This window comes from Artemia franciscana, unplaced genomic scaffold (genome assembly GCF_032884065.1).
Source record: "Artemia franciscana unplaced genomic scaffold, ASM3288406v1 PGA_scaffold_73, whole genome shotgun sequence".
NCBI classification, from domain to species: Eukaryota; Metazoa; Arthropoda; class Branchiopoda; order Anostraca; family Artemiidae; genus Artemia; species Artemia franciscana.
Window position 1 is genome coordinate 549,693 of NW_027062708.1, and position 238,678 is coordinate 788,370.

Consider the following 238,678-nt stretch of genomic DNA (forward strand, 5'->3'; position numbering starts at 1 on the left):
TGAATTGAATGCACGTTGCAAAATTTCTCCCAACGTTGAAAGGACAATCGTTTCCCAATTGCAACATCTTTTCCACGAAAATAATAATTTAGTGCGTCTGTTCAAAACAGCCATCGATTTGATGCCTACTGATACGCATAAAATTGTTATTTCCGCTGAAAAAACGCCTCCTGGCCAACATGTGCGTAGATACAATGCTCCAACTATCGACGAAGTGGCAATCGTTATGGTTGGTGATCAGTTTTTACCTCGAGATATTATTCTTCATAAGCGAAACGCTCAGTTGTTAAGAATCGCTGAAACTCATCGATGCTACGATGTCCTACAATATCCTATTATTTTTTGGGATGGAGCCAACGGCTATCACTTTAATATTAAATTGATGAATCCAGCCACTAACAAAGAAATGAATAAGAAATGCAGTGCAATGCATTATTATTCCTATAGACTAATGATTCGGCAGGATGAAGAAAATTATATTTTAAAATGCCGTGAATTGTTTCACCAATTTGTCGTTGATATGTATGCTAAAATTGAATCAGGACGTTTGCTATATATCCGCCTGAATCAGACCAAGCTCCGCTCTGAACAAGACATTCATTTGCGAGATGCAGTTATAAATGACGGTAATACCACAAACGTTGGAAGATTAACAATTTTACCTTCGTCATATGCCTGCAGTCCCCGTCATATGCATGAATATGCTCAAGATGCTATTGCGTATGTTCGTCTCTATGGTCGTCCAGATTTATTTATTACATTTACATGTAATCAATCTTGGGACGAGATACTGCAGCTTTTACTTCAAGGACAATCGGTGGTTCATAGGCATGACATTACGGCCCGTGTCTTCCGGCAAAAGTTGAAATCACTGATAAACCACATAGTAAAACTTGAAGTGTTTGGGTCAGTGCGATGCTGGATGTAATCAGTGGAATGGCAAAAACGAGGCTTGCCACACGTACATATACTAATCTGGCTACATAAAAAAATTACTTCGAACGAAATTGATGATATGATTTCCGCTGAAATACCTGATAAAAATGTCGATAAGGGGTTACATGATATTATTGTAAAAAATATGATACATGGACCTTGCGGTGCACTGAACGAAAATTCACCATGCATGGCCAAAGGAAGGTGCACAAAGCAATATCCTCGACTTTTAGTATCCAACACAATTACTGGCAATGATGGTTACCCACAATATAGAAGAAGATCTACTGAAGATGGCGGTAAAACAGCAATAATAAAGAAGCGTAACGGTACCACCATCGAAGTAGATAACCAGTGGGTTGTTCCATATTCCCCATTATTATCAAAAACATTTAATGCACACATAAACGTTGAATACTGTAACTCCGTAAAGGCAATCAAATACATATGTAAATATGTCAACAAAGGCAGTAACATGGCAGTTTTTGGCTTGCAGCCCGAAATCAAAGATTTCGACGAAATCGTACAATATCAGGCTGGAAGATACATAAGCAGTAATGAAGCTGTTTGGCGAATTCTTTCATTTCCGATACATGAACGTAGTCCAGCTGTTGTTCACTTAGCGGTACATTTACAGAATGGTCAACGTGTTTATTTCTCGGAAATCAACGTGCAACAAAGAGCCCTGAATCCACCGGATACAAAATTAACAGCTTTTTTTTCGCTTTGCAAAAATGATTCTTTTGCAAAAAAACTGCTGTATACTGAAGTGCCTTCGTATTACACGTGGAATACTAAAAATAAAGTATTTGAACGTCGAAAACAGGGTAAGTCAGTCGATGGCCAACCTACCATCTTCAAAGATACCACGATAGGAAGACTCCACACCGTTCACCCCAATCAACATGAATGCTTCTTTCTACGCCTGCTTTTGGTGAATGTACCCGGTCCGACATCCTTTGAGTATTTGAGAACTGTAAACGGTACTATACATGACACTTACCGTAGTGCATGCCAAGCTCTGAATTTATTGGAGAATGACCAACACTGGGATAACTGCATCAATGACGCGTGCGAAACGTCAACCCCAAGTCAAATTCGTGCATTGTTTGGAATCATTTTAACAACTTGCTCTCCATCAGCTCCTACAGAGTTATGGGAAAAATATAAGTCAAAAATGTCCGAAGATATACTCCATCGAAAACAGTTAGAGACGTCAGATATGACTTTTGATTTTACATCAGAAATTTATAACTACACTTTAGTTATTATAGAAGATTTGTGCGTACGTATGGCAAACAAACCTCTTCAGGATTTGGGAATGCCTTCACCTAACCGTATCGCTGCTGTTTCGACATGTGTAGAATTGGATCGTGAACAAAGTTACAGTACGAGTGATCTATTGTCGTATGTACAAAATAACATTTCCAAGTTAGCATCGGAACAAAAAGACATTTATGATACGATAATGCATTGTGTCGATAACAACGTTGGAGAAATTTTCTTTTTGGATGCGCCAGGAGGTACTGGTAAAACGTTTGTGATAAAACTGATTCTGGCATCAATTCGATCAAAAAATGATATAGCGTTGGCAATTGCGTCGTCCGGAATAGCCGCAATTGCGCGTCCGGAATAGTACATATGTGGGTAAAGTCAGCCAATGTATGTTCAGCATATACGACTCTAATTTTAAACTTAATGACCCAACATGCTTGTTCCTGTCATCTAAAACTAAATTAATTACATTACTAATTTCATTAAAACTTGAGGAGAGGCCATCTATGTTTGGGGTTGGGACCTGACATGGGAAGTCAGCATCATTCATCAGAGAAGAAAATTTATAAACTGTGGTGGGACACCTTGGTCTAAACTGGAGATCTTGGTTCCATGTAGTAATGCATTCTTTGTACACAATGTGATTTTTGCTGGTGATTACAGCACCAATTAGTTTTGATACACAAGAATATGGAGCTGCTCTTCTAGAAAGGCAAATTGCATTGAGGAGGTTCAGCCTACTCTTCAGGTTATCAACAATATAGTCAATATGGTCTCTCCATAGCATTTTTGAATCCAGCAATACTCTCAGATAAAAACTGTTCTGCCTGGCGAATGCTTACACTTGCCATTGATACTGTGAGAGGATGAACGCTTGATTGTTTTTTTTTTTTAGAATAAGACACTTACTGATTTCTCTGTTGAGAATGACATGTAGTTTTTCGGTCGTATCCAGGACAGGGTTAGGGGGTTTGAACCCCCCCCCCACTGTGAAATGTTTGTCCGAGTCATAAAAATGTATAAAAATGGATTTTTGATTTTCTTTTAAGTTTTTTGTAGCCCCCCCCCCCCCCCCTGAAAAAAAATACTGGATACGGCCTTGATAGGAGTATAAGGTAGTGGAATGTTTGAATTTGTTTTTACTATTATTATAATGACTCCAGTAGCAGATCATCAAGGGATTAAATATATCAGTAATGGTTGTTACTCCATAGTTATGTTATAGTCCGTCTTGAGGAAATTTTCGTTTCTCGCACGCCACTAGGACAACTAGGCAGGTCAGAAGATTTAGTTGAAAGAAGTTGTTTTTCATGGAAAGATATCATGAAAAGAGAAATCACCAATGCAACAGCACAAACACAAAAAAAAGAAAAAAAAAGAGAGACAGAAGGAGAAAAGGAAGACTGTTTTCCTAAATTAGTGATTAATATAGACCAGCACTTGAATGAGGCCTTAACCCTACTCATCCATACAATCACATAGGTCAAACAGCATAGCCATACACAATCAACCATAAAGAATAATCCATGGACAGGCAGTCATGTCGTCAATAAGTATAAGTCGTCATTTACCAAACAATAGAAAAAATAATAAAGACAAATAATTCAGAGGCAACAACCCAACACAAGGGCTCATCAGGAGAATACACTGGCCTATATAGGGTTCGCCACTTTAAATTCTCTACCCAGCCAAGTGTTGTGGCTAATAAAGGAAGAAAAAGAAACAATCTGAATTCAAATCAATTCCTGCACATCTTTTGGAACTAAATAGACCAAAACGCATCTTTTTCATTTTTGGATATATGAAGCCCAGTGTTAATAGAAACCCAACTGTGTGTAGAATATTCTTATTCCAATGAAGCAAAAAGGACATTGACCCAAATTCAAAAGAATTCGTCACCTATGAGCTTAGTACAAATATATCAAGTTTAATTTGAATTATTTTAACAGATTTAGTTAGCTGAGTACCATTTAATTTGTTTACTAAGGAGCTTCTCGTTTTTCTCGTATTAATTAAATTACGTGACATAAAGTATTCAAGATACCCTTTTTAATTAATTAACTAATAATCAATTAAAATAACAATAGATAAACAATTAATATTGCTTTTTTATTGGTTTGCGCTGTCTTATGAACTTTCTGAATAATAGCTGGTTCATAATGACAATTTGTAAAACAAAACAAAAAAACAAACAATCCAATGTGTTTAACATAGGGATATGCCCAGACATTCAAATAGAAGTGTCCTTTGAGGCAGGGGCTCAAGTCCTGGTGTTGCTGATTATTTATTTTGGAATAAGGAATGACTATAAGCTGAGCCAGAGCTAACCCAGCTCCAAGTCAATACCTAGAAAAGTCTGGGGAAAACATGAGAAGCACTGGAGGACACTCCCAAGCACGTAAAGCACTCCAGACCGAAGACAGAGAATCAGGAGATCAGTACATGTGCTAGGTGGACCGTTGGCCTGCATGCACATTTTGTTTATTAAAAAAAAAAACAAGAAAAGCTTTATTGTAGAAATATCAGGAAAAGAATCTTGGTTCAAAATTACCCACTGTCCTATAGTATAGGCCTATCAGCATTAAACTCGGTGAAATTAATCGAAAAACTTAATTATGGGCAAATGGGAAAAGTCACCCATTTTTTCATATTTTGGACATTTATACTTAGGGTAACGTTAACATTTCTAATATGTATTTTATATTTAATATGCGCGTGTTCAGCATATTTTTCATATTTAACACGTATATAAAATATATTTATATGTGGCAAAACATTTTTGTAAACATATAAAGTCAATAAACTGTTTTGACGGTGAAACTTAAAAATATAAGAAGTGGACTTGATTAGGTTAGTTCCTAAAATCTTTATACTTCCTTTTCTAGCCTTCAAAAATTATTAAAATTAAACTTTTTCGATATTAAAATTTCCCTTTCACTTGCAATAGGTCAATAATGAAAGCAAAAAAAAATCTCAGTTTTTTTCAACGTCCTCTAAATTCACGTCATTTAACAATGGGCGTTGAGGTGTTTATTGGCGGAACGCCTCCCAAAAAACTATAGCTACGTTACAATAACAAAACATTATTTGAATAGCAACTGCCATATTTTTATATCCATTTACTAAGAAATATTTATTGTTTCAAATAGCAAAATAATTTCAGGACATAATGAAAGCATAATAAAAGGAATTTCAAGGCATAATATGAAACATTTCAGGACATAATAAAGGACGCTCAGGGAATAAAAAACCAACATAACAAATATTACACTTACATGATCTAAATAATCACAGACTGACAATCTCTCAAATGGTTTTTGTCTTATTATACAGCTTCATAGCTTTCTTGCTAGGAACTATGTGTTGCGAAAGGCCTGGTCTCTTTTTTCTCTTTTTTATTTCTTCCATAGTTTTTACTTCAAATTCATCATATATTTGTTGTTTAAATGTTAATTGTGTCATACTTTCCTCGTTAGAATCCAAATGAACAGGCATACTTTCACAGTCGTTCTGAACAAGGTCAGTAAAATGGGCGTATTTACACTTCATTCCAAAGGAACATTTCCCTTTTTGGAATTTCCAGCATATTTTTCGCCCATTTATCGTTGTTAATTCTTCGAATCGAGGAGCTAACTTCACATGTTTTTGTAATTTTTGAAGTTCACCAAGCTCAGCTGTTTGAAATTTATTTTCAAAAATTGAGAATTTGGCATTGCCTTCTTCTGTTTCTTCGAGACGGAAAGGGTTCAACAACTGGTGCTTCACTGTGCTGTCTCTTGGGGTCAATCCAGTTTCAGGTATGCCTCCACAAACATCTCTGGTAGTAAATAATTTTTTATTCAAAACTGAGCTGCAAAATAAAAGTTTAGTGTCAAAGCGATTAGGATTAAATAATTTTTTACTCAAAACCAAAACCCATAATAAGTCTGTGTTAAAAGCTATAATTCAACTGACATAAACATTGAAAGTATGGGGAAAGGCCCAACAACTGGTGCTACATTGTATTGTCTTCTTGGTTCAAAACAGTTTGAACCATTTCTTATAAACTTCGCTACGATGAAGAAATTCTTGATTCAGAAGGGAACCAATCAATGTGATTTCGTATTAGAGCGAAGATTCAATTGACACTATAATTCAATGAAATGCATGGGAAGATTATGCAACTAATGCTCTATTGTATTGTCTTTTGGGTTCATCTAGTTTGAGGTATTTTCCAATTAACGTCTTTGGAGTCAAACGTTTCTTGATTCAAAAAATAAATGTTAAAGCAACAATTGAACCAGCATACAAATTCTAAAAATATTAAATACTCTGTGGTTTAATTAGCCAATTCATTGATTAAACTCATCAAATTGCAAGCAATTATAGTTCAATTAGCGCCTAATATATTATTATATTGTATTCCAATGAATTTCAAACTGAATAAATCAAACAATAAAAAAAACTGTACTTCAAAAAGCGTTGGTCTGAAGTGTTTTTTTTTCTGCTAGACGTCAGCAGCAGCAGTATCTTTACAAATAACAGCCTGAAGTTTCATTCTATACCTGCTTCTAGTGGTTAATAAATAAAAAAAAAGTTTTTTTAAATGAAAGTAAGGAGCAAAATTAAAACTTAAAACGAACAGAAATTACTCCGTATAGGAAAGGGGCTTTTCCTCAACGCCTCCTCAACGCCTCGCTCTTTACGCTAAAGTTTGACTCTTTCTCTTAACTCTATTTTTAAAACAGTAGAAACTTTAGCGTAAAGAGCGGGGCGTTGAGGAGGAAAAGCCTCTTTCATATACGGAGTAATTTCTGTTCGTTTTAAGTTTTAATGTTGCTCCTTACTTTCATTTACAAAAACCTGTTTTTTTTATATTTAATTTCTGGACGTTTTTGAATTAATGCATGTTTTGATCTTGGCTCTTCGCACATAAATAATTAAAACGAAATTTGCATATTAATTAATTGCAATTAATCGGAAGATCTCGCGACATTCTAGGACCACTCAGTCGATACGATCACCCCTGGGAAAGAAAAACAAATAAACACGCATCTGTGATCTGTCATCTGGCAAAAAATGCGAAATTCCACATTTTTGTAGATAGGAGCTTGAAACTTCTACAATAAGGTTCTCTGATACGCTGAATCTGATGATATGATTTTCGTTAAGATTATTGGACTTTTAGGGGGTATTTCCCCCTATTTTCTAAAATGAGGCAAATTTCCTCAGGCTCGTAACTTTTAATGGGTATAACTGATCTTTTATATTTAAAATCAGCATTAAAATGCGATTCTTTTTATGTAACTATTGGTATCAAAACTCCATTTTTTATAGTTTGGGTTACTATTTAGCCGGGTCGCTCCTTACTACAGTTCGTTACCACGAACTGTTTGATAATTTAAAAAAGTAAGTAAAAGTCAAAGTTAAAATTTAAAGTCAATAGTAAAATTTTTTATTTGATTGAACCAAGAGATATTTGACTTGAAAGTGATGGTTTTTTTGTATTTCAACTTTCTTTCTGATTTTCTCATTGTTTTATTTCTAATATATTAACTATCTGATTATGATCTAAGAGACACCAAAAACCATGAAATACATGTCAAGGGAATGAAACGCTCATGTTACCTTTGGACTGACATGCGAAGTGGATTTTTAATTTCCAAACTCTTTTATTCCTCACCTAAAATCTACTGAACAGTCAGGGCCCCAGCCAACGAAATTGTAACATCACAGGCTTCAATGAGATAAAGAAGGTTTGAGGAAGTTATCAGGGGCAGAATTGGTTGCTGAAAACGAATATAGGCGGGCTTCATTAGCTATATTTTCAATTTTTCGACTAGTTGAGAGGTCTGAACTTAGAATTTAAAACAGAATAAAGTACCAAGGGAAAAAAGAAAAGAAAAGCGATTAGCAAAATCAGATCTAGCTCCCTATCTGCACATTACTAAAACATACCTAAGTGGTGACACTAGAAACCAATTTTCCTGTACTTGCATTAGAGTTATGTTCAAAGGGGAAGGAACGAAACAAAAGGGGCTGCACAGGAAGGCGACAACATCTTTGCAACTCTATTCCGTTAGTGGTGTCAAAAGAGAAGTCACTTGGAATAAAATAAAGTGTACAGATATTGAATCCTAGCCTCGAATGAATTTCGTCCAAACTAAAAAAAAATTAGCTGCAGAAACATAGCTTTTGATGAAAAAAAAGAGAAAGAAAAAGAAAATGACCACAAATAATACATATGTTATACTACTTTGGCCGAATTATCACACTTCCCGGTACAAACACACAAAACATCACAAAATCGAGGGAGGCATTTACAGTTCTTTGTGCACCTTTTTGGATCAGTGCGACCAAACAGTCCGTCATACATGTCACCCACGATATGAATTTCGCTTGCTGTTTTAGGTATCCCTTTCAACACGGCATCAAGCAACCGCATGGCATATATTTCGATTGTTTCATGTTCAGCTGGTGGCTTTTGGCGAACAAGTGGCACGAATTCGATAACAAAGGCTTCAAGCCAGTACAAGCAACATTCCTCTTGGAAGCTCGGGTTTTCAGGTCATTCACACAAGCCACTGGCCTCTCTCCGAAAGAATTGCACGGTAGACTTAACACCACTTCGAAGCACCAACGTAGAATCCATGTGCTCAAAAATCGAAGGAGCATATGAAAAGAATTAAAAGCTTAGAATATTTTAAAGCTGTTTAAGTCCACTGTTAGGGCTAGTAGAGCCAGTACAGGTCTACTAGCCCATAGCATAAAATAATTGAAGAAAAAAACTGAATGTAGCTTTCTTCTTATTTAACAATAGCGTTTATTTAACAAGGGGCTATACACAAGCTTCCCAAAAACACGAGCTACCTATGACTGCAGTTTATTGTTCTAGGCTGTCTCAGGTGTCCAAAGTATGTCCTTGTTATCATTAGACCAGTGCTGGAAAAGTCTCACAGTTAGTGAAACACTCAGAACCAAGCCCTTGTCCTAAAAAAGATAACTAGCTTTGATGCACTTACCAGGAAAATTTTTCATATATACTCGATGATATAAATAACATTTAATATTAATTCTTTGAACTTCTTCAGTAATAATAAATATTTTAATAACCCTGATTTAACTAGGCAACCTTTATTAAAACATTTTTAGGAAGATATTGAGGGCAGACAAGCACAAGCACTAAATTGTTGGTACCACAAAATTGTTTCAGTTGGTATTTAAGGCTTTAAAATATTCGATAATCAACAAAGTGATGACATTGATGTTCGTGCAATGAGATCGCATTGCTAAGTAGCGCTCCCGTAAAACTTCCGCTAGGTGCATAAGCGTAGCGCAAAGAGGGTGTCCGAGCGTGGAAAGATCTACGTCACATCGGGGAGTAAGCGTGGGGGAGGGGAGAGAACTTGCAAGAACACTTAGTATTGTACAGAGTATAGCTTTTTCACGCTAATGTCGATCAGCTGAAGAACTCGTAAATTCTTAATGCTTGCAAGTGCAAATTAAGGCAAGGTAAATGTGAAAGTACAGTGGAGAGATAATACTTTCCCTCTACTCTTGAAATCCCTCAATAGTGGAACAGGATCTGAGATTGCACCCATGAAGAAATATCCTACCAGACAAAACGCTCAAGAAAGCTCCCCAGAATAAAAATATACCCAGTCTTTGTCTTTTTCCTATTTCTGCAGATATGCGCTTTTTGTCATTGACACAAAGAATTTTGAATGCGCCACCAGATATTTGTTTTCAGCGCTTGTTTCTGCCCTAGATTCCATATGCAAACCTTCTTTAGCTCGTTGAAGCCTGGTGACTATTTTCTAGTGATCTTTATTTATTGTGGGTCCTGGACTAGAACTCAAATGACTTGTAATAATTATAATCAAATTTGCACACAAAAGAGGGGAGGACCTTTCCGTGAGTTCAACCGATCTTCAAACCTGCTTCAAAGACAAATCCTGTTTTCATCCTGAAGCACCATCATTAACAGTCACTCTTGTCTGTCCCCTATGTATAAAATGAAAATAAGAAACTTACCATGGAAATTCTTCTTCATTTTTGTCCTTTTTGGTAATTGGGGTAAATCCAAGAGATGACTCAAACATGCTGTCCTCTGAATGGTAGCTATCTTCTTCAGAGTCAGAATAGCTTGGAACGAGACTCATTCTGACCAAAACCTGCTTCAGTTTCAAATCTATGTTGTATTATCAAACGCTCATGTTGCTCCTGAAAAAAAGAACAAAAACACAAATAGAATAAAACTAACTAAGCTATAATGTGACTTTTCCATCCATGGACTTAATTCTTTCAAGTCTAACTAGGATATAGGTAGCCCAGGTTTTAGCATGGAAGGGGTTATGTCAGACTACTTTCTGTGAGTCTCCTATCTAAGAAGTATTAATATCAGCCCGCCAGGGTATCAAAATCAGAGTGACTGTGCCTCTTTAAAAGTCTGATAAGCAATTGTAAAGGTAGCCTACAGAGGAATTAAACCAAATTAAGGGGCTGTCCCAAACGGTTACTATGAAAAACTATGTCGCCACGACGGGAAAAGTCATAGGCTACTACACAGACAGAGCATTCAAAAAGGTAAAGGTAGCCTACAGAGGAATTAAACCAAATTAAGGGGCTGTCCCAAACGGTTACTATGAAAAACTATGTCGCCACGACGGGAAAAGTCATAGGCTACTACACAGACAGAGCATTCAATGTAAATTTAAAGCTTAACTCAACACAGATTTTAATTCCACACACCAGACTAGAAGCGAAAGCGAGTTTAGATAGTTCAAAGCCTAAAAGTTTAAAGTTAGCTTGTAGATTCATTGTAGCTTTCGCATATACCTCAATGGTTACTATGATTTAGAATGCCCAGTAAAACATGTGCTCTAGTGAGCTACAGCTACAGTTTGCATGGCGAAACTCAAATAGCAGAGAAGGCGTAGTCAAATGCTTACAAATTCGGAAGGCTTGAACAATTTCAAAAAATCTATCGTATTAGTAAGTGACCTTCTAACAGACTGGAAAGTTTTCCTGTAGAGAAATACTAAGTTTTCAGCAGTTTTGGAATTAGCCATAACAGAGTCATAGATCATAATCTTGTTCCCATATTTAATTTACTTCAAAACACTGACCTTCCAAAAGCGAATATATAGTTGTATATTCCAATGTGACTCTAGTTGGATAGTTCTTACATGCACAAATTATCCTGTAATAAATAGTCTGCCCCAAAAAATCATCCGCCCCGTCCCATAGCCCAAAATTAAAACCCTGCCCAAGAACTACTGAAAATTATCGACTGTCACATGTCCCAAATCGCTTTAAATTTCCTAAATGTTTGATCACTAATGCTGAGAGTCTAAATTTTGACAACCTTACTGAACTCAATGTGTAATCAAAATTAAACCAAATTGGTGTTATAGATGTTGCAGAAGTACAGTCCCATGACCAAAGGTCTCTTCGTTTGTAAAATTATTGAGAGTTTATCAAACTCCATCCTTCAGATCACCCACTTGGAAAAAAGGGAGGTAGTGTCTTGTTTTTTTTACCCCAAAATTATTCCTATCCCTAATTATCTGAGCGTCATAAAATCCTTTGGCTAAGTATCAGGCCTAAAGTACTTCCCTGTAATATTATTGCAATAGATGTCTTTTATTGCTCGCCAAACCAAAATACTGATGCAAAGCGTAAATTTATCCAGCAAATGCAGACCAGCGCTGATTTTGTTATCTCTAAGTATCAAAATATTCGACTTCCTTTTTTTGGTTGGTGCCGCCAACAATCTTAAGATGGATCCAATTTGCTCCTTTCACAAAGTTAAGCGATTAATTAAAATACCAATTACTCGAGGAAAAATGTCTCTAGATGTCATCCTTACTAATATGAATAGCTTTTACAGTCCTCTCTCAGCTTTGCACCCATTGGGTGGGAGTTATTATCTTTCCCTCCTCTTCGAGTTTTAAGCATTCATTTTCGATATCTTATAGCTCTTACCGCCCTCTTCAAATGCTGCCATACTTTCCTTTGGAACATGGCTGAGTACTAAAGATTAGTCCAATATTTAAAATTTGCATAACCTTGATGAAAAAATTGTTACTTTTCACAAAAAGCTAAATGCTAAATTTATTTCCGAGAAAAACGATTTAATAAGTCCTAAAGTGACAAAACCTTTATTAATCAACCCATAAAAGCACTAGTTAGAAAAAAATTGAAGCTTTTCAGAAATGGCAAACTGCTTAAAGCTAATAAACTGAGAAAAACAATTAAAAGGTAAATAAGTAAATCTGCTCGATCCTACTACAAAAACAAACTCGAAGAATTGTTTACCAATAAACCAAAAAATTGGCATTCTGAGGTTAAAAAAAAGTTGCATGGTAGGAGTCTAGACCAGCTTAATTTCAACCTACTTGAATCCCTGAAGTTGCTGTTAATAATCTTAAAGGTTCCCTTTTTCCATCGTCCCAAGCTTTCCAGTATTGTCATAATTAAATCACCAACAGATGATTTCTCACCTTCTTTTCCCTCTATCTCTTTGTCCAAGATCAAAAGAAGAATTGGGAAACCAAGGAAAACAAGCGTTTGCCCTTTAGATATAACATTTCCTTTTATTCGTGCTTTCAGTGACTTCCTTTCAAAGCCTTCGACTGTTCTTTTCAATGAGATTACTGAGTATTGCCAATATCTGCAAATACGAAAACAGGGTTTCACAAACCCCTTAAAAAGAAAGACAGAAAACGTTGTTTTGAAGGGGTTTGTCCTATGTCAATCACTCCTATGTTCTTGAAACTATATGAAGGATTCATTGTAGATTGGCTAAAAGAAAAACCCTACCTGTTACTAAGGCAATTCGAGAACCTCCAATCCACTTCTACTTCCCATTACCTGGTTTTACTTATCGATTCAATTGGGAAAATTCTCAAAAAACCAAATTGATGGCTCAATTTAATTTCCATTCACCTTCAAAAAGCATTTGACCTTGTTAATCGTGATATATTAGTTGAGAAACTTCCTTCTTATCAAGTAGATCACAGGTAGTCAAATATCTGAATCATTATTTGGTCTTCTCCCTGTCCACAATGGAGTACCCCAAGGTACTCTCCAAGATCCCCTCCTTTTTTCAGTTATGGAATTTCTTGACAAACGGAAGTTTGTGGATGACCTAATGGTTGTTGAGATGTGCTATAAAAACTTAATAAGCAACCCTATGAGCATCCTCAATGATATTGCAGAAGACGCTACAGACTTAGACATGAGAGGGAATCCCTTCTAAATCTGGGGTAATGTCACTATGTTTCCTTCAAACCTCACCCCATTTCCTAAAGTAAGTGGGGATGTCATCCTAAACTTATACTGGATTTCTACAAATTACATACTCGTTCAAATCTTGAATATGGGATCCAATTGTACTCAGCTCGTCCCCCATCCTCATTAAAAATCCTTGACTCTTTACAAAACTCTGCTATTCGAATATTTTTGTGTGTCATAAGCACACTACTCTGTCCAAGTTAAAAATATTGTCTGGATTGGTGTCCCTAAGTGAAAGAGCATTCGGTCTAAGAATTAAATAATTCTCACAAATCCAGGGTTATGGAACCAAGCATGCTTTATATGCACATACCTTTGCTGGGAAGTCAGCCTGTGCCAATGCCCATTCATCATGGAATCAATTTCAACTGAAGGTCTCAAATCGGAATCAATACTCTCCGTATGCGTATCCCTTTACTGAGTCCCCTCCATGGGAAATGAGTCCACCAGGTTGTCAAGTAAAACTTATTTATATTAACAAAAACTTGGTTCTTAACTATGAGGTCCGGACTATTTTAGCTGAACAGATCTCAAAGGCGTATCCCATCCCTGAATTTGAACATCTATTCTCCTCTCCCATCAGGATCTTCTATTTTGTCAGCTCAATTATGTGCCATTTGCCTAGCCTTGGATGCACTTATAAATTATAATATAGAATCTGAAAATATACTCTGCCTCTCTGACTCCAAATCAGCATTATAATTGCTCCAAAATATTAATAGAATTATCAATGGCAAGGATTTGTATAATATTTGAAGATAGCTTCTTAATCTTAAGACTAAATGAACGAGATTTATTTCCAACATGTTCCAAGTCATAAAGACATCAAATATAATGATACGGTTGATTCTCTAGCACCAAAGGCTTCCAGGTTAATCCCTAGTTCTTCCTCTGACCTTAATTCATGAGATATTATCAGGCAAAGATCCAATGTTAATCACAGTAAATTAATTTTATCCCTGTTTCATACGAGATTAAATACTGTACTTTATTACCAGCTGAAATCAGGTGCCTTACTTCTAAATAGCTTGTTATTTAATTGGAAGCTACATCATTCCCCTTTATGCTGAGTCTGCTTCTCAACAGATGAAACAATTCAGCATGTATTATTTGATTGTATTATTTGAGTGAGGAGACTGTTGCTCTTAAGCGCTTCTGCTCCTTGGCTAAGATTCCAAATACTTATACAGCTATCCTGAATTCTGACCTGTCCTGGGATATTGAACGTAAGATATTTAAGGCATCTATTGATATCTTAAAGAAGAGAAATATTGTTTAGTAATTATTAAAGCATGAAGAAGTTAATTTAAAAGGAGATGATTTATGTATAGATTACATAAAAAAACTAGTTTTTTTAACTGAAAGTAAGGAGCAACATTAAAACTTAAAACGAACAGATATTACTCCGCATATGGAATGGGTTGTCCCCTCCGCAATCCCTCGCTCTTTACGCTAAAGCTTCTAATTGTTTTAAAAAGTAGAATTGTGGCGAAAAGTCAAACTTTAGCGTAAAGAGCGAGGGATTGCAGAGGGGACAACCCATTCCATATACGGAGTAATATCTGTTCGTTTTAAGTTTTAATGTTGCTCCTTACTTTCAGTTAAAAAAACTAGTTTTTTTATGTAATTTCTGAACGTTTTTGAATTAATGCATGTTTGATTTTGGCTCTCCACACATAAATTATTAAAATGAAACTTGCATATTAATTCCTTTTTTGGCTAAATGGCTTTCTCTTAGTTTTGATCAGACGATTTTGAGAAATAAGGGGTGGGGAAAGCCTAGTTGCCCTGCAATTTTTTGGTTACATAAAAAGGCAACTATAAATTTTAATTTTTAACGAATGTTTTTATTAGTAAAAAATATACGTAACTTCAGAATTAGCTTACGTAACAAACTTTTATATTCTTAAATTTTATTATGTATATGAGGGGTTTGTCCCCTCGTTAATACCTCGCTCTTTACACTAAATCTTAAGTTTTGTCAAAATTCTTTAAGAATGACCACTGAATCCGAATGGCCGTAGAATAAATAGTTGAAATTACTAAAAATACTATAGCATAAGGAGCGAGGTATTTATCTCCTCCTAAATACCTCGCTCTTTATGCTAAAGTATTTTTAGAGCCCCTCATATGCGTAATAATCTCTGTTCGTTTTAAGTTTCAATGCTACTCCTTACTTTCAATTGAAAACACTTTTCCAAGTTTATTTTTTCATTGTTTTTTTTTTATAATAATTTTAGAAAATCCTGCGCCCTTTTCATTGAATTTCTGTTCCCCCATGACATATTTCTCCAAGGAAAGATCCTCCCACATAGCCCCCTTCCCTCAACCCCACCCCCAAAACCAAAAAAAAACCCTGAAAACAACTGTACACTTCCCAATAACTATTATTATATGTAAACACTGGCCAAAGTTTGTAACTTGCAGCCCCTCCCCCAGGGACTGTGGGGGAGTAAGTCATTCCCAAAGACATACTTATTATGGTTTTTGACAATGCGGAATAAAATGGCTATCTCAAAATTTTGATCTGTTGACTTTGGAGAAAAAATGAGCGTGGGAGGGGGCCTAGGTGCCCTCCAATTTTTTTGGTCACTTAAAAAGGGCACTAGAACTTTTCATTTCCGTTAGAATGAGCACTGTTGCGACATTCTAGGACCATTTGGTCGATACGATGACCCCTGGGAAAGAAAAAAAAACAAATAAACACACACCTGTGATTTGTCTTCTGGCAAAAAATACGAAATTCCACATTTTTGTAGATAGGAGCTTGAAACTTCTACAATAGGGTTCTCTGGTACACTGAATCTGATGGTGTGATTTTCGTTAAGATTCTATGACTTTTAAGGGTTGTTTACCCCTATTTTTTAAAATAAGGCAAATTTTCTCAGGCTCGTAACTTTTGATGCGTAAGACTAAACTTGATTAAACTTATATATTTTAAATCAACATTAAAATGCGATTCTTTTGATGTAGCTATTAATATCAAAACCCCATTTTTTAGAGTTTTGGTTGCTATTGAGCCGGGTCGCTCCTTACTACAGTTTGTTACCACAAACTGTTTGATTTTGATTGTGCAGAAGAGAGCAGGAGTGAGTAGGAAGAGCCGTCTTGGTACCGACCAGCCTAGTGGCCTTAAACTGCTGGGGACAGGTAGTTCAGGTACCCATACTTCCCACAATCAATAATAGCGCACTAATGTATATAATAGTGTGTACTTATTGTTTGCTGATTTAAGGAGAATAGTGCTTCCAGTGGCTAGCTTTTCTGATGAAGGAGTCAAAGAGGTGAAAGGACTTGATGATAGTCTATATACCTCCCTACAATTTTTGGAACTGGAAACTCAATGACAGTTACATTTCCCCAGTTGCTTTAAATTTCCAAAATTATTAATTACTAACGCCAAAAGCCTTAATTTTGATAAACTTACTGAACTCAAGGTGCTATCAGAATTAAATAAAATTGACATTATAGCTGTTCCAGAGGTACAGTGTCATGACCAAAGGTCTCTTTGTTTGTCAAACTATTCAGAGTTTATTAAGCTCCATCCTTTGGATCACCCACTTGGAAAAAAGGGTGATGTCATGTTTTTACTAAATGCAACCTTTTCCCTAAAATTATTCCTGTTCCTAATTTATCAGAGTACAATGAAATCCTTTGGCTAAGTATAAGACCTAAAGTATTCTCCCGTCCCTATAATATCATTGCAATAGTCGTCTTCTATTACTCGTCAAACCAAAATATTTATGCAAAACGCAAATTTCTCCAGTGGTTGCAGACTGCTGATTTTGTTACCTCTAAGTACCCAAACACAGGACTTTTTCGGGTTGATGATGCCAATGAACTCAAGATGAATTCAATTTGCTCCTCTCTTAAAGTTAAGCAAATAGTTAAAATACCAACAACTAGAGGAAATACCTCTCTAGATGTCATTCTAACTAATCTAAATAGTTTTTACAGTCCTCCTCTTTTAATTTTAAGCATACATTCTCAGTAACTTATGGCTCTTTCTTATGGCTCCCCCTTCAAAATGCTTTCTGATTTTGTTGTTTTTGAAATTTTTTAGCCAGTTTTTTAAGTTGTTGTGCTATTTTTATGATTTTTATGGTTTCATGACTCCAAAATGCAAATTTGGTCCTTTGGGGCTTGTGATAGTCATTTTTTGAAATTAAACATCTTATCTGAAGGAATAAATATCATTAGATTTCAAGTATATAACCCAAGGCTACATACAAAAATTTAGCTGACAAAATGTTGTTGGTTTGTATTATGCTAATTGAAAAAAAATCAAATAAATTAAGACAAAAGCTAAAAATTACTAATTAGTCTTACATCAGCAATTGGGAAACTACTCAAATGTATAGTTGATTCAGTCATTAGGGTTCATTATTTACCAATAGTCTACTATCACCTAATCAACAAGGATTTTGTCTAAATCAATCAGTTGATGCCAACCACATTGATACATACAAATATGTCACAAAACTTATGGATGAGAGATCTAGCCAAAGTGGTCAATGAAGTATGTCACAGGAGACTAAATTCTAAACTCTGTGCAATGGGCATTCATGATGATGTTGTCAACTGGACAATGAAAATTCTTACAAACAGAAAGCAGGTGGTAAGGGCATTTGGAGACAGCAGATTGATCTTCTTCTCAGAAGCAATAGATGTAAAAGGTGGAGTGCCCCAAGGAATGGTTTTGGGTCCAACTTTATTGAATATTTTCATCAACAGCATACCTTCAATCATAACAAATAAAATGTGCTTGTATGTGGATTATTCCAAAATAATTGGTCCCATCCAACACCCACAAAGTACCATAGCCACCCAAGCCAGTGGCATTGCTGGGGGGCAGCTATTCCCCCTCAATAGATTTGGGAAAAAACTACAATTTATTAAGTAGCTTTAAAACTGTTGCTTGTTTTAAGTGTCAAATTTGCTCTTTACTGTGAACAGATAATTTTTCTTTAATTAACCCATGCTTGTTTTTAACATAAGGAAAACAAGAAAAAACTGGCATCCATTACACTTAATAATATGTTCCAAATTAATATTTTTCCAAATATGCTGCCTTTGAAACCTTATCATCAAGTAAAAATGTGAGCCTAGTTAATGACAAAATTGAAAAATATTCTATGCTTCCTGTTTCACCACATTCGCTCAGGTCAATTTTTTCCCTGATATTTAAGGTGCTTTTACTTCCTAAAATCTGTTAGCTCAAGATTAGCTTCACTTCTTTTAAAACTTTCGAAAGTGGAAATAAATACACCCTATAAATCTACAAATAAGACAGAAATGGTATCATTGAAGAATAAGAAGATAGATGTACAGTGAATATTATTTCCTGAATGAAAAAGAAATAATTTAGAAAGAAAATAAAGATTAGTGTTTTTCATAATGATATTTGTACAATAAGCTATGTAGGTCAAATCAGTTGTGGTGTGGTCATGGTATTTTGTATAGGGAGATCTGCTCCAGGAATCCTTTAATTGTTTTAATTTTAATTTCCAGTATTTAACTGAAATTCCAGTTCTTTTATTTGTCATTGAATTGCCAAGTAAGTGCTGATGATAATAGATTTTAGAGGAACCAAGCAGGGTATAGATTAGGCCTATGAGCAGTCCACAACATAAGAAGACATGTTGAGAAAAAATTTGGTAGAATTCTAGTTGATTGCCTTTTGGCTATCTTGGAAAGGGGTTAGATTAGGAAAATGAAACTTTCAGGGATGGGTCTAAAGGCTAAAGTATGTGCCGGGAAGGTATTTTGAAGTACCTTCTCTACTCTTTCTCCCTTTAGAGGGCCCTGAAATTTGCCCACATGACAGGTCTATACCTATTGAAATTTGGACACAGCAACATTTTAGCTTAATTTTCAGTTACCAGTCTCCTTTTCTCTGCCTTTAGTTCTGAAGATGCAATTCCTGTTATTTGAGTAGAATTCTGAGCCATATCAATGTTTTTCTTTCAAAATTTAGGAAATGTATTTGCATATCTTTAAAACATTATAAATTGGGATTGAGCAAAGCTGTGAAGCTGAAAACAATTTTGTTGTACTTTATTCAAGCAAAAGATCTATTTTGCAAGGTTTCACTTTTATAACACACATATTTTTTAAGGTCATCAAAGGTCAGGGCCCTCTAGAGGGAGGAGTAGAGGTGGGTACTTCAAAATACCTTCGAAGGACATACTTTAGCCTTTAGACTCATCCCTGAAAATTTCATTTTCCTAACCTAATCCCTTTCTGAGATAGCCAAAAGTCAATCAACTAGAATTTTACCAACAATTCTTACTTCATAATAGCCTATGCACAATAATCCTAGCATACTTAATATATTTTGCAGTGGGAGAGCCTTTATCTTCACTTCTTTCCTTGTTTTCCTAAGAAATTCATTAGTTTCTTAGAACCTACATATTAACAGAGTACATACCCCACCCACTAATATGCAAATATATACCCAGCATTGCATTCTGAATCTAAATATAAAGTTCACTTGCATCACAAATGAACTTTACCCCCACCCCCATGATGTGCAAATATACCCTGATTTGGATAAAACCATATAATATATAAAATAATCTAATTACACATTCTGAAATACACACGTTTGTTGATTTCAAATATTCGCCTTCTATAAACCCGAAGCGCGCAACGTAGAAAGAAATATTTTGAGAGCGCTGATTTCAGCAGTAATTTTCAAGTTAGGTAACTGTGCTTTAAGCTAGGTACAAATTTTCGGAACTTAAGCCGTATTTTTTCCATTTGTCAATATTATTTTTTAAATTATTAAAATCACTTTATGAGAAATCCCATAGATATTCTACTCTTTCTAAAGGCAAGAGTCATTAGGCAACTCATGCTGACAACCTCCTAGGGTAAGACCACAGTAAATATATTGATTTTGACATAGGCTAATTTAGCTAGGAAGGAAGTGAAATTGGTGGGTTTTTATGCTCCACATGCAGGGCTGCTCCTAGAGCTGGTGGTGATGAACCCAGAATAAATTACAGTGTTTCCTCCCAGCTTAAACAAAAAAAGCATGCACCCCATCATCTTCCCCTTCCATAGTGCCTCCCCCCTCAGCACCCAGGGCAGCTTGCCCTGGCTACCCCCCTTTGAACTGGCCTGCTTACACAAATTTAGCAATTGCTTCTGATGTGAATTCCAGTATAAGCCTAGAGAAAGAAACATGTTACAAAAACGATTCATACTTCAAAGACTAATAAGCAGAATAATTGTAGCCTAGGGTAAAAAAAAAAATCAAAATGATATAAAACCAAAACCCTCACACCTTGTTACAAAAGAAAAATTGTATATACCAATGAATAGCTAAAATCTAAGCTATGCATCAATATGGTTATTAGGCTATTAAAATTATTTAAGATCAAACACTTTGAATTGTTAGTTTATTGACTCACCTTTTAGGACATATTTTTGAAATACCAATTGTATTTTTTGAGATAGTGTCTCAGTTTTATTCACATATTGACAGAAAGCTTATTTTCTTCTGATTCTAAAAATATAATTTTTGTTGCTTGATACTTATTCTATTAATCATAAATATTAAACAAATAATTTTCTTTTTAATTGCCTATCAAAACTTAAACCACATTTTTAATTTATGCTGACAATATATTGGTGAAAATTTTACCAAGAAGGTAAGGATTTTGTTACTACTCTCTTATGACATCGTGCTGTGGTAAAATAAGGATGGTCCAAAAACCCATCTCTTTTTTTCCGGAATGTCAAAGAAAAGTGGTCTAACTCTAAAAGAGGTCTTTTACTGTACAAGGACCTTTTTTTTAAAATAACAATCATCCTATTTTCATGTCTAATATCCTTTCAATGTTTCTGTTTTATTCACATAGGCTATTAACAGACAGCTGATTTTTTCTTATTCTAAAAATGTAACTTATTTCTTGATGTTTATTCTATAAGTCACAAATATTAAATAAATTTTTCTTATTAATTACTTATCAAAACAAAGACCACATTTTTACTTTATGCTGATGCATTGTCAGTGAAAATTTCACCAAGAATGTGGGCTCTTGTTACTCCCCTCCCATTAAATCATGCTGTAGTAAAATAGGGGTGTGCAAAAACTCATCTCTATTTTTCCAGAAAGCCAGAGAAAAGTGGCATTTCCCAAAAAGAGGTCTTTTATCCTAGCTAAGACATTTTTCTGGCAGCCCAACTATACCTTACCCCCAGCCCCTTTTCATGTGGAAATATATATTCCAAATTATATATTTTCAATGCATTCTGCCATCCATCACTTGTATTTCCATTTCTTTTTTTGTCACCATTAATTCAATTTACAGTTACCCAGACATATTAGGATAATAGACAAAAAATTCATAATTTTGGCTATATGTTTGCACATTAGGGGAGTTGGAAGCAAAGTATGGTAGGGCTGCATCAATAAGGCTGCACTCAAACAATAATGGAAATCACAATTTTAATGCATCATCTTATTCTTTTTTTCTTCTTTTTCTCTTGGTGCTTACAGGGCATTGAAACAAGATAGAAAACTATTGAAGGCCTTGTTTAAAAGCTGTTTGTTTTGAACAGATTTTTTAACTTCATGTCATAATCTAATAAATATAGACAAGTTAATAAGTTAACTTTTAGGGCACCACTAATTGCTCAAAATGAAATTTTTGAATACAGTAATGTATACACATTCATCCTAGTTAAATTTTACTATGGGCTGTTTTGAGCCTCTTTAAGTGCTAAAAAAAGAATTTGCCTCAGAAGCAATTATTATATTAGGAAAGAACATAAAAAAGGCATCAACTGACATACTCCCTTGTTTCCTAGCTACTCTGTGCCAAGTTGAATAGGTAGCCTACTTTCAAAACCTTTATGTTCAACTGGTAGACCATGATCAAAGTGCTGACATTTCCTGTTTGGCAGCTTTCATTGTTTGCAACTAGTAAAAAGCTGCCAATCTTTATTTACAAAAAAATCAAAGCAAATACAGTCCAATAGTAGATAATGTTTTTTGCTAGCAGTTTTTAGTGCTAAATTCACATTATTAAGGCTAGTACTCTAATTAAAAATTTCCAATTTATTGTCATTTAATGATCAATAACTTCAAGAAATGAATTGTATATTTGAAAACCTTACAAAATCATGGCTGAGACCTGTTATTAATGCTGGTATTAGGAATTGATTCTTAAATTAATTGCTAAATCAATTTGTCCATTCTGACTATGGAAGTGTTGTCAATTTTTAACTAACTTTAGCCAGCTTTGCTTTCCATTGTTTTTTTTTTTTTTGGGCAACTTGCACTTATTTCCTGTTCAGACATGGCTTATAATGGATAGGGCCCTATAATATTGGATTATTTACAGGCTGGAAAGCAAAGCCAATCTGATATTGACATTTAAAGCTGGCATTGCTTATCAGCTTGAGAATAGTCCTTTTAATGTTACAAGGATTGAACTAATCCTAAGCATAAGTTGAGTAACAAGCAAAATAAAAAGAAAGACAACAAAGAAGCAAGAAAAAGAAATGTAAGAATAAGAAAGACATTGTTAAGTCCTAAACTAAAGTGTGTCTAGCCTACCAAAAAAGATTCGACACAGAAATAATAAAACATGAACAGGCTAGCTCTTTTCACAATTCCTCAAGTGCCTTTGTTGTTTATATTAATGTTTATGAAGAAGTAGAATTTACTTTGCTCCAAATCCAACAATAAGGAATTTCCCAAGTGGGCCTAACCCTTGGGTTAATACATGCTAGAGTTTACAGGAAAAAAACATTTTTAATTAGGATAGTCTAGATGACACATTTAACTAGCAGGAAAAGAAATACAAAAGTGACCTGCTTTGAAAATAACTGGCAAAATGTATAAAAATTCCAGCAAGGTTAGGCCTACCTGGTTTTATAGAAAATGACATTCAATCCACTTTTCCTGGTGAGCTTCTGTATTGGCTATTGCTAGCCAACAGAATTATCATGAAAAACTGAATATTAATCAATGCTCTGAATAGTTATCAATTCAAATACTCTTTCAAATATTAGGTATTTGACCTTTTGTCAGTCATTTGCCAGTGTATCAGGCTCTATATTACTAGTATTTTACATATCATTTTATGTGCATATTGCTGCTACTACTTCTAATACTATTAATTAATTTATTTATTTATTTATTAATACCAAATATGGTAAGCTTTCAAGCTTGTCGCAATAAATATAATAAATAGAAGTTATGACAACATAATACACAACATAATACAACTGAAAACATTGTACACACATATAAATCAATGAAAGTAACGACTACAACAAACACTGACAAATAATACTATAAATTATTTAAAAATGATTTACTTTGAAAATTTGTTTCTGCTAGTCTTGTTTTGAATTTATTTATGTCGCCTGTTAGAAATGTTTTAGGTGGAAGGTCATTAATGCAACTGCTACTGCTAAAATTCTGTTACCACTTCTTCTAAGCCTAGGATGTTGGTATAAATCATAACCGACTAGACACATGAGGTTTCAAAAGAGCATATCAGCAATATCTCAGGAAGCTCTTATGGTATTAAATACTAACATTCAGGATATGATGAAGGTGATGTTGAAATAAATCAAAATAAGCTATGTGCATGCAGGTTATCAAAAGGGTGCATCAGCACTATCTTAGGAACAGCTTAGAGCATTAAGTTGAAAGTTTTAGGGAATGTTTAGGAGGGGGGGCAGGATGGGCTAACCAAAAGGCATAATCTGCCTGCTGCTATTGATACTTCTAAGTCTAGGGTTATAAGGTTGGAACTTTCAGGGAATGATGAGATGTTGAACTAAATCAAAAACACTATGTGTATACAGGTTGTCATAAACACATGTCAAATATAGCTTAGGGTATCAAACTGAAATCTCGCAGCCAGTTCAGTGGGATCTTCAACTAACCAAAAGACACCATGTGTATGCTACTAATACTCCTGCTACTGCTTCTAGGGCAATGGGTATTAATGTGAAACCTCCAGATAATGTTTAGGGGCATGTTGAACTAAATCAAAGCACACTATGTAAATGCAAGTTGTCAAAAAAAAGAAAATGCATCAGCAGTATCTCAGGTACTGTTAAGGGTGTTAAGTTGAAATTTCCAGGTCATGTTGAGAGTGATAGTCCAGGACTTTTAGCTCAAAAAAGGGTCGAACCCGGACAAAATTGCAATATACACGAAAATGGTACCAAAATGACCAGAAAAAAATTCTGTACAACATACTGAAAGTCCCCATAAATCCGAGTGGGGCGAGTACCCGAAAAACAGGGGAAAAGGGGAAATGCGGGGGAAAATAGGGAAAATGCCGAACATGCCCAGAAAATAGTTTAAAGTGAGTTTTCTGGGGTTTTCACATACGCTGATTACGAAATTGACATCTAAAATTCAGTATAGAAAAAGAGTACTACGGAAAACGGGGGAACAGGGGAAAGAGGGGAGAAAAGAGAAGAATACAGGGTAGGGGTAGAAAGCGGTTTGGAAGATATTTTCTGGGGTATTCCTATCTGGTGATTATGAAATTGAGATATAAAATGATATACAAAAATCGATTAACATAAAACGGGGAAATGGGGGGGGGAGGGGAAAAAGGAAAATATACAGGGTAGGGATAGAAAGCATGTGGAAATGTGTTTTCTAGGGTTTTTCTATCTGCTGATTATAAAATTGACATCTAAAACAAAGTTCGAGAACAAATACAGGAGATCTATAGAGGTTCGGCTACCCCATAGGTTCGGAAAAGGCAAAAAAAAATTCGAGAAAGAAATACGGAAAAATACTGAAATTACATTATTCCGTATTCCTCGCCGTTATCGACAAGCGCGTGGGTTCGTCAACATAATCCTGTTCTAATTCGACATCCAGTAAGAGAAGCAAGGTAGACTAGTCACCGCGGAGTTCCAGTGCCGACGACAAAACCTATCCTGACGGAATTACATCTAGCGGATCCAATAGTCCCCAGTCTGTGTGGATGCTTACACATGTGACATGGTAGCAGGATAAATCAAGGTACGACGAGATTTTTTTTTAAGTCAAGCATAATTTTGAGTATCGGCAACTCTTCTTTCAGTACTAAGCCAAGTTTAATTCATTATTTTCCCTGGGTGCCCGAATTAATGGTTATTAGTTGCGTTTTGTCAAGATTAAGCAAGAGCGACATCTAGTTTTTCAGCTTGTTTTCAGAGACGGTCTTTCGAGATGGTGTGCCATTTGGAAGGTTCAGAATTCATTTAGAGAGTTACGTTCGCCGTGCGAATGGTGCTGATGAAAGATAAAGCTCTTTGGAAACCCTGCTGCTGTATCAGAAGTGGAAAATTTTCATGTCATGGAGAGGTGAGATTCAAGGTATCTGTCCTATTTTTACCGAAACTAAGCTGCTCTTCTCTTTCAGTGCAAGATGAGTGGCTCCAACAGACTCTGCATTCTTTGTCAGCAGGACATATCAAGCAATGATGACACATCCGTTGTTCTGACTGCGAAAGGAGCACTATCGGTGAGCACAGCAAGCAAAGACAGAGGCGACCAGATTGCTGCAGAACCAGGTCAGATTGTTCATAAAGCATGCCGAAAAGATTATTGCCGCCAAATTACCATTTATTCCTTGAAACGGACAAGTGAAGAACCTATCCCTAACGAGACTCTGAGAAAACTGAGATCTCAAGATTTCTTTAACGTGCAGGTCTGTTGCATTTTTTGCAACTATGAAGTGGGGTTCAAGAAGTCGATAAGAAAGCGCTGGTCCAACAACGAAAGATGCTACGCACAACCGACAGTGTAAGGGAAGCCAGCATCAAGTGATCGATTTCAGTTTAGGGATGAAGCTCCAGAAAAAGAAGGAAGAGTTTTTGAGCAACTCTCAGAACAAACAGCGAATTATAAGCTACATCGGGGAAAAACTCAGAGCCAAAGGATTTGAAGTCGTCCATGTGAAGGACGATGCTGACTATCTAATCGTGAAGACTGCAGTAACGAAAGCAGAAAACTCTGAAACAATAGTTCTTGGCAACGACACTGACCTTCTGATTCTACTCTTGTATCACATCCTGCCTAATGCAAAAACACTTTACTTCGAATCGTCAACGAACGCAAAAGAAGCGATAACACGGTTCTGGTGCCTCAACGAAGTGCAAAAAAAATGGGAGAAGTATCCAGGCTGCTTCTGGTAGGGCACGCACTCTTGGGATGTGACACGACCTCACGAGTTTTCGGACTTGGAAAGCAAGCTGTGCTACCTCTTTTGAAGAAGAGCGAAGTGTTCAGAAAAAAATGCAAAGTGTTTCTGGATGAATCATCGTCCAAAGATGAAATTGTGAAAGCGGGTGAATATCTTCTCCTCATCTTGTATAAAGCACGACCAAACGAAGATCTCACTAAGCTGCGACATCGAATTTTCTTGGAAAAAGTTTCTTCGTCTAATACTACGGCGTTTGTTAAGCCTGAAAGGCTTCCGCCAACCGAAGCTGCAGCTTCATTCCACTCCCAGCGAGTGCGCCTCCATGTATCCCGTTGGAAAGGGGAACCAGCTGACCTCGACCCGGCTGACTGGGGTTGGGTCCTCAGAGACCATAAATACTCACCTGTGATGACCCATTTGTTGCCCGCACCTCAGACTCTTTTGAGTGTCGTGAGATACAACTGTAAGACAGGCTGCGAGAACTCGCGATGCAGCTGCAAGAAAAATGGATTAGCGTGTACGTTCGCGTGCGGAGAATGTCAGGGTATCAACTGTTTGAACAGGGACAACGAGATTGTCGAAGACGAGGAGCTCGACTAGTGATATCAATGCTGTGTTTTTCAAGTCAACTATACTGCCTTCGAAAGTGCAAATTTTACATATAATAGCCATTTTATATATAACTGCCAAGCGGTTGTTTTCTTTATGTTTAGTAATCCAAATGGTTGTAAGAAATGTCTGTGATTCAAGAAAGTACAAGTTTGATACTTAAGCGAGTTATTTTGTCCATAGGCCTACTTATTAGCCATTAGCAGCTGGCTCAGGACTCATTCCTCCCTTCCCCTTTTCCGTTGTTTCCTCCAGTTTTGTTCGGTTTTCATGGTTCTCGTTTTCTTTCCTTCATTTTAGGGGTCAGTTTCGTGATCAGCAGATAGAAAAACCCCAGAAAACACATTTCCACATGCTTTCTACCCCTACCCTGTATATTTCCCTTTTCCCCTCCCCCCCCCCCATTTCCCGTTTTATGTTAATCGATTTTTTTATATCATTTTATTTCTCAATTTCGTAATCACCAGATAGGAATACCCCAGAAAATATCTTTCAAACCGCTTTCTACCCCTACCCTGTATTCTTCTCTTTTCTCCCCTCTTTCCCCTGTTCCCCCGTTTTCCGTAGTACTCTTTTTCTATACTGAATTTTAGATGTCAATTTCGTAATCAGCGTATGTGAAAACCCCAGAAAACTCACTTTAAACTATTTTCTGGGCATGTTCGGCATTTTTCCCATTTTCCCCCGCATTTCCCCCTTTTCCCCTGTTTTTCGGGTACTTGCCCCACTCGGATTTATGGGGACTTTTAGTATGTTGTACAGAATTTTTTTCTGATCATTTTGGTACCATTTTCGTTTATATTGCAATTTTGTCCGGGTCAAACCCTAAAAGTCCTGGACTATGATGTTTAACTAACCAAAAGACACTCTTTGTATATTACTAATACCACCACCATTACTACTTCTATTCCTGTGACTACCACTACTATTTTTACAACTGCAACTGCTTATGACTGCGACTGGGACTACTTGTGGCTGCAATTATGAATACTTCTGGTACTGCTACCACTCCTGCTATTACAAGCAGGTTCTCAAAAGAGCATATCAGCAATATCTCAGCAATAGCTTGGTGTATTAAGTTGAAACTTTCAAGATATGTTATCATGCAACTGTGACTGCAACTGCTTGTGATTACAGTTCTTGTGCCTGTGACTATGAATACTTGCAAATGCAGCTAATTGTGACAAACTGCAATGTTGACTAATTGTGATTATACATCTTGCTTTTGTGACCACTCACGACTGAGTCTGCTTGCAACTCCACCTACGTGCGACTTTGGCTGTAAGTACTTGCAACTGTAACTATTTATGAATCTGACTACTTTGCAACTGCAGCCACCAGTAGCTGAGATTATTTGCAGCAATTTGCAATTGTGACTACTTGTTACTATGACTACTTGTGCATGTGAATGCAATTGTTGGTGACTGTAACTGCAACTAGCTAGCAAGCCTATGACTACTTGTAATTCTGACTGCAACAACTTGCAATTGTGACTGTGGCTAATAGCAACTGCAAGTATTTGTGACTATGACTACTTGTCTTTGCAACTGCAACTATTTGTGACTGCAAGTACTTAAGACTGTGACAACTTGTGACTACAAACATTTGAAGCTAAGTCTGTGACTACTTGTGACTGTGACTGCAACTACTTGGGACTACAATTGCTTGCAGCTACTTTAGACTGTAATTGCTACTGTTATTACTGTGATTGCTTTGATTACTGGTGCTTCTACACTACAAATGCTGTTTTTACAGCTGCTGGACTAAATCAAAAGAGTGTCAGTGCATTCAGGTTGTCAAAGTAACACATAGAAGAAATATTTCAGTAACAGAATAGGATATTAATTTGAAACTTTCAAAGGATGGCTAAGAATATTACTTTGGAACTTTCAGGGCATGTTATTGGGGAAATCTAACTAAATCAAAATATAACACAAGCATCAAAGGCCGCAAAGGGCATATCTGTAGTATCTAAGAAACTGCTAAGCTTATTAAGTTGAAACTTCTAGGGCATGTTGAGAGTGATGTTGAACTAAATCAAAAGAAGCTGTGTGCATCCAAGCTGTCAAAGTTTTGTATCTGCAATATCTCAGGAATGGCTAATAACATTAACTGAAAACCTTGGGAAGGTCAACAGGCTGGTCTGCAATTCTCAGGAACTTTGAAGGGTATTAAATTTAGATTTTCATGGCATAATGGGGGGAATTTGAACTAAATTAAAAGACACTTTGTGCATTCAAGGTTATCAAGTGTGTTTTTCTGTGATATCTCAGAAAAACCTTGGGGGATTAAGTTGAAAGTTTTAGTGTATGTTGAGGGGTGGGGTTGATTAACATTTGTCTGTATTCAGGGCTGTAACATGATAGTTCCCAGAATGGCTTTGATGCTGAAGAAGACCAAAGATAATTTAGATTTTCAATCCATTTATTTGAATAATATTGTATATGTCCCATCCACCCAAAGTGCTGTAGTTCAACTAATATGCTAATTTGTTACAAAAATTTGATCCAATATATAAATAGTAAGTCAAAACCTTGATTTTGATGAGAAAAGCCGTTTTTTTTTAAAGTATAGCTTTTAGTATCCAATAAAATAAAATAAAACTATTTCAACTGAAAACTAACAGACAATAATTCTAAAAAAACAGTTTCAACAAAAGAAGTTTTTCGAAGAAAAGTAAAGATCTGCATTAAACCTAAGACGAGAGAAATAAATTCAAATCGTAATTCAAATTTAAGGGGGACATTAATCACTATCAATAAATAATTGAAACCCAAACGAAGACAAATCACAATCAGTTTAGACTTAAAGTAAACAGAAACCACAGCAAACAGAAGTAGGGCTAATGCCCCATATGCCTTGCAAAGACATTGCACTTCATATGTCCTGCAAAAACCAGAACAATATTTGCACTTCACTGAGAATAAAATATATTTTGAAGATTTTCTTTATTTTGTACCATTAATAAATATAAAATTGTTGAGAATTTGGGAATTATCAACGTTTTTACAAGGCAAAGGGAGTGTTAGCCCTACTCGTGTTTGCTTTAGTTTCTGTTTCTTTTAAGTTAAGCTTGATTTTTTTTGTAGGTCTGGGTTTCACTTATTTACTGATAATGATTTATGTTCTTTTTGCAGTTTAATTATTATTTGATTTTATTTCCGCTGGTCTTGGTTCAATGTAACTACTTTTCTTTGAAAAACTTCTTTTGTGGAAAAAAATTTTTGAGACCAATTACTTGAAAGTATTGGAATTGACATACTTGCTATTGAATAAAAGCTTTAGCAGTTTTTCCCAAAGTATGGGGCCATGAACTAACATTTGATTGTAGAAAATTGTGCCACATCACAGAAACTAATTGCAAAAAAAAACACAACGAAGAAATCATTTTACGTATCGGTTAGACAATAAAAATTGTTACAAAGCGTGTGTTTGTACTCCTTAGTATAGCTTTATTGTCTATGCCCATGTTTTGTGATGCTAATGGTGCTGTATATCGATAGTGATATTAATCATAAAATTTTTCATGGGGTAAAATGTATTTTCAAAGTCTGGGGTGGGGAATTTTTCATATCAATTTTTATAATAAAATACAAAAAGAAAATTTTTCAGGGGAAATGTTTCAAATAAGGCATTTTTCAAAATCTATGGTTGGGGGCACATAACCTCTCCTGCCCCGCCCCAATTGCCACCACCGGTTAAGATTATGGTTTTTAGGTTTGCCAATGATCTAGTCAATGGTCGCAGTATTGATTAGATTCAGTGCTAAATAGAGCACATCTGATAAACTTAAACAAATATTGGAAGAATATAGTAGGTTTGTACACTGAATAAAGTCTGTTTCTCTTTTACCAAATTATGCAAGGAAATTGGGATTGAGCATAAATACCTCTATTTGCATCGTAATTCACAGAGGCATTCCAAAGAAAGCATTTAAAAGTTTTTTACGTTTAACCACCATCTAAAAAAGATGCCGTTTATCTAGTCAAGGATGGATTCCACTTTTTCAAGTAGTTAACAAGAATAGTTTGTTTTTTTTTGTGCAGCATTGCTGTATTCAATAAATTGGATTTATATCTGCATGGCTTTAGTTTAAAAAAAATTCTATGGATTGGAACAATGTTTGATTTCCACTCCTAAAATCCATCCTATTATTTATATTCTAAGATAAATCAACAATTAAAAACAACCATTCCGACTCTGGTTCATAGTTTTTAAATATTAAATAATGGTACTTTATGTGAGATAGGCCTGTAAAGAGGGCCGTTAATGGAGAGCACATGGGCAACTACTCGCCCTGAAAGCCACCACTCATATTTTTATAATGTTTGAAAGTATATTATACTTCTTTTATATATTTTTTTCAAGTCTGTTTCCCTCCAAAAAATTCTTACTCAGCCAAAAGTTTTTGTGCCCTTTTCTTGTGCTCCTGGGTATATCTATTTACAATTTACTCTAAGCAGGCCTAAGAAGTGATAAAATTTAGCTAAAGTTCGTCCTCCTAATGACACAAGTTGCATATGTGACAAACTACTAGAAATTTCCAGTTTCAAAATAGAAGAATGCAGCAAAACCTTTATTTTAGTTAATTTTTGTTTTTCTCTCTATTTATGCAGTTTGTATTTAGATGTATTGATTGTATTGTTTTAAATCGGTTGAACTAATAAGTAAATTCAGCTATATAGCTCATAATACCCATTTAGAAATAACCCTCGTAGTATGTATAAATTTCAGCTTGTAACTATGGTTGTAGAAAAAAAAGGAAAAAAAGAGGCAAATGACATATACCGAAATATAACTAATATTTTTACAGTTACACTCTCTTTTTAGGATCTTGCGCGTAGCTACTGTTTAGCTATTATAGTTACTACCACATAGTTCCTACGTGTAATAATAAGAAGGAATATTGTTACTTAAGCATGACTGTAACTGGGCAATCAGATGATGAATGGGGTTATGACCTGTATCCAGGAAGAAAAGGCGAGACTTACAAGCCTTCACTATTTCAAAAGCTTTGGTTAGGTGAAGGAAGAGATATGTTTGACCATATTAGATGTGAATCAAATGTTGTTTCCTGTATGAAGGATAGTAAGCGATTATTTATTTTTTTTATTGTTTAGTATTGAATCATTAACTTGAAAAATTGATTAGGTTTTTAAAAAGTGTAGAAAATAACAAAAGATATTAAATTTTGGTCTAGATTATGTTGTATGAAGCCACTTGTGGGAAACTTCTGAAGCTTGTGTGATCACAATAATTTTATGCTGTAGAGATTTGCCGTATTTGACTCTCCTTTTTGCATGGTTGTTACTTAATATTATTTTGAAATAGAAAATAGATTGCTGAGAAATATGCTTGGAATACAGAAGTAAATGCTAACGAGCTTAATTATACCAAAATTAGGCGGAAAACTGGAATAAGCTGTGCGTTATTTGACAAAATTGTTAGAATTGATAAATATAAAATGTTTCATTTTTTTTCTTTTTTTTGAAATTTCGACTAGACTCCTGAGCAACTTGCTCAAGAACTTTTGAAGCTGAAATTTCGCATGGGTAATAGTGAAACACGTTTTTATTTAGATTTATAAATATTCTCACACTTAAATTGAAAACAACATTAGTGTTACTGTAATTGTGAAAGAAATAAGATGTATTGGCTTCCTCGGCAAGAGTAAGAGAATAACATCGTACTTCAAGTGGTTTTTGTGCCACTTTCTCATTAAAAACAAGAGAATCAATCTTTGTCAAATTGATAGAAGTACGTTCTAAGACCACAGTGGCTTTTCAGACGTTCGGCAAAACGAAGAATACAAAGGAAAAAAAAGTATAAATAGCTAAAAAAAAAAAATAAAACGAGGGTCATTCTTAGCCAGTGAAAAAAGAAACGAAAGGCAAAGCAGATATTTCGGCCCAAGTGTTCATTAGAGGCAAAAAAGGGGGAGGGAAAAAAGGTATAAAAAGGAAAAAAGGCTAAAAACAAAGCTATTCTGAAACAGAGAAATGACTAAGATATGGGTCATCTCTCTGTTTCGGTTTAATTTACTTCAAAAGCCTAGTTTTTGTTTTATACTTTTTTTGTTCCCTTTTTTGAGCAGTGAAGACAGCTTGGTGGAGGTCACTGCTGAAATATTTGCTTTGTTGGGCTTTTTTTCAGTTATTATATCCACTTGCTGAGAATCATCTTCGTTTTGGTTTCTTAATTATTTTTACATTATTTTTTGTTGAACGTCAAATTTTCACTGTTTGTTGTGAATGGTGCAACACAAAACAACCTCCAAAATATGTTTGAGGAATTTACTACAAAATGCAATGTCTTGTATTTTTCCTTTTCTTTTTCCGAAAGACATATGTATGCTATGTGTCACAGTTATGAAAAACCATCCAATCTTTAAATAACTTGAAACTGAATTTATGGTATTCGAAACTGACTTGTATGATTTAATGGATTAGTAGCTAGATTCTTTATTTGATTTGTAACGCCTTTTAGACTATAAAAATAAGTGGAATCCGGACCCCATGGCCCTGCAACTATTTTGACCGAAATTCTTGCACAATGCTAGCTATATCAAAATGTAACAATGCTCGCTTTTCTTCCAAATTGTGAACCATTTGCTTAGAATAAGGCTGCAAGCTACTGACTAGTGAAACCATGGTTTTGCATTGTTTATTGCATAAAACATTTTTGCGATATAAAATCTTGTGTTTTTGTAGATAAGGGGGTTAAAACCCCTGTACTACAACCCCTATACATATTGAATTTAAGTTGTGTATTTTTTGTCAAGATACACTGTTTTCAAGTGTATTTTTCTCCATTTTTTGAAATTTCCATATGTGCGTCTCGTGTACTTTGCATTTCTTCATATATTTTACTAAACTGTAAGTGGAACTATGTTTGGTGGCCACCAAAGACATAATTTTGACTTTTAGATAAATGTAGTTTGTTTTGCACACGCATAGGAAAATTTACAACTTCCGTATAAATGATATTGTGATCCAATTTCTTGCACAATTTGGAATTCTTGTCTCTGGGACTTTGCATAACTTTCTCCTTCTGGAGGCATATTTCAGTGTGTCATCTCTTGTCGTTTACAAACTATTTTAACGTAACTATTGAACTGCAGGTCCGCTAGTCAGAACAATGATGGCTGCCTTGAAGAGTTCAGGGTGGTAAGTTGTTTTCATAGTATTTATAATTTTATAAGGTATAATAAGTTTTTAGTATAATAATCTTCTTTGAAGAACTATGTTTGGTGGCCACCAAAGACATAATTTTGACTTTTAGATAAATGTAGTTTGTTTTGCACACGCATAGGAAAATTTACAACTTCCGTATAAATGATATTGTGATCCAATTTCTTGCACAATTTGGAATTCTTGTCTCTGGGACTTTGCATAACTTTCTCCTTCTGGAGGCATATTTCAGTGTGTCATCTCTTGTCGTTTACAAACTATTTTAACGTAACTATTGAACTGCAGGTCCGCTAGTCAGAACAATGATGGCTGCCTTGAAGAGTTCAGGGTGGTAAGTTGTTTTCATAGTATTTATAATTTTATAAGGTATAATAAGTTTTTAGTATAATAATCTTCTTTGAAGAGACGAATCTGTCAGATATACCTACCATTTTTGGACTACGTAGTAGGTCTACGTTCAACAAAGGTTGAGAGAGAGGGCTTTGAACCTCTGACACCACTTGGAGGTCTTCCAATAATACGAGCAAAAAAACTTGTATGAAACTTAACTTCGTCTTTAATGAATAAAGAAAAAAAAGTCTTCAAGATATCTAAGTCTGTGCTTTGCAATACGTATCCAGGTTGTGAAAGGAAGTGTCGCTGTGGGTCTCTGATCCAATGCAGTAACTGGGTGAGGGTTCTTTTCTCGTCTGTTTCAATATATTGCCTGTGCATCTTCATCTTTCTGACATTTTCAAAGAAAGAATTCTCAAAAAGTACTTGTTTTTAGAAGGTGATTGACTATTTCTACAAAAAAAAGAATAGTAAACAACTGAACCGAGAAATTATATAGGAAAATGTTACACAATTGTTTTAGTTGAAGAAACATATTGAACGGAAAAAAAACTTTTCGTATTGACGCAACAATTTTAATGATGATTGACCTCTGCATGGTTATCAGCACCAAGGATAAATAACTAAACATTGTGATAAAATTACGTTTTTATGGCACTTAGTATTAACCAAGTGACATATATCAATCGCAAATTCTGTTGGTCTGTCGGTCTGTCTGTCCTGGTTTTGCTACTTATGCACTTCCAGGTAAGCTAGGACGATGAAATTTGGCAGGCGTATCAGGGACCGGACCATATTAAATTAGAAATAGTCGTTTTCGTGATTTGATCATCTGGGGGAGGGCGGGATTGGGGGGAGGGTCAATTCTGAAAAATTAGAAAAAAATGAAGTATTTTTAACTTACGAATAGGTGATGGGATCTTAATGAAATTTTATGTTTGGAAGGATATCGTGTCTCAGAGCTGTTATTTTTAATCCTGGCGGGATCCGGTGACATTGGGGGGCCGGGAGTTGGAGAGGGAAACCTAAAATCTTTGAAAACGCTTAGAGTGGAGGGATCGGGACGAAATTTTGTGGTAAAAATAATCATAAATCCTAAATACGTGATTGAAATAACCAGAACGGATCCGCTCTCTTTGGAGGAGTTCGGGGAGGAGGGTTAATTCTGAAAAATCAAAAAAAAATGAGGTATTTTTAACTTACGAAGGAGTGATCGGATCTTAAGGAAATTTGATATTTAGAAGGATATCGTGTCTCAGAGCTCTTATTTTAAACCCCGACCGGATCCGGTGAAGGGGAAGTTGGGGGGGGGGCGGAACCTAAAATCTTGAACAACACTTAGAATGGGATGAAACTTGGTGGGAAAATAGGCAAAAGTCCTAGATACGGTAACCGGATTGAGATAACCGGAACTGATCTGCTTTCTTTGGGGGAGTTGGGGGGATTTTAAAAAATTAGAAAAAATGAGGTATTTTTGACCTACGAAAGAGTAATCGTATTTTACAGAAATTTCATATTTAGAAAGACCTCGAAACTCAGATCTCTCTTTTTAAATCCCGACCGGATCCAGTGTCATTAGGGGGGGGGGGTCTTGGAAAACCTTTAAAGCGGAGAGATCAGGATGAAACTTGGTGGAAAGAATAAGCACAAGTCCAAGATAGGTGACTGACATAACCGGACCGGATACGCTCTCTTTGGTGGAGTTGGGGGGGGGGGGCAATTCGGAAAAATTAGAAAACATGAGGTATTTGTAACTTACGAACGGGTGGTCAGATCTTAATGAAATGTGATATCTAGAAGAATCTTGTGCTTTAGAACTCTTATTTAAATCTCGACCAGATCCGGTGACATTGAATGGAGTTGGAGGGGGAAACCGAAATTCTTGGAAAACGTGAAAATCGAGGTATCTTAAGAATGAGTGATCGGATCTTAATGAAACTTGATATATAGAAGAATCTTATGTCTCAGATGCTCTATTTTCAATTCGAATCAGATCCGGGGACATAGAGGGTTGGAGGGGGGAAACAGAAATCTTGGAAACCCGGAAATCTTGGAAAACCCTTAGAGTGGAGAGATCGGGATGAAACTTGATGGGAAGAACAAGCACAAGTTATAGATACGAGATTGACATAATTGGTACGGATCCGTTCTCTTTGAGGGAGCTGGGGGTTGTTAATTTGGGAAAATCAGAAAAATTGAGTTATTTTTAACTTAAGAACGGGTGACCAGATCTTAAAGAAATTTGATATTTAGAAGGAACTCATGTCTCAGATCTCTTTTTTCAAATCCCGACCAGACCTTTTGACGTTGGGGGGAGTTGGAGGGGGAAACGGGAAATCTGGGATAACGCTTATAAATGTCGTAGATACGTGGTTGACGGACTAGATCCGCTCTCTTTGGTGCAGTTAGGTGGTGGGGTTCAGTGCTTTGGCGAGTTTGGTGCTTCTGGACGTGCTAGGACGATGAAAATCTGTAGGCGTGTCAGGGAGATGCACAAATTTACTTGATAAAGTCGTTTTCCCCGATTCGATCATCTGGGGGGCTGATGGGAGAGGAAAAATTAGAAAAATTGAGGTATTTTTAACTTACGAGTGGGTAATCTTAATGAATTTTGATATTTAGAAGGATTTCGTGATTCAGAGCTCTTATTTGAATAATCTTATTTAAATCTCGACCGGCATTAAGCCTCTGATTTTCCTTTTAAAGCAACCTATTGTTTCGTAGAATTTTGCTAAATCTCATACCATATGAGCTCTTGGCTCTTTCGACCTCGTCACAAGTGCCATATAAGCTCTTAGTTCTTCTTATTATTGAATGTTAGTTTGAAAATAGCTAATATAAAATGTTAGAATAAAATGTTAATATGTTAAAATAAGGTTAATATGTTAATATTAATGTTAATATTTTAATTAATAATGTTCTTTAATAATAAAAAAATATTATTTATTTATTATTATTATTATTTTTATTATTATTTTTATAATTTTATATTATAATTTTATTACAATTTTACAATTTTATATTTTACATTTATTTTTTATTTTTTTTTTTTTATTTTATTATTATTTTATTTTATTTATATTTATTTATTTATAATTTTACATTTATTATTATTATTATTATTATTATTATAATTAATTTATTATTATATTATTATTAAAAAATGTTATTATAAAAAAATGTTATTTAATGATTAATAATTTTATTAATCAATAATTAATAATTAATCAATAACTAATTAATAATAATAATAATTAATTAATTAATAATTAACAATTGTCAATTAATAATGTTAATATGTTAATTAATATTAATGTTAATAATGTTAATATGTTAATATAACATAAATGTTAATATGTTAAACTGTGTAATAATGTTAAAATAAAATGTTAAAATAAAATAAATGTAAAATAAAATGTTAGTTGAAAATAGCTAATAAAGTCAAAGAGCAAAAATATAAAATTAGCTGTTGAAACGCTGTGTGAGACTTTGAACAATTCAGCATAGGTACCAAGTATTTTTACACTTGGACATGTGGTCAGCTGATGATCCCCTCTTTACTCAGTATGGTGCTTTGAATTATTTGTTTTCTAGGGGGGGGGGGTGCATCTGATGGTAGCGTACGGAGTAACAAAAATTTACTTCAAGCAGTGGTGTTTTTTCTTGAAAATGTGAAGCCTCGTCTTGATTGACATTATTCACCCTACCAGCAGCATTTTTTGACGGCCGGCTGGGATTAGATAGGCAATATATTTTGACAGCCATCGGAAATTTCGAAGGCTATGATTGGCTCTCCAGTCGTAGCTGGTGCTGCTGCTGACAGGGTGACTGATGTCGGTCAAGACAAGGCTTAAAAGGGAAAGGCATTTTTATCTACATTAGGTAGCATTAAAATCTACGGTATGTAGCGTTTTTATTTCGTATGTTTTTAGTGAAGATGCCCCTCCAATCGCTACCCTTGCCGCAAACGACAAAGGATACTAATAACTGAGTAATGCAACGAAAAGAAGGCAGAAAAGAAACAGTTCTAAGGAGAAAAAGAAATAGAAAATTTTGTTGTTTGTGAAATCTTTGCTATATTTTGATAGCCTTACTTACAGACCTCCATGGAAAAAGGCTACTAAATCATATGTGTGTCGAACAATGAATGTTGCTGTTTTTATGGCACTTGGTATCTATCAAGTGACATATAGCGATCACAAATTCTGTCGGTCTGTCTGTCCCGGTTTGCTACTTTAGGCACTTCCAGGTAAGCTAGAACGATGAAATTTGTCAGGCGTATTCCCGTTTTCCCGTTTCGATCATCTGGGGGGGATGTGGGGGGACGGCTAAATCAGAAAAATTAGAAAAAATGAGGTATTTTTAACTTACGAACGGGCGATTGGATCTTAATGAAATTTGATGTTTGGAAGGATATCGTGTCTCAAAGCTCTTATTATAAATCCTGACCGGATCCAGTGACATTGCGGGGAGTTGGGGGGAGGGACCTAAAATCTTGGAAAACGCTTAGAGTGGAGGGATCAGGATGAAACTTGGTGAGAAAAATGATCACAAGTCCTAGATACGTGATTGACATAACCGGAACGGATCCACTCTCTTTGGGGGAGTTAGGTGGGGGAGGGCTAATTCTGAAAAATTAGAAAAAATGAGGTATTTTTAACTTACGAAGGAGCGATCGGATCTTAATGAAATTTGATGTTTGGAAGGATATCGGGTTTCAGAGCTCTTATTTTAAATTCCGAACAGATCCGGTGACATTTGGGGGAGTTGGGGGGACCTAAAATTTTGGAAAACGCTTGGAGTGGAGAGATCGGCATGAAACTTGGTGTAAAAATAAGCAAAACTCCTAGATACGTGATTGACATAACCGGAACGGATCCGCTCTCTTTGGGGAGTTCGGGGGGGGGGGGTTGATTCTAAAAAATTAAAAAATGATGTATTTTTAACTTACGAAGCAGTGATCCGATCTTAATGAAATTTCATATTTAGAAGGACCTCATAACTTTGATTTTTTATTTTAAATCCCAACCGAATCCAGTGACATTGGGGGGGGGGGGGGTCGGAAATCTTGGAAAACGCTGAAAGCGGAGAGATCAGGATGAAACTTGGTGGGAAGAATAAGTACAAGTCCAAGATATGTGACGGAAGTAGCCGGACCGGATCCGCTCTCTTTGGTGGATTTGGGGGGGGGGGGTAATTCGGAAAAATTAGAAAAAATGAGGTATTTGTAACTTACGAACAGGTAATGAGATCTTAATGAAATTTGATCTTTAGAAGGATTTTGTGCTTTAGAAGTCTCATTGTAAATCCCGACCAGATTTGGTGACATTGAGGGGAGCTGAAGGGGGAAACTAGAAATCTTGGAATCCGGAAATCTTAGAAAACGATTTGAGTGGAGAGATCTGGATGAAACTTGATGGGAAGAATAAGCACAAGTTATAGATATGTGATTGGCATAATTGGAACAGATCCGTTCTCTTTAGGGGAACTGGGGGTTGTTAAATATTAAAATTCATTAAGATCCGATCACCCACTCGTAAGTTAAAAATACCTCAATTTTTCTAGTTTTTCCTCTCCCTTCAGCCCCCCAGATGGACAACAGAAATCTTAGAAACTGGAAATCTTGGAAAACCCTTAGAGTGGAGAGATCAGGATGAAACTTGATGGAAAGAATAAGCACAAGTTATAGATACGAGATTGACATAATTGGTCAATTATCAGCTCCCTCTTTGAGGGAGATGGGGATGGCTAATTTGGAAAATCAGAAAAATTGAGGTATCTTTAACTTAAGAACGGGTGACTGGATCTTAATGAAATTTGATATTTAGAAGGAACTCATGTCTCAAAGCTCTTATTTCAAGTTCCGGCCAGATCTTTTGACATTGGGGGGAGTTGGAGGGGAAAACCGGAAATCTTGGAAAACGTCCATAAATATCGTAGATACGTGATTGACGTAACCGTACTGGATCCGCTCTCTTTGGGGGAGTTAAGGGGTGGGGTTCAGTGCTTTGGCGAGTTTTGTGCTTCTTGACGTTCTAGGACGATGAAAATTGGTTGGCGTGTCAGGGAGCTGCACAAATTGACTTGATAAAGTCGTTTTCCCGGTTTGACCATCTGGGGGGCTGAAGGGAGAGGAAAAATTAGACAAATTGAGGTATTTTTACCTTTCGAGTGGGTGATCGGATCTTAATGATTTTTGATATTAGAAGGACCTCGTGACTCATAGCTCTTATTTTAAATCTCGACCGGCATTAAGCTTCTGATTTTCTTTTTAAAACAATCTATTGTTTCTTAGAATTTTGCCAGAGCTCATACCATATGAGCTCGTGGCTTTTCCGACCTTGTCACAAGTGCCATATGAGCTCTTAGCTTTTTTTTTTTTTTTTTTTTTTTTTTTTTTTTTTTTTTTTTTGCTATCAGAAGTTGAAATAAGAATAGTAATTAACCCATGGTATTATTCGTGGCAAGGATTGAACATTTCAGCAGTTAATTGACTTAGAATAGAGGCATATTTGAATTAGAAATCCCTCAATTTTTGTTTGAATCAAGTTTCAGACTTTCGATATTTTTGTATAAAATCGGCAATTTAAATAAAAAAAAGAAGAAAAAAGAAGAAAAACGAAATCTCAACCCTTTGCCTTGAAAGAGACTATGCTGACCTTGGATAGTAGAAGACAATAAACCTCTCCAAATGATAAAAATGATAATAGCAAAGGAACTAATGAATGATCACTTAATAATGTATCAAAAGAAAGCAGAAAGTAATCAGCACTAATAACAACAAAAATCACGTACAACTTAAAAAAAATGTTGATCTAAAAAAAAAAATTTTAGGTTGAAATTGGGAACACTTTGGATGCTGTAATTGAAGATATACTTTTTTTTTAACTTTCAGAATTCAAAATCAAAATAGCAATCAGACTAATCAGCTCATTTTATGCATTTTTATACTGGGATAGAGGTGCTCCTTGAATTGGAGCTTATTTCTCGTCTAAGTTTCATACTTTCAGTATTTTTAACCTCAACTGACAAATTTCAATACATTTTAAAATAAACTTAAGCACCATTCGTAACACTTTATTCATTCTATTAAGTATACCAAAACAAAGAAGTGAGAGCTCATAAAAAACATAGGGCTTTGACCTTGTTTTGACAATATTTAGAAGCAGACTTATCAACCTCTTGCCTGGATTCTGCCGAAAAACTGACACATGTCCTGATGTTGGATCAACTTTAAAGGAGCCACGTTGTATTCAAGGCATGGATCAGAGTTTAAAACATCTAAGGACTGGACTTCGACACGTCGCAGAAATCAAGTCAATCAAGGATTGTCCTGATTTGGTATATTTTATTGGTGTCGATGCGATTAGTTGTCTTCGGGGTACTGCTTCGGAAAATTTAAGCATAACACAACAACACAACACTATAGATATTTAATGTAAAATTTTAGATATGATAGATAAGATAAGATTTACTAACCAACAAAAAACACTCATAAAACCTTAAATACCCCTCCTCCCCCCAAGGCTCTATGACCGGGAAGGCAGGGAGGAAGACAAAATCATATAATTTTACCATGATGATCAATGTGATGAATCCTTTACTGAGTTGCTTAATCTTTTTAGTGTCAAATAATGTTTTGGCTTATTCCTTTTGTAAAATATTTTGATTTAAGCTCCACCACCTAAAATTTTTTTTGTTGGTACTATTTAGTTTGCCCATTTTGTATTGTCTTTTAGTTTAATCTATGCAGCACTTATATATGCTTTGCATTTTGAACTGATGTGCATTTGCATATTTTTTTTTCGAATAAGAGGTCTAATTGAATTAGTTCCATATTTTAGTCCCATTGATGTCAGAAGACATATTTCCTGTGAATCCTGTGAAAAAATTGTTACCGGAGGATATGATCAACAACACAACCAAGTAAGTATTTTTTCCTGCAACTAAATCGTTGGTTGGTCAGCGTTTTACTTTGATGGTTAGTCAGATATAGCCAAGGCTTATCCAGGGGGGGGGGGTAATCCCTTCCCCCCAATTTTTTTTTCTGAGTCATAAAATCGCAAACAAATTGATATAAGCAAATTTTTAAGGTGTTATTAAAAGTTTTTTGTACCCCCTCCCCCTCTCTCCATCAGTGTTTTATGCTGATTAGTCATATTTCCACTTACACTACCAACATCGATATGATGGTTCCTTTACTGAGTTGTATTATATGTTTTTATACAGAAAAGAAATGTACTTGATTTCTCCCAAAAGAAGTGACTAAAAAGCATTTTAAATAAAAACAGACACCAACAGAAGTTTTTAATTGAATATGAGAGCGTTTCTGTACCTTCTTCCCAATCTTTTGAGGAAAATTCATGAGGATTTTTTCTTCTGTACTTTCTCTTTCTTTTTTTTTGTAAAATTAATTTAGAAAATTTGGCCACAAAAGAGGTTTTTTCAAAAACAGTAAAAAAAAAACTTTATTAAACCAAAAATGAGCAAAAATAAAATCAAGTAATCTACCAAGCGTAGAACTACCCAAGTCAGCATCGATAAATAAATGAAACTCAAAACGAACAGAAATCAAAATAAATAACCGAGTCAAACTCAGAACGAGCAAAAATTAACATAAGCAGGGCTCAGAGCCCCCTATGCCCTCCCATGATCAGAACATAATTTGCCCTTTACTGAAGAAAAATAAATTTTAAGTGTTTTCACTTTTGTAACTCTAGTAAATCAAATATTATTAACATTTTAAGGAACAAATATCAGCATATGCATATTAAACTGATAACACACATTCATTTGTATTTTTTCAATCAGACACATTTGGTGAAAAGAGGGGTAGTTGTGGGGGGGGGGTTAGTCGATCTCTATCACTGTTGGCTCTTAAAAGGGAACTAGAACTTCCAATTTCAACCAAATGAGCCTTCTCTAAAGTTTATACAACCATCCTTTTCATAACAACCTTTAATGCTCTAGGGGCATAACTTGCAACCCTCGCCGTTAGGCTCCGGTTAGCTGCGCTCTGATCACTTTGACTCTTAAAAAGGGTGCTAGAACTTCTGATTAGCAATCCGATGGCTCCCCTCCAAAGCATATACGACCGCCCTTTCTATAAGAACCTTACATACCCCAAAGGAATAATTTACAATCCTTGCCCTGTGAGCTGTAGGGGGAAGGGTTGGTCTTCCTTACAGACATAAATTCTGGAACCTTCAATTGCGATGAACAAATTTGTTCTCCAAATCTTGATTGGAGGTGTTAAGGGAAATGATGAGGGTGGAGGGAGGGAGGGGCTAGTTGCTGTCAAAACACTTCGACTCTCAAAAATGACGCTATAATTTTCCAATTTCAAATCAACTGAGCCCCATCAAAAGTCTATACGACCGCACCTTCCATAAAAACTATATATGCCCTCATGGTATAGCTTACAACCCTATCCCGAGGGTGTCGGGGGGTTTTGTCAATCTTAGAGTTAAAATTATTAAATGCTTTTTGGACTATTTTGAACAAAATCGCTATCTCATAATTTCAATTAGATGTGTTTGGTGAAGGGAGGTGGTTGCGGGGGGGGGGGGGGGGGCTAAGTGCCCTACACTTAGCCCCCCCCTTACGCTTCCATAAAAATCTCTTATGCCCCGCGGTATAACTTACATTCCTCGCCCCCAAATTCTATAAATTCTATATCTTCAAATATATCTCCGTCTTTAGGGAAATGTTGAGCGTGGGGAGGAAAGGGGCTGGTTTTTATCAATTACTTTTGATTCTTAAAAAGGGGCTTATAACTTCCAGTTTCAAATCTAATGATCCCCATCTGAAGTTTATGCGACCACCCATTCTACGAAAAATCTTATATGCCCCCAGGGCATGACATTGTCCCCGGGGCACTGGGGGGTTGTGTCAACTATAGAGCCATTTTTATATGTTCTTTCAACTATTTTGAGAAAAATCGCTATCTCACAACTTTAATCAGATTTGTTCGATGAAGAGGGCTAGCTGGGGGGGGGGGGCTTGCTGCCCTCAATCACTTTTGACTCTGAAAAGGTAGCTAGAACTTCCAATTTCAACCAAATGAGCCTCATTTAATGTTTATAGGTTATAGTTTATGGCTCTAGGGGTTTGTTTCAACCCCAAAAGGCTTGTTATATGATATTTAGACTATTTTGAAAGAAATGGCTATCTCAAAATTTCTGTTAAATGCATTTTCGAACAATAAGACATGTGTTTGGTTTAAGCATCGGCACTGTTTCTGTTTTTGAGAAAAACAGAAACAGAAAAAAAACAGTTAGAAAAAAAACAGAACAGAAACAGAAACAGGTCAAACAAAAACAGGTGACCTGTTTCTGTAATCTGTTCTGTTTTTCAAAAAAACAGAAAACAGCTGTTTTTTCAAAAAAAAAGCCGTTTTAACAGCTGTTTTTCATGTTTTTTCCTTACTTCTTCTATTTCTAATAGGAAAGAAAATATCTTCTTGTTAAATCCTTTTAGTTACATACAAAAGATGAGCAACTTCGTGTGCTTCAACACACTAGCGTATTTTTAGGGGGGGGGATTTGGCAAAATTTGTCATAAAATGCGTCCAATCGGGTGCAATTTCACCAAAAATTCTTAGGCCTAACGGCCGAATCGCATTTATTCTCAAATTCTTTGTCACTCATTTATTATAAAAGATTGTCGAAAAAAAAAATCAATTCTGACTCCAGAAGTCGAACGGATCCGTTACCTTGCAGAAAAGCATCACCTTAATTAGGTTAAAAACAAGAGGCAGAAGGACAACGGAATGGAGAGGGGAGAGGGAAAAATAGCAAGACCTCTTACATTAATGACATATAGTTTTATTTTCAAGTTTCCCTTAACTTCTCTAAACATAGAATTCAGAAAGCTTTTCTGTAAGAGCCAACAGTAAGGCAAAGAAACAAAAATTCTCGTCCCCTAAACCCTGCCTAAACCGGGGACGAAAATTTTTACATTTCTTTCGTTTTCTCGAACTTGCTTGATAATTACTAAGATTTTTCTACATTCAATAAGAATAGCAGACTTATACACCACGGTTGTCAAAAAATCTCTAGCCCCCACTTTTTATAGGCTACTGGTACTTACGACCTTTTGGTGGGCTAAGTAAACATATGAGGGACTGTCTTGCTGCCACTCTTTCTTCTAAAGTCATTCGTTCATATGTACAAGGATCAAGATAAGCTGCACGCTGGTAGAGCTCCAACTTGAATCTAGGATTTTGCACAAAATACTTTTTTAACTGCATAAGCAGCTGATCCTTCAGGCGATTCTCAAGCAGCCTCGTCGATCTCGCTTCACAGAAGCTCACCAATCCCTTGATCAGCATGTATGCTTTGAAGTGGTGTAAGTGGACCCACTATCCAGTTCGGTGGCCTCTTCAAAAGGACTCAAACAACTTGTTGCACATTCTAAAAGTGACCAGTCTTGCTCAGTAAGTTCTCCAATTTTCGCATTTCGAACATTTACGTCATAAAATTTCTGTAGAGCAGATTTTCTGCGTAACGAGGAACTAATCATCACGTAAGTGCTATTCCAACGCACTTTCATATCATGAGGGATGTGACCACTAAGTCCTATTTCTTTGCAAAGCCCTTCAAAGAGGTCGTGTTGAATATTTGGCTTTTTTAGCAGCTTGAGTGTCCGACGCAACTTTTTGAGTGCACCATTGAGTGAAACTGAGTCTTCAATTTCAGTAAAATCATTTGCACCACTGGCCCATTCACCCCATTCAGTTTCTGTGTCGGAGTCGTACTCTTCCAAGTCATATACATCTGAAGCAGTGTCAACAATGTCTGAATCTATGATATCAGGAAAGTCATCTTCTGTCAGACCAATCTCTGAGGAACATTGCTCTCTACTAGTGCCTTGTTCGGGTTCACCTTCATCATCTGAAACACATTCCGGTGTTTGCTCTGCGCCAAATTCATTTCTCCCCAAAATTTGAGGCCATTTGTGATACTGAGGTGGAGGCAGTGGCCAAAGCAAGATGAACGTTCAATTCCACCAATTTGACAAGCTTTTACGACGTTCGAGCCAGAATCAGTTACAACAAAGAACAATTTGTCTTCAATTTCAAATTTCTTCAGGGCTACTATGATTGCTGCAAGTATATTTGCTGCTGTATGCCGAACCTTGAGACGCTTAACGTGCAAGATGCAACTGTGAAATACCCATTTTCCACTGACTAGCTTGGGGTAATGTACTATCACTGCCAAGTATCCTCCCCCTGTATATGACCAGCAGTCAAATGTTAGAGATACCTTTCGTGCCTGATTCATATCCAATTTCAGTTTCAACAGTTTCTTTTTCTTTGCTTGAAACACATGCCTTTTTATGGTACGACCCGATGGAGGCAAAATACCGCCTGTCAAGGAGTGTATCAGTCAACGCATGGCTTGCTTGTCGAAAATGGAAACTTGTCTGCAAGTACTGTTCTTACACACTGTTTTGTCAATTTAAGTTGACTTGAGCGGTTGCGCAACATCAGAGAACGAATATCTCTAGTTCCTTTTCTAGAGAAAGAAAAATTGCTCTTTTGGTTCTTTGGCTGTTCTTCAGCTATCCCACATCCTGGCAATGAACCCTGTACTGTACGACAAACAAGAGCTTCTGGGCCACTGGCAACATTATCCATGACCTGCCGTGCTGGTGCAGTAGAGGCAGATGACTGTACTTTCACCTTAACCTTATGAACATTTTCCAGGTGATTGACAAAAGTAGTTGAAGAACATCCACTAGCCTTGATAGTCTTTTTGCAAACCTTGCAGGTGATGCTGCATTTGTCTTTCACACCATAATTAGCCCAAACTGGCTTTTTCTTTATGATTTTAGGTAAAACTTCTACCTCTTCACCAGAGGAAATATCCATGATAGTTTTGCAGTAGTGCCTGAAAGTCATATGAATCAGTTTTTTTTTTTAATTACAGACGGGCATTTTTCCTACAAGAATCCTGATACACCCAGTCAGGGTGACTAATTTTTGCATACAATTGCAAAAAATAATTTTTGCAATTGTAATTTTTGCAACATTGTTATCGACAATGTTGTGATGATTCTTTTGAAAAAAAAAATTGAAAAAAAAAATCAATGTGATATTTGAATTCTGCATGTCCAATTGTGTGGTACTAGGGATAAAATAAGTCTGAGTTACAGCATAGTACAAAAAAGAAAAAAAAAGGAAGAAGTTAAATGGGCTTGTGCTGTATCTGGAATGAGCTGACTGATAACAATAGGCCTAGAACCCTCATGCCTACAAAAGTTCAAATAGACTAGCATGGCTGGTCTAATTTAGCTATTCATAATTTTTACTTTTAGGATGCTTGCTCCAGCACACAAAATTAGACGAAGGAAGGACTAATTTTTGCATACAATGTAGTTATCGACAATGTTGTGATGATTCTTTTGAAAAAAAAAATTGAAAAAAAAATCAATGTGATATTTGAATTCTGCATGTCCAATTGTGTGGTACTAGGGATAAAATAAGTCTGAGTTACAGCATAGTACAAAAAAGAAAAAAAAAGGAAGAAGTTAAATGGGCTTGTGCTGTATCTGGAATGAGCTGACTGATAACAATAGGCCTAGAACCCTCATGCATACAAAAGTTCAAATAGACTAGCATGGCTGGTCTAATTTAACTATTCATAATTTTTACCTTTAGGATGCTTGCTCCAGCACACAAAATTAGACGAAGGTTAGCAAAGAAATCGAGCTTCTAGTTTAGATGTGGCTTTGATTTCACCTGAATATCAAAGAAATTACTCTTCTTGTTGACAAAGGACGATTCCGGTATCATGCCCGCTAGATAGCGCGGCATTCGAAAAAAAAAAACAGAAAACAGATAAAAAAAACAGAAACGGAAAAAACAGATGAAAAAAAAAAGAACAGAAACAGGTCAAACAAAAACAGGTAGCCTGTTTCTGTTTTCTTTTCTGTTTTTTGTGAAAACAGAAACAGGCAAGAAAAAACAGAAACAGAAAACAGAAACAGTGCCGATGCTTAGTTTGGTGGGGGGGGGGGCTACACTTTGATCACTTTGACTCTTAAAAAGGGTACTAGAGCTTTTGATTACCAATTCAATGAGCCCCCTTTGAACTTTATATGACCACGGGGCATTTTCCCTCCGATCACTTTCGGCTGACAACAAAGGCACTATTCCTTTCAATTTCCAGTCGAATGAGCCCTTTTTGAAGTTTCTACGACAATGCTTTCTATAAAAACCTTACATGCCCTAAGGGCATAACTTACAAGCCTTGTCCTGAGGGCTCTGGGGGATTGTCACCTTCAAAGACATAATATCCAGACTTCTCAGCTACCTTTAACAAAATGGCAGCATCAAAATTTTCATCAGAAGTGTTTGGAGAAATGATAGGTGTGGTGGGGCATTCGCCCTCCGATTATTTTCAACTATCAAAAGGGGTACTACCCCTCTCAATTTCCAATCGAATCTCGAATGAGCACTTTTTGAAGTTCGTAGGACAACGCTTTCTATAAAAAGAAAACTACCTTATATGTCCCAGGGCATAACTTACAACCTTTGCCATGAGGGCTCTGGGGAGGATTGTCATCTTCAAAGACATAGTTTCCAGACCTCTCAACTACATTGAACAAAATGGTTATCTTAAAATTTTAATTGGATATGTTTGGGGAAAAGTTGGGCATGGGAGGGGGGTTAGTTGCCCTCCAATCACTTTTGACTATTAAAAATGGCATTTGCCGTTTCAATTTCGGAATGAATGAGTCCTTTTTGAAATTTCTACGACACCTTCTTCGACACGAAGTGCCCTGGTCTAAGAGAAAAAATAAATAATAGATTGTGCCAGCATCGTTCTTTACTTAGGCAGCGCTATTGCGCTGCCTTTAAATAGCTATTTGTGCGCACACGAAGTTCCACAAGGAAACATCACTAAACCATAACTTTTCTGAATAATGATTAGAGCACAGTGAAACAGAGAATTTATAGAAAATGTTGTGTCTCAAAAAATGTTTTTTTTTCAATTTACTAAATTTAAATTTCACACAAGAGAACCAATAAGGTTTTAAAAAGGTGGAGTTTATCGGCTTTCTTTTCAGATTTGCGCTTATGGAATAATATGATTGGCGTACAAAATATGTCATAGACGTAAACCGGTGAAATTAAAAGTGTACTTTTTACCATTGAATTATATAATTTTTAATAGCTATTTCTCTTTGCTTGAAGATTCATAATATTCCCAAAGCTGGAAATTTGGTGGCGACTTGACAATCCTCGAACTCTGAAAAAGAAATGGTCAATTAGCAAACTTGAGGTGCTAACTATTATTCCTGAAGATTTGTAAATCCTTCGAATGTATTGTTTAGCAATTCATTCTAGAACCTATTCTCGGTCTTTACCTTTCCTATTACAAACGGTATTTAAAATTATTTGAATATCAAACTGATAGGCCAGGCAGTATCCAGAGGGAGGTACTGGTTTTGAATCCCCCCCCCCTAAGCTTTTGTCCGACTCATAAAAAAGGAACAAAAATACGTATAAGCAAATTTTTGATCCGTTTTCTGAAATCCTTCCCCCGTACAAAATCCTGGATACGATCTTGCTGCTAGATGTAAAAAACTTTCACTGCTAGTGAAAAAATATCCTAGGAGGATTGAACAGTCCCAATCTCATTTGTCCTACCTTACAGGCTGTTTAGTAAAGGTAATGAGAATTATAATAAGGAAAAAAAGCTACCCTACCACTACTTATTTTTAAAACTGGAAATGTAATTTCTTAATTTTTAGTAAGAATTTATTATTTTTAATAGTAAATCGATAAATCCATAATTCGTAAATTTATGAAATAATTAGGGGTTTGTATCTTCGTTGTGTTAGCATGACCATCCAAAGCCCTATCAAAAATAAACTAGGAAAAACTGGAAAAATAAGCTTATCAAAAAGGTTGATGGCTAATGTTGATGACTGATACTAAGGACACAAAATAAAACACTTTTGGGACCTCGGACCCATCTTTGGTCTATTAGTCTCTGAAAACCATGATTTCAAAGATTTTTTTTTAGTTCGTTTCAAGATTATGAAGTTTTTGGGGTAGTACCTTGTTTTCGTCAATGTTGCCACTTTGAACTATAGAATTAAATAAGCAAAAAAGATTTTGTCTCTTCCCTAAGCAATGCTAATTAGACTCGAGCTCAGCTTAGAATTTTACGCTTCTTAAGTTTATGTCACGTCATGAAAAAGTTGAAACGTAGCATCAAGAAAACGGAATTTTCGGATGAGCAATTAATAAATTCGTCTTTTAGATAAATTATCTTCTTGGAAAAATTGTTTTGTTTATGAAAATAAACAAAGAGAAACTTATTGATTTTGGAAACTACCGGAGAAATTATCATTTTTATTATATTAGAAGGGAATAGCCCTGATGTCACAAAAATATAAGCATAGCAGAAACTAAAAAGGGAAAATTTATACCCATTTTTGGTTGAATGTTTTAATTGATTTAGATGTCAAACAGAAGGGTTGGATAGTACAAGAAAGTACCATTGTAAACCCCGACTGGGTGTCGTTAATGTATATTAGGAAGGGGGATAGCATTTCAAAAGAGCCAAAATTTTCAAAAAAAGAAAAAAAATTATGTGGAAACATTAATTGTAGTGGCATCAATTCACGAAAATTAGGGGGGCGGGGGGGAAATATATTTTCTAAAATTTAGGGGGGGGGGTTAAAGCATTCATTTTACATTTTTTTGATGAAAATAAAAATTTCGTTCTTCATTGGTAACGCTTCCAAAAGTATTTTTCAATATCAGGGGGGGGGATAAAAGGTGCATGTGTCCCCTGTCCTCCTCCATCCATTTCCGCCCTTGGGGAATTGGCACAAATCAACCTTTTCTCTCATGCGTCTTTGTTTGGTACAACTTAATCTCTTCTGGGTTGTCACTGGCCAAAATTCTTCCAGGTCAAAAGATGCAGTCTAAGGAAATCCAGTACATGGAACGATCCATACGTTTGACTACATGTATTTGCCAAGTCTTATCGAGTTGTTTTCTGTTGACACAACTTTCTATTACAAATCTTTAGTTAAATTTGTTTCTTTTTTTGAACAAGAGAAATTTTCATTTTTATAATGTTAGGGAGGAATTGTAAAGATCTGGCAAAAATATATACATAGCAAAAAATTAAAAATGGGAAATTTATATCCATTTTTTGTTTTAAGGTCTTGATTCATATAGGTTTCAAACTGAAAGGTTGGTTTGAAATTGAAAATACAAAATGTTTGTGGGAATTGTAGTGCCTCAGTTCACAAAATTTAAGGGGGGGGGTCAAAATATGTTTTTCAACATCGAGTGGTGAGCGTAAATTTGTAGTTTGTTCAGTTCTTCGGTGAAAGTGCATAAAAATGGCATTTTCAATGAAAATACCCCAACAAAGGTATTATTCTAAAGCGAGGGGGGAGTTTAAAAATATAGGGGACACATGGCCCTTCCTGTCCCCCAATCGATAACTCTGGGGAATTGGCATAAAGCAGTGGATAATTTTGTTCGTCTTTTAGATTGTCATTTGCCAAAATTCCGCAAGGTCAAAAGATGCAGTGCTAGGAAGTCTAGTCCATGAAATGATTCATATGTTTGACTACTGCCGTCAAGAATTGGATTTTGCAGATACTAAACACTTGGCCTGCACAGAAATTAGAGCTGCTAATTTGACACATTGTAGTTTCATTAATGCTTTTTTGGGAGGAGCTGCTGCCCCCTGGCGAATTGCCAAGACTCATCAGGTTGGTCTCTCAACAAAACTTTATGTTATAAACCATTACAATAACTGACTTTTTTACAAATTATCATTGGTAATATTAGAAGAGGATTGCCAACATCTGACAAAAGAATACATGTATAGGAGAAAATAAAAATGGGAAATAACAGGAAAAGATCATTTTAGAAGTAGAAGATGATTCCGCACATTAATAAAGACCACTCATTTATTTCTACTGCGTCAGATAAGCACTTGAATAAGGGGTTTACTTTTGCATTACTAACCAGTTTCAGGGAAACCTAACGCATAGAATGACACATATTTTAACTATCTCTGATTATAAAATATCAAGCAAAGCATGTGTATTTTATTAAGTATTCTGGTGTATTAAATGCAAAAGACACATTCTTTTTCAGTTACTAAACAATAAAAACAAGTTTTTTCAACTGAAAGTAAGGAGCGAAATTGAAGCCTAAAACGAACAGAAATTACCCCGTATACGAAAGGAGCTCTTCCCTCCTAAACGTCCCACCTTTTACGCTAAAGTTTGACCCTTTGTCACAACTCTACTTTTTAAAACAATAAAATATTTTTTAAATAGCACTTTAAGATACTGTAGCCGAGCAAATGCTCGTTTTCAAAAGTGTAATACGATTTTGGTAAAATTTTATTGCCGAAACCCGGGATCGAACCAGGGACCTTTAGATCTTCAGTCTAACGCTCTCCCAACTGAGCTATTTCGGCTGTTACTTAATACTTTAACAATATGTGTATTGATAAACATAAGGAATCACGCATAACATTTAGTAACATTAATCAGCGGTCATAAGGATTGTTCCTAAAATTTGTCACAAAAAAAAAAGATTACTGAAAGATAAGTTCATCCAAACGGGGGGGGGGGGCGGGAATTATTTCCATTTTTTGCGATTAGTTGAATGACATTTTCAGATATGGATCCAGAGTCAAGGCTGCGCCCCTGGAGGATGTGACAGAGGAGGGCTGTTCCTAAAGTTGGTGGCACTCAGGGCTAAATTAATTATGGCGCCTCCTACCGACTATAATATAAGTAAAAAAACATAAGTCTCAGCCGTCTCTCCCCAGACACAGCACCAGGGAAACTTGACCTAGTCATCCTCTTTAAACGGCCCTGTGACAGACAATATAGCTAAGGCTAAATTTACCGATTTTGATTGTGTTTTTGGATTTTGATTATTGACCAAACCAAACTTTAGCCATTTCAACTGTCTGCTTCAGTAGTGCGACTATAACATTAAGCCCAAGGAAGAACACGTAATGTCTTTCCGTGTACCATGTTATTTATAAAACTCATTGACATAATAAAGAAAACTATACGCAGTCGGGAGCCGGCCTTCCCCTCCGCCCAAAAAATTTCTCCCACCTGCAAAATTGAGCAGCTACAGAGAAAGTATAAAATAAGCACCTCAAAATGTCAATCAGATGTCCTAAGGGGTAACAAAGGGACCAGACATCAAAAGTACTTATATGACGGGGGCTGGTTTGTTTCCAATCACTTTCGACCTTAGGAACAAGGACTAGACGACTAGAACTCTTAAATTCTGATCGAAGGAGCAACAAGTTTACTTCAGAGGATAATTACTCCTCTATAGACTAAGATTGGCAAATGCTGAATCTATTTGCTAATCTGAATCTATAGAGGATTAATATCTGCTCTACTAGACATTTTCGGTGGTTTCTCTGCGTTACAGTGTTGCAGTATTGTGGAATTTTATTAAGATGTGAATTTTATTTATTCGTTTTGTCTTTTTTTCTCTTGTTGTCCTGTTTTTTTGTCATTTTCTTTTTTTGTTCTGGTTCTTTTTATTTGCAAGCTAATTACAACCACAAGAACGGTATGCGCGCCTAAGAGTCTAGCTCGTATTACCAGGCAACCAATCTATATAAATAAAAATGTACTGTCCGTCTGTTACACTATCTTCTATAAAAAAAAAGGAAAAATAACTAAACAAAAGAAGAAAAAAAAACAAAAAACAAGAAAAAATGAAAAATTAACCAAAAAAGAAAAAAATAAAGAAAAACTAAATAAAAGGAAAAATAAAATGTGGTGTGTGTCTGTCCGTCTGTCTGTTGCACTATTTTCTATAAAAAAAAGGAAAAACAACTAAACAAAAGAAAAAAAAACAAGAAAAAAAAGAAAAAACTAACCAAAAAGAAGAAAAAAAGGAAGAAAAAATTCTCAGGTGAGTATCACCTGAGAATGGTAGAAGGGAACCTGCTCTATGATAAATTTGCCTTTTTACTTTGAAAGTAGGCATAAAATGACCTTGGTCTTCGATTTGGGCCCCAAAAAGACGTCATTTGGAAACATGAGCTATATTTCCTGATGTTAGATAAAAATCGCTTCGATTTAGACGTATACCCAGTAAGCAAAGTTTTCAATGGCTCTGGTGGTGCAGCCAGTTGAGGAGGCTTAACTTTTCCTGAGGCGCAACACATTCCCATTGTTTGACCATTAAATTTCAAGGCCTTGCAATAGTGACAAATTTCAGACATAGTCCCGATTTGAATATCTTGAATCAAGCTATAATCGTCGGAAGGGCAGTACTTGAATGCCAGGCGATTATGCACGCATTTCTTTTGTAATACAGCGACACGCGTTCTTTTTTTGCTTTCTCTTTCTGCATCAAGTCTGGTTTCGCGTTGCTCTCGTGGTTCCTCGACACGCCTTCGTTTTTTACTATCTCTATCAGCCCCAAGCCTGGTTTCGCGTTGCTCTGGTAGTTCCTCGACACGCCTTCTTTTTTCTTTCTCTGTCAACTGCAAGTCTGGTTTCGCATTGCTCTCTTGGTTCCTCGACACGCCTTCGTTGACTTAAATTGGACATTCCTAATCTGGCCCTTTCTCTTTGAGCCGCAAGTCTGGTTTTGCGTTGCTCCGGTGTTTCGTCCTGGTGTTCAATTTTTGGTAATATTGTAGGATAATTTCTCTTTGACATTAATTGACACTTTGGCACTTTTTCTTTGAGCAGCAAGCATTCTAAATTTCGACAATTTCTACTAAACTTCAAACTTTTGGTTTTCTTTTTAAAGGTTTTCGAATTGCTTTAATCCAAATTTGCCTTTTTAAGTAACCGAAAAATTGGAGGGCAAAAAGGTCTCCTACCCTACCCCTTTTTTCTCAAAATCGTTCGATCAAAACCATGAGAAAGCCATTTTGCCACAAAATATTAATAAGCAAATTTCGTTTTAATTATTCATGTGAGGAAAGCCAACATCAAAACATGTATTAATTCAAAAACGTTTGGAAATTAAATAAAAAAAAAACTGTTTTTTCAGCTGAAAGTAAGGAGAAAGAAATTTAAGTGAAGACTGATTTAGCATTCATTTTCTGAAACAAACTATACCAACAAAATGCTAACTTCATTACATTCAGTAAATTTCTATTAATAGTTTTCATAGCCACTTTCAGTATAATGGCATCCTTACTCTCTCCTTATGCCTGGATTATATCCAAAAAGTTTGCTGTTTTTGTCAGTTTGCGGGATTTTTGTACTTTTTTAAACCAACATTTTCAAAATTCCAATTTCAGCACACACAAAAAAAAACTTTGAATATAGTCAGCAGGATAAAGCAGGTGTGTCTGCATGCACCCCCCCCCCTGTGCCTTCACTTGAAACGAATTCGTTTGTATGTGCCAGCTATGAAGCTATCTCAACAGTTTGGCATCCAGGATGCACAAAAAAAAAATTCAATTTAATGCCAATAACTTCAATATTCAATCCCTCCTGCATGGGAGATATCTCAACAGTTTTGAAGACAAATCGAAATAAAAACTCATAAGTATCTTGAAAACGCTTAAACAGATTCGACCACTCAATCACTGTCTTGGTTATAACAATATAGACCATTAATGCGTTACGTACCGCCTTTTTGATTATCACAGATCGAGCTGTTATAAGTTCAGAGATGTCCTTCATAGACAATTGTCTTCGAAACTCCTGTAAAATTTGGCAGTAAACTGATAACTGAAATTAAAGAAATGGTTCCACTTGCGAAACTTCCATAATTTATACGAAATTATTACTAAACAAGTTTCAGAAAAGTTCTTTGGCTGGGCGGACTCATATATTCTGGCTCTAGGTTGAGGCCTCAAACCTCAAAGGTCCACTTCCTCCATAATCCGCCTTCAACAATTAGATAGGGGGCCAGTGATAAGTGTTGCCCCCATTCTTCCCGTATTTTTGCTGTTGGACAATCCCTTCCCCCACTATGTCCTCTAGCTTAACATCAAATACATGGAAAATCTCCAGCCGATATCTACTGGCAATCCCATGAAATTATTCGGCCCACGCAACCTGTTACATTTCAGGGTTCGATGTGAAAGCTGAAAATGTGTGTGAAGAAAAGAATCTGAAGCTGAACTTCTTTCTTAAGAATGTCATGGACAATGTTATCTCATAAGTTTTTATTTTGGAATTTAGGAGCACCTTTGTGTACCTATTCTTCTTTTCTTTTCTGGAAAAGTATGAATGGTTTTAGGATGTTATTTTTTGTGTTTTATATATTTTTTTTTTTTTAGTTTGTCTTCTTTTCTTAGCTTTTCTTCTATTGACATCAATATGATATAAATTCACCAATGCAATTTAACGACAAGAACTTTTTAAGTCGAAACCCCTACAAAATTTGACAATAAGCGTTGATGGAATTGAAGAAAGGGTACTGCTTGTGCAGCTTCCGTAATTTTTTCGGATTTTGTTTTCGGAATATGTGAAATTATTCGATCTATACAACCTTCAAAATGTCAGAATTTGATTTAAAAGCTAGAAATTTTTGTGAAGTAAAAAAAAATGTAAAATATTCAAAAAAAAAACGAGGCTCAACTCAACTTAGTTGCTGAGTTCATAGAATTTAGTCCATTCAAGAACTTCCCAACTAGTTTTTAAGAAATACAAACAATAAAGAGCACAATGTAATGATAAAATTTGAAAGGCCTCAATTTTGGAAAAAAACAACTTATCGAGCATATCTGTCTGATATCTAGTAACTGTCCTCAGCAAAGTCAAAAGGAAGAATAAAGATAAAAGTCAACCTACATTAAAAAATAATAAAAAAAAAAATAATAATACAGTCCTAACGTCATTACTTAAAGTACGTTCAACTAAGAATGACAAAAAGGGTAATTCATCCAGACAAAATCATATTAGGAATAAGTTTTTTAATGCAATTCTTGTTTTTTGGCAGCTAGCCTTTTAGTCTGATGAGTCCCCACCAACCATACATTGCACCCCTGGCCGAAGGCAGAAAATCAATAGATCAGTACCTGCGCTAAGCAGGCCGTCGGTCAGCATGCGAATTTTTTTTTTCAAATAGTTTTTTAGATAAAGCCTCGTTGTGATTGATTATTAATTTTGATATATAATATTGACCATTTTTAACCAGATTTTTGTGTGAATTCAAGGAATGTGTGAAGAATCGCGCAGCTGAAAGTGTAGTTGCTGTACGAAAAATCCCCTTTGAAGAAGCAAGAAAGATTGTTGATTCTGTTTTTGAACCTTGCTATGCTGATCTCGAGCCTCTAGGTAGACGAATGAGAAGAAACTCGGCAGATCCGATTCGTATAGAAAGGGAAAAACATATATTTGGATATACCTCAGAGTAACTGTCGTTTTCTCTTAGAACAAATAATTTTTTAGAATTTTATGTATTTTCAAGAACTGTTTGAGGTAGGATTTCTACTCTTAATGCCTTATACTCAATGTACTACTAGAGCTGTTTTCTATTTGCGCACTCCTCTCACAAATCTTCAGGAAAATCTTTAGATGAAGCATATTCGCTCCAGTCTGGCAACACCGGATTTTATCCGGTGTTGCTTTATCCGGTAATTTATTTACAGCCCACTTTTAAACAAAACAAGCGGAGCGAATTGCGCTGAAAAGAAAGAAAAAGCAAATAAAGAGTCACGTAAACAACTTAAACCTTTATCTCAGACGAAAACACCGGGGGAATATTATGTTTGGGCCTAGGGTCACAAAGGCATGTCTTTTTAAAACAGCACTAAGCAACTTAAATGATTGAGTAATATTGGGACCACCATACTTCTCAATAATGCGTGTATTACGATATAAAGTGAGAAGCAAAAATTTGCGATATCTCAAATGAGGAATACTGATCTGGCCAAAATCTTTCTAATTCAATAACGAATGCTAATGACTTAAAAAAGTACAATGGAGGAGGTTACGTGGGAGGATCTTTCCATGGAGGAATTTATCATGAGGGAAGAGAACTTCTATGAAGGGGGCGCAGGATTTTCTAGCATTATTTAAAAAATCCACCATACTTCACAATAATGTGTGTATTACGAATATAAAGTGAGAAGCAAAAATTTGCTATATCTCAAATGAGGAATACTGATCTGGACAAAATCTTTCTAATTCAATAACGAATGCTAATGACTTAAAAAAATACAATGGAGGAGGTTACGTGGGAGGATCTTTCCATGGAGGAATTTATCATGAGGGAAGAGAACTTCTATGAAGGGGGCGCAGGATTTTCTAGCATTATTTAAAAAATCCACCATACTTCTCAATAATGTGTGTATTACGATATAAAGTGAGAACCAAAAATTTGCGATATCTCAAATGAGGAATACTGATCTGGCCAAAATGTTTCTAATTCAATAACGAATTCTAATGACTTAAAAAAGTACAATGGAGGAGGTTACCTGGGAGGATCTTTCCATGGAGAATTTATCATGAGGGAAGAGAACTTCTATGAAGGGGGCGCAGGATTTTCTAGCATTATTTAAAAAATCCACCATACTTCTCAATAATGTGTGTATTACGATATAAAGTGAGAAGCAAAAATTTGCGATATCTCAAATGAGGAATACTGATCTGGCCAAAATCTTTCTAATTCAATAACGAATGCTAATGACTTAAAAAAATACAATGGAGGAGGTTATGTGGGAGGATCTTTTCATGGAGGAATTTATCATGAGGGAAGAGAACTTGTATGAAGGGGGCGCAGGATTTTCTAGCATTATTCAAAAAATCCACCATACTTCTCAATAATGTGTGTATTACGATATAAAGTGAGAAGCAAAAATTTGCGATATCTCAAATGAGGAATACTGATCTGGCCAAAATGTTTCTAATTCAATAACGAATGCTAATGACTTAAAAAAGTACAATGGAGGAGGTTACGTGGGAGGATCTTTCCATGGAGAATTTATCATGAGGGAAGAGAACTTCTATGAAAGGGGCGCAGGATTTTCTAGCATTATTCAAAAAATCCACCATACTTCTCAATAATGTGTGTATTACGATATAAAGTGAGAAGCAAAAATTTGCGATATCTCAAATGAGGAATACTGATCTGGCCAAAATCTTTCTAATTCAATAACGAATGCTAATGACTTAAAAAAATACAATGGAGGAGGTTATGTGGGAGGATCTTTTCATGGAGGAATTTATCATGAGGGAAGAGAACTTGTATGAAGGGGGCGCAGGATTTTCTAGCATTATTCAAAAAATCCACCATACTTCTCAATAATGTGTGTATTACGATATAAAGTGAGAAACAAAAATTTGCAGTATCTCAAATGAGGAATACTGATCTGGCCAAAATCTTTCTAATTCAATAACGCATGCTTATGATTTAAAAAAAAGACAATGGAGGAGGTTACGTGGGAGGATCTTTCCATGGAAGAATTTATCATGAGGGAAGAGAACTTCTATGAAGGGGGTGCAGGATTTTCTAGCATTATTTAAAAAAACACCATACTTCTCAATAATGTGTGTATTACGAGATGAAGTGATTAGCAAAAATTTGCGATATCTCAAATGAGGAATACGGATCTGGCCAAAATCTTTCTAATTCAATAACGAATGCTTATGACTTAAAAAAAGACAATGGAGGAGGTTACGTGGGAGGATCTTTCCTTGGAGGAATTTATCATGAGGGAAGAGAATTTCCCAGAAGGGGACACAGGATTTTCTAGCATTATTTAAAAAAAAAACCACCATACTTCTCAATAATGTGTTTGTTACGAGATGAAGTGAGAAGCAAAAATTTGCGGTATCTCAAATGAGGAATACAGATCTGGCCAAAATCTTTCTAATTCAGTAACGAATGCTTATGACTAAAAAAAAGACAAAATGATTACAATATATTTAAATCACATATATTGTATTGTATATAACAATATATTGTAATACATTCTAGCTAAAGCTTGGCGTGAATGTTTTCCACGGTCACTTAAAATTTTCGTATATCCAATTTTCAACTTTTCTTTAACATCTCTCGGAACCTCAAGTTGCAAAAAAGAAAGCGTAGAACAAATACTAATCCCTAATCACCGAAAACTCACAATATTAGGGATTACTGGGGAACCACAGGAGAATTTATGAGCTGATGATTCGGGATTGAAAACTAAATAATCGCATTTATCAACACTCAAAGACAGACTAACATTCCAAAACATCATAGAATTACGTTGCACAGATAATGCTAAAATGGACTTGGTCTGGCCTAAAATTAGCAGGTCGTCCGTGTACGCAATATAAGACACATCAGATAAATTATCAAAATACGAAGGCCTGTTTCCTGTTAACACATTTTGAATGCAAGCATTAGATAGATATGGTGATCGCAATCTACAGTGTCGTAATACAGAGTGAACTGGTATATTACCGTTGAACCCTGTACGCGATTCAAAACGAAGAAATGAATTACTATACCTAAACTTAAGTGCACATATGACAGAAGGGTACTTTCCAAACTCTGACAAAGAGCTGTACATGTGCATGGCAAACACTGTTGAAAGCTTTAGAAAAATTCAAAGTGCAAATATGTAATTGATAACTCTTAGATTGGGCCTCATAAAGAATTGAAGCTAAAAGCTTTGGCGCATGTTGGAACCCAATACGAGGTTAAAACACAAATTGGTTTGAGTTTTTTGCGAAGTATTTTTGGTTGAATCATTTATAAATGCCAAATTGACAATTATAATTGACAATTGTCGATTATAACTGATGAAGGCGAATTGTCTATATATAGTCCAATAATGCCTATATATAGCCAAATTGGCCTATATATAGGCAGATATTGTCAATATATCCATACTTTTAGCGACGGGCATGGGCTAGATTGGATGAGGGTCTGACTGTCTGGTATTTATTAGTTAATTCAAAGAATTTGCAGAACCTTGATTCGGGGCTTCTCATTTCCTTTAAATCTTTATTTATGAGGCCCAATTACATATGGAAGCAGAACATATTCAAAAATCTTTATAATATTGCATTCAACAGTGATGGGCCTGTATGAAAAGTAATCGAAGTGGCCTTTCCACGTTTAAGAGTAGAAGTTACCGTCCCGTAAAGGAAGGAACAAGGCACCATTGGCAAACATGAACAGAACTGAAGAAGTAACTGGAGCTGACCGACTAGTTCCAGACAATCTTACTGTGAATGATGATCGCTTTATACATTTGACACCCTCTTTAAAAATCACTCGTGGCCAAGAGCCTTGGCACTGTATTTTTTTTGTAACCCCAACCTCCGAAAAAATCCGTTAGTAAAAAAGCCGGCGTGTTCAAAATTTTTCAAAAATTTTTTTTAAGTAATCATGGGTATTTTTACAGCACATACCGACTTAAAGTAGATAACTCGCTCCGATGGTATGGAAAAGAGGGTGGGGCTTAGACCCCTCTTTTTTCTAGAAAATGTCAGTACTGGCTCTTACACTTTTTCTTTATTTAACCTTTACTCATGTATTAGACAAAAATATGTATATGTAACTCAATTAACTGCAACTCTGTTGTTCTTTGAAAAAAGCTTTGTTACTAGAGTTTGGGTAGAACCAAGACTAGGGTTTAGGGTGTGCAGAACAAAAACTTGCGATCAAACCTAAAATTCGTTTGAAAGTAAATGCTTAAAAAAAATCTGTCTAGATTTATTCAGTTTCTTATCATTAGGTTTGTATATAAAATAAAGGTTGGATTTAAAAATTTACACGAATCTATCTGCTTTGCCCTATTGGCAAATTTTACTCCCTTCAGCTTCTTCAAAAGAGGTTCTTCCCAATCTAAAGAAAATGTTATTGATTTATAGAAGAATTAATATAGCTCACATCTACACTTATAATCTTAGTATTAATCTTACGGTTTTACAGAGTTACACTGAAGACGGTGGCTGTTTTCTAAGAAAAAATTCGACTTCTCTATCAGCTTCCGTTAGTCTTTGAGGAGGGCTATACCAACGGTCTTAGACCCCTGTGTGATGCTCGTTTGAACTAGGCTCGCGTCCCCATCTCACTTTAACAATGCACAAGACAGCGCTAGGAGACTCTTTCCATGCATATTTGTCAATTTTGGCAACAAGCTATAAACCATTATATGGACAGCAAGACAGATGAGCGAAATTACCAGTTGAGACACATAGCGGGTACCCACACATAGATTTGCACGCGAGAAAATTTGAACTAAAAATCATTTTCCAGATGTGTAGCACAAACACGTGCTTTGTAGTTATTGGTCAACTCGTAATCATCGATTTTATAGAGCTTAGAAGTTCCATTTACTGTTATTGAACCGTTTGGACTTACTTAAAATTCTTAAAATTATTCCGGAAGATAATTGTGTAACAGTTGTTTTTTCTGGGGCTTGCGAAATGTTTGCTGATGATGGTGGCGATGATATCAAAACACATTTTTCTTTTCTTACTTCATATAAAGATACACACGTGACAGCATGGCATTCACTGTGTATATCATCCCAAAATTTGTCAAATTTGCAGCGTCACCCGTGACCGACTTTTCCTCCTCCACCGCCAATAAAATTAAAGATGACAGAAAAGCTTGGTGTTATAGAATATACATTATCTTTATGAACTTTTAAGCCTGTTCTGACATTTCAAACTAGCACTTATGTCAACAAAATTACACTTTGCGCATTTCCGGTTTCAAAAAAAAGTTAGTTTCTGTGTCAACAACAATTAGAGATACGAGTTACATTTTTGGCGGGTTCTGCTGTCTGTCCAGCTTGCATGGCACTGGCGCATAGATGGTAAATATCGCCGAGCATTAAATTCTTCGAGATAGTAGGATACACTCTTAAATTCTTGAACATATAAGTAGCAAGTCACTGTTTGCGGCCATCCATTTTCATCAGCTTCTCCAACTGGTCGAGTCCAAGCAAGCTTTCCTCTATAAAAGGTTGCTCCAGCAATGATCTCCGGAAGACTCGAAGAAAAATGTAAACAGAATAAAAAATAAGAAGAAATCAAAATATATTCGTAATTTAGGTTCTGAATGAAAAATAAAAAAACTTCTGAATCTAAGTGGACGGTTTATTTGGCAATAGAGCCTAACTAGTTTAATGGACTTGGCGGACTAACGCAATCCATTGTTCAAAGCGTACGCTTCATTTTCACATCGTGTTCTATTACTTATTTTTTATAGTATGACAACGAAAATATAACTTAAGCTACGTTTCTAGGATAATGTGAAGTGTTCCGATAGCCCTTAGTCTGTTTCACCAACAAAAGTGTTGCGGGAGCAATTCTTTGATTATGTTTCTTCGCTGTCAATTTAAGACAATAGTTACAAACCCCTCAAAATCTTAAAAAGGGCATGTTTAAAGACGATTAACAAATAAAATACATATAAATATTTTACAAGGTCAATTGAAAATACCCTCAAAATATACAGTCACTAAATAAACTTGACTCCTATTTCCTGACGCTCAATCAATGATGATAGGCTTAAGCTGCATCTTGCCAGCAAGATTATGTTCTATTATTTCACCCCAAAACATAAAACGCGACAGAATCCGGATTACACCCTTACCGATTACAACTAAATGTAATGGGGATTATCAGCTAGGGTTGTAGTAGTATCTTTAAGGTTTTCATGTCCAACCCGATAGCTTTTAGAGCATCCACCACTAGTAGTAAGTGTCGTATGAAATTTAAGGCTCTGCTTCATTTTTGATTAAGGTGCGTCTTCACACATGTAAAATGACCGTCTCTCTGCCAACAAGTAACTACAGAAAATTGCTCATGATTATGACATAAGTTCAGAGAACAGTGATTTTGTTCATACTGGGATTTAGGGATTCCCATCATTAAAGAGAAAAACACTTCTTTTATGAAAAAAAAGTATCACGTCAAGTAATCACTTTTATTGGCTGGCAGGCTACTGTTCCACTGGACTATTCTACATTATTGATATGGGCTATTGGTAATTTTTTTACAGGGTGTCACAGTTGCCAAATTCAATAACATCATTCATGTCGTCGTTTAATCCTTCTTCAAGAGCTTCTCCTATTTTTGGTATGCACAAATATTCTTATGTTTTTAGTTGGAGAATCACATAAGTATAAAATTCGTGATGATAGGGAAATTTGGATTGAAGGTAAGTTTGAAAGCTTATCGTTAGAAATGGATGCTATTGGTATAAAAATTTTATTTATTCTGATTTATAAACCTCCGCGTACGCCGTTTGAAGATTTTAAGCACGGTTCTGAATCTTTATTGGGTATACTGAGTAATTCAAGGCTTGAATATGTTTGTATGGGAGATCTTAATTATGATTTGAAGAATTTCATTAGTTTTGATTTAGATTTTGTAAATCTTATGCTGTCTTATAATCTGTATCCTGCAGTGACTATTCCAACAATACTTACTACGCACCGTGCAACCCTTATTGATAATGTATTCGTCATTAGGGAAAGAATACGAACAACACATGCGGATATAATACTAACCCCAGTATCAGATCACCTCCTAATGCTAGCATGTTTGAAAGTAACTACTAGACAGAAACTTAAAGGTCAGCAAATGAGCTTTAGAGATTTGAAAGCAAATAATTTGGAAAAGTTTGCTGAGGAAATGAAAGTTATATCATGGAAACTGTACCTGAGGAAAAAGACCATCTAAAGCTTTCGAAAAGTTTTACGTCACTTTGAACCGAATTTATGACAGGACATACCCTATGAAAATTGTCAAACTAAGAAACAATTCTCCTGAGAAAACATGGGTTGATGAAGAATTCTATATATGATACAGCATAGAAATTATTTGTTTAAGCATTATACAAGTCAGCCGAATGATGATAATGTTGCTCAATTTATAGAAGATAGAAATAAAACAATTTCTCTAAGGAGGAGAAAAATGAAAAATTACTACACAACTTATTTTTGAAGAAAATAAAAATGATCCGAAGAAGACATGGAAAGCTGAAGCTGAATGAAGTCATAAAAGGAACGAAGAAAAAACAAATTATAGCTATTCAAACAAGTGATGGGATGAAGTAGCTGAACTGTTCGCAGACCATTTTTCGAATATCCGAAAAATGATCCAAAGCAAAACTCCTAGCAACCAACCATCGATATTGGAGTTTGAAGACGATCGAGGTGATGCAAACCAAATGAATATTGAACCGGGTACAACAGATGAGGTAAATAAAATTGCAGCAACAGTAAAGTCGAACAGCGTAGGAATAGATGGACTAAATTTACGGGCTTTGAAATCCATACTACCCACAGTAGTGCCCATATTAGTCTATCTGATAAATCTATCTTTCAAAGAAGGACAATTTCCAGATCCATTGAAGCTAGAAAAAGTTGTCCCGTAGTCAAAAGCAGGATCGCTTACTGACATCTCAAACTGGAGACCCATATCGATTTAGCCACTTTGTCAAAAATTTATGAAAAGCAATGCATAAAAGATTTTATGAGTATTTAATGAAATGTGAATTTTTATGAGAGACACAATTTGGTTTTAGGACAACTCATTCAACTTTGCATGCTCTGGAGGACCTGAAAAATTCCTGAATTGTATCAGGAGTCCCTGAAACCCCTGATAAGTCCAATACGAATTGTCTGAATTCGTTAGTCAAAATGTCGATACGATAATTATTTTTAACGTTGTAACATTCCAAGTTGAAATTTTGATATTGTTTAAATCATTGAAATATTTGGCCTCAGAAAAAACAATGATCCAAGTACCAGGGAAGGGCATGGACCAATGCATCTTCTTAGGTCTACACATAAGCGCTTAAGCCGGCTTAGAACCAGACAGCAAGAAGTCCCGAGGACCTGCAGTTGAATAAACACTTTGTGCAGTCCTGGACCAATCTTGGCCATAACATGGTTTTCTGTACTCTGCGAAGCTCTTCTATCAACAAGAGTCAAAACCCTGTACCAACAATTTCAAGCCTATTACCCTCGACACATTATATATTCATGGCTAGAAATTTTATGCTACAATAGGGAGGCAACTTACAGTAGATAAATCAGCTGGAAAGAGATTATAACCGTCCTAGCAAAGTGGTTGGTGCGCTGGTTTTAGAATTTTTCGTCCACGTGGTGAGGGTTCCATCCCTGTCGTAGCCAGTTATTTGATTTGGGAAGAAAGTCAGTGGCTTCACTCTTTAAGCTCAGCCAGAGTCGTCCCAGCTGGAAATGGGTAACTAGAGAAATCTGGTGAAGGTAAGCAGGAAGGGTGTATGAAAGCACAGGATGGCTGACCCCCAATCCCCTATTTCACTTCCTGGCTGAAGGGCCACGAAACGGAGATCAGCACCGCCGGTTTAGACCTTAAGGGTCTAGTACCGTCATACTTACTACTTCCTTACTTAGGAAGATGTTTTTAGCACAAAATCGCCCACCAAAACAGACTAATCGGAGGATAATTATCCATGGTCACTCCAAATGCAAATTACACTAATTCGTTAATCGTAATCTGAATCTGGGCAGATTCTGCCAAAATAGATACGTTTATCTCACCTGCCTATCAAACTTAAGCACAAATTTTCATCAATCTGCCTATTCAATAGTCTTAGAGTTCTCGACACTACAGATTATCTTCAAGTCCACTAAATCCACTCCAACAATATTCGAAGCTTCTACTGTCTCTTATTTACGCCTATACCCCATGATATTTTTTCTAATGTGGACAGATTTCACTCCTACAAATTCAATTCACACCCAAACTTGATTCCCAAATTAGTTTGATTTTATTTCCTTTGATTCTTCTAGTCTTAAAATGATCCTTTTGTTCCAGAAAAAACGGGCGTCTTCTCTGTTTGTTTTTCTCTAAATATTATATTTGTTTTTCTCTGAATATTACATTTTTTATGCCATATCTAAGTCCCTTTTAATCAAAGGTGCCCACACTCACACAATGAGTTTTTCCCAGGTAGAGCCAAGCTCGTCATATTTACGTCAATTTACCAAAAGCGATCATTTTTTGGGAGTTTCTTTGCGCTATTTATGTAGGCTACAATATAGGCTAATTTAGCTCGTATCTTAGGAAACGCGCGTTTGATTTCCTTTAAGTGTTTTGATGGTGCCTCTAGTGTTACTGCCACTAGTGTAAGTACTCTAGTGCCAGCAGTGTATATGGGAAAGTGCCACCAGCGCAAGTACTGATGTCATTAGTGTAGGAAACATGACTGTGACGGGCTACAGACTCTACAAGTTCTGCTCTCGCTGGTTTTTATGCTGCTGGTTTGCCATAGCTAGAACTATTATAGATAAGGCAATTGCACTCTCTTTGAGGCGTAAGTGCCGCACTATTTTGCCCATGGTCTCAAGTCCAAAATTCTTCATCAAAGAATTTTATTTTTCCTCAGGAATGAAATCTCAAAACAAAATAGAAACTCTTTCCTATACCTCTCCTTCTCCTTTCCTATAGATTTTTAAAGAAACTAAATTTTAGCTGGGGGGCGCAAGCTGGGGTCGGGGGCAACCCGAAAATATCAAAAACAAGAAGAACAATAGGGAATTCTTTTCGTTAGACAGTAGAATTTTCTAATTTGAATGAATGTTTCGGCCCTATGTCCAAGGGCCGCCCTCAGTAAAACATAAATATATAAAAGACACTCTTTGCCTATGGTTTTAAATCTTTCATTTTTTATATATTGATGTTTTGCTGAGGACGGCCCTTGGACATGGGGCTAACACTACTCCTACTGCTACTACCACACTACTCTATTAACAACATTAAGGGCAAATTTGAACTAAACCAGAAGATGTTATGTGCATGTACATTGTTAAAACAGTGTGTCTCAAGAATTGACTTGGGTACTAATTTGGGACTTTCAGAAAATGCTAAAAGGGGAAGATCATCTGACCAAAAGGCAATATATGCACGCTACTACTAATACTACTATCACTGCTACATTTAATAGTACCATTGCAATTACTATTTCTATTGCATCTACTTGTAAAGACAGTACTTTAATATTACAGCTGCTACTAGTGCTACCACTATTACTATTAATACTACTACTAGTAATACCAATACTGCTAGTGTGATTACTATTTCAACTATGCCTAAGGATATGAAGGTAAAATTTTCAAGGAATTTTTTTTCAGAGGGAAGGGGGAGGTAAACCTGTTACCAACACACCATCTGTATGCAGGTTTTCAAAAGGGCGAAATAGAAATACCTTAGAAACAGTTTGGTGACTGAAGTTGAAACTAACAGGGTTAGTTTTGAGGGATGTTGAACTAAACAAAAAAAAATATTTGTATCACAACGCTGCAGCTTCTATTCATACTACTATTACTGCTACTGTTATTTCTACTTCTTCTACTCCTACTGCCACTAAAACTAAAGCTACTAGTATTAATTTTACTGCTACTATTACTACTGCTGCTACTAAAACTGAGGGTATTAAGGCGAAAAATTTGGAAAGTATTTAAACTCTTTGGAACTAAACCAAACCAGATTATGCTCACAGAGGTTGTCAAGAGGACGCATCAGAAATGCTTCTGGAACGATTGATAGTATTAAGTTTAAGCTTTCGTTGTGTGTTGAAGGGGACTTTGAAGGAGCCAAAGATGCTAAGTGCATACCGCTACTAATGCTGCTACAACTGCTACTACTACGCAAGCTAAGAGTATTAAAATGCTGCTATCGGGGTTGCTACTATTGCTACTTCTGGTCTTCCAATTTAAACAGATCAATAGAGTGTAAAGTGTATCCATGTTATCAAAGAGCAAAGACAGATTTTTTGGGGAATTATATTATGTTTTTATTTCAGGTGAACTTGAGCAAATATAAAGTTAAATTAAACCATTCTATGTGTCCAGATTAAATATTGGTGAAAAAGTTTCTTCAACATACAAATAGCAAGCCAAACTATGGATCCTTATAGAAAAAAGAAAGTCAAATAATCTTCCAAGCACAAAACTACCACAAATCACCGTTAATAAATAAATGAAACCCAAAACGAACGGAAATTACGATAAATAAGCAGGAAAAACTAAAACCAATAAAAATTACTTGATTAAGGCTGACAACCCCGCGCCTTCTTAAGACCCGAACATAATTTGTGCTTTACTGAAATCAAAATATATTTTAAAGTTTTCCTTTTTTCGACTTTATTAAATAGATTTTTTATAAGCCTTAAGGAATAATATCAGTTATCACACATTCAGCGTTTTTCTCACAGTTACTTCGTTATGCAAGGATTTGTAGTAATTATATTGATTTTAAAAATAGATGTAAAATCTTAAGCCAAAAATTGATATCAAGAGGTTTTTCTGCAAATAAATTAACTTGGCATTTTAAAAAATTTAGTTTTCATTATAACGAACTTTTAAATAAATATCAAAGGAATTATCTAGAAATACTTAAAGAAATTTTTAACTAATTTCGGAGGTTCGAGAAATGTTGTCACAGCGCCATTTATTTTGAATTGTGTTTCGAATTGAGCGGATTTTCTAAAAAATTAGCCACATGGTAAAGATGAATTCTATAATTGTTTAGTTCATTCAGGTTTTTTGCAATGTGTTAATATTTGTGATTTGGTAAAATTTATAATATTTAGTTTACCTATTGTTGCTAAAGGGAGGGATATATTAACAGGATAAGCTTGTTTTGGTTTTACTTGGTTGTTTTACATTTGCTGGTTTTTTTTTTCATAGGCATGTATTTTGGGGGTGATACCTGACGCGGGGATGCCATGGATGTTCTGTGGTAGCCACAACACTGTGCTGGGTAGAGAATTTAGAGTGGCGAAACCCTATATAGGCCAGTGTATTCTCCTGATGAGCCCTTAGGTTGGGTGTTGCCTCTGAATTATTTGTCTATATTATTTTTTTCTATTGTTTGGTAAATGACGACTTATACTTATTGACGACATGACTGCCTGTCCATGGATTATTCTTTATGGTTGATTGTGTGTGGCTATGCTGTTTGACCTATGTGATTGTATGGATGAGTAGGGTTAAGGCCTCATTCAAGTGCTGGTCTATATTAATCACTAATTTAGGAAAACAGTCTTCCTTTTCTCCTTCTGTCTCTTTTTTTTTTTTTTTTTTTTTTTTTTTTTTTTTTTTTTTTTTTTTTTTTTTTTTTTTTTTTTTTGTGTTTGTGCTGTAGCATTGGTGATTTCTCTTTTCATGATATGTATATGCTACTGACAATTCAGGGTCATTTGTTTGTTTTTAGATCACATCTTAAGAATTCATGCTATTCTTCATCTGCATTATATAAAATAGCGTGAGCTAATGAGGTAATCGATAATCTTATGTCAGACAACTTTCTAATGTTAATTAGAGAGTTGAAAAAGTACGTAAGCATTACCATGGTAGCCTCTTTTGAAGTCGGCAAATTTTTGCTAGTATTTTAATTGCTTTTAAACCCTCACAAAATTCCGATGTCTCCCATTGAATCAAGTACCCATACCATTTGATTTCCTTCGTGGATGAACCCCTTTTTTCTATCTAATTTTGACCAGCAGGAGCTGAAAGGAGAAGTTAGGAATATTTGTTATTTGGTTGTTTTAAATTCAAGTGGAAGAAGATAAAGATTGATAAAGAGAGAGAGAGAGAGAAAAAATCAAAAGAAAAGCCAAGAAGTTAAAAATGTGTGGATGGTTCTGAAAATTTGTAATCAATGGATATCAACAAGGAGTGGAATGTCTGGATGCAAGTAAAGTCCTTTAAATAATGAACATTGAGGACAGCCGGGAAAGTGATGCCCGACTCCATGCTTGTCGTCCATTCTAGACAGAGAATTAAATTATGAATATTCCAAACCTAAGAAGATTTTTAATTTGGGTTCAACCTATTTTATCAGGCAACCTACAGGAAATAGATTAAATGTCGTTACAGAAAGATCTATGAAGCTCGTATATGGACAATCATGTGTTTGGCAGGGATTCCAAAAAGGAGAGATGGACAATTCTCTCCCCTGAATTTCGTAGATACCTATATTTTGCTATTTTTGTTGAAAAAATTTATCAAAATTATATAGTGACCCCAATACGTTTTGAAAGCTACTTTTTTTGAATCTTCATTAAAAAATAGTCATTGCTTTTTCAGTTAAAATAACTTGGTGTGTCGAAACCTACCTTCTATTTGTGTTTTATGAAAAAATTAACTCCCTGCCAAATAACCTTGAAAATCAGTCATCCGTTTTCGTTGATGTTTCATAATTAAAAATATAAATTCACTCTTCTCCCAAAGAGTCAATATCGGACTTAATCGGTAGAAACTCTTATAAATCAAAATGAACTAAATATATGGCAACTATGACTTCGCAGCTTCACAGGAACACACCTTCTCGATAAAAATGGAGTCAAATTATTAAATTTCAGAATCACCACTTGCATTTTTTGAAAGAATATCTTCATATTCTTCGGCCAAAAATTTTAATCGCAACAGCACACAAAGTAAGATTTCCTTTTAATTTTCGCTTTTTGAACCGTGGGTTAGTTTTGTTGCACCAAAGGAATTTGTTATTTCACTTATTATAAAGATGATGAAATTGGAAGTCGGTTTGAATGAAAATGATTACAAACTTCAAGGGTTGCAGTGTACGTTTATAGAATAGGTATTTTAAAATTATCCCCTTGAAAATTTTTTCCCTCAGCAAACAAATTCAAGTTTCTTCCTTAAGATCTCTTGAAATAAAATTCGTCTTCCTTCTTTTGAGGCTTAAGACAATTTAGCCATTTGTTCTTAAGAATGAGTCAAAATCCATATTCGAATAGCATCTACTGCCATCTACGAAGACATTCGAAAATCGAAAAAGAAAAGATTTACATCTAAAAATTTTCTGGAGTAGAAGGTTATAAATTATTTGCCTTAATATTAGTACATACAGTACAGTAATATTAGTACAAACATACATATGTTTTCTTTTATTTCAATTCAAAGCAGCTCACTACGTAGAATAGAGGCTCTCCACAAGGAGACATGCTAAAAAAATAGAAGTATTTTTTAGATTGCTATTTTTATGTAGACTAGCCTACTTTTTCAATAGTTAAAGTCATGATTGTGACCCATTATCCCTTTCTCGCCTGAAGTAATTGTTTAGTTTTGTCACAAGCTGTCTAAACTGGAATAGTACTTGGAAATGCTAATTGTAGAAGTGCATCCAATTCTGGTTGAACCTCCTCCTCCATGGGGCAAACTAAAAATGCATAAAGTGGACAGGGGTTTGAAGCCAAGGGAAAAGTTAGGGTTTTACAATATGAATGAAATTATATCTTAAATACTAATTCTACTTATCACTGGTAGGCTAATTTGTGTAGGAGTATAATAGGAAGTCAAAAGATAATTAAGAAACTTCTGATTGGTTGAATTGTTAGTTGATGTTTATGATCTATTTTTTGCTGATTGGCTAAGCCTTGTTTGTTATCTTTATGATGTTTTATTACTGCAACACCATTTTCACCAGAAATTGAGGGTATTCAAGAGAAGAATCTGTGGTGTTAAAAGTTTGAAGGCAGGATATTTTATTTTTTGTGATTTTTTTTTTTGAAATACTGCATATAGGCCTAGCTAGATTTGTAAAATTATGACAATTAATATAACTGACTTACCAATAAAATGAATATAGCCTACCACTTGATGCCTTTTATGCATTGCTTATATGGCAAGCTTATATGGCAAATTCAAACTTAAGTACTTTTTGAGCTCCTAAAAATGACAAATTTTCAATTAAAGTATGATTTATTGCTTGTTTTTGACAAAATAATACTATGTTTTCTTAGCATCATCATTTCTTGGTTGTTTCAAAAAAAAAAAATGCTACATTTTTTCAGTGCTAAAATGATTTATAACAAGGTTAGGTTAGGTTAAAAAGTGCTTAAATTTGAATTTGGGATTAGAAGCAATTATTATATTTATAAAGAACATGAAACCTTGTCACAGTATGATGGATGAAAGAGTACCTGTTGGTCATGATCATCAAGAACATGAAAAAGGCATCAAATGATATGTTCTCTTTATTGGTAAGTCAATTATACAAACTGTCAAATTTACTGCTAGATTTTGATGATTACATATTGTTTCTATGTCATTATTTATTCATATTTTCCACCCTCAACATTTCCCTTGGCTTCAAAACCCTGTCCACTTAACACATTTTTAGTCTTGTTGGAGAGGGATTTTAGAAAGCTAAAAAATGGATGTGCTTCTCTAATAATGACAAAGAAACAATATGCAATCATCAGGCTCCTTGGGCCAATGTTGTTCAGCATATATATTAACGACTGTACAACTTATCTATGCAACCTTTTAACATTATATGCTGATGACTGTAAGCTCATTGGGCCTGCTGAAACTGAAGAAGAAAGAGCCTGCATTCTGCTGGACCTTGACAGGCTATCCTCTTGGTCATCAACTTGGGCCCTACAATTCAATGCAACAAAATGCAAGGTACTGCACTTAGGGCACAATAATCCCCACCATCCCTACCATATAGGGTGTGATCAGTTGGAAGCAGTTGCCAAGGAAAGAGACTTAGGCGTCATTGTGGACAAAGATTTAAAATTCCACAGCCACACTCAGGCTCAGGTTGCAAAAGCTAATCAAGCTCTCAGAATCATTAAGTGTTCTTTTGTAACCAAAAAGTCATGTGTGGTTATAAAACTTTATAAATCCCTTGTCTGTCCCCACCTTGAGCTTGGCTTGACTTTGGCCTTTCCCAAAAATAAAATGGACACAAGAGCCCTTGAAAGTGTCCAAAGGGAGCAACCAAACTGGTCTGTGGCTTAAATAATGTCCCTTACCAGGATCGCCTAGGATCTCTGAAACTTCCAACCCTCACCTATCAAAGATATAGAGGAGATGTGATCATGGCACGCAAAATTTTCAAATCCAGTCACCTGAACCAGATCTTCACCCCCTCTTTGGCTAACAATTCGAGAGGTCACAGTCTTAAGCTTCACCTGCCTGGATGTCGGAGAAGGGAATGATGTGGTTTCTTTTCCATTCTGGTGGTCCCCCTCTGGAATAGCCTATCCAAGTCTACCATCCAAGCTGAGACACCCCACTCCTTCAAGGTTGGAGTTGACAGGGACTGGGAAAGGGCTGAGTGGAGGCTGGACTGGGAAGCTAAGCCAACATAATTACATCACTCACCACCAGCAAGAACTACAGGAGGATCTACCACCTTATCTCGCTGGCAAATGCGATTTAAGGTAATTTAAGGGTTTAAGGTAATCAGAATCTTGACATATGCAATAATACACATTTTAGACAGCTTGTGACATAACTAAACAATTACCCCCCCCCCTGGTATTGCATGTACCCCTTAGGCAGTGTAAAAAGTTAGCACAATGTTGAAGTAGTGCAATTACATTTCTTCTTTTGGTCTAAGCCTGAAATTGGGGTAATTCCTGATTAACTCACTAGCCTAATGAGGAGTTAAGAAATATACTCATCTTTAGCATCAGAATTTCATCCTAAATCCAAATATAAATGAATCCAAATAGTAATGAATCACTGTTTTACATGAAGAGTTGCACTTAAAAGAGTTGCAAAGCTGGCTACCCAGCAGCACATGGCATGTCAATTCCATAAGAGACTACAGACCAAAGGGTTTATTTGCACTTCTCAACAGAGAAAGAATAGCTTGTGAATGAATAGAGGAACCAAACACCTTTGAAATGTTTATTGTCAATGCATATAGATTCTTTTTCAGTATGCAATAGCAGTCTAAAATTGCCATAAAAGTTGCATGTCTGTTATTCATGTCCAAGCCTTTCTTGAATACAAACTAGTTTTCTTCATTGTTGCACCTTTTGTAGATTTCTTTGAAGATCAACATTTCAAAAAGCTTACCAATAATGGAGCAAATGATATTTTGTCATTATCATTTACAAATCTATTGGTTTTCACCCTTCTTTAAGATACAGGTAAAAAAAAAGCTTCCAAAAGTGCAGTTGGAACATATTACTGAGTAATACAAGCTTGAAATAATAGTCACAAATAATGTGTAAGAAGTAAGGCAGTGAGTAAGGTGTTTGTGTAAATGAACCCTATTTAACTTAACCCTTATGCAACTAAACCCCATTTAACTTAACCTTCATGCAACTGAACCACTGAATATGTTTTTCAGTATTCTAAAAATATGAAGCAATATAATTGGGTAAAACATAAGTTAGAATTGTTACATATTCAACCTTGTTGGAATTGTTTGTTTCTTAAAGTCATGATATAAATGCCTGTTAAGATCATTCATTAAAAAGCTTTGTTTTATTTTTCCTTTTTTATGGCACTTGGTATTAACCAAGTGACATATAGCAATCACAAATTCTGTCAGTCTCCTCCTGCCAGTCTCCTGGTTTTGCTACTTTAGGCACTTCCAGGTAAGCTAGGATGATGAAAATTGGCAGGCGTATCAGGGACCAGATAAAAAATGAAGTGTCTTTAACTTATGAATGGATGATGGGATCTTAATGAAATTTGATGTTAGGAAAAAATAGTGTCTCAGAGCTATCATTTTGAATCCTGACCAGATCTGGTGACATTAGGGGGAGTTGGAGGGGGGAACCCAAAATCTCGGAAAATGCTTAGAGTGGAGGGATCAGGATGAAACTTGGTGGGGAAAATAAGCAGAAGTCCTAGATACATGATTGACATAACCAGAATGGATCCGCTCTATTTGGGGGAGTTAGGGGGGGGGGGTTAATTCTGAAAAATCAGACAAAAAGTGTATTTTTAACTTACAAAGGAGTGATTGTATTTTAATGAAATTTCATATTTAGAAGGGTCTCATAACTCAGATCTTTCATTTTAAATCCTGACCAGGTCCAGCGTCATCAGGGGGGACTGGAAATCTTGGAAAATACTTAAAGCAGAGAGATTAGGATGAAACTTGGTGGGAGGAATTAAAACATATCCAAGATACATGACTGACATAACCAGGCTGAATCCATTCTCTTTGGTGGAGTTGGAGGGGAGGGAGTAATTTGGAAAAATTAGAAAAATGAGGTATTTGTAACTTACAAACAGGTGATCAGATCTTGATAAAAATTGATATTTAGAAAGATCTTGTGCTTTAGAGCTCTTATTTTAAATCCCAACCAGACCCGGTGACATTGGGGGGAGTTGGAGGGGGAAACCAGAATTCTTGGAAAATGTGAAAATTGAGGTATCTTTATCTTATGAATGGTTGATCGGATCTTAATGAAACTTGATATATAGAAGGATCTTATGTCTCAGATGCTCCATTTTCAATTCGAATCGGATCTGGGGACATAGGGGGCTGGAAGGGGGAAACAGAAATCTTGGAAAATACTTAGAGTGGAGAGATTGGGATGAAACTTAATGGGAAGAATTAATGGGAAGAATAAGCACAAGTTATAGATACATGATTGACATAATTGGATTGGATCTATTCACTTTGGAGGAGCTGGTTGGTGTTGATTTGAAAAAATTAAAAAAAAACTGAGGAAGTTTTAACTTAAAAATGGGTGACCAGATCTTAATGAAATTTGATATTTAAAAGGAACTCGTGTCTCAGAGTTCTTATTTCAAATCCCAACCAAATCTGTTGACATTGGAGGGGGAAACAGGAAATCTTGGCAAATGCTTAGAGTATAGAAATGGGGATGAAACTTGGTGGGTAGAATAAGCAAATGTTGTAGATACGTGGTTGACGTAACTGTACTGGATCCACTCTCTTTGGGGGAGTTAGGGGGTGGGATTCAGTGCTTTGGCAAGTTTGGTGCTTCTGGACATGCTAGGATGATGGGAATTGGTAGGCGTGTCTGGGAGCTGCACAAATTGACCTGATAAAGTCATTTTCCCCAATTAGACTATCTGGGGGGGGGGCTGAAGGGAGAGGAAAAAGTAGGAAAAATGAGGTATTTATAACTTACTAGTGGGTGATCAGATCTTAATGGATTTTAATATTTAGAAGGAGACCTCATGACACAGAGCTCTTATTTTAAATCCCAACTGACATTAAGCCTCCAATTTTCCTTTTAAATCAATCTATTGATTCTTAGAATTTTGCTAGAGCTCATACCATATGAGCTCTTGGCTCGTCCAGCCTTGTCACAAATGCCATTTGAGCTCTTAGCTCTTGTTTTTTGTTCCTAGCACCCCAATTTTGGCTTATTCCTAGAAAGGGGTAAGGATCTAACCTCTGGGGTTTTTATGGGAAGTGTGGACTGTATGCTGGATTGATGAATATGACTTTGCATTTTAGAAACCTTCATAAAGCTCTTACCTAGGGCCAAAAAGGATGGCTTTTGCTTGTCCTTGATCCAGAGCCTATAGTGTGTGAAGTGACTTGGAGTTTTATAGCCTATGTGAGAGAGAACTATCTGAAGTTATGCAGTGAAGCTTTCATTTCATCAAACCATGTTTCTGCTTTTGACTGGAAAGCTCTGTTCTTGCAGGCACCAGTTTCAAGTTGAAGATGGACTAAAATCTAAAACTGTTAAATATATGCAGCATTTACCCAGCTGCACAGCCAATATATCTTCTTTGAATGATAAATAGAACAAGAGCTAAGAGCTCATATGGCACTTGTGACGAGGCAAGAAGAGTTAAGAGCCAAGAGATCATATGGTATGAGCTCTAATAAAATTCTATGAATCAATAGATTGATTTAAAAAGGAAAATAAGAGGCTTAATGCCGGTCAGGATTTAAAATAAGAGCTCTGAGTCACGATATCAAGTCAAATTGTGCAGCTCCCTGACACGCCTACCAATTTTCATCGTCCTAGCACGCCCAGAAGCACCAAACTTGCCAAATCACTGAACCCCTCCCCCCAACTCCCCCAAAGAGAGCAAATACAGTACGATTCTGTCAATCGCGTATCAAGGACATTTGTTTATTCTATCAACCAAGCTTCATCCCGATTCCTCCACTCCAAGTGTTTTTCCAAGATTTCCCCCTCAAACTCCCCCCAATGTCGAAAGATCTGGTTGGGATTTGGAATAAGAGCTCTGAGACATGAATTCCTTCTAAAAATCAAATTTCATTAAGATCCGATCATCTATTTGTAAGATAAAAATACACCAATTTTCACGTTTTCCAAGAATTCCGGCTTCCCCCTCCAACTCCCCCCAACGTCACAGGATCTGGTTGGAATTTAAAATTAGAACTTTAAAGCACAAGATCCTTCTAAATATCAAATTTCATTAAGATCTGGTTACCCTTTTGTAATTTACAAATACCTCAATTTTCAAAATTACCCCCCCCCCCCAATTCCACCAAAGAGAGTGGATCCGGTCCAGTTATATCAGTCACATATCTTAGACAGGTTCCTATTCTTCCCATCCAGTTTCATCCTGATCTCACTGCTTTAAGTATTTTCTAAGATTTCTGGTCCCCCCCCCCCCAACTGCCCCCCCCCCCCAATTACGCTTGATCCAGTTAAGATTTAAAATAAGAGATCATTCTAAATATTAAGTTTCGTGAAGATCCGATCACTCCTTCATAAGTTAAAAATACATCATTTTTTCTTATTTTTCAGAATTAGCCCCCCCCCCCCTTCCAATAAAGTGGATCCGTTCCAATTATGTAAATCACAAATGTCAAACTTCTGCTTATTTTTCCCACCAAGTTTCCATCCCGATCCCTCCCATCTAAGCGTTTTCCATGATTTTAGGTTCCCCCACCCCAAACTTCCCCCAATGTCACCTGATCTGGTCAGGATTTAAAATAAGAGTTTTGAGATACGATATCCTTCTAAACATCAAATTTCATTGAGATTCAATCACCCGCTTGTAAGTTAAAAATACCTCATTTTTTTCTAATTTTTCAGAATTACCCCCCTCCCCCAACTACCCCAAAGAGAGCGGATCCGTTCTGATTATGTCAATCATGTATCTGGGACTTGTGCTTATTTTTCCCATCAAGTTTCATTCCAATCCCTCCACTCTAAGTGTTTTCCAAGATTTTAGGTTTCCCCCCTCCAACTCCCCCCAATGTCATCAGATCCGGTCGGGATTTAAAATAAGAGCTCTGAGACACAATATCATTCCAAACATCAAATTTCATTAAGATCCCATCTCCTGCTCATAAGTTAAAAATACTTCATTTTTTCTATTTTTCCTGATACTCTTGCGAAATTTCAACATCCTTGCTTACCTGGAAGTGCCTAAAGTAGCAAAACCGGGACCAACAGAATTTGCGATTGCTATATGTCACTTGGTTGATACCAAGTGCCATAAAAAACTACAGAAATTAAAAAATAGGGACCAAAAGTGCTGCTAATCTATTGTTTCTACACATTTCTGTTTGTGATTTCAGCTGAGTTTATCATTTGTTTTTTTCCACTTCGGATTGCAGTAGAGAAATGTATCAGATGTACCTCTTAAACTTTATGGGTTCTCTCATTGCTAAATAAATTTGACTTCATCCTTTGCTCCTTTCTAAGTGGTGATGTTAGAAACTTCCTATTGCAAAAAGTCAACTCCAGAACTAAGACAGATAGATTTTTTTGAAGGCAGTTGATAGCTCTTGATGAGCTGATCAAAGTATGTTTCATCCATTTTTTGGTAGAAAAATTTCTTCATGAGATATACCAGTTTGAAAGTTTAAAGGGGTGGACAACTTCAGTAGTAAGGTACACACTGAAACCAAAAATAGGTCAATACCAATTGTGAGACATATAGGAGAGTTTTAAGCAACAGTCGGCTGTTAGTTAATAATCATCTTCTGCAATGAGGGGTTTGCAACTTTTGCTAGTTGGTGTACCTATTATTTGTCTCTGGTGTGTTTGATGATAAGAACAATTTGGTTCCAGTGGTAAGACATGTAAGAGACTTGTAAGTAATATTTGGCTGTTAGACTACAATCATCTTTAGTGATGAGGGGCTTGTAACTTTTACTAGATGCAATGAGGGGTTTGCAACTTGCGAGTTGGTGTATCTAGTATTTATTTTAAGGTCATTAAACAAAAACCAGGAAATTTTTGCTCAAAGTCTATGCTTATTTCCAGCTATATTAGAATGGAGAAGGGAAGGGGGAGCTTGGTATATTTGTAAACAGTGGTGGTTGATACTTTGGTAACAATCATTAAATAGGAAATTAAATTATAAATTTTTTTATCTGATTTCTGTCTTATACCATAAATTAATCAAAAATCCTACTATAATTTAAGATCCAATTTAAATCATTAGAATTGTGTTTTCAAAACTAGAGTCAAAGGAATGGTTAACAGTCTTTTTTGTGGTCTCTTCTGAATTACACACTTATAAAAAAAAAGAATTACCATTTCATTTCGTATTGAAAAATAAGAAAGTTTCCAAATTGTTGCATCTTGTTGCCCTCTCCTGTGCCTATTCTATTTGCAAAACTTTGCTGGCTTGATTGGCTTTTATTACCTTTGTAATTATTTCTCATCAATAGTTAATTCAAAATAAGAAACAATGCTGATATAAAAGAACATGAAATCAGCAAGAATGTATTGTACAGTCTATGGCTATCTGGTTCAATGAGGAGAGGGGGCTGTCTGCAATCATCAGATTTTTAATTTTGTTTTGTTTGGAAACAAACACCATTTTGTTTGGAAATTATTAATAGGGTGTCAAATGATACTACTGTTTTGTTGTGTCATGGGGCTTTTGTCCACATCCAAATGTGTAATAATGTTTAGAAGAGGTCCTGTGAAAAATTGTTGCCTAGTAAGGGTGACTCAAACCAAAGCTATGAAAACACATTTCTTTCCCCTTCTATTTTCATACTTATCTTCTATGCAGTTTTCTAAGCCTTAAAAATAGAGGTCAGATTGTGAGAAGATACTCCTAGGCTCTGAATTTTTTTCTTCTAAAAGTTCTGCTCTCCTAATTGAATTATGTTCTTCAAAGGTAATGAGAAGTCCATCACCTAAAATTGTACTGAAACCTTATTCATAAAATGTGTGCAGTTTTAGTTGCCTAGGGTATTTGGTGCTATGAATAGGTGCTACTATTCTCTTGTATCATAGAAATTGGTGCAGAATTTCTTTTCTGAACTAGACATTATAAGTACAAAATAGTAATACTTTCAAATCCCCCAAATCGACCATTTTTCCAAATATGATAGACACTATCATGACAGTTTGCATCATAGGTCCTCTCCTTCTATCCCCCATCACTAATGCATTAGTTGATTGTGTAATTTAAATTCCCGGCCAACTTTTTGGTATAGCCTAGTGCTATATCCAGGCATTAGAGGGGAGGGCCTGAAATTTAATTCTCACAACAGCACCTATTATGCTTAGAAGGTTGAGTTTGGGACCAAATAGTATATCTCATTTCTCCAGGAAATGAATCTGGAACCAAGATTACCTAGAAATCATTGCAGAAAAAGAAAATATTATTTGTTTCTTTGTTCAATAGCATTTTCAAATATAAAAATAGTTATGATTGCAACTGTGTGTGAGGCCCCCTTCCTGCTGGTTCATGGATATAGTCCTAGTTTATGCACAAAAGTTTGCCTCTTTCCTTGGTTTGTATTTTTTTTATTCCTCATCTAAAGTGTATCTGTATTAATTCCAAAATTTTCCACAAACATTACTATATGGCCTAGGACTATATCCAGGCATTATGGGGATGGGGCTGGAGTGCAGTTATGGTGAATGGCTGGTATACAACTGAACTGGAAATAACTCTGAAGATAATGAAAAATAGGAATTTTATGTGTTTAATGAAGTAATAATGTGGCCTTTATAGCTTATATTGAAAGAAGGCTAAACCATAAACCAAACTGTTATCCATCTGTTTATTATAAATAAATGGAATAATTTTGACTAGGAATTATTGCTAAAATTGATGGGCCCAGTTGGTTAACCATTCTCCCCCCCCCCCGCCGTGGGAAAATACCCTTATGTCTGGACCTTTGACTTATAAAAAAGACTAGAACTCTCAATTTTTGATGTAATTAGCACCCTTAGAAGTTCTGAAACCATGATGTGGAGTTAGGGAAAAGGAAGGGACAGTTCCCCTCCTGTACAGAACAAATTCCGTTCGTTTGGAATTTAATGTTACTCTTTACTTTCATTGTAACAGTGGAGACCAGAAATATTCCCATATGTAAAGAGGGATTGAAGATCAACTTCACATTTTGATGTGTCTTTTTGTGTTTTTTTTGTACCCTCCCTCATCCCTAAAAAAAGCAAAAGTCTCTCAAAGGTCGTTTACATAGAATAAATAGCCCTATTGAAAGTACTAAAAAACCTGTAGTGTAAATAGTGAGATATTGACGAGGGGCGAAACTCCCTAATATACGTAATAATTTCCATTCGTTTTAAGTTTTAATGTTGCTCCTTACTTTCAGCTGAAAAAAATTGTTTTCTTATTTAATATCTGATCGTATTTTTAAATGATGCTGGGAAATCCAGCACCCCCTTCATAGAAAAATTCCCTTCCCCCGTGAAAAATTCCTCCATGGAAAGATCCTCCCACGTAACCCCTGCTTTCGACCCCCCTTCCAGAAAAAAATCCCTCACGAAAAAGTTCATAACTTGCAGCTATTCTCCCAGGGACTCTGGGGGATTAAGTCATCCTCAAAGACATAGTTATTCATTTTTTTGACTAGAACTTTGATCCAGTGACTTTGGGAAAAAACGAGCATGGAAGGGAGCCTAGATACTCTCCAATTTTTTTGGTCTCTTAAAAAGGGCACTAGAACATCTGTGATCTGGTCTAACATTTTCCACATAAATTCCACATTTTTGCAGATAGGAGCTTGAAACATCAACAGTAAGGTTCCCCAATATGCTGAATCTGATGATGTGATTTTTATTAAGACTCTATGACTTTTGGGGGGTGTTTCCCCCTCTGCTGAAAATATTGCAAATTTTCTCAGGCTTGTAACTTTTGATGGGTAAGACTAAACTTGTCGAAACTTAGATATTTGAAATGAGGATAAAAATCTGATTTTTTTTTTTTTTATGTTTCTATTGGTATCTGATGGCGTGATTTTCATTAAGACTCTGTGACTTTTAGGGGTGTTTCCCTCTTAGTTGAAAATAATGGAAATTTGTATCTATTGGTATCAAAATTCAATTTTTTAGAGTTTTTTACTATTGAGCCATGTTGCTCCTTAATTACAGTTTGCTACCACAAACTGTTTGAAAACAATCATAAAATGACATCGTGGAAGTTTAAGTCCCTTTTTAAGTTTTGTAATTTATGTTTACAGATAGTATCTGTTAATGGGAAACATACAGAATTTTTTTATGAAGGAGTTTTCTTTTGAGGGGGGGGGTTTAAGAGAGAGGGGAGAAAATTTTTGGGAAGAATTGCTCTGACACTTTCTTCAAAATTCTTTTTATTTGTCTTTTTTTCATCTGGATGCACAGTTTTATATACTGAGAGAACTTTATGGTGGAATTTTCCAGGGGAGATTTTCAACAGGGATCAAATTTTCTGGCAAGTTTTTTCCATGGAAAAGTGTGGTTAATGTCCACAAAGATGCTGCAAGGTGGCACATCCCTTCTTATTGCACAAACATGTTTCTGGCATTTATTTAAATTTATCAAACATGACCTGGATCAACTTGGCTACTACTAGAACATTACTACTCCCCTTCCTACCTCAGCATCAACAATTAAGGCATAGACTTAATGTATACACGGGAAGTGAGAAGAATTATACCAACAAGTCCCAAAAACTCATTTAGTTTTCGTCTTAAGGGTCAGTGAGGCTTGGAAAATTGGGCCATTGAAACATACTCCTTTGGTATCTCCTCGCCTGTCATCCCTCCTTAATAAGAGATAAGTGCGTTATGAAGCAAATTACTTCAGTTAAATAAGGGATGAAAATAAATACTAGAAACCTTTTTGTGCAACAAGAAGGAAAGTGTCACCTTGCAGCACCCTTGGGGACATTACCCACATTTTTCATCAGAAAAATCTTGCCAGACAATTTGATCCTTGCTGAAAGGAAATTCTTCCCAAAAATTTTCCTAGACAATCCCTCTCCCCTGAAGAAAAATCCCCCACGAAAAATGTCCATATGTTTTGAAATAGCAAATGCTATCTGTATTTGCTGTGTAAGCAATGACAAATTACAAAACGTACAAAGACACTAAAACTTCTGCAATGGGGTTCTCTGGTTGTTTTGTAGTTAGAGAGAATGAGATACCTCAGTAGGTGCATTTTAATGCCAAAACATCCCAACTGTCATTGAAACTTCCAATAAATACATAATTATTTCTAAGGGAGAGATGAGAGGAGAGGATGGAGAGGGGTTACAAAAATACGCATCAAAAATATAAAATGGATATTTACTCCCTTGTGATTTCTGGGAATATTTCCGATCTACGTTGCTATTATGAAAGTAAAGAGCAGGATTAAAGCCCAAAATGAGCATATTTTATTTCATATAGGAGGGAGACTGCCTCTTCCTCATTCACATCTCCATCTCGTAATTGCAGAAACTTCAGAGGATGCTCATTAGACCAGAAATTGAGAGTTCTAGTCCTTGTTTTGTAAATCAAAAGTGATTGGAGACTAATCGGCCGCAGGAGGGGGGTGGGTAAACCCTGGCTTCGAAAATTGATCTTGATGTTGTGTTTGAAATTTAATCTGCACATATTGTGGTTAAGCCAGGGTAGTTGATTTTAAGCTGGTGGTAGAACCACTGATGACATATTTCTACCTTCTTGTCCTCATCTATGTTTTAAAGAACTTATAAAGACAAGTATGCTACAGCTTAAGGTAAGCTAAAAGAAAAGTAAAGCGTTGCCAATTGTTAGATGGTGCTGGTCATTTTTATTTTTAGCAGTAGTGCTAGTATCCACTAATAAGTTTCCTATAATCTTTGGTTTAGAACAGTTGCTAGCCTAAATGATTTGGCAAGTGTTACTAGATTAAAAAATGGTTTAATTTACTGAAAATTAATTGAAATTATCCCATTACAGCTTTATTTCAATCAATCACGTGTAGCAAGCCTAAATTACATTAAGTTGCATATGTTCCATCAATCTTTTTTTAACTTGCAAAGACCTTTTCACTCTAGTATTTACTCTTTGATGCTTAATTTCCATTCTTTCATAAATTTCCGCAAGTTTTTCTTGGGGGCTACCCGTTCTTTGTCCTTAGCTGCTCAATGGCTTTTCAGCTACCCTTTTTAGACTCTGTAACTCAATGCTATGTCTAGGGGTATTTTGGAGGTTGTTAGGAAACTATTGGAAAATTTTGGGAATACCAAAAGATTAGATATTTGGATATGAAATTTTATTTTATGTTGTGATCAGAGTAAAAGAAGTTGTTAGGAATCTATGACAGTGTTTTGGTGAGGATAGATCAGGTAATTAAGCCCCAATAGTTTTTGCTAAAGGTTCCATTAGTGCATTTGCTCATTTTTGTTGTAGTTGTTTTTTTTCTTTTTCTTTTTATTAGCAGTACTTACGTATATATATATATATATATATATATATATATATATATATATGTTATGTTTCATTCCAGATTATGTCAGTAGCAATCATGAGTGAGAGAGAACCAAAGCTTGCAACTGCTCCATTTGATCCTAGATTTCCAAACACTAACCAGACAAGGTAAAGAAAATTTAATATAATGTCGTTATCATCTATGTAGTGCTCAATACTGGAAATTACCCACCCCCTGGAATATTTTAGAAGACAGGACAAAAAAACTTTCAATATTTAGGGGTGAAAATGTGGTATATATGAAAAATTAGATTCTTCATCCATGAAAAAATTCTCTAATCCCCTCCAAATAGTAAAACTTTAAACACGGTAATCTACTTTTGGTTTGAGGTCAGTATGTTTCATGCCTCGGGCGAAATTTGTTGCTTGTTCTGTTTTATTTACTGCTATGCTTTTGTATTATGCTCATATGCAGAGAGGCAGGTTTTGGCCTATGATCCCCTTGTATACTGTAAGTTTTCAAAGTTTTCTCCTCCCCTAAGGGAATTAGGGGAGAAGGGAAACCGAATTTTTTCTACATTGAAGGTTTTTGTGGAATTTGAGAAAGGCCTTCTAGCCCCTTTTTTGGATACAAAATAAAGAGAAAAAATCATTTGGTTTGTATGTAAATTTATCAAGAATACTAAATATTTAGTTTGTTTATACACTCTTGGGAAAAAACTTGCCACAGAGGCGTTGCTATTATTACACCCCTGACAACCTTTTAAAACCTCCCCCTTGGCCACCAAAGAAGTTTCCTTTTTAGTAAAATTTTCATTTCTCTGTCTCATGTGACAAAAGTAGACTTTGTTGTGCTGTATTATGTCAATTGAATTTGTATTTGGAATTTTTTTTTTATAAAAAAGCTATAAAAATATATGAAAAGATTCAAACTAAATGTGAACTAGTTTTTCGGTGTTGTCTAATGCTGCTAAAGGAAATGTTAGGAAGTTTTTGTCTTTAAATGTTTTTGAAACAGGTTCATTTAACTTTTATGTTTTTTTTCCTTTGTTTAAATTATTTGATAATTGTTTTCATTCCTAAAGCAAGGAATCTTTGACCAACCTAGTCACTGCTTACCAGGTACCATTTTATGAGCATTCTACATACCTAAGCATCTTTTGGGGTATTTTCCTGATTTACAAAGGGGCAGCAAATATATCTTTATTCTCCTTAATTTCCGAATTTAACAGCCTTCTTTTGTAAACAACATCAGTGCCAAATACTATCTACACTGTTGCTGTACTTTGGAACAAATAATATTACATGATGGTATTTTAAGTGTGAGGATCGTAAATCCTCAAATTCTTCAACAAAAGTCTGTTTTAGTCTGTTTTTATGGCAATTGGTGTTAACCAAGTGACATATAGTGGATTCTGGAAAATTAGAAAGAAATGAGGTATTTTTAACTTACGAACGGGTGATCAGATCTCAATGAAATTTTATTTTTAGAAGGATATAGTGTCTTAGAGCTCTTATTTTAAATCCCGACCGGATCTGGTGACATTGGGGGGAGGAGTTGGGAGGGGGAAACCTAAAACTTGGAAAACACTTAAAGTTGAGGGATCGGGATGAAACTTGGTGGGAAAAATAAACACAAGTCCTAGATAGATTATTGACATAAACGGAACGGATCCGCTCTCTTTGGGGTAGTTGGGGGGGGGGGCTATTTCTGAAAAATTAGAAAAAATGAGGCATTTTTAACTTACGAAGCGGTGATCGGATCTCAATGAAATTTGATATTTAGAAGGATATCGTGTCTCAAAGCTCTTATTTTAAATCCTGACCGGATCTGGTGACATTGTGGGGAAGTTTGGGGTGAGGGAACCTAAAATTATGGAAAACGCTTAGATTGGAGGGATCGGGATGAAACTTGGCGGAAAAATAAGCAGAAGTCTTACATACGTGATTTACATAATTGGAACGGATCCGCTCTAATGGGGGGGGGGGGGTAATTCTGAAAAATAAGAAAAAAATGACGCATTTTTAACTTACAAAGGAGTGATCGGATCTTCATGAAACTTCATATTTAGAAGGAACTCGTAACTCAGATCTCTTATTTTAAATCTCAACCGGATCAAGCGTAATGGGGGGCAGTTGGGGGGGACCGGAAATCTTAAAGAATACTTAAAGCGGTGAGATCAGGATGAAACTGAATGGGAAGAATAGAAACCTGTCTAAGATACGTGACTGACATAACCAGACCGGATCTGCTCTCTTTGGTGGAATTGGGGGGGGGGGGTAATTTTGAAAATTGAGGTATTTGTAACTTACGAAAGGGTGACCAGATCTTAATGAAATTTGATGTTTAGAAGGATCTTGTGCTTTAAAGTTCTAATTTAAATTCCGACCAGATCCTGTGACATTGTGGGGAGTTGGAGGGGGAAACCGGAATTCTTGGAAAACGTGAAAATTGGGAAATTTTTATCTTACGAATAGATGATCGGATCTTAATGAAGTTTGATTTTTAGAAGGAATTCATGTCTCAGAGCTCTTATTTCAAATCCCGACCAGATCTTTTGACATTGGGGGGAGTTGGAGGGGGAAATCATGGAAAATCACTTGGAGTGGAGGAATCGGGATGAAGCTTGGTTGATAGAATAAACAAATGTCCTTGATACGTGATTGACAGAATCGTACTGGATTTGCTGTCTTTGGGGGAGTTGGGGGGGGTTCAGTGATTTGGTGAGTTTGGTGCTTCTGGACGTGCTAGGACGATGAAAATTGGTAGGCGTGTCCGAGAGCTGCACAATTTGACTTGATAAAGTCGTTTTCCCAGATTCGACCATCTGGGGGGCTAAAGGGAGAGGAAAAATTAGAAAAAATAGGTATTTATAACTTACGAGTGGGTGATAGGATCTTAATGAATTTTGATATTTAGAAGGACATCGTGACTCAGAGCTCTTATTTTAAATCCTGACCGGCATTAAGCCTCTTATTTTCCTTTTTAAATCAATCTATTGATTCATAGAATTTTGTTAGAGCTCATACCATATGATCTCTTGGCTCTTAGCTCTTCTCGCCTCGTCACAAGTGCCATATGAGCTCTTAGCTCTTGTTGTTTAAAGTCAAACACATATTGTATGGTAACTGATACATTGTGTTTTAGAATCTTATCAGGTTCTCAGGTTTTACTGTTATCGTAAATCCTCAAATTCTTCAACAGAAGTCTGTTTTAGTCTGTTTTTGTTTAAAGTCAGACACATATTGTATGGTAACTGATACATTATATTTCAGGTTCTTTTTCATTACTGTTATCGTTATTTAGCATTTTAAACTTCAGGTAAACCAAAATAAAGATTTTGCTGTTAATCTTATTAAATACTACAACTTTAATTTCCCAAGAATTAAGCTTTATAAACATGATTTTTTTTGGTGAATTTAGGAAGAATTGTCTGGATAAAAAGAGCCTTAAACTGGCGTACTCTTTAGTATCAGCTGAACTTTATTTAGACTAAGTTTGATTTTAATTGAGGATAAGCGGAATAAAGCTCCCACTTACATTCAAATTTGACAATCCAGTGATATCAGCTGTAAGCAAGATTTTGGGTGGAATTAAGAGAACTAATGTTTGTAAAAAGAAATTTAAGTAGGTATGTTGTCGAGTGTCAGCTAAATTTTAATTAAGCTTTTTCAAAATAGAAAGTAATTTGATTTTCTGTGAAGTGTAGCTCTACAAGCTAGTTCGTTTGGTTTATATGATTCATTTCAGCTCACTTATTGGATTTGAGTTCTGTTATACTGAAGAGTGGGCTATCAATTACATTTATTTTTGCTTTTGCAAGAAGTCCATCACCTTTTTCTTCAAGATGTGGGGGGTCATGTTCAAAATCCACAACATCGTTTTTTCTAGACCCCGTTGACGAAGGAGAGGAGGAATTCACTCCTCTCTTCTCTCTCCTCCTCTCTGTACTGGTGCACCCAAATGTAAATATTTCCATTTCAAGAAATTTATTTTTTCCTTTAATGGGTTTCTGTGCCTACTGCAGGCAATTGCTGATGGTGCAATAAACAAATCGAAAAGCACAGGATTAGTATTTAAGCTCACTTTTAGCTTTGAATAAATCAGGTAATCTTGATGTTCTAGTGGCGAGTGTTAGAGTTTGACCTATGTTAAGGTACCCGTTATCAGGCTTCTATCATCAAATTCATTAGAGCAACAATTTGTCATGAAAAAAAAATGAATTTTGAAAGGAAAAAAAAACCAATATCCTATTTAAACAAATGTCTGTGTTTTTTCAGTACTGTTGGCAATTTTTTTCTAGGTGCTGTCGTAAAATTTCTTTTCTAGGTAGTATTACCAAATTCGTTTCCTAGATACTCCTACCATGTTGTTTTTCTAGGTACTGCTACCAAAGCTATATTGATTTCTATCGTTGCCAGAAAATTAAAGGCGAAGACTATGAACCGTGTCAATATTTCAAAAGAGTTTTCAAATCTATTTGCCCTAGTCAATGGCTGGAAAAATGGGATACACAAAGAGAGGAAGGTCGTTTCCCAGGAAAAATTTAAATTGTTTAGTCTTAGTCGTGAATTTTCTTTGTAACAGAATGATTAAATATATAAACATGGGTTGTACCTATTAATTATTTTTTGTTCTAGTATTATTTGTACCATAACGTGACATAAAGAGAAAGGAGCGTCTCATTCAGCCACAATTTAGAATTATTTAGTCTTAGTCGTCCTTTTTTTTCTTTTTTTTTGTAAAGTATGATAAAATACACAAAGATGATGGCTTTTGACCCAGCATTATTGTTTGGAAAACATAAAAAAAAAATATCGGATGAATGGCAGCATTGATTGTCTATCAACAAACATTTGACAGTCATCTAGCCTCTTCGTATGAAAAAAAAGAGTATTGTACAGTTAAAATAATGATGGAGGTTAAAAGTTCTTAGGAGTATTAGGAGTTCTAGGAGTATGTGACACAGCGTTCGGACTCGCCTATAAATTCCTATATTTTGATGCACTCCTATAAAATGCCTATATTTTGGCTAAAATCCTATTATTCCTATATTTTCGGCTGAAGAGCACTAAGAACATTGTTCGAGATTTGGAATTTTCACTGCTCATTAAGCAAGCCAAGATGTGCTTTCTTTGCTTTTGACTCTGCTTGTAGACTGTGCTGTCTTTTGGTGTAGGTTGATAATTAATTACAAAAGTTGAGCTGTTCGAACTTAACTAACGCTTTGTGTTGAGCTTAGTTAGCTGCTTCTGCCTCGGCTATGCTGTTGTGTTGACTTAATAGCCTATGTTTGTTTTTGTCATGTTAGGCTTGTCCGAAATGAGCGAAGATCAGTATATAGGCTAGCAGTCTCTGCTTAATGAGACTGGAGTTCTTGTGACTTACGCGTTTCCTGGCTGAACGGTATTTAAAAGGCTGATATGGCCCAGTTTCGGACATATCCACATTTTTTCTTTTTATGGTCTTTTCATGGTTTGCTAAGATGGATTGCAGCAGTAGAAAGATTGGCAAATGGTATAAGACTGGGAACGACCAGTACTTGTCCTTTTGCAAACTCTGCTTGAAAAATCTTGGTTGCAAGGCTGGGATTGCTCAGCTAAGCCAACATGTGCAATCTGCAGAATACAAAGCCGTAGCTACTGCTCATTTACATCCACTGCAGCTTCATTTGACCGGAAAATCTTGAGTTGATGAAACAACCAAGGATAAACCCTTAGTTGGTAAAAACATGTTTTGTGAGCGTGATGCCGCTTATAAAGCTGAGTTAATATGGGTACTTCAGACGGTACAGAGTTCCATGTCTGCTGACTCTTCAGACCTTACTGTCACAACCTTCCATGCAATTTTCCCCGGTAAGATCCCCGACGGAATGTGCCTAAGTGCGAAGAAACTCACGTATCTGATCACCGATGCGCTGCATCCTTACTTTAAGCAAAGGCTTGTGAAGGACATTTAGTCCTATTCTGTACTAGAATATGATGAGACAACCAACAACGCTGGTATGAAAGAGTTACAGATACGTGCTCAGTATTGGTCCTCATACGGAAACGAAATCCAGAGCAGACATTTATGCACAAGTTTCATGGGCCAAGCGACAAGTGATGACCTATATAGGAAGATTATGTCAGCCATTGAGCAGAATCAGCTGCCGCTTGAAAAACTGATCACGCTTGGAAGTGCCGGACCAAACGTCAATAAAAGCGTTTGGAACAAGTTCAATGCCGAAAAAAAGAAATTGACGGGAAATGGAATGTTGAACATTGGTACTTGCAACATCCATATAATCCATAACGCTTTCTTGAAAGGTCTTCAGGTGCTCGGAAAGGAAAGTTTCGACTTAGTTATTCTTGTACATTCATTTTTTGACGGCTGCCCTGCACGTTGTGAAGACTATCGAAAGCGCCAAATAAAGTGAAAGTACCGGAGAATGCTTTCATAAAGCGTGTCCCAAGCCGCTGGCTGACAATTGGACGTGCCCTTGCTAGTATCATGCAGCAGTGGCCGGCAATCTTTCCTGAACTTCGTGCCGAGAGATAAAAAACCGAAGAAACTTCTGTCCACTCCCAAATTTCTGAAGATTGTGGCTTACATCAGAAGTGCGATGATGAGGCCCAACTTGAGTTTGTTCTAGCCTCAGCAGAACTGTTCACGAGTTCCACCAAACTGTCCCAGAGACAAGAGCCTCTTATTCATGTGCTGCACTCGGAGATCAAAATCTAGTTGTGGCGTTTTGCGGACAGGTCTTTAGTCCAGATTTCGTGACCGAAACTGAAAATCTATCACCAGAAATGTTGAATCTTGCTGAAACATTTTCAGAAAAGCCCATAGCTTCAGAAAATGTGGAACGAGCTTCCTGTCAAAAAGGAACACTGAAAGACAAAGCCATTTTCTATGTCAATGTGCGAAAACATTTTATTGCGGGTATTCGCCATATTTTAAACAAATATCCTCTGTAAAAAGATGGTTTTCTAGAGGCTTTACGCTTTTTGAGTCCGATCAACATGAAGGATTCAAGAAGCATTGCAGACGTAGACGTAGCTTTTTTGAACGGAAGCTGGACCCCGGGAGGACATTACTCGAATCGATCATTTTTGGAACCATTATTTTAGACTGGCGAATGAGCGCGGGGACAGCAAGTACCCGGAACTTACCAAGCTTATCAAAGCGGTGCTGACGATATCGCATGGCAGTGCAGATGTTGAGTGTTAGCTCTCGCGTTCTGTTAGGATTCTCGGCGAAGACCAGGCGTTGTTGTCTGAATGCGTTCTTGATGGGAGACTCATGGTATATGACACGTTGAGACTTCATGGAGGAAAACCAGAACGGTTTTTATTTCAAAAGAACTGTTGAATCTGGCACGTTCCGCACGGTCTCGGTATCAACAATATCTGGATGAAAAGAAAAAAGAAGAGCTATCCGAGAAGGGCTAAGCAGCTTTCAAAGAGGACAATCTGTGGAAGTTGCAGGAGGTCCTTGACAACAAAAAAAGAAATAGAAGACCTGGAAAGCAAAAAGAAAAAACTTCGAATATTAGAGTAAGAAAAGATAACAGTATCAGATACTCTACTTCAGGAAGCGACCTACAGAATGAAAAAGGCTGCCGAGTCCAACAGTTCCACAGATATTGGCCTAGCTGTTTCTTTGCTTGAAAGAGCTGTGAAGTCCAGAACAAGTGAGAGAGAGCAGATTTTGTAATTTGCGAGAATGGAGCAGTCTCCTGCAAAGAGAAAAACTGATCTCATATCGAAATTGATGCCCAAGAAACAGCAAGAGTGATTCCAAGTAATTTACCTGTAGCAGTCAATCGTTGGCACAGTATGTGTATCTGATTTTTTACTGTTTTTTACTATTTATACAGTTTGTATTGGAAGTAAAAAAAAAAAAAAAAGAAAAAAAAAACAGAAACTCGAGAAATAATAAAAGTATGTGACCAGGCATCCCACGCCATCTACCACAGATCTGGCCCCGGAGACTTCCAAATCCTATATTTGGCCTATATTTGGGCTCGGGAAATCCTATAAAAATAGGACAGAGCCTATAATTTGAAACGAACCGACCTGTCCGAACCCTGAGACACTAATCAACAAGGCTCAGGTTTGTTTTGAGATTTTCACATAACTACATATTTCATTGAAGAGGTTAACACTTCCTTAAACTGAAATTAAGCCCATTTGTCGCCAGTCAACAACTATACACAAATCTCAATCCTGCGTTCCAATTTGGCTGTTTGTGGTGTAAGATACAGTAGTACAATTTAATAATGGCAGTTGTCCTAATTCACTGCATCAGGCATGTGTGAGTTACTTGATGTCAAAAAACGCAAGTAATGCGAACCTAGGGCTACTCGTTTTTTTTGGGAGCGAAGACTTAATCTGGTTTCGTCATTTTCATTGAAGGTTTCATACACCTTAATTCGGTGTTATTACTCTCGTTTGTATTGCACACAGTTTCCTCACGTGAACTCTTTTTTATGTTCATTTTTACAAGAAAATTAAGTTCGTTTCACTCAGGAACTTGCTGTCCTATCATCTCTTCTGTTAGGATTTTACAGCTACTCGTTGCTTTGTTCTGCTTATTCAGCGAAAAGACGGAAAAACCTGATCTGGAGATCGATTTCGGTGGAAATAACACAATTGGTGCAGCTCAAATATCTACATAAAATCCTTCAGCTTTCTCTTGTCGTTTTTTCTTTTGGTAATAAAAACCATTTTTCTCCTCCCGAAAAAAAATTGCACGAACACGACATCGATCAAACAAGAATCACGACATCGATTAAAATTGAAGCCACACAACAGAGTAAATGTTCGCAAATAACCTGGGCCTAACTTAATAAGGATTGAAGACTAATTTTTTCGTGAATGCGTAAGTACAATATACGGATAAAAGACAATAATAGGAACTTATAATAAATAGGAACTAAGTACTTATTGAGACAAATCATTATCTAATTTAAAGAAAGATGCGTCACTCAATTAACGGTATAATGAATTTTTTCATGCATTAACTTTATGCTGTCGTAACAAATGATAAAATTCTAGAGTATTCTCGCTTTGACTGGACTTAATTTCAGAATAATTTTTCCATAGTTGTATCATTGTCTTTTTCTTGTAATTAAATTCCGTTTAAGTACTGAATCATTGTGAAATTTATGTACTCATCTAAGGCAATTTAACCCATGGCTCGTATGAGCCTTTTGTTTTGATTTACAGAAATATTAACTTTTGGTAGAATTAAAAGCATACATTTCGTTTCCTTCAATTCCTTGCTATGCTTCCATCTTTGAATGGCCAGCCTGCTTAGCGAAAAGACTGATTAAACTGAATTCGTAATTGTTTATCGGGAAGAACAATGTGATCCGTACCAGCTAGTGTTATTGCATCCTTAATCTGTCTACGTGTTTATTGTTAAATCTTCTCCCCTGAAAAAAATGAACGAGCACAATCTTGGTCAAACTTATTAACTGTTAAAGGCTAACCTCTACAGTTTTAGGGTTTCAAATAATAAGAAGAGGTAATAATAAATATTAATTGGAGACAATTCGTCATCTAGTTCATTAAAAGGTGTTTTACCTTTAATTAAAGGTAACATGTATTCTCTCTTGAATTAAGGATATATACTCCTCTTTAAATTTCGGGGTCTCTCCATGTGGTATGTGGTGTTTTTCTGTGGAGGGAACATCGTGACACAATTGCAACTATACCAATGACTTCCAAAATGTGAACTACAGCACACATTAGAACATACTGACGTCTCTTTTTAAATACCCTCCTATACACTCTAGTCTCTATAAATGCTGAAACTATTAATGCCGCGTTTTATTTTGTCTTGTTTCAGTCTAGTTTCAGTCCGGTTTCCTTAATAGCGTTTTTTTTACATATTTAGTAAGCTCAAAGCCGTTCTATTTACGATATCCGTAAGGGACCGTACCATTTTCCTGAACTAGATCCCGAAAATGGAAACTTGTTCGTCCAGGTAGTTTCACCCCTTGTTTCATGAAAATGGTGTCAGAAAATATTTACCTGGTGGATGTGGATGAAGACTTCTTTTATTTTGTTGACCAACCAGGTTAGTATTTTTCCAGATATGTGTGCGGCACTGTTTTTCTGTGCCTACTATATGGTATGCCCTGGCTCTAGCAAATTACAGTTCTTCGTGTCTTTTTGAATCCTAAAAAAGGCAGACTTCACTTTAAAAAAGCTAGTAACCCTCAAGAAACATTCGCCGATTTTCAAAACTTTTGATAGTAAGCTGCCTAGCTCTTTTCCAGCGTTATATTGGTCAAAAGCAGTACCGAAACGAAACAAAACAAAGGCTCAAATAAAACGGAATTGTGCAAAACAAGACTGGAAACGGCAGCCCAAACTGAAACTATCTTGTCTCAAATAAAACGCGGCTTTAAGTCTCACCCTAGAGATTGGGCTTCAAAAGATAGTACTTCTTCAATTGTGACGAGGTCTTTTTCTTTGATTAAAGTACGTTTGGTTTAGCACTATATCTTTTAATAGCAGACAATTTTACCGTGGTTCAAGTGAATATTTTGCTCTAGTGTTATTTTTACAAGAACGTTAAATTTCGGTTGAATGAACCAAATTGTACTTGAGACGAGACGTAGGCTGTTCAACCCGACTCTAGCACCAATGATACACTGGACTACATTCTGTCACTCTCCTTGGTTTACTATTTAGAAGGGGAGGGAAATTCTAACCATGAATGTCTCCGTGCATCTAGAGTCTGTCCAGGGATTGAGGTCTTTCTTCATTTTGGCTGCTATGATTTAGTTTGACATTCATGCTTTTTGATCCATTGGGAAGGGGGCTTAATTTCGAGCTACTCGTGTGTTAGGTACGCGCTTGGGCGCCGTATAAGTGTCCAAACTATCTGAGCGTTTCGCTCCTAGTGATAGTGGATGATGAATGCTTCTAATTGCACATTTGCATTAAGTTTTCCTTGGTTTTTCTTTGACCAAGCTCGGAAATACTCTTAGGCACTTCTGATCAAGGATTTTGAGTGAGAGATCATTTTCTGCTTTTATTAGCGGAAGCCAAATTAGATGTGCTATCTCAAAACATGAGCTATCCTAATTTGTATCTTAAACAAAATTAACCTAAAGCTTAAAAGGCAGAAGGCAAAATTATAATTAGCAGAATGTGGAATACGTAAAATTAAAAAAAAAACACTTTTACACGGCTATCCTTATAATTTGTGATTTGGCTCATTAAAAATAGAAGCTTAGTTCTACTCAAATATTAGGAATATTGTCATCAGCGACATCTTTTGTCTTGTGGTTTTGTATGTATTTCTCGAATCTGTTTTCCCAGTAAAAAGACTATGATTGTATTCCACGAATTGAATTATTATATATGATAGTTATTTGTTTGTTGTCTAATTAGTATTTATTTTTCTTCAAAACAACAGATAACACAAAAAAATATTTAAAAAAGTGCAGAATAGACCTCAACGGTGGCCTCATTTATCTATTGTAAGCATTTAGGGGCTAAATTTGTTGTTTCGCCCCTCATTTTAGCTGAAATAATTAAAGCTAATTCAGTTCTGGGACACACTCTACTATCAAACAGTTCGTGGTAACGAACTGTAGTAAGGAGCGACCCGGCTCAATAGTAACCAAAACTCTAAAAAATTGAATTTTGATATCAATAGCTACATCAAAAGAATCGCATTTTAATGCTGATTTTAAATAGATAAGTTTCATCAAGTTTAGTCTTACCCATCAAAAGTTACGAGCCTGAGAAAATTTGCCTTATTTAAGAAAATAGGGGAAAACACCCCCTAAAAGTCGTAGGATCTTAACGAAAATGACACCATCAGATTCAGCGTATCAGAGAACCCTACTGTAGAAGTTTCAAGCTCCTATCTACAAAAATGTGGAATTTTGTATTTTTTGCCAGAAGACAAATCACGGGTGCGTGTTTATTTGTTTGTTTTTTTTTTGTTTTTTCTTTTTCCCAGGGGACATCGTATCGACCAAGTGGTCCTAGAATGTCGCAAGAGGGCTCATTCTAACGGAAATGAAAAGTTCTAGTGCCCTTTTTAAGTGACCAAAAAATTGGAGGGCATCTAGGCCCCCTCCCACGCTCGTTTTTTCCTAAAGTCAACGGATCAAAATTTTGAGATTGCCATTTTGTTCAGCATAGTCGAAAACCATAATAACTATGTCTTTGGGGATGACTTACTCCCCCAAAATTCCTGGGGGAGGGGCTGCAAGTTACAAACTTTGACCAGTGTTTACATATAGTAATGGTTATTGGAAAGTGTACAGACGTTTTCAGGGGGATTTTATATTGTTTGGGGGTGGGACTGAGGAGAGGGGGCTATGTTGGAGGATCTTTCCTTGGAGGAATCTGTCATGGGGGAAGAAAAATTCAATGAAAAGGGCGCAGGATTTTCTAGCATTACTATAAGAAAACAATGAAAAATAAACATGAAAACTTTTTTCAAATGAAAGGAAGGAGTAGCATTGAAACTTAAAACGAACAGATATTATTACGAATATGAGGGGTTCTAATAATACTTTAGCATAAAGAGCGAGGTATTTAGGAGGAGATAGATACCTCGCTCTTTATGCTAAAGTATTTTTAGTAATTTCAACTATTTATTCTACGGCCTTTCTGATTCAGGGATCATTCTTAAAGAATTGGGACAAAACTTACGATTTAGTGTAAAGAGCGAGGTATTAACGAGAGTACAAACCCCCTCGTATACATAATAAAAATATAAAGTTATGAAAGTTTGTTACGTAAGTTAATTCTTAAGTTACGTCTATTTTTTACTAATAAAAACGTTCGTTAAAGATTAAAAGTTCTAGTTGCCTTTTTAAGTAACCGAAAAATTGGAGGGCAACTAAGCCTCCTTCTCCACCCCTTATTTCTCAAAATCGTCTGATCAAAACTAAGAGAAAGCCATTTAGCCAAAAAAGAATTAATATACAAATTTCATTTTAATAATTTATGTGCGGAGAGCCAAAACCAAACATGCATTAATTCAAAAACGTTCAGAAATTAAATAAAAAAAACTAATTTTTTTAGCTGAAAGTAAGGAGCGACATTAAAACTTAAAACGAACAGAAATTACTCCGTATATGAAATGGGTTGTCCCCTCCGCAATCCCTCGCTCTTTACGCTAAAGTTTGACTCTTTGCCACAATTCTACTTTTTAAAACAATTAAAAGCTTTAGCGTAAAAAGCGAGGGATTGCGAAAAGGACAACCCATTTCATATACGGAATAATTTCTGTTCGTTTTAAGTTTTAATGTCGCTCCTTACTTTCAGCTAAAAAAAATTGGTTTTTTTTTTATTTAATTTTATTTAAATTATAAGCTCGAGTTGGTTCACCGAGAAAAAACATAATCAATACAAAGGAGCGTTTCTGATAAAGATTCTAGAACTCTTTCCATCAGTAATTTTTTTCTATTATTTAAAATGCTAGTACTATGCAGTTTCATTATTTAAAATCAATTTGGTGACGCTATATCTCCGACGGTTAATTTTGTTCCTATAAAAACCCAAAGATCCGGTTTTCTTCAGTTTCAAAATCAATTTAATTTAGCGCTTCCTCATACTTGCTAACAATATAATTTTAGCTTAGTTCAAAGGTTTCTAGAATTTTGTTCATTCAAATGCCTTAATGATTTACAATGCTTGAATTAGTTAATTTGAAACTTACCAGACCATAAAAACACAACCATACCAGATAAATATTTTTAAAAACTTGGGAAATCGGGAATTTAAAATTTGATGAAAAAGACGCCAATATGGAGTTTTTGGTAGGAGCGGGCGTCAAACGAGACAAAAAGAAATATCAGTGAAAAAACAGCAAAAAATAAGCTGGGAATCACTAAGTTGTTAATTTTTTGGACGGAAAGTGCCGTCATATTTTGATAATTAATTTTGCTTGTTCATTTAACGGTTCAACGTGGCAATACTGACAGAAATATGGTAATGTCCAAAAAAACTTCATAATTTCGAAACAGACAAAGGAAAAATCTTTGAATTTGCAATTTTCAGGTATGAATAGACCTGGGATGGGTCCAAATTTTTTTTTTTTTGGTGTCTTTGGTACTTTTAAATTCTTTTTGGGTAATAAATGGGATCACATATGTGATATTCAGTAAAAATTCCGAATGTAGGTTACCTTGATTAAACTTACTAGGTGACGAGTAGGAATTTACCAGCGGCATTCAAAACTAAAAAAAAAATGTGCTGATTAGATCTAATATGGAAATTTGCGTTGCAGCTTAGTTCCAACCGCGAATTAAGTTTTCGAAAAAAAAAGAAGAGAATTATTCGGTTATGTGATTGGATGTCAAAAAAGTAAATCTGGCCGATCAAAACAGCGATTCAATCGAACTTTTCTTTTTTGACACACACAGTACAAGTAACCAATGAACTCTCACTTATTTTATTTCAAAAATTCTTCATTCAGAGTGGTAAAAGTAGCATATTTTCTTGCGTTGTATTTATTCAGATATTGAAAAGTTCGTCACTATTTTTACCACATTACTTTGTAATATGATGGAAGTATTAATATAATTAAACATTAATAACATACCAAAACGCAGTTTTAAGAATGAATAGACTTGAGATGGGTCCAAGGGAAATTTTTGTTCTGTTTTGATGTTCTGGGTAATTTAAAGGCCTGAACTTCACAGCAGTAATTGAGCTCACTTTTAAGTCAGGATTAAAAAGGATTCAAGGCAATTGGCAGGGGTAATCCTAAATACTTTCTCGAGACATAAGGTCTTCTTTTGAGAGGTAGAAAGCGAAGCCAGTTAAGCTTTCAATTGTTTGTTTCTATTATTCGTGACTAGCAAAAAGGTGCCAGACCGTTATTTGCGAGAAAACAAGAGTTGGCTAGCCTTAGAAAGCGAATCCAACCTGCTAGTAGAAAGAGTGTCTGGCTAGTGGTTTTAACGTTAATTTCAAATTATGAACCATACGACTTATAAAACTCCCATTTTTGGTTTTTCCTTTCATTTTGAAGTCACTTGCTTCAAGAAATGAATAGCGTTTTGGATCATGATAATGGAAGTGTGGTCAATTTTCAAATATCTTACTTTTCCAGTTGTTATTCACAATAATTTTCACTAGCCGACCTTATAAGCCAGCTTGGCTTTTCAACTGGTACTTTTTGCTGTTGAGAACCGGCTTTTTGCGAAAAACCTCTATAATAATTATGTATTCCCTTTTAATTTATGATGAAGTTAATTTTTACCAGAATCAAAGATGTAAACTACTCTTTCTATAAATGATACAATACACAAGTGTCATTGGCGGGACCAAAGAGTACGGATAACTTATTCTAAAGAAATAATCGATACAAAATATTTGCCAATGTGAGATCGTAGTAGATTGTTTTATGCAAATTTGGTCGTTAGTTCCCTGCAATAAAAATCAAGACTAAAATCATCAAAAGAAAAAAAGAAGCAAGAGGGGAAAGGATGGGGGGAGGTTAGAGTTCCAATATTTTCGGACAATGACCTCTGCAAGTTGACGGAGAGAAGTGGCTTACCGCCGTCTACTAATCAGCAAAGAAACCTTATTTTATCCAATCACCATCATAATTAAATTCAAAATTTTTATATTTTTGTTTTTGATGCACCTATATTCTGTTTTGAATAACGTTATCTGGAATACCATCATTCAATATAAACAGCATACAACGAATCCTGAATGAAACAAAGTCTTAGTTTTTTGAACAACTGACCTCGGAATTCGGCAATCCTGTTTTACTGAGCCAATGACAGCAATGCATTTTCCTAATATGTTATTGCCAAAAAAGCAACAAAATATAAAAAACTCGAAGCTTCGATTTACTGCAAGACTGGAACAAACATTGAAGAAAACAAAATCTTACAATAAAATGGCACACCAGACAAAATTCATAAAAAAAAGTAATATAGAGCAAGATGGGAAATATTTATTGCACAAAACTTACATTACTGGCAGTAACATTTAACTCTTTTGCACCTGATAAACAATTGGACATGGCAGTTAATATTTTTGACTGTCTGGAAAAGGGCGTATCAGCAAGCCGGCTGTATTTCAGAAGCGCAAACTTCGAAAAAGGCCAGAGCCAACCCTCAAAATGCTCATTGAAGGGGAAGGGGATCCATAGTTTGAAGAAGTTCTACGAAATCTATAAATCTTTCTTTAGGGCCAAAATATCTACGATAAACCTCAAATACCTCCGAAAAAAATGAAAACTTTGAACAAAAACTGTATTTTGCACCATAATAATTTGATGAAATAATCGTACTGGCAATACTGAACATCTTTTAAAATTACTGCTCACATTTACAAATCCTTTTTTATTTATAATAACTGCCATGGATTGCAAATATTTTCATTGAAACAAGCTTTGGGTTGTAAGGTCTTCTTCTTAGATTTTGAGTTTCAGATTGTGATCTGTTGTTTTCTTCGACGATAGCTTCCAAACGATCGAACTTATTTATATAACAAGTATAACTCTACATACATGTGTATATAAATTTATTTTTACTTTTTAAAAAGCCATGTTTAATTGATTCCATTTGTTTATATACAATGTATTCCAACTGAAAATTTATTACATTAGGCTAAGTAAATACAGTAAAGCATTTATTTGAAATTAGTAGGGTTGTGGGATGGACCAACGCTTCAGCATAATTCCTAATTTCTTTGGAGGGGTTAAGAGTAGTTTTGGGATAAAACCCTATGGCTCATATGTGTACCCTTGTGCTCACAGGTTTGGATTGTTTAAGCATCTTTCAAAATAATTTAAAAAAGATGTGTTTTTGTTTTAGAGGAACGAAAAATTCTGGTTGGAGCTTGTCTGAACACACTATCGTGTGTATTTTCTTAGATTATTGAAGATCGCAAAACCAATAGACTCTGTGCTATCATCCTCAAAACCATTTTGCAACAATGCCATGTCCATAAAATAGTTTTATCAGCCTCATCAGCCTACTTCAGCACCATGTTTGGTGGTAGCTTTCAAGAAAAAGATAAAAAAGAGATCATCATCAAAGAAGAATCAAAAGATGTAATTGAAGCTATGTTGGAGTATTGTTATAGACGACAAATCAAAATAAATCATCCATAAGCGCTGAAATTGATTAGATGAGCAGATGAACTTGACATCGCCACTGCGATTAACCATCTGGATAAGAACTTGAGCGGTGTAATTAATACTGACGATTCTGTAAACTACTTGGAGGTATCCATCCGGTTCAGAAGTTAAAACGAACCTCATCTGTGTCTTCTTCAAGTGGATGATAGCTCCATCAAAACTATTTAAAATTTACGCACGTAGATGTATTATTTGAGCTGTTAAAGCATGAATAATAGTAATTGTCTGTTTCATTTTATTTATTCGGTTTTTTAGAGAGTCGTTGTCTGGAAGAGTGACGACCTCTACCTTGGAGTAATAAAAAACTACATGGCACCAGTAATTAAAACCTACATGGCATACCATAAGCGCTGAAATTGATTAGATGAGCAGATGAACTTGACATCGCCTCTGCGATTAACCATCTGGATAAGAACTTGAGCGGTGTAATTAATACTGACAATTCTGTAAACTACTTGGAGGTATCCATCCGGTTCAGAAGTTAAAACGAACCTCATCTGTGTCTTCTTCAAGTGGATGATAGCTCCATCAAAACTATTTAAAATTTACGCACGTAGATGTATTATTTGAGCTGTTAAAACATGAATAATAGTAATTGTCTGTTTCATTTTATTTATTCGGTTTTTTAGAGAGTCGTTGTCTGGAAGAGTGACGACCTCTACCTTGGAGTAATTAAAAACTACATGGCACCAGTATTCATATGGAATAACATAATTTCAAAGTTCCTCAATTCGCATATTATAGAATGGACTACATTTAAAAACAATTTGTAGGTCTTAAGTCAAATAATATTAATCTATAGTCGAAACCGTCTTTTTACCCGATAGTACCTTGTACTTTAACCTAATTCAAACATGACACATGTCAATAGTTACCCTACCACCAATATGGCCTTCACGACAATATTTGATGTTATGTCATCTCAATTTACTTTTTTACCAATTGTTGGGCAACACACTGAATAATCTATTTATACGAATGCTGGCAGCCTTTCCCTCTACAGTTAAAAGAAGAAAACTACTACGAAGTGCTTTGAGGACTCCAAGATCTTGAATTGGCTTTCAATAATTAAGAATTTTGATAGAGTTAAGTCAATAAGTTTGGTATTAAAGCTGGGTATTAAACCCAGCACGCCCCCCGGACACGATTATTGACTGCGAAACAACCAACAAAAATTGGCTTCTGGAACGTGAGAACTATGAGTCAGTTATCAAAAACTGAGCAAGTTCTCAGAGAGATGAAGCAATACAATATTGACATACTAGCCCTAAGCGAAATACGTTGGAAAGCTGTAGGCCAAGAAACACTAGATCACGGATATGTACTGTTGTATAGCAGAGGGGACAACCATCATCAGGCAGGTGTAGGACTTATGATGTCCCCTGCAGCATACCGAACAATGCTGAAATGGACTCCAATAAACGAAAGGATCTTGTTTGCACGATTTGCTATAACACACACTAAGCTTTCTGTTATTGTATGCTACGCTCCTTCCAATGAGGCGGATGATGATGTCAAAGATAGCTTCTATGAAACCTTGCAAGCTGTCACCAAAGACATCCCCAACATGATGTTCTATGTGTTGTTGGTGATCTGAATGCCAAACTAGGAGCCGATCGCAATTACTGTCCGGAAGTCCTAGGACCGCATGGACTTGGCCAGATTAACGAAAATGGTGCATTACTAGTAGACTTCGCGCTAAGTAATGACCTTGTCGTTGGTGGGACACTCTTTGAGTATAAAAATGTGCACAAGTACACATGGACATCTCCAGATGGTTCAACGCGAAACCAAATTGACCATTTCCTGATCGCCAGAAGGTGGCGTACAAGCCTGTTAGACGTATGTGGGTATAGAGGAGCAGACGCCTAGTCGGATCACATGCTCATGATCGCCCACGTACAGATCAAACTACATGCCCAAAAGAGGACACAGCAAGATCTGAAGAAACTGTACGACACGGACAAGCTACAGGATCAAAAAATCCGCAGAGATCTCTGTGTCTCTTTATGGAACAAATTTGATGCCTTGGCTGTTGAGGCAAATGACTCAGAAAGCGTCGAAGAGAAATGGGAGAAAATAAAAAGTGCATACACGACGATTGCCGCAGAAAAGCTAGGTTTCCGAAAGTAGCCAAAGGAAAGGTGGATCTCTGACATAACATGGAAACTGATTGACGAACGAAAGGCACTCAAGCAAGCCATGCTCATAGATACTACAAGGTGTTCAGAGCTGGCAACAAAACCATTATACAAAGAAAAGATAAAGAGGTAAAAAAGAGTGCAAGAAAGGACAAGAGACAGTTCCTTGAAAAGAAAGCAGCTTTAGCTGAAGAAGCTCCTAGGAAGGGTGACTCCAAGACTGTCAACCGATTGACAAATGAGATGGTAGGAAAACAAAGCAGCCGAATCACCCTTGTCAAGGACGAAAATGGGTCAATTATATCTGATCCAGAAAAAATTGACGAGAGATGGGCTTTCCATTTCGAAAAACTTCTGAACAGACCGAGAACTTGCGACCAATCAAACGTACCTGATATCCCTTTTATGTATTTTGACATCAATACAGATCCTCCGAGTGCTGAGGAGATCATGCATGCAAGTTAAAAAATGGACGAGCCCCGGGTATTGATGGCATTTCAGCAGAAATGCTGAAGTACTCAATTAGTACCTGCATATCCATTTGGCTTTCTCTCTTCACCAAATATGGACCTTAGGGAAGGTCCCAAGAGATTGGAGCAGAGGCATTATAGTCAAACTCTTCAAAAAGGGAGACTTGATGAACTGCCATAACTGGAGAGGGATCAATCTTCTCCCTGTCTCATCCAAACTATTAGCCTCCGTCACTTTGCAGCGTCTGCGGAAAGCACTAGACGCAACTCTACGAGAAGAGCAGCATGGTTTCAGAACTGGGAGATCCTGTTCTGGCCTAATATTTGTACTGAGAATGCTTGTCGAAGAATCAAAAGAATGGAACAAGAAGCTCTACCTTCTATTCATTGACTTTGAAAAAGCATTTGACTCAGTTGACAGAGATTGCTTGTGGAGAGTTTTGAAATACTACGGAATTCCCGAGAAAATAGTAGATATGATTATAGCGCTTTATGAAGAATCGGAATGTTGGGTAAAAACCGAAAACGGTACAACCAGATTTTTCAAGATCATGCCTGGTGTTCGTCAAGGATGTGAACTTTCCCCCATGCTCTTTATAATTATAATGGATTATGCCCTGAGATTCGCATAGGGCTACGGGGTAAAAGTAAGCAACAAGCAACTGTTCGATCTGGACTTCGGGGACGACGTTGTCCTTCTCGAAGAGTCTAAAGAACGGTTGCAGCAGCTAATTGACACTATTACCGAGAATGCAGAGAATGTCAGGCTAAAGATAAACATTAACAAATCGAAGAGCATGGCCATCACAACCTCGCCACTTGTTCTCCATTGCAAACACAAGGATCTAGAACAAGTCCAGGAGTTCAAGTACCTGGGTAGCTGGATTGATTGTGATGGAGAGATCTCGACCGAGATTAAACGTGGAATTGGACAAGCTACAGGTGCCTTCAATAGATTCAAGCCTATTTGGAGAAGTAATAAATATTCAATGCGACTGAAGCTTCGACTCTTCAACAGCAATGTACTCTCAATTCTCCTTTACGCAAGTGAATGTTGGAAAATAAACATCCAGCTTGAAAAAAGGATCCTTGCATTTGAAAATATGAGCCTCAGAAGAATGTTGAATACAAGCTGGCAACAAAAAATTACAAATGCAGAAATACGCAGAAAAACAGGTCAACCTCCAGTCATTGAGTTGCTGAAAAGAAGGTGGTGGACATACCTGGGACACGTTCTTCGTATGGAAGAGAGCCGCCTTCCTCGAACAACCTATGAATGGAAGCCAGACGGTAGAAGAAAGAGAGGCCGCCCCAAAATACATTGAGACGAACACATGATCGAGATCTGAGGACGGCCGGCACCTCACTAATACCTGAATGGGAAGACGTCATCGCTGCAGCACCAATACGAGACGAATGGAGAGGCTTTGTCGACGCCCTATGCGCCACTGATGGCTCTGGAGGAACTAAGGTCTAAGGAAGGTATTTATCTGTGCTTGGATGAACTAGAAAAAAAGACATAATATTGATGACATAGAGATTATAGTTTACCTAGGTTTATCACTTGCCAAGTAAGAGACCATTAAACAGATCATCCGTATCCCTACGGATACGAGAAAAATATTATGGGTACGCACTGCACCAGCATTTGGCGGGGAAGTGCATGCACCAACAGTATGCAAGGAACAGAGTATTGGACGTGGAACTGTATCATAGACTAAAATTCCCAACCAGAAAACCAAATCGTGAATATCTTCCCAAATTAATATTATACAAAATATAACTTTTATTTATAATTTATTATGAGTAATTTTATAACTGTTTTATTATCATTCTGAGTATGAACCTAAAACTGTAAAAATAAATATAATTTGATCATTGGCGGATCCAGGGCCCCCCCCCCCCGGATTTTTTCTAGCGCCCTCTTTTCCTATTTTTTTTCTTTTTTCACTCTTTTTTTTAGAATAAATTTGTCAATTTGGTCAACTGTTGGCACCCTTTTCACATTGCCCCCACCCCCTAAGATTCTCCTCTAGATCCGCCCCTGACTTTGATATCTCTTAAAATACATCCATTTTTTCACGATTTGCTCCAGCACTACGAAAATGATAAAGAGTACAAATAATTCGAAAGATTAGGAAATAATGCCTTATAAGGCTGTTAGAAAAACCTTAAATGTATTAGTATCTTCTGCTCTTAAAAAACCTTATAGAATTTCTCGAAAAACTTACAAGTTTAGAACAGCTATAAAATCCTTAAAGCATTTTCTCAATATCCTATGCGTCTTAACTTAGCAGAAGCATGAATCACGATACTATGTATAAGATAGAAATTGGCAGATTCATGACTTGGCTTGACAGTTTTGACATTACACAAAACATTAGACTCTAGGAACTATTTTTACTGGTATTGAATGATGAAACTTACAATAAGAATTGTACTTGTAGTCACTGGTATTAACAAATTAAGCACTGTATAAGCTCACTAAATTCAGAAATATGGAATGAAAAAAAAGACCAACAAATAACGACCAAGGGAAACTAACTAATAGAAATAATGAAAAACAACAACAAAATAACACATGTCAAAATACAGGACCAAGATGGGCTGAATATTTTTGTACAAAATAAGAATTTTTTTATAAAACAAAACAATATAAATCCATGGCTTTATGCTGGCAAACATTTGGATAATCTGTACTAAGTTCACTTTTTAATCCATTATATGGAAAGTTTTAAGATTCCATCATACACCTATTCTTTGAAGTCCCCCCCCCCGAACTGCTTGATTTAAGGCCACCACAATTGCGATGATAGTAATCTGGCACTCTCGACGGACACGTTACAGGGGATTTTCTTTGCAAGTAAAATTTGAACCATCCAGTACAGCTTTGGTGATTATCTCCCCAGTAAAAGTCTAATTTCCTTATGTTTTTTTGCAATAAATTACTCTGTTTTGCTCTCACTAGCTGTATGGAGCATCATTTTCAGAGGCGGTTTTAGGGGAGAGACAGAGGGGTGTAAGAATCTTGTTATTGTTTGCCAGGGGTTTAATCTCTTGTTTACCAGGGGTTTAATCTCTTCTTGGTATAGCCTTGGAAGTGTTTGTTTGTACGAGTTGATTCTTGCTAAATAATATGTGCGATTTGAAAAACAGGAGTTTTATATAGAAGGACAGGAGGATTTTGGAGAGAGTTAGTCGGTGTTGGTACTTGGCGAGTGTGGTAGCTTTGCTTAGATGTGAGTAGAATAAATTGTTCCTTTTCTATCTCACAATGTTAATTTACTACTTTCCACAGCATGACATGAGTCTCGCTGATAAAATTTAAATACCTTGGAACATTTTGTTCGCTCACATATTAGTTAGTAGTTAGTTTATTTTAATATCTTAAACTTCTTATTTCAGTACGAAGACTAAGCAAGATTGTACTTATATTACAAGTTATAAAACTTTTTGATTTTCTTAATTATCTGTTTAAAACGAGACTTAAAAACCAAAACCCAAACTTCTTTTAAAAATAAAACCTTTGCTCTTTTTTTAACTCTTGTGTTGTGTTAACTTTATCTCAAGTATTAGGTACGGGTTATTTCTAGCATTTCTTATATATTTATTAACCGGCAGAGTTTGATACCTCCACGCTACTCGAACTATTGCTAATTCTCCAGACTCTGTTTAAACCGGTTACAAAATGGTGGCAGCGACGGAGATAAAACCCTCCTCCTAATAAAATTTATAGAATCCATATAATATTAAAAAAAATTTTTACGCTTCGCTTAAAAGTCCAGGACCAGAATCTTTGTTATTTCTACGGTACAATGCTTGTCTTTTCTTCTATATATACGGTATAATGCTTGTCTTTTCTTCTATATATTACCTTCTTTTTACTTTTTCGCAAGCTATTAATTTTTTTTTTTTGCATAATTGCTTGCTTATTTGCACGTTTGTTCTTTTTTTTTAGATATATATAATAAGACTACTTATTGTAAGACTGCTTCTTGTGGTTTCCATTAAGGATTATTCACTCAGTTCCGGGTAAGTCTATAAAAATGTCTTTACCTAGTGTCGAAATTAAAAATAATGATCCAGGAGGTTCTAGTTTACCCCAGCCTCCTGTATTTCAACATGTAGCTTATAGTACTATTGACCCTTTTTCTACAATTAAAAGATTAGTAAGACCGTCACAAATTACCCTATGGATAAAGGATCTCCAAAGAGTCAGTAGGTTAATGGGAATTAGCGAGTCAATTATGATCGAAAAGTATGCAGCTTTAATGTCGGACGAACCATTTAGTACTTATATTGAAAAATATGTTGACGCAACAAATTTTGCTAGCTTGAAAGAGTCTCTGTGTTCTGCTTTTCTCGACAAAATAACACCCGCTGAAAAATTACAACATATAATGACAATTAAACAAGAGCCAAATGAACCTATAGTAAAATTTTTCATGAGAATTACGGGTGAATTCGAGGGATATGCTTCCTTGGTTAAACAAATCGCGGGCACTGAAAACCTCTTGTTGGGAATTGACATTTTGAAGCAACAAGCATTTGAACAAGGATTGCATGATGGCATTCGTAGGTTCATTCGTGAAAGAGGGGCTTGTGAGAATATAAGTGAATCATTTAAAAGGGCTAAGCTATACGAAGAAATTAACGGTATAACGGCAGGAATTTCCTCCCTATCTGCTGCCACTCTTTCTACCATTCATGATAGTCGGGGTCCAATATTCGAACCCAGAGGAAATAATTTTAGGCCCAGAAACTTCCAGTCCGGGTATAACCCCAATCAATACAGGGGCCGTGGAAATTACTATTCAAACTTCAATGCTGGGTCGTATAACGGTTCCTCAAATAGAGGGAATTTCAGGAGAGGACATCCTGGAAGATTTCCGTCTCCAGGTCAGCATTACAGGGGAAACAGAGGGTATAGCTACAGAGGGTACCCTAGACAAAATTTTCAAAAAAGTATGCCACTTGGTTCCAATAATGAATCAATGCAGAATAATAGTGGTAATTTTGGCGTTCCAAACGCTAATGCATCCACATCAATAGACGCTAGTAATCAGCAAGTTTCAAGAAAAAGTGTTTTTTGTGTTTTGTGCAAGTCTGATACACATCACACTTACAGTTGTGAAATAGTTTTAAAGGGACGTAGAGCAATTGAGCAAGAAAATGCTAATCAGGGAAACTAGATAAGCCAATGACTTCAGAAGAGTATTCTTTGGCAACTATTAATAGTAAATCTCTTCAAAAACTTTCGTTTGTTAGTTTTCAAAAAAATTCCTCTGAACTATTCCCATTGTTTAACAAGATAATTATTTGTGGTGTAGAATGTAACTCCTTTTTAGACTGTGGTTCAGAGAAGTCACTCATATCAAATGAATTCTTTAACTCTTTGCCTATAAATTATAAGAACTCTTTAAGACCTACGACGATTGTTATTAAGTCTCTCTCTGGACATTTCTTACCAGTGCAGGGTGTAGCAAAATTATTCGTTATAATTCCAGGTAGTAATAAAAAAGTGAGTTTATTTTGGGATTTCATCATTGTTGAAAATTTGCCTTTTTCAGTTATTTTAGGTTTTTTCCTTATGGAACGTTTAGACTGCTCTTTACATTTTCGCAAAAGAAAACTAGAATTTGGATATGCCCCTCAGAAAGAACAAATTTCTGACAGCTCCTGTGCATTCGGCAGCATGGTGGTTAGAACAGATGTTACTATCGATCCTGGAACTTTTAAAAATGTAGACTGTAAATTAATTTATGGGGACGAAATCAAGATCGAAGATGGTGACAATTTAATTGTTACGCCTCTGGAAGGTTATGAAAATTATTTACATGACTATGTTAGCACAGTATATGATCAGAAAACTAAAATTTTAATATTTAATGATTCCTGCATTCCGATTGAGTTTAAACATTACACCGAAATCGCAAGTTTTTCGCGCTTTCCTAAGGAAAGTCTAGTAGCATTTTCAAAATCCTTGGAATGTAATGGTTCAATGATTGAAGAGAAGGAAGTAGAATGGGATAGCAAAGAATATTTATCACAGTTTGATTTTTCTTCTGTACCTAATGTAGTACAGCTTGAACTGGAAGCTTTACTTTTGAATAGCAAATCCTGTTTTTCTCGTCACCCCTATGATGTAGGCAAAAATGATCTAATGATTTTTAAGCCAGATATACCAATTGACACAGAGTTTAAACCTCCTAAACAATTTAGAATTCCTTACCAGATGGCTCTTGTTTTAGAAGAGCACATCCAGGCAATGCTGCAATCTGGAATTATTAAAGAGGAATCTTCTCAATTTCCTTCCCCGGTATTCTTGATTCGTAAGCATAGCGCAAATAAAAACGAACAACTTAGTAAAGAAAACACGAGATTTTTGATTGATCTACGTACTTGCAACACTAAAATGAAAGATACAGCTTTTCTAATACCCAGAACTACAGACATTTTACAGAATTTATCCAAAGGAAAATTTTACAGTGAGTTTGATATGCGTAGTGGATTTTTCCAAATATCTATTGACGAAAATTATCAAAAATTCTTTTCGTTCTTGTCTCCACTAACAGGAAGAAGTCATTGTTACACAAGAATACCCCAAGGGAGTGTTTTTGGTCCTAAGGCCTTTGCTAGTTTCATGGATAAGCTGTTTCCAGCAGAATTTAGATCATTCGTTTTCAATTTCTTTGATGATATTTATCTTAAAACAGAAAGCCCTAATCCCAAAGACCACTTAGAACATTTAAAAAGGTTCTTTGCTCGTCTTAAACAGTTTAATATCAAATTGTCTACTTCAAAAACGCTATTGTTTAAGGGTTCTATACCAGTTTTGGGGTTTATAGTATCTAAAGACAAAATTCAACCCCAGATATCAAAGTTAGATGCAATTGAGAAACTTGAAAGACCAGAAAATATTTCGGAGCTTAGGTCTCAACTTGGCTTATTTAACTATTACAGATGTTTTTATTTCAATTTTCATGATTTAATCGCCCCTTTGACTAAGCTATTAAAGAAAAACACAGAGTGGAAATGGGGAGAAGAGCAAGAATTTGCTTGGTTATACTTAGTGGGACAAATTACTAAAAAGGACAGTGAAATCGTTGTTCACATGGCTGATTTGGAGAAAGATTTTAATCTATTTGTGGATTCGTCGGAAAACGGTGTAGGGGCAATTTTATGTCAGGAAAAGGCCGATGGGAGAATGGGAATTGTCTGTTCCTTCAGCCGTGTTTTTTCCAAGTCTTTTTCTAAACAACCTTCGATTGTGCGAGAACTGTATGGTCTTTATGAGACCTTGAAAAGCTCGCAAATTCAATATTATATATGGGGAAGAAAGTGCAATATTTTTATTGACGCTAAAAATCTCGAGTATTTAAGAAAACACAGAGACTTATCAAGTAAAATGTACCGTATCTCCTTATTAATGGATAGTCCATTGTATACTTATAAACATATTCCAGGGACAAAAATGATCGCAGATATTATTTCAAGGCCAAGTAAGGAAATAGTTAGCAACAGCGAAACCCTATCTTTTATTGATGATGAAGCAGAATTTTTAGCAGCAGGGATTTTTAGTGGTCACAAAGTTGACTATTTAGGGTTGGCTGACGAGGAATTAATCAGGGGGCAACTACAGGATCCTGATATTAAAATTATTGTTGATATATTGAATAAATTAAGGAGCTCCAGAGTTGAAAACCCTGCTGCAACGGGCATAGGTCCCGGTCTGGTGTCTAAAGGTTCGGAGGGCCCTGAAAAAGAACCTTGGCATCCGGATGAGCGCTCTATTAGTGAGAGACAAAAAGTTCTCCACTTTATTGATCTCCCTCAAGAAGAGAGGAGTATCTTATTGAAGAATATAGCCCCATGGTTTATTCCCATTGCTAATGAACTTGTGTTAATGAACGGAGTTTTATATAGAATAGAATATATTTCGAGTGGTTCTTTTAGGTTGAATCAAAATGTGCGCACAGAATTAAACATTCAAGTAGTTTTACCTAAGAGAATGATTCCAGGTATATTAAAGCTTTTCCATGAGCATTTAGCTTTAGGTATTCATGCAAGTTTTGAGCGGACTTTGTGGAAAGTCAGAAAATTTTGCATTTTTGAAAATATGGCCTCTACAATTAAGGAATTTGTTAATAATTGCGATCTTTGTAACCGAGCTAATACGAAAAAAATCAAACCACCACTTGGGAAAAATATTGTTCCTGAAATGCCATTTTTGGTCTGGGCACTAGACGGTGCTGGTCCCTTTCCGATTACAAGCTCTGGGAATCGATACGTTCTAGTTGGAGTGGATCTTTTTAGTAGTCTAGTAGTATTAAAGTGTATACCCGCTATGAATACAGAAAACACTATAAAATTTCTTTGGGAAAATATTATTGCTTATTATGGTCTGCCTGAGGCTGTTTTAACTGATCATGGTTCAAATTTTGACAATATAGAAATAAAGAAGATGTTTTCCGAAATTAATTGTAAGAAAATTTATAGTAGCCCCTATAATCCACAGTGCAATGGAGCTAGCGAGAATAAAGTTAAAATATTGAAGAAAATTCTGTCTCATTCTTGTGGTAAATTAACTCAGGTGGATTGGGATGAAAAGATTCCCCTTATAATGTTAAGTATGAACTCTTCTCTAAATACTGTTCGAAAATTTTCTAGCTTTACTATTGTGCATGGATTCAGTGGAAAATCTTTAGCAGATTTACAATTCAATAAACCGACAAACTTAAATTATTTTGATGGCTATGATTCATATGTAACACGATTAATACAAAATATCTGTGAAATTCACCAAACTTGTTTAAATGAGATTAAAATTCAAAGGTCCAAACAGGCGATTCAGTATAATAAAGATTCAAAAGAGACATTAATTGCCTCTGGAGATATTGTATATTGCCGTGACACAACGTCAGTTGGTAGGAAATCGACCAATTATTCTTTTCGTGGGCCGTATGTGGTATTATCCGAAGTGCATAAAAATGTTTTCTATTTGGCTTCTTTAAATCCAGGTGAATTAAGAAAAAGAACCTCAAATGCTAGGCTCCTTAAAAAAGTCAACCATGAAATTTTTTTGAAACATAATCCTCAATTTTCCAAGAATTACCAGAAAGAGATTAACCAGTATAAAGAAAAAAATGATGAAGTGAACCCTAATTGTGATGTTTGCTCCCTAGAGGAAACAGTAAATAGACCATATGACCTTAGGTCTTGCGAACCAAGCACTCATGTTATACTAAATGATAACTTACCCCTTCTTAGTTCAGATATTGCAAAATCCCAAAAAGCCCCTTCTCTTACTGAAGAAGACTCTTTTCGTTTATCTCAAAGCGTCGATATGCACAAAAGAACGATAATTGATGAAACACAAAATAATTTAATTGAGCCTGAAAATGTTATCGAAACAGAAAACACTAATGTCTTTTCAAGTATTCCTAGTGCTGAAGTTTCACATATAACAGGAGAGCCCACATTCTCTGAAGGTGAATGTTCTAAAATTATTCCTACAGTTAAAGAAAGTGAAATTATGTTGTCATCCCCGACTTCAAAGGTTAAAATAAAGGTAGATCAAATTAAAGCAAAACGCGAAGAAAATCCCTTTTATTCCTTAAGAAAATTAAAGTAGCTAAAAACGTGTAATTGAAAGGGAAAGTATAAATGTGTCATGTTTTAAGGTCAACAATTTGGGACCCTAAAATCATTAGATGGTAGAATTCTCAATCTACAAATTTCAAAATAAGCATCGATGGCTTATATATATTTTTTTTATATGATGTAGCCATTCCTGCAATACTAGTAGCCTAATTATACAATTACCTTCTAAGAGTAAAGTACCTGGTTTATTCTATCTATAACGCTATTAAACTAGTGTCAGTCTTTATTTTAAGCTGAAGGTCTTTAGCATTTAAACGTGATTTTTTTCAGATGAATTATTTTACGATGAAATTTATACTAATAATTAGTGTATTCCTTGATTTCGGAATGTCGGCTAAGCAATCGACTTTATCATTAGATGGCCAACAATCTTTTGTTCGAAGAGGCATAGGCTTCCAATATCTGAGCGAACTTGGAACTGGATCGAGTGGAAACCACAAACTCATTTTCTTTCTTAGCGTAGAAAAGCTTAAAAACACGGCTTTGCTGCTTAAAGTTCAGGTGGGAGATATGCTGAGTATTCTTAGAGAAAAGGGATTAAATTTTGAAAATGTTAACCTTGATAAAGATGTGGAAACTCTTAAAGGTTTAATAGCCTCTAGGACAAATGGTCACCATAATTTATTGAATATTGCAAATCTAATTATTGATCAGTTCCAGGAACTCTTGGAAATTAAGAAAAAAATACTGATTTCTGAACTTGACCTTATTTCTAACATCATAGAAGAATTTGAGTTTAATATTATTAATCCTAGTAAGAAAAGGGCCATTTTACCTATAGTGGGGCAGATCGTTGAAGTTCTATTTGGTTGAAGTTCTACAAGCACTGTGGAAAAATTATCTGACAAATTAGAAGAATTAAGTAATGACAAAGAAAAGGTTACTAAATTCATTTCTGTATCAGCGTCGGTAATCTCAGAGTTAGAAATTTCTCTTAATAAATTTCGTAACGAAACTTTAGACCAAGTAAGCCAATCGTTTAAAACCTTCGAATCTGAATTGTCTGATAATGCCTTGAAAATAACTTCTTCTTTAGTTGTAAACTTTGCCCAAATACATAATGCAGTAGAGAAATTAACTTCTAATATTTTAAATAAATTACAAAGTTTTCGTTTTCACTTGGAACAATTGTCCAAAGGTCTGATTCAAGTGTTAAATGGTAATTTCCCTGTTAGCGTTATTTCCCCAGTTAAGCTTATATCATACTTGAAGTTTGTTCAGCAAAGCCTACCTAAAGGGTTTGAGTTGGCTATTGACGATTTTAGAAGCGGGTTGATCATTGAAACTTTAAAGCATGTGGAATGTAGTTTAGAATTTGATTTGATTAATGTTTTGTTTGTTTGCGACTTTCCTCTTTCCAAAATCCTAGATTCCTTTCAACTTTATAAGACTTTTGAGGCTCCTGTTGCTATAAAGGATTCCTTTACTGCAGGCGGTAAGCAAATATATTCAGTAATTACCAATGGAGAACCTTATATTGGGATAGGAGGAGATGAATCAAGCTATATAATATTAGACGAAGGTTTCATGTCATCCTGTTTTTATGTAAAGTCAAAAATTGTTTGTAAAAGACGCTTTGTCATACATAAATTTCCGTCATCCAACTCCTGTGCATTTTCTGTATTTTTTAATAAAACAGACTTGGAAAATTTAGTTTGTAAGCGTAATTTAAAAACTTTAGATTCACTTTTCATTCATTCTCTGTCTGATAGTCAATTTTATTTTGCCGGAGGCGGAGCGAATAATCCTATTTCTATTAGATGCTTGAAAGGGAATCAATATAATAAAACATTTTCGTATAGATTAAACATAAATAACTCCTTAATAGTAAATATTCCAGATGAATGCTCAGTTACCTCTGAATACTTTAGAATAAATGAAAAATTCTTTAGTTATAATTTATATAATATGTCCGCCAATCTCCCAAATTTAACAATGGACTTCCATAGTGTTATTTTTGAGATTTTAGGACACAGTTCAGATTTAGTAAAGACTTTTATAGATTTTGAAAATTCAGTAGTTCCAAATTTTAAATGGAAGGAAGGGATTAGTTCTTTTAGTATTCCAATATCAGAATTAAATGAATTGAGCAGAGATATTTCTAATAAGACTAGAGAAAAGAAAATTGTTGCCACTGGCATTTCAATCATGACTTTGGTTATTATCGCCTTATTTACATTTGTAGGTTTTCTAAGCTGGAGACTAAAACAAATTTGGTATAAATTGCTTGCTGTAAGAGGATCAAATTTGCCCTTAAACTGATCACGACAATTGAATAAATTTGTTAGTAGTTTAGGCTCTTTTTGTGTAATGAAAAATACAAAATCGCTTCCACTTCAGGTAATAATAACTGTTAGCTTTAGACTCTTTCAGGCTATCAATTAAGAATTGTTTATTCTTGTAAGAAAGATTCAAAACCCTTAAAAATGCTATAAAGGCACATATGGCTGTCATAAGGGAACTGCAATCAATTGTTCTTAGTTTAATTAACCAATAATGATGATATTGAAGCCGAAGAGTTGATAAAATTTACACAAGAGACCCTTCATATATAGAATTTTTTTTAAACTGTTCAACTGCTATGATAACTTACCCTCTCAAATTGTATTATGTTTGGATTTTATGTCATTTAATTTACATGTATATTAGTGATATTTATTTAAACGTTTATTATTTGCGATTATATAACTTGTTGTGATTTATACGACAGGTTAAGTGAAATAGCAGTAATATTAATTTTTTTTTTACCATTGGCTATAGAAGGATCTCTAAAATAAATAAATAAAATAAAATAAAAATTTGTCTAACAATCAATTATTATTATTTTTTTATTTTTCTCTTCTTCTCTTTGGACGCAAGCTTAATAGGAAGGAGCGGAATTGTAAGAATCTTGTTATTGTTTGCCAGGGGTTTAATCTCTTGTTTACCAGGGGTTTAATCTCTTCTTGGTATAGCCTTGGAAGTGTTTGTTTGTACGAGTTGATTCTTGCTAAATAACATGTGCGATTTGAAAAACAGGAGTTTTATATAGAAGGACAGGAGGATTTTGGAGAGAGTTAGTCGGTGTTGGTACTTGGCGAGTGTGGTAGCTTTGCTTAGATGTGAGTAGAATAAATTGTTCCTTTTCTATCTCACAATGTTAATTTACTACTTTCCACAGCATGACATGAGTCTCGCTGATAAAATTTAAATACCTTGGAACATTTTGTTCGCTCACATTTAGTTAGTAGTTAGTTTATTTTAATATCTTAAACTTCTTATTTCAGTACGAAGACTAAGCAAGATTGTACTTATATTACAAGTTATAAAACTTTTTGATTTTCTTAATTATCTGTTTAAAACGAGACTTAAAAACCAAAACCCAAACTTCTTTTAAAAATAAAACCTTTGCTCTTTTTTTAACTCTTGTGTTGTGTTAACTTTATCTCAAGTATTAGGTACGGGTTATTTCTAGCATTTCTTATATATTTATTAACCGGCAGAGTTTGATACCTCCACGCTACTCGAACTATTGCTAATTCTCCAGACTCTGTTTAAACCGGTTACAGGGGACACTTGTCCAGGACACAGAGATTTTAGGGACGCAGAATTTTAAATAAGTAATCTAATGGTAATTATCATTTTGTACTTACTGAAATTTTTATCAAAATAGACGGCACAGTAAATAAAAAAAAATAAACAAAATAAAAATAACTAAATAATAACGATTAAAAAAAGATTAGTTAAAATAATTTTTTCTAAAATGAAAATTTTATTAAGATCTGGCCTGAAAACTTTGTGGGAGACAGGTTTAGAGTGCCAATCAAGATTTTGCCCCGGGCACAAGTGAGGGCAGAACCGCAACTGTTCATCAAACAGTTCGTGGTAACGAACTGTAAGTTAGGAGTAACCCGGCTCAGTAACAGAAACTGTAAGTTTCATCCAGTTCAGTCTTACTCATCAAAAGTTATGAGAATGAGAAAACTCGCCTTATTTTTGAAAAAAGGGGGAACACCTCCTAGAAGTCATAGAATCCTAATGAAAATCACAGTATCTAATTCAGCGTATTATAGAACCCTACTGCAGAGGTTTCAAGCTACTATCTGCAAAAAAATGTGGATTTTTTTACTTTTTGCTGGAAGAAAGATCACAGATCCATGTTTATTTGGGTTTCTTTCCAGGGGTGATAGTATCAATCCAGTGGTCCTAGAATATCACTAGAGGGCTCGTTAGAAAGAAAATTAAGAGTTCTAGTGCCCTTTTTCAGTGACTAAAAATTGGAGGGCTACTAGGCCCCCTCCCACGATAATTTTTTCCAAAATTCACCGGATCAAAATTTTGAGATAGCTGTTTTATTCAGCATAGTCAAAAAATCTAATAAATATGTTTTGAGGATGAGCTAGTCTCCAAACAGTCCCCGGGGGAAGGACTGCAAGTTATGAACCATGCCCACTGTTTACGCATAGTACTGGTTATTGGGAAGTATATAGACGTTTTAAGGGGTCATTTTTTGTGGGGAGGAGGGACTTACGTCGGAGGATGTTTCCATAGAGGAAGGGAATTTTCTATAAAGGGGGTGTCAGATTTCCCAGCATTGTTTAAAAAACAATCAGAAATTAAATAAAAAAAAACAAGTTTTTCCAACTGAAAGTAAGGAGCAACATTAAAACTTAAAACGAAGAGAAATTATTACGCATATTAGGGGATCCGCCCCTTAGTCAATACCTCGATCTTTATGCTAAAGCTTCTTTAGTACTTTCGAAAGAGCTATTTATTCTAATAAAACGGCCTTTGTGATTCAGTGGGCATTCTTAATTCCAACTTTAGCGTAAAGAGTGAGGGATTGACTAGGGAGCGAACCCCCTCATATACGTAACAATTTCTCTTCGTTTAAAGTTTTAATGCTGTTTCTTACTTTCAGTAAAAAAAATTGTTTATTTAATCTTAACAAAGATACAAGTTTTATCTTTTTACACTCTAGATAATTCAGCTAAGAATCGGCTAGCCAGAAGCAAAACCCCTTCCTGAAGGGTCCTTTTGAACCCCTTGGTTCATTTGTTGTGGTATGTTTTATTCTTTTCTATTGTAAGTATTTGTATTTTATGTTTGATTCTATTTGGTGGCTGATCATTTATTGTATATTAGAACGTGGAGTAAATTTTGGACCTATTTTATTATTAATTTAGTTCTGTTTTTCAACTGACTAGAGAAATATTCCTGGTTTTTGAGTTTTTCTTTTATTTTTGTTAGATAGTTTGGGCTTGAAGCTTGTCGATTTTTCTTGATGCTTATACAAAGTAAAAGGTAACTATAAATTAAAGGATTAGACCTTCAAAAACTCTATAATCCAATTTCACAAAAATTTAGGAGGGGAAAATGACGCACCGTTTGGCCATCCAAAATATAAAAAAAATACCAGCAAAAACTGCTTTTAAGTTAGATTCATCATGTAAGGCTACCCACCCATGCTCGTAAATTTTGTATAATCACCGTATATACCCTTTTTATTCGCCTTCATTCAGAACAATGTGATTATTTTCTATTGAAGAAGGTAAACACAACTGAAACTGCAAAACAAAATTTTTAACACTTTTTTTGCTACTGTGTAAGTGTGAAAAGCAACACTTAGTTATAAAATTTAGAAATACTATTTTTCTTGTGATTTTTTTTGTATCTACATTACTACATACGCACAGTTCTTTATATCACTCTATATCATATAGCCACATTTTTTAGGCACTCAAATAACTTAAAGCTAAAGTTGCTCAAAAATTTTAGATTTATTGGGAACATATGTTTTGAGTTTTTTTATTTGCCACTGACACTATTTGATAGGTGATAAATTTTTTTTTAAGTTAGTATTAATCATTTTGGACTTTTGACATGACTACCCTTATTCTATACTTTAGGCTATCATCAAAGTCAAAATAGAAGACTAGGGGATGGCTATTTGACAAACAGAAAGACCAACGACATGTGAATCTATAATTTCTCCCATCTGGGTTCAAAGGACTTTCAGTCATAAGAATTTCTACATCGTAAGTACCCAGTGCTAAGCAATTTTCTTCAGGCCATATTTTCAAACCAGCAATATTATGTTGAGGGAAATTTCCCTCGTGGTTTTTATAAAATTGAAGAATAAAATTATTACCTAACTCAAACTTTCTACTAAAATACCCTGGCAATGACTCCATTCTCAAACTCTCCACTAAAGTAAAGTCAAAACCATCGGCTAAAAATTTGTAATCAAAGTATATATTTTCCTTTTTCACACCCTTTTTGATAAGACTTCTCAAGCTTGGATGGCAAATTTCCAAAATCTGGCTGGCATCCTCAGTAAGCAGATGAGGGCAGCTGATCTCTTTCAATAATATACTAAAAACAGTTTCATGCTTGATCCACTCAAATAGAGAAGCAACAGCGGAATTGGATGAATAAAATTCTTCATGTTTTAACAGCTCAAGTAGTATATCTACGTGTGTAGATTTTAAATAGTTTGTGATGAAGCTATCATTCATTTGAAGGAAAGACACAGCAGAGGCTCGTTTCAACTCTCTGAAACCACTAAACTGGATGGATACCTCCAGGTAGTTTACACAATTTTCAGTATTAATTATATTGCTTAAGTTCTTATCCAGAAGCTTAATTGCAGAGTCAATGGCAAATTTATCAAAACATCTGATCAATTTCAGCATTGACGGATGATTCATATCAATTTGTCGCGTATAACAATACTCCAACATAGCTTCAATTACATCTTCTGCTTCTTCTTTGATAATGATCTCTTTTTTATCTTTTTCTTGAAAGTTACCACCAAACATGGCGCTGAAGTAGGCTGATGAGGCTGATAGAACTACTTTATGGGCAGGGAATGATTTCAAACCGGTTTTGAGGATGACATCACAGAATTTAAAACTTTTACGATCTTCATTAAGTTTAGAAAACACACAAGACAGCGTATTTAGACAATCTCCAACCAGCATCTTCGTTTTCCTAAAACAAAAAACATATTTCTGTAATTACTTTGAAAGATGATTAAACAATCCAAACCAAGGAGCGCAAGGAAATACATATGAACAACAGAGTTTTATCCCAAAACTACCCTTAGCCCCTCCAAATAAATTATGAATTAAGGTAAAGCATTGAATCATCCCGCAAAGCCTCCTAATTAAAAAAAGAAGAAGATAGTTTTCACTGCATTTTTCGAGACCTAATCAATTAAACTTTTAATTTGTGTAAATTTGATATAGGTAAAGGGAACAAATTAAATATACATTTATTTATAAGGTAAATATAAATCTACAGGTATATATATATATATATATATATATATATATATATATATATATATATATATATATATATATATATATATATATATATAGTATTGGGTGCAGATATCCGCGTATGTGCTGCATTTCTCCCAAGGCAAACGGTGTAGAAGGGCCCCACCATCTAGTAAGTACTGAATTTCATCCAAACTTTTAAGCACGCAATCGGTCTTTGCTTGCCGACCTTCAACTTTCCTTCATGTTTCTAAGGGAGGTTCTTGTCAGAAGCAAAGTTGCAGTAACATGTTTTGTGGTACACAACATCTGCTGCATGCAGATCCAAATTTACTGCTTGGATTTGGCCGTGAACTTTCTCAGACCAGTGATCATTTCGCTTTTGACAAAGTCCCACCAGTGTCTCACCGAACTCTGTTGTGCAGACGCGAAAGCCATTTTCCTTCTTGTGAGTCTTCATAAAACCAATCTTCTCAAATAAAATAAATAATCGGTTTTGAAATCGAATTATTCTATCAGGCGATTTGAGCTCCTGCTCTGTGACTCATTCTGCTTGACTAAGAATTGCAAGTACTGGCCAATGGCCCTTGCATTTGTGTAAGAACTTCAGCATGACTTTTGAAAAAAAAACCCACAACAGCCTTCACATTAGTTCATTTTCGCCTCTTTTTTTTATTCGTTTATGGTTCTTGCTCCTACTTCAGTCACAACAACTTTCGTGTCCGCTTTGAGTATTTCTTTCTTACAGATTAAACAAATCATCATTTAGAATAAAATTCCACCCCATAAAGTAACGATTCACTTTAAACGAAAGGAAAACCAAACTAATTTTAAAATTTTCATGTATTTTTCTTGTTTGAATTAAAAAATTAAAATTATCACTCAGAAACCATAAATATTCTTGCAGTTTACATAATAACTTTAGCGATTCTATAAAAATTTTCAGGAATTATTCTAGTTCCAATTGATAAATCACATTTTTTGTTATTGTACCTCAAATCTGCCTCTGTATCTACTGCAAAGCTTTACCAGCATTATTGAGGAAGCAGAGTTTTCAGAGAAAGAATCAGAGACGCAAAAATCCTTCGAAACTAGTGGACAATCACAATTTTCGAAAAAGTCAGACTTTTATGTACCCCAAATTTACCTCAGAGACTACCTCACCCTCTCCATCCTCAATCTAAGTTGCTGTTATGTTTTGATGTATTAGGCATGTTCAATCAAAACCCTAAAGCACTTTCTAAATTCGAAATTGTCTTTTCATGAGGGCATTCTTTACATTAAAAAATTCACCCTCAACCTAAAAAACTCAAACTTGTGAGAAACTAGAGCAGCAAACTTTCCGGATTTGAAATCAGCACATATTTTTTCGCTGGGTAGTGAAAGAATCATTTGTATAGCAATCTTTTGACTTTAAATGACATATATAATCACACTTGCTGGTGTAATCACATTTGCAAGTATTTACTCAATCAGCATTGTTTGTCTCAACCTAAAAAAAACTCGAGTTTGTGAAAAAGCTAGAGCGGTAAACTTTTCGGATTCGGAATCAGCACATTTTTTTTAGCTGCATAGTGAAAGAACCATTTGTATAGCAATTTGTTTTAGGTTAACCTTTTTTCACGATTTTCCTAGAGCCTCTCCCCCAACCTCACTCTCTCTTAAAGCTTTAAGCCCCAAACAATTCTTTTGACTTTAAACATTTAGTTTCATGTTCATCAGCAAAAACCAAGAGCGTAAAAATGACATATATAATCACATTTGCTGGTATTTACTCAATCAACATTTTTTGCCTCAACCACAAATTCCACCTCAAAAAACACAAATTTGTGAAAGAGCTAGAGCGGTAACTTTTCAGATTTGGAATCATCACATATTTTTTAGTCGAGTAGTTTTTTTTTACTAACACTTTTTCACTTATGGTGGAATTGGATGATTTTTGACTTGGTAGGGGCAATGGGCAAACTTTGAACTTGGTAGGGGCCTCTGCAACTTTGAAAGCACAACCTCAAAGGTGTTGCCAGTTCCCCATAGTACCAAATCATCAGCATATTATAATTGGAGTATCAGAGGCTCATTTCCCAGAGCAATAGGGAGAAGAGGAGGCAGTAAAAGAGTAAGGAGTAGGGAGAAGAGGAGTAAAAACATCTGCCAAGGAATGGTGTTTCCTGAAACCAGTTTGAGTATGAGGTATCATATTATTCTTCTCAACAAACCAAAGTAGTCGATTATAAATCATTTTCTCCATTACTTATCCCACCACAGGAGTAATCATTAATGCCTGTAAGACACTGAATCATATTTGGGTTTATTTTTCTTTAAGATTGGTAGGAGGGAGGAGCATTTCCAACATTTAGGGAAGTGGATGTTGCCCATGCATGATTATAGTGATTTAGGAGTTCCTGTTTATAAGAAGGGGTGAGCTTTTTTGTCCATGCAGGGTGTATCTTTTCATAGCTATTTGTAATCTTAGCCTTGGTGTGATGCATTGCAATATTCAGTTCATGAATTGTGAATGGACAGGTTATATACTCTGAGCCTGGGCGAGGCTGGTATTTGGGATGTACATGAAATTAGGGTGGTGTAGCTGTTATTATTTGATGTTATCTTATTGGAGAAAAAAGTTGCAAATAGTTTTCTTTTTCATTATCATTATCGAAATGGATGTTAACATATACAACCTCATACTGGAGAGGGTTGGGAGATATTTTTTTCCACAGGTGTGGCTTATGAGTTTATGTATGATTGACTCACGTCTTTCTCTTGATAGACTACTTGCAGAATTATTCCTGTAATTGTATTTAGCATTTATGATAGCCTTCTTGAGATTAGCCTCAGCTTGTAATTTATTTAAATAGGTAACAGGAAAGGGCTTTTTTAGATATGTTCTCCTTGCTGCCTTTTTTGTTCTCCATTTATTTTGGCACTCATTTGACCACCATGCCATAGGAGGGTATTCAGGGGTTGTTTTCATGGGTGTTGTCTTGGGGGCAGAAAGATTAGCGGTATTTGTTAGTATTGATATCAAAGCTTCAGCATACGTGTCAGCTGTTACAAATGAAACATATGACCCTTGGGTGTGGCTTAGAATTTAATCATTAAGCTTATTCTTGAACATTTGCTTATTCTTGAACTTTTTCCAATTCGCTTTAGAGTGTATATATTTGGGGGTGTGTGGCTGAATGTTAGCAGGTTCATATATTGAGGAGACTATGGAAAAGTGGTCAGTGCAAAGGTTATCAATTTTAGTTATATATTCAATTCAATTTATTTCTGACCTGTCAACAAAACAAAAGAGGGTTTGTAGCCCTAGTGACAGAGTAAGACAAAAAAAAAGAGAAAACAAACAACCAAAAAAAAGAGAGATTACAATCAACAAATACAAACATAACTACATACTATACGAAGAGGGAAGACCACTTGTGGTTGAGTTTTCTAGCGGAAGATTTGAAATCTTCCACTCTTTTATCAATAATGTTTGCAGAATCAATTTGAATTTTTGTACCAGAGAAGAATTACTGGTCCAAGGAGGCAGATATTGGGCGAATTTAAAATAGATTTGGTTAATATTTTTTTTTTATATTTGAAGCAGAAAAAATTTTTTAAATCGGGGACATAGCAAGAAGATAGGGCACAGTTAGACTGTTGTAAAGTTGTGAAAGGTGAGAACAACTAAGATTTGTGATATTAGGTGCAAGCAAAGCATATGCAATTCAAATCTTTTTAGCTAGGTTTTGAATTACAAGCTTAATGGTTCCTTTAGGGAGCACCAAGATAAATAAGGCTATCAGAAAGCAGAATGGATGTTTCATGAAGTTCAAGTTGCATGTCCAAGTTACCCTTAAGAATGAAAGCGATTGCTACAGTCTTATCAACATTAAAATTCAGACCGACTTGCTGATATTGATGCTGGAGTTTAAAAAAAGTTCTCTTACGTCCCAAAAAGGTGTGACTTATATTCAAAATATCATCAGCGTAGGTAAATAAAGAAACATTGATTCCACCATATATACACTTGCACTCGACAGAGCATTGAGCAGCAGAAACTGAGTTATTAAAAAGAGCAGGGACAGTTAAACCACCCTGTCTGACACCCTTCAATATATTGAAAAGATCCAAACCCCCTTTTATTTTAGCTTTAAGATGACTATACATATAACAGAGACAATTAATAACAGAAGGATCAATCCCTCTTTTTATAGCTTCTGACAAAATCTGGGCAGATATACACAAATCAAATGCTCTAGCTATGTCAAGAGCGGTTTTGGCTTGTAGGGTTTGTTTTGTTTCATTTGTCAAAAGAGGAGCATCTGGCCTGGGATATTGTTTTTTTTTCTCTAAGTGTGAATAGGGAGGACTTGCTTGAGTTCTGGCCATTAGCATCTGGTTTGCCTAGTTGTGTGACATCTGTAGCCTGAATTCAGTTGCCAATTCTGTCAGAGAGCCCTTCCTTTAGCTCCTGATTTGGTATTCCTGGAGGAATGCTACACAAAACTATTTTAGTTGGGTAGTCGTTTGGGGTCCAGGGAGTAGACTTTATTGAGATGTTGAAAAAGGTTTTTAATTCAAGTAGTATCTCTGCTTATTTAGAATCTTGGAGAGCTATTAGCAAAGATCCATCACAGTTGATGGTTAATAAAAACATTTGTTTTAACAATTTGAAAATTGCAACCCTTATCAGAGTTATCTTATTTATCTCAAAAGGGTTTCAGGAGATATTTTTAGGTATATTCCAAAGTTTGGAGAAGGCGGAGTTGGTGCAAGGGGAGGGAGTTGTTTTTGATTGGGGAGATTTTTCCTTTTTTTGGAGCTCCTTGAAAGGACCTCTTAAGATTATTTTCATCATGGATAGAAACATACGCCCCCACCTCCATCATTGTCTTATCCACTGAATTTGACACATCATATGAGCTTTGAGAGAGACTTGATAAGCCAAGGTGGGGGGAATGTAGAACTTTTTTGGAAATATTTGGAGTAGGGTCTGGGGTGGACCTTGGAGGTGTTCTTAGCATTGCCTATTTGAACCAGCTTTAATACCAACAAAAAAAAATTATAATACCAGGCCATCTGCAATCCTGTGAGGGGAGGTTTTCACTTCCACAAAAACACCACAGTGTAGTCCAGGGGGTTTCCTTCTGGTAACTCGAGATAAGTATACACTTGAAATTTATAATAAATTTCTTAAGATGTTGCTGTTGCTGTTATGAAAAAAAATGAATGTGCACTGTGAGTTTAATATACATATGCTGATATCTATTTTTTAAGATATTAATAATAATTGAATTGCTGAAGTTATAAAAGTGAAAACATTTAAATTTTTTCAGTAAACTGCAAATTATGTTCTGACCTTCAGAAAGCATAGGGGTTTTGTGCCCTTCTCATGTTAATTTTTACTCATTTTGAGTTTGAGTTGGTTATTTATTGTAATTTCTGTTCATTTTGGGTTTAATTTATTTATTGATGCTGAGTTGTGGTAGTTTTACACTTGGTAGATTATTTGATTTTATTTTTGGTTTAATGGAATTTTTTTTACTTTTATTTGAAAAACCTATTTTGTGGGAAAAGTTTTTTTAAATCAATTTTATAAAAAGAAAGAAAAAGTACAAAAGAAAAAATCCTGACAAATTTTCCTGAGCCCCTTGTATAAAAACCTTATACCTCTCCAGGGCATAACTTAAAACACTTGTCCCCAGGCTCTGAGGGGTTGTGTAGACCCTGAAGTTTTTGTTATCTCATATGTGAACTATTTAAAAAAAAGCTGTCAAAATTTTTATCAAATGGGTTTGGGGGAAAAGGACAGGGGGGGGGGGGGGTTTAATTGCACTCAGATTGCTTTTGATTCTTAAAAAGTGAAATAAAACTTTCAATTTCCAATTAAATGAGTCATCTCAAAAGTTTATACAAGCATCCCTACCATAAGAACCATATATGCCCCCAAAGCATAACTTACAACCCCTAACCCCAGGCTCTGGGGGGGGGTGCATCAACACTGATTTTTTTTTATCTGACCTTTGAACTATTTTTAACAAAATGGCTATCTTGAAATTTTTATCAGTTGGGTTTGGGGAAAAAGGGGGTGGAGGGGCTAGTTGCCTTGGATCTCTTTTGACTCTTAAAAAGTGAACTAGAACTTTCAATTTTCAATCAAACGAGCCCTCTCTAAAGCTTATATGAGCATCCTATTCATAAGAACCATATATGCCCCATGGACATAATTAGTACACCTGCCCCTGGGCCCTGGGGGGGGTTGTCTTGACATCAAAGTTTTGTTATCTGACCTTTGAACTATTTTTTTTTAAAAATAATAGCTATCTCAAAATTTGTATCAGATGGGTTTGAGGAAAAAAGGCATGGGGGGGACTAGTTGCCCTACAACCTCTTTTGACTCTTAAAAGTGAACTTGAGCTTTCAATTTCCATTTGAAAGAGCCCTCTCTAAAGTTTATACAAGTTGTCTTACCCTACTTTAGTCTGTAGATTCATCCCTGAAAATTCCATTTTCCTAACCTAAACCCTTTCTGAGATAGCAAGAAGTCAATTAACTAGAATTTTACCAAAGTTTTTTCCCTAAAGGCTATAGAATATTTGTAGTTACCACATTTCAACTACAGCCCATTATACTTTATCCCAGCTCTCCTCTTGTCTGTAAATATATAGCTCAACTTATATTTCTCCAGTACAATTTGCCATGAATCATTCTTATTTCAACCTATGTGTCTATGTATTAATATTTGCACATTACGGGGTTGGGGAAAGTAAAGCTGCAGTCACAATACGTAAACTAGAATTATTTTCAAGTAATTATTATTAACTAAGAATTTTTTTCTTAACAAGTGATCTTCTCAATTCCCCCTAATCTAGAACTCTATCCAAAACTAAAAATAACCCCATAAGAGATATTTTCAAAAATCTAGGGAGCACATGCCCCCCTCCAAAATGACACCACTGCCCTTAGGACTAAACCTATAGGCTTTTGGTTAAATCTTGCACTTTAAAATGCAAATAACACCAAAATAATGACATTTAATTCTTTTCATTACTACCTCACAAAACGGCTTCAAGGTTTTCTTTAATTTAAAATATTTGCTGGAAGTTCCGCACCTTCGACAGATAGCTAAACGCAAATATTTGTAGCTCAAAATGTGACACTAAATTCGTGATTTTCATTAGGACTTGATCACAGGCAAAAAGCTTATGACACAGGTGTCTATGTGCTCTATCTTGCAATGTTAGAAAAAGGATCAGGTATCCTGGTTTCTTGTCTATGATATGTGTGGCAGGTGTCAATCTGGCGATAGTGTCAACAGTGAAATTGTCGTCCAACTGAACACCCTATGGTGTAAGTGCCAAATTCATCTCCGCACCGAAATCTGAATTTATGAAGCGACGGTCAGATCATTGCTGATATATGAAAGCAAACTTATACAATGAGATACATTGATGCTGAAAAGCTAGAAGTATTTGAATGTGGGTACCTTTTGAAAATCTTAGGTCTCCTTGTGACTGATGGAGTCTCAAAATAAAGAAATAAGAAATGCCTCCTAAAATATTGTGTAGCGTACATTATAAAGAAACGTTGACCCACATAGCTTAAGAAAAATTATTAACGTCCAAAGAATACCCCAAGAAAAAATCATGAACCCAGTTTCCAGTGGCATTTTGGAGAAAAACGCTCAGGCGGCCAACACAGAACCTCGCTGGCCACAATCAAGACCCATCTTGAGACCTTAGGTGGCTTTTACCTATATTGAAATAGACAAAATTCGTAATGGTTACATTTTGTCATCCCCAATACCAAAGATAGACCAACAAGGCAAGTGAAAGATCCAAAGCCGAACTGGCCAGCCATGACAAAAACAAAGAAATGAATATGAAGACGACAAACAGGTCTATAACCAGTAAATGAAAACAAAGACAAAAAAACGAATATTTCATCTGTATACAACAAGGCGTCTTCAGCGTAGAAAAAAACTAACAACTAAAACTAAAAATATATTTACTGACGTAGATATACTTTATGCTGGTGGAACGCAGCAATAATTTTTTACACGTTTTATTGAGCACCGGAACTCAATAGATAAAGCTGCAGATTTACAAAACCTCTAGAAAGCTTCACTTCAGCTATAGCAGGACACATGTTCTATAGTACGACTATTTTGTACAGTTCGAGGAAGCAACAGCCATTTCCAATGATAAAGGTTTCACTCAATAGATTGTTAAAGCATTAGAAAAAAAACACATTTCCCTCAATTTATTCAAAGCCTCCTTCTGAACATCCTCCCAAGAGGTTTAGATTTCCTTTATATCTTTCTTCATGACATCCCCCGGCCCAAGTTGGAGATGGTCTGCCTTTTGGTTGGTCCTAGCTGGACGATTGGCTCAGTTTTGTTTGGCTCAAGACAATTAGCCAACAAGGACAATCTGTCATCCTTCATCTGCAGAGCGTATCCTAGCCATCTTCTTATTTCTTATTCCTAGATTGACCCGTAATTTTTGTACAGCTTACTATTTGAGAAATGGTCTGTCAGCCAGGTGCCTAAAACAATCTGTAGCCTAGATTATTTCTCTGGAAAAAATTGAGCAGCTCGTCTTCCGTTTTTGGAGCACCCACACTTCAAAACCATACTTGACTTCTATCATCATTGTACTAATAGTACTACTTCTAACAGCTCATTACAGCACTAGAACACCTGAGGCCAACATAACTGCACACACTCCTTCTCCATCCCAATCTATTCAAAGCCTCCCTCTTTACACCCTCTCAGGAAGTTTCCATTTCCTTCAAATCTTTCTTTATGACTCCTCCCACCCCAACTACAGATGACCTGCTAACCATTAGCCCTTCTAAATGACAATCTTTGGCAATCTGTCATTCTTCATTTGCCAACCGAAAATTAAACCACACTTTACATATAGCTTATTATTGAAATATGGTCAGTCAGCCAGGGTACCAAAACAATATATAGGCAATTTCTCTGAAAAAATATCTAGCAAATCTTCATCTGCTTTTTGGAGTGCCCATGCTTCAGAGCCATACCAATCTAGAACCTCACTAGTCAAAATCAGGACCCACCTTGAGACCTTAAGTGGCTTTTACCGATATTGAAATAGATGTAATTCATAATGGTTACAGATTATAATCCCCAATACCAAAGATAGACCTACATGGCAAGTAAAAGATCCAAACCGAACTGGTCAGCCATGAAAAAACAAAGAAATGAATATAAAGATGACAAACGTGTCTATAGCCTTTAAATGAAGACGAAGAGAAATAAAAAATCAAACGAATATTTCACCCGTATACAACAAGGCGTCTTCGGTGTAGAAAAGAAACTGGAAACTAAGAACAATTTGTGGAACGTTTTATTGAGCACAAGAACTTAATAGATAATGCTCTAAAATTGACAAAACCTCCAGAAAGTTTCACTTCAGCTTTCGCAGAACACATCTTTTATAATACGACGATATTGTACAGTTCGAGGAAGCAACAGCCATTTCCAATGATAAAGGTGTCACTCAACGGGCTGTTGAAGCATTAGAAAAAAAAAACACATTTTTACAAGTTTTTCAATTAATACAGATGCTGGTAATATAATTATTGATCCTATTTATGATATTATTTTAAAGTGAACCAATATTTAAAAATAAATTCCTGCAAAATGCCAAAAGGATTAGTTCAAGTAACAAAATTGTCATTTCAAAATGTTTAACCCAGTTACTTTCGTGGATTCACGAAGTAAGCTGCCAATTGTAAATATAAGTAATTTTATATTATATATTTTATGTTAAATGACTTTAGTTTATATATTTTTTAGTTATATTTTTTAGTTTTAGATTCTAGTTTTTTTTCTAGGCTGAAAACGCCTTGTCTTATGTGGGCGAAATATTCGTTTGGTTTGTTCGTTTCTCTTCGTTTTCATTTACAGGCCATAGACCCGTTTGTCGTCTTTATATTCATTTTTTTGTTTTTTCCATGAAAAGGAAAAGTATGTCAACTTTTAGGTGTCAGGAAGATTTCATGGAGCTTGCGTCTTGCAACAAATACAAGCAAATGACCAAAGGATATGATATGCTCTATACCTGTAGGTTAATCTGCAACTTACAACTTAATTTAGCATAGATGAAAGCGAATACATCACTTGATGCTTTTTTTATGCTTCTTCATAATTCAGTAACCGCTCCTGGGTGAAATTACAATTTTAGCTTTCAAAGGCACGAAAGGCTTGAAACAGTCCATAGTAACCAAAAGCTTAAAAATCTGTTTTTGAAAAATTGATAGAGAGAAAAAATTCCATTTGTAGCTGATTCAGGAATGGCTTAGTAGTCTTAACTGTAAAATGTTTTATGAAAACAAATTTGCTTAAAATAGATAAAAAAAAGAGCCAGAAACCCCTCAAAATTAACTTACTTTGCTGTGAGTGTTTTGAGGAGTTTCGGGCTCTTTTAAAAATTACTGCAAATTTGTTTCCAAAGTGGGCAATCCACCATGTAGATATTACATCTTTCTTAGTTGCCGTCCTCCATATGTTTAATATCCCGACAAGATCTCTCGTCTTATCTCTCAGAAGTATCGACTAGACTATCGGGAAATCGATCAAAGTGATTGTTTGAATTGAAAATCTTAATGCTCATGTAACACCCATGGGATATGAAACTATTAAGTATCGCATTCAGTAGCTCAAAGTTGTTTTAAGCTTTGTATTCGCCCAAAAATGTAGGTAACTAAAATAAATGAACCACAAGCTGTTTGCTCAGCCTCATCTGCAGCCATATTTGCAAAGCCAGAGCCTTTAATCAGTACGCTTATTTTTAAACATTAATTATACATACCAAAGAGTGTAGGTAACTTACAAGAGTGGAAACTGCCACCAGTGGCAACAAAAAAAACCTCAACGCAGTCTAGCGTTTGGCGACACTTGTCATTTTTATCAGTGTACTACTAGCAGTTGGTAAAATTGGTGCAGCAATAAGTGTCTAATCTTACGTATAATAGAAAACAGAATGCGAAGCATTAAAAAATGTCAAATGTCGAGAAACACTACATGATGTTGATGGCTTTTTGCCAAAACTAGCACCAGTTTCCACTTTTACAAGTTGCCCATACTCTTTGATGCATGCTTTAACTTTTCTTTACTCAGCTGGGGCATTATCCCTACGAATTACACGCCATGATCCATTCTTATCAAGAGCCTTTTACAAATTATTTTATCAGACCCAGCTTGATACGCCTTGGAAAAGACATGATTTTCTTTTGTGCAACTAATAGAGCATTAATAGTACTTTTTCCCGTTGTTGCGTTTAGTTGTGTTCTATTGCCATTTACACAGATAGTTTTGATGGACTTTGTCCTAAGGACCATGACAAAAGCAATGGGAGAGCAAGGAATTAAATGGGAAAGTAAAACTATCCAAAACTTAGATTATTCTGATGATTTGAGCGTCCTAGATGAAAACATTAGCAAAATAAATGACTTTCTGAAGGTTTTGAGAGTTCAGGGTACAAGAATAGGTTTGAAAATTAATGTTAAGAAGACTAAGCCGCTTAGTCTGTGAATAAGTGAAGTGAAGAGGTAATGTTGAGAAACGAAAACATTGATCCAGTAGAAACCTTCACTCAGTGGCGTATTCAGAAAATAATTGGGGGAGGGGGTGACCGTGGATCCCTGTGCCAACCAACAGGAAAAAAATTCTTTAGAAAAACTGGCACTTTAAGGCATTACTTTTAGTTCTTTTTAGCTCTTTGAAAGTAAGTTTTGAGTAGAGACTATAAGAATGAATGATAAAACCTATCAGATTAAATAAAATTTTAGGTTAAAATCTTTTTATAGCAGCTGTCTTACAAGATAAAATTTAGTTTTCTTTGGGTCTTCATCAGTATGAATAACACGCTCTGTGTCAACTAGAATTTCCAACTAGAATGGATATTGAGATTGGCTAGGCCATTTAGCCTACTCTCAGACATCGGGTTTCTTATGTATGTCTTGATTCTCCGCAGAGTTGAAAAGGAGCACTGTGTTGTGCTGGTCGATACAGGTATAGTGATAAAATTCTTATGTAGGATATGGATGTTTTGGCCGTTGCTTATTTTAATAAATTATTTTTTAATCCAACTGCTGTAATAAACCAAGGCAACCATATGAACCATTTTATTTAAATATGTTATGTTGTTTTTCTATATTTTCGAGGTTATCCCAAACTAATTTAAACAAATTAATATTAATAAAATAACCACAAACGTATTACTTTATTTTTGTCACAGTGTAAACTATTTACATTGTTATTTTAATGTTATGTTTTATCGTAATTATCGTTTTCAGGTACTGTAATTAATCTTCTTGGTGGATAAATAAATAAACTATTGTCAATTTGCTTTACATTTTTTATTTATCTATAGTAAAATTATTCAGTTTAATATTTTTCAATAGAAACCATCTTATTTGGGAACGGCAGGGCGTGCTGACTAAATACTTTAGTTCATCTGTGGTATCAATATAAACATTACGCTAGTTTATCGTACATAGCACTGACACGAAAAACAGCTCAGTTTCAAAATAAAGGTAAAATAGTCTCAGTCTGCCAATATAGGCTCACAGCGAGTAATGGTTTCTGATATATGCTCCCGCTAACCCAAAGAGGTTCTAAGAGATTTAATGATGGCCTGATGGCTAATTTGGCCATCAAGTCTCTGAAGTGGTTAGCTCGCCATGGAATCCCTGCACCACACCTCCTGTGCATCTATTTCTCTTTTATTCTTCCACACTTGAGTGCTGTTGCCCTGTATGGCATTTCAGGCTGACTAATGAACAGTCAGACCGGGTCGAGAGGAAGCAATACCGCCCCAACATCAATCGGCAAGGGTAAGGCCAATTAGGTCTGTTGCAGAACCTCTACCGAAACTTCAACCTATGACTGCGTCACATGCTCGTTATGAGCTTAGTTTTGTGCCCTCATTTGTTAAGTCGTTTAATGCCGGGTTGACTTTTTAATCCGGATTATTGTTGTTAATTGTATATATTATAATTTTGTGTATGTTAATTTTGACTTGTCGATTGATTTTTGTGTGTATATGACAACAAAAACTAATGTTTGGCTCTGTCCGTCGCATGTTTCTTGAATAAAGTGAATTGAATTTTTTCCGTCAAGTGAATCTACATATAACATATGTGCCTACCTTTCCACGCTTGTTAACCCACTCATTTTTGCCAAAATAGTCCGTCAAAAACTGTTTCATAGGAAAACATAAAAATTGACACTAAACGCTCACATTTGTAACCTCTGTCTAATAAAACTATTAAAACTAATAAAACCTCATGACAAATTACTTTACGCTAGCGTGAACATGAGCCAAACACTGGCACAGACCTCAAAAGACAGGATAAGATAGGATAAGATAATATTTATTTGCAAAAGAACTATCACAAGCTCTAAAGAGCCGAATTCGCTTTATATGTCACTAAAAGCTAAGAAAAAAAAAATCAAAATAGTACATTAAGTCAAACACTTAAAATTAAAAGGAATTAAAAAAGCAAAATCATCAAAGATAAAGCAAAATCATCAAAGAATAAATCATCAAAGATAAACTTAACAATTAAATTACAAAAAAATTGCAGTAAAAAGGGGAATTTGGCAATTACATGATCACGAATTATTATTAAGGTGTTTCAGAATAAATGGTATAAAACTTTTGCGATACCTTTCTGTAACAGCATGAATCGGAGAGTAAGTTGGGATTGCTAAGGAGGCTGACCGGGGGAGTCGGAGTCTAATGGGATTGTGAAAATCAGGGAGTAAGTCCTCAGTGCGGGGATTGGAAATGACTGATTTAGCGAAAAGCAGGTAAAAGCAGACAAGTGGCGGAGGCTTGCTGCTGGCCGCAAGCAGTTGGGGTTGGGTTGCGGAAGTGGAAAAACGATTTTCTCCCACAGTGCCATCGCGTGCAAAAAATGTTCCTTTATGGGGGTTGAAATATGTGGAATATGTTGTATTTATTTTTCAGTATGTTTCTTAGGAATGGGACTGTAGTAATGCAGCTATTTAGTAGTTGTTGTAATGAAATGGAACTCCCGCAAACCAGTATTCAGTATTCGATATGTTCACTATTCGCGGATTTAAAAATAGAATGTGATTTTTCCTTGCGAGGGGACCTAAAGCGGATTTATAACCAAACTGCAACAAAAATTGTCGCTAGTAATTAGCCAATTTGCATGTTTTGAGGACTACAGTCCACATTTTGAGGAAAATACTATGTTTGGCTTCTCATTGAAAGCTTTCTATTTTGACAGTAATGGTGTTTAATTAACAGTTAGCCTCCATCATTGCTCCCATAGTGCTAACTTAAGACACATAGAATTTTGACGAAATCCTTTCAGGATTTTCATGGTGATTTCACCTTGAAAATATTTTCTTTCATCTTGAAAAGGCTTCTTATTAGCTTTTTTTGTTTTAGAGGGAAAAGCTCTAAAAACCTTTTAGATCTAAAAATGGAAAATAGTCACTCCAGAATTTGAATGAGGCTATATGGACTACCGCGCGGTTCTTTCACCCCTTTGCCTTCAGAATAGTATCTCTAATACTTCTTATTTTTCAGCAGTGCTTGCAGAAATGTTCAGTAATGAATCTTTGTCATAAATTCTTTAAAGGATTTTTAAAATTCTGGTGCGTCTGAACTTAGTATAGGTTGTGTCTGTGCATTTGGTTCTTCGCTTTTAAGTTTTTTCTAAAAATTAATTAGATGGCAGTTTGCTTCGTCCACAATTAGTTGCATCATACATATTTATTTAATGCATTGCTAAAATTGTAAACTAAATAATTCAATAAAATTTAGTAGGTAAAACCGAGCAAACTTTGAATAGTATCAAAAAGTACTTTTCGGTTGCTTTTTTGTTTCTTTAATAATATCTTGTTTTTCCATATCAACAGAAAGCTTAAGCTTCTGCCGAAAAATCACATTACTCAATTTGGCCCACATCCCTTAATAATGGCAGACTTTGTGATATCTGAGGCTGAAGAGAGTGAGGTAAATATGCCATGTCCTTATATTATCTAAAACAGGTGAAAAGTTGAACCTTGTGGGGGAGAGGATGGCACTGAACTGACCTAGGCTAATTTGAAAGACAAACTCAATTTCAGTTATGTGAAGTTTATAGCCTAGGTCATGGTGCAGGTAAGGATAAAATCTGAAATAAGCTCTGAAAAATTAATGGAATCATTAAAATAATCACCATGGTTTATATTAAGGAATATAACAGCATTTTGCTTTAACCTACAGTAGATTAAGGTAAAGCCCACTAGGCTGTATGTAGGCTATTCAAGTAATGAGATTAAGCCTACTCTAAAGAGCAAAAATATATGAAATTAATATTACTATTATTATAATACCATTAAGCTATTAAACCTACCTCATTACCACTACAAACAACTCACTTCAGAACCAATTCACATGAGGCTAACAAAGCTATGCATGCTATGCCACCCTAATCTATTTAAAGGCTCCTTCTGAACACCCTCCCAAGAGGTTCTGATTTCCCTTATATCTTTCCTCATGACATCCTCCAACCCAATTTGGGGATGACCTGCTTTTTGTTTGGTCCTAGCTGGATGATTGGCTCAGTTTTGTTTGGTTCAAGACAATTAGCCAACAAGGGCAATCTGTCATCCTTCATTGACAGAATGTGCCCTAGTCATCTCAACCTTTCTCTCATTATAGCCTTAGAAAGCAGGATTGAACCATACTTTTCATATAGCCTACTGCTTGAAATACAGTTAGTTAGCCAGGGTACCCAGAACAATCTGTAGGCAATTTCTCTTGAAAACATTTAGCAAATCTTCATCTGCTTTTTTGGAGTGCCCATGCTTCAGAGCCATACTTGACCACTGTCATCACTGTATTTGTCTGATATATATTTGCCTCTTTACACTAAAGTTTTCTTATTGTTTAAAAAGTAGAGCTGTGACAAAGTCAAATTTTAGCATAAAGAGCAAAGCATTGCAGAGAGGACAACCTCTTTCATATATAGAGTAATTTCTGTTCATTTTAAGTTTTAATGTTGCTCCTTACTTGCAGTTAAAAAAATTGTTTTTTTTTAAATTTAATATCAAGAAAAAGTCAATATGGCTACATTTTAGAGAAGATCAGGTGTATCTTGATGCATTTGTGCTGATCCCAACTGTTTTTTTCTGCAAAAAAAAAAACAAGTAATGACAGTTTGAACATTAACATAGCTAAACAATTATTGGGAGCTTATTTTGTGTCAAAAACAGGAAACTGCTTGAATTGAATATTCTTATCTGGGTGTATTGGATATAGTGTCCATGTTTTGCATTTTCAAAAATATAATGACACTTTCAAGAAATGGTGTTCCAAGTCATGGTTGAGCAGAGTTATCCTGTTTTGAAGAAAAATTTCAAGAGTGGTTCCAAAACTGCACCATCAAATCATTGGTGCCTTTACTCTATTCTGCATATTATGAACATCAATTTTGGATAATAAGTGTGACAGATGGTAAGGGATGACAAATGGCAGTTTGCCAATGGTGCCATAATTAAGTGTTTACACCTAGTTGACTCTGGTTGTGTAAAGTTTAAGAATAGTCTTGGGCTATATAGAACACAAAGTACAAATTATGCTCTTAGATTCTCTGTGTTATGCTCTTTTTCAGTATAATAGTTGTTACCTTAACAATACAAAATACACCCCCCCCCCCCAATGGATACATATGTACTACTACTGCTACTAACAATTCACTACAGCACCAAGCTGCCTGAGTGCAACACAGCTATGTATTCTCCTTCATCCTAATCTGTTCAAAGCCTCCTTCCCAGAAAGGTCCAATTTCCCTCAAATCTTTCTTTACAAGATCCTCCTATCTCAACTGTGGACAGCCTGCTTTCTGTTTAGCCCTTGGTAGTTAGTCAAAAAGGATAATCTTTGGCAATCTTCCTTCATCTGAGGAATGTGTTCTAGCCATCTCAACCTATCTCTCATTATAGCCCTAGAAAGCAGGATTGAAACACATTTGTTGTACAGCCTACTGTTTTAAATATGGTCAGTTAGCCAGGCACACGAGACAATCTTTAAGCAATTTGTTTGGAAAATATCTAAAAAATTTACACCCATTTTTTTGGGGTACCCATGCTTCAAAACCATATTTGACCACTGTCATCACTGTAGCTTCCAATATTCTAATCTTGGTTTGCAGACTTATCTTCCTATTCTTTAAAACATATTTTTATTTATTGTTCTTTCCATTGGTAAATCTTTTGTAAAACTGTTACTCTTTGTGGATTTGGAGGTATTTAATTTAGCCTGATTAAGGCTGCTGGACAGTGAGTAAAAAAATTATTATGTTAGATGTGTTAAAAATGTGAATGATAATAGAAAGAAATATGATAAACTGATTAATGTAAATATGCTGGATAATATTAATTAAACTGTTTTTTTTTAAACTGTTAATAATAATATTAATGCTGTTTTTTTTGTATAGCCTAAGGTTGTGTAAGACATTAAGATGAAGGGGGGGGGGCTGGTAATGAATTGTCTTAAACATGAACAAAACCATGAAAATGAGCATAATATTAGCAATCTAAAAAACCTCCCTCTTTTTGTTCTATCATGTCTCCTTTTGAAGATCTGCTATTATTGACCAACCTTTACTCCTGGTTGTTGCTGCTTGCTTGTCCTATTGTCTACTATAGCTTGCTGTTCAATTCATGTTGGAATTGTTTGGTAGACACAGTAGATTTGCTTAGTGAGTTCCACAATGGAATGACACAGTTAGTGAAGAAGATGAACTCCATTCACTTTCTGCAGAATTCTTGATACATTTCCTGGCATTATCTTATTTTCTGGTTTATTCACTTTGACCAAGAATAGGCTTGACTTTGTTGCTGGTCATCATTGTATGGGCTATTACTTTGAGCTACATACAGGACCATATTGATGATAATGATGAATTGAGTGCAAATCACAGATTACAGCAATCCACTAGGGTTATATTCTAGTGGGGCAGCTCCAAAGAAGGAAGTGTCTTAATAAAAGTATTAACATTACATTTGCTATTTGATGCCCACCTAATACTCTATAATATTGTTGTTTTTGAAAATGCACCCCTTCCTATAATGGTCTCAGGTATAGCTGTAGGATGTATACAAAACTGATAGAACACATTAAATAAAAGAAATTCTTGCATTATAATATGTAGCATTTTTTGTCAATCAAGGTAATATAAACACATTTCCTTCCATTGTTATACAATTTTTTGAAATATTTTAAACACTATTTTTGAATTATTTTCAAATACTATGTTTCTCCCAACTGTTTGTCATCTCATCTTCAACTGACTCATTTCTCATTTGATATTGCTCATGTCATTTGCAAATAGTCTTCAGAGTTGCCACATTATCACCATATACTGATTTCTACATAGCATGAGCCTCTTCAGCACTTTTTCTGCTTAAAATAAAACTTAATGTTAATTCATTTTTCAAAATCCATGATCTACAAAAGACACAATAAACACGACTTCACTCAACCAGCTCTGATTAGACTGAGAAGTTACAATTTACTCAAACTACACACCAGTCATCTCAAGGGATCAGATTATAAAATGCATTACTTCAAATGGATCAAAAAATTTATTCACTTTATTTTTTTTTTATTGCACCTTTCTTTTATAACAAGGAAAAAAGATAGCCTTTTGGCCAACCTTGGCACTGTAGGGATCAAACCCCTGGGCCATGTATTCCTATTCAGCATCAATCAACTGTGCTACCATAGGGTAACAGTTTTTGAAATGTTTCTTTCATCTTAAAATATGATCATTGTAGTTTTTTCATAGAAAAGGCTTTAAATTACCTTAATTTTTACCTTAATTTGCACTTTGGAGCAAATTAAGATCTGTAGATCTGTTGAATGCTCCTGAGTTGAGTCGGTGATGTCTCATAGCAGGTATGAGCAGGACGGAATGTCCCACTCATACTCCCAGTCTTTCGTGGCCCACTCTTTATCCAGTGCCTTCTTGAATGCTTTGGGGGTGGGGGCTGAGACTGTTGCTTCACACAGTTCATTCCAGGGGTTGACGACTCTGTTGGTGAAGAAACTTTTTCTGGCCCTGGTTCTGACTGACTGCTTGAACAGCTTCTTTGAGTGTCCTCTGGTGCACTGTGGGGGGCCTGGGTGGATGGGCAGGATCTTGGCATATGATGAGTTCAGCAATTTGCAGGTCATCATCATGTCGCTACGGTTGCGCCTGTACACGAGGGTAGGGAGGTTGAGAGCCCGTAAACGATCTTGATAAGGTTTGTCTCCAAGGTTTGTGATGGCCTTGGTTGCTCTCCTCTGGACTCCCTCAATTAGCCTGACATCTCCTTTGTATGTTGGGAAGGCAGCGCACATGCCAAAATCCAAAATGGGTCTGACTAGTGCCTTGTAAAGTTTCAGGAAAACTAGTGGGGATCTGCTGGTAACTGTTCTTTTGATCAGACCTAAGTTTGTGTTGGCCTGGGACATGCTCTTGATGGTGTTGGCATGGAACTTGAGGAGGCTGTCAACGATGACCCCAAGGTCGCGTTCCTCTGTGCTGGTCTTGATGGGTGGATTGGAGTTGGAGGCATGTTCATGCATATGGTATTGGGCGCATGGGTTTGAGGATCCAAAGTGTAGCGTGCTGCACTTGCTTATATTGAATGATAAGAGCCATTTGTCTGCCCACAGCTGGATTTTCTGGACGTCTGTTTGCAGGGATTTTACATTCACTGCTCCAAATAGCTTTGAGTCGTCAGCATAGAGAGACAAGTTGTTTTCCACCTCGCTGAATATATCATTGATGTAGATGTTGAACAGTGTAGGACCAAGAACAGTTCCCTGCACTGATGACATCACAGGGCTCGGAAAAGACCTTTTCACCTCCAGCACCAAATAGCCTGACTCTCTGGGTTTGTCCTGACAGGAAGTCCATAAGCCAATCAACCAGGTTGGGGTGTAACTGGGCAGCAGTAAGCTTTTCTCTTAGCCTTTTGTGTGGGACTTTATCAAAGGCCTTAGCAAAGTCTAGTAAAACTAGGTCCACTGGCAATCCTTTGTCAAGCAAATCTGTAATGATGTCATATGTTTCCAGTAAATTTGTTTCAACCGACTTTCCTGGTTGAAACCCATGCTGATTAGGGGATAGGATATTGTTGACTTTCAGATGTTCCAGTATTGTATCATTGACCACTCTTTCAAGGATTTTTGCGACTACTGATGTGAGACTTATAGGTCTGTAGTTTTCTGCTTTAAGTCTGCTGCCTTTTTTGAATGTTGGGGTCACAAAAGCAGTTTTCCAATCAGATGGGACAGATTTGGCATTAATAGACTTTTGGAATAGGTCAGAGAGTGGTCCTGCGATGATGGTTGCCAGTTCCTTCAGCAGTCTTGGGTGTAAGTGATCTGGTCCAGCCGATTTATTCGTGTCAAGATTTTGAAGCTGTTTGAGGATGTTGGAGGGGTCGATGCTGACTTGCTCCATCATTGTGGGGGCTTCATAGCCCGGGCAGTTTGGCAGGGGGCCTTCCGGTTTACAGGTGAAAACTGAAGCAAAGTGCCTATTTAGTTCGTTTGCTACATCAGTTATGTTGGTTATGGTAGTGCTACAGGGTTTCACCAGTCTGGAGATAGTTTGACGGGAGTGGTTCTTGCTAGAGACATAATTCCAGAATTTTTTAGGATTTGTCTTACTTTCTTTGGCAAGATTGGACTCCAGATTTTCATAGAGTTTTCTGGTGAGGTTTCTCAGCTTGTTTCGTGCCTTGGTAAATTTTGTGTGTTGCTGCAGGTCTCCTGACTGCCTGAACTTTTTCCATGACCTCTTTTTCCTGTTTATTTCTCTTTTGATGTCTTTTGTCATGTAGGGGAGGGATCTAGGTTTTGGTTTGAAACAGGTCTTTGTGTGGGCATCCTGAGCTTTCAGCAAAACACCCTTGAATTTGGTCCATTGTTCGTCAACTGTGCCACTTAGTACATTCGGCCAGTCTGTAGTGGATAATTCATTTCGAATAGCAATGTAGTCGACAAACACTTTTTTGACTAGCTTGTTCTTAAGTACCTTCACTTTCAGCATGAGCTCTATAGTTAGGTGATCGCTTTTACCAAGGGGTGGTGAGTAATCAATACTTTGAACTAAGCTTTTGTCATTCAAGATAACCAGGTCAAGTATTGTTGAGTGCTGAAACAATCTGTATCTAGTTGGTTGGTCAACTATCTGGTGTAGGGACAATTCACTGAGGCAATTTAGGAAAGGCTGTTGCTTGTCTTGTTTGGTTGGAGTGGCACCATATCCAAAACCGTTTATCCAGTTTATAGATGGAAGGTTGAAATCGCCGGCAATAAGCAGATGTCCTTTGAGGTTCGAATTTAGTGTGCATATTATTTCTGCTATTGCTTGTTTGGTTACAACTTGGGATGGGGCTGAGGGACTTTTGTAGATGCATCCGATTCTGACTGTCTCTGACACATGGCTCCCTGGCACACATAGATCAAAGCAAACTGCCTCAACAAAGGGGCAAAGGAGAGGAACATCAATTATCTTTGTATTGTATCCTGCTTTAGCGAGGGCTAGTGTTCCTCTTTTGCAACCCTGGGACGACAGATTTGAGAGAACTTGGTAACCCGGGATTTTCACATGGGAATCGTGAAGTTTGTTACTACTGTTTTTAGGGCAGACTTCAGTCAGTAAGATCACATCGAACTTTTTTGAGTCAATTAGGGTTTTTAGTTCATCAATTTTGTTGGGCAACTGGTCAACATTAGTAACACATACACTAAAGTCAGAACTTACGGTTGCTGGTTCTGGTTGGCTTCTGTCCAGTATGGTTTGTCTGTTGTTATTTTCACCAGAGTCACTTTCTTCCTCAACAGAAACAAAGCTCAAGTCTTCTTCTTCTTCCTGGGAAGCCTCCGCAGTTACAAACGAGTCTGACGATTTGTCACTAATAGTGTCACTAAGGGTTACATCAACATTTTTATTTTTACCAGGAAAAGCAGAACTAATTACACTATACACTAATGGTGGGGTGAAAATTGGAATCACACCACCATTGCTTCCGGGTTTTTTTCTACGATTTTGTTGCCCCTGATAACCAGATCGAGTTCACCGTTGGAGACACGATCACGCAGTTCTGCCAATAGTAATTTTCTACTGTCCCTGTCAGCTTTAACTTTGTCGTGGCGGAACTGTACAGCGTCTTTGTTATTTCTTCTTTCGTAAGACGTGTTCACGATTTTCCTGGGCAACGAAGGGTTGTTAACCGTGAAGACAGTTGGTACCGTGGTTTTGGGCGGATCTTGAGCAGACGCTGAAGAAGGTCGCTTATTCAGCCTCCTTACATTTGTGACAGTAACAAGCATGCCGTATTCTTTCTGTAGGAATTCCTCGATGAAGGCTTTGTCAGCTGTGTTTTGCGCTTCAACTGACAGAGAAGGGTTGATTGGGACCCCGAATGCGATAAGATTGTTTTTGCGCCTTTGTCTTTCTCTGTCAGTTTGTAGCGCTTCGGCTACCTTCTTATCTATTTCACTGGCTAGTGTCTTTGAGATAGCTTGCAGGCCGTCGTCTGATTGATTGACTATTTTTATAAGGAATCAAAGTCAGATGTACTTTGATATATTTCAATAATTGTTTCTTTTATCACAAAGCCTGGATATACTGAATTTTGTCAAAGAAAATGCTTTAAATTTGTTAATTAACCAAATAGCACAAAACCAATTCTTTTTGCAATATATATGTATAAAATTAAATGTATTTCTGTCTGGCTTGTATGCATTACTACACTGGTCATCCAATCACCAATTTGTTTTTAAAGAAGTTGTTGAATACACTTGCAAAGGTTTAAGGTATAAACCCCCCTCCCTCCCCAGGCTCTCTTTATATTTTTTGTGCTGATTGAAATTAAAGATCCCTCAGCACAAATAACTGACAGTTTTTTTCTGGTCAAATTATTTATATTTTCTGGATATTCAGTTACTGGGCTAGTTAAAATTCTGGGATCTTACAGACTTCCAGAATTACATAAATTTTTTTTTAGTAAACTCTGAATTTGGTATACAACAATCCTTTAACTTTAAAAATTCTATTATCATTTTACATATGCAGAGAGGATGTTTCCATCTTAGCATGGATTTGATTTGCATATCTTCTCTTTGCATATGTAATCAGAATTAATTAGGTAATTTATATAAATGTAGGGCAAAGATTGACTTTATTCAGTCTTGGACTAACTCTATTGTGGAAAGCATTGCCATTTGAAAAATATGTTCTTCATGTTTTTATTGATTAAGTGCATTATCATGTTTTTTTTTTTTCTATATAGGCTACAGACTTGATTCTTCAATGAAGGGAAAACGTTTGGGTGGATTTCTGGTGGGAGAATTATCTACCAGGGGAGTTTTGTAGGGAAATTGTTTGCATTTCTTGTTGACTGGGCCCAGTTATACTTGCTAAATGTGGAATGCTGGATCCTAGTGGTTGTTTCTTTACTGCTAATGACCTGTGTTTAACTATTATTTCCAGTTCATCTATCAGATTGGTTTAACTACTTTACAATATAGATTTAATGATAGAGATGGGTGTACACATTGTTTATCAAGGGTGGACAAGGGTTGTGGATAGAGCATATGCACTGCTGGCTACAGGGGATAAAAGATTTGTCAAAGTCTTTTAAAAAGATAATACAAGTCTAACAAAATGTCTAATTCCAGAATGAGGAGGAGCTTGATGAGCTTGAAAGAAGGAGATTAAAGAAACTGAAAGCTGTCAAAGAAAGTGATGATGAAGAGGAAGAAGGTGAGTTAATTTCATTTTTATAATGTTCTCTATCTTAGGAGTGACTGCCTTGGGTCTTTTATGGTAAAGCTTGAAAAGTGCTACTTCTCATATGGCCTGTACTTAAATTGGCTGTTGGTGAATTTGTTTTAATTATTTGAATACAATATCTTGAATTGAAACACCGTAAATAAAATTTAGGGCTGGAAGTCCAGTTGTAAAAAAAACAGTTATCAGTATATAATGCAATTATGCTCTACAACAAGTCATTGTATTTTTATTTTCAAAAATGGCACTTGCCTAAAAAAATGGCACCACATGTAATATTTAATCATGATGGCACCTTGAGGCGTTTTTGATGGCACCTTGAGGGTATTTATCCATGATGGCACCTTGATAGAGGCCTGTGCTGTTTAGATTATTTTCCACCCATCTTATTTTGAAAAATACCTTTTCTTGGGGTATTTTTTTTGTTGAAAGACGCCCTTTTTTGGTATTTTCGTTGAAAGAATGACGAAAGACAAATCCCCCCATAGATTTAGAATAAAATATTCTGCCCCCCCAAATCTCCGTGAATTGACGCCACTGATAGTTATTTCGGTTTTTTTAAAACAGATAAATAGTAATTTAAAAATGATAAAAACACTTTGCTGCCAAACTGGTTAAAATATTCTAAACCCTCTTGCATAATTTTTGGCAATTAGTGTTTAATTGGGGGGAGGGGTACAGATGAATCTTGCTAAACAAATTTGAGCTTTTTTTTATCTAAAACACTACTTCTTAACAGTATTAGTCCACAGTAATACAGAAGAGAAGGGTGGAGATAAGAGCTAATCAAAGATACCTCAAGAATACACCCTACCTCAAAGACAAGATCAAAAATACTGATAGGAAAGATTTGTTAAGATTTTGATTCCAATTTAACAGTTCATTTGGAAAATAAACACAGGAAAGTTATACTTGACTGTGTGAGTGCTGTTAAAAAAATGGGAAAAGGTTTGGTACTTTTATATTCAAGATTGATTTTGGATGTAATCTGCTGTTATCTCTAATGGTTAAGTCTGATGGTGTTATTTGAGTTACAAATCACTTACATTTTTCCTCACAAGTTAATGATTTCACAAGTTATTAGACTTCACATTTAGTCTGTTGATATTTCTGTTAGTTATGCTCTTGAGTGGTGTTATATTACTTGCAATTATGACTTTTGACTTCATGAGTTATTGGCTTTGCCAGCTAATTGACTTCAAATATAGTATGCTAATATCTCTAGAGGTTAAACTCAATGGTGCTATTTGACTCATAAGTTAATGACATTTCAGTTCACAAGCTATTGATTTCACAAGCTATTTGACTTCACATAGTCTATTGACATTTCTAATTGGTATTCTCCTCATTGGTGTTATATGACTTACAAGTTACAACATTGGGTTTCACGAGTTATTGACTTCACAAGTTCATTGACTTCAAATATAGTCTGCTGATATCTCCTATAGTTAAACATCAAAGGTGTTATTTGACTTGGAAATTACTCGCATTTGACTTTACAAGTTATTGTTTTTACAAGTTATTTGACTTCATATGTAGTCTCTTTTTGCCAGTAAACTGAAACCATTTATCAGCAGTCATTCAAATCCAAATTTGTATTCTAGTATCTCATTCCCAGTTACCAGTGACCAGGAAGTAAAAAAAACGGTTCACTATTTAATAATTGGACAGGAAAAAAAAAACATTTAAGGGTTTGGCATGCGTAGCTTTTTTTGGGACTGATTTGCTAAATCAGCACCAAATTTCAAAGAAAACGGCAGTGACTTGAGCTTGAGAAATTTTCTGGTTTTTGATGCCTGTTTACAAAAAACTGCACCAAATTTCCCGGTGGTCATCAAAAAGACCCTGAAAACCCTTAAAAATGACACCACAGCAGAACTTTTTAACACAGCTCTTTTTAAAAATTCCTACTGATTTGTTTCCAAAATAAAATATTGCTATTAAGACTGAGAAAAACAATAATTATCCTGAACTGGTTCATTCCTCAATAGTTTCATTCTCTTCAGCAGGAAATCAAAAGATTTAAGTTGAGATCAATCATGTAACTATTGATAAACTGCAGTTGACTAGTGCAGTGCAGCTACAACGCCATCTACATGTAGTTGAAGCAGGACCAAATATTTTCCTCATCACTTGGCATCAAGAATTCAGATGGTACATGGGAATTTGACTAACCGTAAGCTACCGGGACTCATTGTTGCTCAGCAATAGTGTAGAAGTGAGCAGTGCAGCAATAGTTTGTGTGCAACGGTTTGCCAGTGAAGTAAATAAAAAGAATATGCCACCAGTGACTGGCAAAATAAGAATACGCTGGCAGATTAACGGTAGACAGTTCAGGGAAAAAGGGGGCTAATATCTAAATTTAAAGAAGAAAATAGAACGCGTTTCTTCTTCTTGTATTTAAGCTTATTTTTCTTTTATTTACAGACGATGATGAACGTCTTCGAGAAGAGCTTAAAGACTTAATCGACGATGCACCAATAGAAGACGAGAGTGGGGATGAGAGTGGCAGTGAAGGTAGTTATAAAGGAAGGAAAAGAAGAAGGGAAGAAGATGAGCTTGATGATAACCTTGAGGAAGAAGATTATGAGCTACTTGAGGAAAATCTCGGAGTCAAGCTCAAAAGGGTATAACCTGGTTAATGATGATAGTTGATTGGAGATGATTTACTAAGATGGGTCCGATTTACCCTACAATGAATCTTTTTTTTTAATTTGACTTCGAGGGGAAAGGATTGAAACTAGCCCTTCATTTAGAATTCCATCCTAAAGCTTTTTTTTGTTGCCCCAGTTGTACAAAACGATTTTCAGTTAGCTCAAGCCAACAGAATTGCTGACTAACAAAAATTTATTCCCTAAAATTTGGTGAAATATTAGTTGGGCAGGGAATTTAGGATACGACCTTTGTATATAAACTAATTGAAATAATTATGGCAATCCCATTCCTAGGGAACTCCATTCAAGTCCACTCCAACCCCAAAACTAGTGAGCTATTGAAATGATCAAAATCATGCATTTTACATTCTGTTCTATCATACTTCACTATTTATGGAGCTACTCTAAATTTTTATTGGTTACAACTAATATAGGCTTTTATGTTGTCTATAATTCCAAGAAAAGTTTCCGAAGCCAAGCTGTTCGTCGAAAATGGCAAAATGATGGTGTTTGTTATTTACATTTATTTCTTTTTTGGTTCTTTTCTTTGCTTTATTATTCCTCTTTGACTTTTCTACCTACTTCTCAACTTTTCGCTTTGTCTAATTTGTTTGCCCGTTTTTACTTTTGTGTAAGTTTCGAATCAAAAATACGAGTTCGGCCCATCAGCTAAAAATGCTAACAAAAAAAAATATTGAATGTGAGACTGATGGTATTTTTTTTTATAATATATGTGACGGGCTTGTTTGCAGTTTTTGTATACGGAACTAGGTTTACCTGCCGAATGTGCAATGCTGGATCCCAGTGACTTCTTTGCGTAGGTAACCTTTCTGACCTACATCAAACCAGGCACATACTTTATAAATATAAAGAAAATTATTTTAAAAATGATCGTTGTTAATATGAATTGAGTCCATTGGTGCTTCTGATAGACAAACAAAGGTGTTAGGGAAAAATTTCAAACAAAGGTGATAAAACACAGTGTAAAAAAATCCATAATAATATGGCTTTCTTGTGGCTCCCATTGGTGCTTTTGATATACAAACAAAGGTAATAGAGGAAAAATGTCAAACAAAGGTGATAAAACACAATATAAAAAATCCATAATAATATGGCTTTCTTGTGGCTCTCTAGATTTTGATATTCTCACTAAGCCGAGTAGATCTGTTCAAAGCAAATCTCCTAAAGTATCTACCCCCTCCTTCCCCCTAGAAAATAATAATATAGAAGAGCATGTATAGCTAGTAAATATGATTATTTATAAATATTTACATTTATTTCATTTACTGTTCTTCCCATATGACTTTTTTGTTGTTGGTTTACATGCATAAATTGAGTTATGTTTTAATTCTTAGCTCTTCTTCTGTCTTTATTCTGTCCTTTTACTGAACTATTATTTTTTTATTTACATATGCTTGTGTTTCAATTTCAGAAGAAACAGTTTAGAAGAGTTCAGCGTCTTGAAGATGACGAATCAGAGGAAGAAGAAGGTGATGGAAGGGAAAGAGTTGCTAATGAACTGTTTGAAGGCTCAGATCAGGTACTATTCTTGGCTCTGTTGCTATTATTATTCTATACATTCTATTTTGCTATTTTATTTAATGCTCCGTATATTTTATACTATTACTCTATATAATATTTATTTAATTGGATTTATTGAGCTAATCAGTTGTTCAAAGGCTGACATCAAGCACTGCTTAAAGTACCAAGCTTCATTTACAAGGTAGAACTATTAGTAAAGACGGTGGTTGCAGGGAAGGTGTTAAAAGTAGAATAGCCAAGGCCTATGTTGTTATTCACATTTAAATAAAAGTTTGGGAAGAATAGGAAGATAAGTCTACCAACCAAGAATTAGAATATTGGAAGCTACATTGGTCAAGTATAATTCTGCAGCGTGGGTGCTCTGAAAAACGGAGGAGGATTTCCTAGGTGTTTTCCAGAGAAATTGTCTGTGGATTTTTTCGGTGTCCGTTTGACTGACCATATTTTAAAAAGTAAGCTGTACGAAAAATGGGGTTTAATCGCATTTTCTAGGGCTATAATGACGGAAAGGTTGAGATGGCTAGGCCATGTTCTGCAGATGAGGGATGACCTATTGACAAAGATCGTCCTTGTCAGCCAACCACCTAGGGCCAAACGAAAAGTAGGACGTCCCTGAATGGGGTGGGAGGAGACCGTAAGAAAAGATTCAAGGGAAATTGGAACTTCTTGGAAGGGTATAAATAGGGAGGATTTGAAAAGATTGGGATGGAGGAAGAGCGTGTATAGTTGTTTTTGCCTTAGCGGCGTGGTGCTACAGTGAGTTGTTGTTAATAATAGCAGTAGTAAAAACATATGGCACCAACAGCATAAGGAGGTGTAGTTTTCCTGTAGATTTGTAGTTACCTTCGATTGTCAATGTCGAAATTTTCACGGTTGAAAAACATTGCCAAATTGAACTAATTAATTTTGCTTATTAATTTTCTCTGTTCAACTTGGTAGCACTGACGAATATGAGGTATTAGTCACGGTTTTTATGTATGATGCGACCTAAGATGGGCCAGTGGTAAAAACGTTTTTATTTCGATGTCCTTGGTACTTATTGACTATCTTACTATTCTGTGGTATTATTATTCTACTTGGTGTGCATTACGATTTTTTTTTATATTGAACATAATTTATTGAGCTAATGAATTGTTTGAAAACTTAGATCAGGTACTCTTTAATTCTTTGCTATGTTATAACACAGCAAGGAATAGTGATTCCTAGATTTAGTAAACTATCTTCTAATCAGGGCTAACGATCACAGACCTATCCCCTCCCAGTGTTCAGGCATAATGTCTGCCATTGTTTATCGTAAAACTATTGCGTTAGGCTAATAAAATGCCTCTGCCCCCCTTTGTACAAGTGTAATTTTGAATGCCATGGGTCGATCCTTAAGCTAGGGCATTTGGTTTCCAAAGTCCTCAGGATTCAGAAGGAGCGGCTTCCTGGGTTTATTTTACCAATTACACTGCCGGGTAAAAGAATGAAATAGTGGCTCATATGGTTTGCAAAAATTTTTTCTTCCCAAAGACGGAATCACTAGATTTACTAAATACCATGACTGGGGAAAAGAAAGTAGTAAAAAAGTGTAATTGGCTTCCAAATATCCTTAAATTGCCATAAAGATGGAACCTCTAGATTTTTTTTTTTTTACTAAATACCATGGTAGGGGGAATTAGAAAAGATAAAAAAAAATACTGTCTTAAATGACTTAGGAAGGTTCGATTTATTAAATATCTTTCAGAATAAAATAGAAGGGCATTATGTGTGTTGCCAATGTCCCTGAATTACACAAAGGTAACTTTAATAAATACCCTGCCAGGGAAGAGAGAAGAGAGAAAAAAGAGTAGAAGCGATTTCTTGCCAATATCCTCGAACTACATTTAATTTCTTGATTGATTTCGCTCGCTCCCCTTTCCTTCTCCCCTCTCGTGAGCTACTAAACCCCTATTAGTTTACTGTGCCTTTGAGAAGGGGTCATTTTTTTTTAGAAAAGTGCTCCAACTGCAACTATCAACCCCCCTCCCCTCCCTAAAGAGCTATAATACTCCCGTAAGGTCACTGTTGTTCTGAAATCAGGTCAATTGCTTAGGTATTCTTTCAAAATTTTATCGGATTTTGTTTCCTTTTTTTTTACTAAACGCCAGTAGCCTGTATCTCCCCTTTTTTTTGTCTTTTTTTGTCTTGGTGCACTTTTACTACGGAACCCTTTAGTTGATATTGAATACTTGTTTTTTAAGGAAGGAGAAGATGTGGAGTCCCCTGAACGACTTCCACGGGCAGAAGAGGATCTCGAGGCAGAAGAGGAGTCAGACGCTGATGACTTTATTGTTGACGATGAAGGAAAGCCTATTGGTATGACTAAAGGATTTATATATTGATTATGTTAGTGATTGCTATTATTTAATTCAAGGCTGTATCCAGGATTTTGTTCGGGGGTATCCAAAACAAACTTGACAAAGCACATCAAAAATATGCTTGTGCATTTTTGTTGCCTTTTTACAAATTAGATAAATTTCAGAGGAGGGGAGAACCTGGTAAACCCCTCCTCCCTGCATACGACCTTGATTTCACTGCTAACTAATAGCAAAGCCTGTCGGACAACGGGCATAAAAATGTAAAGGAGAAAATTCAAAGTCGTCTGCCTCCCCCCTGGTAAATAAAACTGTCCCTAAAAGTTTCGACCCGACCCTCTAGCGATGAGACAAGACAGTGTAGATTTTGCCCCAGCTCATAACTTAGAAAATACCTATTTATGAAAATAAAAATGCTCCTCCCCTTGAGTAGAATTTGTAATCCATCTTTAACCATAAAATGGTCTAATATTGCTTTTTCTCCAGAAATGCAATTGTACCGAAAAATGAATATATTCTAAAGAAAAAGCCTAACGTCGGACTCGAATTCCTTACTTCAAGATCGGGTCTAATAGTATGACTGAGTTAGCCCTGCGTAATATTTGGTTTTACACCTTTGGTGAATTGAAATATACCAATAAATGGGTTCCCCACAAGTACGTTTTCTCTGGCTACTGAAGATAGATGACTTAATTTAATTAAATTTTAAATGGTTGAATCTCAATAAACTATTTGAGATGTTTAATTATTTGTTTTAATTACCTATTTAATTTTGTATTTATTTTATTCTCGTATGTATTGCACAATCTTTATAAAATGACAGCACTCGAAAAGATACCCTTCTCATGAAGTATGGGAAAATTGTAGTGGTTAAAGCTTATTGCGAAGAAAAATTAATGGGAATTCTAAAAGACTGCCTGAAAACTCTAAAAAACTGCGGTGGATAGAAATTAAAATTGCATCATTGGAATCGCCATTGTCGAAAACCCCGCACAGGAAGGTTACAGTCCCCTATCTGTTGAACAATAAGGGAAGTTACTTTTCTGCATGGGCAGCATTGCCGAGTCCTCTTTTTTCTTCGCTGCTAACAGGGAGCTGGTGCATCGTAGAAAGCTGTTTAAGGGCTCATTTGAAAGGAAATATCTATGTGCTTTGCTAAACAAAAATCATAATATTTGAAAAAAATGTAATTTTCAAAATTCAGTTTCTTGGCTCAAACTCTTCAGACTTTTGCTAATGGACTAAATATTTAAGTTGTTTTATTGGCCAAGAAAAGACAACTGTATGAAATTAGTAAGAACAGGAGAAAAAATAAATAGTACTGTAATTCATTATTCTCAGATTTTTGTTTTCAGTTATATTTACTTGGGGAAACTTTTGCTTATAAACGGTAGACGTAAAAAGCCGGTATGTACGGACTATTCAGAACCACCCAAAGATACTTTGACTATTGCCTAAAATGTTTTTGGTGTTTGGAAGTTTCGTTATTTTAATTTGGATTGTTGCCAATTTGAATTCAGTATCACTAACAAGTGTTTAAAGGTCCATTAAGTTTCCATTATTTCAATTCTTTTTTTCTTTAACATTAACAAAAGTCCAAAGAGAAAAAAAGATCTTAGATATGTTCTACGCCGCCAAGTGGTCCTCACTGCCAAAAAAAAAAATAGAAAAAGAAAATTACAAAAAGGAACTACGTTTTTGAAATGAATGCTAACAAAGCAGAAGAAACGTATTTTGTTAGCGTCAAGATTTTCTTGTTTTTTTTTTTCTTCTTTTTTGCTTTGAGCGCTAAGAATGGTTTGGTGGGGGTCCTTTTCCTAATATCTATTTTTGTCTTTTCGGTTCTCCTTCGCACTCTTTGCTTTCTTTTTTTTTAAATTCCGTTTTTTATCAAACGAAAAAATCTTTTAACTACACTTAGTTTTTTTTTTAGGTGGTAGACGGAAAAAGCCTATATTTACCGACCATGCTTTGCAAACTGCCCAAGATACTTTTGGTGTCGATTTTGACTTTGACGAATTTATGGTTGACGAAGAGGCAGAGGAAGAGGAGTCAGATGTTGAATATGAAGAAGATGGTGGAAGGTATGTGTTTCTGTAATTAAAATGAATTGAAAATTCAATATCTGGTAAAACTTTTAACTTAGGCAGTGAACGTCGGAAAGAAAAAATTACACATAGGCTAATAAAATCCTCAAATATGACTTCGGTGATTTTCGAGAGTTTCTTTTCTAAAAAAAAAAACATTAGTAACATACAAAGTTCTTATATTAAACTTGAGACACTTCTGTAATAATAGACCCATCTGGAAGGGGCAGGGCTTCTGGCCTGGATATTTGATTAGGTTTGAAATGCTCAAATTGTTCTTTTGGGTTCGTATATTTTTGCTCATGCTGCATTCGCGGTAAGATCTTATTTATACTGGAATTTAGCTATCCCCAATTTAAGCCAATTAAGATTTTTCATGGATTTTGTCTGCCAATCAGAAAATACTGTGAAACCTGATTGGTTAAAATTAGCGCTAGCTGAATCTTCATATTAGTAAAATTTCATTGTCAATGAGGCATTGGTTGTTGTTTTATTGCATTGTTGTACTTGCTATTTCTTTCATATGTTTTCTTTTATTTTATTTCTTTTTTCTTTCTTATATTTTCTTTTATTTGTCTTGTTATTTTTTTCCCCTTTTACTATTTTCACTACTGATGACCATATTTCATATGAAATGGCCTTTATACACCTGATTGATTAGTTTACTTATAAATTTCACGAATAATAAAATGTTTGGACTTTTATTAATATATGCATACAGATATATCCTGTATTTTTCTTTTCAAGAATTGAAATGTTGGATTGTAATCAAAATTTGGACAAAACTTGAATAAGTAGTCGAAATTTTCGACGAACAGTAGTTTTATTGAATTTTTTATAATATTTTTAGTACAGAATTTTGGATGAATGTAAAGAGGTATAATGGTCCATATGGACGGAAATTCTACGTGATATTTGATCTTCTACGTGGCTGAAGCCATTGTGTCATTTACAGTAGAATTCTCTGATCTTTAAATACACTGTATACATATTTTTAAATATATTGAAACATTGCATATAAATAGGAAGAGAGAAAAAATTAACATTTAAAATCGCTAAAAACAAAGATCCTAGTCTCCCCCCCCCCTCAAGAAACTTCCTGGTGGGCTAATCCTGCATCACCTTTTCCACCTCTGTCCCGGTAGACACGTGAATAATATTATTTTATGCTACATAGGAAAAGATCGTCGTAATGGGATAGACACTGTTAACCCCTCCCCTCCCTTTAACAATAATAAAAGCGTAGACCAAAACTATTCTCAGGAATCAAGAGCGGTTAGATATCAATTTCTACGAATGTGCCCCCACAGATTTGCCACCCTGTGGCATTACTTCCTCTGCAGCTGGAAAGCTGAATATATAATTTTTTGATACTTTTAAGTCGATTGGTTATCTCAGAATTTTCAGTCGTTAGTAGCATGGTTCTCTTTGGGGTAAAATTGTAGTTTGATGCCATAAACTGGCTGAAAACGCCAGTTTCCCGTGCCACAATCTTTTTGGTTACTTAATGGGGGTACTAGAGCTTATGATTGCTGTTCTAATGAGTCTTTTCCTGATCTTCTAGGACCATTGGTTCGAAATTATCATCCATGGGGAAAAAATGTATCTGTGATCTTTCTTCTGGGAAACAAGAAGCAAAATTCCACGTTTTTGTAGATAGAAGCTCGAAACCGCTGCAGTAGTGTCCTTTGCTATGCTCAATCTAATGATGTAATATTCATTGAGATCGCTTGACTTTTTGGGGGTGTTCCCCCTTTTTTATATGATTACAAGGCATATTTTCTCAGGCTATTTAGCTTTAGTTGGCTAACATTAAACTTAATGAATGTTATATATTTAGAATCTGGATGAGGATCCATTTCTTTGATATATTAATCGTTATGAAATTTCTTGTTTTTTTAGTTTCGGTTACTATTTGCCCGAGTCGCTCCTTATTGACAGTTCGTTACCGTGAACTGTTAATTCCTGGCGGAAAACTAGAAGCATTTGAGAAAATCTGGTAAATCGAAGTTGCTAAATGTAATCTAATGAGACTTTTGTTGGTATCATATTTTGCAGTCTTGTTCTTGAGAATGGCAATGTTCTTGAACTAAAACGATATCTTTAAACCAAGTAGTTGTATAGAAATTTATCTTATCTTAGTTAAAATATTGTAAATACAAATTTATTGTTTCGAATGTAAGGAAAAAGATCGAGAAAATAGAGAGAAAGAAAGCAGTCCGTAACGGAAATTCAAGGCACTTAAGTATTCTGAACTCGAAAAATGTCGTTTTTTCTGATTTTTGATATTATAGTCTGAAAGACGTTCTAAATATAGATTTTTTTATAATTAAAGGAAAAAGACAAAGAAAATTGGAAGGAAGAAAACAGCTCGTAAGTCTATATTCGAAGTATTTGAGCCCTCTGAACTCGAGAGAGGTCATTTCACCGATTTTGATGTCCAAGTTCGAGAGACAGACGTGCCTGAAAGGATGCAATTAAGAATGATTCCTGTGACGTCAGCTAGTGAGAGTGAACTGGATAAAGAGGCTGAATGGATTTATCGGCAGGCCTTTTTGAAATCTCCTGTGTCGTCCCAGGACTGGTAAGCAGTATTCATTTTTTTTTGTGCTACTTCTTATTTGCCTACTTATTATTATGTATTATTTATATTAGTTTTTATTTATTATTTATATATCTTATTTATCGTGTATACTAGTTCTCCTATTATCTACATACTAGATCTCCCATTTATTTCCAAAAAGTTTAGAATAAGATTTGATAGATCTAAATCTGCTGCATACTTAACAAGAAAACATTAAAAATCTAGGGCAATGACTAAATTAAGCAAAAGAAGAATATATAACTAATAAATGATGTTGTCAAAAGTAAAATTTCACCCAGAAAATTGTTGTGTCAAAAATTCAATAAAATAAACTGTTCACGGACAAATGGGTAACAAAAAAGGTAAAAAAAAAACAGAGGTGGAGGGATTTGCTTGTTTATGATTTCAGTTGTATCCTGGCGCCGCACCGGCGTATGCATCGAACGCCTCTGACGAGACGCCCGGTCGACCGCCACCGAAGTATCTTAACGCCACCGGCGCGTCGCCACCGGATGAGGTGGCGGCTTTCGACTGACTCTTGAATTAATTTACACCAATTCTCTATTGCTTCAATCGTAATGTTGGAGCTTGTCTTTTCTCGTGGGCTTAAGGATTTTGATTTTTCTGCTCAGAAACCATGTACAGTTTTCAAAATTAAATAAGTTCGAACACAAATAGTTTGCAAGAATTCCTAGTGCTTGCTGGGTGAGTTTTTATTCAGCACTAGTTTTTGTAGCCTATCCATTGAATAGACAATTGTTTTTCGAACACACACCAGATTAAATTAGAGGTAGGAACTTGAAATTTAAGGACCTTTCTATTTCAAGACACCTCGATATAGCAAAGAATCAGTATTTCTACAGTCCTTACCATAGGCAGGTGTTTATAAACACTGAGGTGTCGATTCTGGGATATAGCAGAGTTACTTGAAACGGGAGGTTGTGAAAATTATCAAGTTCCTAATTGTTAGATTATAAGTTTAATACTGAGGACAATCAATGTGTTTCCTTATTTGTGATAAAACCACTGGAGGTGTAATAACGAAGAGCAAACTAGGTGTCTAATTACAGGAGGTGGACCTATTTTAGACATCGACAGATATGAATGGAAAGGAAACTGCAAATGCAGGTCTCCCTAATCACTATCTCAAAAGTTATGTCTATTATACTACTACAACTACTAATAACTCACCGTAGCACCAAGCTGCCATAAGCCAACACAGCTACACACGTTCATCCTCCATCCCAATCTATTCAAAGCCTCTCTCTTTAGACCTTCCCTGGAAGTTCCCATTTCCCTTGACTATTTCTTTATAACATCCTCCCACCCCAACCGGGGACAACCTGCTTTCCGCTTAGCCCTAAACGATTGGCCGAAAAGAACAATCTTCGGCAATTTGTCATCCTTCATCCGCAGAACGTGCTCTAGCCATCTCAACCTTTCATTATTATCCTAAAAGGCGGGATTGAACCACACTTTTCGTACAGCCCACTGTTTGAAATATGGTAAGTTAGCCGGGTACCCTGTTACAATCCAGAGGCAATTTCTCTGGAAAACATCTAACAAATTGTCATCCACTTTCAGAGTGCCCATGCTTCAGAACCATATTTGACCACTGTCATCACTGTATTTGTCTGATATACCACACAAGGATAAGATCTTCGCCAAAACTGTTCTGTCATCAGAATCGAACGCTTGTCCATAATCTATAAAACTGTGGACCAAAGGCGTTTGATAACTCAGACTCCTCAATTATTAACCTAAGAGTGAAAATTTGGTCGACACATCCTTTACCTTTTCTAAAGCCGCGCTATTCTTCTCTCATAACTTTGTCTACAACATCTTTCAGTCTAAAAGTATTGTACTACTAAGTAATTTTCTACCTACAGAGACCAGGCTAATGTCTCAATAATGACAACACTCACTCTTATCACCTTTCTTATTCAGTGGTTTAATTAGGGTTTCCTAAGATCGCTAGGTCCTTCCACTTTTTTAAAATCTTATTGATAATCACCAGTACCGGTAACTTATTTCTAACCTCAGAGCTACCATATATAAGAAGCTCATTTTCCACAGTATCAGCACCTGATGCCTTATTATTTTTAATCCTTTTAGTACTGTCGCTAATCCTTCCTCACAAAACAAATTGTCCTTCAGATCCCCTCTATATCTTTTCATGCTACTCTATCGTGGTTTAGCACATTCTCAAAATGTGCTAAACCAAATGTGCTAAACCAAATGTGCTAAACCAAATGTGCTAAATCTGCTCATCTCTCTTTAACTCATTCTTTATCACTAAGTGTAGCCCCGTCTTTATCTTTAACTGTGACAAGTCGAGATTGACTGCTCCCTCACAATTGATTAACATGCCATTATATCTATTATACCGACTTGAAAATTAATTTCTTTTTCTACTTACTCCATCTAAATTTTCTTAATAAGTATTACACTAGTTTAAAATGTACAGACACTTAATAGTAGACGCCTAATTGTAATTACAAATTTCTAGCTCGAGTCTAATTTTGGAAAGTAGGCTACTGCCCAATCTTGGACAAAGGATTTTAAAAATGAAGCATCTCAATCATGGACAAATTCAATCACTGACATGTCTTGCGAAAAAGAGTAATCATATTTGAATAAGCATAGCTATAAGATTGCAGTCAGCAAATCCCAACTATCTGCATCAGGTACAAGACTAAGAACCTGCTGTCCTTGTTTAGGGAAGATACATTTTACTCAAAACATTTGTCCAAGATCGAACACCGTCCAGGTACTGAGGGTTTTTACCCAAAATCCTCTTTCATGTAGTAAATATGATCTGGCTGTTCTAGTCAATTTCATACATTACCTCTCCCATCTCTCATTGTCGTCACCCTGACCTCTGTAGTAGTTTCTACCTTCTCCCTAATAGCCCTCATAAATGACTTTTACAAAGTTGCCAACTGCAACCCAAATCAAAACTAATTTCACATTCCTTTTCACTATCTTACCCAAGAGAACTGTCAGAGTTGCCATCAACAGTCACTGTCTGAACCTTTTCAGTTTCATTTTCGCCCTCAGTGCTGCCTTCTCACCCAATCTCTTCACAGTCTGCTTCTTTGTTTTTCTTGCTTTTGTTGCTTCAATTTTTTCTTTTCTGCCTCTTCTTTGCCTTCCTTGTAGCAAAGGAAGTAGTAAATCTTGTAGCAAATCTTGGCTTTCACTGATGTATCAGTGAGCACCTTTGTTCTGCTCTCCTTTTTTCCTTGAAGCATTTTGTTTTCTTGGTGGTGCTGGGATGTCGTTGTACTTGTTCGGGTGCGACTATCCTGTTTCACAATGGCTGCAAAATCACAGGGCTTACTGAAATTATTGGGTGAGAAGATGGCAGTGTAGGTAGGGATGGGCTGGAAATAGAATCTCTGATGAGCTTTGCAACTTGCCATCAGCTTCATGGGCTGAAAAAATATTTGGCTGGTCTGTATTTAAGAGCAAATATCTTCATTATTAAAAAATTCTGGAGTGAAAGGGGATATATCTTTCAAATCCCTTCTGGACAAATGATGGTATGAAAGCTAAGAAAAAAGGTTTTCCTACCAACCCAGCTGTGATGTAAATGGTGACAGTTCTTCCAGGATTGTTGACCATCCACATATCCATGAATTGGTTGTACTGACACTTGTTTGGGTCAGAGAGAGAAATATCCAATGGTTGCATTGAATGACTGCAATGGGATGGTGGTATTGTCAGCTGTACGACCCAATGCTCATTGGAATAGTTTTATCACATTTGGTTGAAGATGATCATCATGCTTCCCTGGTTTGAATGGCTCCTTAGTATCAGGAGAAGTCTGCAAATGCTTTACTAAATATTTGATTCAATTTATAAAGATAGGACCTTTGATCCACATTTGAAGATAAGACCTGGTACTCCTAGAACAGTGTTACAAAGATAGCCTCATATTAAAAAAAAAATATATATATATATATACTTTCAGGCTTCCAAATTTAAAAAAAAAAAAACAACAACATGTAATTACATAATGGATCAATGTTGTAAAAGTTGGTTTGTCTATTCATAAAATTAAATAAAAAAAACAAGTTTTTTCAACTGAAAGTAAGGAGTGACATCAAAACTTAAAACGCACAGAAATTACTTCGTATATGAAAGAGGCTGCTTCCTCATCAACGCCCCGCTCTTTACGCTAAAGTTTGACTCTTTCTCTCAATTCTTCTTTCTAAAACAGTAAAAAACTTTAGCGTAAAGAGCGGGGCGTTGATGAGGAAGCAGCCTCTTTCATATACGAAGCAATTTCTGTGCGTTTTAAGTTTTGATGTCACTCCTTACTTTCAGTTGAAAAAACTTGTTTTTTTTATTTAATTTCTGAACGTTTTTGAATCAATGCATGTTTTGATTTCGGCTCTCCGCAGAGGAATAATCAAAACGAAATTTGCATATTTTTTTTTTGGCTCAATGGCTTTCTCATAATTTTGATCGAATGATTTTGAGAAAAAAAGAGCGGGGGACGAAGCCTAGTTGCCCCCCGATTTTTTGGTTAATTAAAAAGGCAACTAGAACTTTTAATTTTTTACGAATCTTTTTATTGGTAAAAGATTTACGTAACTTATAAATTAGCTTACGTAAAGAACTTTTGTATTCTCATGTTTTTATTACATATATGAGGGGATTCGCCCCATCGTCAGTACCTCGCTCTTTACACTAAAGCTTAAATTTTATCCCAATTCATTAAGAATGACCCCCTGAATCACAAAAGCCGTAGAATAAGTTGTTGAAATTACCGAAAATACTTTAGCGTAAAGAGCGAGGTATTAGAAGGAGGTGAGCCCCTCATATGGGTAATAATTTCTGTTTTTTTAAGTTTTATTGCTGTTCCTTACTTCCAGCTGAAAAAGCTTTTTCACTTTTATTTTTTAATTGTTTTTTTTTTAAATAATGCTAGTAAATCCTGCTCTCCCTTCATGGAAATTTTCTTCTCCCATTACAAATTCTCGAAGGAAAGTTCCCCTAGAATATCCCCCTCTTCTCAACCCCTCCCCCAAACCAAAAAAATCCTCCTGAAAACGCCTGTATACTTCCCAATAACCATTACTATATGTAAGCACAGGTCAAAGTTTGTAACTTGTTGCCCCTCCCACGGGGACTGTGGGGGAGTAAGTCGTCCCCAAAGACATAGTTATAAGGTTTTTCGACTACGCTGAATAAAATGGCTATCTCAGAATTTTGATCCGTTGACTTTGGGAAAATAATTAGCGTGGGAGGGGGCCTAGGTGCCCTCCAATTTTTTTGGTCACTTAAAAAGGGCACTAGAACTTTTAATTTCCGTTAGAATGAGCCCTCTTGCAACATTCTAGGACAACTGGGTCGATACGATCACCCCTGGGAAAAAAAAAACAAAAAAAAAACAACAAATAAACACGCATCCGTGATCTGCCTTCTGGCAAAAAATGCAAAATTCCACATTTTTGTAGATAGGAGCTCGAAACTTCTACAGTAGGGTTCTCTGATACGCTGAATCTGATGGTGTGATTTTCGTTAAGATTCTATGACTTTTAGGGGGCGTTTTCCCCTATTTTCTAAAATAACACAAATTTTCTCAGGCTCGTAACTTTTGATGGGTAAGACTAAACTTGATGAAACTTATATATTTAAAACCAGCATTAAAATGCGATTCTTTTGATCTAGCTATTGGTATCAAAATTCCATTTTTTAGAGTTTTGGTTACTATTGAGCCGGGTCGCTCCTTACTACAGTTCGTTACCACGAACTGTTTGAAAAAAGAATCTATTAACAGACATTACAACCTTTGAAGGCCTAGTCTGGAGCCAAGCATGGGAGTAAGACTTGTATGGGTGGATGAGGGCAGCATTTGAAAAATGTAAAATGGTATGCATATACTTCTATTTACGATGTTAGCTTAATTTAACTTCTCTTATTAATCTTTTCGTTGACATTTTCTTCTATGTAATTTTTTTGACTTAGTGATAAGTCAATAGTGATTTTATTTAGATTAAACAAAAAAATACATCAATCGTTGAAAAAGAACTTGTTTAGGCTAAACACCCTTTCCAAATAAAAAAAACAACTAATATTTACATTGTTATCAACCAGAAAAATAGAGAAGAAAAAAAAATTGCGCAGCTCAACCACACTGCACTTGGTGTGACACTTTAAAAGAAGCATTAAAAACAAAACAATTACCTTTCTTTCACTACCACCCTCTATCTTCAAAAAAAAAAAAAAAATGAGAAGTCGCTTGAGAAAAAAATCGTTAATAAAATTATATTAACTTAAATAAATTATTAAAATTATATACTCACTAAAAAACAGAGATTATGTTCTACTTTTAAATCTTGCTACATTTTCTTCCGTCAATAACCTCACTTCACAAACTATTTTAACACCCTGCCAAACACGGAGAATAGAGAAAATGATTTAAAGACTTAAAAAGTTATAACTTTTAATTTAAAACTACAGAGTATAAAGTGTCCTGTTTGGGACGCTTGTCTGGTTGAGTGTTTGTGGAGATTACGGGGAGATACAGGGCATGTTTTCCACGTTTGTAGATGGATAAAAAAAAATTCAAAGTACTTAAGTGCCAATTTCATTTTTTTCACGTACAGATTTATAGGAATTCTGTAAAAAAAATTTTTATCCTTCTAAGGTTACTGACGGCACCCCTCCCCCTAAAAAAGAATGAATAATTCTGAACGGATTTGATTACACCCTTTATAAAAATCTATGGAAAAGGGTGATTGAATAAAAGGAAAATTGATCTGGAACGAAATAAACACAATCTCACAGATATAGATAAGATTGGAAACATGGATATTATTGATTGTCTTCTGTCATGTTTATAATAAATACTCCTGAAATCGAAATTTTTGCCTCATCGGTTGCAGGATCGTATTTGAATTTGAAATCTGATAGTTCTGATTATTGAAATAAAGAACTATTATCAGATAACCATGTTAATGAACCAAGTAAATTTTTCAAAAAAAGACTGATATTAATATGAAATTGACCAATAGCCTCCTCAGCCTGGGTCTGTAAATTCAACCATTAAGGTAAAAAATTGCAAAATAAAACGCCAAAATACCCAGTCATAAAGTAACCCCCACCCAACGTCACCCCTTCTCCAGAAATTCAATATTTTTTTAAGTGTGAGTTCGCATGAAGAATTGACCCACTTCATATCACGTATAAAACACAACGTGCTGTTGTATTTCAAACTCTTACAAAGAAAACCTATGATGCCCACTCCTCCTCATCTGCTCAAAACTGTTGCTGTTTTTATTACACATATGTTTGCCACGAATCCGTTGTCTCTTTTAGGTCTAGTAATTTGAAAGTGCTTTGAGCTAAACACGATGTGACTTTTGCCGTATTTTATACCCTTAAAAAATTCCTTTACGCCCTCCACTCTCTTTTTAGAATAGGGCTCTCCCAAGAACCAATAGTCAAAACTGATGGAAATTAAAATCCTGAAATTTTAAGGGCCATAATCGGCATGAACAACTGACCGACTTCACAGCTGTGCTGTAGCGCAACTTAATACATTTTTCACATACAAAAGAATTATCTGACTCTCCTTCCCTTTCTTTTTATTAGAGTCGAAGCTTTCCCAAGGACCAAAAGTGAGAGCTGATTGAAGTCGAAAGCCTTGCCACTTGAAGGGTCAGAATTAGTATTGATAACTTACCGACTTATCAACCTTGCCGTAGTGCAGCTTTATTTCACACCCTAGAAAAATTCTCTTAAGCTCCTCCCCTCTCTTTTTATTAGAGTAGAGGCTATCCCTAAAATCAAGAGTGACAGCTGATTGAAATTGAAAATGTTGCCAGTATAAGAGCCAGAAGTAGCGTTATCAACTTACCGATTTCCCAGCCATGCTGTATCACAACTTTTTGCATTTTTGAGACACATTAAAAAAAATTCTCTGATACTCCTCTCTCTCTTTTTATGATAGAGGTCCTTCCAAAACTAAGAGTGAGGGTTGATGGAGATCGAAAGCTCTTCCAGTCTAAGAGCCAAAATTAGATTAATAACTTACGGATTTCGCACTTGTGCTGTGTCGCAACTTTTTTTCTTTTTTTATTTACAGTCTAGGAAAGTATTGTGACACCCCTTCGCCCAAAAATTTGGTTTTCCTTAGCTACGCATGCCATTAATTGTACGTTCGATAATTCCAAAGATTACTTATCTGACATCCGATCTCTTATATTTAATGTTTCACGACACGTAAATCGCGCGGATTGCTGCTTGAAGTGGTTTCGATTAGTTGCAGAATGAGTTACACCTGCTTACCCCAGAACCTGCAGGATCAGCGAGAATTAGTGATGTCTTATGTAAATAAAACATTTAATCCTTTCGAAAGCGGAAAAAAATATAATTGAAGGCAGAAAACACAAAGGGACAGTAATAGTGAAAAGTGGCACACGCCTTCTGGTACCTGCAAATAAGTTATATTTACAATGGAGCACACGTGATTAGTGTTGTTATTCGCTTATTTGTCGGTAGTGTTTCAGTTATGTTGTCCATAGTGTTTAGTATTTGTTGTTATCTTATAAAAATAACTTCTGGAAAAGGTAGAGTTCAGTGGATAAATCGGATAAGAGTTGCTCGAAGACATTAAGGTAGTGTCATTGTTTCTTTTAGGTACGTTGAATATCGACGGCGGCTTGGGGCTGAACGTGACGTAATTCCAAAGATCAAGAAGACTTTGGATCACATGAGAAATCAAAATCTTGAAGTACCTTTTATTGCTTTCTACCGCAAAGAGATCATTCATCCGGCTTTTGATATTAACGACCTCTGGAGGATTTACAAGTTTGACGAAAAATGGTGCCAGCTTCAAAATCGTAAAAATAACATGATTAAACTTTTTAAGAAAATGCGAAAATACCAGGAGGAGAAAATTATGGCTGCTATGGATAAGCCTTTGGACGAGAGTATGCGAATATTAAAGGATGAAGATATACAAAGACTTGAGGTATGTTTTTACTTTAAAATTTATTACCTCAAAGTAACAAGGACATCAAAATAAAATCTTATGTATATTCATACCTAAAAGCCGTGTACAAAGACTTGAGGCATTTTTTTGGTTTCAAAATTTATTACCTCAAAGTAACAAGGACATCAAAATAAAACCATTATTTGTCCTCTGGGCCCATCTTATGTATATTCATACCTAAAAGCCGTGTACAAAGACTTGAGGCATTTTTTTGGTTTCAAAATTTATTACCTCAAAGTAACAAGGACATCAAAATAAAACCATTGTTTGTCCCCTGGGCCCATCCTATGCATATTCATACCTAATAGCCGTGTACAGAGACTTGATCTATTTTTTGGGTTTTAAAGTTTAATATCTCAAAGTGTCAAGGACATGAACATAAAAACATTTTTTGTCCCCTAGACCCATCATATGTATGTTTATACTTCATAAATATTTTTTGTCCCCTAAACTCATCTTATGTATATTCATGCCTAATAGCCGCGATTTGCTAAGATTTTTCTTTAGGTTGTTTCAAAATTATGAAGTATTTAGGGTAGTATTACATTTTAGTCAGTATTTCTTAATGGTTAGCTTGCATAGGATTCGAATTCTGCGGTTGGCTGGACTTGAATCGAATTCAAGTTGCTCCCGGACTTGACTTCTTCCTTTGAGAAATCTCTTCATGTGGTGGTGTTGTGTCTCTTTTCTATCGTAGTAAAAAAAGAACTTATCTCTCTGGCAAATTGTGTTCAAAATAACGCAAGTTCTGTGTTATATCTCTACTTGTGGCTTTCTCATACTTTTTGCTTGTTCAACTCCATGCCTCATTCCAGCAAAAAACCTCTAAAACTGCCATTTTTCCTTAACAAAAAAAAAAAATCAAAGAAGAATTGGCTATTTTAGTAAAAAAAAGAAAGAACCAAAAGTAGTACTTTTGGCAGTGGAGGTGGCAATCCTGTTGCTAATTGCACTTACCATGTAAAAAAAGGTATAAAATTTAAAAAGCCTTTAATGTCGAAAACTTAATTTCTTGGAAAAAATTCCCTTGTCAGAAAAAATTGAAAAGGAAGCTGCTATTCGCGATTGCGTTTTCGGTACCAGGTTTGAGCACCAAAATTTTATGATCAAATGGCAATTGCTGCTCATCATACTTCTCATTGAAAGGTTGAAGCGTTTAGAAGTCGATATGATTAGGTCCTTAAAACAAGTATAGAAAATGTAAAATGAAAATGTATCTTCATTTTTGAAGATGCATCAACAACTGTTATTAGTTTCGATTTACTAATCGTCTCTAGGAATGCGAATGAATTCTATGTTTGTTCAAGATTTGTTTTTTCAAGATGAATTTTCAAAATTAGTTAATTAATTTGTTAATATTTACTTTAGGATGCATCATCCCTAGAGGAGATCAGGGATAACTACATTCATTTTATGCTTTATTACGGAGACGATGTGCCAGTCATGCAAGAAGCTGATCGCCAGAAGCAACGTGAAGAATATAAAAGGCGGATGGAGTTGCGTGAAATTCGTCGTCAAGAGCGCATGGAAAATGGAGAAGAAGGAGACGAACCGATGGAAGAGGAGGCGGATGAGCCCCCTCCTCCTGATGAAGATGAGACTATTCGACAAGCGCGAAAGAGTGACCTCTATTCAGTCTGCAGGCGTGCTGGTCTTGACGGTAGGTCATTAAGGCAATACCCGACGCTACTTGAGAAATGACACAGGGGAGGAAATTTAACTGAATAAATTATAAATAATGAGAACAATCCTGAATATCCATATATAACAATATATACGAACAATACAAATATAAACAATTTATAGGAAAAATTGAGTTTTTTTCGTTTAAAGTTAGACTGAAAAAAGTACACGATTTGTAAGGAATTTCTCATGCAAGTATTTTTTAAATCTGATCAAAAGTAAGGAAAAGGGAAAAATATTTCATGTTAAACGTTTTAAAAGAAGAAAATTAATTAGATAAATTTGACAGAAGCCAAAATGAAGGCTGTTTTTTTTTTTTTACGGGGAAAATGACATTTGACTGAATAATTTCGCTTGCTTATTGTTAGTTCATTATGTTTATATTAGCGTCCCTACAGAAGTCCTTCTAGCCCCGGGAAGACCCCTGTCATAATTTACAGGCCCGTATGCAGTATTTTTTTGGGGGGGGGATGAGGAAGGAGGGGGGGGACAGTCGATCTAAAAACTTGATGCGTTCCAAATTTGACCAATAATAAGAGGTTTTCCTTTTGGAAGAAAAACCTTTTTCCTCTTCCCTTTTTCCTTTTGATCTTTTTATCGTTTTTCATTTTTTATCTTTTTCACGATATTTCAAGATTTGTTTTTTCTTGTAAATTACTCGGCTATTAAGGAATTCTTCATGTTAGATGTACAAGTGTTCCTCATTTCACCAAAAATAAGTTTTTTTTCAATTTGGCGGAAAAACCCTTTTTCCTTTTCCTTTTGTCCCTTTTATCTTTTTACCGTTTTTTTATCCTTTTCACGAGATTTCAAGATTCTTTTTGCTTGTACTATTCGAAAGACCTTCAAAAAATGCATATACAAGGAATCTTTGTTTTGCCCAAAATTTTACATACAGAAACACTGTTTTTCAAAGTAGTTGTCAGAATGTTATAGTGTTCCCTTGTGGAGAGTTGAACCACTAAATATTTACCGAAGGAATATTCTATTAGATTTTTCGGCTCATTTTCTTTACAAATAATAATAATCACTACTATTATCCCAGCCCTCTTTATCCGTCTGCAATTAGTCCATCTGCTAATTGCATCCCAGTCCTCTTAGTGGTACCTGATACGGTCCTACACTACATACAAATTTTCACTCCATTTTGTTGGTTCTCTATTATCTTTTTTGCTCATTTCTCGGTTTTTAATGCTAAACAAAGCCAATTAGAAAAAAAGTGAAGTTTGGAACATAGCCTAGGGCTATATCTGGCCTCATTTGGAGAGGGGGGGGGGTTTACCTGCAATTGTAAATGCAGCAAATATTGAATTTATGAAGAGTATTGAATAGAGAATCTAATTGTATAGGCTAATTCTTTTTTTCTAATTGATTCCTGCCCCATACCCTAACTGATGTCTGCCCTATGTATTAAAAAAAAATGTTATAAAGTTTTTCATATGAAGTGCTAGGTGTATAAGTAATGACCACGATATGTAAGTAATGATAACGACACTTCTCATGCTAAAAAATCCTGTTAATAAATGATAAAAAAAAGGATTTTAACAAACCCTAAAACTATTTAGTGTAAAATGTCAATGTATGACACTTAACGGTATTAGTAAATCGAAACACAACAACGAGCATGATGCGTCCTAGATTGATTTTGCCTAGAAAAGGGAGAATTTCCTAAAAATGGCAAAAAGAAGATTCATCCTTCTTACAAGTTTGTTGTCATCAGCAATGACGTTTTTCAAATTGAAACATATTCTCATCCGTTACATTCTATAATGAATGTGTCTAGGGGTGTCAGAAATGCAAAAAGTTCCAGGAAGCCAGAAAGTGGCAAAACACGTTATATATTAGTTTAAATATTGAACTATGTATTTTAAAATTCCTATTTAAAAATGAATGTGGTAATTTTTACATTATTACGTAAACTAAATTTAGACACGGTAAACTAAAAAATAGATATTTATATATATCTTGTCTATTTTATTACTTTATTCTGCTTTCTCTGTTTTCTTCTTTTATCACTTTTTTTTAATTCCTGAGAATTAACAATAGCTTGTAGTATCTTTTGCTCGGATCGTTAAACACGAAGGTCAGTCATTGTTGTCGTATATGCCACTAGGCGTCGGATGAACTAAGTCTAGGTAGTGCTGCATTCAATGCTACTCAAGTTTCTTGCACGGTTTTGCGAGTAAAATATTTATATTGTTTTCAAACGTGAAATATGACCTTTTTTTAGGCTTGGCCAAAAGATTTGGTCTGACGCCTGAACAATTTGCCGAAAATCTGCGTGATGGTTATCAACGACACGAAGTGGATCAGTATCCTGGGGATCCCATTGAATGCGCCTCGGAGTTTGGTAATAGTAGATTTGCAGATCCTAAGGATGCTTTGAGAGCAGCTAAATATATGGTAGCCATGCAGTTGGCAAGGGAACCTCTGGTGAGCTTATCTTTTTCAATTATTCGAATAGTAGAAATAGATCATCTGATTCAGCCATCAAGGTAAAAGTAAAAATACTAGAACTACTGCTAGTGACCACTCATCAGATCATCGAGTCACCTCTGGCTAGCAGAGCTTTGCACGCTCTTCCTTTGCCCCATATTCTTCGGAGCTCCACTCTTTACTCCCTGCGATGAACATTCTACTTCCCTTAAATCCTTTCTTATAATATCTGCTCAAAACAAGACCTAACCACGTTAACCCTTCTTAGTTATTGGACAAGAAGGAAGTATCAAACCATGATTTTATTACTAGCTTTTTTGTATCCATTTATCCAAAGAAGTATCTAAACCCATCTTTAGAAAATTCCTTTTGAAAACACCTAGCTTATCTTCCTCTACCTTTCGAAGCGCACTCCCTTGAGAGCCATGCTTGACTGTTATCATTACCGTGTCTTCTGGTTTGTAATTCTTGTTCTAAGGTTTATCTTCTATTTTTTCATGTTTTTTTTTAACTACAAAAATGCTTCTTACGCCTTAGCTACGCTAATTTTTACATCTTCGCTGCGTCCACTACCCTCACTTAATGAGGAAGATACTTATTGTGAGAGACTCCTATTTACAGATCCCCTATTTAAGTTACCCACGTGTGATCAGCTATAATGGTAATATCTATGAACTAAAATGGGAAATTTTCTTTTTTTTGGGGGGGGGAGCGACGGGGCAATGGCCCAGCGTCGATGATAAAAAATTTGCCAAAAATCATTCCGGAAATAGAGTGTTTTTTTCTGTTTCTTGGGAAAATGAATTCCAAAATTTAAGATGAATTTTCTCGTCTTCAGGCTTACAGTCTATCCAATGGATTCGCAATTATCTGTAGCTTCCACAAATACTGTTTTGGCCACTTCCAACTTCATTTGCTGACATCCTTTCCACCTCCCACAAAAACTTTAGTGTCTTTGGGCACCCAAAAGTAGTCTCTATTAAGGGCGCATTTCTCAGTATTTTGAAAACGAAAGTTCCTCACAATGATAAGTATGGTTTCCCCTAAAATTAAGACACCAAGTAAAGAAAAAAATAGATCTGAAGATACTGATTCTGAAATTTTCAACAATTCGGACTGTAAGCTTTCCCGAAAAGCTCAATTTTTCCTCCCTCTACTTTACATCCCTTTAAAAAAAACAAGATAAAATTTTTTTGCTATTTCTTTGTGAAATGAAATTACTTCGTTGAAATATAAGATGGTTTTTATCGTCTTTGGGGTTACCGCCTTGCCTATCCAATAAATCTTTGGCTATATGCAGTGTCCACAGGTACTGTTTGTTCGCTTCCAGTTCCTTTGCTCCCATCCTTTCCATCTCCCATGAAAATTTAGTCACTTCGGGCAATCTAAAGTTGTCAGTTTGAAAAGCGTATTTCTCAGTTTTGAAATATGTTAATTATGACAGATATAATTGAATATATCTGTCATATCATGTAACGACTATCGTAGATGGCTCAGTTGAATGGTACCCAAAACAATGCATAGAGAATTCCACTGGAAAACTTTTAATGAATCGTCCTTCGTCTTCCGAAGCGCCCATGTTTCACAACCATACTTGACCGCAATAGCTTCCAATATTCTAATAATGGTTCGCAGACTTAACTTTCTAGTCTTCCACTTGAACAAAATTCTTGAGCTTGGCTATTGTATTAATTGATACGTTATATTAATGTATTAAATCAGTGATACTCATATCAGTATATCGTTTTGATAATAATCTTTGTTTATTACCTATTTACATTAAAAAGAAAAAGGGGGAAATAAACATGATTCAATGAAATAAGCAGCATCAATTTTTTAAATTCAACTGATTTTGAAAAAAAAATGTGAAAGAAAGTGTTTACGTTTATTATACGGCATATTTTACTATTTCAGGTTCGCCACTGCGTTCGTGAAGTTTTCTATGAACGTGCAAGAATTAACGTTGTGCCTACCAAAGATGGAATCAAAGAGATTGATGAAAACCACCCCCTGTATGCATTGAAGTATATAAAAGACAAACCAATTCGCACAATTACAGGTGATCAATTTTTAAAACTGGTATCAGGAGAAAAGGATAAACTCATTAAAGTGGTAAGCCATTAATACTATTGAAATATTTGTTTTTTATTCAAAATGTAAACTTTTTGAAATGTATTTTTTCTAAAATTATTGCAGCTGATCAAAGGGGTGCCAATCCAGGAAAAGTAGGGAGGGGCAAGGATTTTTTTTTTTAAATTTATAAGTTGCATGAAAAGATTTTTTCAAAATCGATAACTCAAACTGGTAAGTCGTAAGGGGTACAAAATATGTAATTTCATAAAATATCCTGCTTTACCCTCGTTTGTATATTTTTTTATTTTCTGGTAAATCTTTTTTAAAGTTTATGTATCTGTTTTTGGTCATCTACTTTCCCTTAGAAGAACCAAAATGTCGCTTTGGTATTATTTAAGTTTGCTGCTTGAGATACCATGCTATTGTGTAGTTATGTGTTTCTTCTAAAGGTATCTTAGATAAGGTACTAAACACACAAGGACAGAAGTACACGAGAAACAAAACGGCAAACTTTTCAAAATTAGGATGGCAATGTGACAGTATGTCTATTAAGTTTTTCTAACCTATATAGTGTGTTTAAACGCAACAGCAATTATATATCTGGCTAGTCCCAGTTTCTCTGGTTGTAATCTGCGATAGATAACAATACAAGATTTCGAAATGCTATACCATATAACACTATGTCAAGCAATCTGGATATGTTTTTCTTTTCAGGTGTAATGCATCTCATGTGTCTGTAACCTTTATATTAGCTATGTATTCATGCATTTATCTATACACTGTAAAGTGTATCGTCTGTTTTCGTGTATTTATAAAAGAACGGACCAGTTGGGCTAAAACTTGGCAAGTGTGACGCTTTTTGGCATGGAGAGATTAAGAGGGTGGAGTTGGAGAGTGTTGTTTGGGGGAGGGGGTATGTGTAGTACTGTGCCCCAGCTTGAAAAAGCCCCCACCACCCTATCCTTGACCTTGTTCTGTACAGAAAAACCAGAGTTGTGTAATATTCTTCTAAGGCATATTTAAAATTTAATTGAAATTTTAATTTTATTGATGTTTTATTTATGATTTCTGGGCACAGCCGGGCTATTGCGGCTAGTATAGTTTATATTGTATTTTTTAGCTTACAGTGATATATTATTTAGCATAGCATACCTAGAAATGGAATCATGAAAAGAGGGGTTAGGATTTACATAGTGTTCCTGGACGTAAGATGGGCTTTTGATAATGTGACAAGAGTTATGCTAGTTAAGCGACTTTGGAGATAGGACTGCCTGTAAGTTTTGCTAGATTAATTGTAGGAATGTTCAGCAGGCCTAGTTGTTAGAATACTAGGTAAGGTATCCGGAAGAATTTTGACGTGAATTGGTTTGAAACATGGATGCCCACTGTCACCGATTTTGTTCAACATGTACATTAATGATATAGTTGATTTTTTCAAAGAGAAAAGCGCTCCGGAAGTAATGATAAGTGTTTAGAAAATATGCATGCTTTTGTTTGCTGATGATATTGCTCTCATAGTACAATCGGCAAAAGACATGCGAACATTTTTAAACATAATGGAGGAATATTTGGATAAGAAAGGATTAGAATTAAATAAGAAGAAAACGGTAATTGTAGTTTTGAGGAAAGGTGGAAAATTCAGGAAAGATGATGAATTTAGCTTTAAAGGTGATTTGATAGAGATTAAAAAAGAATTCGTGTATTTAGGGGTTGAGTTTTTTTTGGAATGGTAAGTAGGCACAGGAGGGTTAAACATAGAGTACAAAAGGGAAATATGTGTATGAACTTAATTTTAAAAAGTGAGGTTGGAAAGATTAGGGATTTAGCTATGCCTAAATATTTATTTATGACTAAACTCCTCCCGGTTATGTATTACGGGTGTGAGCTGTGGGGCTTTAGAGTAAGTGAGGAGCTGTGTTGCAGAGTGTTGTACTGGAGGAGGATTTGGGACTAAATAGGTTAAGAAAAGATACTACTACTACTAATAACTCACTGCAGCACCAAGCCGCCTGAGGCCAACACAGCTACGCAAGCTCCTCCCCCAACCTAATCTATTTAAAGCCTCCCTCTTTACACCCTCCCAGGAAGTTCCCATTTCCTTTAAATCTTTATTTATGACATCCTCCCAAACCAGACAAGGACGACCTGCTTTCCGTGTAGCCCCAGACGGTTGGCCAAAAGGGACAATCTTCGGTAATTTGTCATCCTTCATCCGTAGAACGTGGCCTAGCCATCTCAACCTTTCTTTCATTATAGCCCCAGAAAGCGGGGTTGAACCACACTTTTCGTACAACCTACTGTTTGAAATACGGTCAGTCAGCCGGGTTCCCAGAACAATCCGTAGGCAATTTCTCTGGAAAACATCTAGTAAATTTTCATCTGCTTTTCGGAGTGCCCATGCTTCAGAGCCATATTTGACCACTGTCATCACTGTAGCTTCCAATATTCTAATCTTGGTTTGTAGACTTGTCTTTCTATTCTTCCAAACTTTTTTTAACTGTGAAAAAACACCCTGGGCCTTAGCTATTCTACTTTTAACATCTTCACTGCTCCCACCATTTTTACTAATAATACTACCAAGGTAACTGAAGCTCCCAACCTGATCAATCTTTTCGTTACCTATTGTCACCTGTTCATCTTCACTTATTCCTAGCCTTAGTGACTTGGTCTTCTTAACATTAATTTTCAAGCTTATTTTAGCACCCTGAACTCGTAAGACCTCTAAAAATTCGTTCATTTTGCTCACACTTTCATCTAATATGCTTAAATCATCAGCATAATCTAAGTCCAGGAGCGTTCTTCCTCCCCATTTGATTCCATGGTCTCCAATTACCTTTCCTGTGCTCCTTAAGACGAAGTCCATCAAAATGATCCATATAAAGGGGGATAGAACACAACCCTGCTTAATAAGAATGGCGAAGTTTTGGATAAACATTTTAAAAAGTAAAAATAGGTTAGCGAAAGAAGCGTATTTTTATTTGTTGGAGGATAAGATAGAGGTAGGATGACCGTAGGAAATTAAGAAAACTTTAGATGAAGTAGGAGATTCGTATTTTTGGAATGAAGGTAAGGGATCGAATTCGGATACAGGGGTGGATAAGGTAAAAGAAAGGCCACACGAGCAAGGAATACTGCAGTGGCGGGCTTGGAAGGAGGGTTTGGGATCTCTGAGTTTGTATAGTAAGGTACATGTGGGGGGAGAAGTTTATTTTAAGCTGGTGTTGAAAGGGAAGAAATAAAATGGATTTTAAATTTAAGGAAGGGGTCAATTGATATTGGGGAAAGGGAGGGGAAATTTAGGGGCTATACTTTTAACCCAGTCCCTTTTCCGATGTAAGGGGTTTATGAAGAGGATATTTTCATTTTTTAAGGAATTGGTGGATCTGAGAAATGGCTGTTTTACGTTAGTGTTGACAGGTAGAAGATGGGTGGATCATGAGTTAAAATGGCATTTAGGAATCCTAAGTATGTTGATGAAGGGCTGAAACATCGTGTTAGATGTATCGCTTTATAAACAATTTCGTGAAGGTTCATATGTAAGTACTTTTTTTCTTTTTAATTTTTTTCTGTTTGTTGTTGGTTTTGTTATGTGTTATTTTCTGTGTTTTTTTCCTATGACCCGACGACTTTTTTTTGGAAATACATACATGCAACTATATATACAGTCAATAATGCACATTCAGTCCGCGGAATGTCCAAATTGTGTTGAGTTTTATCATGGGCTATTTTACCCTTGGACTAATTTCAACTTTTGAAATTTACCCTTAGACTTAAAAGTCTAATAATTTAAGTTTTTGATAGCAATTTCTATCTTTTTATTATTATTTTTTCAACCCATGTATTGATAATAGTTTGAAAACCTAGGAATAATAGCCCAAACACCCGCACTTAAACTAAACAGTATGGTGGGACTGCAGCCAATGATATAAAATGATTTCAGTCAAAACCCAAAATGTTTTCTATCAGTCATGGGCTTTATTGGGGTCACGGGATGGGGAGTGGACCATCTAAAGGATGGGGAGTGGGCCATCTAAAGGATGGGGAGTGAGGCGTTCCCGAGCTCGAACTGAGCTTGGGGGCTCGACAAAGTTGAGAGTTTTACATCTTTTGCTGCGATTCGTTGAAAGTTCTTTTACACCAGTTTCAACCGAGTGAAGAAGAATAAGATACAATGGCCCCTTTTTTATTTTTAAAGCTGATGAAAATAAGAGATAATTTGGTTGTCAAAACGCACGCATAGAAAAACGCCTACAGTTTTTTAACATGTAGAAAAAGATTACAAATTGTCTTTTTAAGGGCCACAGGGTTTATTGACTTTAACATAGAAATCTCACACTTAGAATTGACATCTGTCCAGCAAAGAAAAAGTTCATTAAAAGTTTACCACATAATTTATTATAACAAACTGGTAGTTTTACCAGGGCTTATCAGAACTGAATTATTCTACATACCAAGTTTTCTGTCGTATTTTGAGCACATTTTTCCAACACGAGAGAGTTGTGATTCGGCGGATCAAAGATTATTTAACGAAAAATAGCTTACAATCGGTAAAGATACCTCACATCAATTTTGAACCGGCTTCGTTTGTACTTCCGTATCCTGGTCTTGGCTATAGCCAGTAAATAAATTAGCCCTGAACTTATTATTCAGTAATTATTGTTAGTATTTTATTGATGTTATAGTGGTTAAAAAATCTCAAATAACTTTATAGTTTTGAGATTACAATGTCGTTATCATCGATATTAATTATTTGGATATTAATTTTATTCCAGGAATTCCAGCATAATATCAAGGGGACAACAAATCCAAGTTACTTAGAAGAAATAAAGCAGTTGTATATTAGAGATGAGTTTAGTCGACAGGTTCAAGAATGGAACAAAATCAGAGGCGAAGCAATTGAAGAATGTATACAAAAGATACTGTACCCTGCATTTACACTTGAGCTCCAAACCTTATTGGTAAAGGAGGCTCACGAGTTCATTTCTCGGGTGAGCTTTTTTCTCTATTTTTATATTTTTCTTGCTTCTGTTGTAAAAGAAACGCTGTCCAATAATCTCATCACGGGAATTGAATTCAGTTCCTGTTTTACCAAGCAGAAATCAATCCCAAAGTTATTCCTAATATGTCCTCTTGTATGCAGGATCGAACCAGCAAACGGTTTACGAGGAAGTGTGATTCCATCTGCTGCACTGTCTCAAGGTTTTTAACTTTGGTAAGAAGGTAAGGCAACCTTGGTAAGCCCTTTTTACCTTACCTAAGCATAACCTTGGTAAGGTAACCAGTTAAGAAGAGTCCAATCCTCCAACTTTTCACTCATTCTTGCCCACTCGAGTTGTAGAAGAGCGCTACCGCTTACAAGTAGAAAGATATTTCCTTGTTAACGTGTATGCCACTTATGTTTATGCTGTTGATTACCACAGATAGCTTAGAATATCTTTTGATGTTATCGTAATGGTGGTTCCTTTACGTTCAGGGTTGGCAAAGGAAAACTTTTACTGCAATTTTACACTATTTCACGAGTAGGCAAGGGTTTTATTCCTGCAATTGAGAAGGGGAAGTACCTAAAAATGTAAAATATTTGAAAAATGTTGGTTAATGGTTCAGTTATTGTGGAGTTCCTGAGATATCTGGGAAGTCTGGGTCCGAAGTTGATAAAGCCCATATAATAAGACTTTAGACTTGAGTTTGTAGTTTGAGAAAAATCGCCTGCCCTCCAGTGTTCACGCAGTTAGTCTATTTTTGGCCACTAGATGTCTTTACTTATCTTGTCTAAGTATTAGTTGTTAGATATGGCCTTAGATTCATCCATATTCTTACACATAGACTGGAGTCTTACCTGGTTCTGCACTATTTTGAGATCCATCCATTCCTCAACTTCAAACCTTTGTATAAAATGGTGTTTTGAAGTTAGAACTTTCAAACTTTTTTCAGATTATTTCTTGATGAATGAAGCTTATGGCGCGCTAATTTGAATGCATATTTACCTGTAACATGAGACACTAGGTGGCAGATAATGGTATGTTCTCAACTGAGAACAAAATGACTGAAAGGGTTAGGTCTCTCATACCTGAAACAAATACTTTTCAAAGATCGTCTTTTGATTGTTTAAAAATTATTCAGTTTTATGGCAACATCACAATTTTCAGCAGTGTTGTCACGTTGACCCATGAAAATAGATGAGCTAAATTAATTAGTTGAATTTGACCATAATAGTCCGAAGATTCAAACGTTAACAGTCATTTAATTCCGAAAAATAGCTACACAATCAAAGGAAAGCTACACCTTTTTACAGCTATTTGGAGTCATATGTTTTTAGCCTAATTTTTGTGGATTTCTTACCCATGTTTCTTTTTGTTACATATTTCTCCATGTTTCCGTGTTTCTGTTACCAAAAACTGCGTGACTGCGTTGTTTTTCATTTAAAGTTGAGTTCCTGACTTTTTAAGATATATATGATTGCGTAGATTTTTACTTAACCATTTCCAAAAACACTCCGAGAAACGGAGGAGATTTGCTATAAGTTTTCCAGACAAATTGCCCACAGGTTTTTTTGGGCACCTGACTGAGTGTCTGTATCTCAAATAGTAAACAGTACGAAAAGTGTGGTTCAATCTCACTTTGTAGGGCTATAATGAGAGAAAGGATGGAGTGGCTGGGACACGTTCTGCGGATGAAAGATGACAGACTGCCAAAGATTGTGCTTGTTGGCCAACCGTCTTGGGCCAAACGAAAAGTAGGTCGTCCCCGAAAGGGTTAGAGGATGCCGTTAGGATGATTTAACAAAAATAGGAATTTCTTCGTAAAGAGGGAGGCTTTGAATAGATTGAGATTGAGGAGGAGTGTTCATAGCTTTGTTGGCCTTAGGCTGCTTGGTTCTGCTGTAAGTTGTTACCAGTAGTGTTTCCAAAAATTTGATTCCATTTTCTCTATCCTTGATACTTTAACTGTATCCGAAAATCTAGATGCGAAATCCCACGAATTGAAAGCGTGTTAAATAGTAATCACGGGCTTAACATCCTTCGAGGGTAATGTTTGATATAACTGGTAAATCTTCCTCCTAAAACCCCAAGCTGAAGATACTGAAATGACAATATATCGAGAAAATTCTAAATGGAGTGGCTTTTCTGTAAATGATCATTTTCGGTGGGTTTGTGGGTTCAGCAACTGCTGTTTTTAATTGATACGTGTATAATACGAGGGAAAAAGGAGCCCTTTTGAATTTTTAATCTTCAAAATGACGTGTTTTTGAATTTGATATCTGGGTGACAATAGCCTTAACTAGTTATGTATGTATTCGGTAGGATATCAAGTAGCTAAACCAAGCTGCCCTAATTAAAAATATATTGGTTAGATCGGATGTCGGCTGGTATTGGGAAGCCTTGTCTGTATTTACAGACAGATCTAGGTAAATCCATTCCTTTTTCTGACGTTCCAGGCCCTTGGCTGACGTTATAAAAAAGGTTATGCTGCCCTACAAGCCTCTAACTACCGCTGTTCTGGGTTAGGGCTATCTTAATAGGATAGCTAGCGTGATCTATGTTGAAATCCTGGTTAAAGGAACTTTCAGGCCTCAGCTTAAGGAGAAAGCCTGCCCAGGCCTTTATATGGAAGTGGTATAATTACAAAAAAAAAGTTTTCGTTATATCTTATTTAGACCCTGTACATCCTTGAACATATATTTTTATGTAATTGCTAACATGATACGGTGAAGAGAGTGAAAGAAGGCGAATGGGGGGGGGGGGAATACCACTCCTGGTCCTGGCTCAATTGGTAAAAGGAAATGCACAGAGAAAGACAGGGAGTAGGATAGCCAGCATAATCTAGCCTAACACTCTGGTTAAGGAGGCTCTCAAGTCTCTGCTCGTGGAGCGAGGCCTGCTTCAATCGGTACGACCTTCCTCATGAATACCATCAAAATTATTATTGAATGCTTGTCGCTTTTTATTTTAGGAAACTTTGAAAAAAAATAATTAAACAAAATTTACACAATGATCCTTTTTATTTTTCAGGCTTGTTCTCATAAGCTTTCCAACATCTTGAAGATAGCTCCATATCACATTGAATTTCCAGATGAAGAGGAAGATGAGTGGGACACAAAAGAGGGTATCCGAGTTCTGTCTATTGCTTATGTACCAGATTTTAATTCTGCTTCTTTTGGTATAATGCTTTCACCTGATGGTGAGGCTCAGGAGACGATTCGATTTGAGCACTTGTTAAAGGTATGTATAGAAAAACGGGGAAATCGACAAAGCCAAGTTGTGATACGAGTGGAATTTCTCTTAGGTGACTGAATTTCACATCGCCTGATCAAAAAACGTCCAAATGTGGAATAAAAATTGGTTTGGCTCTTTTTTGGATCTGGATAGATCTCAATGCTGCTTCTTTAGGTAAAATGCTTTCACCAGACGGTGAAGCTCAGGAGACGTTTTGATTTAAGCACTTGTTAAAGTTATGCACTGAGAGACTGGTAAATTAATAAAGTTAGGTTTTGATTTGAGTATTATTCTGCTTAGGCGGCTGGATTTCACGTCGCCTTATAAAAAAATGTCCTTATGCGGATGAAAATTCGGTTCGGTTCCGTTTTAGATCTGGATGGATCTCAATGTTACTTTTTCCGGTGCAGAGTGTATGGGAAAGTGGTAAGAATAGTTCTAACACGAGTCTAATTTCCTTTAGGTGGCCGAATTTTCGTCTGATGAGAAAAATATACTCATGTAGGCGAATATTCGGTTTGGTTTGCCTTCCGGATCTCTAGGGGTTTCAATGTTTCTGTTTTGAATCTGTACTGAAAGATGTATTTCATTGGCTTGCAGAATTGTATTAAAATTGATAAAAGCTTCCTATTTATGTACGGGCAAAAATATATTGCTCTTTTTATTTTTAGGTAAGAGATGAGGTTTTTTCTAGTATTTTTTGGTAATAGTTGAGGTTTTTTAAGTGTTTTTTGGTAAGAATTGAGGTTTTTTTCTAGGAAGACGGGAAAACTACAGGGAATATTGTTGTAATTGGATATTCCAACCGAAATTCGTTTAGACAAACTTTTCTGTTTTTTCTCTAAACTTAGGTCAATGTATGTCTAAAAAGAAAAACTTTATGAGTTTTAGTTATTCCAACGCTAAAGCTGAAGTTGATTTGAGTAATTACCAAGAAAATGTCACATGCTTCAGGTTAAGTTATGACAAAACTGCTAGTTTGTCATATTTCACATTCCGGAGAAAAATTACAGAAAATTTGTTTTCAAAAAAGCATAAGAGCTACGCTTTTAAAAGGACTTCGTGTTTCTATTCCAAGTAGTATACCCGATAGATTACTTTGGTTGGAAGATTCAGAAACAGATGAAATAGGATCACGGGTAATCTCTTGGAAGTTCCTGTTAAAGATAGACAGGCTTTGGTTGGAGTTTTCATTTTTAAGAATATTGAAACACCCTCATACTTTGTGGGGATGATTTAGGACACGGCTAAATTTGACCAAGAAAGTCGGTAGTGCGCAATTTACACTTTGAGCTTAATCAATTCTTAGCATGAAGTTGCCTATGGGCAAAATAGTCCAGTTAATGTCGAAATTTAAGGTGGTTGAGGCAACAGTGACGAGTATCGCTAATTATTACGACTACTTCTATTAACAACTCACAGCAGCACTAAGTCGCTTAAGGCCAACGCAGCTGTGCGCACTTCTCTGTCCCAATCTATTCAAAACTTAATTTTTAAACCCTCGCATGAAGTTCTAATTTCCCTTAAATCCATACTTATGATCTCTTTTCCATGCCGTTCGGGGATGACCTGCTCTTCGTTTGAAACCAGATGGATAGACAAAGAGTACAATATTTGGTAATTTGTCAATCTTCATCCATAATAATCTTCATCCTAGCCATAGTGTAGAAGCATAGATATTAAAGAAGAAAACAGTATTTTACGCGTAGAGCTTCAGAATATGGCAAATACTTCTCTTTATGAAGGAAGAGACGGATTAATAGGGCAGTCACGCCCCCAATCTATCCCAGTCTGCATATGTGTTTTTGGTCTATGATGTTGCCCCCTCTTTTTTGCCCTGGCAGCAAATTACTTTGGACTGAATCAATCTAAGATTATCATAAGAAGTTTTTGCCACGCTATTCCACCAAACTAGACACAAAGGCCTAAATGAAACTAGTGCCTAGAACATCTCTAATTGCCTTTTGATAACAGTCACTATCAAATAATTTGCTTTATCTGAAGTATAATACTTCATACCAGTTCCCATGCTTCGTAATAATTGTGTTAGGGCTTTCTTCAACTGTTTAAGGGTCTAACAGTCCTCTTCAAAGATGTTTCAATTTGATTTAGATGGGACGAAATCAAAAACCCTTTTATCCAACTGCCCCCACCCCATCTTCCTTCATTTTTATTCTATCAGGTTGCCTTTCAAATCCAGAGGCGAAATATTTGCCAAAAATAGAAAGAGAATCAAGCGAAAGTGAATAAATAATAGAAAAATCCCAGAAACGTTAAAAAAAAGTTTATGTAAGGAGAGAACTTCGACCCTAAATGTTCATATCTGAATAGGGATAAAATCAAAATTTGATCGAAAATAATAAAGTGCAGTCCCTCCTTCAGATTTGGTGGGGTATATGGGCAAGTCCTTCAGTTTTAATGAAGCACCCTCCACTCTCAATCCCTCTCTGTATGAAGATGTGTTTGTTTCATCTAATGACTTGCCTTTCAATTTTAGAGACGAGATGCTTATCGAGAAGCAGACAGGCGTGGAAAGTTAAATGACTTATCTAGATTGAAAGATTTTATTTTCAATAAGAAACCTCACGTTATCTGCGTTGGTTCAGAGAGTAGGGAGGCTGAACGTGTGATAGAAGACATAAGAAACGTTGTCAAAGAGCTTGTGGATGAGGAACAGTTTCCAACTATAAATGTTGAACTAGTTGATGATAGTATGGCTAAGGTATTTATTTAACTTTTATTGGATTTGAAATGAAAGAAATATACTTATTTTTAAAATATTATATATCAAATAAAAAAGCATTTTTTGCCCCCTGGACCCATATTAAGTCTATTTTTGCCTGAAAATCATGATTTTCTATGATTTTTCTATTGTTTTGTCTTCTAATAGTATGAAAGTTTTTAGGCGAGTATCACATTCATTTAACCGTTAATATAAACAAGCAAAAACATTTGAGATGGCTTTTTGTCCGTAAAACTCAAACATCAATAATCTGAAGATTCTCAAAAGACAACTAAATCTTCAAAGGGAAGCCACAGCTTCATAAGTTGTTTTGTGCCATTTTTTTTACTTAGTTTTCCTGCTGTTAATTCTCTCGTATTTTTTTTTTGGGGGGGGGGCGGGGGAATCGCGATGGTCTTAAATTTTGAAAAAACAGTTTAAACTACTTGAATACCAAATTTTCTATTTTTTTGTTTAGTTTTTTTGCTAACATCAAAAAATTTTGTATTCCATTTCTGACACTATTCGTAAAAATTTGAGACCAAAAAATGAATGTTATTTATTTTTCGCAATGCAGCATTAGTTTTTACGCTTTTTTGTAAATTCCTACAGAATAAAATACTGTTGGTGAAAATTTGTCAGTGAATATAAAACTCTTTTTTCCGTCTTTTAAGTTCAAATCTTGGAGTTTTATTTGGGCATTTAAGTTTAAATGAAAAATAATTATTAAAACGATAGAAACAAATACAGTATATACTCCCTGCAAGACTATGGCCGATAACGCAGCGAGAAAGAAAAGGAGAGGACGAAAAGAATAAAAGTTGACCGAAGAAAATTTTATCGACCTAAGAAGGTGGTGGCAAATTTTATAGTGGCTTAACGTGGAAATTTGTAACCTATACAGTACGTAGTTATAGTTATTTATCATAAGTTAATAGTGGGTTCATTTTTCGTTCAGATTACTGTCCCTCTATAATTTTACTTGCCTTATGCGTCTACCAGTTGCCACAAATTGCTCAAGTTTGCCAAACAGTAGTTAGTAGATTTTTCCTTGAAGTTTGATGCTTGTATCTCGGTCTGAATCCGGATATCATTCTTGTGTCATAATCTTGCCGCTGTCGCTAATACCAGAACTACAGTACAGGAAACTGATAAGAGAGAAAATTTAATATCAAAGACGCGGCTCAATAGTAACCAAAACTCTAAAAAACTAAATTTTGATACCAATAGATATATCAAAAGAATTGGGTTTTTATGCTGATTTTAAATACGTAAGTGTTATTAAGTTTAGTTCCACCCATCAAAGGTTACGAGCCTGAGAAAATTTGCCTGATTTTCGGAAAAAGGAAGAAACACCCCCTAAAAGTCATATAATCTGAATGAAAATCACACCATCAGATTCAGTGTATTAGAGAACCTTACTGTAGGGGTTTCAAGATCCTATCTCCAAAAACGCGGAATTTTTTTATTTTTTGCCAGACAAAAGATCACGGATGCGTGATTATCTGTTTGTCGGGTGTTTTTGTTTTTTTTTTCAGGGGTAATCGTATCGACCCAGTGGGCCTAGAATATCGGAAAAGGGCTCATTCTAACGGAAATTAAAAGTTCTAGTGCCTTTTTAAGTGACCAAAAATTGGGCCAACTAGGTCCCCTCTCATGCTTGTTTCCCTGAAATCGTTCGATCAGAATTCTGAGATTGTTCATTCTATTTTGTTCAGTACAATTGAAGATCAATAACTATGTCTTTGAAGTAACATGACCTCTCACAGCCCCTGGGAAAGGTCTTTATGTTATAAATTTTCCCATTGTTTACGTATAGTATTTGACATTGGGAAGTTTGCATACATTTTTCTAGTGGGGAGGGGAGGACGAATTTTCTTCTGTGGGGATTTGACACGGGGATAACTTTCAAGGAGAGGGAAATTTCATTGAGGTGAACTTTTCGGGAGAAATTTTATACTGGAGAATTTTGACAGAATATCCGTACGAAATTTCTTTATAAGTCTTGCTTTCTCTTTGCCGACTCAATTTTACGCGTGGAGGTGGTAAAGGTGATTGTGTGGGGTAAATTTTCACCAGGATTGAATTGTCCAGAGGATATTTCCGTGGGGAGGGTGATTTTTCCGTTGAAGTGGAGCCAGATTTTCTGGCATTATTTAAAAAACAATCAGAAATTAAAAAAAAACATGTTTTTCCGACTGAAAGTAAGGAGCAACATTAAAACTTAAAATGAACAAATTATTACGTATTTGACATGGGTTGCCCCCTCCTCAGCACCTTGCTCTTTACGCAAAAGTTTAAATTTTGTCCAAATTCTTTAAAAATGACTCCTGAAACTCAAGGGTCGTTTAATTAGAACAATAAGTAACTTTTTCAAAGGTGTCGAAAAACTTTAGCTTGAATATCTAGGTGTTAAAGAGGGGACAACCCCCCTCATACACAGAATAATTTCTGTTCGGTTTAAGTTTTAACGTTGCTCCTTACTTTCAGTTGAAAATTATTTTTTATTTATTTAATAATATATAAGACAGGGAAGTGTTAAGAAGATTAACTGAGATAGAAACTGAAACAAAGAAAGAAATTTAAGAAAGAGAAATTAAACTGAGGGAAAAACTGGAACAGACTGAAAAAGAAACTATAGAAACTGATTAGAGAGGAAACATAATCACTATGGATGCATTCTAAACATCAATTATCATTAATAATAATAAATTGGTTATAATAATTTGCGTTTCAAAACTCCACATAATAAAAGTATTTGGTCAATTCTTTGCAATATGACGGTAATATAACAAAAACATCGTTTAAGTTCCCACAATTGAGGAGACTGAGATGCAACAAACGTGAATGAGGGTTTGACAAATTTGATCATTACAAGAGGCGTCACTAGCTAAGAAAATTTTTTTTGGGGTAGGAAGCCCATGGATTTTACCGACTCGATCGTTATTTTCACCGACTAGTCTGGGTGATTACTACCGTTTTTGTTTTCAACTGACTGAGACATATTTTCTTTCATTGATTTTACGTCATATAGTTTTATCAGCCCATTTACCCTACTAAGAATTTTTATCAACTCAATTTTGTTTACTGACTGACTGAAAGTGTTGGAAGGTAAGGGGGGTGCCCCCCTTTCCCCATAAGTGGCGCCCATGTGTTTGATCGTGTGACAGGCGTGAGTTGTTTAATATGGTGAGGTCAGTCTGCAGTTAAAGATTTTTTGACCGGCTTAACAAAGATTTAGCATTCAGAGATATTTTTGGAAGGTATAAAACTGCAAATTGAAGAACCAAATCCAAAATTTGGTTCTGATTTAATTTATTTTAAAGTAAAAAACATCGCCATCTATTATTCAATGTATTTTCTATCCAGGTTTATGCTGTGAGCAAGCAAGCAGAGATGGAGTTTCGCGAATTTCCAGAACTATTAAGAGTAGCTGTTAGCCTTGGTAGGCGCTTGCAGGATCCTCTTTTGGAATTTTCTCAGCTTTGTAATCCTGACAATGAAATCCTTTGTTTGAAGTATCATCCATTGCAAGATCAACTTTCTGATGAGGAACTTCTTGAAGGTAAGTACTACTTCTTGCGGTCGTCATCTATATGTAGAAAACGTCAGTTTTGGTACAAGAGCATTCTCTGTTCTGGAAAAGGAGTACCGGACAAATGTTGGGTCAAACCGTTTAGTGAGAGACTAAAAGTAATAAAGCTGTTTGCGACAAATAATTGGTATTTTTTTTAAATATATCTCGAAATATATCGAATATACATATTTTCGAAATTTTTTGAAATATCTTAATAAATTTTAATATTTGTGTATATCAGTATTTTGAAATATTTTTGTTCTGAAATCTAAGACGGAGGGGGGGGGGGGGGCATTTTTTGACGGAAATACAAAAAAGCTGTTTTTTTTTTAAATCTACAGTTCTCAAATCCCCAGTTGGAAACCCTCACTAAAATTAGCTAAGTTAATTTTTTTTTGAAACTATCAAGATTGGTGTCCTGAAGACAAAAGTTGTCAAAATAATATTTTCTTTTTTTTAAATTAAAAAATAAAAATCTATGGAAGACTCTTCTCACTCATTGCAATATTACTCACATGACTCACCCATTTAGCGAAAAACTGTGAGCAGTGGTATTGTTTTCTGATATGCAGACATTTCAGCTCTCTCATCAGAAAATCACTTTCAGAAAATCTCTGCTCGAACTGTCTCCTTTCTGTAAAAAATAAGATGTCGAGGAATTTTTGTGTCAATAGATGAATAAAGAGGAAACTATAATTAATAGTGTCGTTTTCCGATACACAGTATAATTTTTGCTCTGGGACTTCTTCTAGAATATTCTTGGTTCTATAAAAGGGGCACAGAAAGAAATGTGGGTTTATGCGCATACCACTAATACTACTACTAGTAACAACCCACTGCAGCACCAAACCACCCCAGTTTGACACAGCTGCGTGCACTCTTCCTCCACCCCAATATATTCAAAGCTTCACTTTCATCTCCTCCCGCGAAATTGAAATCTCTGCAATAGCGCAAATTTATATGCATTATTATACAATATACCATCATTTGAAGCTAATTATGGAATGAAATAGTGCTTTTTTTGGCTTTTATTTATCATTTTATTTTGAAAAACTGGAAAATTGGTACTGTTCAAAAAAAAAAAAAATTTGGTAAGACAAAAAAAGAATGTAAATAGTTACAAGTCATCACGAAATTCGATTCAGAATTTAAAAAAATACTTTCAAAATGAACCATGAAATGTTATTTTAAAATTATTTTTTTTTCCTTGTTTTGTGAGATAACTTTGTCATGCGGCACAAGCGTGAACTAAAGCCGAATAGGAATAAAATTAATTTCACGTCGTATTTGCTCCTTACAAAGTACTTTTAAAATGAACCATGAAATTTCTTCTTTTTCTCTTCTTTTTTTTGTAAAATAACATTACCATTCGACACAGGTGTGGCCCTAAAGCCGAATCAGATTAATTTCCCGTAAAAACACCTTAACAGGCACTTTCAAAATAAACAATGAAAAAATCGGAATGAATTTATTCTCGCGTAAATATACTTCGTCTTAGCTGTGACTTTTGATGTCTATAATCATTCTGATCTTAGCGTGGAGAAGAAGTTTCTAAATTTTGCTGTTAGAACTTTAGTCAGAACGAGCTGTGTTGTTTCAGCCGAATTGGTGAAAAGTAAGAATAACTGTCTCGCTTTAATGTTTTTATGTCACTTGCCCGTCGGCCATATAGCGATCGCAATTTCTGTCCATTCGTCGGTCTCGGTTTTGCTAGTTTGGGCACTTCCAGATAAGCTAGGACGATGAAAGTTGGCAGGTGTATCAGGGACCGGGGAGGGACAGTTAATTCGGGAAAATTAGAAAAAATGGGGTATTTTTAACTTACTAACGGGTGATCGGATCTTAATGGAATTTGATATTTCTAAGGACCTCGTGTCTCAGAGCTCTCATTTTAAATCCTGACTTTATCTGGTGACATTGAGGGAGTTGTAGGGGGAAATTGGAAATCTTGGAAAACGCTTAGAATGGAGAGATCGGGATGAATCCTGGTGGAAAGAATAAGCACAAGTCCTAGATACGTGATTGACATAACCGGACCAGATCGCTCTCTTTGGGAGAGTTGGGGGGATTTCCAGTGCTTTGGCGAGTTCGGTGCTTTTAACAGTAAAATCGATAACTCTAGTACCGAGTCTAATTTTAGGTTCTGACCTCGTCACTCAAGTGCCATATGAGCTCTTGGCTCTTGTTTTTTTTATGGTTCTTTTTAAAAATTTACCTTCTAGTCTTGTACTATGAGTTCATCAATAGAAGTAATGAGGTCGGTGTTGATATAAATCGAGCTATAAACTTCCCACATACATCCTACATTGTTCAGTTTGTTTGTGGTTTGGGACCAAGAAAAGCTACAGCGTTGATGAAAACATTGAAGCAGACAAATCAAAGACTGGAAAACAGAACACAGCTCGTCACTCACTGTCATATGGGACCAAAGGTATGTTAATAGTTATATATAATCAACAGTTTTTTATTCTTACAAGATAAATTTTACTTTAGGATGAACCGCTAAGTGAGAATGACTTTGGTCTGGATCTTTACCCAATGCTTGGATAATAAAAGCTCTTTGTTCTCTTTGTTTATCTATGATGTTATTTAGTCTACTTACTCTAGGCTCCGGTCAACATCTTTATTGAATGGTGGTTTTGTATAGCCTTTTTTATTCTCTTTTTTTCTCTTCTACAATCATATTTTCAATTATTGTACTATTATATTCAGCATATTATTGTCAACATTCAATAATCAAGAAATCGGTGCACTACTCAGCATTTCGAAAGAGAGATTATTCTTATATTGAGCTTTTGCTAGCTGTTAATGAATATAAGGAGGAAAATCTTGAACTGGACCTATGAATAATTACTGGATATGTATCAACATTTTTGAATTGAATAATAAGAACCAGTGTTTCACATACCATTTCCTCATACATTTTTAAACCATGTCGAACCTTCGCATGCAGATCGTCTCGAGTGGTTCGAGTTACGTAGAACCGACGTAACTCGAACTTGTGTTAATAATACATATCCTGGTATATCTAAAAGAACGGGACTGTTATTGAAACAGTGAATTCTACTAAGCTGAACTTTTAAGAGCTGCTCGTTCAAATTTTCGAAGAATCTTAAATAAGAACAGTTTGGAGTCTGTAACAACTACTAAATATATATCAACATTAGTCAGTTGAATTTGTAGAATTACTGTTCTGCATTGCATTTCCTTATAGTTACTTAAATTATTGCGAACTCGCACCTGCAAATCGTCTCGTACATAGACCGCAAGACCTTCGTGCTGACGTGACTCTCTGGTCCGTTCTAACATAGTATACCATGGGTTACTTAAAAGAGTAGGATTATTGTCTCTTGGCCAAGCCTTCGTCAAATCAAGCACCTGAAAGGGATTTAGATTAGTTGTATTTAGTAGGAAGTCAAACCTCAAATTAAAGCCTGGGTGGTTCCGAAAAATTCTGGGATTTATCGATCCACCGTGCCGACATAGATCTTCAGGGGGCTCAGCACTTGACGCCATAAAATTCAAACCATTAAACTCTAAAACGTCTCATCTCATGAGCTGCTAAATTCCCTGTGTCCGCTTTCTGAAAACTGATAATAAGTTATGAACATAAATAATCTGTTATTATTCTAATGTGTGAGAGACAAAACATGAGGTCTCACTACACAACACTTTGTTTCTTTTTTAATCAATCAAGTATCTTCTTTTCTAGGAAGCGCACCTTAAGTTTGTAACCCGGTTGCTTTTAAAGTGTTGGCTTTCTAAATAAATTCTTACTTTTCTAATGACATGAGTTTAGCGACGTCGGTTGGGGGGCAGGGGGGGTTTGGCATGATTTTTTCGTCTCATACATAGAAGCTGCTGAAATTCACGTCTCTTCTTTTTGAAAGTCTGTAATCATGATTCACGCGAATGAAATTCACTTGTCTTCTAATTTATTAGCCACGAAACTTTGGTCTCACTTGACAAAACTTTCTTTGTTTTGATGGAAAGGATTATCTAAAGCCCTTACATTCCTATCTCGGCTTGTCTATTTTTCATAGTGTTTTGTATATCTTTTATTAATATACCCATTTTATAATATATGCCCTTCACCTATTATAATAGGTAAATTATTTGTTTTCAAAAAGGAGAAACGTGAATTTTAGCAGCTCTTTTAAGAAGTACGAAACATGTACGATTTGTGGGGATAAATCATAAAATAAAAATTGAGCAGATTATTTGTTTCACCTTATTTTATATATCATTTTCCATTAATTATTTCCTTCTTATGATTTATCGTTTTATTATCAGTGCCCTGTTAATTTCTAGGTATTTGTGAATTGTGCGGGATTCATTAAAATCGATACAAATGCAGTTAGTGATAGTACAGAAACATACATAGAAGTGTTGGATGGCACTAGAGTTCATCCCGAGACGTATGAATGGGCAAGGAAGATGGCAGTGGATGCCCTTGAATACGACGAAGAAGATGCTAACCCTGGGGATGCTATTGTTGACATTTTACAGAATCCAGAAAAGCTCAAAGGTTCCATCTTCTTTCTTTCTCTCTCTCCCTTTTATTGTATCAATCTCTTATCTATCTCTTTCATTTCTATGCATCAATTTATCCTCTATTGTCCCTTAACTTTAGGTTAAATATTTAACTTGTAGTTAAATTTAGGAGTAGGTAGACATGCCACAGGATTAAACTTTTATAGCATGATACCCATAACCTGACATTGTAGACACGTCAGAGAGTTAAACTTTCAATAACCTGATATCATCCAGCTCAGTCATCCCCCTAAACAAGTCTTGTTCGAGGCCTATGAAATGGATGTCTGCTTTTTGCAAGGGTTCCTAAAACCATGCTGGAAACACTACAGAGGATCCAAAGTAGGGACACAGGGTGAGCTGTAACGCCGACCAGGTAGTGTCAATAAAGGGTTTTATGTGGGTTCAGTGGCTGTTTTCTACAAGCCTTTCCACTATTCTTTCTTTGACGAGTTCTCTCGTCTAGTACTGCCGTTTGTCGAAACAAAACAAGTACACAGAAGTTTCACGGTGCGGTTGTGTTACCGATGAAAGGGTATATCCCAAACTGAGTACTTACACAAAAGTATGCATGTCGATTGACAAAAAGGTTTGTTGTATGGACCCATTTCATCTACACCCATTTCAAATACAAAAATGAACCCATGTCAAAAGCAAAAATGAGCTCATGTCAAATAAAAAAATGAATCCATGTTATATACAACTCATGTTAAATACAAAATTGAATCCATGTCATATTCAAAAATTACGATTTTGTAACATAACAATGAAATAAGAGAGAGTACACTACAATTATACAACAATGAAATTAACTCAACAAACAGACGAAGATGGGGCAAAAATTGATAAAAAAAAAAAATGGATCTAATGGCTCTCCATGTAGGTCAGAACGGTCGGACTATCTCGGCTCCAAATCTGGAAAACCTCAATGAACGAAAAAAAGAGGCAAAACCAAACTAAATACTAGTTAACATACTAGTTAAACAGAAAACAGTTAATTTATTTGGTTCAATTTTGCATTTTCTCGTTTTCTTTTCGTTCGCAAAGCCTTCTGGATGCGAAGCAGAAATATTCAGATTTTTATTCAGTATTATTACTGTATTCAATATTTATTTTTGTTTCCATTGTCTTATTTAAAATTTGTTCCTGTTATTATATTTTTAATTCATTTTATTGTACTTGTGAAAGAGTAGGTAGCTGGATTCAGATTTGTGATATCCCAAACATCAGCACGCATATGATAAACAATACCATAAAAATTTTTTCCGTTAAATAAACGAATTCTTCAAACACCAACGGACTAATTGAAGCAAACCCTAAACGAAGTTTACCATAACTACCAAGGGCATCAAAATAAAAGAAAGAGAGAGAGAGAACAGAATAATTGAAACAAATCTTAAATGAAGTTTACCATCCTTAAAGTACCAAAGACGTCAAAATAAAAACAGAGAGAGGAAGAGAGAGAGAACGGAAAAATTGAATCAAATTTGTAACGGGATTCATCATCTTTAAAGTACCAAAGACACCAAAATAAAAACATATTTTACCCCCCCCCCCCCCCCCTAGAGCTATCTTAAATGATGGCTTAAAACTGCAATTTTCTAAGATTTTTTTTTTGGATCCTGCAAAATTGTGAAGTTTTTTGGGCAAGTTTTAGTGGTACCATACTTTTCTTCCACAATAATTCCCAAAGTCAATTACTTCTTCAAAGGAAAGTCTGCACCTTTTTAAGCCATCTGCTTCCATACATTTTCAGCTTTTTTTTTGCTTGTTTTTCACCCACTCTTTTTAATTTGGTGCCCTCTACAGCCAACGGCTCCATAACTACATATAAAGTTTATTTTTTGTTACATATCAAATTCTTGATTTCTTTTAATTTTTGAAGATATATATAGTTATATAAGTTCCACTTCACCAATTCAAATAATCAGATTTTATTTTTACCGTTCTTGGTGTTTTAAAACCTCTCCAAGAGAATTTAAGCAATTTATACAGCAGATTTAACTTGTTTATATAAATTCAGAATAGCAAAAAAATTGTTTTTTTTTATTTTTATTAAAGCGTCCCTTGTTTCCAAATACAAAATGATTTTCAATATTTTTTTTCTGGTTCCATGGGTGTTGAGTGAATTTGAATACCATTTTATCTTTTGACCATAGAGAGTGAACTGGCAACTCCAGTTTTTGAAGACAGGGAAATGCTGCCGGTTCACAGAGAAAGCCGAACATAAATTGCCATGCAAATGAAATATCAAAGGTGTAGAAGTTCGGAGGGGTAGTCGAAGTAACTTACGGTACAAAAAGTAAAAATCAGTGCTATGTTGTTGTTTTACTGGTAGCATGAATATTAAACTAAAACGAAAAATTAAATTCGAATTATTTATCTTTTGTGGTTTGTTGCAATTAATTTCGTTTTCTATTCATTCATTTTCTAGAATTGGACTTGGATGCTTTTGCCAATGAACTGGAGAGGCAAAGTTTTGGTAACAAATCGATAACTCTTTATGATATCAGGGAGGAGTTGAATCACAGGTATAAGGACCTGAGACAGCCGTATAGACCTCCTGATGCCAAAGAGAAATTTCAGCTCCTGATTAAAGAATCTCCAGATAGTCTATATAGAGGAAAATTAGTCCAGGTAGGTTTTTTTTTCTTCATGAGAAAAAGCTTGTTGTTTTATATAGGTTGTTTACATGTTTTATATAGTTGTTTTGTATTTGAAGTAAAATGGAATAGTTGTGGACATCAAGTCATGGCTAATTGTAGAAAAAGCCAAGACAGGTAGTTCAATTGAGTGAGAGGCAATTCTGGCATTAATCCCCCCCCCCTTTATTAGAATTGTATAAAAATTATGTTAGTTCATTTGTTAATAGATATGTCTATCTACTATCCGTCCATGCGTCATTCCTAGGGCAGTAGAACCAAGATAGATAGTCATAGAGCTAAGATAGCGATAGAACCTATAGTTTTCCAAGTGTTTGGTTAATTTGGCACGGATGAACGGCGGGAGTAAGTGCGCCTCTCTTATTGGACCAATATTTGTTTGTTATCTTTTAGCAAGTCACGCCTGCCTAGAGTCTCAGGCAGGTTGACCAAGAATTTATACTTGACATAGGACCATTACATTGCCTGGAATGAGAGGTAAAGAAGGGACGCCTACCTATGGTCTTAGGCAGGTTCAACCAAGAATTTAGAATTGACACAGGACCGTTGGTTTGCCTAGAATGAGAGGCAAGTAAGCGTCTAAAGTCAAAATGGGGCCATTCTGCAGTGAGTGTCAGGCAAGGCAATTGATTCAATTTATAAACTTAGACATTTGCACTTATAAAATAGTTAATTTAATGTTAGTTTAATAAAAAGTTGACTGAAATTGCAAGGGGAATAAGTGTCTAAAGGCTACAAGGGCCTCCTGCCTGCCTCGAATATTATGCAAGTGAACCCAATTATAAGCTAAGACAGTTGGGCTAAAAACAAAATGAACTGTCTGTGCGTGTGTCTTGGGTTTGACTGTCTAGGCTTTTTCACGAGCTCAGGTAGTTTTACCAACAAAAATGCCCTGATAGTCAGTAAAATGGTATTACCCCAGACTAGGCAGCTGAGGAAAAAAAAAAGCAAAAATGTTGCTTAATTAATTAAAAATTTGCAACCGGAATCCCTGCCGATAATCCACAGACCTTATTATTATTATATGAGGGGGTCACTATAGGGGGGAGGGAGGGATTTTTGTACATTACGTCCATCTTTATGTAAGCTTCAAATTGATCTGGAACAAAAAGTTTGTTGGTCCATTTCCGGTTCTTCTTCTTTCTTTTTTTTTTTAGTTTGCTGTGTGGTATTCAAAGCCCTAAACCCTATTCAGCAAGGTCGTATCCTGGGAGAAATCAACCTCCCTCCCTTCTCCGAAATCTTCGTCTGAGTTTAAAAAAAAAGTAACAAAAATGCATATAATCACATTTGTGGTGTATGTTTTTCAAGTTTTCCTGTACCCCCCTCCTCCGAAAAAGATCCTGTATACGGCCCTGGTATTCTGGTACGAACATAGAAACCTTTCTTTGAAAGGGGTTTTAAATTTGAAGGGTAGACGTTCTAAAAAAAAAAAAAAAATACAAAAAAAGACAACTATTATGACAAAAATGAGGGGTTATAGCCAAAAAGGTTTAAATAATCTAGAAGAAATTTTGGGTTAGGTGCATTTTTATTATTATTATAATTGTTTGACCTGTAAGGAGTTGTAAGGGTAGCTGATTTTGAAGCCGGGTAATTTTGGAATGGTATATGTGGAGAGTTGTACAATGTAAATAAAAAAAAAATTAGGCTGAGTTTAACGTACTGCAGTAAAATTCTAATACGTGGCTGCTTTATTGTATAAAATTCATCATTTGAATCATTTGAATCACACATCATTTGAAGTGTGGACTCCTGCAGAAACTTTCACTACCAAAAACCTTATTATCTTACAAGCAATTCGTATTCAAAACGAATTGCTTCAGCATATATCTTAGAACTTTACAGATGACGTTTCAAAGCCTTGTCGAAAAAGGCGAATTAGATGAAAGATATATGAGATAATTTTTAATATTTATAAAACTCAAGGAGCTTAATGATTAGTAAAGGATTTTGTTGGATAATAGCTAGTCAAAGCTGCACCTGGAATCTGTTTTATGAACAATATTGAGTGTATTGTTTTTTCTTCTTTTTTTTTCTTACTTCATTGTCTAGCTAGAATGCTTTTTAATGATCGCTATCTTCTTATAGGTGATTGTGACAAATTTTGCTCGGAGGAAACCCCAGCGTGAGCAGTTGGACCATGCCAACCCAGTACGTAACGAAGAAACCGGCTTATGGCAATGTCCGTTCTGTTCCAAGAATGATTATCCGGATCTATCCGAGGTTTGGAATCATTTTGATGCTGGTGATTGTCAAGGCACAGCTCAAGGTGTTCAAGTTCGTATGGATAATGGTATATCAGGTAGAGTCAGATGCAGATTTTATTGTTTGCTACCACATTATTCCATTTAAATAATTTGCTTATTGTTATAAAATATAGTGATAATATGTTTATTGTGCCTCAGAGATCAATGTGCTGTATCAATGTAATGCATTCGTTCTTATCTAGATGAAAAATTCTTGGAGTATTTATCCATCATTACAAATTAGAAATATAAATAAAATAATAATATAAATAAAATATAATAATACTAATAAAAGTAATTGTAAATAAAATAAAAATTAAAAATATTTCCTGTTGTAACCATTCTTAAAATGTGCTATGAAGCTTCAACATTTTTAACTCTAATATATTTTTTTTTTTATTTTCAACTATAATTATTTGTGCAACAAAGATTAATAGACCATTTCTTTTCATTTTTCAGATTACTTGCATAGAATTAATTAAATTAATAAAATAAATAAATTAAATCGAAATTTGATTGTGTTATTTTACCAAATTAAAAAGAATTGTTTTGCAACTTTAAAGTTCCATTTCAAAGGAACCTTAACGAGTGAAAATTAAAAAAATTCCTATTTTTCTTTTTTTCGGGGTTGGGGAGGGAGTCGACAGGCTGATTTCAAGCAGGAGTCGACAGGCTGATTTCAAGCAATTCTAGTTATGGTTGGCTTATATTTTAGGCTTTAATGTAAATTGGCATGCGATTAGTAAATGATATTTTTGGAAAATTGTAAATTATAATCTTTAGCGAAAAATTCAGTAAAACTAACAACAATTACCAGTCTTCTAATGCTCATCGCAATAGGGTATCAAGTCGCTTTTCGGAAAGTACATAGACAATTATAGTTATTAGTACTATAGTTATGTCTTCAATTAGTATGTGAAGTCGAAATATTCGGGCTTTCTTTTTATTATGAAATTTTTTTTCAATTGTCTTATTTAAAATATTATACCTGTTGTTTCTACATTTTCATTTCTTTAATTTGTAAATGGAAAGGTTGTATGGTCTAAGTAATTATTTATTAATAACAACAATATCTGTAACAATTCTATTTGTTTTCAGGTTTTATTCCAGTGAAGTCATTATCTGACAGTGAAGTAACAAATCCAGAAGAAAGAGTGAAGCCTGGTCAACTGATTTATGCACGAATCATGAAAGTAGACGAGGAAAAATTCAAAATTATTTGCACCTCTAAAACATCAGATTTGGTGGATAAGGATCACTTTTGGAAGTAAGTTAGTCTTTTCTTACCCTTACCGTAAGTCTTTCTTACCCTTTTTGTTCCATGTCTTTTGGTAACAAGCTTATTTTTTTCAATCTTCTTAAATAATTTGGCTTAAAATGCGTAAGTATTTTAATGTTTTGATTCAATTTTTTATGAGGATGTATTATTGAAATAAGACATTTTCAATCCTACAGACAACTCACAAAGCCGCCTGAGGCTAACGCAGGTACGTACGCTCCTCCTCCATCCGTAATTTTTTTATGATCTAGTAATAGTTTAATCATTAGAAGGCATTCAACATATGCATAAATGTTGATATTATATGTGATTCCCTCTCAACTCCTCCACAAGTCAAAAGTGTGAAATAAGTGGGTTGAAACACGCATATCCCCTTTTTGAGGTTGTCAGTGACTATTTTTAGGCTAAGATTGTAATTTCATCCTCCTGAGGTACATTTTTTACAAAGGTTGTTTGATTTTAACAAAAAATAGCAAAAGTGTGATGTCTCAGTCTTGTCGAATAAAACACTGCACGCAATACATGTTCCAAAACCATTGCAAAACCATTGTCTATATTTATTAATATTCGCAAAGCATTCGATACAGTTGATTTTCAAACGCTACTAAGTCGGATGGAGTTGTTAGGTGTCCGAGGAAAGTGCCTGAAATGGTTTGAAAGCTATCTCACAGGAAGATCTCTCAAAGTAGTCTTGAGTGATGTGAACTCAGCAGCATTTTCAGTGATGTCTGGAGTACCACAAGTTCAGTGTTGGGTCCGCTTCTTTATCTTATCTATGTTGATCTCTTGCGTTTTTACCTGAAAGATCTTACCTCGTCTTGCTGATGATATCGTTTTAACTGTGTTAGCCTCATCTGGGGAGGAGCTGGTGAGAAAAGCCAATCTTGCACTGGAAAGGCTAGAGGTCTTTACCTCATGCGTAAATATGCGCAAGACATTTTTAATGACGTTCTGCAGAGTTGGTACACCGCTAGATGTGCATGGACTCGTAACTTTATGTGGTAAACCAATTCAGCAGGTTGATCATCTCCGCGAGAACCAAGATTGATCATCAATCTTGGTTTTTATCTAGATATCCACCTGTCATGGAGATGTCACAGTGACGCTATTTCATCAAAAATCGCCCGTGGGGCTGGCATAATTCGGTGTCTGCAGCACTTTCTCCCACAGAGGATACTTCTAACTATATATTATTCGTTGGTTTATCCATATATCTCCTACGGTTGCCTCCTATGGAGCAGCAACTTCTTTTCCAACTATAGAAGAGTGCAAATTCTACAAAATAAAGCTGTTAGAACAATAGGTTGATATGTCCAGGATGTGCATGACACCTGTGCTTGCTTTACGTCGCTGAAGCTCCTTAATGTCGGTCAGATAAGAGATCACCAGGCTGCTGTATTTGTGTTTCGATGTATGAATTGCCTAGCCCCGGATGTCTTTAAGAGTTTTTACCAAACAAATAGTGATCTGCATAATTATGGAACAAGGCATAGTAGTGATATAGTTGTGTATTTATGTCATGGTACCCGGTCTTCATTCTCAATGAAACACCTGGGTCCAAGTGTATAGAATGGACTACCAGTGAGCATTTGGGCGGCGGAAGACGTACCTCAGTTTAAAAAGAAATTAAAAGATTATTTTTGGGGGATAAATGTTGATTTTTTTTATTGGTGGCAGGGTGATTAGAGGAGAAAGGGTGGGTTCGGGAGGTAAGGGTGGGGCTAGGGAGGTAAGGGTGGGCTAGGGAGGTAAGGGTGGTCTAGGGAGGTAAGGGTGGGCAGGGGGTAAGGTGGGGTTGGGAGGAATGAAAGGGGGCAGGGAGAGTATGTGTAATAATGAGTAAGAGAGATTGCATTTGTTATTATAGGTAAGTAGATATGTGGACTTTCGCGCGAATACAAACCCTCATATTTCCCCCAGCGCGAAAGTGTTGTATTTTATTTATTTATTTGTGAATGTTGAAATAAAAAACTTGAACTTGAAAACTTGAACTACAAACGACTTCTAACTTTTTGATTGTAAATATGAGGCTAATATTGAAATCAAGTCAAAAGCAAAACATGAAATGCATGTTTCACAAATAGTTCTTAATTTCCCTTAAAGTTGTAATTGTTCTAAGCTATACGTGAAATATGTCGACCAAATACCATGTTCTGTTTTAAGATGGTCACATAACAACACAAACCGTTCAATTATAATGAATGACTTCTGTCACTCATAAAGTACCAAGAGCATCAAAATAAAAATATTTTTTTGTTCCATGCGCCCATCTTAGGTCTATTCATATCTGAAAACAGTGATTTTCTAAGATTTTGTTTTGGTTGTTTCAAATTGTTAAGTTTTTGAGGCAGTACCATATTTTGATCAGTATTGCTACGTAAAACCCCAAAAGTAAATAAACAAAAGAAAACAGTTAAATTTGACAACGTCCTTCGTGAATGAAACTTCATACATGAAAAGTCTGGTGATTTCCAACGACGATTTCACCTTCAATGGAAAGTTGATATTTTTTTAAACACTTCTAAAGACAACTGCATCTTCAAAGTAAAGCATCACCTTATTAACCCGCTTGTTGCCATGTGTTTTAGCTCATTGTTTTGTTGATTTCTCACCCTAGTTTCTTTTTTTTTATTTAATTTTTTGTTTCGCGCCCATCCCTTTCAAAAACTTCATACTTGTATACGAACTTTTTTCATTCAATTTGAATACCTGTTTTTTTTATTATTTTTTTTTAAATATATGTTTGTGTAAGTTTCCACGTAACCAATCCAAAGTATCAGATTTAGTTTCAACTGTCCTTGGTACTTTCAAGTACCTATTTTGGAGGTAATCAGTACGATTTGCGGAGTGTGAACTCATTTTGTTTTACTTTAGATTGGTCTCTTGCCTAAAAATTGACATCTGTGATCTCAAAACCGACAAATTTGAATTTGGCACATATTTTAAATTTGGGTACTTTTTTGATATATCCCCTACTTAATATTCTTCTAATATGTTTCTCTGAAGCTCAATCCTTTTGGAATATACCAAAGTAAGATACAAATATAAGACTTATTTCAGATTACTCGCATAGAATTAATAAAATTAATAAAATAAATAAATTAAAATTGAAATTTGATCGTGTTATTTTGCCAAATTAAAATGAATTGTTTTGCAACTTTAAAGTTCCATTTCAAAGTAACCTTAACGAGTGAAAATTTGAAAATAATCCCTCTTTTTCTTTTTTCGGGGGGGGGGGGTCGACAGGCTGATTTCAAGTAATTCTAGTTATGGTTGGCTTATATTTTAGGCTTTAATGTAAATTGGCATGTAATTAGTAAACGATATTTTTGGAAAATTCTAAATTATAATCCTTTGATAAAAATTCAGTAAAACTAATAATAATTACCAGTCTTGTGATGCTCATCAGAATATGATATCAAGTCGCTTTTCGGAAAGTACTGTCTTTAATAGTTAAGTTTAATAGTTAAACTTCCATAGCAAATCAAATAAAATGGATAAGAAAAGATTATACATATCTCTCAACACTTTGGCCTTTCATAATTGTCATAAAAGCTATTTTAAAAAATTGAACAACTAATTAGTTTTAAATAGAAGGAAAATTACAATTAGCGACTGCTCCTTATAAGCTTGCAAAGAACATACTGAGAGTAGCAACTTATTTACTTTAAGATGCTTGTTCAAGGCTAAGTATTTTTTTTTTTGCTGTATTAATTTCTATTGCATTGAGTTACTACTATTGTGTCCTCAGTGATTATCTCATAATGTTCTAAAGCTTTCATTCGGAAGAAAGGATTTCTCAATTCTTTTTTTCTATTTGATACTTTTTTTTTCTATTGGTAAGCCTTTAAACTTGAGAAAAATGTTTTTTTTTGCGTATTCTTTTTGGTTCTGGGTGTTAACCCCCCCCCCTGTGTTTAATCTCCGGTATTTACCCCTCCCCCACTGAAAATATCCCCCCTTTAAATACTCCCCCCTCCCGTGGAAAATAAGGCATTCCAAATTAGAGAATTTTATTTGAGTTATTTTTTTATTTTCCGTAGGGGGAAGGAGTTTTGGTACTTGTGTAGCCACTCACTCAAGTTTACGATGTATAAAACTAGCGAACAAGCCAGTAAATTTTTCAACTGAAAGTAATGAGCAATATCAAACCTTAAGACGAACAGAAAATATTATGTATATGGAAGGGGTTGCCTCCTCCTCAAGAGGTTGCTCTTTACGCTAAACTTTTTTTTATTGAATTTTAAAATACAGCTTATTAATCTAATTAAATGGCCATTGTGTTTCAGAAATCGTTCTTAAAGAATAAGGACAAAACAAAATTAAACACAAAACTTTAGCGTAAAGAGCAAGGTCTTGTGGAAGGGGCAACTCCTTTCATAAACGTAATAATTGCTGTTCGTTTGAAGTTTCGATATTGGTCCTTACTTTCAGTTGGAATTTTTTTTTTTAATTTAATTTCTGATTGTTTTAAAATAATACCGGGAAATCTGGCTTTCTCCTTGGAAAATTCCTGTACATGTGCATTATACGCCACTCACTCAAGTTTACGACGTGTGAAACTCGAGAACAGACCGGTTTCTTTTTAGTTTCTTCGTTACTTTAGAAACAAATTTGGGCTATATAGTTGCACATTAGGGGGGGGGGGTAATGCATAGCGGGTCTGCATTCAAGGTGTGTTATGTACAACTATTCTGCATATTATTTGGTACGAATTGTTTTCAGACTTCATACTGTCCAAAAAACTTAACCCCTCCCCCTCTAATGTGCAAATATATAACCCAAATTATATATTTCCCACCTATTCTGTCACTTGTCTTTGTGTTGTCTCACGCTAAAGAAACTAAGCTGAAAGAATCTAACGAAGAAACCGGTTTGTTCTCGAGTTTTACTCAGCGTAAACTTAAGTGAGTGGCGTATAATACAAAAGAACCAAAATTCCTCCCCTACGGAAAAAAAACAAAACAAACTCAAATAAAATTCTCAAATTTGGAAAGCCTTTTTCTCCTCGAGTGGGGGGGGGCATTTTTCAGTAGTGCATTTTCTGCGGGGGGTAAACGCTCGGGGGGGGGGGGGGGAGTAAACACTGGCCACCATTTATTTCAACACCTTCTGCAAAATTTCCTTCATTCTCATATTACTATTTGTAACTTTTTTTGTTCTGTTATTAAGGCTTTAAAGTTAACAAAAATGTTCTCTTTGCGTGTTTACTTTAATGTTTTAGCAGGTATGTGCTTAGGGAGGTATCCACCTGCCGCCACCACCCCCTGAATTTTAGATTTTTCGTAGTTTTTGGCAGAATGAAACTGTTTTGGAAGTTGTCCCTTCCCCACAAAGAAATTCATGCGCGTGTTCTTTTCCAGATTTTTTTTCTTCGGTAATATTTTTTTAATATGGATAAAAAATTCTTTAAAAAATTAAGAAGACTACAATCGGGAATTTGTTGTGGCATTAAAATATCAGTAATGATAGGAGAACGCATATATTCGATCAAACCTGCAAAAATTGGTCGTAAACTGCATCAACTGGCTGCAATAATAGTACTACTGAATTGTACTTGGGCTCAATGTTGTGTAGGCCCATCAAAGAATAACTGGATAGCTACAGTATCCCTGAAGCTTTAATTCTGTTTAGTCTTACTATTTTTAGGACTATTTAGTACTAGGCTGAAAAAATTCATACTAAAAATGTCTCTTTTTATTACATTTTAATGTGCAAAAAGCAACGTAAACGGGGAAGGAGTGGTAATGGGATGAAATTCTTGTGACTTTGTAAAAGAAAAATAATTCTGACCAAGAAAGGTGTTTGCAGTTTCATCCAAAAAGTCACTTCCTGTATTTTCAGAAAATGTGGTAGGGGGTGGAAAGCCTTTTTTTTTAATTGCCGAACCCCTTTCGTGGCCACTCGACCTTTTTGATTGGCTTTGTCTTCATTTTGGCTTTTTTCACTTGGAATTGATTAAGTATAAATAGCTTATCGTTCACTGGATGACATTTTTCTGGGAAAAAACTTTAAATGCAGCCTGATTTGCAATTTGAATCTTAAAAAGCTCCAATGGAGACTAAATCTGACAGAAAAACCGAAAAATCACGCCTGAAAAAGCCATAATGAAGATATGACCTTACTGGCAGAACTTCCTACGTCTCAAGCAGTTTTTTCTTTAATTTTAAAAATTCCTTATATTGTAAAAATGAACGTTTGATCTAGCCAAAGGATTTTGTTGCATACGATTTCACCCATGATTTAACTATAATTTGTATAATTATATACGCTTACAGTTTTTTCTACAGTCTTTTTTTTTTGTCCCGAAATAAATTCCTGTTTATGCGACTGTAAGTGCCTTGACTATTCTTTGTACAGTGAAGCTTAAAAGATATAGAGTTTTGTAACAAAAAAATTAGATAGCTATAGTGCTTAGCGTGGCTTATTGAGCAATAAATCACATCTTAAAGAGCTAATTCCTTTAAATTCTTGTTGCAGACCTCAAAGAGATCCTTACTACGATACTGAAGCAGAAAACAAGGATCTGAAAAAAGAAGAAGATTTGAGAAAAGCCAAGTCCAGACAAACTTATACAAAGAGAGTTATTGTTCACCCAAACTTTCAAAATATAAGCTATAAAGAGGCCGAAGAAAAAATGGCCTTATTTGACCAGGGTGATGTCATTGTAAGGCCATCAAGCAAAGGATCTGACCACTTGACTGTCACGTGGAAAGTCACTGATGGTAAGTATTTAAGTCGTTCTTCAATTACATAGCCTGAAGAGGTAATGCAACTAGATCATGATCTGACCTAACTTTCGTGTAATGGACGTGATGTGTCCTACAAGGTGTCAGTCACTTCTCAGTCAATTCCAAGACACCCTTCCCAGAGTTACCACCACTATTGCTTAAGATACGTCTAAGTCTGTTGGCTGTCCCTTGTCTTTTGGGACAATGTCTTAAATTGAAAATTGTGTCTGATGGATAGGGGAATTACCCATACAGCTGTTAATTATACAGGACCCATGATTATCAGTATATAAGACAATTTATATTCCAACCAAAAAATGATAAAAATTGTTCAAAAATTATATGGTTCAGTATGTCATGACACCGCAATTCGATTACACTCCTGATAAAAATGCTTACTAACAATTGTTCTCTTAAAAGTCATTTCAAAGATTCTTTTGTGAAATTAGAGTGTTGCTTCTTTCGAACCAGGAAAATTACTCAACAGAAGGTGGTCGTCAAACGCATGAAATGTGTTTGCGGATTTTCTCCCGGGTATTGGGCGCAAATAGTCCCTACTTGACACCAACTTATTTCTACCACGTAATTATTTTCATTTAAGGCAGAGATGTTTTTTTCGTGGGGGGGGGGGGGGTAAACATTTTCTCTCCGATCCTTATAAAAGACCATATATTCACAAAATCTTTCTGTGTCCTTGCTCTGATAGGCCTCGCTCCTGGCTTCAAACATGTTTTCTTCTTTGTTCGTGAGGCAAAAATCAGGCCTTAATTTAACTTCTCGCCTTGGAAGCCCCTTTTTGAAACTCACCTAAAAAATGACTGATTTTCCCTATATGAAGCATAGGATTTATGATTTACAATAAAAGAAAAAAGTTGTAGTGCATAAGCTTTTTGACTAAATCGCCATAAATTGCACCATTGTCTGGAATGCAGTCTTATCATTTTATTGGTGATGCCACAATACTAAGTGCAGCCGTAGTATAATCTAATCCTAGTTGTGAGGGAAAGTATTAGTGTCCAAAAAGCGTCGATTTATCCTAGGATTCATTTTCTACAATGTATGCAAAAAGTTCAATTAAATCGCCATATAGTTTGCCGTTTTCCAAAATGTGGCCATTTAATTTCTTCTGATGCTGCTGAAAACCAAGTGCAGCCGTTGTCCAACGTCGTGTCACTTGCTGGCTTCCAGGGGAATGTGGTCGTGTTCGAAAAGTAGTGTTTTACGCCAGGATTTATTTTCTACAATATAGGCAAAAAGTTACAGTGTCTAAGCTTTTCAACTGAATCAGTAAATATCGTAGGCTACCATTGTCTGAAACACGGTCGTGTTATTTTACCGATCATGCTGCAAAACCAATTGCAGCCATAGTCCGACGTGGTCCACCGTTCGAGGGAACGCGGTTGTGTCCGAAAAGTGGCGACTTGCCCGAGGATTAATTTTCTCTAATATAAGCTAGGGAAAATCTTTCAGCGCATAAGGTTTTAACCGAATCACCCTAAATGTTTTCATTGTCCAAAATATGATTGTATAATTTTACCAATAATACTGTAATAGAAGTTGCAACCGTAGTCCAACACGGTGCCACTTTTGAGGGAATGCGGTCGTGTCTGAAAGTTGCGATTTATGACAGGATTTATTTGCTATAATACAGGCAAAAAGTTGTAGTGCTTTTCAACTGACAATAAATCGTACGATTGTTCTAAATTCGGTTGTGTCATTCTTCCGATGCTGTCGTTATATCAATTGTAGCAGTAGTCCAAAATGGTCCCACTTGAAGAGGATAATGACAAGGTGTCTCTTTGTAGACTTAGTTAGTAAAAGTTGATATTCTTAACCTCTTTAGAGGTTCCAGTCAAACAGCGTTCCATATTTTTTAAGCAAAATAAAAAGACTACAAATACTTAAGTCTCCATAAAAATCTGAACTCTTTTGTGTTCCAATAATACAAATTCAGTGTGGGCTGTGACAGTATTGTGGCAAAACCGATTAGCAGCAATTATCTACTGGTTGCTTATTGTGGTTTTCACTCTATTCGTATTTGTACCACGAATGCTAGCCAAAAGTTGGTGAAAACGGTTAAGGAATTGTACTACCTGTGATAAATCAGCAGGGTAATTGTGTTTTACATCCTTGACTTTAACGCCAAAATTCTTACATTCTATTTAATTATTGATAATGTCATTTGGCGACCCAGTTTTTGTGGGGACATTAAATAAACAGAATTTTGTCCCAATTCTAAACATTCACTAAGAGAAAATAGCCGTTTCTCCCTGTGACAAAATATAAATACACACAGATTTGGAAATAAACCTTCCTTCCTTCCTGTATACCTCTAACGGTACCTTATGGTTTTTTAAGTATTTGGTGAAAATTTCCAGGTCTCCCTGTTCCCTCTAATCATAAAGCGACTTTGACATCCCTGCCTATGAATATCTTTCTTTTTTTGTCTCCAATTTATTTTCACCGAAATTCGTTTCATCTCCCCAAAAATTCAGCTCTTTTTTCCGAATTTTCAAAATTGAAGGAAGCACTGCTTACACCGTTGCTCTATGCTTTCAGGCATTTATCAACATATTGATGTAAAAGAGGAGGGAAAAGAGAACGATTTCTCGATTGGTCAAGTGCTTCGCATTGGTGATGATGAATTTGAAGATTTGGACGAAATTATTGCTCGACATGTGAACCCACTCGCCGCCAATGCTCGAGATATTATAGGTTGGTTTTTATGGAATATTCATTATGATTAGTTTTGTTTATTTACTTATTTGTGATCTTCAAAGTTCATTAAACATTAAACTACCAAGGACATCAAAATGAAAATAATTTTAGCCCCATTGGATCTATCTTACATTGCATTCTTTTTGGTCACTTCAGAATTATGGAATGTGCTAGAACAATGTCAAATTTTCTTCAGTGTTTCCACGTAAGCAAAAGAAATTCGGTAAGTTTTCTTTTTCCTAGAATTTAGAATCAACAATCTGTTGATTCCCAAAACGATTCTACCTTCAATGGAAAGCTAAACATTCTTAAGCTGTTTGGTGCCATAGGTTTTATTTTTTTGCGATTTTTCACCCAAATTTTCTTCTCTTGTTCATTAGCGGTATAAAATTTTCCTCTAAAACTAAAAATTAAGAATCCATTGATTTGCAAAGACATCTATACTTTCAAAGGAAAGCTATATCCTCTTAAGGTTGGCGCCCTCTATTTTTAGCTTGTTTCTGCTGATTTATCGTCCGTTTCTTTTTTTCAATGTGGTACCTGATGCTACCCTTAACTGTATAACTGCATATGTTGGTTTTTCTCATTAATAATTGATTTATTGATTTTTTTTTTTTCCTTTAAGATATACATTGCTGTGTAGGCTTCCACTTAACCAATTCAAAAATTCAGATTTCGTTTTCTCTGCCCTGGGTACCTACTTTAAGTTTTGTTAATTTTGTTTAAAAACAAATTCAGTATTAATATTTTCGCTACTAGACTTAGTGTCTGCCAGGAAAAGTTTTAGTTTGCTCACTCCGTAATGTTTTTGTAACGCATTGCTAATGTTAACGCTCAGGAAAAGCTTTAGTTGGCTCGCTCCGTAACGTTTGTTATGTAATACTAACGCTGGTTATTTTTGTGGAAGCTATTAATTTTGCCCACTGCCTTGTTTTGAAATATTACACCTGTTTTCCTATATTTTCATTTGTTTATATTTGTAAATGGAAAGGCAGTGTGGTCTACGAAATTATTTCCAATTTTACTTAAAGTCTTCTACTTCCTCCAGAATATCAGCACCAACTTTGAGAAGTGGGACAGCCAGGATCTTGAAGTTGTATCGTGTGATTTTTGTTTTCTTTGTTTTGGCTGAAAATCCATTTCGTCCGGGTGTGTTTTGGATTTTAGTAACATTTCGCAGCAGATCTTCTCTCAGCTTTGATAGTCGTTAAAAAAAATACCCAGCGAAGAAAGTACGATTCTAATTCAGTTGGACTCTAACTTTGTAGTTTGGCATTCGGAGAATATAGTCAATGAGAACAGCAAACAACACTGGGGGCAAAACGCGTCCCTCACAGACACCAGATTTCTTCATAAACCAACTGGTAGGGTTCCTATCGTCAATCCGGACAGGACATCGCTGAACTTCCGAATGAAAAACTGTTATATGATTAGCTCCTACAGTTGAATAACTACAAGTTAAGGCGATCCTTTGCATAGCTACTTTAATCTACTCAAACCTTTAAGTGGCTAAGATGGCACATTTTTGTTAGACGAAAAGGCCCAATTGAAACTGCCATGCTATGTTCATCTGTTAGGTATGATTGAAAGCGACATTCTGTTAGATCTTCCTAGTGAATTAAAAAAGAGAGAGATTTGAATGTTTATAAAAAAAAAGAATCGCAACACTACTGTTGTACATTCAATCGCACATTTCCAGAAGACGCTTGTTGAACAATATAGTACATTATTCGATCAGGAAGCTTTTATTTTTTATAAAAAATTTTATTTTGTTAAAGCTCCTAAGGAAGGAAGGGGTCTTCTGGAACCATCTCGGCGGGAGGAGCCAATGTTAAAGAAAACATCTGGATAGCAATGTATACAGGGATATATAATGGTCAGGCGTAAGCAACCATGTTGTTATGTTGTAAAACTTGCCGTCTGAACATTATTTGCATGCCAGAAGGATTTTGAAGGATCATGAAACCAATTATTTTTCTAAGGAGGGGTTCTTCCGGTCCAGTTTGGGGGAAAGGGACCTAATTTAAAGAAATGCTTAATCAGGCGGATTATTCGGATATATAATAGTCAGGCGAAAGCGACCAAACGATATCGCTATGTGAACTCCAACTGGAGAATTTTGAAAACAGTATATTCTTAAATCTTCCTAGCGAATTTCTTGAACAAAAAGCCATTTGAATACTTAGCTTTTTTGGAAGAAGAGGGAAACAAGTCTGCGAACCAAGATTTGAATATTGAAAGCTGCGGTAGTGACAGTGGTCAAGTATGGTTTTGAAACGTGAATGTTTCATAAGACGGAGGAGTGTTTATTAAATGTTTTGCATAGGAGTTGCCTTCGGATAGTTTTAGGTATCTGTTTGATTGGCGGTATGTCAAACAATAAGCTGTGCGAAATGTGGTTCTACCACACTTTTTAGGGTATAATTGAAGAAGGGGGAGATGGCTAGGACGCTTTACGTATGAAGGATCTCAGATTGCCAATAATTGCCATTTTTGGCCATCTATGTGGGGCCAGATAAGAAACAGGTCGTTCTATTACACTGAGTAATGGGATAGCCAGCTGGCAGAGGGAAATTTGACTGCTCGTTGAACCTAGCTTTAGGCGTGTTTTTTCCTGCAAGATTGAACCTGGTTCACTTTAAAACTAAGCTCTCCAACTATTAATCTTCTAGTTTTTGGTACATCTATATCAGACATTTCATCTAGTAATTGTGAGAGGTCGTGGCGCGTCTAGGCTAGTTGAATTTTTTGCCTCTGACTTTAAGCTTATAGCTATAAAAAATGAAGCCGGAATGATGCTCGGATTTTAAAAATAAAACCTTATGCTCGAATATACTAGGCTGCAAGATTTAAGACTTGCTTGTTTGTTGTGTATTGATGTTTAAGGAAATATTTTAGAGACTAATAAAAGTTAAAAAAAAAAAAAAAATGCAATTTCATCAAGGAAAATGAAAGTAATAATATAATATATCAATAAACAGAACATAGTATCATCATAAATTAACTGGGGGACATGGAGAGGGGTAATATATTGCACTTAAAGTGCCTTTAGTTCATGTAACCTCTTGCAGGAGAATCTCAATTAGAGGTAGGGAAGAGTTTTTGACTTCTTTTTTTTCACTTGAATACTGCCTGTTGGTTTTTCCACTTAGGAATTTTTTATGGTCAAAGTTACGGAAATCCAGATTATTATCTTTTCGTTCCAATTCACAGATCAAACTGACTTCATAATTATTATTGATTAAGTTTTTCTTATTAGCCTATGCATGCCCACTGTGTGTGTTCCAGAAGGCTATTATCGGCACCGCTTATAATTCATTATATATTATGACTCTTGTACCAAAACACCAGAAAAAAAAAATTTAGTGCAGAAAGAACTAAAATATGTTTCTGCACTTATAAAAGAAAATCTAATCATTTATATATATAAAATCATATATATATATATATATATATATATATATATATATATATAATTATATTTATATATAAGTGCAAAAAGAACTAAAATTTCTCTCTGCACCTATAAAATTGTAATTTTTTTATTATAAGTACAGAAAGAGCTAAAATGTCTTTTTGCGCTTATGATATGCTTATCTGTTGCTTATTATGAGCATATAAGAGGTAGAATTCTTAATTATGAACCATTTTTGGATAAAGGTAATAAGATAATTATACCTAATAATTTAGTTTTGGAACGCCACGGTAAGTTTGATAATAATTTCTTTTTTTTTATTTCAGGCTATAAATATTACAAGGACTTTAACCTTACTCTACCGGAGAATCTTCACATTAAGGAGCGAGATAAGACGGACGAATATCTTAGAGAAGAGAAAAAGAAAAATCCAGGAAAAATCAACTATCTTCTATGTCCCTCGAAGGTAAAATTGATCATTTTAGGCCACTTGAGCTGTACTTACTTACTTGTTTCAGGGCATAAGCTCTTTAGCTCTCCTTGGCGCTATGATACAACAAAGAGTAGAACATTAATTTCTGGAAAAAGCTTTCTCCAATATTTTAGGGAAAGTAGGAAAGTCAGATTAATGGAAGCTGTCTGGGATCAGTTCTGGAATGTGATTATTTGCTATAATAACATTTATTAACTCAAAAAAATTTTTTTAATGCAAAAAATTGGAATTTTGTTTAGCTAGCTCAGGAAGTTTCCAGATAATATGACAGGCTGCCAAGGGAAAGGGGACATGGTAAACTTGGTGGGGGGTGAGTGACAGGGTTAACGGGATGGAAATATTGCATGAAATACGAAGATGATTTGAAGACTGTCATTTGTCATGACAAATTTACTATCATTGGAGGGTTTGAAGGTACGACCTACTACTTTCGTGGTAGATGCTATCAGGAGACAGGGAGACAATTGTTTCGCTAACAGTTCCTGACCCAGCTACTTGAGTCACTTTTTCCTACTTCTTACCCATCTCTAAATAGGTACCTAGAGAATCTGGGGAAGGTAAACAGGAAGGGTGCGGGAAAGCACAGATGGCTGGCCCCCAACCCATCGTTGGGCTTCCTTGCTGAAGGGCCACGAAACGGAGATCAGCACCGCCGGTTCGGACCTTGAGGGTCTAGTGCCGCCATACATACATACATACTTGGGTTTTTAGGCTCGCTAAGCAAAGACAGTGATTATAAGGCCCATTAAAATGATGATGATAGCAAATCCCTGAAGTTCAAATCTTGTTTGAATAAAAAAAAACCTCCAAGTCAGATGATTTTATCATCAGACACCTGACACGGCTATGCCGATCAGTGGCAATTCTTGTCAAATTGAAAGAAAAGGCAATAATCATATACTAATCACTGTCATGCCCATTGTCATACGAATTTACCCGCTACTGAACAAAAAATATTTAATGAATTGTGAAACGTGAAATAACATACACAGACTCGAACTAAAAATTAAAATATTTAAAATTCTAACTTTCTGTTTTTTTGTTTTTTTTTTGTTCTAAAATTAATAACAAATAAAAGGAATAATGAACTAAAACAAATACAACTATTGACGAGGGAACGTAGTATTAAAAATTTTGACGAACGAGAAAAAGAAGCTATTTGCGTAACGCATATGTCGTGCTGTTACTGGCTGAATTTTAGGTACCAATTCAGCTACTTGTTGCGGGTGCTGTTGGCGCGAAGATATGCTCAGTGGCAAAGAGTTCACGTAGCTGTGGATTTGCCAAAACACCGACAACAAACTCAAAACACAATTCATTTCGGCGTACCGAAAGAGTTGCAAGGGAAATTTGTTTTGAAAGGGAGTAATAAGGGACTCTGGGGGATTTAGTAACTATCAGACGAGTTCGGTATTGGATTCTTTTCAGACGGCTCTTCTGATCTGAAGTCAGACCGTAATGCCAAACGGCAAAGTATATTAACCAGCGTTCGGATAGACGTAAGGAAAATACGCAGTAGGTGGGAGGTTGGGACACCATGACGAGCAAGGAGTTTAAAGATAAAAACCCATTGCTACAAATGTGTAGCAGCTTCAATGTATTGGATTTTCAGAGTCGCTCGTAGTTTAACTGCCAGTTTAATAGTCATGAAAATGGGAATGGCCATAGAAATGGGGACCTCTTTGAAGGGTGTTAAGAGCTTTCAATAGATTGGACTGAAGGAGTGTCCATATATGTGTTGGCCTTGGTGCTGCAGTGAGTTTTTAGTAGTAGTATTAGTAGTTCAATCATCACTGCACTTTGCCTAAAGCGATTGTGAGGTAATTAATGTCAGAACTAATCAATAAATGCGAGATATAGTGAGAAACGAATTGTATAGCGAGAGTCTTTGTTATTTTCCCTACTTACAAAAGTTTCGGAAGAAATGGAAGATCAGTTTGCAACCTGATTGGAAGCCAGGGTCTAAACAGTGGTTTGCCACGTGGACACTTGCAAAAGTTTGAGGAAAATATTTTAAATGTCTGATGTTGCTAAAACCATGCTTTTAGCAATCCATTCCAGGTCAGTCGAAAAGCAAGGTGCATATAATGGAGCGAGAAAACATAAATTAATAGAACTAGCAAGTTCGTGGTAGGAAGTAAAGAGTGGAGGTGGGAGCATGGAAGGTAAAGGGGTACCCGATCAGCTTTGTCAGCCTCACCATGGATGTGTAAAGGAATTAGTTGCTGATTTTTAATATTTCCCACTAGCGAATAAATGACTCAATGAGTACGAGTTCCTGGGACTCATAGCCTCAAGGATGGCTAATGTGTCATTATTTGCATGTGATAATCATAATGTGAATTGTGTTGCGAGAGCAACACTTTGGTTTTGTCGTTTTTTTTTTTTTTTTTTTTTTTTTTTCTTGCACCCCGATTTCACCTTATTTCTATAAAGTGGTAAGGGTCTAACCTCTGCGGTTTTTACGGAAAGTGTGGACCTTAGGCTGGATTGATGAATATGACTTAGGCATTTTGGAAAACTTTGTAGAACTCTGGCCTGGGGCCAAAAATCGATTGTTTCTACCCATTTCTGTTCGTAATTTCAGCCGAGTTTATCATTCGGTTTTTTGCACTTGGGACTGCGGTAGAGAAATGGTGTCAGATGTGCCTCTTAAACTTTAAAGTTTAGAGCTGATCAAAGTATATGTCATCCGTTTTTTGGTAGGAAAATTCCTTCATGAGGTATATCAGTTTGAAAGTTTAAAGGGCTTGGCAATTTCAGTAGTAAGGTACACACTGAAACCAAAAATAGGCCGATATAGATTTTTACACATAAATGAATAAAGTGGTGCATTTTTTTTATCGAAGGGCTTCGCCATAGACCTGTGCGGTGGGACCCAGGAGACTATGTTTGCCCCGGATTAAATCAGTCTCCGCTTCCAGGAATCATTCCTCCATTATATCCCCCTTATCCTCTCGTGTGTGCACGAATGTACCAGAAGCAGCTTATTTCAGTGTCTACTTCCTCTATTGCTATGGTACCTTTTTATTCTTTTATTTGTTTTCTTTCTTTAGGAATTCCCTGGTAAATTTCTTTTGTCATACATGCCACGAGACAAGCTAGTTCATGAATATATAACAGTAACACCCGAAGGTTTCCGGCTCCGAGGTCAAGTTTTTGACACTTTCAACCAAACGTTGAAATGGTTCAAAGAACATTTCAAGGACAGAATGCCAAGAATGCAAACCCGGACTCCCCAAGTTGGGGATCAGACACCAGGAGCAAGATCAGGTATGATATGTTTTTTTTTGTTTTTTTTTTTTTGGTCGGGGGGAGTAGAATAAAAATGTAGCCACTGCACACCATATACTGCTACTGTATACCGTTTTAACCCCCACCTACTAGATAAACTTTACAATGCAGTAGTTATCCCTCATATTTATATTGCTCCATTCTGGAAAATCCTCATAAAATCAGACCAATCTAAAGACCGTTCGTTCTTTTTGCCTTTCGCAAATTATTTGTTATGTTTGCCAACTTGGCAGAGAAACACAATGATACCCAAAAAATATGAAATTGCAGAACCTGTACTACCTATTTCTCAGGTTATTGCAAAGTATAGAAAAAAAAAACAGCTGCTCACGAATTAGGCCTACTCCTAGTGCAATGATTTATATATATATATATATATATATATATATATATATATATATATATATATATATATATATATATATATATATATATATATATATATATATATATATATATATGTGTGTGTGTGTGTAATAATTAAAATGTTTCGGTTGTATTTAAGGCGCGGATCTATTTTGGGTCTAGTTACGTATGAATATGTTTGCTGCAGTTTTTTTTTATTATTTGCCTTTACTTTGTTTGCTTTTTATTTGCTTCTGTTTTTCTTTTGTCAGTGCTCAATCTACTTTCTCCTTTTTTTATGTTTTCATGGGTTTTTATTATTTGCTTTTACTTTGTTTGGTTTTTATTTCTATTTGCTTTTGTTCTTCTTTAGTCAGCGCTCCGTCTTTTTTTTTTGTCTTTTTTTTTATTATGTCGGGTTTTCATCAAATAAATAAATACCTTGTATGTTATGACTATCGAGCCATGTGAGCAAAAATTAGAGATAACATTTTGTCGATAAGAGGTCGATCTCTTTTAATGGTATGAAACCTTTACATAATACTAGTTTGTTAGAAATGTAAAATGCTTTCACAAATTCGAATTTGAAAAAAATATTGCCAATTCTAGTTTTCTGTTGAATTTGATTTTGAGTATTTTTCTTGAAATACCTACAGACGGGTAGAAATCCTTTCTGCTAAAACAATCAAACGCAAGAAGTATTGGAAATTGATAAGAGAGAATACTCAAGTTCGTCTCCGATAAGAAAAAACGCCAATGTCATCTAGGATTACCTTACAAATTCATATAATTAATTATGGAAATAATATTATAAATTATTGTAAAAATATTACATTTAAATTGTAATATTTTATTGTATATGATACTGTAACTAACATAGTAAAAAATATTATAATCAATTATAAAAATTAAGTATGAAAACTAAAATAAAACTATTATTTATGTTTTTTATTTTAATGTGTTATTTGAATTTTGCTGTACAATAAACTAGTGATTTAAGAACTACTTGTTGTGAAAAGGAACAGTAGGTATGTCTGTACTAAGCAATTTGTGAGCTAGCTTATGTTCTGCTCAGGCATATACACGGAAATTCTTTCTCGGAAGGGGGACCCAAAAAGAAGAAAATTAATTTTATTTGAATAGGAAGTCCCAAGAAACTGAAAAAAACTTAGGATTTCATGGGGGCGATCAGGACCACCCCAACCCATTCCCCAGCTTACGTCCCTGGTTTTGTTTACAGACCTAGCCCTAATAATTTTATAATCAAATAAATTATTTTTAAAGAAAAGTAGAAGTGGTCTAAATTCAGGTTAGTTCTTTCGAACAGAAATAAACTCAGACCTATAATTGATATCCAAATTTATGAATTCAAATTTAATTTGAATTGAACTTTACTAGCTTTTCTTGTAACGCTACATAAGCCGAGGTGTTGATTATAAAGGAGTGGGTTAAAAAGTACGCTTTTTAGGTATTTTATTTGAAAGATCGAAAGGAATCTTTGCTTCTTCCCTCATTTTGGTGAATTGGCGCCCTTGTGCACAAGACTGTTAGCTACAATTGCAACCATCTGGTGGATAGGTCTCCTGGTTTTTCCCTTTTAGTTCAAATCACAAGGGGGGAGGAGTTGGTTAGTTAGTTTTGTTGTTGTTTACAATATTTTGGAATTAATCCATTTTAAGGCAGATTCAGGATATCACGGTATGCACAAAAGGATCTTGTGAAACACCTGTGTGCCGCGGTGCACTTATTGAAAATCGCTGCAAGCAAAGTGTGGCACTTGCGGCATTTCATGTATATTATAACGCTTGTTGAATAAAATATTTTTTATATATTTTAGTCAGTGGCTATGCTGGAGCACAAACACCTGGTGCCTACTCTGCTTTTGGAGCAAATACCCCGTATACTCCGTCTGGACAAACACCATTCATGACACCATATACTTCTCAGACTCCACGCTACACTGCCCCTGTCGCAGGTAAGTTTGATCAAAGATGATATAAAAACTAGACTTGAAATTTGGGTTGAATTGCATTTTTTTTTTTTAAAGCTTAGATTATATCCCTTTTTTGGAGAAACATCCCTTGATTTTTTTTTCTCTTTAGATTCTTCTTTTAAGAAAAAAGAAATGTTGTTTTTATCATTATTGTTTTTATGTCCCATGATTTTTACCTAACTAAGCTTACAAGTCGCGCCTTGATCTTTTCTTCTTTTTTTAAATGTCTGTTTCCTCTTCTCCATTTTCAAGGGGTGGAGGGACACGGCATAAAAACGTATTTCCTACCCTGTTTTTGACCGTGGCTCATCCAGAACGACTGATGGTGTATAGGGTGTTGATAAAGCCTCTCCACTGGTCCTGAAGCTGTGCCGCAGTGTTGACTTCTTCCCCTTCCGGTAGTAATGTGGTTTCAGCCGTCCTCAAATCTCAGTCATAGTTCTGTGCAAGGTGTATTTTGGACCGCCTCGTCTTCTTCGACTATCTGATAGCCAATTATAAGCTGTCTGAGGATGCTTTGTTGCATACGAAGGACATGTCCCAAATATGTCCACCTCTTCTTCCTTAGAGCAGCAGTAATAACAATCAACTTTGTTCTACCACGAATTTTGGGATTGCTGACTCAGAATCCTTCGGACGGAAACTCGGCTACACTCACAGTATATTTTTCATAACCACAATATTTTAGTTGTACGAGGGATTATTATGAGGATATATGTTGAACAAACACTGGTGACCGACGAGGTCAGAATAAGGAGATGGATATACTGAAGACACATGATTCGTGTGAATGAAAGTCGCCTCCCACGTTATTTATGTTGTTGGACCCCACCCAGTCTTCGAAGGAGGGAAAGGCAGTGTAACACACTAAGTCAGGCCCTGGAGAGAGAGGCAAGAAGTCTTAAAACTACCCTCACTGAGCTCTAGTCCCTGGAGGAAGATCAGCTGAATTGGAAGTCTACTGTTGCTGTCTTATGCGCGTGGGAAGAGCTAAGTCAACGGGATTGTTTATTTAGAAATTATTTTTACTCTGGAGATTACTAGTTATTGTGCAATCTAGACTTCAGGGTGTACCTTGATCTATGCTTTCGTATTATTTGTCTTCTATGAAAACTATCAGTGACTGTATTCTTTATCTTTTATCTAAGTGCTCTATCAGACAAATTATAAGGACAATTAGATTGGTTGTTAACAACCTCTTATTTATTATGTCAAGCACTCCTCTAAACTATGGTCTGTGGTTCGGCATCTAACCACTTGAAAGCCTTGAAATAACAGTGAGTAATTAACAATTTTTGGAACTGTTTAATGAAACCCATCCAAACCGAGTTGCTAGCACGCTAGAGTTGAAATTCTTTCTTTGTGAGGACAGCGGTTTGAGTTCGGGTGTCGCTGGTTATTTGCTTTTAGAACGGGGGTCAGTGGCGACCCAGCTCTGAATGGGTACCTGGGGAGATCTGGGTAATGCAAATAGCAAGGGTGTGCGACATTAAATGAGTATTAGTTTCTTTGTTTGGTTTTTTAGATCAAGGCGCTTCGTATCGAAAGGGTTGTTGTAGAAACTTAAAAAAGGGCTCGTCGATTGGAAATTGAGAAGGCTAGTGCTCTTTTTAATAGTCGAAAATGACTGGAGGGCAACTAACCCTCCTCCCACGCCCACCATTTCCCGCAACACATCCAATCAAAATTTGGAGATATCCATTTTGTTTAACGTAGTTGAAAAGTCTGGAAATTGTATCTTTGAGGATGACACCCCCCCCCCACCCTTACAGCCCTCAGGGCAAAGGTTGTAAGTTATGCCCTTGAGGCATATAATATTTTTTTTTAGAAAGCATTATTTTAGAAGCTTCAAAAAGGGTTGACTTGATTCTGGCTTTTAGAAAGCAGAGGGGTTTTGAACCCTACTCATGTTAATTTCTGTTCGTTTTGGGTTTCTTTTATTTATTAATGATGAATTGTGGTAGTTGTATGCTTGGTAGATGATTTGATTCTATTTTTGTTCATTTTTGGTTTAACGGAGTTCTTTACTTTTTTTGAAAAACTTATTTTGTGGAAAAAGTTTTTTTTAATTAATAACCTGGTTATGCCTATGGAGGAATGAGTCCAAGGACACCATACATTTCTTGCAATATATTTCCTTCCATGTTTGCCATATTACTAAAATTGAGTACTAATGATTTTTTTTGTTTTATAAGCTGGTTACAGTTATGGAGGGATGACTCCGAGGACACCGTCGTATCCATCTTCAAGTCGACAGATCCCGTCATCTTATCCACCTACAGTCCCAATGCAAATTCCACCAACTGTGCCTGTGCAACCACGTATTCCGATGGGTGGAGGTGGAGTGGAAGACTGGGGGAAAGCTGCTATAGAATGGGCTAAGAGCAGAGGTGCAACTACTCCAAGGGGAGCTCAAACTCCAAGAGGCGCTGTTACGCCAAGGTACCTATAATTTCAATAAATGTATCTTTTTTCTTCTGTTTCTGCATATCCTCTTGTTTCTTTTCCATTGCTTTTTTTTTCTCGCCTTTTGATATTTTTTCTTCTAAACATTGTAATGGTCAGAGGAAAATATCGCCAGAGGGAGAAAATATTCTTTTCTACTCAGTTATACTTCCAGTTTATCTATTTTCTGTGGTAATTGTACATTTCATTGTTTATCCCTTAGACATTGTTGTCTGTTAGGATAAAATTGTGTTTTTTGGACACATTTTCAGTTTCCAAGGCACAAGGATACAGTTAGGTTAAACATGGATGGATAAACTTAGGATGCGTTTGATCCACGGTGGACGTTGTTTCTTTTCAAAAATAACCCAAACAACTTGGCATTAGGCCGCCAAGTACCGGTAAGAAACCTTGCTCAAATTCAATCTCCTATTCAGAATCTAATTCTTCTTCGGGGGGTGTTTGCGAACTAAATGGCCCCTTTTTTACTAAACACTTACTCAGTGATCTTTAGGTGATTGGTTTTTAATTATTAACGTCGAGACATCTGCTGTAATACAATATGTATTGCTTGACGCAACGTAGATTCAACAGGAAAGCAGAAAACGTTGTTATAATTACATATCATTTACCTGCGAGCTTTTGAGCCAGTGCACTATCTGAAAGTTGAGCCACAACTATGTTGATACGTCTATCAAAATCTCTAAGCCAGTAGGAAGAACGAATTTTTTTTAATTCGACACTGTTTCTCTATTGTTGTTACTTTCTGATGATGAAAAGTATGTCTGATATTTTTTTGACTAGATACTTTGGCTTCGGTAGTTCTAACGGTATTAGGTCGAACAACGTAGATTTAACAGAAGAGCAGGAAACGTAATTATATTCACATGTTTTTCATATATCACATTTTGAGTCAACAAAAAGACCGCCAAACCTGATTGGTGCTTTTGTAATAGAATTTTAATTCAGTAAAATATTTTTTTTCACAACATTGTTTTCAAGTTAAACTGTGTTTCTTTGCTATTATACTTTTTTTTAACTTACTACTTGAGTCAACAAAAAATCTAGCTCGTTTAGTATCCTCAGGAAAAATTTAAAAATCGTGTATATACAAAATGTATGCAGTATATATTTTTTATGCCCCCATGTAGTGAATGTATTTGAGCCAAGCTGTTAACGCATGTCTGGATTGTTTGTTTTGCGTAGCGCATTATAATGATTTTTTTTTTTACATGTTACCAAACATCAAAAACAAGAAGAACAACAGGGAATTCTTTTCGTAAGACAGTGGGATTCTAATTTGAATGAATATTTCAACCCTATGACAAGGCCTGTCCTCAGCAAAACATAAATATATAAAAGAAAAAAAGACTTACAACAACTTACAGCCAATAAAACTAAAATGAAAAGTTTTTAAAACAGTCCTAGTATCCTTACTTCAGCGAAGTTCAACCAGGACTTCCTAAGCTTCAAGGCTAAATCCCAGTAAAAATACCCAGAGAGAGATGAAAATACCGTAAGAGAGATTTTCTCAAAATAGTTATTCTCTTTTTTTATCGTTTTTGTCTCTATTCCTGCCAGTAGAGCCAGAATAATTATTTTTGGGATATATTTATGAAAATTCTTAGTTAAACCATATGAAGGGCTTCAAGGCTAGAACCCAGTAAAAATACCCAGAGAGAGGTGAAAATACCGAAAAAGAGATTTTCTCAAAATCTGGGAGGGGGCAAAACTCCTAGGTTGTAATTAACCCTGACCTTGTCCAATTGGTGACCCTGAAGCAGTGGTGGCTGTTGGTTTTCATTTTCTTTTTTTTATCGTTTTTGTCTCTATTCTTGGCCATAGAGCCTTATGTGGGAGGAATATGTTGATATATTTGCCTTCTATTGTTTTAGTTTATTGCTGAATTGATTGCTCAATATATCCATTAGGATTTTTTTTGACAGGTTTATTTGACTACGTTAATGAAAAGGGTGCTATCTAATGCAATAGAAATTGACGGGAGAGCGGAACAGGAAGAAGAAAAATAGATTTTTTTTTCTTTTATTAAGGAGCAGTTATTCTGAAAGAGGAAATTTATTATTCATATAAAATACAATGAAAACAATTATAGTATCAAATGCTCCAATTATTTATGAAGGCAAGCGGACAGGATATAATACATTTTAGAAAAAAGAAAAGCTTCTTAAAAACTAAATAAGACAGGAGACAGTTGTTTCAATCCACAGTTCTTGCTTTTTTTTAAGGAGATGGGATGTGAATCCAACTTTTGTTTTTTACATCATATGTAGCCTTTTGAATCACCGCAACCGAAGAGTCCATTTTATGCCATAATCGCTGTTCCACTTCATTATAAAGTGGCTAAATTCTCAAATAGCAGCCACGTCAGGGTCCAGGAATCCTGAGACCTGAAGAGTCTTTTCCTCTGTAAGTTAGCTGTCGTCTAATCTAGGTGCCTAACTCAACCAGGTATTTCAATTCATAAAACTGAAACTGCTTGAAACAACCGCGAGATTGTGTTCAAAAAATATCACAGAGTTGCCCTTAATTAGCTTGATTAATGACAAACAGTAGTCACTAAGCAAAAATTCTTGAGACGGGAAGTGAAAATAGTTATTTCTCTGGATGAAACCCATTTGAGTCTTCGATCTATTCATACCTGAATAACCCAATTTTTATTTAATCTTTTTAAAATTCATTGAAATTTCAGGTATATTGCATTTCCGTCAGTGCTGTCGTGTTGAACCATCAAAATAAATCAGCAAAACTAACTAGTTAGCTTTGACAACGTTATTTGTCTTTAAAAATTCAAGCATTAATGATCTGTTCATTCAAAAGACAACTACACTTTCAAAGAAAAGTGTTACCTTCTTAAGTCATTGGGTGTCATACATTTTGTGCTTCTTTTTGCTGATCTCCACCCACATTTCTTTCCTTAATTTAAAACCCACTATTCCTAAAAACTGCACAACTGCATATGGAGGTCTTTTTCATTAAAGATTTTATTTTCGATTCTTCTAATCTGTGAATGTCTGCAATTTTGAAAATTTCCACTTAACCAATCCAAAGAATAAGATTCCATGTTCACTGTTGGTACTTAAATAATTATTTTTGGGATATATTCATGAAAATTCGTGGTTAAGCCATATCAAAAGGCTTCAAGGCTAAAACCTAAAAAGCAAAAAAGTTACCTATGAGAAAATCTTAAAAAATATGTTGTCCTTTGTTGATTGTACTATTTCAGTGACGAATTTCTCTTTTGCAGATATGATGATGCCCGTAATGGCTCAAGAACTCCAGGAAGGCAAACTCCTGGAAGACAAACTCCTGGGAGACAAACTCCTGGGAGACAGACTCCTGGAAGGCAAACTCCTGGTAGACAGACTCCTCGTCAGGGTGGTACTCCAATGGACTTGGGAGACTCCACTCCACTGTATGATGAAAGATAGGCATCAATAATATTGGTATCATTGTTTGATAATGTGACAGTTGCATCTGTTTAGTTATGTGAACTAAATATTGGTTCTAAGCTTACGTGCTATTTTTAATTCTTTTTAAATTATATCTGTAATAAATTTTTGTATCATCATGTTGAATATTTTGTAGGTAGACTGGCTGTTCAGACCTTTTTGCCATGTTGAACACCCTATTTACTTAATTAACATGATGAATTTGAATAATTACTCCCCTGACTACTACTACTAACAACTCACTGCCACGCCAAACTAACTGAAACAACCACAGTTTCACTTGCTCCTACTCCGCCTTAATCTGTTCGAAGCTTAACTCTTATTTTCTCCCATGAAATTCTAGTCCTTCCTTATGACCTCTTCTTACCCCACTTGAGGATGACCTATCTTTCCTTTGGCCCCAGATGGATAACCAAAAAGTACATATTATAGTACAAAAAGTACATAGTGGTGTTGTAATCGTGGATATGGCTAAATGAACAGTTAAGGAGACAAAGGAGACAAATCTATCAAGTTCATAAAATAAACATTGGAGGTAATTTAAATTAATATGCATTGCAGTTTCTGTTCTAAGCAATAAGCCTTGGTGGTTCTGGCCTCTCTTGGAACCTCTCTCTCTCTCTCTCTCTCTCTCTCTCTCTCTCTCTCTCTCTCTCTCTCTCTCTCTCTCTCTCTCTCTCTCTCTCTCTCTCTCTCTCTCTCTCTCTCTCTCTCGCACCTAAAACCGGCTCTGGCCCTTCGCCGTGGAAATGTCCCGAATTGGTTTGGGTTTCTTTGTGAGCCCCCATTACTGAGAATATTTTTAAGTAGATTTTAGCTCGGACTTGATTACAGTTGCGTATTGTCAAAAAATAATTTTTAGCTTGTTGACAGAAGAATTTTTCACAAAAAGGTAAAAGGGTTGGCAAATTTTTAGGGAATGCCTTTATGAGTATACAAACTTAAATTTAATTTGCTTTTTTGACGGTAAAATCTAAAAACTTCTAAAAAGTTGGGTGAAAACGGAACAACGTAGTAATATGACACTGAGTGGTGAAATATGGTGACGAGAGCCAGATATACGGAACGGTACCCGGCTGATTCCAAACCGGAATTTCCTTCTTGCTGAGAATTTCCTCAGGAAAATTACCCTGACGTGTAAATTTTATCAGGATCTTTTGAAAACTTGATTAGTTTAAACTATTTTAAACCGTCATAAGAGCTAATTCTTTTGATGTATGTATTGTAATGAAAACTCCTTTTTATAGAGTTCTGGATACAATAAGACCGAGTTACTCCTTACTTGCAGTTTGTTACTAGAGCCTGTTAGAGAAATGACCTTCCGGAGTCACATCATGCCTCAACTCATAGCTTTGAAAAGTTGAGTCTAAGTCTGTATACAGACCTGATAATTTGAGTTTGAGAAACAATTTAAGAATATTAGCAAGTTTAGCAGTTACAGTATTATCCCACAAAACTCAGCTTGCTTTAGTTTGTTACCTATCGATGTCTCCAGTTAAAATCGTCGTTAGGATGAGGTAGGCGGAGAGAGTGCTTGTGAATTTCTAGCTCTAGCAAACAGATTGCCAACGGTAGCCATAAGGCTTATCTTCAGAGGCACCCACTTGGGCCATTTGTTTGTTCTGCTTGCATAAAGCCAGCTAGAACGGAAAGGAAAATTCACTCGCTTAATCAATATCATGATTAAGCGAGACGTGGAAAAAGTTTGTCATTATTCTAACCCCTCTTTTGGCGTATTGCCAAAGTTAATTGTTGTAGTTTTAATGATACTATTTAACTTTTTTCTGTAAAATATGGAAAATGTTTGATACTTTGTAACTTTTAAAGCTTTGTCTGGATTCAAACCCACTTAGGAAAGTAAGTAAAAAAATAGACACTAAACAAAAATGCGCCTCTCCAAGGATAGGCCATAATTCCCTTTCGATAGTGAGGGTGGCGCATGTACCATCTAGATGGAAATTTTTTTCAACCATGAAAGTATCATATTGGAGAGACGGTTTTTCACCAATTCAAAATTTCATATTTTGAAAAGATTCAGAAAATTCTCATGGGGAGGGGAATTTTTTCGGGGTGATTGTCTGTGGTTGGGGGAGGGTGAGTTTTTTTAAGATCCTACTGTAAAACCTCAGTAATCACCAATCCTGTAATTGGTCGAAAACAAGCTATGTTTTGGACAGGACGCTCAACTATTGGCCTCATCTTTACTGTGCACGTTTAATGGCTGTGTTTCATTTAAAGAATTGGAAGTTTTGGCTAGTGTCTATTTTAAAATCAATTGCAGCCCTAAATACTGAATTTAGTGGCTTACCGAGCGTGGGACTTTGCCAAGGTGTACTGGACTAAGTCCTTAGAGCTTTTTAAGGAACAACGTTTGCTGCCCAACCAAGAGTGCTTCTTTAAGAAGGATTTTGGTTACTCTGGACTCTGGTTCAATCTCTACTGGATTGAACTTGAATTGTATTGGTATATTTAGCCCTTTAATGTTCTCAAACCTTTTCCTTTATCCTAAATCTTCTTTGATGATGTTCTCAAACCTTTTTGTTTATCCTAAATGTTCCTAAATAGCCTAAATCCTAAATAGTCTATCCTAAATAGCTTGGAAATGATACGGCCCCTTGACAGTAACATTATGTAACTGGTAGTAAAACTGATTACAATTATCTTTACTACTGGCACTTCATCCAGAGTGCATATCAGAACGACTCAGATATTTTAATCCGCCCTTTCAGGAAAATGATCGCATTTCCAACACAGGAGTGAAATTGATCAATGACCTTTTAGCGGACAGATAGAGAAGAAAATTGAAACCCCTCTGGTCTCACCAAGACCTACTATATTCTATTTATATTTATTGATTTCTCTTAATAAATGATTCATTTTCTCCCGTTTAGATAGAGTTTGGTGTTAAATGTACCGAAATTGAAAATACTGCTCCTCGACATTAGAGCGTAACCCCATCTGGGAGTTGGGGCCTTGGAGCCCATCCCCTCTCTAAAATTTAAGTTTTCCCTAGTTGAGGACTTTTTATATAAATAAAAATGTGATTTTTTTATAATTCCCTCCTCCCAAAAAAGATAAACTCCTACGTACATGCCTGGCTATGATAGTCATTGGTTTGACTCTGCATGTTAAAACATTTTGGGTCATTTCAACCCCGGACCCGGAAGTAGTATGGTCTATCGAGTTTAATATCGTAATTTTGTTTGAAAGGAGAAGATCTCTTGGTTGAGTCAATAACAGCGAAGGCATTCCTCTCTGTCAGCTTACAGATGTCCCTGTTCATATCTAGATCTTCAGCCGTTTTGCAATTTTCTCGTGTAGAAGATCCATCCACGATAACTTGCTATACCGTTCAGTTCAACCGATTGCTGAGAGCTTTGGAACAGAAGAGAGGTGTTGAAATCCTTTGGACCCTATCTGTGTGCATCAGAAGAACCTTTCTGCTCCTTAGACTCTATTTATGACCCCAGTGAGAGATTAGCTATGTTTCTATTATGAACCTCCTTGGACTTGGTTCTCCCCCCCCCCCCTATTGGACACTGGCAATCACCCACATGGAGAAGCCTTACATGTCTGTAGGGAGTTGGTCTATGTGTCACCTGGGGACGTTCTGAGTGGCCTGGAAAAATTTCCTTACTAAGTGACTCAGTAGGTAATGGGATACCTGGTTAATCAGAGGTGGATCCAAAGGTACACTTTTGGTGGTTAAAAATTAAAGGGGAAATATTTTACCCTTTATACGACGGTTGATGCTGCCTATTGTGATGCTGAAAGTCCAGCATCATGCAAAGTCGATGGGTAATCTACAACAGTATAAATTTGCGGAACTATTGACAAAAAAAGTCTCCAGCAATATTTAGCGTTTCACGGTCCTTGGCATTTTCCTGTGCATCAGTTTCCTATATAACACAGTGCCTGACATAATTTCTGAAAAATATCACAAAGCTTGAAAGAAATGCCAAGAAGTGCCAATTGATAGATGGTGTCGTTTATCTTTAAAGTATCAGTGCCATTCTCTACTCTGATTATTTGCCCGTACTCTTTGGTCCAGTTATGAACGTCCTCTACAAGCATCACTTGTGGTTAATTAAAAGTACTTAGGGGTGCAAAAAGACAGTTAGTTAGTGTAATTATAGATTTGTTTGAATTAACCTATTCATTAGAAAACAAGCATTTGAGTTCGTAAAAGTACAAGCAGCACTTGAGTTAAAGCAGGAGGTTTAGGAGTACCCCCTCCTCATATCAAGAATAGCTTGTCTCTGCATTGAGTCGTATTCAATAAGATATATTATACAATCAAAAGCAAAAATCATACAACATATACAAGGAACCGATCCACACAAAGATTACATGTTCTGTAAAGGAACGGGAGGATATACATACTAAATGTTCGCTTAATCATTAAAAAGAAAATTGAGAGAGAGAAGCGTGAAAAAGATCTTACCGATCTGTAAGAATTGATTCTTATCACTCAGCAAACGCTCAACTGGTTCAGGTAGACTGTCATAATTATTGAGAGAAAGTTTTGCTACTTTATATTCTAATGTGATAATTAATGTGTCTTCCAGTAATTTTTCCTGTGGTGGCAGTGACTTCGTTTCTACGCACATAAATATCGAAATAAAGAGGTAAAGAAAAGCCAATGAAAAAAGAGAATAATGAAAACTTTAGGCAAGAACTAAGTGTTTTTGCAAGAACATTCGTGGCAAGAAGTTTACGATGAATTAAAAGTTCATCCAGCGCGTTTAATAAGATTTAGGCATTCTTCAACCAACATAAAATTCAACACGTCCGATGAGGAATGTCAAGTGTAAGAAATCGTCTCCAAGAAAGCCATGGGTACCCAGGAGCTTTTTCAACTAGTCCAGAAAAGAAATGAGCTTCATGGTCTTTATTTGAACTAAATAAAAAAAAATTCAGCTCAAGTAAGGAGCAACATTGAAACTTAAAACAAATAGAAATTATTACGTATGTCACGCTAAAGTTTTTCAGCACTTTAAAAAAGTTACTTTTTGCTCTAATTAAACAATTCTTGTCTTTCAGGAGTCGTTTTTAAAGAATTGGGACAAAATTTAAACTTTAGAGTAAAAAGCAAGGCGTTGAGGAGAGGGACCCTCCTCATGTACGTAATAATTTTTATTCGTTTCAAGCTTCAAGGTTGCTTCTTGCTTTGAGCTGAAAAAACTTGTTTATTTTATTTAATTTATGATCGTTATTTAATTAACGCCAGGAAATCTGGCGGAAAAATCCCCCTCCCCATGGAAATATTCTCTGAACGATTCAATCCTAGTGAAAATTTACCCGGGACAGAAATTTCGCGCAAGAGTTTTGGTGAATTCCCCCAGTATACAATTTACACTCAAAAGATCATCCCCTAAAACTTCCATCTCATTAGCAAATTATCCCCGTGCAAAAGCGCACGAGCAGAAAATTCGTCCTTCCCTCCCCACCTGAAAAATGCATGCATACTTCCCAATAACAAATACTGTCATACACAATAGACAAACTTTATAACTTAAGGACATGTCCCCAGGGACTGTGGGGGGGGTCGTGTTATCTCCAAAGACATAGTTATTGGGCCTTTCAACTATGCTGAACAAAATAGGTATCTCAAAATTTTGATTGGATGGTTTTGGGAAAAAAGTGGCGTCGGAGGGGGATTATTTGCCCTCCAATATTTTGGTCCCTTAAAGGGGGCACTAGAACTTTTGATTTCCGTTAGAATGAGCCCTCTCCCGATGTTCTAGGCTCACTGGGTCTATATGATCACACCTGGGTAAAAAAAAAAAAAAAAAAAAACAGATAAACACGCATCCGTAATCTTTTTTCTGGTAACATGTACAAAGTTCCACATTTTTGCAGATAGGGATTTGAAATCTCTACAGTAGGGTTCTCTGATACGCTGAATCTGATGGTGTGATTTTGATTCTCATTCTAAGACTTTTAGGGGATATTTACCCCTTTTAGAAAATCAGGCAAATTTTTCCAGGCTCTTAGCCTTTGATGGGTAAAGCAAAACTTAATTTAACTTATATATTTGAAATCAGCATAATAATAATATTCTTTTGATATAATTATTGGTGTCAAAATTTCGTTTTTTTATAGTTTTGGTTACTATTGAGCCGGGTCGCTCCTTACTTATAGTTCGTTACCACGAACTTTAGGGGGGCGTGGCCCCCCTAAGAACTTGGGACTAGAAAGTAATTATAAGGAAAACAAAATAAACAGGGCAGAATAGGGGAAAACCATATGGAAAAAATATGTGTTGCCCCATTGTTGGCTGCTTCTCAATAGATTTTTACCGTTAATAAGGAAAATAAAAGTTCTAATTTTTTACTGAGTGACTCCTTTCGAGTTTTCCACAAACATTTCTCTATATGACTTGGTTGGAGCAACAAAAAATTCAAATTCTTCATAGTACTGAATGGTAAGTCAATAACGATCCTTGTCAATAACGAAAGTATATGAGCCTAACTATTGATAACATTCAATCGAAGAATGAGTTTTTCATGGTGATCCTAAATATGTATTTGTTTAATAGTAATTAGTGCAGTTGTTAGTACACGAGAAGGTGTATAATTATGGAAAACAACTTAGAAAGGGGCAGTTTTGGTAAAAACATGCCGTCAACTTTTGTTAGCATTGCAAGAGTACCTGTGAGCTGATATATGAAGCTACTATAATCAAAAATATTCCCTGAACGGAATGCTGGGAATTTCCGTATTTTCTCCCTCAGCGGACACGTTTTTTGTGTTTTATTTTCATTTTTTTTTTCCAGGAGTGATTGTATTTATCTAGCTATCACTTTGAAACAGATTTAATTTTGTACACTTACAAAGAATAAAGGTGTCAAATATATTGGTTTTTGGTATCCAAAATGCAATTTAAAATATTTACTTAAAAATTTATATCTGATTTTCTTAATTTTAGTTTTAATATTTTACTTTGAACAAACTTCTTCGATAATGCGTTACTTTGTATAAGCACTGAGTCTAAAGGCATTAAATACTTTGGTGTTGAATAGTCAAGTTCAAAACTGTCGATATTGTTAAAAATATCCATTCAACGCTTCGGCATTGCTTCAGGAGTTTATATCTTAGTTTTTGCAGGTAGGCAATTGTTTAATGTATTTTGTAATTACTTAGTATTTTCATTTTTACATACGCTACTTTTACTTTAATCGACATACTTTTTCTATTGTCTTTAGAAAAATGTTAGTATCTAAGCTTCATGAAATAAAGAGAAAAATAAAGTTTTTTTCAATTGAAAATAAGGAGCAGCATTAAAACCTAAAACGAACAGAAAGTATTACATAGATGAGAGGGGTTGCCCTTCCTCATCACTTCGCTCTTCACGCTACAGTTTTTCTGCACTTTAAAAAAAAGTAATTTATTGTTCTAATTAAACGACCCTTCTGTTTCAGGAGTCGCTTTAAAGAATTCGGTCAAAATTTAAACTTTAGTGCAAAGAGCAAGGTGTTGAGGAGGGGGGAACTCAACATGTTCGCACCACTTCACTCAACTCACTTCCCCTTCATGTTCGTAATAATTTCTGTTCGCTTTAAGTTTTAATGTTGCTCCTTAATTTCAGTTGAAAAAACTTGTTTTTATTTAATTTATGATCGTTTTTTAAATAATGACAGGATACCTGGCTCCACCTCTACGGAAAAATCCTCCTGTCCATAGAAATATCCTGTGAACAATTCAATTCTGGCGAAAATTTACCCCAAACAATTACCCTTAATATCTCCACGCGTAAAATTGAATCGTTAAAGAGACTGCCAGACATATAAAGAAATTTCGTATAGGAATTCTTGCAAATTTACCCAGTGTAAAATTTCCCCTGAAAAGTTCATCTCTTTGGAACTTCCCTCTCCAAGAAAAATACTCCCAATAGAAAATTCGTCCTCCCCTTAAGGGTCACCTTATGTCCAAAGACATAGTTATTGGACCTTTCAAATCTGCTGAAAATAAGTCTCAAAATCTTCATCGGACGATTTTGGGAAAAATGGCGTGGGAGGGGGTTTAGTTGCCCTCCAATTTTTTTGGTCACTTAAAAAGGGCACTAGAACTGGAATGAACCATCTCCTGATGTTCTAGACCCACTTGGTCGGTACGATCACCCCTGAAAAAACAAATAAATAAAGACGCCTTTGTGATCCACAAAATTCCACATTTTTGCAGATACGAGCTTGAAACCTCTAAAGTAGGGTTCTCTGATATGCTGAATCTTATGATGGGTTTTTCATTAAAATCTATGAATTCTAGGAGGTCTTTCCCCGTTTTTCGAAAATCAGACAAATTTTCTTAGGGTCGTTGATTTTGATGGGAAGACCAAACTGCGTGAAACTTATATATTTGGAATGAGCATAATAAGCTTATTGCTTTTGTATATCTATTAGTATCAAAACTTTGTTTTTTTAGAGTTTCGATTACTACTGAGTCGGGTCTCTCCGTGCTTACAGTTCGTTGCCACGAACTATTTTAATTATCCATCAAAATCCAAATAGAAATCATTGAAATATGGATAGTTTTTTCTGTGCTACCAAAAGTATTGTATTCATAAAGCTTCACAGTTTCATGAAATTTAATCAAACAAATATAAAAGGCTTATCAACTAAAGTAAAGAGCAAGTTTAAACTTAAAATAAATATAAATTACTCTGCATATAAGGGGGACTGCCCCTTTCTCAACACTTTATTCATCAAACAAAAGTTTTTTCATGCTGTGAAAAATCTTTTTCTCCGATTGCATGTGTTCTTAAAAATTTGAAAAAGTCGAAATTCACAGAAAAGAATAGGGAGCTAAAGAGCAGAAAGCCCATCAGAGCAGAGCAGAAAGCCCTTCATGAAAAGAATATTTTTTTTCAAATAGGTTCCAAATCTGTTCCTTGTTTTCAGCTGAAAAGCTCTTTGTTTTATTTAATTTCTGATTGTTTTCCATATCATACTCAGGCCTAACCAAGATATAATTTGAGGTACCGGTCCCTTAAATCCCTGGTTAATTACTTTTAAATTGTGTAAACCAATAATTGCACGTTGATTAGTACAGCTAAGGGAAGCTACAGGCAAGTCACCCATCTCCACAGACTCCCTGAAAGACAAAACGGGCACCCTTATTCAGACAAAAAAAAGACCGCCTTGAGAGATAGAAAGAACATTTTTCCAAGCTCCTTAATCCCAAAAAAGTTCAATATGATCCACCCGATTTCTAGAATGTACCAAAGGAGCCCTACCTGATAGATCTATAGCCAACGTCATTTGCTGGTGCTCTGCGGGCAATGAAAAACCTGACAAATAACAAAATCCCTGGAGAGGATGGCATTTCAGCAAAGATGTATAAGTCGTCCCCCACACTTTTATGTCAGCTAAAAGACTTGCTGGTTGAGGTATGGACGTCAAAGAAATTCCAAAAAGATTGGAAACACTCAGTAATTATACCGATATATAAAAAGGGAGACAGGATAGTCTGATCGAACTACCGAGGTATATAACTAATAGAACATACCATGAAGGTCTTTTGCACAATTGTCCTCAACCATTTCAAGGACGCCTGAGACAAGTTGAAAAGACCAGAACAAGCAGGTTTTAGACCTGGCAGGGGCTGTCAAGAACATATTCTTACCCTCTGCTTTATCCTACAGCACAGCGAGAGATTTCGACTGTCTGCTTTCATCGCCTTCATCGATTTTGTTGCCACTTTTGACTCCCTTATCAGGTTCGAGCTTTGGAAGATCATGGTGGATAACGGTGTACCAGCAGAACTGATTGTTCTGCCGGTGTATCCAGCAGATTATGAGTCTACAGTTACAAGTTCCAAACTGCTGATTGGCGAAACGACAGTATTTAATGTTGAGTCAGGGGTCAAACAGGGGTGTCCCCTTCCACCAGCTCTGTTCAATTACATAATAGACTGAATAATGGCGAATTCGCTTTGAACCCACAAAGGGTTTGTCCTCGGTCAGAGAGAAGACAACCCGATCGCCCTGACAGAACTTGATTTCGCAGACGATGTTGGTCTCATGAGTAGCTCTTCGGCTAAGCTCCAAAAGATGGTCAACGATGTCTCCTGTATATCAAAGAAAAATGGCCTCATGATCAGCAAGTCTAAAAGAAAAGTAATAAAAGCAAACACCCCAAACTACCCAGATATCCAATTAGAGGGCAAAAACATTGAGACTGTTGAAGAGTTCTTCTGCCTTGGTTCTATCCTAACTCCGAACGGAGGTGCAAAAGTTGACGTTAGAGCTCGAATAAGAAAGGCATTGGGTGTCTTCACAGGCAAGAAGAAGTTGCTTTGGAATAAACATGAAATTAGCATCAAAAGGAAGATGAACGTCTACAAGGCAATTGTTCGATCGATCCTGCTTTACCCCCGTGAGACTTGGTCTTAAAAGGCCGAAGAAACAAGACCACTAGAAGTATTTGACCATCGCTGCATAAGATACATACTACAGGTCAGTAGATGGTCTCATATCTCAAACGTCGAGGTTCAAAGGCGTTGTGCCCAGAGGGCCTCTCGGTAATCATAAAACAATGACGACTGAAATTCCTGGGACATACACTACGACGGCAAGCTGGAACCATATCCCGTGATTTCCTCACCTGTGATGCCCTTCCAACATGGAAACATAGACCAGGTGGCCAAAGAAAGAATCTCTGGCAGACATCCTGGATCCCTAGGGTGGCTTCCGCCGACACGGACGTCGTTGGGATAAGGACTGGCTGGAGATTGTAGAAGAGGCTGCTGCTGACAGATCGTGTTGAACTACGTCAGTCATCCCATCGTCCATTGGTGCCGGGCAGGATGGATTATCGTCTGGTTCCAGCCGAAAGTAAGCAAGTAAGATCAGTACCGTCCTACGTTTAAATTTATATTTTCAAATTTTGATAAAATTTGAATATACTTAAAAAATTGGCGATGAATAGTAGTTTTGGTGAAGAGTCCTTGTTAATATTGCTACTGAAGAATTTTGGTTGGATGAAAAGGAGTATTATTGTTTGTATGGATGGAAATTCTGTGAGACTTTTGATCTCTAGATAACTGAAGCCATCACAATCCCTACAATAGGATTTTCTTATCGATAATACATTACATACATTTGTTTATACATATTGAAGTGCATCATATAAATAGAAAAAGAAAAATATTACCATTTAAAATTGCTGAAAAATAAATTTCTAGCAGTATTTACCGCCCCAAAGAAATTTCCTGGCAGGGCTGATGATGACCTGCCTTGCCTTTTCCTCCTATGTGCCCTCAGATATGGGAATATAACATTTTAGCTATACAGAGAAACATTTTAATTAATTCCTTCTCCCCCCTACCTCTTTCAAAATTTATCGGAAGCCTCAGGAAGAGTATGCGGTTTGTCCATTAAAATGTACTTTTGTAAGAATCTACCCTACCCCACCTAAACATTGACTCACCCCCTTCATTATAGCTGATACGCAATTACATGTCACCAAACGTAGCCTAATTTCATTACAAATAAAGCGAATAAACTTGGTTGAATCCAGTACCGCCACGGTATGGCATTACTTCTTTTGCAAGTGGGACGCCTAAAATATTGTTATTAATACTTCTAAATCAATTGGCTTCTCATAATTTTAAATTAATTGAAAATTCGTCCTCATCGGAGTAAAGTCGTAGTTTGGTGCCCTAAATGACTTAAACTGTCACCAAACCATTACTGCTATTTTCGCGTCTGGCCCCTCAGGAAAATTTTCTGTTGTTGCCCTTGTCCATTATGAAATTAATCGATTTCGACGATCTTGTATTCAAGAATACTATGGAAAGAATATTGAGAATAATAAAGAGACCACTAAAGGTACGTTGAAAATCATTATTGAAGTGTTAAATGGTGGCAAGAAGGTTGAAACTCCAATTAGCCAAAAAGTTAATGATAGAGTATTTGCTGGAAGTGAGGAAATTTTTGATATTTTCAGTGACATTTTTTTAAAATGGGGAAGTCAGTAATAGGAAGTCCACATAATGATAGTAATGAAATCGCTGAGCCTTTAAAAGATGAAAGGGGTTTGGGAGTAAAGATGAACATTGATGAAACTAATCTGGAAGATTGGATTCAACCAATAGGATTGATGAAGTTAAATTTGTCTGGGAGTGATGGTGTTAATCTGCAAACATTTAAATTAGTGCCAGTATATTTATTGCTTCCCTCATTCATTTGATTATCTTATTAAATAATTCGTGGTAACGAGCTGTAAGAAAGGAGCGATGCGCCTCAATAGTAACTGAATTTCTAAGAAACAGAGTCTTGATAACAATAGATACATCAAAAGAATCAAATTCTTATGCTTATTCAAAATATATAAAATTCACCTAGTTTAATGTTTAACCCATCAAAAGTAACGAACCTGAGAAAATTCGCTAAATTTTTGAAAAAGGGGAGAAACACCCCTGAAAAATCCAGTGATATTAATGAAAATCACATCACCAGATTCAGCATATCACAAAACCCTACTGTAGAGATTTCAAACTCCTTTACTCAAAAATGCAGAATTTTGCATTTTTTTTGCCAGAAAAAAGATCACGGATGCATGTTTATTTATTTATTTCTTTTTCTTTTTCCCAGGGGTCACCGTATCGTACCAGTGATCCTAAAGATCGAGAGAGGGCTCATTTTATCACATATCAAAAGTTCTAGGACCCCTTTCAAGTGACAAAAAAATATTGGAAGGCAGTAACTCCCTCTGCCATGCCCCTTTTTATCCCAAAGCCGCCCGATCAAAATTTTGAGACAGCCATTTTGTTCAACATAGTCGAAAGATTTAAAAGTTATGTCTTTGAGGATGACTTGACCCCCACAGTCCCAGGGAGAAGACCTGCAAGCTATGAACTTTACCCTTTGTTTACATAGTATTGGCTATTGGGAACATACAAACATTTTTCAGGGGTAGACATTTTCTTGCAGGAAAAAGTTATGTGGGAGGATCTTTCCATGGAAGAATTTTTCACGGGGAAAAAGAATTTCCCATGTAAGGGCAGGCGAATTTCCTGGCATCATTAAAAAAAATCAGAAATTAATAATAGAAACTGTGCTGCGATTTATCCTTGAAAGAGCTGTGATTTATCCTTGGAGGTGTAGCCATATTTCCTGGCATTATTTTTAAAAAAAGGACAGAAGTTAAATAAAAAACAAGTTTTTCAACTGAAAGTAAGGAGTGACATTAAAACTGAAAACGAACAGAAATCACACCGTATATGACAGGGGCTGCTCTTTCCTCAACGCCCCGCTCTTTACGCTTAAGTTTTTTACTGTTTTAGAAAGTAGAGTTGAGAGAAAGAGTCAAACTTTAGCGTAAAGAGCGGGGCGTTGAAGAGGGAACAGCCCCTTTCATATACGGAGTGATTTCTGTTCGTTTTAAGTTAATGTTACTCTTTACTTTCAGTTAAAAAAAATTTATTTTATTTTAATCTTATTAAACGGTCATTGAGTTTCAGGAGCCATTTTGGGAATATTGGAACAAAAAGTCAAACTTTAGCATAACGAGCGAAGGAATAAAAAGTAAATCCTTACTCCTTAGGGGAAGGAGGAATCCCCCTCATATACTTATAGGTTTCTGTTCATTTTAAATTTTAATGTTGCTCCTTACTTTTAGTTGAAAAAAACTTGTTTTTTACTTAATCAATAAAAAATGGCGATTTTTCTTCACGATTAAAAGGAGCCATTGTTATCCCTTTGCATAGAGGTGATTTCAAAACAGAACCTTCAAACTGGCGATCGATTTCAATGCGGGGTTTAATTTTTTTATTTTATTTTTATATATAGCTATGTGAAAAAGCTATGCATAGAAGACTGTATAATTACCTGAAATTTCTCACAGAAACCCGATTTTGATCCAGGAAAGACCATTCTGCAATATATACAGTCTATCAACTCATAGATTTTATCAACTCCGCGCTTAAACAAAGCGAGTTAATGCTTTCTATTTTCATAGATTTCAATAAAGCTTTTGATGCTTTTGTTTTTAAGATCTTATTGGGTAGGCTGCGTTATTTAGGGGTTCAGGACGTATCTTAGCATTGATTTGGGCCTTAGCTTAGTGAGAGAGCGTATAGAGTGAATATTAATGGTTGCATTTCAAGAAGTTATAACGTCGTCGTGTGGAGTTCTACAAGGCTTGGTGCTTGAGCCTCCTTCTGTACCTGATTTATGCAGATCTCATGCGTGTAGATGCCAGTACCCCAGGGATGTAAATCCCTGGGGTACCGGTTACATCATTTGCTGTTGACACTGTGATTACAGTAACATCATCTTGTGTGAATTTCTTGATTGAAAAGGCTAGTAAAGGCCCAGATGAATCGTTAAGTTTTACGATATTTAGCTATCTCTTTGTTAATGTTTCTAAGACAAATCTTGTTATTTGTAGTAGAGTTAGTACTCCCATTGTTTTAGAATATAATATTGGTATGAATGGCGTATTTTTGAATCAAGTTTTTAGCGTTAAATATTTAGGTTTTATCTTGATTTCGAGTTGGAAACCACAATGTAATGGTGTAGCAGCAAAAGTGGTAAGAGGTTTGGGTCTTCAATGAAGGCTGAGGAATGACTTCACTAGAATTCTAATGGCCCTGTACCATTCTCTTATTGGCTCGTATTTGTCTTATGGATGTTTGCTGTGGACTAGTTCTTTTGTTCCAAGTTTTAAAAGACTTGTGATTTTACAAAATAAAATTGTTCGTGTCTCAGGAGATAACATTAGATTTGAAAATTACACTTGGAGTTGCTTTACTAAAAATTTTAAACGTTTATAAGTTGAAAGATTATCAACTAGCTACTTTTGCTAATCAAATTTTAAATCGAAATTGACCGGAGTGTTTTTGAGAAATTTTCAGATCCAACTGTTGTTATCATGTTATAAATTAGGAATTCTACAAGGATAGTGTCTAGCGCTTGGAGTAGTCAACGAGGACCTTTGTCTCCAAGTTTTGTGGGACCACAGGGGTGGAATTCTCTCCCGGGGGGTATAAGGCTAGCATATAATATTAGCCAGCTCAAGAGTAGGCAGAAATGTTACTTTCTGGGAATTTTTTAATGATTTATAATAAAATGCATTCATTTATTTTATTTATTTTGTTGTTTGTTTTTCAGATTTGTAATTTTGATTTACAGCTGAAGTATGGGTATGTATTAGTAGTAGCTTCTAAGAATGGTTACAACCATCATACACAACCCAACGGGCTTCCCAGGATGGCTACTGAATAATAATGTAAGCGTTGTTTTTGTTAATAAATTTATTTGGAGTTGTCTTAGTTGTAATAACATTAAAAAAAAAAACTCACACGGAAACTAGAGAAAAAGTCTTTCGAAGGTGGGAAACTAGTGAATAAACTGGTTGGAGGATTTGTTGCTAAGCATGTTTTGCTTAAGCGCATAGGTCGATATAACCAGATATGGGGGCGTCACAACAATTTTTCCAGGGAGGAGAGATCAGGTATACATGCAGAGGAAGCCTAAGGGCTCATGCCCTCTAAGAAATCAAAATTTTCTTGAATTTGTCTACCTTTCTTGTT

At 35.7% G+C, this 238,678-nt stretch overlaps 4 protein-coding genes, 1 long non-coding RNA gene and 1 other non-coding gene across 13 annotated transcripts; 3 read left to right on the top strand and 3 right to left on the bottom strand.

Annotated features, from left to right (window-relative positions):
• Window positions 1–5,313: 5,313 nt before the first annotated feature.
• LOC136042155 (zinc finger CCCH domain-containing protein 15-like) lies at window positions 5,314–20,172 on the bottom strand. Of its 3 annotated transcripts, none has more exons than XM_065727073.1 (3): window positions 20,094–20,172; window positions 10,225–10,413; window positions 5,314–6,061 (listed from the first exon to the last, which is right to left on the bottom strand). In XM_065727073.1, exons 2-3 carry the CDS (start codon window positions 10,350–10,352, stop codon window positions 5,518–5,520), a joined length of 672 nt encoding a protein of 223 aa, XP_065583145.1. In that variant the 5' UTR covers window positions 10,353–10,413; window positions 20,094–20,172; the 3' UTR covers window positions 5,314–5,517. The 3 variants fall into 3 exon arrangements, with proteins under 3 accessions (XP_065583145.1, XP_065583144.1, XP_065583146.1); XM_065727072.1 differs by having other exon boundaries at window positions 20,076–20,120; XM_065727074.1 differs by lacking the exon at window positions 20,094–20,172 and adding an exon at window positions 12,696–12,862.
• A 1-nt stretch (window position 20,173) lies between these two features.
• On the top strand, window positions 20,174–86,257 carry LOC136042153 (mitochondrial inner membrane protease ATP23 homolog). Of its 4 annotated transcripts, none has more exons than XM_065727069.1 (9): window positions 20,191–20,213; window positions 29,288–29,446; window positions 32,109–32,366; window positions 34,399–34,444; window positions 42,646–42,727; window positions 52,328–52,552; window positions 57,964–58,160; window positions 64,758–64,916; window positions 86,169–86,257. In XM_065727069.1, exons 3-8 carry the CDS (start codon window positions 32,198–32,200, stop codon window positions 64,876–64,878), a joined length of 840 nt encoding a protein of 279 aa, XP_065583141.1. In that variant the 5' UTR covers window positions 20,191–20,213; window positions 29,288–29,446; window positions 32,109–32,197; the 3' UTR covers window positions 64,879–64,916; window positions 86,169–86,257. The 4 variants fall into 4 exon arrangements, with proteins under 4 accessions (XP_065583143.1, XP_065583141.1, XP_065583142.1 ...); XM_065727068.1 differs by lacking the exon at window positions 20,191–20,213 and adding an exon at window positions 20,220–20,363; XM_065727071.1 differs by lacking the exon at window positions 29,288–29,446 and having other exon boundaries at window positions 20,174–20,213.
• On the bottom strand, window positions 49,887–129,889 carry LOC136042152 (kelch-like protein 28). 3 transcript variants are annotated; one of them, XR_010621187.1, is made up of 3 exons: window positions 129,799–129,841; window positions 95,336–95,511; window positions 49,887–50,058 (listed from the first exon to the last, which is right to left on the bottom strand). XR_010621187.1 is itself a non-coding variant. In XM_065727067.1 (2 exons), exon 2 carries the CDS (start codon window positions 122,451–122,453, stop codon window positions 121,332–121,334), a length of 1,122 nt encoding a protein of 373 aa, XP_065583139.1. In that variant the 5' UTR covers window positions 122,454–122,463; window positions 129,799–129,889; the 3' UTR covers window positions 118,722–121,331. The 3 variants fall into 3 exon arrangements, 2 of the variants coding, with proteins under 2 accessions (XP_065583139.1, XP_065583138.1); XM_065727067.1 differs by lacking the exons at window positions 49,887–50,058; window positions 95,336–95,511 and adding an exon at window positions 118,722–122,463 and having other exon boundaries at window positions 129,799–129,889; XM_065727066.1 differs by lacking the exons at window positions 49,887–50,058; window positions 95,336–95,511; window positions 129,799–129,841 and adding exons at window positions 118,722–122,463; window positions 127,816–128,260.
• On the bottom strand, window positions 53,199–53,271 carry Trnaf-gaa (transfer RNA phenylalanine (anticodon GAA)). Its single transcript has one exon. It is a non-coding gene; the product is annotated as a tRNA-Phe (tRNA).
• On the top strand, window positions 108,852–118,469 carry LOC136042156 (uncharacterized). The gene is made up of 3 exons (XR_010621188.1): window positions 108,852–109,067; window positions 109,787–109,860; window positions 115,762–118,469. It is a non-coding gene; the product is annotated as an uncharacterized LOC136042156 (long non-coding RNA).
• A 7,599-nt stretch (window positions 129,890–137,488) lies between the features above and the next one.
• LOC136042150 (transcription elongation factor SPT6-like) lies at window positions 137,489–223,261 on the top strand. The gene is made up of 27 exons (XM_065727064.1): window positions 137,489–137,770; window positions 146,486–146,570; window positions 149,025–149,224; window positions 150,684–150,791; window positions 153,016–153,130; window positions 155,063–155,213; window positions 157,552–157,800; window positions 166,456–166,789; window positions 168,179–168,470; window positions 170,724–170,926; window positions 172,844–173,041; window positions 177,775–177,990; window positions 181,012–181,221; window positions 183,713–183,937; window positions 187,307–187,502; window positions 189,737–189,945; window positions 191,826–192,042; window positions 194,482–194,684; window positions 196,802–197,015; window positions 198,058–198,226; window positions 204,719–204,963; window positions 207,529–207,684; window positions 211,429–211,568; window positions 214,652–214,868; window positions 217,072–217,209; window positions 219,423–219,669; window positions 222,938–223,261. The coding sequence occupies exons 1-27, from the start codon at window positions 137,732–137,734 to the stop codon at window positions 223,119–223,121; spliced, it is 5,160 nt and encodes a 1,719-aa protein (XP_065583136.1). The 5' UTR covers window positions 137,489–137,731; the 3' UTR covers window positions 223,122–223,261.
• Window positions 223,262–238,678: the final 15,417 nt, after the last annotated feature.

What these genes read in the sequence shown, in the direction of transcription:
- LOC136042150 (XM_065727064.1), top strand. Translation starts at nt 137,732, where the DNA reads ATGGCAGACTTTGTGATATCTGAGGCTGAAGAGAGTGAG. An exon ending in ACTGTCATATGGGACCAAAG is followed by an intron (nt 189,946 to 191,825) that starts GTATGTTAATAG and finishes GTTAATTTCTAG; the next exon opens with GTATTTGTGAATTGTGCGGG. An exon ending in AGAGGCGCTGTTACGCCAAG is followed by an intron (nt 219,670 to 222,937) that starts GTACCTATAATT and finishes TCTCTTTTGCAG; the next exon opens with ATATGATGATGCCCGTAATG.
- LOC136042155 (XM_065727073.1), bottom strand. Translation starts at nt 10,352, where the DNA reads ATGAGTCTCGTTCCAAGCTATTCTGACTCTGAAGAAGATAGCTACCAT. An exon ending in AATGAAGAAGAATTTCCATG is followed by an intron (nt 6,062 to 10,224) that starts GTAAGTTTCTTA and finishes TTTATTTTGCAG; the next exon opens with CTCAGTTTTGAATAAAAAAT.
- LOC136042153 (XM_065727071.1), top strand. Translation starts at nt 32,198, where the DNA reads ATGACTGTAACTGGGCAATCAGATGATGAATGGGGTTATGACCTGTAT. An exon ending in TGTTTCCTGTATGAAGGATA is followed by an intron (nt 32,367 to 34,398) that starts GTAAGCGATTAT and finishes ATTGAACTGCAG; the next exon opens with GTCCGCTAGTCAGAACAATG. An exon ending in ATATTTGGATATACCTCAGA is followed by an intron (nt 58,161 to 64,757) that starts GTAACTGTCGTT and finishes ATTTTTTTACAG; the next exon opens with GGTGTCACAGTTGCCAAATT.